This window comes from Lutjanus erythropterus, chromosome 7 (assembly GCF_056507025.1).
Source record: "Lutjanus erythropterus isolate fLutEry1 chromosome 7, fLutEry1.hap2, whole genome shotgun sequence".
In the NCBI taxonomy this organism is placed as follows: domain Eukaryota; kingdom Metazoa; phylum Chordata; class Actinopteri; order Lutjaniformes; family Lutjanidae; genus Lutjanus; species Lutjanus erythropterus.
In genome coordinates this window covers 16797435-17085792 of record NC_139323.1, presented here as the reverse complement: position 1 = coordinate 17085792, position 288358 = coordinate 16797435, and the positions used below count along the sequence as shown (strand labels likewise).

Below are 288358 nucleotides of genomic sequence, written 5' to 3'. Positions count from 1 at the left end.
AAGACTTACTTACTTTTAAAGCACTTTCTTAACAAGGTTACAAAGTGACAGAAAAAGAACAAAAAGAAAAAGAAGACCGAAAGATTTGTAGCTGTAATAATAGTAGGATTGATTTCTAAATTAATATGTAAGAATTAAAAATACACTACATTTCCAAAATTTGTGTACACCGGAACATTTTACTTTTCTTTTAGTACATTGCTATACCAGCTTCTACTCTTCTGATAAGGCTTTCTACAAGATGTCGGGCGAAAAAGGCTCAGTCAGCATGTTAATTCATCCCAAAGGTGCTGGAGGGGGTGGAGGTCAGGGCTTTGTGCAAGCTAGTCAGATACTTCAATGGCAAACCAAGACAACACTTCTTTATGGACCTCACTATGCACAGGGGCCTTGTCATGCTGAAACAACAACAGATCTTCCCCAAATACCAATGAATGCTTGAAAGTACACTATTGTCTAAAACATCACTCGATGTTGTAGCATTAAGATTCTCATTCCCATCCTTTGGAGCTTAAGGGGTTTTCCTCATGCAGACCATAAAAAACAGCCCCAGATACATCCACATAGGTCTGCCTTTGGCCATATAATGTAAGTCGTTCATTTTGTTTTCAGAAACCACTTTACTGCATTTAACACTGATGATTTAAAAATAACATTCCCAACAACCAATCTTAAAAGGATGAAAAAGAGGAAAAGGAAAATCATGGCTGACGCCTCCCACTCAAGTCGCTCTCTTTTCAAAGTCTCTTGGTGGTCTGAAAACATGGACTACTCGTCACCTTCACTCCCATAACCATCATAACCAAAGACACTGAACACACCCTATTCATTCTGTAATATTTAAACACAATATTATGTAAGTATCCACAGTCCAACAGACTCCATTTACTCTATTTATCCCATTTACATTATATGCTGCTCCTACATTTGTCTGAATAATTTATGTATTTAGCATGTATGAATATTTTGCTTGAACTTTTTTTTTTGTTTTTTGCTGTTGCTCTTTGTTGTTTGTCTGTTTTTCACCTGCCAAAGGCAAATTCCTTGACAACTTAAGTGATTCTGATGTGTAATACATAGTTCTGTCCACTTGGTGGCAGCATAGTTTTAGTATTTATTAAACTACCACGCTAGAAACTTTGTTGTAGGCACTGTGCTTTGTTTACAGTTCACATGATCTCAAGGGATAAATAATTAAACAGGTTGGTGCATCAGAGAGGAGTGATTTTATTTTATTTTTTTTAAATAATTAAATGTCAGAGAAAGCAGTTTCTGTGACATAGATGACCATAGATGACAGTTATGTAGCACTTCCTTTTGTTGATTTAAAAAATAATCATGTGGTGTCCTCTCTATACTAGAGAACAACTTACAGAAAGAGCTGAGGAAGGCATAACAGTTAAGAATTAACCTTTTTATTGAGCCACAGCACAAACCACTGTTGTTTAATGATGTGCTTTAAGTTTGTAATGCACAAAGCTTGTAAAATCAAGTTAAAACTGAGGGTTATACTCACAGTATAAAAACTTCAGTAAGGGTTTGAACTGTCACTTGAGAAATCATCATGCCAAAAACAAAAGAAATCAGTTTAGACTTGAGAAAAAGAATTGTTGATGCTCACAAAGCAGGAGAAGGATATACAAAGTTATCACAGCGTTTCCAAGTGTCAAGAACTGGAGTGAGAAGTATCATGAAGAAATTCAAAGAGAGACACACAGTACAGAACAAGACTGGCAGAGGTAGGAAGTGAAAGATTTCAAAGACTCTGGAAAGAAAACTAGTGAGAGACGTGTCTAAAGACCCCAGAACAACCGCCAAGACACTAGTGAATGACTGAGCCATGTTGGGAATTGTAGTCTCAAAGAAGACAGACACTAGAGTCCTGCACAGGAATGAACTGTGAGGTTACAGACCAAGAAAAACTCCACTTCTGCAGAAGAGACACGTTCAAGCCAGACCGAAGTATGCTAAGGACAACCTGGAGACAGATTATGCAAACTGGAAGTGTGTCCTTTGGTCAGATGAGATGAAACTAGAGCTCTTTGGCCATAAAGACGTTGCTTATGTTTGGAGAAAGAAAGGAGACGTTTATAACCCAAAGAACTCCATCCTCACAGTGAAACACGGTGGTGGGAGTATTATGCTGTTGGGATGCTTCAGTGCGTCTGGAACCGGGAATCTCGTCAAGGTGGAAGGAATCATGAAGAAAGAAGGATATGTGAAGATTCTGAAAGAAAACCTCAAGCAGGCAACAGCAAAACTGGGTCTGGGTCAACAAACAGACAACGACCCAAAACATACGTTGCCTCTGGTGAAGAACAACCTCCAGAAGACCAAAGTGAACGTTACTGACCTGCCTGCACAAAGAACGGACTTGAATCCCATTGAAAGTCTGTGGGGTGAACTGAAGACCAGGGTCCATAGTTTTTGTGAAATAATTTTGTTTCTGTGTGCAAAGTAAAATAATGTAAGAATCCAAAATAAAATTAGGATGTTTGGGAAAGCTGTGTTAAAGATTCCTTGCTCTGTTTAACAGCATTTGGGAAATACTTTTTTTTTTGTTTTTGTGTTTTTTAATCAATCCAAAATCAATCCAAATCAGAACAGATTATAATACATTACATTGTTTTATCCACATGTACCTGCAACAGATATAATCAGGCCATTTAGGCTGATTTAAAGAGGCTTCTTCAAAGACAAAATTCTCTCAAACAATGAGAAAACAGATAGAAATTTGCTTTGGCTTCTCTGTCATTGCATCAAAAACAGAGCAGATACAATGAATACATAATCAAACACCACACGGCGGGGGCAACACACCAGAGCTTCCAGTGCATGTGTCCAATTAGCATAACATGCTGGTTGGCGGTGTGAAAGACAGACAGACAGAAGGAAATATCAAAACATGCCTCCTTGTTGTCAGCTGTGACACATAATCAAAGAGAAGAAGCTTCTCTACAAGCGGGTGTTACATTACATTATCCTGTGATGTTTTGGCAGAAGAAGATAAAGTGCAGCGTGGAAAGTGTGTGGATGCTGGTCAGGTCTGTGAAGGTAGCACTGATACTCTCCATTAACACTGGAGTGTGTGTCGACAGGCGATGACACATGAGGAAGTTGAGGCTCCAAGATGACCTAAACTAACTTTTTAGAGCGAGAATTCACTGATTTTTTTTGTTGTTTTCTCCTTCTATGTCAGTTCCTCTCGCTGTTGTGTGGGCAGACGGTGTGAATCGGTGTCTCCCTGACTTCCTTTTCACCCGTCACACAGGAGGTTTCGCAGGCTGCCTCTGATTTGTCTGCCATACATTCAGACACTTTAGGTAAAGAGAGAAAAATTGCAGACTGTAGTGCCACTTCACTAACTTGACCGGGCCGGCCTTCGCTCTGTGTGCAGTGAATGAGTTTGGCAGCAGCTCGCCTCCCATTGATAACAAACTGGAGAGAGAAAGAGGGAGAGGAGGGTAGGGGGTCTCGTGTGTGGTTACAAATAGATCCCATGTTTGTGTGTAGACGTGGTGGTGGAGGAGGAAAGAGCTAAAAATGAAAAAGAGTAGGAACGGATTGTACTTTTTGCGCTGAAACGTTGACTCATTTAATGCAAATGGGCCCTGTTGTCTCAGTCTCCCTCCGTCTCCCACAATCAGACTTTCTCTGTTGACACAGGGAAAGACAAACTGAGATTTTATGGTTCTTGCAGCCTCATAACACATACAGGTCACACAAGCTGACATTTATTACCTGATGAGAGCTCTGTCCGTACTTCAAACACAGTGTGTGGACGACCATTGAGGAAATCTGGATTAAACCAGATTCAGGATCAGAACTGAACCTTCTGAAGTCCTGCCTCTTTTTGCTCTTTGCTCCAATTAACTGTTCAGCAAACCTGGTACCTCGATTTATGTTTTTTTCTTCTACAAGAGACATGCAGGGTCACATCTTAAGTGAGGCAATACTAGCAAAATCCTAGCTAACTGTCTGGCTGATGTTAGCAAACCTACAGCTATATGACTGATGTAGCTGGTTAGCTCGTGTTTTGCTAACATTAGCTAATTTAATATCTAAATGACATGTAGACTGAGGGGAGTGAGGTGTACCAGAGACAGTGACAGTGGGGCCCCGAGCCTCATTGATGAGGCCCGCGTTAATTAATTCTGCTTTCAGCCCGAACATAACCCCACTCCGCCTTACCAAGTTTTGACTAGCAATCAAAAGACGTTAATAGGCCATTTTGACATGACACAGCAGTGTAACACAGGTGTTACCAATGAGACTAATTATCATCCAGTTCAGACACACACACTAAATGGAATGGGACCTAATTAGTATCATTGGTAACACTTGCTTACCCTACTATTTTATTTTACCATGGCTGCTGTGAAAATTTCTCCATATGGTAATTTAAAGGGACAGTAGACAGAAAAAAGTGCCTTCATGAAAACATCTGTGGATTATCTTGAGGTCATGATTTCTTGAGAGAGAAATTATTGCTGAGTTTTTCTATCTTATTTATTTATTTTATTTTCCACCTGCCCCCTTACCCATAATTTTATATACCAGTACTGTCAAATTAGTCCAAAATTGTCCCATTACAACCCCACACCCCCCGTTTTGGCTCGCCACATCTCTGTACGCTAAACAAACAGGCTGTGTCAAGAATTTCCGGAATATAATCCTATCTAGTGTAGAAAATAAGAGAAAAAAAATTACTGTATACAGTATTACACAAGTATTATTATGATCAGTTACAATGACCCTTAAAAGAGTAGAAACAGAGGGGTATTTTGAGTTGAACAAACATCTTATAATTTCACAGAATATTATGTCCTGACAGACATGGAACTTGGTAAAAACTTTATTGTTAGTTTAAAATAGACGTGTAATTGACTTGCAGGACGCCTGATAGCGCTATCTTGGAGAAAAATGGATATTACTTTGATACATGTATGGGAAGATGACATCTTGTATTGTACTGGAAAGACTGACTTGCGTAACCAGAGGAAGGGCGGCAGAATTTGAAAAAGTGTGGAAATCTTTATTGGAATTTCTCCATCAAGGACATCAAGGTACAAAATCAATAATTAATCATTTTCTATATATATCTGATGTGTTTTCATTTTATTTTAATTTATTTTTTTAAGTATGTGAAATCCACAAAGTGTTATATTTATTTTCCTTAGATTTTCAGTACTGTAGATGAGCAAATGTATGGTGTGTTAATGTTCATATAGCCTTCAGTGAAAATGATATACCGCTGCAACCCTAAACTGTCATCATGTGAAATCCTTTAGTTCTTGTCTTTGACTTCACCTCCTTTTCTTCCCTTTCTCCTCATGATCCCTCTTTTCTTCCCCTTTTCCGCCCTGCTGATCTCCATCTTTGCATGCTGCACTGCAAAGCAAAACAGTTTGTTGCATCTTTTGGCTAATCAACCCCAAATAATTGTCACGAGTGCCTCATTCAGCAGTGGGGTGCACAAACACAGCACAGCCAGCAAACAAGGACCCCCGTCACCGTGGCTGCGACTCAGCCAATCACCCACAGGGGGCGCTATGGATCCAGGTTTGAGTGCTGGTGGCCCCATTATTACAATTTAATGGTTTATGTGAGTGAAGAGGCAATGTTCCTCTCCCTCTCTCCCTCCCTCCCAGCAGAAAGCTGTGTGCTGCTCTTATCTGGCCAGACCTGCTGCAGGAGCCAACCTGCAGTGCATTAAACAAGCCACCACCACTGACACACACACACACTCACACACACACATAAACAGGCGAATACACACAGAGCAGCGTGTGTAGCTGTACGTGTGTGTGCGTGTGAGAGTGACTGTGGAAATGAACAGAATAATGAGAGAGGAGCGACAGTCAGAGACAGTTAAGGGAAGGAGAAGGAGAGTTCATCAGGGGGATTGATTGGACGGTCTATTGTAGTGTATATTTGTGAATAATTCATCTCAGAGATTACACTTAGAGAAAACGATGAAAATGTAATGTATTCTTGCTCTGTATACCCCTGTGCAAGACAGTGACCCGGAGATGAGAAGTTTAATAAAGCTGCATGAGAGAAAAATGGTCTTAATGGGAATGTGTAAACTGGCCTTAAAAAATATTGATATTAAGGACGCCACAGTTGTTAAACACACAATATGTAAGTTCTGACTCTAGGGGGCTCTCTCACATTCAAACAATAACAAAAGACGTAGATTGATGTCGTCATGAAGTGGCATAGGATGATGTTATCTTCACTGTTAAACAACCACCATGGCTAATGAAAATCTATTCTGGGGTGACTTGAGCAGAAATCATCTTTATGGACGAGGAAATGTGTTTAAGTTTTAGTCATGTTTGCCAACTTCTTTCCTCACTCTCATATCATCTGTTTTCCCATAAGTTATAGCAACTAGTGGCAAGTCAGGAACACGTCACTACCTTTAATAAATTACAGATTTCTTTGGGCTTTGACTTACAGACTTATAATAGAACATATTTAGGGCATTGCCCCCCAGCCTTGCTGCCAATTTTTCCCAGTGGCCACTTGTGGTTCTGCAGTGGCCCCAAAAAAATTTTCCCCATAAGCCTACATAATAAGAGAGACGTAAATGTAAATTTGCATTAGTAAAACTGTTAACAGGACACCTTGAACTGCAAACAACTTCAATAATGACACTTTCTGTTATGAATTTTGATCCATGGGATTATATTTGTAAACTTTTCTAAGAGACAAGAAAAAAAAATTGTCACATGATCCCAGTGTAAAGTCTATGGGCTGAGCGGGGACTCGCAGGTGGGGCCAGCATGAAAAACACTACCCTGCGTATCCAGTGGACCACATACTGTTGAGGTAAACCTAGAGGCTAGAAAACCTTTTTGAAGTGCGCACCAGGTGAGCATATCTCACTGGACTGACATCTTTGCATCAGCTGTCCACTTCTGTGTTTGATTCAGGTTACGTTGCGGCCTGTTTGCCAACTTCCTTTCTTGCACTCTGACATATCCGACATATCCCGTGTTACAGCAGCTAGCCAGCAACGGCTAACAGGAAATGCTAACGGAAAATTGTATTTATCTGCGCTTGAACACTTTTTAAAACATTTGGATGTTGTACACAACTCAACAAAATATATAACATAGGTCTAGCGTTTTTAGCATTAATTAGCATAGTGCTTTACTGTTATTAGAGCTTTAAAGGACCAGTATGTGGGATGTAGTGGCAATTAGCAGTGAGGATGCAGAATGCAACCAGCTGAATACCCCTTGTCTCACCCTCCCCTTCCAAACATGTAGAAGAAACTATGGTGGCTATGAAGCCTACAAAACAAAACTTGAAATGCCCTCTCTAGTGCCAATGTTTGATTTGTCTGCTCTCGGTTATTGTAAAAGCATGGTGGCCTACATGGAAGAGGACCCTTGCCCTCTATAGATAAATGGCTCATTCTAAGATAATGAACACAAGATTCTTATTTTCAGGTGATTAATTACACACTAATGAAATTATCTTATGAAAATTGTATTCCATTTCTGCTCTAGATCCCCTACATTTTACACCCAGGACCTTTAAAAATAGATACCACAGAGTTAAGTTATAGGTTAATTACACACATTTATTTCCCGCCTTGAAAATAAAAAGATTTGATTGGTATTATTTGGTTGGTATGGTTAACTGTCTCCTTAATTTGACAAATTTTCATATTGAAATCTTGAGCGCTGGTGGACCAGTTCTGCTTTTTATTTTTCACCCGTGTTTCTTTGTGCACATGGACAAATAACAGAGGTAGGTAGGCATGAAACCTGTCAACTTTGCAGCCATCTGACTCATGCCAACTGTGTGTGACAAGTGTCAAAATGAATGTGTTTCTGTGTCAGATCTACTTTGACACGGTGAAAAGTTTGGTGGGGTTTTTTAAAGGGGAGGGAAAGTGCTCACACTCTCCATGTCTCTGTCAGTCGCTTTGTTTCACACACACACACACACACACTCACACACACACATAGAGGGAAACATCCACCAGAGCGGACTTGGTTGGAACTTTATTTCACCACGACATCTGTCATAAACCTCCGCTGCCTGCGCCTAACACAAAGATTCAATCAGAGCTTTCACTGCATGTCAAATCAAAATTCCGAGCACATTTTACTCTCCTTCTCTTTTTCTGTGTCTGTCGGTCTTTTACAGCCGTAACAGCCATGCACGTACACATGGGGAGACAGACATGTACATACAGCACGGATGCTACCCGGACTATTAAACTCCAAGCTGCCCGACACGCCACTCTCTCCAAACTAGGCGCACTGGCATGAGCGGCCGGTTTCAAGCTGCCCTCTCTGTGAATTGATTCTACTATGAGCCTACACGAATCTCTGCTCTCACAGGCGGGGGTGAGCGGACGAAAACAACGTGTGCAGTCCGGCTCAAAACCTCACTGAATGTCACACAGGTAGAAATATGTATGTTAAAACATATGTCTGGTTGTGTTTGTTTCACCGCAAAAGAAAGAGAACTCGTTTTTCGCCGAGTTCGTGGTATCTTCCGGATTCTGTCGCCCCCGTGCCGCGGAATGGAACATTCCACAATTTATTCCAGGGAAAGACTGACAGTTTTTTGGGTCATGAAGCAGCTGTTCAAGTCAGCGGCCGGTCCCCCCTCCGCTGGAATAAGAAATTAGTCCATTTTAAAGTAAATAACTAAAGCCTCTGGCCGATAAGAAGGAATTATAGAATGGTGTGCAGGCTCAATTTGACGGAGAGAGAGCCCCCAAAACAGTTAAATCCAATAAATATGATTTTTCCCCCTTCCTCCGTCAAATTATTAAACACATTGGTGCTAAACTTAGGCCAAGTTATTATCAACACAAGGGAAGATGGGAGGCTATATACTATAAGCAACTTACTCTTATTATTGAAGAATTACATTTGCAAGGCTGTCCTATGTGCTTACCATAATAACAGCCTGTTTTCAAAGTGAAATGCACACATAATGATGTGAAATTAATTTCGTTTGGTGTCTGAATGAAATATTAGGGCCCTGAAGGTCATGCAGAATAGGGGAGACTGGGGGAAATTGTAACATTTTTACATTTTTCTTCATAACTCACAGATACTTGAAATACACTAGCCATATTTTCATATGAGATACATAAAGATACATATGTGCAATAATTAATGATACAAATGATATCTTTTCACCTAATAAGTACAAGACTATAATATTAAAGTAAGGCAAGAAGTGAGATTGTTACAATTGTCCCCTTGGTGGGGATAATTGTAACAGTTTTTGGGGACAGCTGTAACTGAAAACATTAACCAACATTAATGCGCTGTATCTCAAATAAAAGCACATATCAGGATGATCACACTACTGATGTAGTATCTAATAATGTTTAGTTTAGATTTTTTGTATGGGTCACATTCTATTAGATGTCAGGCATCATATGCAGTCAAAGCAAAAGTCTATGTCTATTTATGCTGAAGACTAGCTAATTATTTTAGTAGTGAGAGGAGAAATTGTGACATTTTGATTATTTGAAAAAAAAAAATAGAAGAAAAAAGTAATTTTACCTTTAAACTTAGATATGTTAATTTTCTAAAAGAAAAGTACATCAAGATAGACAAACAAGGTGCTTACATTGGGCCGTGTGGCTCTAGGACAATTGTTACACAGTGTTAAAATTGATCTTGCAGCAATGATAAAATCATATGCTAATCAGCAACACCTATTTTGGCATAGTTTGTTCAACCTAGACACAAATTATGTAAGTTTCAATTCATCTAAACTTTAGACAGCATAGGAAAAGTACTGTACATCCACAAAATATCCCAACTGTCATTCCTGAAAATCATTTTTGTGAACCTTCTGCTCAGGTGAAGTGTGTTAGAATGGGGAGAATACATGTCAGTGATGGTGGTCTTTGGGGGAGACCAGGGGCAGTTGCAACATAAGGCAATTATAAAACACTTAATTCCTCCTATCAGGAACAAGCTAGAATGATGACACTTCATGTGCACATGCTCAGTATGAATTCTCTCCCTGTTTGCAGAAAAGGAGCAGGAGCTTTTCACTGCAACAGAAGCTAACATCAAAAAACTCATTTTGATGTATGAAAATTACTTTGTGGAGGCGCAGTATTTGTCTTCTACTGTCTTGACTGCAAATTTAAACTTACATCACTTTTATCTCAAGGTTACTGGTTAAAAATTCACATGAAAACACTGCTATTATAGGTGTTGCTAGCTAGCATACAAGATTTTATCATGGCTGCAAGATTTATGGCCTTTATAACACTGTCTTATAATTTCCTCCAAGCCACATGGCCCAATGTAAGCACCTTGTTTGTCTGTGTTGACATACTTTTCTGATGGGAAATAACATTTAGCAAAGTTTAAATGTAGAATTATTCATTAAATTTCAACTCAATTCAAATGATTAAAATGTAATTACCACTAGAATAGTTGTCTAGTATTCTGCAAAACAGAAATAGACTTTTGTTTTGAATGTGTATGATGCCTGAAATCCAAAAGAATTTGAACTGGAAACAAAAACATCTCAAGTAACATGATTAGATACAACAGCAGCAATGTGATTACTTTTAGTTGTGCTTTTATTTTAGATACAGTGGGTTAATATGACTTATTTTTTTTAGTGTATAAAATGCCCGCAACAACTGTTACAGTTACCCCTAAAAAGGGGGCAATTATAACACTGACATCTTGCATTAAAGTTAATATAATAGTCTTGTCCTAATTAGTGAAATCAGTATATTATATCATTTTGCACAGTGTTTCTTATATCAAAAGATAACTTATATATATGTAAATATAAATGTTACAACTGCCCCTGTCTCCTCTATATTTCCAAAGTAATTTTTCTGCACTCTGGTTTATTAGACATCCTTTTTTTTCAGAGAATTAATAAATTTGTTGTACAAAACCTCTGTTTGCCATAGTTAAGTCACTTATCTTTTTGACCTTTCACAGCAGGTGCAATGTAAGACTTTCTGTGTAATTAATTCCTCTCGCTTTAAACAAATGCCACCTAACACCTTGAATCTATTAGTTGAACATATTCCAGATTTTAAAGGGCTGCACTTAGAGCCCACGAGTTAAGTAACATCCAAGTATTGTGCCAACATATAATTAAGTTTCATGAAGCATAATGCATGCTGTATGAGATTAGCAATTTGTATCCTGAGCTGGTAGTTGTTTTCATTTCATTTCTGCATGCGAGGGAATGTATTACATCCTCCTCGTTTTCAGTAATGCTGAAAGTGGTTCATAAAGTTTGCTGTGAGACTCGTGATATGTTTAGATTTCAATTAAGTATGGGTCTGGTGTGTGTCATATAAAATGTGAAGACCTGTGAAGACTGACTGTGTGCTGCTGAATCCTGCATCAGTGGAGCCGTTTAGTGGAGTATTGAAAATGCAAAGGATGACTCATTTGTAATCTCAGGATATTATTGAATGAATAATTTTTTCCCGAAAACACAAATTTACTTTCATTAAGCTGAACTGCACTCATATGTAACTATTACTGTAATGGATGCTATGTTTACATCTTGAAATTAATGGACTAAATGACTGTGTTAAATTGGGAAAATTCAGTAATTGACTAAATAAGTTGAAGTAGAATGATGCACAGGCTTACATGTTTCTCCAAAACATGTATACAAAGTACCAATAACACCAACAGGATTAATAGCTATGACTTTTATGTAATTAATGAACAGATGGTGTATGATGTCCATGTGGGAAGATGTAAACTTGTAATCTGCATATCTAAAAGAAAATATACATTTCATTAGTGTCATCAACATCTGTTGTGCTGTAAATATGAGACCCTGAAATCAAACCAAACCTCTGACCATAATAATAATAAAAAAAGCAATTCCTGTTTTTTTCAGACGACTTTGTTTATCTTTGATTTGAGGTACAACATGCTTTTAATAAAGTACTGTATTGATTTGTATTTACTCCAAACCCCATTCACTTTACTCAGGTTTTTCTCCACACCTTTGTTTTTAATTCTTTTGATTTATTTTATCCATCCTTCCATTTCACCTTCTCCACCTGATCCATTTGTCTCTCCAGTTCTACATTTCTCCCTCCCTCAACGCCACTCTCCATCTGTTGGCCTTCCTCCATCTCTTCTTCCACCCTCCCACCCCCCCTCTCCTGTCTGCCCCGAGTCACCAGTCATCCACCAGCATGCGTTCCTCCTCTGGTCATAATGGAGATCATATGTTGAATCCAGCTCTGAAACCCAACACGGGACGTCCACATCAAATAAAACCTGCTGTCAGCAGCGAGGCCTGGCTCTGCCAAGGGGAGTGAAACCATATCTGTGTCGGCCTCACCAACACGCCATAAAATGGAAGCCCGAAAGACCAACGGACAGACCACACCTCTCTGGTAGACATTCCATTCCCCCCTGCAGAACTACAGTTTTTTGTCACATATTGGTTGAGGTGTGCTCGAACCTCTGAGGTGAAGTTTTCAGCTCTTTTGTATCCTCAAAGGCTTGCAGCTGTCAATCATTCAAAAGAATAAGATGCACACGGGTCTGATTGGCAATTGACAGTTTGTGGAAGTGCATGAAGATTCGGTGTGTATCATCTTAAAAATGTTAACACTGTCTGCGCGGTTCCGTCATCATTGTGGCATCCTCGCGAGTCATCTGATACTCTTGTTTATTGCATTACCTTCCTTGCCTGAATACTTGGATTTTCTGTACTGCACATAGAGCACTGTTGCTTATCCTAGTGTGCTTAGTCGACTTGTGAAATGTGCTTATCTTCTGCCAGTGAACAAAACAACACTGATTTCAAGTTGGCACCAAACATCGATGATTTTAAGTGTTGCTGGACTATAGGAGGCAAAACTAAGCTACAACGTTATCCTTCTGGGCAACTGCACACCATTAAATTTCATCCACTAAAAATGCTTGATTTTGCCATTAACAGGCTCAGATTGTTGGTGTAAGTGTCTGACGACACCATGGAAAGATTGTTAGCGAGAGAGACCTTTTTTTTTAAAGAGCAAGACATTTTGTATAACCAGAACCAGCTGTTTTATAGCTCTCACCAAACTAACCAGTCTCCCTTTGCAAAACTGTTATTTTAACATTGTCATTGTCATTTTCATTCAAACTCAGCACAGACAAACAAACAAAAAAAAAAACCTTCACCAAAACCATCTTGGCTGGTCTTTCGACTGTTCCAACAATGGTCAAAATAAACCCCTGATTCACTGGGTTGGATGGGAGCGAGAGGAAGGTCAGACATCAGAGAAGCAGCTGGAGGAAATGGTGTGCAGAACCAAAATATTTTCACGTCTACCATCACACATCATTAAGGGTTTACCGGAGCCGGTGACTGTTTGATTGTTTGCTAAGATGAGCCAAGATGTTTTTGGTGAGTTTTATTTTAGTTTTGCAAAGGGAATCTGGTGAGAGCAACAAAAACAGCTGTTTCTGGTTAAACAAAATGCATCTTACTCTTTAAAAAATCATCTTAGCATCTCTGTAGCGACCCTTTCTATGATCTTGTCAGATAGTTAGAATAAGAATCCGAGGCTGTCAGTAGCAAATACACGAACACTTTTAGTGGACTAACATTGATGGATTACACTGTAGTGTAGCATAGCTTCTGACAGCTGCAGCACTCTTCCTAAATACTAGACTAACTTTAAAAATGTTCGGTCCATTAGTCATTTAGACACAAAAATATGGGAAAATAGGGTCCAGATTTAAAAGTACCAAAACTACCCTTTAATTTGGACAAAAAACTAATTTTGAATTTATGATTGTACCCTCCAAAGATGAGACTGGGATCATGAACAGTACTTGTCATTTCCAGGCTTATGTGGAAAAGAGGCGTGCACACATTAAACTGGTGAATATCATCAAATTTAAAACAGTGTGCTTGAATAGCCACGTTTCCACTGCAGGAACTTCCCCTATGGGCTAGGAACCTTTTGAGGAAAGGTTCCTTTCCACCACAGGGATGAAAATCTAAATCAAGTTTTGGGGACATTTATTCACCCCTCAGAAAGTCCCTGCTCAGGGGGGTAGCATTTTCCAAAAGTACAGGAACTTTGGGGGTGTAGCTTGCAGTCCTGTACATTTCTGATTGGTTGAGCACATGCAGCATTTTACTTTAGCCACCATTTTTAAAAATCTGCAGCCGTGAACCAGTTTACTTTTTGACCATTGTGCTTTGGAACATCAACATGGAGTTACAGAAGAAAACATATGACAGATGAACCGAAGATGTTGCTTTTTCATGTGTCAGCAGACTAATTTAGACATGCAGACAATAATGGCCTGAGGGAACCTTTTAGAACCTTAGTCCCCAGGACTAAAAGTTGTGGTTACTTTGGGTGGAAATGAGGCTTAAATTAATGCACTCTGCTGAAATCAGTGTTTAAACGTTCTTTCACAGGATTTTAAACGTCTTCTTTCATGTGCAGGACTTCCTGTGTGGTGTTACACACATGTGGCCCATGGATCACCACCCACCGTATAAGGCGGCAGCAGCATCCCCATTTCTCAGCAGATATGACCGAGATTGAATTGCCCTTCCAGTCCCCGAGTCTGAGCGGTAGAGATAGAGATCCAGAGTAAGAGCTGGAAGATGGATGGAGCATTGGCAGTGATGGTACTGCTGCTGGGGGAAGGTGGAAGCCGGAGTGTCCTGTTGTTCGTCAAGTAGCTGAGAGATCAGATGCTATCGGGCCAGGAGGTGTCTGCTCTGCTCGGCTTGGCTCCGCGGCCCGGGCGCTGCAAACAGCAGCTAGTTTATGTAAAGGATAAACAGTGACCCGGGGGGTGTAATCCACTAGCAGGCCGAGCAGGAGCTGTGTGGATTACTGGCGGCTAACTGTAGCCTCTCCACTTGTTTTACACCTCAAGAGGATCCTAATTGAGCTAAATCTCATTATTTATGGCTGGCTATGGAGACGGTAATCAGAGAGGCTGGTGTGTCTTTAAACAGATCAGTCAGGAGCTGCGTCTGTTAATGCGAGCATGTGCGCATGTGCCCGGCACACACACACACACATGCACACACACAGGTTCGGTTTCCAGGTTGCTCTCATGAGAAGACTTAGCAGTGGGAGGGGAAATGTTCTGTGGTCATTAGAGGCTCCACTACGCTCATCATCGCTGTGTTGCACATGTGAGAGTGTGTGTTTCTGCGTGTATGTGAGAAAGCGAGGGGATATCACATGAAGACAAAACGTACCTGGAGAAAATGAACATCACTGTCACTTGTAAATGACAGATTTATTATTTTCATAAAACAATAGCTAACAAGATATTTTCCCTGCCTTTATTTCTTCTCATTTTAATGAATCCAGCTGATGTAGATCCAGAATATTCATTGAAAAGCAGCTACCTAGACCAGCAATTTCCCGTGTTATTAAAAGGCAGGGATCGTTGATATGAAGATATGAAGTTTCATTGCTGGCTGATATGAGAATTATGAATGGCGACAGAGGGCAAGAGCTGACCCCGCGTGGAGCCATGGCGCTGAGGGGTCTGCGGCTCCACCGATAGACAATAGGGAAGAGAAACTCCAAGAGCAGTTCATATAAATGTCACGCTTTCTAGACTGCTAATAAAAAAAAAGAACAGGGCTCACAATAAAAGCTGTGCTACAAGAGCAAAAGAAAGACAAATTAAGAAAGCAGAAAAGAAAAGGAGAGAAAGATGAGGAGGAGAAGAGAAGTTTGTTAATATATTTCAGACAAAAGGGGGAGAAAGATATCAGACAAAATGGCGCTTGAGAGATTTTGCAAAGATTTTGAGATGGTTGGGATGAGGTGATGTGGAGCAGAGTGAAAAAGAAAAGAAAGAAGATAGATGGTGGTTTGGGAGTTTAGAAACCTCTCAAGCATATGCATTTCTATGTCTGCAATATACATGCAAATGGCGGCATGCATGAGCGATAGGAAAGCAAGAAGCAGAGATTTTTTTTCTTCTCTTTTTTTTCAGAGGCGCATTACACTGAACGATGCCAAGCTCTAGCCTACCTCCACCCATCAACACGAAACACACAAAGCTGCAGACAAACACTGGACATTTAACTCTTAAATTTAGCATTTTCCCCTGTCAATCTTCCATCTCTGCAAATCCCAATCTGTATTCATGACTGCAGCAGGTGAAGTCATGGCTTGTGTTCAAAGAGTTATTTTAACAGACAATTAGATTTATTTTGTCAACACACAGCATGGGAGAAGAAAAGAGATAAAAGAAGATTTAGAGCCAGGGAGAGACAGTAAAACAGAGAGACAGACAGACAAATCCTGTAGGACGGGGGGACCTGGCTTTGATTTTGGCACCCACCTCATACAACACAGACATGGAAAACCAAGGGAGACATAAAGCTCCAAAGAAGGATTTCTGTTTTCAGGAGCCAATCGGTCCGCTGGATGGAGGGAGAACCTGTCTGGAGCAGATGTTTTATTGGGACACATGAGTGCTTAAGAGGACATTTTACTGTCCATTTTACATCAATGAATTTGGCCAGAAACAGGAGAAATACTATACGTCTGTATGTGTTTGTGTGTGCTCTTGTAATTCAATCTTTGTGGGGAGCAGTTTGAGTTTTAGACATTTTTGGAAAGTGAAGCATTTTGGCCACTCTAACCCACATTGCACGAGACGGAGTGCTGTTGTACTGAATATAAGCACTGCTATGATTCAGTTTGAAGTCCAGAGGAGTGCGACAGATGGTGAAGCACCTGTTGCAATGCCACCACAACTGCCAGATGCAACCAGCGGGGATTTGCAATGTTCTGCCAACATTAACATGACCCCCCACGTACGTCCCAAACTGAAACAAGATTTCAAACTGAAGCAGTTAAGATGAGTTATCAGTGTTGTATGTCTTCCCCGACCAGTCAAGTCACAGTATACATACATGTCTGTCCAGACTCATACAGTGTATGTACTGAAGACTTAGAAAGGAATTTAATAGTTATCATTGTGTTGACCTGTGATACTGAAGGAATTTAATAAAAGGTATTTAGTGTTTTTTTGTTTGTTTGTTTGTTTTTGGAAAAATGGAAGTTCACACTATACATGTGTGATAGTACCAGTGAATCATTTCTAGTGAGAAACATGTTGTCTACACTTAGAGACATTTTTTACAGTGGACAGAGGACCGATGGAAGTTGACACACTGCACAGTGAAGTTGACCGTTGTCTTTTTGGATATAAATTCACCTCATTATTTTATCCTATGAGAGATCTGTGTGTAATTTTGGCGTAATTAGTTTATGAAATCTTGAGCCTTGGACCACCAAATCTGATCAGTTCATCTTTGAGTCCAGGTGTGGCCACAGCTGTCACCAGTGTAGGGCCATAAATAAGTCTTTTCAACGTTTTCCAAAATTGTGAATCACACAGGTCCTTCAGTATAAAGCCATGAAAAAGTCAGGCTGATTGGTTGCAGCAGGTCCGTGGATCACATACACATACACAATCATGCACACACAGAAGCAATCGCATGATCCCCTGGTGAGGATAATAACAACAATAATAATAGTTCCGCAACAGGACCGGAACTGTTGGCAAGCAACAAATAAACATTTTCTTGCCCTCTTACATTAGCTTGATAACTACTTTGTGTAAGTTACCACAGTAGAGCTCTCCTTCAGTTTAGATGGATCCATAAAACTGCCTCAAGACTGTATTCATCTCTTAATGGACTAAATATCTATGTTTATGTTACTGAGATTCACCCTGGTGTGGACCAAACAACCAGGTCAGGTCTCAGTTTGCTTCCAAGAGGCCTCTGGTGTGATCCTGTGGTTAGTTTTGAAAGCAAATCAACTAACCACAGGGTCTGATTTTTATCATGATTTGAAAAGCTGAACTACAACTACTACTAATGTGAAATCTTCATGGGAAGAGATCATATAATTGATCCGCATAAGCCATGTATATATTTGTACAGATCATTTCGTGACCATGGTAACAGGTATGCACATCAGCGTGGGATCTTTTTCCTAATTAGTAGGTCAAAAGCTGTTAAAACCGCTGTCCTTCTACCCTTGTCCATGTACTTGTGTAAAAAGTGTGTAATCCCACAGTAATAAGCCCCTGAAGAGTTAATCTTGTCCAATCGAACTGGAACTAACTGTTGTGTGAAGAGTGTTTTGGGGGTTAAAACTTGATGTTAGGCTAAGATTAGAATTAGGAGTGTTGAGGCTTGCTAATGCATTATGCCATTATGAGTCCTCACAAGTGTCGAAGTACAAACATATGTGCGTATGTGTGCACTTTGGCATCCGTTATTTTGCCAGTACATTGAACAGAACGCATTCAGTGAGCACTGAGCCAATGTTTTGACACAACCTGATATATGCAAGGCATTCATCTTCAAACACATAATTTATCAAATGTTGAGTGTGTCTTGATGTGTTTGTGTGCTAAAGTAATAGTGATATTTAGCCACACTGGCGTGACTCTAGGGACAGCAGTGCGGGCCAGTTGGTCCACCACTTTGGTCCAGACTGAAATATCACAATGAACAGATTGTCGCAAAATCTTGGAGACTTTCTTGATCCCCAGAAGATGAATCCTTCACACTTTGGTGAGGCTTTTCCTCTAGTGATACCACGAGGTTGACATTTTTAGTGAAATGCCTCATAAACTATTGGATGGATTGCCATGAAATTTGGTACATAAATTAATTGTGCCCACAGGGTGAATTTTGGTGAATTTTGACCCATATTAGCAAGTAAAATTTTAATTTTTGATTTTTAAATGTGTCTGTTACTTTGTTTTATAGCTAATACCTGCAAAAGTAAAGATATTCCCATCTGTCTCAGCAGCACTTTGTGCATATTGTGTAAATTTACCAGCAACTTGATAAACTAAGATGGTGAACATGGTAAACATCCTGTTAAATGTCAGCATGTTAGCATTGTCATTGTGAGCAGATAAGCATGCTGGCATTCTCTTGACATTTCAGCTTGATCTGAACCAAAAGTGTGAAACTTACACAAACTGCCAAACCTCGGAAAAGAAGTGGTCTCAGTCTGGATAACATTAAACCACAATTAAGACCATGACTGGCTTCTAGTGTGAGAACAATTTTTTTTTGGGATAGTTTGGACTTTTGTAGTTACAGGACGTTCTGGCAGGCTATCGTCAGAACTGGAAAAAGGAAAAACAGCACAACAAAATAAAAATGAGCGGTACCACGAGAGGAGAAGAGACAAATGTTTAACTGACATTTTGTCTGACAACTTTATACACATAGAAATTCCAATACTTTTCTGATAGGATGAGAAAGAGGCAGAATTAATTTTAACTGAATCCTACAAGCCAATCAATTGTAAGTGCAGGGAGATGCAGCATACAAAGGTGATGATGACAGTACATATGTGTGTCATGTATAGTTTTATTTCATATAGGCCTCGCCCTCTGAGAGCTGTTCACCCCATTTACATGTGCAGTCATGAAGATTTTCTTTCGCTGCCCTGCACAGGCCTTAGTCCGCAACTACGGTATATGACACCTGCGCATTCAGAGTTCTTTAGATGCTGTTGCTGGAGCCAGTAAGGCTGCCGCTTAGATTGCTACACCTGTACTCATCTGCTTTTCAGATTAGTCTTTGGGCTTTTTTGTGTTTATTTGATAGGGACAGCTGAAGATATGACAGGAAAGTTGGTAGAGATAGAGGGATGACCTGCAGCAAAGGGCTGCAGGTGGCGGAACCGGTGGTCGCTGCAGAGGACTGATAGCCTCAGTGCACAGTCTACCAACTGAGCTACAGGGGCACCCCACTCATCTGGTATAATACATAACCAATGTTCTTTGGTGCAAAAAACAAACTCAAACAAAACAAAACAAAAATGAAATGTGAACCTTAGTTTGTACTTTCTGGTGTGAAAAAGCCCCTTTGCCCTTTGTTACTCTACAAATGCATCAAATTGAATTGGCAGGATGGGTACAGATGAAGTTTACACCAATAAAGGAGATACAGAGATCCAAATGAAAAGAAAAAAGGTTTAAATGAGACAATTAGAATGTAGATTGGGACTATTAAAATGGCGCCTCAGTTGGACTGAGTTAGTTTAATTATTCTTATATATTCTAAATCAAAATTTGACAAGCTAAATATATAATCACAATTTACGTGAACTGAATTTTTTCTCTTCTGCTCTCTACCACAAACAGATAATGACAGAAATCTATACTTTTTTAAAAATCATGAATCATCTTTATATAAAAAATAACATAATGAAGTCTTTTGTCAGTTTTAGCAGAGCACACACACACACACACACACACACACACACACACACACACACACACACACACACAGTGGTGGTGACACATTTTGTGTGTTCAGTATTTGTTGGCATGGCAACATACAGCACAACCCGAACTGTGAGGGTGTAAACTGTTGTGTGTAAGTGTGTGACACGGCTTTGTACAGTGTTTGTAAGGTTAGCGTGTTAAACATAGGAGTGTGTGAGCGTGGCTCCATAAACACAGGGGTGTTAGAACAGGGGTTTAAGAGGGTGGAGAGGTGTGGAAGAAGGGGAGCCAGTGTAAATGTTTGTCCGAGAGTGGGGGCTGTAAAAGCATTAATGTATGTCCCACTGTGTGTTTTAAGACTGAAAGGTACACGTATGTGTGTGTATGTGTTGGCCATGTCAACAGTTCCACTGATCGTATCTCTGTGACTGACCATCAGATTTTTTTTTTTCATATGTAACATGCATGTTCTGTTGTCTGCACGCTGTACATACTGTAGAGTAACAGCCAGCAGAGAGATTTATTGTCTCTTTGTATGTGTGTGTATATGCACATGCATGTATGTGTGTGTGTGTGTGTGTGTGTGTGTGTGTGTGTGTGTGTGCAGGTCATTGTGTGAGAGGAGCTGGCAGCAGCCTCCTCTTTCCTCTTCTCTCCTGCAGTAATCAGTAAGAGTGGAGGCCTGGCCTTCTCTACCTCTCCCTGCCTGTGGTTTGTTCACATACCGTCTCAGCCGAGCGGCTCGGAATGTGTGTGTGTGTGTGTGTGTGTGTGTGTGGAAGCATTTCTCTGTGTTCTCGTGTGTCATACAGATTGTGTGCACAGTAATGTGTGCATCTTTGTGTGTTAGTGTGTGTGTGAGAGAGAGAGAGAGAGAGAGAGAGACAGAGAGACAGAGAGAGAGATTTAGTGTGTTTGTGTGTAAGAATAGGGGGTGGGGGCTGAAGAGGCCCTGTAAGGGAGAAGACAGAAAACCTGAAGGTAGTTAGTTGGCCTTTTCCCTGCAGGAAACAGCACATGATACACATGAATTGAAGCCAGCCTATTGCGAACTGTAGGGACATCATATAAATATGATAAACATTTAGAGGTCCAATGTATAAGATTTACAGGGATCTACTGGGAGAATATGGCAGAAATTGAATATAATATTATGTAAGATATGTTTTTATTACTGTAAAATCACCTGAAAATAAGAATTGTGTGTGTTTTCATTACTTTACACCTTGATTCCACGGGGCATGTTGTGTCTACAACATGGTTTATATCCATCATGTCTGACTCCCCTGATGTGCACTGGATGCTTCTTTCAGGTGGCATGGTGGCATCATGGCATGTCCTATCTGCAGTTTCCAAATCCCCAGGACATGACGACCTCTGAGAGAGCAACCTACATGCTGAAAATGGAAAATTAGCACCTAGGTTGCGAATGGTATAAATGTAAACAAGGTAGAAGGAGATTTAAAGTGATTTAATGTCAAGGCTCGCCTGTTGATGTGCAAATGTACTACCAAAACAAGTAGCCCTCAACACTATTTTGCAGACGATTGCAATTAGTTGAATACAAACAGGGCAGCAGAATGATAATGTGGAGAGCTGACCCTTTCTTCTGCACTGATCACTGTGGAGATGGAGTGTTTTGCCTTCCTGATTATGTTGACTTGCTCAGAAAAGGCTGATTTTGTCATTTTCCTTTGCATTTTGTGCTTCTACCATGAGTATAGGCTACATAGTTGAACAGTTTCTTTTTGTTGTCTGTTTTTATGATTGCAAGTCTGAACATGGTCTTTAATTTTGAAAACTGACCAGATTCTCTATGCTGTTCCTTTGTCTGACTTCCTGTCTGGTTCAATCTGCTCTGTGCAGCTTGACACGGCTTTTGTGAAAAAACAGGCTTGCTTGAAATGGCTGCTCTTGTCCACCTGTCCTGATTCAACAAATGGTTCCTCCAAACAAAATAATGTCAAATGTGACGCAATTGCTGCCATTTATAGACTAACAAGGCAGCTCCAAACCAAGTCTTTCATCTCCACAGCACTCAGAGCTGGAGGAAAGTCTGGCTCCACAAATGAAGCTCAGCGAAAGTTCAATCAGGAAGACCGCCTTTATGCTGCATTCATTCACAACTTTCCTTTACTCTCTCTCACTCCTCCTACTCCCTCTAATCAGCTGATTGTGAGTGCTCACTTTCCTCTTTACTATCCAATCAGATTTTGCCACGATCTCATTAGCCAGTCAATTTGCTAAATCGCCTCTGTCTTTTCTCCATCAGTTGTCATTCAGACAGTTGCGTGACCCTCCTCCACCCCTCTCTCCTCCATTTTATGTTTCGTTATCTCATGCATGTGTCAATAAATTATTCCCTTTCTTCTGAGTCTCTCCTGATTGAAATACAAATTGTGCTATAGGAGAAAACAACGCTCTGCCTTGTTTGTATTTCTCTGAACCAATCACAACCATCCAGGTCTGCTGAGTCTATAACTGACCAAATAAGGATGCACAGTTTTACTTTCTCTATGTGAAAATCAGATATTTTTTGTCACAGATAATGAAGAAAGTCAATATAACATGAGTCTAACTGTTAAATAGTGCTCATGTAAACTCACATAGGAATTTAATGTGGTGCACTGCACTGTAAAGGGGACGAATTGTTGAATATTTGTATAGGATGGTCAAATTCAATTAGTCGATTAATGATTATTTCTTAGATCTTGTGCCCCAGAGGCCGCCATGTTTGAACCTTTGAACCATCTTTCTACAGTAGCTCAAAGTTTCACAGTAACTGTAGGATCTCCTACAAGGAAAGGTAACATGAGGCAAAATTTTTGCAGTCTGAAAGCACACTGCTAGATGTTGCTAAGTCCTACACACTGCTCCTTTAATCAAACTATACTGAATGTCAGTTGAATGTCAGGTTAATATTATAATTGGAGTGAAACAAAGAAAAATATTGAATACAGATCTTTCCCTCAGATTTCTTGTACAATATATCGGTGTGTGTGTCGTATCAGAGGAAACTCAGCTGGAGGAGTGTTGTTGTCTGTTTTGGCTTCATTCACTAGAAAGTGAAGCAGACACACACAAGCCTGAGCGGTATTGTTTTGCAGTCAGATGCGGGCAGAAGAGGACAGAGGAAAGCATTAAAACACCACTGTTTATGCCTTCTCCCAGACAGTCTGCGGACTTGGTGAGCCTCTCTGCTGGTTCCCAGAAATACACACACACATAAAGCACGCACACTCACACACACACACACACACACACACACACACACACACACACACACACACACACACACACACACACACACTCTTCACACAGAAAGCACATGAATTTTTGTCTCTGTCATGCCACACATGCACACATCTCTCCCTTGTTTTTTGGTCATGCACACACACACACACACACACACACAGACATACACACACACACAGACACACACACACACACACACACACACACACACACACACACACACACACACACACACAGTCCTACTATCAAGTTCATTAATGAATTGCAGCTCGTGAACAAGGCACAACGCAGGGTTTATATTACACGGGCTTGGCATGATCCCTCAGCTGATATAATCACAACGTGATGAGAGGTTGTGATGACACATGAACAGGGAACATTTGGTGCCTCTCCAAAATATGTCACTGTTACGATAACCCACTTACTACGATGTTATGATGACTTTGCAGTCATGGCAAAAATGCCTAGCATGTTTCATCCATTCTATCCTGTTCTATTATGTTATGCAGCTTAATTAAAATATGACCTTGCTACCTGAAAATATTTGGCACAGTTTGTGAGTTTACTGAATTACACATGACTGAGATATGCTACTTTATTGTTAAGCAACTTAAAACAAGATAGTCAGAGCTGCAGTTTGTGATATTATTAAGAAATACTTCCTGCAACTGCTCATCACCTGTGACATGTCTGACTGTGACTAAATGACATACCATTTGCCAAGCGGATTTTTCAGCAATGCAACTGGTTTGTGTCAAACAATTATGATGACATCAGAACCAGATTTTGTGTCGAAATGCTCAAACAAATTGTGTCTATTGGGTGGCAACCCTTCAATAACTGTTGAATCATCATTGTATTCACCACCACAGAACTTAGCACACATCACACAGAATCATCGGGTCAGAATTAACTTCTGTTTTCACAGTTGAGGAAAGCACAAAGAAATGGGAGTTTTGTTTCTAATATATCATACATAAGCAGAGGTGTGGATCTGAGTCACATGACTTGGACTTGAGTCAGAGTCAGGGTGTGTGGAATGGAGGGCTTGAACAAACACAGGTCTTTCATCAAGGAGACTGGGATTTGTGTGAAAACCAAAATGTTATTAAAAGTTTTAAAAGATACATAACATGTGCATCAGGTGATTTGTGTCATGTGACTTCAGACACCTCAGTGATGTCACGTGATTCGTGTACGTACTGTATTATTGTAACCCCAAACATGGTGTTGTCCTAAACTTAACTAAGAAGAAAGTGCTAAACAGTACCTTGTGTGCCTGTATGAGACACAGAGGAGTGAAAAAATGTCTTAATATTGCGTCTCATTTGGTGAAGAGCACATTGTGATTTGTGTAGGGCCAAGTGTAGGACTTGGGACTTGACTTGGGACTTGAGCGCAAAGATATTAGACTTTCAAAATAATGAATTGGTCCCACTTCTGTAAATGAGCACAGGCCTATTCAACTGGTGCCCCCCCAGCCCTTTAAGGACTTCAGTCTGGCCCTTTGATAATTTATTAAATATGAAAAAAGTATATCATTATGATTCATTGCTTATTATAAGATAATCATTGTATTAGTCGGCTAATGAGCCCATTCATTCATTGTGACTACTGTAAAGCACAGAGACACATTATTATTGTAAAACATTTTAACAGGCTACTTGTTCTTTTCTAACTGTGACAACTGTTGCAGAAAAAAAAACTAAAAAGGAGGCACTGTTTTACACGCTTAAGTTCCTAAATTTTCAGGATAAAAGAAGGAACTGTCATTTTCTGGCCCTTGGCACTTTTTTTCAAATCCAGCTTTTCTATGAAAATAATTGAATAGGCCTGTAGAAATATATCACACCAGTTAGTTTACACTCTGTTCAAAGTGTGGATACTTGTCACTGTTGGTTGCGAAGATATACTTTGAAATGTTTTGACATGCATCCTCAGTTGTTAAATTGGTAAGTGACATCTCAGTAGAATTTTCTTTTAAAAAATGTAAAATTTTGCTGCTACAGACTGCCACATGCTTTACAATGAAGCTTGGCAACCTATCCAGTTTGGGTGAGTTTTTCTCCACTTATCTGTGCAGCCTCCTTTGGATCTCTGTTGAGTTTGTAGGTATGCACATACCAGACACACACAATTAGTGTACATATTTGGCGTCCCCAGTTTTACAAAAAAAATCTGCACGCTGTCTCTGTAATGGGATAAATTCACAGTAGATTTCACGGCCTGTTATTAAGCTGTCAATGGACAAACTCCTGAGATCTTGATAACATCACAGATTTGCATATTTTCCCGTCACATTCCAGTAGCTTTGAGAAGGAGTTGTTCATACTCACATGTTTAGGTTGGATTCAGAGATTTGCATATTAAATGAGCATTAGTGTCACATTGTCTGTGGTTTAGTTACGACGAGAAGAAGATCAGCGACTCTCTCATACAATCCATATGCAACAACGATCCAGCAGAAAAGCAGCACCTCTCGCCATCCAAGTGGACTGGCAGCAGGTCAACTGGAATGTAATGTCAAATCTATAATTCAGTGTAAAGCATGGCTGGAGCATCAGATGAGAACTATAGACAATGAAAGGAGGTGAGGACAATGACAAGAGAGCGAAGCATCCTCAAGCATCAAAAATCTATTATGTATGAAATTAAAGAGTTAAATCAAGTGAAATTAATTTTAGTTAGAAATTAGAAATAAAGCATTTGCCTCAGAGAGCTTTAGAATCTGTACAACATATAGAACATCCTCTGTACTTAGTGGGCGTTCAAACTGAAAACAGCGTTAAAAGACATTTGGTGTTGGTGGAGGTGTGTTTGTATCAGGTACTGGACAGACACTGACATATGATCCAGGACGTCCAGTTTGAGTAACAGTTCAATTACTAGATTACCAGAAAAACTGCACAGCAGTTTATATAGCAGTTTATAATATGATAATTTTAGCTTTTGTCATAACAATCAGCAGATATAGAGTAGAAATACGGCAACCCCGCTGAATGAACCTGCACGGTTTTTCCACAGCCCTCTGGATTGGGGTCTACGGGACGGTCCGTTCGAAATGAATGAGGGTGCTGCGTTTTCTGTCACATGCGTGAAAATCCGGTGTTTGGTCGAGTCATCCATCCACCCCACCTCCTCTCAATGCAGACTTTCTCCCAGTTTAGACCAAGTCAAAATCCCAGTGTGCTGAAGTCACTTTTCAGTGCATCTCTTTCAGCCACTAACGGGTAATGTGCGTGTCAGTATGAGTTACTGAGGCAAAACATTGAAACCTGGCTGGGGGATGTCATCTAGTACAGACACAGATACCCAGAGACCAGTTGGATTAATTTCTCTTGTGATGTCGTTGTTGTTCAGCGTGTAAGATGTGACGGCTGGTCTTTGTTCCACTGCTTCCCCACTGCTCGGATAGGGGGGCAAAAAGTGACAGTGACAAGTGCAGCGTTTAACCCAAAGTTGAACATATTTTAAAATTCTGGCAAAATTGCACACAAATATCTAATAGGATAAAATGATAAACTGATGACATTTACTTAATTCGTCTTTATGTGAAGACAACATGTTTTTCACTGGAAATTATATACATTATATATATAGTGATAACTTCCATGTTGCCAAAAATACACTTAAGTTTTCATTTGTACATTATATGAGTCTGGACAGACATGGACGTGAACTACAACTTGACTGGTTGGTGAGACATACAACTGCAAGGCTGTAATTCTATTTTTTTGACTGCTCTGTTTTATATACGAAAATTGTCAGCTGACGTCTCACTCTTCTTAACTGATCGACAACTGTTTCAGTTTGAAATTTTGTTTCAGCTCAGGATGTATGTATCACGTATGTGGCGGTCATGTTAATGTTGGCAGAACTTTGCAAATTTCCACCGGTTGCATCTGGCAGTTGTGGTTGCATTGCAGTAGGTGCTTCACCATTTGTTGCCTGGTGGGGATCTGCACTTTAGTGAGTGTGCGCTTGTATTTTGTACTTATTTCACTGGTTACTGTTTCACTGTTTACAGGACTTGAGGGATTCAGGCTCAGGTGCTGCTGGATGCATCTGAATGAAGTTGTCTGTGACCCACCCTGACCTCCCCACCTCAACGCAAACACACAGAGCTGCTGTGCCTCTCAGTGAGAAGGACAGTACAATATGCTCCCATCTCTCCGTGTCACTCTCGTCTCTTTGAGCTCATCCTAAGCCACCGCCCAGTCTAATTCCAGCCTGCATCTCAGTGCCTGGAAAAAAAGGAAAACACAGAGTCATAAACACGCCAGATTAGGTCAGAGTTGGTTTCATAACCACTCCATGACCTCTTTACTCTCCCCCTCTCTTTCTTTCTCTTTCCCTCTCTGTCTCTTTCACTCTTTCTCTCTTCTCTGCACTCTTCTGTCCTCTGTCTTTCCTTCCTGCATCCTCTCCTTCTCATCTCACTGCTCTCCACTTTCTGCAGACCAATCTGTCCTCTATTTGGCTTCGCTCTCTTTTCCAATCTTCCCTATCCCCCGCTCTCTTTTTATGTGCTCTATCTTCACACTCTTTCGCCCACTTTATAAGGTCCCGCTGTACCTCTAAACTTCACAAGTCCCGCGCTCCTTGTATTTCCCTTTCCTTTTTTCCTTTTCTCAGTCTTTTCTTTTTCTTTTTTCCTCACCCTGCTCGCACAGAATTTATTTTCCATTTTCTGTGCTACAGCCATCTTAGTCACCAACTCTCAGCAGCCCGGTGTCTCAACATGGCAAAAAGACATTTCATAAGAGCTTCTAAAGCCAAGTCAATATATAGATGACTTCCAGCAACCATAAAAAAGCCAGTGAGATTGATGAAAATAGCACTGTGTTGCAGTGCCCTGGTGAATAAGTGAAAGAAACAATACATGCAATGCACTTGCAGACTTCTTCATTTACAGCATATGCTGCAAAACTTTTTGTAAATTATGACTTGTTGCTTCTATTTCTCAAAACGCATTTTCTTTTACAAAAAAATAAAAACTACATAAAAACAGGCAACAAAAGAAGGTACAAAGATTAACATTCCCATAAAGTCAAAATCAATGTTTAAGTGTGCTATATGCTACCTATGCACCAGTCTTTGCCCCAACAATAACAAAAAAAGTAATTTTGTAGTGGTATTTTAGAGATGGTCTTTTCCTGGAAAACAATTTAAAATTGTTAATGACTCATCCTCCATTAAGCGTATGCTAAATTTGTGTCCAATGAAATTTCAACTGCCAAATTTCTCACTGTACAAAACCACAACTTTGTAATTTTATTCACTGATTTGGATCAAACTGGATTTTCCTCTGACGTCTTCTTGCTGCTCAGCTTCAACTCTCAGTTATTAAATTACAAAGTGTCCTGATGTACAGACGGCTTTATCTTAGTTGATGCTAAAGTAGCTACTTGTGACTGTCAGCTGCTGATAGCGGGCAACAGAACTGGGCTCAGCAGCCTCCCAGTGAACAAGACCGGTCGCTGGGATGAACACAGACTCCGAAACGGACAGAGAAGACAGTACCAATGCTGTTGACGGGGTTTCCTGATGGAAAAATAGCTTTACTTGTTGAATTGTTGTAAACATTAAGACGTTTACAACACTTCCACCACTTCCGACCACACCCAGTGAAGATACAGAAAGTGTGTGTCTTTTGATAGAGCATCTTTGTGGAAAGCCTACATTTCAAATGGGTGTGTGGAGTTTGAAAAATGCATGCATGTATGAGGCAGGGAGGGTCTAACTAAAGATATTCTTAAGTTGCATCGCAGGAACTGTAGCATCCACTGTTTTTAGAGTTTGACTTATACTAGGGACCAAAAGTCAGCAAATGTTAGAGTTGGGTTATGCTAGAAAAGAAATAGTTTGTAAAACCTACTGTCTGACCACGTTAGAAATCGAATGTGTTTATCGCTGGCTACAGCTACACTCATAGGTGGAGAGGAAAAGCTGGGCAGAAGTGATGTTTTTTCAAATATGTTGCATTCAAAGTGTAATATGCAGTTGTTCACAGGAAGATTGACTGAAAGGCTGTGTTAAAAATTAAAAATGAGAGTCAGAGAGAGAAGTCACACCCTGGATCATTTCTCACCTCCACAGAGCTGCTCAATCACAGCATGAAGTAGGTATGAATGTTGGACTGTCGGTTTTTGGAAAGTTACAGAAATGGTTGGACTCAGTCCCCCGATTTGTGCTTTGGAAAGTCATGGGGCAGGGAGTATCTGAAGCTACTGACGGAGTATACTCACAGCTTTATCCTCTGCCTCTTCAGTTTTGACCATCCGTGCCCTGTCAGGAGTCATTTTGTTTTTCAGTTGTCCGTCCGTCCATCCCAAGCCTGGGGAACGCCTGGATGGAATTCAATAACATCTGGTACAAATGTCCACTTGGACTCAAGGATGAACTGATTCAGTTTTGGTCGTCAGCAGTCACAGTGATCACACAAAACATGTTTTTGACCATAATTCAATAATTCATGCACTAATTATAACACAAAAACACAAAAACACACTGATAAAATGAAGGAATGACACACCCAAAAGGTCAACTTCACTGTGACGTCATAATGTCCAGCTCTTTATCAGCCCTCTGTGAAAACAGTCTCAAAGTGCCGATGTTTCTCACTGGAATCATACATGTCAATATAATGATAGCTTGCAAAAAAATACACTTAATACATTTTGTTAAATTCCTTTAAAGTCTTCCCTACATACATTACATGGGTCTGGACAGATATGGATGTAAACTGCAATTTTACTGGTTAACGGAAGCATATTTGTACTACCGCGAGGTGATAATTCCAGTTTTCATGTACTTTTGTTTTTCTTTCTGAGCTTTTTTTTTTTTTGGCAAAAGCCAGCTAAAATGAGACAATGCCTCTGGAAAAAATTAAGTTCAAAGATTAGGATCTGACATTTTGTTTTAAATTAAAATTTTCTTGTCAAAACGCAGCGATAAACAATGTTTGCGATCATTTTGAAAATGTTCATTCTTTACTTGTCAGTGCTTTTCTTTCTGTCATTCATTCATGTCTTTATATATTTAAATCTGTCCGAAGTTGTGGATGTCTGGGTCTAATCTAAAGAAGCAACATCACCAGTTTATATACTCAGACTGTACCGGTTTATTTTCCAACATAACATAAATACTCCAAACGAATACTAAAACGTACTCCATGTTGCTTAGAGTGAACCAAACCAACCGACTGAGCCAGCCAACTCTTTTTCCCACAGAGAGATAAAACCACAGGAATAAAACCATACAGAGCGGACTAAGCTCGGATAAGACACATCAGTTAATCTATATCTGGGCCAAAGGACAGCATGTATGGTACATCAACATTCTTAAAAGAGAAAATCAGAATATACCCTGTACTGTCAACTAGCGGATTTATTTTGCTGTGTTTTTACAGCACTAGACCAAGGATGAGCAATATAGAGAAGTATGTCTGCAATGTGCGGTGTGTATTATATTTTATCATGAGCATGTGTGGAATTTCACAGTCTGAACCATCTGAATGAAAACATGTTGCATCATAGAGGTTGACAAGCTGACTACTCTTGCATATACTTTGCTACTAGAAACCAATGTGAATAATCATGTTTTGTAGGACACAAACCTTGCTTTAGGAATGGATGTTGAATGACTCACTGGCCATAACATTTATTGATCACTGCTTTTCAGAAACGTGTGATCTAAGTCAGAGTTGGAAACTAACAGCGTGGCTGCTGGGCGCGTTTGTGGCCAAATATTCTGTAATCTGTTGTGGTAATTTAATTAGTCAAGAAAGAATGTGATTAATCAAATCAATTAGATTGCACTATGAAAACATAAATCATGTTTCCCGAGTCTCATTATCAACCTCGGGGTGGACATGTGAGTATGTGTGTGTGTGTGTGTGTGTGTGTGTGTGTGTGTGTGTGTGTGTGTGTGTGTGTCTGTGGGTGTGTGTCTGTGGGTGTGCGTGCAAACATGTGTGCATGTGTCGAAGTGTGAAAGTGAGAAAATGTGGGTCTATCTTTCAGCAGCAACCATTTTATCTACAGAGGGTATCCGTCTGTGTGTGTGTGTGTTTGCGTGCATGTATGTTTGTGAGCGTGTGTGTGTGTGTGTGTGTGTGTGTTGGTGTGTACAGCGAGTGTACACTAGAGAGTAGCTGGAGAGGAGAAAGAGAGGGATAAGCATTTGCAGGCTGCAATTATGGGTAATTTTCCAACAGCAGCAAAATTAAAGCTCCCCAAAACAAAACAAAGAGGGCAAATTTACTCCCTGGACGAGTCTGTCACTGATGCACACAACAGAGCCCGAGAGAGATTACTGTTATACATACAAAGCTTCAGGCAGCATCTATTATACAAATATTGACCAGTGATGTCCGTCATGTTGTAGAGTCAGTTTGGTTCATGCTGGGGCTCAGGCAGCTTCCTCAGGTCTTTCCTTTGGGCCCTGAAGAGCCAGAGCCTTACTTGGTTGCTATGGTATCAACATGATACTCAGAGGTGGAGAGTAACTAAGTACCAGTAGTTTGTTTCTATACTTAGGTAGATTTTTTTTTCTGTACTTTGCTTTAGTCTTTATTTTTTAAATTTGCTTCATACGTTTTAACTACTCTACTCCTTACATGTTCAAAAAAGGCTGTTACTTTTATTTTAATACATTTGAAGGGAATTTGTTCTCAAATGGATGGGACAATTACAAATCAAAAAGAGGGTTTTTTGCTTTGTATCACATGACAGACATAGCAAGATGAAAATGACATAAAAGCCTTAACAAGATTAAAAAGATTTAACAAAATGAAAACTGGCAGAAAAAGCAGAAAAACACATAACAAGAGAAAAAGCAAAATGAAAGAAGATGAAAAATGACGGAACAGATGTAACAAGAAATAAAAAGATAAAAAAGACAAAAAGGATATAAAAACAAAAAAATCCGACATTAAAATGAACAAGATGTAATGTGACAGAAAACAATGAAAAAGACATAGCAAGACCAAAAATACGTAACAAAATGAAAAACAACATGACAAGACAAAAAAGACTAACAAGATGAAAAACAATGTAAAAAGTGTAACATGATGAAAAACACGTTCAAGATGCAACCGGACAAAAGTGCCATCAAATGAAACGTAACAAGATGAAACAGACGGCCAGGGAGACTTGACCATGGAGAAAAGATGAGGTTCATTTAGGTTTGCACAGAGACAGCTGATGCAAATGTCCCACTGAGCACTTTTCCACTTTTACTTAAGTAAACAAGTTGAATCTTTACTTAAACTTTTGCCTCCTCTAGCAAAACAATGAGGTAAAAGAGGCTAAAAAGTTTAGCAGAGCTGGTTGGGTTTGTCACTACCAGAGACGCTTTTCACACTGTCATTTGATTTCCTGTTGGTAATAATGATTAGTGGAGCTTTACATGTTTCATTTAAGAGGTCTTCATCCGTTTGACTCTTTATTGTTGAAGACAGTGAAACAGCAAAATCTGAGATATGGGTGCAAACAATATATTTTAAATAAATAGCTTGTCTTCCAAATGTAGATAAATTCAGTCTCAAGTTCTCACAAACCAGCTCTGAGAAAGAGAAGTAATAGAGGGTGAAGTCGGGTAGGTGTGACTCATCCTGTTCTGAGAATCACCAGAGCTGAAATTATAAGCTGGTATGCATATCAATGAGAACTGAGCTACCATGACAACTCCCAATGATATGAATATTTTTCACAACATGTATACTTTTTTACTCATTTAGTTTTCACACTTTGTTGGTGGGGAGCACATCAGCATTTTACACATGCTCTGGATATGTAGCAGTGTGAAATGTTAGTATTCGTACAGCAGCGTTTTCAGCGAAACATCCCTTTAATGCTCTGTGTGTCTCCCAGAGCGAGGTGATAGCAAAGAGCAGCCACGGTGCAGAATGGGGGTTAATTAACTAAACCTCACAGTGTCACTGCACACACTCCTTTCCTTCCTGCTCCTTTCCTCTCGTTTCTCTCCTCTCCTCTCGCGCCCAGGGCCACTTTCAGAGCTGATGTTGTTTCCAATGACACCAGAACGACCATCATTAAAAGCCAGCCAGCATATACCCCACAGTAATCCCATCAAAAGGAAACAGGGTAACAACCTCTGTCTAATCCTTCATTAGCCTGGCTCCTCCCCTCACATCCTAACCCCCCCCCCCTCCGCCAAAGCACCAGTAATTAGCTTAGCACTAACGAGTCGCCAGAGGTAGCAATAGTTCATCTCAGCTGCTACAACTCATGTTAAAGTTCAAAAACGCTGCTGGAACAATGGCATAAATCTATGTCTATTACTCAGTATCACATATGCCCCAACCATTCCCAGTAATGACAACTGTAACAAATTACCTTTTCAATTTCAGAAATCATTTCAGCAATCAAAAATGAACTTGCTCTGTTATCAAGCTGTCCAAAAATCAGGCTGACTCATTTAAAACTATCTTGCGTGGGATTCACAGGAAATGTAGATGAGAAGCGATAATTATTTATTTGTTTGTCTGATTCCCAGACAGAAGAAGGGGAATCGTTCACGTCATGAAAGTAGCAAATGTACTCATAGCCATCTGTGCACCCATAGGCATGCTGGTCTTAAAATGAGATGTGGTCAGATGCAGTGTTGGTGCATCGCTATCTTGAGGCAGCAGAAAGCGATTGTGCCACTGACCAACAAAAGCCTGGTCTACAGTCAGTGGTGCAGTCAGATAGTAAGATGTTCCTACATAGGCAAATTCACAACATGCTTATGCTCTGTTTGTTATTAACACAGGGGGGCGCAGCAGCACATTTCGGTATGTTTGCTTATAAGCAGTCAAATGGAGTAGTTGATTGGACAGAGGACTGGGTGATGTTAGAGGCAGAAGGTCCACTGTACAACCTGTCCCTCAGCAAAGACGAATGCAAACTTTGCTTATACCACCAGGCTGTAAAAGACAAAATGATTCGGAGACGAAGCCCGGCTGTGCATATGCGCTCCCCGTTACTGTCACTGCTGCGCTGCGTTGCTTTGCAGGTGGGTCATTCCGGTATCCCCTGAGTTCATGTGCTTATTTGTTTTCCTCAGCTTTCCTCAGTTCACTTCTAACTTGCTAAACAGCATCGCAGCAGATGCAGTTGCACCTGGTTTTCAAAGGGAATTGGAGATGACAGTCTGATTAGTTTAATTCATGTTACGCATGCCTATGATTAATTAAGAGACTAAATAGAACACCTTTGCCCCTTGCACCTCACTTACTCAGATTATGCTCCGTTTAACTAGCAAAGGAGGAGCTGGACATGCTCTAAATGCACGTGTTCCATGACCTTTAAACCAGTGGTTCCCAACCTCTTTTCCTTGGAGCAACCCCTACTTCTACCTAAAAAAAAAGCAGGCATAAAGTTGATCCACAGTCGAGACCAATCAACTGTTGTATCTTAGCAGATTGGGAGGACAGAATGGATAACATTGTTTTTACTTTTGCTGTTAAAAAGTTTAATTGCCACATTCACTGTATCTCGAATGAGAGCTTGGAAGTGTCTGAAATCATTAATCATAAATAGAAGCAGCACATGGCATCATCAGCACAGATTTATCAGAGCAGAAATCAATATAGTGTGGTGTGTTGATACAGAAGCCCTGTGCTCACACTATGAGAACGTTCAGTGCAGTGTGGCTTCAACCAAACAGTCCACTGAATTTTTTCACACACACACACACACACACACACACACACACACACAAAAAAAAAAAAAAAAAAAAAAAAATCAGACAGTGACACACACAAAGTGGCGCAATAAAGAACTGGTTGGACTTGTATCGTGTCCTCAGCGTAGCAAATGAATGTTAACTTCAGTGCCAATCTGATGAGAAAGACATAAGTGTTGTGAAAAACTGACAGGACTACATTTAAATGTTGGTCACAAAGAATGTGTGTGTGTCTGTGTCAATATCAGAGCCATGCAGATGCATGAAGGGCAAGTTGAGTGACACTTTAATCAGAATTAACAAACAGTCGTGGAAAGACAGCTTGTCAATAAATGAGTTCAACTGAAGGCCAGCAGTTTTTTTTTTTTTTTATCCAAACTAGCTACACAAAACGCAAATGTGTTACCCTGTGATGTCACCTCGTAAGACAAACCAAAAGCTGGATTACAAACAAGGTGTTTCAGGCAGTTCAGGGGGAGTGTTTTCTGTGGGAGTGAGTAACTCTTTGTGGCGCATACTTTGGTCTTTCTGACTTTGCAGACCTTTTACACGCACAAAAAGATATATAAAACATTAAAGGAAAGGGAAAACCCAAAACGCATAATATGGCCACTTTAATGGCAGGCAATGGTTTAATGGCACAGAAAAATCCATGTTTGTGTATAGTTATGTGGTTCAATATAGTATTCACAGGGCCAAGTCATTAAAAAAATGTGGCTGATTTATCATGTGCATATTCTCCAAAACATTCCAAAACTATAATTTGATTTATTACTTACATGATGTTGATTCAAATGTTACTGGAAGTTAATGAGCTGAAATTTATTCTCTGAGTGACAGAACCTAGGGAATAGGTTTTTTTTGTTTGTTTGTTTTGTTTTGTTTTATTTAGAAAAGCTAATAACTAAAATAGTTTAGTTAATAAAATATCATTTCAAAGCTTATGGCAGACAGAGACAGTAAACTTGGGAATTAAAGTACAGTAAACTAAGAGCCGTGGCCATGATGTGATGTCTGATGAGCCAAATCCAGCAGTGAAAATCAATGTAAATCCTGAAGTAAACAACAGTAAGTCAGTGGTATATGTGGTTTGTCTGTTTGTATTTATGGGTCAAGGCAAGGAGAATCTGTGTGATTTACCATAGATGTTCAGAATTCCTGAGAATTCATTAAATGGTTTGGTAACAAACCTTTGCCAGAATAATTTCATTTAATACAATATTACTGAAACGTACTCTGTGGTAATTGTGGTGTTTTTGAACTTTCCATCACAGTTTGCCCACTTTGATGTGTGTTTTCTTGTTTTTCTTTCTTTTTATTAAAGTTTGAGTCAGTAACTGGCCCTGTTTCTTCTACGCTGTTAACACTTAAACAGAGTTAAAATGCACCCTGAGTTAACAGATCACAAGTGGACAGAACATGAAGGATTTTATTTTTCTGGTACACTTCAAGGAATATCAATCAAACAGGTGCTGGGTTGTTTTGATAAGATATCTCAATTTGTTTTAAATTTTAATGAATTGTGTTTTTTTTATTTTTGTGCTCTCAGGGGTATATCAATCAAATTGGTGTTTTATTCATTTTCAGAGTGGTGTTTATCTGTTTTATTTTTTTTTATAAATGAACTCTTGAAACACAACCACTTTTTTTTAACATGAAAACAAAGGTGAAGCCACGATTTCTATTATAATCATCACAGACGCCTGGATGTCTTTTGACCCGCAAATCACTGGGTTGAACCACGGAGGTCTCCAAACTGTAATTGTCATTTATAAGAGAAAGTCTGTCTAATAATTTTAACATTCAGTTTTCACTTTCAAATGAGTTTGGACAGCTAAACTTTATTTGAACTGGGCTTGTTTGAAACCTGTCTGCTCAGTTGTATTTGTGATGACTCACAGGCTCTATTGTAAGACTCTGCTGAGTCCTGCCAATCCTAAAATGAATCGTTTAAACTGGTAAGTAAACTGTTTTCACACACGACCGTATTCTTGAGTAATGTAATGTGAAGGCTCACGCACTGAAGGAAAACATATTCATCTTGATAGTACAGTGTGCATATACCACGACAAAGCTTCAAAACAGTCAATATGCCTATACCGTCAATTCAGAAAATATTTTACAGTCCCGTTGGAAATACCAAAGAGCCACAGGAGTCCTCTTCTCAGATGATTGGTTCTGTTCTGCAGCGGTCAGTGTCCCCACAGATAAAATCACATGTGAGCTGAGAAGCAAAATCTCATCAGAATTGGTCACTGGAGACACATTTGAGATGCACTCTGCAGGCCATCTGAAATGGATCTGGACACAATCTAGATACAATATCTGGATACAAGCTATTAGGTCTGAACTGGGCCTTTGTTCAGTCACGGTGGTATCACTGTTCATGCTAAATACACTGTCCCTCTGTTGTTGCTGCCACAAACATACACATAACTTCTTCTGTCTGGCATTTTCCTCCCTTAGACCTGCCAGATTCTGTATGAGAAGAGCACATTTTAAAGGCTGCCATGACCTGGCTACTGTGTCAAGTCAACTGCTTGAGGAGAGAAGAGAGAGGAGGAGAGAGTGAGTGGATAGCAGACAATAAAGGTCCCTGGCCAGATTCAAGTCAGGGACGTTGCACTTTATGTGCACTTTCAATAAAATGAAAATGTAGCAGAATATTCCAATTTATTATTTGCTTTCCATCAACACCAAAAGCTTAAAATCAGATATCAGAGATGGAAAATAGATTTTCCAGTGATGATAATGTTCATACTTTGAATGACTTGGAAGGGATAATCAACAAGCAGGTGTGCATTACATGGTTTGAAGGCACGACGTGGAGGCTTAACCGTTTAACGCACTACAAGTGCATTATCCCACTTATTCATTTACCAAAAATATGAAATAAGGGTAAGGAAGGAAAAGAGTTTTTGGTGAAAGTTTTTCATTCAAACTCTAAAGTTATTATGCAAGAGCTTATCGTTGTCATTACAACGAATAATTCCAGTCCCTTTTACAACCAAGCTCAGCTGGCAGTTGATAATGAGTAAACACGATGTGAGCAAACAACTGTCCAAATATAATATGACTAATGTTGCCGCGGTGCACTTGAGATTCCTCCCTCTGTAGAGGAGTAAATTAAGTGTCTGAGTTATTTATTATTAACCAACACATTGTTCTTAAATCAGCCTTGTTACATAGTTGGAGGACAGTTCACTTATTTGTAACTCCCAAAAATTCACTTTTTTCTTTTCAAACCCCATCCTTTTTGAGGACATTCCTATGAGAAGGCTGCTGTGGATCATGTAAAAGGTGCCGCTTCTTCTCAACCATGTTAATTGACCCTTCGCTAAGTCCCGCCTTCTTTAGTTACTGTTGCTAAGCCTGCCAAACTTTCCATTCTCATGCTGCATTTATGCAATTTACAGTGATAACAGCAGCACATATAACATCAAAAGTGGGACTAATTGTTGAAAGATAAGGTCTCAAAGACATATACAAAAGCAGCTTCTCATTTCTAGCTAACCATGGGGGCTTTTGCTAAAATAATGACTCACAAGCAAATTTTTTTAAGTGTAGCTCGTTGATGTAAGCTCCTACTAATTCCTTGACTCAGACGAAAAGTCCTTGTCCAGGTGACGTTTTAATATTTCCATTTGACATATTTTCAAACAAGAACACTGAAAGCGTACAGTAAATGTTGCTAAAGTTACTTAACAGCTGCGCACATGGTACAATGTTAATGCTAAAACACTGAGGCTAAAGCTAGCTTAGTCATGATAGATAACAGAAATACGCTCATTAACGTGGGGAAAGGAAGAGCAGGGACTTGCAAAGCCAAAGTGAGATGCATCGTCGTTGACCCACTTTGATTCTGTGCCTGCCCACATCCTCCTTCTCAAAGCCCCACATAACAAATGCAGATGCAGTGATATCTAACAAATTTGGCTGGAGTTAAAGTTACCGCAGATAGTAAGCTAGTGTTAGTTAGCTGGACTGCTAACGTTTGCAGCTTATGTTAGAGCAGATAAAGACAGGGTTTAATCCATTCATCACGTGCGCTCTTGTGTTCCGTGTTTTTGAGAGACTACAGAAAAGACGTCACCGTCCAGACTCACGAAACGCTGAGTATCGCTCGCCTCTGAGCCTCCTGCACACCACGTCAACATATACAGAAACGCAAAGCTTACCAGCTCTAGTTACAGTTGCTAAGCTATGATTGGACAGTTGCAGTTTGGATGTGGGGCTTAGCAAAGGGTCAGTTAGTCTCTCCTCCTCCCTTTCTCCTGCATTGATGAGAGGAAAAAATAACGTCAATTATGTCACATGGATTTTAGCCAGATAAAATACTTTGAAGGTGCGCTGAAATAAAGGCGTGTCAAGCAGTTTCTCAAGCAAGTGACAAATAGCTCAGCCTGTTCGCTGACTCACGGAGCACGTTAGGACATCCTCATTAAAGAAAAGTGATGCAACCAGCTGTTTGCTCACTCGCTCGTTCGCATCCCCTCCAGTTAGGAAGTGGTGTGAGGTTTAATGTTTCCATGGTTACAAGTTGGTAAGCAGATGAATTATGAACCATGATTGAAATTAAGCCAAACTATTTCAATCAGGAGACACTCAGAGTAAAAGGAAATAGTTAATTGGCACGTGCATGAGATATGAAACATGACAAGTCTTTGGCGGTTAGACCCCATCGTGGTGGAAACAATATGCACATATATCAATGGGCGTGATGAAGCTGTATTGAAGAGAAAACCCCCCAGGGTCTAGACACTGGTGGTGGTGGTGATGAGGTGCGAAGCAGAGACTGGTGAGGTGAAGTGGCTCCGGACACCTGGCTGCCTGGACCTGAAGACTGGAGGAGAGAGGGGTGGAGGAGGGTGGAGCGACTGTCTGAATGACAACTGATGGAGTAAAGACAGAGGCGATTTAAAGTTTATAGATAGTAAAGAGGAAGGTGAACACCCACAATCAGCTGATTAGAGTGAATAAGAGGAGTGAGACAGAGTAAAGGAAAATTGTGAATGAAGGGAGCGTAAAGAAAGTCTTCCTGGGGCGCCCCTCTAGCTCAGTTGGTAGAGTGTGCGAACCATGTGTAGAGCCTATCAGTCCTCTGCAGCGGCTGCAGGTTTGAATTTTGCTGTTTTTTTATAGTGCGCTCTAGTCTTGAAATGTATTAAGTTAATTACTCCTGTCATTACCTCTGACCAAGGTGCTGGCTTGGAACTGGAGTTGGTCCCCAGGTGCTAAACAGCGACTGCCCACTGCTCTTAAGTGAGTGTGAGTCAAATACAGAGAACTCATTCCACTATATATAGTACATTGTACTTGTATGACTGTGCAGGTGATAAATAAAGTTGATTTACCATTTACCATTAAATAACTTCTAACCTCAACATGATCCCATCTATTGAAACAGATCATGACGACATGTTGGCACAGGGTTTCACCGTCACCTTGGTAACCCAACCTTTTACCCTGCAGGTGTTCACACTGTATGATTTACCACTTTGGTAACCTACAGTAGGAGGATCACATCCCTATACACTGATAAATCTCTCTCTTCCTGTCTTCCTCTCTCTGTCTTTTTCTTTCACTCTGTCACACTGAACCCAGCTGATCTGTTCAATCACCCAGGAGCACTGAGGCAGGACCCTGTAAGAGGTGATTCACTCCATTTCAGCCCTCCATACACCATTTCTCCTGCTCCTCTCTTCCCGTCTCCTCTCTGTTTATAGTTCCCCTCCGTCAGCCATTGTTGACCTAAAGCTGCCGCGTGACATTAAAGGGGCAATATGTAACAACTGCATATCCAAAAAGTAATTCTGCAGTACAGGTAGTGAGCTGGGGCCACAGACAGTATATTAAATCCCATTTAATATACAACATATGGTTGAAGTGAGCTGTGCGCTTCCTTCCCAGACTTAAGGAAGTTCAGGAACACTGCAGGCGTGCAAGACGAGCATAACATTGTAATTGGACAATAACATGCGATGACAAGTCGTACACGGTAAATTGATCAGCTGTTTATAACTATCAGTTGTCTGTCAATGTAAAACTAAACCCGTTATCCTGAACACAAAAGCCCACTGCTCTGGAAATACGCACTTTGGAGTTGGAGTTCAGCGTCTGCCTGTCAGACTGTATTAACATATTGCTCAGTTTAATTGTTATAAACATATTTTCCTTACAAAAGATTTAAGATAATGATTTCTTACAACTTATAAACAGACACTTACCCAAAAATTCACCCTTAATTTGAACTCTAATTAATGTAAAACTGGCAAACAAAAACACAAGTTATAAATTGGAATAGAAATTTCAAAGGAGAACATGCTGGCTGTATCGTTGTTGTGAGAGAAGCTGCTCCTTAATCTCTGATGACATATCATGATCATTTTATGATTTTTTACAGAAAATATGTTACAGATTTCTCCTTTATTTATGAAAACAGTTTTTCTTGTTTGCATGAGTGAACATTATATTTGTTCTGTGAGTTCAGAAACTCCTACAGTTATTTTCTGAAGTAAACACGTCTGTTATGCAACTGTCACTTAAACTAGTTTATACTGGTTCGCTTTCTGAGAGACTTCTCCGTAACTTTTGTGACATTTTGAACATTTTGACAGTTTGAAAAGCTGTCGAGCGCTAACAGGCACACTGTGTCTGCTACCAGTGTCTTCTTTTGCAACCAATGACTGACATCACATTATTGATGCGGTCGGACCCAGATCCCAGCGCTTTCCAAACTTTTGTACATGTCATTATTACACATGAAGAGTTTGACAGCCACATGTAAAAAATTGGCTGATAGGTGGGCCAGGATTAGCTGAAAAGAAAATCTGATAAGTAGGATGAAGAGCTCCATATAATCCCCGCCCCTCAGTTGACCAAATTTGGACAAAAAGAAATTGAAAAACACTGAATCCGTCCCAAAAAAAATGGTAAACAATTACCCTATGTTCCCTATTGTTTCAGCCGCTGACCCATGAAGGCTGAGAAGTGACTGATGTCTGATTGTATTGTGTTGTGGCCCCTCATCTCCATCCAGTGTGGCCAGGAAATGTAGGGGAACTGGGCAATTATTTCTGATTTATCTACTTGGACAAATCCTGGCATATTGAGCAGTGCTCCACAGTCTAGTTGAGGTTTTGTGTCCTCATTATCGATACTCTCCATACTGTTGGCTTTCTTCAAGCTTTGCCAAGACGTCCAGTTTGTTCTTGGGGTCTGTAGTGCATGACTGATTTTGAGAGGACTGATTTTCAGTCATGTAAATGAGTTCATGGGTGAGTGAGTCATTAAAGGAGGAGAGGCTGGCCTGATTTTGTCTTAGAAGTAAACATAATTGTCCATCATAGATCGGATACAACAATGAAATCAATGTGTGGACTCATATAGAAAAAATCATACAGGAATTTAGTGGAATCTAATCTAACTAATGTTCTCTTATTAACTTAGTGTAAATATACAAGTTTTATTCATTCAAGTTAATCCAACTTAAAATTTCTGCATAAAATCATAACATCCAACAATCATGAAACCCAATTATATTAACATAGAAGTATGTTAACATAGAAGCCACACTGGACCACAAGTGCCTCTTTAACAAAGGAGCACAGCTAGAGACCTCAGTTAGTCACACAAACTTAAAATAGTGTCGCAGAGTAATGACTTATAACATTTGATGCCCCACCAAAGTTTTATGATTTGCAAAACTTGATCAGATGCCATAGAAAATCTTGCACAATGGTTTGCTACTAGTTTGAATACTTGACTCATAATTTCTTGTGTTGCGTAAGTGTTTATTACTGTGTTCTGAAACTATTCCAGTTGTGGCAATTGGTGCTACTTTTAACATAACACAACCCTAACCCTTTTGGTAATACTTAATAATAACCATCATTAATGAATGGTAAACTGATGGTTTGTAAAGTTTGATAAACAGCACACATGGTTGCGCCTTTATAATGGTCAACAAAGTTACTATGAATATTATTATGTTTGTAGATGCAGTACACAGTATTTATGAACCATTTACAGAGTTTTATAGACAGCAGTTGCAACTTCACAGTAACCATTAGGATAATCTTTATAGACAGCATGCTCTCATTCCCAACTTGTCAAATAGAGCAGTTCAGTCAATGGTCCTTTGCTTAGTGTCATTATTGCATGTTTGTCTGTCTGTCTGTCTGTGGTCAAATATAATAATAATAATTCTGGTAAATTTTCAAAATAAATACACAACAACAACTTGGGTAGGTTTAGGAAAAGGTCACGCTTTGGGTTAAAACAAGTAAGTTACTTATATAACTTCATGTAGGTAACATAATATTGTAAGTTATATTATGTTTTTTAATCATCTGCTTTTATCAGCTATGATACACTATATGTTATAACCTAATTATTTTATATTACACAAATTAATGATAAAATAAGATTAATTATAATGTTACTAGTAATTCTTTAACATAAGTTAGATTAACTATCAATTCACTGTTTATTAATTCAATTCAATTCAAATTGCTCCCACCCTTTTGAATATCTACATTTTATATGTCCAAGGCATGATGTCAAAGTCAGATCACGCACGTTTCAACTTTCTCTGGCCGCTCAGTGTCTTGGTGCTAAAAATATTATTTGAAGGGATTCTGGATAAAAGTGGTGTTATGTTATGCATGGAGTACAATAATCTCCCATCAGACACCCTTAACTCACTATAAACCATTACCCATGCTTCACTTTCAATAAACCAGCAGGTCGTCTTCCTCCTTCTCCATCCTGCAACTCTCCTGCTCCACCCATCCCCCACCCCCGACAGTAAACTGACACTGTTCGACACGTGGAGCATGTGTTATATTCTTTCACATGGAGTGGTCCATTCAATTAATTTCCAGGCAGGCAGCAAGTCACCCAGCCAGCCAGTGAGGCAGGCAGCCAGGGAGGAAGCATTCTTCAAGAGTGGGCCATGTTGTCTCGGCCAATCACTGGCGTACGAATCTTGTAGCTACGACTGCGCCTCCCTCGTAGCCAACGCTGTGGCTCTGATATGCCTCTTTGTTCCAACTAAATCCTCATTTGTCATGCCAAACTGACACACACACACACACACACACACACACTGATCCAAACCCCTCCAACTTCCCACCTCATGTGATTCAGTTACTATACTATAGAACAATGACATAATTACTATGGGACCAAAGAAAGCTAACACACCAGGCCTTATAAAACTTTTAAACAATAAAATAAAAGCAAACATCATCCACATAGAGTGATAGTCCAGTTCATTTGTCAAGCCTTCATTCACAGTTACAGTGTAAAAGAGCTTCTCAATATTAATAAAATTATTATCAATATTATCAAACATCAGCGCCTCGATGTGTCCTGACACACCAACTCAAACTCAAAGAATTACTTTCTACACTTTGTGTGACCTTATATGTTCTCTTAAAAGTTACACTTGACCACCTCATAAAGGCTACAGTGACGGCCAGCTGACCGTCTACATACAATAATGTCCTGCTCCTGCATTACAGGGACTAATCAATAGTCTGTTGTTGCACTCAAAAGATTAAAAAACTGATACTACCTTATCATATGCTTAGAAGACAGATTGAAAATATCTCTGAGATACAGTGCTTTGCTTTGGACCCGTGATTTACTCATGGAAGACAAACAGATGTCAAAAATAAAGAGAAAGCAGGGCTGGATGAATAAAATCACTGATACGCTGTAGATGTCCTGTGCCCAGCTGACAAAATAAGGGCCAACAGGGGCAAACTGTGCTGGACATACTGCAAAAACTGGCGGTGTAGATATACAGTGGTCCAGTGATGCCCCTAAAAAGTGTAAGAAAAGTTGGGAAGGGCTATCCTGTCAGGCGTGCAATGGATGTCAACACCAGGTATGCAAAGATAAGATGTTTTTAAAATATATAACAAAAACAAAACACACACAAAAAAATCTGAGTGAAACGTGCTTATGTCAAACATTCTGCGCTACTACAACCAACCTGTCAGGGTTAAGTTCAGGCCAATAAATGTGGACATTTGTGTTGACACATACATCTCCGTGCAGTTTCTAGATAATTGCAGAGTTGCAGTGCGTGTGTGAAAGGGGTTCTACACTCTACATTCAAACAATCGGAGCTATAGGTAATTTACTGTAAAAGGTGAGCTCTACAGGCAGGTTATTTCAGAGTCTTGGGGCACTGGAAACAAAAAAGTGACTACTTTTACCTCTCTGAGCAGCCTGAAGGGCCCTGCCTGATGATCTGAGGCTGTGCAGAGGCTCATAGAAAGGTCAAATGTCTGCAGTATCGCTTGGGGCCACACCTTCAGAAGTTATTGGTAAAATCTTTAAAAAATACAATCTTACTGCTACTTTTTTGACAAGCTAATGACACTTTTGGTTGATGCTAGACAGAGATAAGAGCAAAAATACCCTAAGTGAGAGGAGCAAAGTGATAATTGGTCCTACATTTCTGGTAGGTCAGCTCACTTTGGTTGTTAGATGTTTTGTCTTGTTCGCTGTGAAAGAAAAATGGAATCCGTAAATTTGCATGATACTTCAGACAGAGAATGATTCATATCAATAGCTTCAAGCCTTGTGGAGCACACTATTTATAAACCAGTGTTACAGTCCTCTGACTCACCAATGCCTCTAGTTAAAGTCTTTTTAAGAAATCCTACGCCAACAATGACCACAGTGTTCATTGTGCTGCTTAATCATCAGTGCGCTGGAGGAGCTGCAAGGTGCCTTGACACACACACAATAATACTAAGACACTCAAACACAAGCAGAGGCAAAACACAGAGAGCTGAATCTGTTATATTTAAGTCTGGATTCTGCGTCACTGTGGCGGAGGCTGTTTACAGAGGACGAGAATATGTGTTTGTGTGCGCGTGTGTGTATGCATTTGTAAATGTGCAAATATGTGTGTTCTTTTGAGCCACTGTTTTTTTTTTTCCAGAAATAAATATTCACAGCACATCTACTGTTTGTACTTAGGCAAAATAGACGGCAATGCTGGTGAGCAAAACATCTATCATTTCTGCCTCTGATTAATAGTTGTCCTGGGGACGGCTGCTCTGCAAAGAGAGAAAGAGGGGGAGAGGGAGGAAGACATGAAGTGAGGGATGAGAGGGAGAGGGGAAAAAAAACAGAAAAACAGCAGTGGCGAAAGAGTGAGAGAAGAGGGGGAGAGAGAAGCTGCTCCTGCTCAGGGGTCTGAAACAGTTAAACACAAAACTGAGCTCAGAGATGTCTGAATGTCTCCTGTTGTGTTGCAATTGTGTGTTTAAAAGGGTTTATGAATAAAGCCTGTCAAGAGGATAGTGTCATTGTTGGTAAAATGGTGAATCACAAACCACAATGAATTATGTTGTTCGGAGGTTTGCTTCTTTTTCTCTTTCTTTCTCTTAAAATATCAGTTTAGCCTTGAATTTACCTTCATCGCTCTGCGTCGTCATATATTAATCTGTTGCTATACTGTCATGGCGGCGATCGTGTTCACTGCAGTGTGAGCGTCATCATCTAAACTGTCATGCCATCAAAATGGATTTGCCTTTGATTATTTCTCATACAATCACTAACAAGTCCTTCAACCTTGTCAGCAAAATGCTTCGTCTTCCTAATCAACAAATACTGCGTTGCTACTAACGATTATTTTCATTGTTGATAAACCTGACGATTATTTTCTCAGTTAATCGATTAGTTGTTTGGTCTGTAAAATGTCAGAAAATGGGGAAAGATGTTGATCAGTTTTTCCCATAGCCCTATAGGTGACACCCTCAAATGTTTTGTCCACAACGCAAAGATATTCAGTTTACTGCTGGAGCAAAGAACACATGAAGTAGTCCTGAAAAAAATACCCAAACCTATTAATTGCCAATCAAAATAGTTGCTGATTAATTTTGTGATTAATTAGTGATGAATTGTTGCAGCTCTAGACAAATACGATAATTTTTTGATTGGACGCCCCTATTGGCAGGATCGTTGGTGCCTTCCAAAAGCATTACAAGTGACCATTACATGATTCATATGGCCATTGTCTGACCTTCTACCATCACTATGGTTTAGATTTGGTTATGTTTAAGCACAAAAACTACTTAGTGCAGGAGATTTTGGAGATGTTTAAAAGAGTAACTGTATGGTCAAGGGTCTGGAACGATCATGGTTATGGTTACAGGTAAACAGGGTTGACTGTCAGTATGTAATGGGACACAAGCAGACATGTTGAAATCACTAGTTGAGCTACTTCTGGAACCAGTTTTCTGGAGTGATAACTCAGAGCCTGTTTACTTTTACAATATTTTACCAAAACCATGATTATTTCCTAACGTTAACCAGAGTTTTTCTGTGGCCTAAGTCTAACCACATGCTGCAATTTGAGTACAGCGTTAATGTTGTTAGTACCAATCCCTAAACTGGAAAAATACATGCCAGTGAACAACCAATATCAACACACACACACACACACAAACACACACACACACACACACACACGCACACACACACACACACACACACACTATTAGGCTTGTATTTTGCGAACAACATGTTGGATTTTACAGTCGAATGAGATTCTTAGGCTATTGTATTGGGAAACTAGAGAATTCAAAGAGAACGCTATCAGAACCACGGTGCTCAAACGGTCAAAATGATCACATGATCAAATAGAGACTTAGACAACATCAGCATACATATAATTCAGCAATCATCATTGTATATCAGTATTAAATAAAATATTTATGAAAACAGGAAATTATTCATTGCATTGAGATTTTTTTATAGCTTACTGATAGTTTTATGGTTGTTTTATTGTTTTTTGTTTGTTTTTTGTTTTGTTTTGTTTTGTTTTGTTTGGCAAATGCTGTTTACCAATGTAAACCAATGTAGCTATTTACACCCAGGTACATATAGCCTAGCATAACAGACAATCACCCAGGTGTCTGTAACCAGCAATGCTATTTGCACCCGGGGTCTAAACAGCCTGTGTGGCATTTAGACACACGATAATCTCTCCTAATTTTGTTCCCTAAAGCTAATAAAATAGTTCTGTTGTCTAAACCTAACCAAACTGTGACAGAAAACTAAGAGTAATGAATAAAGTAAACTGTGACTAAACCTGAAAGTTACTACTGTCACACTAGACTTGAACCCTGCTCTCCCACACAGCCTTTTACTTGCAGTGAATTTGTCACTCTTTGGAGCAGAACTAATGACACTGGGTGTAAATAGCAAAAAAGCTGCCTTGCACCTCTTCTCACAGAGGTGCAAATAGATACTCCATTTTCTTTTTCAATTATAATTTTTGCATAATATATATTATAAGTGTATTGGTTTGACCTTAAATGTACTATCTACCCCCTGTGGTGTCGTATATTTATCATTTTTGATGGTGTCACTCCTGTCTGATCATGTGTGACCTTCATCATGTAAACTGTTTGTCATCCAATCCCCAAAATGGAAACTGTTGGCCACAGGGTTGCTCACACTTTCATTCATGATGTCCATCTACCATCTTTGTGGTGTGTGTGTGTGTGTGTGTGTGTGTGTGTGTGTGTGTGTGTGTGTGTGTGTGTGTGTGTGTGTGTGTCAGAGTGCCATCTGCTCTGGTGTTGAGACGGTTAAAGGCAAACAAAGGACACAATGCAAATAATATAAATAGCCTTCTTCTTAGCTGTCTCACCGTCATCTTGTGTGCGTGTGTGTGTGTGTGTGTGAATGTGCCAGTGTACAAGTGTGTGTGTATGTGAAATATGGGTGTATGCTAATAAGAAGCCACATGGATATGTAGGTCACGTCAACCTATTTTCTGCAAGGCTTACACCCCCTTCATGTAACATACACACATGTACTGAAGCACGCGAGCACACATGCAACACACACACACACACACACACACACACACACACACACACACACACACACAGAAATACAGTCACTGCAAAATCCATCCTCACTTCTTAAAACACCCGTTTTTTAGTTTGAGCCACTTTGAGTGAAGCTGAGGTAGAGGGAAAGAGAGTGAGAGGGAGGGATGCTACATTCCTCACACACACAGAAACACACACACACACACGCTCACCAGGATGCTTTTCTCATATAACCCAAAAAGCCCCGGTGAGCATCTTGCCGAGCCTCTACCTCAGTGTGGAGCCTGTGGTGGCATTCCCCAGGCATCCCATGGCGTTGGCTCGGTTTTGATTTTACTCTTCACAGTGGTGCGCGCTGAGACAAAAGCTTCAGTGTGCCGTCCCCGCTGCCGTCTGATAGACTTCAACATTTTTTTTTTTTTTTTACAGTGCAATTTAAAGCAGGAGCAGGGTTCATGCAGGAGACAGGCTCCCGTGGGTCTATCTATCGAGATGTTTAAGTGCAAGGAAGGATGGGAGGAGGAGGGAGGAGAAAGAGAACCAAACAATACCTCCATCCTACTCTCCTGACAACACAGGCAGCTCTAAATTCATCATCCCACTGTGGCTATTTTGGGAGCTTAAAAAATTAGGAAAACTTCATACAGAAGTGTCTCCTGATCTTCTTCTGTGTGTTTGCTTCTGTCTCCCCTCCTCCTCTCCCTCCCTCCCACCATCTCTATCTGCCAGTCGGCTGGTGTAGGTGTTAAGAACGTTAAGAATGGCTGTTTACTTTCTGTGTGGTATTATTCACATCGCTGAGCCCTCCGTCGCCCCCCTCCATCCTCTTCCGTACTCTGACAGGATCACAATCCAGTCTGCCCGCCCACCCCTACACCCACCCTCGCACGACACACACCTCCAGCTATCGTGTCAGCTATTCTGTCCCCTCAGTGACCCCGTCTTTGCATCACACACACACACACACACACACATAGACACAATTTCGCCAACTTCTTCAAATGTACAAGCAGCTGACGAGTCCACTGAAACAAAATGCAGCGGACACACACGTTGTCTCCTTATCACTGCATTTTTATAAATACTAGTCAGACCCCTTGGTACATCCATGATGCGGTAATTGATTTGTGGTGCTTTTTTCAGGCGTTCTGCTGGAAATATCATGTTTGTGATAAATTTGAATTGCAAGCAGGAGAAGGAGACAGAGTTGACTCACACCGATGACTGTGAAATAAAGTGAAATATTTAAAGGGATAGTTTGGATTATTTAATGTGGAGTCATATGAGGTGCTTATCGGTGAGTGTCTTAGCAACAGAAGATGCAGGTCCAGTTAAAAGAAGCTGAATGGAGCAATGTGCTGCTGTAGACCAGGTCAGAAAAAAAGTGTATTTTAGTCACCTAAAAAAGGTCCACACTATATTTAGGATATTCTCACTGCTTTACCTTGCTGTCAGACAGCCTTTTCTGACAGGAAACAGACATTATATATACCAAACCTTGCTGCATTCAAACCAACCAAACTCCATGAGTGAAATCAGTAATTTTACCTCACAGACTGTGTGACTTTGGTGTTTTAAAAGGATAATTTAGACTCACCAAAGTCACACAATAACACAAACAAGCTAACAGATTGAAGCAGCGGTAGACGAGTAACTCCCGTGTTCTGCGAGGTAAAATGACTGATTTCACGGAGTTTGGTTGTTTTGGAGAGTTGGAAAAGGCTGTCTGACCGCCAAGCAAAGCAGTGAAAATGTTCTAACTGTAGCATACACTTGAACTTAATTTTTTTTAGGGGGAGCTTTTTAAAGTGGCTAAAAATACCATTTGTTGCTGACCCCATCCACAACAGAACATTGCTTCATACACTGCTAATGTCCACTATCCATAAGTTCCTCATGCAGCTCCATATTAAGTAACCAGAACTATTCCTTTAATGGCTGTAAAAGTTGTGTGTTTCATTTTCTTCCCTGTGTGATTGGTAGTTTTTTCACTGAAGGCTTGTGTGTTGTGAAACTCAGGGAGTGAATGATGTTCATAATGGCACCAGTTCTCTCTTGTAGGGCACAGAGGAGCAGACAACCGTCTATCCCTGACTCCCTGGTGTGACAACCCCCATTACCCGTCTGCTTAAACCCCATCCCCCTTGCAACACACACACACACACACGCACACATACACACATATACACACGTACATAGGCCCTCAGGGCAGTGGGAGGTCACAGTGCTCCGTGCTGCCTGGCAGTGGTGTACGAGGGCGCGTGGGAGGCATGCAGCAGAGACAAACTGTGATGCAGAATGTACGCACGCGCTAGTGTGGGCACGCATGCTGGCAAGCATGCTCGTGTGCATGTTTTGGAACGGAGAATTAAAAAATGTGACAGAGAGCGGGGGGAGGGAAATGAGGGGTGGTATTAGAGGGAGAGGGGGTGCTAAACAGAGAGCGAGGATGGTAGAAGAAGAGGAGGAGGAGGAGGAGTGACTTGGCATGGGATGTTTTTTGCGGGTTCCACCGAGGCATGTTTTTGGCGTGGTGGCTGCCTTCACACTGATGATGCAATTTCACCGCCTGCCTGCCAGTCGCAGGCGGCGCGTGTTCGTCCTGCCACCGCCAGGCCGGTCCTTATCAGAGTGTGACTGCGGTTCGCCATGGCCCTCCGGGTCCAGCTTAGGGGATCAGGGTACCACAAATCCTGTTACAGAAACAGCTAGCTGCCACTCTCACTTCTCACTCACTGCGGGCCGACTGCAGCCTGTCGTCTTCCTCAGCACTGTCATGGTAATTTGACTCTAACGTCTGAGGAAGGCAAAGCCAATATATTGTGGTGGTGGGGAAGTGCAGGATGGCGGGGTGGAGCATGGTGGATAATGGATAATGGAAGGAGAGAGTGAGCAGGCATGGGATGTAACCACATGTTTCAGTGTGGCTCTGTCGGGCTGGGCCTAGCTGTTTGTGGTTCCCATCTAAAACTAAGCAGGAAGCCGCACTGGAAAAATCCACAGCAATTCTTCCTCACAGTTATCGCCCAGTGCTCAGTCGCATAAAACCACTTACGCTAAGATTTCCCTTAAATTTTCATCTAAGACGACTTTAGGGGGAAAAAAATAGTTGCATAAAATCACCATAAGGGTTTCCTTGGGATGTTGTTAGGGAAAAAAAACTTTCATCTCTAAATGTTTACCTTAAGTACTTAGGTATTCCCTTATGTGTTGCCTGAAGGGTTCTTTACCATTTTCCTAAAAAAAAAAATTTAAGGGACACTTAGTGAAATAATTTGTGTGATATAAGGCAATTGATGAAATTCTAGTGAATGAAGAAGAGGGGGAGACACCAAAGCCCCTAACACCACTAACATCTGCCTTTTTTCTTCAAAGGGAAAAAGAAAAGCATTAACGCCTGTGTCAAATTACTTTGCAGTAGACACGGGTATAGCTTTGAAGTTAGCATTTATATTAGCTATCATTAGCTTTATTGTTTTATTGAAACGCCTCAGTTTTTGTCAACTCCTGTCAATGTTCATGTTCAATCGTCTACGGTTTGTTTCACAGCAGATTTCTGACATTGATTTTTTCAGTTAGGCTAACGTTACTTCTTATTATATGTAATGCATGTGTTTCTTGTTGTCTTTTTTGTTTGCATCTTCCTGAAATTATGTTTGCTTAGTTTTTTATTAATACTATCATTTTCTACTGTTTTTTTTCTCTCTAAGGGAGGGAAGATTTTATGCAGTTTTATATATGTGCAAATAAAATAAATAAATGAGTGCAGATGTGCTGTATTATGACAGCAACTGCTGGGAGCCTTAGTCGAAACACTTGCAGTGCTTCTAAGTGAACCCTTTAGTTTGGGGATTTTTCTTTTTTTTTTTGCTTAAGGGACAAATTAAAGGTGGTCTATCCAACCGGGCACAGAAATAGAGGGGATCTACTGGTGTTGACACTGCAGCCATGTTGGTATCATTCACAGAGGAAATTCCTCTGGTGAGAGCAACACCAGTGTACTGTCACTGCAGCGGCCCGTCTGGGTGCTTTCACTCTCTAACATGCAAAAATGTTTCTCTTCGATCCTCCTTTTCTTTCCTCTCCTCAACCACGCTTTCCTGTCAACCTCCTTCATTCTGTCACCCAAGTAACCGTCCCCCTCCTGTCCGTCTCTCAATGTCTCACTTCCTCTCTATGCCTTCCTTTCCTTTTCCATGTCTGCAGAGGATGATGGGATCGCAGCTGTGGAATATGGTCGTCAACATGACTCTCTCTTCTACGACTGTGTGAGGATAGGGACCCTCACTCACACGTAGAGAAATGTGTTGCCTTCCTGTGTGTGTGTATGTGTGTGTGTGTGTGTGTGTGTGTGTGTGTGTGTGTGTGTGTGTGTGTGTGTGTGTATGTGTGTGTGTGTGTGTGTGCACATAGATGGCCAGGCGTGTGTTCATGCGTGTGTGTGTGTTTATGCTGCGGTGGGGCTGTGCCACTTCCCACAGAAAGAAAACACATGAGAACATTACCACCGCCTCCCGCTCTTTCTCTCTCTCTGCCACTGCACTTCTCCCCATTCTCTCTCGGCCCCTCCCCTTTCGTCTTCTTCCTCTTAAAGGTGCAGGGACAAAGTAATTGAGTAGAGAATTAAAGTGGAGGAGGTACACACAGTTATCAGAATACATACCACTCACTTCCTTGGATCATGTCAAATTCACTTTCATATTCTGCGTGTGCATGTGCTGCACCCTAATGTCAAGGACCACACTGCAGTGATCTTACAGGTCCATGGCATGTCACACTGTGGGAGATGGGTCCAGTAAAATGTGGGTCTCACTCTGTGTTGGACTGTTTGATGTCAAGTATTATTATGTGAAACATTAAGGGGCCCATAGGATATTGCCTCTACAGCAGGTCTCTACAGTGTGTTCCCATAATGTCTGTTATGAAGTCCTGATCTCCTAAACATTCCCAGTACGTTCCTGGATGGTCACAATGTAGGGTTCTTAAAATGGTAGGCAGACGTTATTTGGCAGACATTCAAGGAGCGTTCAGGATCCCTTACTATAGGACGTTCCTTCTACGCCTCCATGCACCTATTAGGGATGTTCCTGGCAAATAATTTACTTGTCAGTTAAACAGAAATTCTAATTTAGACCAATTGACTAGTCTAAAATACTCACAATTTGTAATTGATAATCTTAAGCTTTGTCCAAAAACTACTCCATGTATTTAGAATAATTTGAAGCTGATAATCACGTTTTCAATAACCAATTTGCAAAATGAACATCGCACATTATCCTTCAAAACATGACAATAACTCACTAAATACTTCAGCTTCTCAGACCAAACAGGATCACAGTGTCTGTGGGTTAACAACAATGTTTATCTGGAGCTGACATTAGCTGCCAGTCTGCCACTCAGTGTGGCTAATGTTAGCAGTGCAGCAGCTGCTCTGCTTGCAGGTTTATGTCCGTGCCTGTGCTGAATGTGATCATTCATTTCTCCGGTCCAGTGGTTATATACCAGTTTATTCTGACATAGCCTGCATTCAACCTTATTTTCATTTTCTACATAAAAAATTTTTGTGTTTATGAGCTGTCATCTTTGCTGATAACAACATCCAGGCCACTGAGACATTTGTGCTAGGCGAGAGGAGCTGCAGTTTGCAGATAGCTGGCACTGACTGTACATTAATAAAATATTGATAACTAGTTTAATCAACTAGTTCCTGGTGCCAACTAGTGAGGGTAGCGATGTTTAAAGGTACAGTCGACTAATCATCCACATCCCTAGTTCCTATAACATTTGCAGAAGCTTGACATCTTAATGGTCTCATGAATTTTCCCAGAATGTCCTGAATGTTCCCTGAAATTCTGCCAAATAACACCCCCTCCCACCCTTTAAGGAACTCCATCCAGGGATGTTCTGGAAATATTACAAAGAGTAGGGGACCATCAGTGGGTGCATTCATAGGACATTCTGGGAATGGACAAATTCTAGCAGGGAAGGCACTGCAATGACCAAACATATGCAAGCACTTGTTCTGAAGATTATCAATACCTTTATAGCTTTCATTTGCATACAATAATATATTGCCAAAAATACACTCAATACACTGTTTATAAAATTCCTAAATAAAGATGTGTCACATCTCCACCTCCTCCTCCCACGTTACAATGGGAGAAACACTTGAACAAACATCAGCATGATATGAACTACCCTAAAATTAATCTTTGGGAAGAAATTATTTTACACATTCTTGAATGTTTTAATTTGTCCCATGTCATAAATATTTTGAGCATGTAAAATGATGATGATGATGATGAAATATTTTCACAGCCTGCAGTTGTGTATCACTTTTTGTGTGCGCGTGCAGAAAAAAAATATTCATGCACATATACAAGTTTGTGTCAGTTGTAGAAATTTTCTGTGCACATGTAAAACATTTTATAATAACATATAATTATTTTGTGCATATGTACAAAGGTGTTATAGTTGTAGAAGCGTTTTGTTTATTTTTCATTAAAATTTATGCAGAAATATTTTTAAACAATGAGGTTACACAAAGTCTGAGACATGGACACTCAAATTTCCTGTCTTATTATGTGACCCTGAAGTTACCAAACTACAATTTATGTGTAGGAATTCTGATTAGATCTAAATTCATACTCCTGGGTGCACAAAATAATTTTACAAAACTTTTTTTTTTACATGCGCACAAAATATTTCTACAACTGGAAAACCTAATTACATATTCACAAATACGTGCATGATTTTTTTGCACATGCACACAAAAAGTGATATACAACTGCAGGCTGTGAAATTATTTGTGAAAATTGTTTGACAAGCTCAAAATCTTTATGACCCTGATTTGCCTCCATATTTATGACCTATACTGCAGCCAGCCACCGGGGGTGATCGAAATGTCGTGACTTCTCATGTTGTCTGTATGTAGCTTGACTGGCTGACAGGTATACAAGCACAAGGTGGTAATTTTTAAAGCCGTGGTGTTTTAGATCTAAAAGCCTGGGAAGGTCTAATCTCGGCAGGCTTCAAGTTTCGATTGATGGTCAGGTGGCTGTAGCTGCTGCTAAATCTGAAATAATGGCATACACAAGTTAAAAAGAAAGGGAAAATGTAACACAGATGCCTTCTGCCCATTAAGGCTTTTGTGTTGTCAACTGAAATGTGGAATAGTGTTTTTAAAGTTGGCAAAGACTTTGAACATTTTTACGAGGCGACCTAGAAAGAAAGGTATGGGAGATGGATTTTATTATTATTTCTTTCATGTGTGGCTGCAACCTGTATATCTGCAGAGGAGGCACACAAAAGCAACGAGTGCCAAAGCTTTCTTTCTTTCTGTCTTTGTCTCTAATTATGGGAGCGCTGAAGAGCACAGAGTCTTTCTTCATCACAGCAGAGGCCCGCAGTAGCCGCTGGGTGTCAGATGGATGAAGCAAAGCGAGGGGGGTTGGGGAGGGTGCCGGGTGTTTGGGAATGGCACAGATGAACTTGGTGACCAAGTGGAATGACGCAAATCAAAACAGACAAACAGACAGGAAGGCAGGCGGACAGACTTAACAGCTGGTAGGTAGGCATGCAGACAGACAGACGGACGGACGCACTGACTAACAGACAGACAGACATAATAACAGAAAGACAGTTTCATATTTGGGATAACAGCGTGCTTGAAGTTATGTAATCAGGGGCTTACAGCTTCAAAAATCTTTCAGCAGCAGTAGATGTTTATCGAGACTGTGCTGTGCACTCTTATAAACAATTTCCTACATTCTCAGTGTTTTCTTTGGCCTTTATATGTAGTGTTTGCAATTAAAAAATAATTGCATTAAAGGGATAGTTCAGATCATTTAATGTGGAGTTGTATGAGGTACTTATCCATCGTCTGTGTATAACCTAGATAGCAGTCGGTCAGCAACAAAAGGTATTTTAGCCACTTATAGGCCTTAACCTTTGGGACTTTTCGCTGTGCCAAGAAAAAACTGAGCCACTCTGTGTGCCCAAGATGAGTTGCACCCAAGATAGACCCAAGCTTGTGGGGCACCTCCAGTCTTAGGTGAAGCCTTACAAACTGTGACCATCTTGTGACAACCACCCTTTCTCCCCCTTAAACAAGTGTGTGGAGATTAGTTTCTCTCCTGCGTCCCTCTTTGTACTTTTTAACACAAGAGTTGCAGGTCTGCTGCTGCCTCGCTCTGTTAGTTTGCTTGTGTTATTTCATGACTTCCATGTTTTAAAAGGATAGTTTGAAGTCACACAATAATACAAACAAATTAACAGATTGAGGCAGCGGTAGATCAGCAGTGTTCTGTGAGATGAATGATTTCACTCATGGAATTTGGTTGGTTTGGGCTTAGGCTTTCATAAGTGGTAAGTAAAGCGGTAAAAATATTTTAAATATAGCGCACACTTAAATTGATATTGATTTTTTAGGTGGACCTTTTTAAGTGACTAAAAAACCCTTTGTTGCTGACCCTGTCCACAGCACTACATTGCTTAGATTTCATGCTGGTGCCCCTCGCCGCTTCTCCAAGCCAGGAACGTGCCGTCCACTATTCAAATCTAGCAACTTAACAAAACCAAATGAACTCAAAAGATTTTGAGACACCAGTTTCAGTTCAGTGACCAATCTGACAGCCAGAGATGAATATATGTTTCATATTAATGACGGCTGAGTGATTTATTGATTGTCTCTCCGGTGTAACTTTCACACTTGCATGCTAAACAGGATTAGCATCAATGATTTTGCCACATGAGCGTGGACCCCCCATGGTCTCCTGTTCTCTGTTACAGGCAAACACATGAACTTCCTCCAACCTGTTGACCCAATCAGCAACATATAGAGCTTAAGCAGCTATTTGAGTAGAACCAGCACCCCCCTCTTTGCTCCACGATGCATTTAAAAGTGCCATTTCTCTTCCGTAAGTGAAGATGTCACGGAGGAGGAGAGGAAAGATGGACAGAGAGTGAAGGAGAAGAGAAGAGGCGGATCAAGGGGCCGCTGCGAATCAAGGCTGACTCATAAGGATTGCAGGGCGGAGGTTTCACTGCTGCCTTGTGTTTAGTTGTTTTGGGGTTGTGTGTTTCTCTTTTTACTGGCCCAGGAGAAGTTCCTCCACCACTCACACATGCAAACATAACCTACACACACATACATGCAGGCTCTGGGGACGCCTCCCAAGGCAGGTGCCGAGAAATGGGCTGAGAAAGGCATCCATTCGCTCGGCGCTGAATTATTCAACCTGTGATTAATTATAATTTGGCCTCACAAAGGCAGGGGCTGGGGGAATTCCTCTGTTGGTCTGGACTGCAACTTATTGTGTTTTTCCTTCCCGTGCAGGCCGATGTCGGGGCGGAGCGGAGACCTAACAGGGGTACTGGATGCCTGCACGTCTGATGCGGACCCTCGCTGCTGGAGCTGTTGCATAACATGAAAAGTCTTTAATGGGGAGGGACGGCACTCTGCAGACTGGAACAGAACAACAAGAGTTTAACATACATTTCAGGGTAAAGAAAGTCAGTGTGGCCACAGATGGCTTAGTGGTTCCTGGCCCGAGTGAAATAAAGGCCACCCAAAAGAGAAAAAGGCAGAGAGTAAAGCAGGAAAAACAGTGTGATTACTTTTTAAAATATTCTGAAATTGTTTTTCTTCTATATTTCTCACATTAGTTCCTTTGTTACCATGACAAAATGTAAATAAACAGCAGTGAAAGATATACTTCTGCTAGGTGTGGTCTCTCTTACTTGAAATTAGATTATATTACAGTTATTATATATCATCACTATTATTACCTTTAACCTTTGACGTCAAACACACGTTACTTTATCAGATGAATTAACAGGTTTTTTTTGTTTTTTTTTGCCTCAAACATGTTTGAGACAGTTTCATCTTAAGTGTCTTTGTCAGTTGTCTTGGCCTGTTTTGTGCTGTTGCAATATTTTCTAATCATTCACTTTCAAGGAAAGTAACATGCCTGAAAAACACCAAGAGTAATCAGAATATTATAAACTAAATAAATGAAGCTTTTCAAAGTATGTGACCTGTGTGTCTCCTAATTGTTGATATGCATTTAACCTATGCTGACACGACACACAATATACAGTATAAAAATGTCATTTACCAATGTTTATGTTTGTTACACTTTTGAATCACATTAGAGTGGTGGAAGAAAAATTCAGCTCTTTTCTTAAGTAAAAGTATTAACACCACACTATGAAACTACACTACAAGTAAAAAGCACTGCATTTAACGTTACTTCAGTAAAAGTATGTAAATATAATCAGCAGAATTTACTGATTACTGACTTTTAAAGCATAACAAGTAAAATTACTCATTGTGCAGTACAATTTTCCCTGATCATTATTTTATGTTATATATGATGCTTTTGGATTAATATGGCTGCATTAAAGTGTGTATTGCATTTTACCGTGGTAATTGTTTAAGGTTGTGCAAATTGTAACTGAATTATATACTGTTAAGATAAGATCATCTGTTTGTAGCATTGCTGTCCTGTGAGGTCTCTGTCTCTAAAAACTTTTCATGAGCTCAGAAACACGGCCCTGTTTTCAGCTCTGTGGCAATTCATCTTTCAAATAATTTCACAACCCATAAAGGAACACCTCATCCTCCAATTTATCACAAAAATTCAAATTTAAAATCAACACAATTTTAGTTTTCACTAGGCGTGAACAGTATGGAAATTGTAATCTAAAAAGTAACTAGTAGCTTAAGCTGTCACACAAATGTAGTTCAGTACAATGTACAATATTTTCCTCTGAGATGTAGTGGAGTAAAAGTATAAAGTTACATCAAGAAGTACAAGAAGGTACCTTGAATTTGCACCTATGTTAATGTACTTCAGTAAATGTACTTAGTTACTTTCCACCACTGCATTAGATTAATCTTTCTTTTTTTTTGACACAGGCCACATTGAATACAACTTGAAAATGAGAACAAATCACATTAAATTCAACTAAATTAAAGGGACACTCTGCCAATTTTACACATGAACTCCAGTTTACTTGTCACAAGGAAGGAGCTTTTCAGAGTCTGTGTCTGAGGTTTGTAGAGGGTGGGGCGGGTCTAATGAAAGATGGAAGCTCTTTCACACATGCAGTCTTTCCCAGAAATGATCAAGAATATTTCCTGCATGGGGTCATGTGTGAATGAGAGAATGTAGCAATATTCAGGGAAAATCTGTACTGCAATTCAAGAACTAGTGACATTTCTGGAAAAATACCAGTATAGCTGTGTTGCGACTGAAAGCAGTAACAATGGAAGTACATGCATGTAAAGGGTTATGTCTGTCTGGCAAAAGATGCTTTCATGTTCTGCAAGCAAACCAATCACAAGACTCCAACAGCGAGATCAATGCTTTTGTAATGTTCCTTTCAATGTATCAAATGTCTGTTTCTGATTCAAGCAGATCATGAAAAAAAAAACACTACTTGTCTCAAAAACTTGTTGAATATTAAACACAAGACATTGGACAAAAACCTCCCATGTTCCTGAAAATAATCAGCCGTTGCAAACATGTACATCCGCCCTTGCCCTAGCTTCTTCTTCTTTAGTTCAGTTTTATGGCGGTTGGCATCCAAGTGTTGCATTCCCGCCTTCTGTTGGACCGTCCCTTGCCCCATGTACTCTGGCATTTCCACGGCATGTGTGAAAAGATACAAGACAGAAATCCTAATCCTGATTATAGTGTGAATAGTGAATATTTCTAGTGGTATCTGAAAAGTTAGCCCAGTAATTTATGTGTGAAAGACACCTTAGTTGCACTATGGGAAATGTAGGGTCCAGTGTTTTGAAGCTTGACCCATACTAAAGACTAAATTCATAATATTTCTGCTGCTTCGATTTTGATCATTCTTTATCAAATCTGTCTCTTGTGAGGTCTCCATCTTAAGTGCAGTACACACTCAATGGAGTACCACTTTAAGCACAGATATACATTAAACATATAATAATTGATTTCATAACCACCTTAACCCCCTTGTATACGTCAGACCTGGTCCCTGCCTTGTGTCTCCTTCCTGTAGCCGGCGCAATATCATACACTGATCTCTGTGAACAGCCTGATAAGCGCGCATGCTATAGGATATTGAAAGTTAAAGATCACAGGCACATCCTGCCTTTAGGCCTATTTGACAAATACCATGTCTTACTTTAAGGATCTAGCGGCTAATCATGCTATTATCCAGAGCTGGTCACATTCGGTGATATGGAACAACCAGTGTGCCACCTACAGCTGCTTTGTAATTGGAATCAGAGGTGTAAGAGTGCCCGGGAAAGTGGGTTGCCCTCGGGTCGTTGGGGTGTTGGAGTTGGAATGAATAATAATAACCAATCCCCTTTTAGCTAACAAGAAATCAGCTAAAGATCTCATCAGTACTGTGGCCTTCCTTGCGCGAGACATGAAATGTACATTAGAAGCTGCTCCGGCTGTGGGCCGATCGCTCTCTATGCAGAACAGCGAGGATGACTTGGCACTGGAGACGGCTGCTTAAGCCTCCCTTGTGTTAACCAAGAACGCCCTTGATTAACTCATCGCTTCTGGATCCACATCCAACCCGTCCATTTTTGATTTTTTAATAATCTGAATAACAAAAGATCATGTGTCCTCTGCAGCTCAGAAAGGAGATTCAGTAAAGTAAACCTCAGTGTGGTTTGTGTGGTGTGTTGTACTCTGACCAGACTGCAGCGAGGATTAGTTCTCAGTCAGTCTGAATCAAATAATTGTGAATAAAAAGGTGCATAAACCGTGAACTCAGGCAGTAATTATCATCAGGCAAACACCCACCAATATAAATAAAAATCAGAAAACCACCTAATGTCTTGGCGCAATTCTTCATGCCAGTTTTACTGTAGCCGCGCCAGTAATCCATACTGTAAACATTTCTCAAGCGGCCTCAAGTGTCTGCTGCTTTTACATAAAGCACGGGTCAAGAGTTGGTGATAAAATGTTTTCCTGTCCACTGACCTGTATAGATGACCCACATCAAGATCAGGGTCTGAGCCACGTGTGTAAAATGGGGAGCTTTGAAAAGAAGTTTGAAGAGACCAGCGATAACTGACTGACCACTGATGAGAAAACTGACACTTGAACTGTATACGTCCTGTGGAAGGGGCCTGATGTAGGGATATGACGGGTCGCTGGGTTTGTTGCAAGAGGGTCCCAAAAAGATCCAGAAACAGTCCACGTGCTGGGAAATGTGTGGTTGTCGTGATGTAAATGGTCACTATATCATACTGGATGAAATCCAGTGGTATGAGAAGTATGACGTTAAAATGCACAAGCTGTCCTGATATTTTAAATTAATGGATAAGGTGGAGACGAAGCACACAGTGATGGAAACCATACTGCATGAAACACACAAAGAAAGCACACCACAACATAACAAGTGTTCTCCTTATGTTAATTAGCATTTTTAAGATAAGACAAAAAGGAGAGGTCATGAAGAAAATAAAAAGAAGGGGGGAGCGGTGTGTCTAAGGGTTCTCTGCACTCAGTCGGAGATTTCTAACTAGCTACAGCTAATACAGCTGGCATGGTGGCTATTCCAGGTGAATAAAAAATCTATTGCCAGCATGGGAATTGACATGGACAATTCTGTAAAAGCTGAGATTAATCCCAATATTTCTACAATATTTTTGTATACAAACTATGGCGTACTTAAAGCGATAGTTTACCCCAAAATGAAATTTCACTCAATATCTACTCCCCCCTGTGCTGATGTGAGGATGGGTGAAGATCTCCAGTTCACAAAACACTCCCGGAGCTTCAGCGGAAAACAGTGTTGCAGCTAAATCCAGTACAATTGAAGCAAATGGTGACCAGTTTTAAAATGTAAAAAAAGAACAGCAAAAAAACACAAAATCTCTCCATACTGCTCATGTGGTGTAATCCAAGTGTCTGTAAGTCGCGACATTAAAATTTGACCCAAAAAAGACGCCATTTACACCATGTTTTTAGCCTAAGTGTCAACTGTATCCTCTCAGACCTGATCCACGTGCACATGCCTGGAGCAGGTACACAAACTGGTCACCATTCACTTCAATTGTACTGGATTTGGCTGTAACACTGTTTTCCGCTGGAGCTCTTTGAGTGTTTTGTGAACTGGAGATCTTCACCCATCAGCACATCAGCACAGGGGTGAGTAGATATTGAGTGAAATTTCATTTAAGGTAAGGGAAAGATCGAGGTCTATGATGAGCTATAAACTTGAGTCCCCCATAGAAAAGGCATTCACCACCCCGACCTCCACTGGATATAAATCACAGAATACAGAACCATCTTAATGTAAGTCTAATGGACAATTTTACACAAAACTGTTACACAAATAACAAGAAAGATACCTCTTTACATTCAGTCTGGAAACACCTTCAGAAGTGACACCATCAGGGCCGTTTCTAGAGGGTGTCTGGGGAGGACACTGGCCACCCCCGAAATCTTATTGGCCACCCCAAATCCCATCTATCTATCTATCTATCTATCTATCTATCTATCTATCTATCTATCTGTCTATCTGTCTGTCTGTCTGTCTGTCTGTCTGTCCAGCAAGAGGCGGGACCTTAGTACAATTGTTACAATTATTTATAAAGAGATGTAGCTGTAGTTTCCTTTATGTTACTCACAAAAACAAAAATCTATATACAGCAAATAGGTGAAAAAACATTATTATTAATAATAATAAATCTATTTTTAATGGTTGAATGGTGAGAACAGAGGTAGAATAGAAGTACAATTTTAGTTTGAGGACCTTAAATAATATATGTGTATGCACACACACATATTTCATGCCACTCCTGTATGTCAGCACCCCACTTATTCCAAAGTCTGGAAACGCCCCTGGACACCACCTGCAACTAAATTAGAGCAGATTACTCTCCGAAACAGATGTGTACATGGACAGCTGTAGACACCACAGAAGTGCAGTTTATACTTCCTTAAGTCCACTTGGAGGATGTGTTCCACACGTGCAAAGTAAATTGGAGGCGCATGAATGTCTGCACAGTGGTGATACATTGAAGGGCTCCATGTTCATCCAAATCAAGAACATAAATCATCAACCTGCCACCCACCCAAACATATTTTCTCTGATGTAGAGACCTGCACCTGTTTGTCTACCGACATTAACTGTTGAATAATGTTGAACAAAGCCAGCTTTTCATGTGATTTCTTTGTGTTACATTCATGTATGAGTGTTTTCTTTAAAGATATGTCAATAATTAGAGACACTGCTTTCAGTTTCCTTCCCGTGCACACAGTAATGTCACTGTAACTAATATGTGGGACATTTACACAGCAAAACTGAAAACTGTAGCTATAAACTTGACAGGACAGAGGTGAGTCTCCACCAAAAACAGAATAAAAGCTGCACTGCTGTGCCATGTGTGTAAATGCACACACAGTATCTCTCTTGCTGGGGAGATGCATTTCCGACCCACGACCCATCGACAATTAATCAATTAAACGGGTCCTTGCACACTTGTAGATGTGCAAAGGATAATACCAGCTTTAATGTGGCCATATGGTACAAATTTTCATTTTCTGTGACATAGCAACATATAAACAGCGCATTAGTTATTTTGTGATCATGACAAAACAATACTTGTTATATCGAGACTGCATTACAGTGTAACAAAATATGAGGAATAATACCACAGCAGTGTGTGCAAACATGCTAAAAATGAGAGTAGTGTCCTCATTGATGTAAGTCAAAGTCCCACAAATTGGAGTCGGAGTCCTGGAATGTCTCTTTAGAGGAAAAAAAAAACATTTGGACTATTGGCCTCCAAAGAGGAGCTGGCAATAGTGGTTAAGCGCAGAGCCTCCCTGTACCCGGCATGCCTTTCCCCATCTTCCCCCCTTCTCTCCTCATGTTTCTGAGGTCAGTAAACAAGAAGTGTGCGTTTCCCTTTAAGGAGCCCCCACCGTTTGCACAGCGGAGGGAGGAGGAGCGGGCCTGCGGAACAGCGGCTGAGGAGGGAAAAAAAAAAAAAAAAAAAAATCCAACAGAGGACGGTTTCAAGTCCCCCCAATAGAAACTGTGCCTGATTTGTGGCCAATGTTGGAGATGTAAAAAAAAAAAAAAAAAAAAAAAAAAAAAAGAAGAGAAAGAGAGGGAGGGAGAGGAGAGAGAAGGAGGAGGGAGGAGGGAGGGGGAGGAGGAGGAGGAGGAGGAGGAGAAGAGGGGAGGGAGGGAGGAGGGGGGGAGGAAAAACACTAAAGGGGTAGCTATGGAGATGGAGCGTTTTCCTGGCTGCTTTCTTTGACAGGTGTTGAGTGGGGCAAAAGTCTTAAAACAGAATCCAGCATGTACGCCAAAGGTAAAGGAGCTGTCGTCCCTTCCGATAGCCAAGCGAGAGAAAAGTAAGTGAATTATGCGCTATATGTAAGAGTTTACCTGCTTATCATGCAGGGAGAGGGGGGCACAGGAGGGGAGTCCAACTTTCTAAACTAGCTACTGTAATTTAAAAGGAGTGTACTGTACTAAAGTGCGCTCCGGCGTGCGCTTTGCCCCCCTCCCCTCCGACCACCTTAGAGGTGCGTCTCCTAAACTTTTTCTTTCTTTTTTTTAATTGCACCTCTCGTTTGCACTTTTGCATTTTCGCACTGGATATTTGCTAATATTACACGCTTGTTCGCGCTCCTTCTTCTTCTGCAACCTTTTGGAGAGCCACCGTGTGTTTTTATTCTGTGATAACGCTGCAGCGGTAAAAGTGGAAGAAGCGCATTTTATTTCATTTCGCGTAAAACATGTTTTTTTTTTTTTTTTTTTGTATGTGCTCGTCCCTGTACGGAGCAGGCTGCTCGCTCGTCTCTTGTAAACTTTGGGAGGTTATAAGCTGCGAGATGGTTGAATTATTTTGTGTTTCAGGAACAGAAATCGGCAGCTTGCTCGGGATGTTTCACTGTGGTTTTGATGCGTAAAAGCCGGGCACAAGCAGCAAACCGTGGCGATGAACAGAAAAGTTTTGTCCCATTCAGCAGTCGTACAGCGGTGGTAAACTTTTTAGCATCCACTCACACGATGGAGAGTCATGCTGCCACGAACATGACGCTGATATTTGACTTTTATTATTACAAGACCACTTGATAAATGCAGGATTCTTGGTGGTTGTTGTGTCTGGAAATATTGCAAAAAGTGTTTTTAAATTTGGTGCAATTCCATCGTGCTCTCTGCTAGATTTAATGTTTCATTTCCCTTTATTTTCGTACATAAAAAGGTCATCAATCAGTGCATGCATGCAGTACTTGCTTTCTGAATAAAAGATAAAAATTTAACTTTTTTGAAATGTCCCTGCTCCTCATGCCTGCTCCTCCTTTCGATGCTGCTGCCTGGAATATTTGTGTATGTGAGGGTCCTCTCAAAGATTTGGACCTTCTTTGCATCCCTACACTTCACATCAATGCAGTCTTTTATCATCATTAGCTATTTTTAAGCACTAAACAGTCTGAGGTTAGAGGAGTGAGTAAGGGATCCCTGGTGGGATGCAATTGTAATCTAAAAAACACTGTCAGGTCCTGGGAGGCTGTGCTGTTACACAGCTCCTCATACATCTGTAATAGAAACAAAATTTCTTTAGAGACTCTCTGGTATTTTTTGATGCATTGCCGTGTCATATTCAATTGATTAAGCTTCCTAGAGATGTGGCTCGCTCATGTGCTTAGTGTAAGCTTCCTCGAATACTACTTTGTACACTCTTGTGGTGCCACGAGCGTTTAATTTCACTCTGAATTCGCATCAGATTATTGGAAAATTGAGCAGCTCCCTGTGTGTGTGTGTGTGTGTGTGTGTGTGTGTGTGTTTGTGTCTTTGCTGAGGTGGAGGAGTGAATCCTAAATGAAAACAGTCCCATGTGGCTTCATGAACAGCAGGCAGAGTGACCTTTGAACCAGCATATGATGCTTTAATATTGCATATGAACCATCAGCAGACGTTAGGCTGCTTTTACACCTGTTTGTCTGCTTTATTTACAATACGTACAGAGCAGTAGATAATTCAAATGCTGTGTTTTTTAGACAGTTTTTAGTTGCACTTGCTTGTTCAGGGAGTGTGGATTATGTTCTATGTGTTATTGGGAGTGAAATCAGTGCAGAGGCAGCATGTATTTCAAATGATAGTGTAGGAGGAGGATTAATAATTTAACTCATGAGAAATACAAGTCTTCTGAGAGCTGGAAATGATGAATGCTTCTGTCTTAAGGCTGCTTGTGAATAACAGAATTATTGAATTTGTTTATTTTAGCGTGTGTGTTAGCATTCATGCATCAGAAACTCCACAATAAATATCATTAGAGCTGCGGCGATTAATTGATTAATCGATTAGTTGTAAATTTTTAATAGGAGAAAAGTCAACATTCTTTGATACCAGCTTCATAAATGTGAATATTTTCTGATTTCTTTACTCTTCTATGACTCTAAACTGAATATGTTTGGGTTGTGGACAAAACAAGACGTTTAAGGACGTCATCTTGGGCGTTGGGAAACAGTGATAGTCATTTTTCATCATTTTCTGACATTTTATGGACCTGACAACTAATTGATTAATTGAGAACATGAAAGACAGATTAATCGCTAATGACTGAATGCCAGTTGCAGCCCTACTGTGCATTCACATGGTTATCATGCTTGCTGGAAATCCCTGAAAACCCTTGAGTTCTCATGCAGTGTTTTCAAGGATAAAAAGTGCTTAGATTTTGGTTTTAAGTGCTTGAAATTGCTTGAAATTGTAATCCCATTACTTTCAAAATAAATCGCTGCCTGACTGAATAGTTTGTCTTTTAGGTAAAGAAATAAAATGAGCTCAGCCAGGTTGTATAGGATGCCAGGTCTACTTACAGACAGGTAACAGCTTTTGAAACATGAAACTTTGCTGTGTTTTCCTTTAATTTGTCACATTTCAGTAGAACGCTGTCATAAAATAAATAATTCATGATTGTTTATAGCATAGTAACATTAATGCGATGACAAAGTGAAATAATCATTTTGATTGTGTGTACATAAATATGTAATTTCCCACAACTGTAAGGTGCTGAAAAAGCCTCAAAAGGCACCCTGAAAATTCTTTAAAAGGGACTGGATTTGTAAATTTATTACTTTCATAATAAATTACAACCTGACTGAGTAGTTTGCTTTTTAGATGAAGAAATAAAGTAAGTCTGACATTGGCTCAGCCAGGTTTATTTTGGTCGTTTATATCACAATAACATCTGATTTAATGTGATGAAGAAGTGAAATCATCATTTTGAGTGTATGTATATTAATATGAAATTTACCGCAGCTGAAAGGTGCTGAAAAAGCTTGAAAATGAACCTTTAAATTTCTTTAAGTGCTTTAATTCTACTTTTGAAAAGGTGTAAGAACCCTGAATATATTGCAACCTGAATGGTTTGCTTTTTAGTTAAAGGAAACATTAAACTTTGTTGTGTTTTCCTTTAATTTGACAGACTTCTGTAGAATCCTATCACAAAACATAATGATTTTGGTTGTTTATATCACAGTAACATCTGTTTTAATGTGATGAAGAAGTGACGGAACCATTTTTAGTATATAAACATGTATTTTAGCACAGCTGTAAGGAGCTGAAGGAGCTTGAAAACGCACCTTAAAAAGTGCTTGAATTTGACTTTGGAAAAGGTGTGGGAACCCTTCATTTAGTGTAGCTTGTGTGTGTGTGTGTGTTCATGTGTGTAGGGGTGTGTGTGTGTGTGTGACAGGCCCCTATAGGTAATGTCCAGACATAATGGACGACGCTTGCCCTTTCCCCTCACCTGTCTTGTCACCCTAACCTGCCCCGCAGGGCCAACACATGTTTCCTTGTAAATGTGGAGCTCACAACAGCTGCCTCAATGCATCACTGAATTAGCTCATATTCATATTTACATATTCATATGGCTCTTTACATATTCAGATACTTAAAAAAAAAGAAAAAAAAAAAGAAGAGGGAGTCCCGGATGGACTTGTATGGGATTAAAGCAGCAGCCTCAGTCACACAGTGTGACAGAGTATCACAGCTGCAGCTCTCGCTCAGAGGATTGATTATCAACTCATATACTTAGTTGATTAAATAAACTATAAATGAATGGTATGATGTATTTATCTCTCTCTCGGTTTCATTAAAGTAAGGTTGTAATCAGTTTTTGTCAGCTGTTTGGTAACATTACTGTATATCAGCTTTAATCAAATATATTAGTGGTTATTCTCCCTGTGTTCCTCAGAATATATTTATTCCAGTAATCTGTGAATGTGTTTAAGCTTATTATTCTTTTGATTTAGGCTCCATGTTGCAGTTAGATTAGATGCACAAAACCTGTCAGAGGAAAAGTAGAGACTTGAGAAAAATGGTATTTGTCCCGAGCAGTGTTCTCCTTGTGTAGCTGAAAGTTATCAACAATGTGAGTTACAGCCGATAATATAAGGAAGAAGTTGCAGAGAGAAATAATTATTGATGAGTTGCTGCTTCATTGTGTAGTTCCTACTATGACTTTTGTTGCTGTCAGTTTTTTGCTGGCATGTGGTGTACTTAAATTCCTAACTGTTTTCGTGTACAGTATTATGGCAGTTTCATTTTTTTAACACCATACGTATATGTTTTTTTAGTGAGCTGTGTTTACATGGGCTTTAATATTCCACAAAAAAACTGCCCAGTCAGAATGAAAGTGCCGCATGTGAACACCTCAGTCAGAAGAGACTGGTCCAATCTGGCCTGATGGGAAGGAATTTTCAATCTGATCAAAATGTGTGGCGTAAACATTTGATAATCCGTTCAATAGGAAAATGATAACCTTGTAAACGATCATATTCTTTCTGTGCATGTCTGCCCCGCGTGGGGACAGGTGACGTGTCATGAACAAGTTTCCAGGAGGGACGGAAACAAAAGCAAAACAGAGCTGGTTAGGAGCAAATACAACTAAGATTTTCAGTGTTGGTCCGTCTTGAAAATTACTGTGAGGAACCACTTTTTCTTCTTCTGGTAGATTAAACACTTCAAAGTGAGTCGAACCAGTCCCATGTCAGAAAAGTTATATTCTGATTAACACGTTTTATCGGATCACTTGATTTAGGTCCATGAAAACAGTAAGGTGGAATTTCTAATCAGAATGATTTCAATCAGATTAAAGAAATATTGCCCATATAAACAAAGATATTGTGAGAGATGTTCTGCTGCTGAAAGTTTTCAGAGAACCTCTGGGGTTTTTAGAACGACCAAAAGAAACAGTGTCTTCCTTTGTCCTTGACTTTTCCCGTAGTGACTTTTCCCGTACCAGCACTGTGTGCAGGTTGTTAATTTAAAGAAACAAAAGTTGTAGTTTAGTTTATTAATTTATTTGTAAGGGACGAGCACAAACAAACCTCAAGCAGTGTGCGATGTACTTGATGTACACATGCGTATAGCTGAAGCAGATTTCCAACACCATCACCAATATCACAAATCACAGTTTGTCTCAGATGCCTCAGATGTCTGCACAGTGTGTGACACTCTCTGTCCTGTGAGTCCTCGAAAGAGCAAGGAAACAGGAAAAAAAGGAATGGACAGACGTGCAACAGATGTCGCATTAAATTCAGAATTTGACAACAGAAATGTCTGATACATAAAATCATTAAATATATGTAAAGAATGTGAATCCAGGAGATTCACCTGAAGACCTGAACTCCTGTCCACCATGGAGACCTGAGGACAGGCCACAGAATCACATTGACTACAGAATTTTGATAACAAATTTTTTTGATATTACGAGTTATAAAATACATGTAAAACATATATAGAAGCATGTGGATCCAGGATGACAACCATCCATGTGAAAACAAGGATGGAACAAATACACAGACGGACAAGTAGAACAACACGAACAGGATCTGACTGTTGTAGAAATATTTAAAATCCTGAATCTGCTTTAAACTGGCTGGTAGGGAGATCCACACGGCTGTACCTTTGATTGAGAATGAAGTATTGTTTTTTTTATACTAGTATTGTATTTAAGTTTAAAGATTTGGTATCATGAAAACATGTGTCATTAAATTCCTGAAAGAAATTCACATATGCACATGTAGTATTTCAGTGTACAGTTTATTTTTTAATACAGGAGATGTTTGGCAGTCTTGTGTGATTGTGAGAGACTGATGAGAAACTGATCTCACTCTGGAAGTTTTAAAACAACAGAGAAACAGTATCTTCCTTTAACACTTTTTACACCACTGTCTCCTTTAACTCCAAGAAAAGAGGTACTATATGTGCATTTCAGGTGATATTCAGATGTTTTTTATTAGCTCCTGGTATTTGCTCCAATTCTCCCACGTTCCCACAGGTAATGATGATCTGTTGATTTCAGTGAGATGTCAGATTTGGTACAGTTGTTGCATGTAGTTGGATGTGTACAGATGTGCTGTTTATAAGAGAAGGAACTACTCCACCGTAGTACAGCACATCCTCCTGCGTCTGTAGCACTAAATGCGTCAGGCATCAGCCACCTGAATAGTATACAGTAGTTCTGTGGTTTGCTACACAAAATGTTCCACATTATAAACTCAAGTGTGCACTGAAGTGTGTTTGCAACGTTGTGCACAAAGCCGTGTGTGTACAATGTGTGTTTTTATTCCCTTTAAAGCCTTGAAACCAAGGCTTCAATCCAAATGGTTTGTGCAGAAATACAACATAAAACAAACAGTCACATGTACATTTCACACTCATGTGGGTTCCTCCACACAGCCAAGGCCTCGCCGCACAAGTGGAACTCAGTTGCCTGGTTTCATTGTCTTGAGATCACAGGTAGCAGCACGAGGGGGAGTGGACTGTTTTCTTCGCACATCCTTAACAAACATTGTGGTCAGACATTTTGTTAAAAGGAAACATGTTAATGTTATGTTACAACAACAACAACAACAATAATAATAATAATAATAATAATAATAATAATAATAATAATAATAATAATAATAATAATGGTAGAGCAAGAACTGGTGCCCTTGCAACCAAAAAAAATAATTACTCTGCACACTTTTTTTCTTGCAGCGTTATTGAATTTAATTTGAACAGGGGTGATACAGCAGCTTCAATATTAATGTCACCTTATTATTTAGTAACTGGAACCTCTTTGAAATATGCACTGATGAGTCTGGCATCTTAATTAACGGTGCCATTCACAAAAATATTTAATAGCTTGATCAAACATCTCATTTTTTTAAAAGCACGTTTTTACTTTCTAAATAAATTCTGCTCCCTGCGTCTGTTTCCTAATCCTCCGTGTTTTCCTCGTGTTTGTTTACAGACATTTTTTGTGCGCTTTCGAGTGTTTCTGGATTTGTTTGGGAAACCAACTTCAGCTTCAAGAACTTGAAGTTAATCAGTTTGTTTTGAACATGGGGTTCTTTACATCCTCCACTCCTCCTCTGGCTCCTCCCATGTATTTACATGCAGTCTAATAGAGATCTTCAGGTCTGAATGCATGGTTTTGATTCTACACAGATGGCTCTGCCATCTGCATTTTAGCCTTTTGAAGGAAGCATAAAGAGCTGCGCACTAACATAGGCAGAAACACTGCACTAAAAGTAAAGAAACCCTTGATTTACCCTCGGCACCCTTTGGCTGACTGTGCTCTCATTCAGATATGTCAACAGTCAATTAATGCCGCCTTTCGTCAGCTGCTTTGGGTGCATCCGCACAAATTTGTTAGTTTTCTCACTTGAAATAAAGGAGACAGTATAAATATTGAGGCTACGTGCCTGAAGTTGTTAATCAGTTTGGCAACAGAGTTCACAGAAGAGAAGTGAGTGTGTCATTTATCAGCATACAGAGGAAAGCATCTGTCTGAACAGAAAACAGGTACATTAGACTTCATGTGCTCCTAAAGATGAAGTCTTTTTTGGTTACATAGAAAACAAATTACTCTTTGTTTTGTTTTTATTTTAGTTTAAGTTGCATCATATTTTTGTCCTGGTTAACTGCTGTGGGAGGAGGCTCAGCTGATAACAAAACTATGTCAGCTATGTCAATGTAATCTCTTATCACAAATCATTATAAATCACCTCGACCTCTCGAGCTGAGAAGTTTTTCTTTTTTTGAGTGAAAATCAAACTTTTGCTGAAAATGAAAAAGTTATCAGACAAATAAATTCTGAGGTCAGAGGACGTTTGCAGGTGAATCTGTCTACAGGTAACGTCACAGCTGGCTGCTGGTAGAAAGTGAGAGGGGTGAATGTACATGTGTTTGTTTGTGTGTGTGTGTGTGTGTGTGTGTGTGTGTGTGTGTGTGTGTGTGTGTGGATTAACCCATGGCTAAAGCCACGCGTGTTTACACGCCTATTGACACTGATTTGTTTTGACAAAGGAAGTGCCATAACAAAGCCAAGCAAATATAAACAGTGTGTGCAGTGGGAATAAGCTTTAGTGAAGCAGCTTCACAGTATCACAGGTGTCTCACACAGACAGACATCCAGTCTCTCATTCACCTTCAAGTGATACATCACTACATTCACACCCGCTACCACTACACTGTCAGATCTGTGCTGCTTTTATATAATGTTTATAAATATTTAATATTTAGGAAATAATATTTTGTGTCTTTATCTGGTTACGCTTTTTGTTACAGTCAGTGCGCCACTGGACATATAAATTATGAATGCTATACATTTTTATTATTTTCTGAAAGGCGTAGATTAGATATGAAAGCAGATGCACTTGCTGCTTAATCCTCCTCCATCACTTCCTCCGTGCATACCTCACCTCACCCTGCTGCCCCTGCTCTCGCTGCTGAATTATTGAAACCAAGACATGGAAGTTAATTTGCTAACTGTCTGTGCTTTAGCTGGCTAAACTCAGCTGAGATGCCCTTGTCTCTGGAGGCGAGCGGAGGAAAGGGAAGGCTGGATGGGGCAGCCTGGGGCTAAATGTCAGGTGTGTTTCCTGGGGACGTGGCAGTGGGAGAGATCTCCTTGATGTGTGGACATGGAGCAAAGTACTCGTTAGGGTCAGGAGAGGAAAGAAGCTCAGGAATGGTGTAGTAGATTTTTGTTTGTCTTAGCTACAGTCCTGCCGTTGCCTGGGCCCGGACCTTCGAATCTGCTCGCTCCACCAAGTTGGCTGATTCTCTGGGCAGGTAGTCTTGCATAGCCAGACCTTTTCCACAGCGCTCAGCGTTGAAGAAAGGTCTGGCTCCACACATTATCATTCTGTTATAGGGAAAAAAACGCTCTGGCTTGTTTGTGTTTCTTAAAATCAATCACAAATGTGGCGCTAAGCCCACGATGCAGCAACACTGCCCCATCAAAATAGTGTTAGAGGGGACCTTGTTTTGGTGGAACATTTGTACATGGAGCTGCAAGCCCTGGCATAAAAAATGACTATATCAATGTAAAAGAAAAAGTAACAAGTGCTAGCCTGTTTATGTTTGTGCTCTTAGTGTCCCAGGTGCTAACTTGCCATTTTCAATATTGGTTGCTAGCTTGGAGGCTGTTTGTGTTCCCAGGGACTTTGAAAACACAGAGAGCGGATGCTGCAATGCCACCTGAAATAAGTCGTACAATGGCAGGACAACATTTGGTGAGTCAGACTACAGGTTTGGCATTGTGAAATGTAACAGCGGGTTTCAGGTAAAAAAATAAATGACCAATGATTGCGGCGAGGGGACTAGCATCAGCATCATGGGTTGGGATTGTCACCCTTGTCAAGCTGTTGTCAAAAGCTGTGCCGGAACCAAGGAGGCATTAAGTTTTGAGTCAACTAAAGAAAAGTGTGTAGACCAGCTCAGGATGCAGTTTAATAGTAACTGAAGTTTTGTTGTGTTTGCTGCCATAGAAAATAAATAAAAGTCCCTGTTCATATTATGTGTTTATGCACATGCAGAGCTAGGTAATTAGCATTGACAGGCTAAATTAATGGCAGTTTGCAACCTTAAGCATTTTTGCGAAACCTCCAGTTTTAGGGTATTTTAATTGTTTAACCTTGTCTCATAACTAAGTAGCAAACATTAGCTTTTCATATTGTTGACTGTGAAAAATACATGAAGACACTGTAGCAGCATAACAGGCTTTTTATTTCTGTTTTTGTGGCTACAAACACAACACACACATTATCTTAACACTTTGTGGCTGACTAAGGTAACCTAACCACTCCTCACACTTCCACCCATTGATTAGAATAGCTTGGCATGTCTGCACCATGTTTTGATCCGTCCTCCACGTGACTGCAGGTCACTCCTGCAGCGTTTCAGCAGCAGAGCATTTTGTCCGCCTGATCATGTTGTCTTGCTCAGATTTTGAGGATTAGATCCTCTTTCATTGTTTTTTGTGCTTCTATTATTGGTAAGTAGGCTATTTAGTTAAACAGTTCCTGTTTAATCCACTTTTATGATCACAAGTCTTTACCGGGTCTTTTATTTTGAAAATTTAATGGATTCTCTCTGTGTCTGACTTCCTGCACGCTTGGTCTGCTCTGTGCAGATTGACGCAACATCTGTCAAAAATAGACTAAGCGCAAGAGCCGCGTCTGAGACGCAATGCTGGTGGAATCACAAGCATTGTACAGAATGACAGCAATCAGCTCCGGCAGACGTGGCTTAGTCGTAACGCAACACAGCTGTGCCTACTAGAATCAAGCCTCACTCTTTCACGAATCCAGAGACTGCAGGGGCAAACACAAAGTATGTTGACATGGCAATGCACCAGTGTCGACTTAAAATGACGTTAGTCTCTGGTGATTGGTTAGGGAAAATCAAAATCGGTTAGATTGGAGGCAGTGTCGAGTTGACAGATATCAGTTTAGTCCCACCAATTTGCTCTGAGTTAGAGAAACTCAAAAATCACAAAAACTCTCTTTTAAAACAATTAAAATGCTTTTATTGTCGTGCCATGTAATTTTTTACCTTAAACAATGTCCTGCTGTGGCATCAAGCCTTCGTCAGGGAAGGTGGAAAACTGTTGCAAATGATCTTGTAGCTTCAGAGGGGGAGTGTGAGAAACAGACAACAGATGCACTGCTTATTTTTCCTTTAATATAATCACACACAACAGCTTTATGAACCTTGATATCCAGTCAGCAGTCAAAGCACGGGTCAAACGTTCCTCCTCTCACTCAGACTGATCTCCCGCTTCTCATCACGTCATTTGCATCAACATGCTCTTCTGTTAAATTTCATCTTTCATCTGGACGAGCTCAGTCGAGGGAGGAGAGAGTGAAATGTGCAGCAGGGGAAATGTGAGAGGTGGAGTGGACCGCGTGGTTGTGGTTTGTCTTGTAAGCATCTCATCTTTTATTCCTGAGTGACATGTGTAACTAGTGCAGGGTTCACAGGGAAGGAATCCGGGTTTACAGTATCCACGTAGGAAGAAGTTGAGGCCCTGACCTTCGGTTTCCCTCTGACACAGCTCTCCTGTACAGTGCAGCCCCCCCCCCGCCCACCCATGTCTCCTTTATCTACCTGGCCGTCCTCAGGCTCTGCTCCATCAGCTTGCAAAAAGTCTCCGCCTCAGCCGAGTTACACTTACTGCTTCTGACAGAGTAACAAAAGGTGTCCCCTGAAGCCTGGATTGAATGAGTGTTTTTAAATAATGCATTGCAGCCGGAGCAGGTGCCCATCGCTAGGGCATAGAGCCCCTCAGATCACACCAGGCTCTGCCATGAAAATTTCATTGCCGCAGTGCTCATGGGAATCTCTGTTCGATCCTGTACAGTGCCGACTGGGTGTATGGGAGATGACGACTGCCGCTGGGTATTTCACACTGCAAAGAGGGGCCTTGTTTTTGCATTTTGCACCAATGGACTCTAACCCGGGAAACTTAAACATCATCTGTTCAGGCTGACAGAGCAAAAATTAGAGATGGTTACGTCAGCATTACAGTGAATGACCAAAAAACACAGAGGTCAAGAAAAAAGACAAACCTGATATTTCAAGTAGCGTTAAAAACTTTCTCGATTGTGTAATTTTCACTGGGGGGGTATGTTCCCTAACTTTTCAACATACTATTTTTGCCCCCAACCTCAGTTTCTTTTTCAAACAATTTTTTATTAAAATATACATCTAAACAGTGTCGACTGACTGTCCAGCTGACAAAATCCAGATGAGAGAAGACCAGTTAACAATGTTGATACACTTCTCTGAGTCTGCTCCAGTTATTATCATGCACTCACAGCTATTAAGGTTTATGAGCAGCCGCAAGATATACAGTATGTGGACTTCTGTTGCCCTGGGTTTTGCCCCTCAGGCAAGAAGCTCCCTTACCTTGTTGCAAAAGGTTTTGGGGGCTGTATACAATAGATGTATTATGGAGAACTGTATACCTCATCGATTCCTGTGAAGTTGGTCACTGGGTTCATTATGCTTAAAAAAAAACCTCCTCGGGGTTCCTCACAGTTCAACTGTATTGGAAGAAGTTAGCCTTCAGGCCTTTTTGTCAAAAAGCATATGTGAAAGGCCAGAATGGCTTTCTGGCATAAAAGCTTAAGGAAGTCAGGTGACGTAGTAAAATGAGTGTCAAAGTCTATGTAGGAATCAGATTGTGGTGGATGAATGGGTCTAACACAGGACTTCCTACCAGGAGACTGGGACTGGAGAACCAAATGAAACCAAAAGTAACTTCTGACTTATGATTTTATACTTTGTTGATTTATTATTTTCATTTCATTGTTATTTTCTTTTTTTATTGTTTTCAGTTTTCAGTCACAGTTTGGTTAGATTTGGGCACCAAAACTTAGGAAAAGGTCATGGTATTGGTTAAAATAGACCCCTAGAAAAACTTTCTGGCAGAAAGCCTCCCACACAAATGAATGGGACAAAATAATTTAGTCACACTAACTTCCCCAATGGACTGAAAGAATCAAACCTTATAATAAAAACAGTTGGGGGTTTGTGTTATATTATTTGCTACATTGATATAAATGTACAGTATACAAAGGTAGGAAACTGCATTACCTTGGACATCATTATTTTTTATTTAATTTATTTGGTCACACTGAGATCAAATGTCTCTTTTACAAAGGACTCCTGGTCAAGAACAGCAGCAACACAGAATCAGCTTCGAGAATAATTAACAAACAAACGCATAGATTGGCATAAGATTAAAATTGGTCATCTTAAACACTTGGACACAGACAACCTCAAGAGATTTAACCAAAGATTTAAACTCATTCAAGGTTACTAATTTTTTTTTCCTGAACACAAACCTACACCCTTTTCCACACTAGGTGAAAACTGAAGCCTCACATCGCAATTTGAACGTATAAATTTTCAAACAACGCGTAATTAAATGTGATTGACTTTTTTCTACACACAACACTGGTCAGTTTCACTTAACGATGTCAGGGCAGTCACTCCATTTGAGATCAATATTAAACATTTACAACATGCAGTTTGCTCATGCTTCTCACAGTCCTGTTCTGCACATGCAGTCTGCGTGTTTAGTAGTGACGCCTCTTTGCAGAAACACTGACCACCCCTCTGTTACCACATCCCCCCCAACAATCACACACACACACACACACACACACACACACACACACACACACACACACACACACACACACACACACACTCTAATGAAAACCTCTGTCGAACTATGAATCCTCATATTTAAACAGCGTGTTTACACTGAAATCTGAAATGGGTGTTGATACAGTTGTATCTGATGTAAGAGTAAGAAATAGAAGGAACGATAGCATCTAATGTCTAATGCTAGTTGAAACTGGTTTGGACCAGCTGTAGCAGATAATTTTCTTTTAGCGGATGGTTGTTAAGACGTTGCAGTGAAATTCAGTGATATCTTTGAGAAGATAAAGAGTCAGGTTGTTCAACTCTGGCCCGGCTCATTATTGATTCATTCAGTATCATCCAGCATCAACCCAAACATCATAACTCTGTGTCTGCTCTGGCCTTGACGCATGTGATCAGCATAAAAACAGTCACCCACCGAACACAAAAGCACCACAGCTCCCCTCTACTCTATTTCAGACCTGGAGACAATTTCATACAGATGATTGCAGGCTGTGGTGTCGGGCCCGGCTTCTCTGCATTGTAGAAAAAATAAATATTGAGTTGCTTTCAAGAGGCAAAGGTTGCTTTTGTCCTGAAATGGACAGAGTGAGAGGTTCATGTGTAGTCCAGTGAGGACTGGGAGATATGTTGAATATCTGAGATGTTCATATTGTTGCAGCATTGCCGCAATGAGGTTGTTCTTGGTTTGAGTGCAGCTGCAGTAGTCTGAGCAAGTTAACAAGGCAAAGTCAATGACAAGTAATAAGCATGAATCAGCTGTTGAGATAAGAAAAAAAAAAGGGGGGCAATGATCTGGTCCCCCAAAAAAGTCACACTGTGTGATACGGAGAGTAGTTTTTATTTGATCAGATTCAGTAAACTCTCTGCCTTTTTGCATTTTTTAAAGGTCTGCTGTGTTAGAGATATGAATGAGAAGACTGATACCACTCATATTTGTTTGTTAATATTTCAAACCTCAGCCAGGAGACAGTTAGCTTAGCTTAGCATGATGAGAAACAGGGAAAAAACAGCTAGCTTGGCTCTGTCTGTAGATAAAAAAATGGACCTAGCAGCACCTCTCACACTCACTAATTAACACCTTATTTTGTTTGTTTAATTCGTATAAAAACAAAGTGTAAAAATGACACATTTTGCTTTTAAAGAGGGGAGCAGTGATTTTATTGAGTCTTGTCATCTTGTTGCTAGGCAATGTGAATCTATTTGAAAACATTAATTTTAGTCTTGATATCAACACATTTTTTCATACAGAAAGTTCAAATGTGTTTAATTCTTGGTCACAAAAGAGACAAAAATTAGCATGACATGTTTAAAATCATACAATAGTTTGCCAATTTAATAGAAATTATTAGTTATTCATTAAAGATAAGTATTTTTGGTTTTCCCCATGACTTTAAATGTTCATCATGCAAAGAGTATAATTGTCACATTCCTTCTTTGAATTACAGTTCAACTGCAGTTTCATCATTATTATGTGTATTAAATGAAGTCTGTGTTTAGCAATTTCAGGATTAATGTGTAAATACTGAGATATATAGTGTTTGTTCATCGTTTGTTCAGCAGCAAAAGCTTGACAAAGACATTTTATTGCTATTGACAATAAATCAAGGACAGGCCTAAAGGTTAGAAAAGTGAGCTTGCACCAAACCCACCGTGAATCTACACCAAACTCAGGACTTTGCTGATTATAGCTGATACGTTTTGTTGAGCGATTGGTTGATTATTTTCTCGATTAATAGTTGTTTTCCTCTACAATGGTGGAAAATGTTGATCAGTGTTTCTCAGAGGTGACGTCCTCAGATGTTTTAAAGATATTCAGTTTACTGTTATGGAGGAGTATTGAAACCAGAACATATTCACACTGAAGAAGCTGAGATTAGATTTTTTCATAAAAAATTACTAAAGCCAATAAATCGATTATCGAAATAATTGACGGTGACTTCAATAATCAGTTCATAATCGATTAATTGTCGCAGCTGTACTTGTCAGGATGTGATTAAACATGATACCTATTTTACTCAGTATCTGCTGGTCATGTGGTTCCGTTACAAGTTATCTGTAACGACTTGATAATAATATTTTAGTACATAATTGCAGTCTAACCACCTCTGCCCCAATCTGTTGCGTAAGTCAGCATCAACATGTGTGACACGTAAAAATAACAGAAATCCAACAAGCAGTGTGGTGACATCTGAGAGTCCAGTTTCAGCCATGTCTGAAGATATTTTTCATCTCCTCTGTCCATGTTTCTCTCGGTGTCTACACTGTTTTGTTTTCAGCCTCCATGCCTCAACAGCAGAGTTCCTAAAACCACAGGGATGTGGCTGAGTGCCACAGAGGCTCTTTAGCTCAGAGCTGCAGAGCTTTACATCACACATTTACAACCCCTCCACAGCGTATATGATATTCATACTGTAAAATCTTGTTTATCCAAGCTCCATCTAAAATGACACAGTGATGATTTTCTGCCAATTGTGCACATTTGTTGGACTTAAGTCGGTGGGCTACTTGGAATGAAACAAGTATGACACATTTAGGGATGAAGAGTGAGCGTGAGCTTGTTTTTTAATTTCGCAATAATCTTTCAAATGAGTTTGAGAGTGAAATGAGGAGGTTTTGAGGAGTGTAAAAGACACTGACTTCTTTCTCTTTGTCTCTTTGTTTTCCAGGTTAGCTTTATACGTGTATGAGTACTTGCTGCATGTCGGCGCACAGAAATCAGCACAGACCTTCCTGTCAGAGGTGAGTTTCAGTTTGACTTCCCGTGCTTAAAGGGTGCGTGAGATTCCCCCTCTATTGTATGAACAGGGATGGAATTCACATTATGAGTCGTTCTGGGCTCAAGCAGCTGTTGAGCAATCTTACTGAAAGCCGGACTCTGGACTTGAAACCTGTGGCGATATTAATACATTAATGAGCCAAGACTCGCTGAACTACCGCAATGTTCTTTTGACTGTTTGTTAATTTGGGACAATGTAAACATGATTACCCGCCCTTCGTTATTAGCTCTAATTTGTAATCATAAACACGGTATAATTAGAGCGGTCTGACATATTGTAAGCATGTGTTATTGCTTGCTTTCTGCCATGACATTTAATAAGCAAAGCCAGCCCTGCTAAGTTAAATCAAGTGTACCTTTGAATATTTGAAACCATTTCAAACATAACCATGTGTCCCAGGTCTGCTAGACTTATTAGTCTCATATTGGGCCCCTGAACTGTTGAAGAGTTAAGGTCTCTAATGTGTTGCATCCTCTTCCTTAATGGACATCCTTCCTGCTAATGGTCCCGTGTCCAGGCCGTCTCCTGTACAACACCTCTCCTGCCCACTGGCTTTATTCAGCTCCACTTAATACACTGAGAGGGCAAACAAAGTCAAACTTTAATACTGACATCGCTTATCTGTCGTTTCATCAGGTGAGCTCGGTGTACAGTCACACAGAGACACTGTTGCACCCGCATAAAGTCACACGTCTGCTGCACACACAGCAGGCATGCTACACAGTTTCAACAAGCAGTTCAGTGGATCTAGGGATCTAGGATGCTAGTAACAGGCATTCATATATATGTATATATATACATATTTATTTTTAACAAATTTTTGTGAAAAAAACAATGTTATACTCAGGAATAAGGCACACGATGCATGATTTTCCTAAAAAACAATGTTTTGATTCAAGCAGAATAATTCCACTTAGGCATCACTTATGAAATACTAGAAGTATCTGTATCTGCAGAGACCCTGTTCTCTGATTGTATTTTCTTACTTTCTCATTAATTTGCTGTGTTCGGGATGCTTTACCAACCAAAAGCACCTGTATGTGACAATCTGTGAATGAGTCTCAGCGATCACCTATCTTTCTGCTGCAAATACAAGCAGCAGCTGACAAATACTGCATGTCATACCTTTAAAGGAATAATCTTACATTTTGGGAAATCATATGCTTTTCTTGCAGAGAGTTAGATAAGAAGATTGATAGATTGATTTCTTTTATGGCAAATATGAAACTGCAACTAGCAGCTGGTTAGCTTAGCTTAGCATATAGGTTGGTTAAAGCAAGCCTGGCTCTGTCCAAAGGTATCCAAAGCTCACTGTTAACACATTACATCTTGTTTGTTTACTCTGTACAAAAACTGAAGTGTAAAAAGAAGAAGCTGTTGTTTTATGGGGGTGATATCCTGAACTATTTCTTTGTTTGTGCACAGAACTTGGTGGAGTTTTATCTTCACTGTGTGGTTGTCAAGTTACTAGTGCAGACTCTAAATACTTCCCCCTGTTTTTTCGCATAGCCAGACTTAACTCCACAGTGCTCAGCTCTGGGTCCAGACATTATGAAACCAATCATAATCATCTTGGGCGATACACAATAAGTAACAGCTTCTAGCTTGATTACGTTCATATCATTAGTAACCCAGGTGCTAATTTGCCATTTTCAGCATGCCGGTTGCTAGCTCAGACGTTGTTGTTGCCAAAGTTTCACAAACGCAGAGAAATGCCTTTGAAAATGCAGCGACGCAGAGAGCAGATGCCGCCTCACTGCTTGAAACAGGCGAGCAATGGCATTTGGTGAGTCAGACTAAACCTAAGCTTACCTTGCTACTGGCTGTAGCTTTAATTTACAGTAGAGGTGTGAGCATGGTTTAAGTTTTTAGTCTTTTAACTCCCATCAAGAAAGCAAATAAGTGTGTTTCCTAATGTCAAAGTGTTACTTTAATGGGCCAGACCTTTACAGCAGTGTTGATAGAGCCCCTGTGAGGCAAACTCAGCCATTTATTTTACTTGGCCTGAGCAATAAACCAAGTTGTAAATGTACTGCTACTTTCAAAATCACATGATATTGTCCTCATTTTAATTGATTACAAAAATTATAACTCTTCCAGTTGTGTGAAATTGTTTTGGATTAATTGATAGACAAAAAACAAAACAAAACAAACACAAAACAAAACAACCGACAGATACTTACCCCGAATAGCAGTCACTGACAGGTGGATGTATCAATCAGACGCAATCAGACAGAAATTGGTTTCCCTCGCTTACGGTGTGCAGGCAGGCGGGCAGCAGGGCGGGCAGGGCTGCCGGAGGCCGGCCCAGCTGCCAACAACCACGAGCGGACATCTAAAATATGACGCAAAGATGGGGGAGCAGCACAGAGAGATTAAGTGGTCGGGCTGCAGAGAGCCGCGCTCATTTCAGAGCCCTCGTGGGTGAATCTTCTTCCAGAGATTGAGTGTTATTGGTGAGCTGCTGGAAAGGGGTGAAGTTCTGGGTCACAGGCAACCGGAGGCAGACACACACAGACCCACGCACACTTACACGGCCTCAAATATGAATTAAAACAACATCGACACAGACAGGGATTAAAACAACATACACACAGACACACACAAACAATCCATGTCCACAAGGCATGCATACTAAGACTGCTAAGTCAATTTGACGCCAGTTGTCTCAAATGTTGCGCCTGCAACAGTGTATTGCTTAATGATTCTGTTTATTTCAACCAGAGCATTGCTTGTATTTAGTTGTCTTATATGGTCAGAGTCAGTGCATTTGGATTAGATTTGCAGGAATAGGCACATATCCGAGCAAACACAGCAGCTTGACCTTTGACCTTTCCCCCTTCATGCGGTTCTAGCAGTAAAGTGTTGAGGGATTCTCACAAGTATTTGAAGAAAGGTCGCTAACAGAAATGATTAGTTATACTCATGTACATCACTCAGTGTTCGATTAGCACGTTAGCTCTCATTCAGCATCCAGATCCTTCTTGAATCACACAAACACTGATCACTCTTTCCTTGCCCAGAGTCAGAAGAGCCCAGAACAATACTGGTATTTGGGAGTTAAAGAAAATATATGTTTATTGATATTAATATATTGATTTATTTATACAGTAAACTTTCACTGGTTTCACTGTAAAACTGTAAAAACTGTCCTGGTTTCCCCCTTGGTCTCCTGCTTGTTCCTCCTCACTATTCAAGCAAATGAAGTGAAAATATTATCACCATTATGAAACACATAATGTCTTATTAAGAAAATAATTCCTGACAAACTGAGAATGACATTCAAGAAAATACATAAGAAATGTGGTAATACATGCTGTAGATCACACACAGCACAACAGAACTCAGTGTGAAATTTGATTTTTGACTTTGTAAACTGTAGTTCAAAATAAAGAGGTGTGCTTAGAGGCTCTAGTCTTGAAGTGGACAATTTTCATTAGTGATTAATCTGCTAATTAATCTAATTAATCTAATTAATGATTATTTTGTCTATAAAAATAAAATGTTGATTATAATTCTCTATAAACCAGGGCAGTCTGTTAAAATAGCTTGTTTTATTTAAGCATGAAGCCGAAACCATTGCGTATTTGGCATTTTTATTTATCAGTTATGATTATTAACTTTCTGTTTATCAACTAATCAATTAGTTGACTAATCAGTAAGTAGACCATCAATCAAGATTGTTTCACTGACACTGAACTCTTGTTTATTCATTTTATTACTCCTTTATTTAACTACAAAGGCCCCACTGAGATCCAGTATATCTTCTGTCAGGGAGTCCTGGTCAAAATGGACAGCAAAACAAGAAAAAGAGGAAAAAAAGATTTCATATAAAAGTACAGGAAGCACACAGCAAACAGATACAGAACAAATTTCACAAAAATATCAGAGAGCACAGCAGAGAAAACAGATGAAAAACATACAGGGATCAGGGGAACATGTCAAGAGTAATTTAGTAACTAGCATTATAGGTCAATACAGTAAAATAAAGATTGTTTCATCATAATTTTCAATGCATTTGACAAATTATCGACTTCAGGGTGTCATGCTAAGTGTATCCTGTATCCTTGGGTTGTAACTTTTTTGTTTTGTAAAATTTGCAGTGTGTCTCTACTTGACTCTCCTTTCTATATTTGTTTATTTATTTCTTTAAATGGTGAAAGATGTTTTCTTTGCAACACCTATGTACCTCACAATCTCTTTGTCACGCAAAAACACAAACACACACACACACACACACACACAGAAAAACACAGAAATGTTTCAATAGATAAGGGAGTTCTATCCTCACAGGTAGACGGCACACACGCACACACACACACACACACACCTGCTCAGTGCCATCTAATGAGAGCGCTATCACCTGGACTCTCCTGCCTCAATTAGCCTCTGTTCCTCTTCAGTGAGGAGCGCAGACACACACAAACACACACACACTCCCATTTATAGTATACACACAATACACTTCTGTCCCCGAGAGGACTTTGCCACTCTATGCTCTCCTGCACAGTGCAGCACTCAGCTCTTTAGCAGCATTAAATCAACAGGCCCAACCCACATACGGCACATCACTATAAACTGCACCGGGGAAATCTATAGAATAGACACTTCAATAGAAAACTCAACATCTATTTTTCTACATATGTATATATAGAAACAAAAAAAAATACACCTACGCTGCTAGAAATAAGGGTTCCTAAAGGGTTCTTCCTGAAGGGCTGAGGTTATACCCAGAATCAACCTTTTTTTTAGGGTGGAAAGATTCTGGATAGAAGACCCAGAGAGGGTTCTGCGTGAGAAATAGTACATCATAGAAGGGTTCTTGTTTAGAACATAGGGGGATCTGGATGGAACCGTTCACAGACGGTTCTAGGTATAACCCTTTATAACCCCCGATGGTTCTAGTAAGCACCTGTATTTCTCAGAGTGTAGCTGCGTGCCCTGCTGCCCTCTCAGACTTGATGTATGTATGCACTGAGTGTGTGTGTGTGTGTGTGTGTGTTTGTGTGTGCAGAGTCATGTCAGAAGGAGTGTGTGAAGCAGGCAGCGGCTCTGTTATCTCTCACTGGATCTTATCTCGGTGTCCAGATACAGGCAGGAGCTCTGCTGGTGTGTGAGGGCAGTGGAGAGGGCCGCTGCTTCAAGACAGTCACAGTTTCTTATCCACAAACTCCTCAGTGCACTGCACTTCACTGCGCTGCTGCCCGTTGGCCTATTTTTCTGTCTGACAATCGGCCTGTCTGTCTAAAGTTGGAAGGACAGTTGAGCAAAATGATTACATTATGCATAAAACATGCTGCTGTGTCTAATTTTTCATTTCCCTCCTCTGTCTTCCACTCCTCTCTTCCTCCTCTCAGATCCGATGGGAGAAGAACATCACACTTGGGGAACCTCCAGGATTTTTACACTCATGGTGGTGGTATGTATACGTCGCTCCTCTCATTTTTTCTCTTTCTTGACCACACGCGCTTTTTCAACAGCTCACATTCATACTGTAGAAGTACTCTTGATGGTCTGAAAGAATGTGCAGGGGTGGAGAAGGACAGTAATTGCAGGGAATGCTAAGTGCATCATCTCACACATGTTTAAGTGCTGTACTTCTGGCGTGTGTCTGATTGACAAGTGAGCTAACTTGCTTTTGCTCTGTTATTTAAGCTGAACTATTGTTGGTTCTTTTTCAACCTCACATCGAAGTGTGTGCTGTCCAATCAGTCAAAATCAGTGAGACATCCACTGCAGCAGAGGGATTTTAAAGTCTGACTCAGAAGTTTTGCAACCACAGTTCCCACGATGCTTTAGAGGATGCAAAGTATTGCTGCCTTCAAATGGAACTTGTGAGCTTGTGGTTACGATGGGAAGTCGTGTAATATAGTGGTCCCAGTCTTTTTGCTCCATGACCCCTCAAAATGAAAAAATATTTTATGTGACCCCCTTCACACACTGCATATGCTTGCATAAGATTAATTTTCAGTTACTTTAATTTGAATCCGCAAAGAGATAAAACATTTACCTTAAAAAAACAAAGATTAGACAAACAACAGAAAATTAGCATAGGATTTTGTATAACAGAACTATATTTTTCTTTTCTCATACTACTGATTATCACATGACCCCTTTCTTTTATCTTGTGGCCCCTTAGAGGGGTCCTGATCCCTGGTTGGGAACCAGTGGTGTACACAATATGATTGCTGTTCTAGTTGTGACAACCACTGCTAGGCAACATGGACACTAAAACTGTCTGCGTCTAGATGCCACTGAGGCTAACAGTTTAGCAAGCAGGTAACATAATTCAGGAAATGTCAATGCGTAATGAAAAGATGAGGCCGTTGGGAATGTCAACAATTTTATCAGGCATGTTTTAAAATTTTTAGAGCAACTCTCTACAGCTAAAGTTACAATATATTAACTTGTCATCCACTGAAAAATGAATTTCCATGGCCAATGCCCTCACTAATAAACTGTGAAAACACGAGGAAGGTTTTCATATGGACTCGTCTTGTGAACACCCATTTGAAGGCAGCATATTAATGTTGTCATGGATTCAGTGAGTTACACTCTGGCCAACAATTTGAGCCTCTGTTCCCATGGATGTACAGAAAACTATCACTGGTTTACTTTGATAATGAAGTTCTGGGGGTCAAAAGGTGTGACTTTTTTCTCTCATTTCTAAGCAGATTTATGGATGTATGGACTTTTATGTGATATAATGGTATCCTTGGAAGTCTAAGTCACACTGTTTTAACATTTGACTGAGTTACACCTCTGAGATGGAGTGCAGTTGTTGATGCATATTGCAACAATTGGGTGTTTACAGTCTTGAAGTAACTTAGGCCCTATTTACACCTGCATTAACATGCATCTTGGGTAACTGGATCACAAGTGGACAGTTCTGCGTACAGTTCACACCTACCTGGCCTTAGAGTGTGTCTCTACACGCATCTCAAGTGAGAACATGTCTCAAACACAACATTTTCATTTACAAAGTCCAGATTTATTGTTTATTTTCAACTGATGGTCGTACCGTATCGTATGGTATCGTATCATCTGCAACGCATTTTGGGTGCATTCACAGCTGCACCTCGGAGTTGTCCATTTGTGATTGGATCACCCAAGATGTATGTTAATGACAGGTGTAAACAGAGCCTTAATTGCCACCATCAGTGTCACAGACGCCGCTGCTGCTAACCGTGTTAGTGAGCAGGGCGAATCAGCGAGCCAAGAGCATAATAACTAACTTCTTGTTGTTTTTAGAACACTTGTACGCACCTGTCCCTTTCACCTCATGCAGTATCTCTGCCCAGTGTCCTCTTCAGCTCTCCGACTCTAAACCTCTAATCCATCGTGAAGATTTTGAGGTTTTTTAACCTGATGCTCCATTTAACTGAACAAGGCACTGACGTAGGTTGTTCCTCTTTTCTTTCTCTGTCTTTAAACAAATCTGTCAAATCTCTTAATGCTAGATAAATAGAGGACAGTGTTTTCTATCTGGCTGGAAGAACAGGGTCAGTGGGCTTAGCGCCTGACACGTAGACTGTTTTTCTCCATGTCTGAATAAGAGGGAATGGGAACACCCAAATGTAGGATTCCCCCCTTTCCAGTTGTGAAGCCAAGAGTTTGAGAACTCAAACTTTAAGGCAAAGAGGGGAGCGCGGGGCAGCGAGAGGGGAATCTGGACAGCTGGAAAGGACACAGACAAAGAATCAAGCAGGCAAACAGGCAGGGAGGTTGAGAGGCTGAATCCTCAGCAAGGCAGCACGAGAGGCGAAGAGAGCCAGGATAAGAGGTTTGACAGGGCCCGCTTTGTTTGTCATTCATGCTATCCTGCTCATCCCCAAAGCCCCCCGGCCGGCCCTATGTAATAAACCCGGACATGGGGCTTGATTCATTCATCCTCTCTGGCCCCAGTGTGTGTTGTAATTGTGCAGCCTGTTGACACGGTTCATAATGGTCCTTAAAGAGCCTGGCTTCTCTCAACCTGACAGCTCTCAATTGGACAGCTACCAGTAATACTGACAGAATGACATACACAAACATACAGCGCAGGCGGCTTAAGTTTGCTCTCGCCTCTGCCCGAACCAATCAGACGGCTTGGGGAGTGTGTGTGAGAGTGGGAATAGAAAGGGAAACTGAACACTCGTAGTTTGTGTTCTCACTGTATTGATATATTTCAGCACGATGTGGGAGATGACGTAGAGTGTGAGTGTGAGTGTGTGTATGTGTATTATTACTCATGTTGTGAGGACATAAATCTGCTTACACACTCACATTGTGGAGACTCGCTTTCCTTATGGGGACAAATCACAGGTCCCCATCATGTAAATCATTACATTTTGGGGTGAAGACTTGGGTTATCATTAGGATACTTTCACACTACTAAATTTTCATTTTAAAATGCACAAGAATTGCTATGTTTCCACATAGTGTCCAAACTAATTCAGTATTTTACAATGAAAGTGAAGACGTTTGGAAACGCTGCTAGCATTGTGGCCCTTACAGATGCTGTGAGTCTGGCTGTTGTTTGGTTGCTACAGTTGTAATGCTCTTTACTTTTAGTTTTAATACTCCTTTAAAAGTTAATGTCTCTGGATGTCTAGATCGTACCCGATATTCATCCGCCTTTTAATCTGTGCCTCAATTACTCCACAGTGGACTGTCAAGAGCCACGACCGCCAGCGAGCATTATATCTAATGTCCCCGTTACTGGTATTTTACTAAGAAAAACATATATTCATCCATTCAACTGATCAACTGATCAACAACTGATCTACAGCTCGGCATCACTCTTGGACTTCCTGGGTCTCAGTTTTGAGTTGCTGACTGCTGCTGTGTGGACACCACATCAGGGCTAACAGAGCTAAGGGACCTAATGGCTACTTGCAAAATTAGCATGCTCATTGTATTACCTGAGTGACGAAGAAGGACTTTGAAAAAATACCAATTCATCTGAATTATCCTGACAAGTCGTTTCAGTCATAATTGTATGTGTGTGAAAAAAATTGACCTGTTTTGATGGACCAGAGTTTGAAAATTTGCTACTATATGTTAGCTGCTAGCTTCGGTTGACTTGCTGTTATTGTGTTTTTAGTCACAAATGGACAACAAGCACAAAAAAACCCCTAATGTCATTATCAAAAAAATAACATCATCCAAGAGGATTATGTGATCAGCAGTCACATTTCTTATCATTTTTGCCCATTATCCTGGTATCTGACTGCTTCCTGTTTACCCCAGTAGATGGGTGCCCAGTGTACATGGATGGTCATGTGATATGCATTTTCAGACGTGTTAGTATGGAAGGAGGTTATTCTGAAACAGTGTCAAATCGCTTGTCTGGACAAAGATTGATTTCATTTTAAAACAAAAATGTTGTAGTGTGGCTGTAGCCTTAGGATAAAGTTAGGTTTAAGTTTAGGTTAGGGCAAATGTTAGGGTTAGGCAGATAGTCTCAATGGGTCTCCAGGAAATGAATGTAAGTCAATGTCCTCTTAAACGATGGAAACACAACTGTGTGATTGTGTGATTGGCTGTGTGTGTGTGTGTGTGTGTGTGTGTGTGTGTGTGTGTGTGTGTGTGTGTGTGTCAGAGAGCGGTTGTAGAGTAGGCTGATGATTAGCCAGGCTGAGCAGGGCAGGGCTCCAGTGTAGTATGACCTAGCTGAGGGGGCGTCTGTCTGGGCCACACAGCAGCACGTGGACATCGAGACTCTCTGGGGGTGGGGTCTGGGGGTCGGCGGCTGCGGGGGAGGAGGAGTGTCCACCCCTCCGCCACCCCCTCCAACCTCCAGCCTCCCCCAAAACAAAAGCTCCAGATGGTAGGAAAGCCAGCAACCTCCCTCATCCCTCACCCTTCGCTCCCCCTCCCTCAACCTTTGTCTGGAGGCCTGTCCCTTTGTTTGCGGAAGAGAGACCCCCGAACGGATTAACTCTTTGCATTCCAGCTTCTTTTGTGTTAAACAGCCAAATCTAAGACCCCGACCCCGCCACCACCGCAGCCCCGCCCCCGTTGTCCCCTCCTCAGCAGCACCTCACTGGGGTTTTCTTCCCTCCTTGTCTCTGCCTCTGTGGCTGTTTCCTGTAGGACGGCGTTGGTGGGTTGGTGGGGGGGGCTTCAGAATGAGACTAGGGGGATATTGGGGGAGGAAGAGGGGAGGCTGGTGGTGGGGGTCACTCATCCACATCTGTTGTTATGGGTGGAAGGATAAAGAAAAGGCTCAGCGAGGGCTGCAGGTGTTGATTGTGTCATTAGCTCCCTCTCTATTGGCTGCCGCTAGTTGTCTCCTCCTTATCCCAAAATCGATTGCTTTAACCAGTTTTCACTGGATGGCCGCTGAATCCTCAATACACACCCCACACCCCAACACACAATACATGCACACACATAAAAACCTGACCACAACAACAGTATGTAGTGGGATCCTCTGTGTGATCGCCTCTAGCTGAGGTTCTTGTTTGTGAGGGGCAGAGAAAACAGTCAGAGTGCAGCCGTCCTCTGCTCCTAAATGTCTGGACTTCTCTTTATAAACACAGGTATCAGACAGTCCTGTCCTTGCTTAATTTATCCTTCTTTCCTCACATATAATGTTCAGATTGTGAATCAGAGCAGCTGAGCCCAAAAAACCCCACATCAGCTTCATAGTTGCTGCTCCATCCAAATAAAATCCAATATTAACACTAATACAGTCAATTAAGCTAATTTAAAAGGAGCTACAAAGTGTTTGTATCTGGTTTCACCTGTTAATGAACTTCTACAAATCTCTAACAAAACAAAAAAGGCTAATTAAGGCAATTTATCTGATGTGCCCTACAAGGCAAGCGATTAGGGATGAGCAAGTAAACCACCATCTGTGTCTGTATCTGTTCAACCAATTAAATTATCTGTATCCGTATCTGTACTCGGAATGGGCGGGGCTTAAACTGGGTGTAGGTGGTGCTTAAACCAGAGGTGTGCTGGACTTCTCTGAAATAGATATGGGATGATCAGAACAGAACAGCCTTAGAATTGACCCTCGGATCAATGTTTTTGAGAGAGCACAAGCTTTTTTTTTTTTTTTTTACAAACTTGAATGAATTAATTAAAGTGAAACAATGAACACAGCGCATGCAATATTAGCAACCCAGTGAGCATTTTCCTTCATCATGAGTATGAATATTGACACATTTTACTTTGATGATACTCGAGCGCTTTCTCAGCCCTACCAGCCGTAATCATTTTGGAATAATGTATCTACAGTCTTGCATCAGAGTAACAAGAGGTTTTCCTGCTCCTCTCTGATATTGGAGCATATTTAAATCCAGTACAAGTCTAGGATAAATAAGCTCATGTATCACATACTCTCTGAAATCTCAGATGAATTTCTTAGAAATCCTAAAGTATGAAACTATATCAATCTTATTTGAACTTTTTTCAGCATTTTGTAAAACTACTTGGTTCATTGTAGGAGCACTAAAAGGTTTGATCAAATCACCACTAATAACGGCACAATTTCTGTCCAAAATCTGTTAATTTTAGTGCAGTTGTTGCTGTCAGTGACTTTGCTCAAAGTAAATCTGCTCAGAGACTTTTTACAGAGTTCAAATTGAACAAATTAATTTGAATCATTGACCAAATTGCCTCTTGACAGCGCTGTCGTTTAAAGACACAAAAATTCTGAGAGTCCAAAATAGAAGAAGTTATCATATTAGGTGCTTCTCACCATGTGATTTTATATACCAATGCAGAGAGAAAGGCATGTTTAGAAGTCTCTGTGTGTTCAGCAGTCAGTATCTCTGTAGCTTCTAACTGAAACTCTGTGGTTTGAAGTTTAGTTTATCTCCTGTGTCGCTGTTTGTACTTTAAGGTATCTGCTTTATGTGACTTTTTTATGTCGCTTTTAGCTGTATAGGAGTCGTGTAAAGTTACTGTTGATGAAAACTCAACATTTCCTGATTTTGCTGCTTCATAATAAAAGCTTTCAGAAAACAAAATATTGTTTTTTTTATTGTGAAGACTTTATAGAAAATGATATGTGTTTATCCAAGGTTTTACAGCTGCTTTATTTAAATATCAGTTACTGTCAAATACACATCTCTGTGTCAGCAGAGATACAAATCCCTGCCTGGCTGGGCTGACATGCAGAGTCAAACCAAGCTAGCTTATGTGAATGGAAAAGGGACTGTATAGTCAGTCAGGGAGACTAGGAAGACCACCACATCGCTTTGTCTTCTTGTCCAGAAGTTCTCTCAAGTCTCCACCACCCAAATACAGGGATGTCCTCCACCTGTATGTGTAACAGCTCGCACACAACTTCATTTACTGCTGGTTCCTCTTAAGCTGTCAGTCTTGTTGCAATGACAGTTGCTGTAATTATTAGCCACAGTCCAAAGGGAGTGTTCCTGATTTGCATGGCACAGGGATGTTGTTGTTGTTTTCTCCTGCCTGCCGAATGCATTGCTGCTGCCAGGAGAATAGCTGCTACTTGAGTCAAGGTAATAAAGACAACTGGAAGGCTTGTGTTTGCCCGCCTCCGCTCTTTGATTGCAGCATTTTGTCCCATTAAGAAGAGCCTGTTCTGATAAGAGGAGGAGACAGCGTGGTCGGCTCCCTGTAACTTTATTTTTTTGGACTCTGTTTCTTTCACTCTTGCTCTGCCTCCTTATCACCATCTGTCTCCATCTCTGTCTTCATTTCTATGTATATTTCTCTCTCCTCTGACTCACTGACTGACTGGCTGAAGACGCACACAGGATTATCATGTAGACCTGCCACCATGCAGCAGCCTGCGTGTCTGTCTTTCTGTGTCTTTGTTTACTCTCCTTATTATAATGGAAAAGCACATTGTAACCACCGGCTTTGTCAGACCACAGTTAATTGCAAATAATTATCGTGATGGCATTTAATTTTAGTAATTGTCTTCTTCTGGACGGCTGGACGCTAATCCCTTCCTCCTCTGTTCTGGATACAAAGTGTGTTTATGCGTGTATGTGTGTGTGTGCTGACAGTGCCAGCTCCTATTTTTACAGCCTTGTTTCTTATTTGAATGAATAAAAAAGAGTTTGCATGACCCTAAGCTCTAATTTGAATCACTCCTGTGTGACTCTTCAAAGTAAAAGCGGGTTAAAAGTTTTCTTCCATACAGAGTCATGTGGCTCTACTACTGCCCGTAATACCATAAAGAGCTCCCCATGATGAGATGATTAGATTGAAATGATTAGATAATTGGATAGAAAATTTACTATTACGAGGGTGTGCAGAGTACAAGATTTCTTGCAGATTGCTGATGCTAATTAACCGCGAATGTTGACTTCCCAGATAATTTCTAAAGATTAGTGTCTCTGAAAAGGAAGCGACAACAACTATGACATGGGCTTTCCCTTTCAAATGTGGGTGGGATTGTCAAACCAGAGCAAACAATCCAGACTTATCCAGACTTTGCCCGGATTCAGTCCCAGTGAAACGGCATGGGTTCTCTACCCGTGATTGTACCCTGACCACTGAACATCTTCTCATCACAAAATCTACCTTTCATTAGCAATACTAGTGTAAATTGGTTATAATAACATTGTTAATAAATGGTAAATTGATAGATAATTAAACTAGTTAAAATTTAATTTCACTGCTAACACATGAAATGCTAATCTTATTATTATTATTAGACTTTATACTGATAGTTATTATTACTAACATGATATTTTATCTTATTTAATCAGTTTGTATGATATAAAATAATTACTTTATGCCACTTTACAATAAGACTACCCTTATAAATTATTTATAAATGATTTGTAATTATGTTACTAATTAGGTTGTAAACACTCTCTAAGTCATTTATGTTATAACACATTAGATTAAAGGCCAACAGTGGTCTGTTGCTTTACAAATAGTGAACCGACATTTATCTTTACTGAGCTTACTTTGTCACCTCCATCAGCAGCATTTATACCTGTCAGCTTCATCACATATGTGTTCATAATTTGCCAACATTTAACAACATTAACAACCATATCTTAAGAGTCAGAAAAGTTCATTTGGTCTGTCAAATCAGCAAGAGTCATACACTACGGCGCTAGCAGTTTTGTTTGCCTTTACATTTTCAGTGTGCTTTACAATAAGGCTCCCTTTTGCCACATATAATTGTTAGTAATTCATGAATTAATTAGTAGCAAGCAGTAAAGGGATCTTGCCAAATAGTGAGCCCACATCAATGTATGAAAACTGTTTTATAACTTATTAACTGATTATTATTATTTATTTTACGTTTATTTATTATTATTTGCTTCTACATATTTGTTAATGGTTACCAAATTACTTGCATATCTTTAAGAAGTCATCACATAGAGAGATGGACCAGATATTTGTAACACCTTGTTAATAAATAGTTTTTAAACCACCTACAAACTTTATTTAGGTTATGCTTTTGTTTTGTTGCATAAACCTACCCAAAGTAGTTTTTGTGCCTCTATTGTAAAATTCCCAGATGTTGTGTATTTATTATTGCTAACTTGACCGTGGAGCCCTGCACATGCAAAAAATGACACTGGAGGGTTATCTACAACAGCTTTTAATGAGTTGGGAGTGAGAACGTGGCAACTAATGGTTATAAAACTTTACAACTAAATAAATGGTTTGTAAAGCGGGTATAAATGTTATTTGACTGTTTGTTAATAAATAACTATTAACTAAAGTTTAATTAACTTGATGGTTATTACAAAGTGTTACAGAGTAATTTTGCTTGTTAATCTAACGCCTTTTCAAGCCTAATGACTCCTTTCAGCTGCTCCTCTTCCCGTTCTAACTCTATACAGAAAAATGTCAACCAGCTAAAATAATATCAGAATAATGAAAGTCTTGGTTTCCAAGTTAAGTCTCGTCCACCGGCGATCCTGCTTCAGATTATGCAGAAGCAGAATGAGATTTCCCTGCGTGGCTCAGACAGATGCAGGTCAGCTGTTCAAATCGTAATATATTTCAGACTTCACAGGCTGCGAGATGTTAGATCACCTTTCCCCTCCCTGCGCCTGTACCTGGTTGTGGCTTTTCGGTAACAAACTGTAACCTGCGTCCCGTTTCATTTCCCTGAGAGCTGATTGGATTTGAGATGGTCGCGCCTCTTTCACCGCGGCCCGTGTCTGACAGAGCAGCAATCTCTTTAACACCAAACCGATAGATATGATAATGTACACTGGCTTTATTGTCAAGTGACAGAAGGGCAGCACAACACACACACATGCCATATGTGTTCACTAGCATCTTTGCACAGAGTCCCTCTCTGTTCCTTCAGCGCCCTCCTTGTCTGGAGGCGACCTCAGTGCTCACTGAGCGCCTCAGGGCACCGTCTCTGTCTTTTAATCTTTAGATACTTTAATATCACATTTCTACTGTCGTTCTTTTTTCTTTGAGAGGCTGGTATCATGTGATGTAGGGTTTAAATTCATTGTTTGTTGCTCTTTTTATTTTAGGACATCTATTGTTACACTCTTGTTTCCTTTATGTGCTCAAATATTGAAAAAAAGAACATAGGGGCAGAAGCAGATCTACAGGGGCAACTACTACCCTGAAAAAATGCCCTGCCACCCCAGCGGCCACCCCAGTTTTGGACAGTTCTAGTTCAGAAAATACATATGAAAAGTTATGGCTGGATTTACGAGACAAAAATCCTTATTCTTTCGTATGAAGGGCTAAAAGTTCATCTGTATGAAAGGCCGCAGGCTAAAAACAAATGTTGTTATGTAAGTTACATTAAAATTTTTAATTGAAAATTTGTATTCTAAATCTAAAATAAAATGTCAAAATAATTAAAACATTACTCTGTAATCCGCTGAACTATAATTTTATTCATTTGCAGATGACTGTCAAGTAACCTGCATATAAACTAAAAAAAAAAAACACTCTATCACATAGTCTTCACATGATAAAGCTTGTCCACTTTTGGCGATCAGTGTGGATATCTGATATCTTGCGTAGCTCTGCGTTCTCTTGTGCTGATGAAGGCTGCACCAAAGGATGTTGCAGAGAGTGAAGTTTTGCTAGCGAGTCAGTTGCCTTCTCTTTCAGTCCTCGCCACAGTCCTGCTCAGTCCTGTAGAAAAACCTTTAAACAAGCTTAAAAGCACCGTGCTGTAGGTTGCTGTAAAACTCAGATCATGTCCTGCTGCTGATGCAGCTGCACAAAATGTATGTTTAGTAGTCATTACAGTAAGGATTTTATAGCAGTTTCAAAATAAGGAGAATAAAAGCATGAGCTTGTGAAATGCTATGGTGGGCCAAAACAAAGGGCCCGAACTGGGGCAAAAAACTTACTGATTTGTACTGGCCAACTTTTAGGCAAAGTGATGGGCTTATGATCAATGAAAAAAAGATATGTATTTGAAAAAACATTTGAAGATTGGAAAATCAAACTTTTTTTTTTTCTAATATAAATTTTAGGTATTTCGATTGTATGCTTTACTCATGTACCAGGTTTTTGAGTTAGAATATCTGCATATAGGGAGAAGCAAATATTGATATATATATATATATATATATATATATATATATATATATATATATATATATATATATGTGTGTATACAGTATATATTGTCAGCCCTTAAAGTCTCCATGCCAACCTCCTGCCACCCTATGAATATTTCTCTACATCCACCCTTGCATAAGTGAAAGTGTAGATCAGTGATCAGCAGGGCTCCATAATAACCGTATGTAGGAGATAATAACACCAAAGCATGAAAATCAAACATCTTGTTCAATGAAAAATGACAACATGTGACAGGGTGCTAGTGAGCGATTCTCTGACAGTTATGGGCGATCAGCTAATATTTTCTGCTCCATTTCGCAGTCTGTCATATCAAGTGTCACGGTTGCTCCTAACATCAGCACAAAGAATGCATGGAACAGTTTATTTGCACCTTTAAATGACAGCAAGAATTTCCTCTCATGACTTCAGCGGTTTCTTTTCTGTTTTTTTTTTTTTTTTTTTATACGCTGTCCATGAAATCAATATCTCGAAGAAGGAGAAGTTCTTAATGTGGACCGGCTTAGCAGGTACTTAATTTCAGTGCAGTAATTAAGGGTCCATTTGGAGTGGGACCTGGTGGCCCCTGCTGCCCTGGAGGAGTGGGATTGGTCTAATTAACTAATATGAGTACGGCTGGTTGGGCAGTAAGTAACATAATCACAGCTGATTGGTCAATAACGTGCAGGTCGCCAGGGCAGGCTGAGAGGAACATTTGGCGACCCATCCTCCCTGGATAAAAGCTCTGTGGAGCTGAGCTGCAGGCGTCAGGCTGGACTGGAGGACTGTGTGGTGGCCAAAGAGGCAGCTGCAGTGTGGAGGGTTCCTGTTTTCACATGGCTCCTTAACAGGGCTCAGATCACTTTGAGGAACATTGGGGATCAATTAATGGTGTTTTCAGGCCCAAAACAGACTATTAGTAATTAGGAAAATGATAAGGGAAACACGGAACTGATATACATTTGGAGTAAAAATGAAAATATCAGTGTCAAAATTTATGAATAACCATTTTATGCTGCTTTATCCTTCAGCTCTTCTACTTTTTGGAGGCAAATGTTTTATGTTCTACTCCACAAAGCCAAATTTATTTGGTTACTTTAGTTACTTTGAAGATTCAGATTATTAATACAAAATATAAATAAACTATTATGAACACATGTATTATCATAGATTAAGCTAACAAGCAGTATATAAAGTTGCCTAATTAATAGTAAGATGCTGCTGTAGGTGGGACATTGAGAGAGACCCCTGTCATTACTGAAAACTGTAAAGTGCAGATGAAAAAAACATCAGTTGTTCAGCATCTCAATTTGAATATATGATGGTCTTCTGAGTCCTGTGATAGTAAACTAAATATAGTTGGGGGTTTTTTATAGTTGTTGGCGCAAAACAAGTTATTTAAGTATGTAAACTTGAGCTTTGTAAAATTGAGATTGACATTTTTCACTTAACAATTACTCAAGAAAATAAGATTTATTTATAACAAAAATAATTGTGAGTTGTAGCTCTATTGTCAGGTATTGAAAGTCATCATCAAATACTTTTTCCTTATATCACCTGATATCATATCTTCCTTTCAATAGATCTTTTTAATCAGGTGTGTTATTTTAGTTCATAGGGCACATACAGCCTAATTTGATCTCAAGTCAGTCCCTCCAGGACTTCACTGGCTGTTTTTGGGATTGTTGCAGCCTAAAATGCCAGATTTCACAGCTGCTTTTCTTAAAAATTGTGATGCATGTTGCAGTATTTTTTGGCGCATTTTATTCAAAAACTGGAATTGATGACATCTCTCCAATTTTCATACTTTGTAAAGTCATCCAGTGGTTGGCTTAGGACATGGTTTGTTGTTTGACACCCATCTTCTATACTGTTTTATTCCTGCAAATGCTTTTTATGCTTATGTTAAGGCAACATTCAACATTGCTGTACAGTGTGTAATGATTTACTTAAGTTTTTCTTGCAGTGTGGTTCTTTCCTTCATCAGCACCCAAAAAGGTAGTCTTGTAAAGGGTGTGTACAAGCAATCCTTTTTAATACTGCTGTTTCAGAGGCTTTGTCTTGCTTTGCACAGAAAAATGTGCTTATACCATTCAAAAAAGGTATTAAAAGTATAATTTTAGTATTTTACTGAAACTGTATCATTTTATATGAGTATTTAAACATTTCAAATTGTTCAGCTTCTGAACTGTCTTAGTTTAACTGTCTGTCTAGATTTGTTGTAGCTCCATCAATCCACTTTAACCACTTTCACTCAGAACATTGTTCAGAAACAAACAAGCACATCATCAACAGAAACACACAAACCAGGAACATAATATGTCTGTGGATCTCACAGTTGAAGTGTCTAACTGCTGTCTGTCGCTCTCTTGTCCTGTGTGCAGTGTATTCTGGGATCTGTACTGCGCTGCCCCGGACCGGAGGGAGACATGTGAACATTCCAGCGAGGCCAAGGCTTTCCATGACTATGTGAGTGAACTTAACCAACCCTCCCGTTGTGTACGAGGGGCACAAATGAACACACACACATGCTTGTGAGCACATACGAGCACACGTATCAGAAAGAAGTGACTATTCTGTCTGTGATAATGCTGCTGGTTCTTGTTTTGACACGTCTGGTCTGCCTGCTGCAGCCTCTGGTCTGTTCTGGATGGGACGGAGCCAGACGTCTGAAATAGCACGCGTTTAAAAATGCAGCACCTATGAACACCGCTTGTATATTTTATGGGAAAGCCCTTAGACTTCCATCTTTGAATTTTTAAAGTCTAATGGTGAGTCTTCATGGCATTCAGCCACATTTCACATGATCAGCCTTGATTAGATATCAGTTTTTTAACATCTGCCTCAGCGGCGTGTGTAACGGCGTGGCTCATCTGCTGGCCGCACTTCCTCAAACGCCGACCTCTGACCCCTCAGGTCTCAGTGAAACTGTCGGGCTGGGGTGAAAGGTTGTAGCTCTGCCTGGCTATTTATTGGTCCACTCAAGGCTTCAGTAAAGGTCAAAGCGCATAAAGCAGCTGGCTGATCACATCAGCACATTAACGCACAACAATACACAGGACACATAGGACACATTTAGAGCTGGACAGGCTTTGGTAGCTGTGGCTGCAGGCGATGGACGAGTGATGAAAGGTCAGGGTCCGTGGCCCCCTTGACCCTCTCATCTTCTGAAGAGTCGGAGCAGTCGATCAGTAACCTATTGAACACACACACACACGCACGCGCACACACATTGTTTTTGAAAAGCTGGTTGATGTGTGAGCAGATTGGCGAGCATTGAAAGTCTTTGTTGGTGCAGTTGTCATTATCACAAATGACCATTTTGAGGTCACTCAGCAGTGCTGTGCATGAACGCGCTAAAGAGTGTTTTTCATTGAACATGCTCATGTTTTTGTGTGTATGAACGTGAATGCGAGTATTACTGACAGAGTTAACTTCGTCAGCTGATAAAAAGTGTGATGCAGACTCACAGCAGACGGAGAGAGAGTGAGCGCTTGTGTGAAATGAATATGGACAGAAATGTTGTTAAGATGTAGCCTCAAAACGTTCTTTGATCATGCAGCATGGGTTGTATGACCCGAGCTATACTGTAGACTGGAGTCTCTGTTAACAGATAGATCCACGTTATATTTGCTCACCAGTGTTGCCAGATGGAAAATACACCAATATTAAAATTATCATATTTTAACAAAAAATATTGTACATAGTGAAATAACCTTCAAACTTGCAAAATATGCCATGTGCACCATATTACGCAGAGGCTCCATCGTCTAAACAAGACTGCATCTGTATATCACTTCACACAGAGTCAGTCGCAGCCCATAATACAATCACTGTGTCTGTTCTTACCCTTCAAAACAAAAGCCCCAGATTTCACAGAATGTGTCACTGCTTTACCAGCTGCTCGATCAGTGCGGTGCTGATGTGATGGCATGAACGTCGCTGATGTGACTGGTTGCTCTCTAATCGCAAAGAAGGTCTCGTGGGTTTATTGAAATAGCAAAATTGCACATCTGGCCTTTTTTTGTGGCATTGTTGATCATACGTTGTACAGCTGTTAAAATTATTGTACATCTGACACTCACTCCTCACTCTTGTCTCCATCCTCATCTCCTTACCGTTCTCATACATAATGGTGAGTTCAGTTTAGTGTAAAACATTCTCAAATTGTCGTAAATTGTTGTTGATAACTATAGATATAGTTGGCTGGTCAAATTAACACAAAAAAATATTGCAAACTATTTAGTGTGACATCATCATACATCATCAAACTCCAGCATCCCTGGCATGAGGAGATTCTTTTTGAAATAAGAAAGAAATGGTAAAAACAGAAAAAAATGAATGGGGACTAGTTCTTTTCCTCAGCTGTGAACTGAGTTCAAAACTGAAAAAAATGTTAATTCTGAACTTGAACTTGTTCATTTTAATCTGTGTGAACTGAACTTTGAACTAGCTCTTGTGAAGTGTGCACAGCCCTGACTCACAGACCCTCACTTTCTGTCAGTCGGGGTTTAAAAACGGATTTCTACACTTTACCTTGAATGTCTTCCTTTTAGACTTGTCCACGCTTTATTAAATATTTGCACTGTGTTGCCTGAGACATATTTGACTGAGGATTAGGATGTTGACTGGACAGACTGCTTCAACTACTAGATTATCGTCCCACCTGGGCAGAAGTGAAACCTGAAATGGATTAGAGGTGCTATTCTTACCATAGGCTTTTCATTCCGGCTGTTTTAGCCCATCGCCAGTCACCCATTCAGCTGAACTCTCTTATGAGGTTTGACAGCAAAAGTGTGAGCACTTGTCAGCCGAACAGATTACATTTGTTGTGCATGTACTACGTGTGTGTGTGTGTGTGTGTGTGTGGGCACAAGTTGATGTGTGTCTCTGCCGCACCCGTCTGTCTGTGTGTGTGTGTGTGTGCACGTGTTGGACCACCATAAGATTAATTACATGGTTAATTAAACCTAGTAGTTAATTAAATCTGACAACTGTGTCTAATTAATCTAAATGCAATATAATTTCCTACACCTTTCTCCAGAGGTAGGCCAGCTGGATACCTGCATGTCAGCTCTTTAACGGCTCCGCTTTGACAGGCCTGGTCAATATATGGCTCAACTGCAAGCTTCAAATTCAGCTGCTGGAAAAAAAAAAAAGGCACACTTTAAAAAGTCCATGTGTTTCTGTCTCCGGCCATATAAATCAGTCAGCTGACAGTCAGGATCACTAATGCTGCTATATATTTGATCTTACAGGGAATAAACCAAATGCTGGCTTAAACTGGAGAACTAGCACATTGTGAGGTCTTTTATTTTACTTTTCTGGATCTGTAAGTTTTAATAACAAAACCACAGTTTCTTCTGTAGTGACACAGTTTGGTTTATGTTGTTTCCAGTTCATATGGCTGATCCAGGCTGATAAAAAGTACAGTTTTTGGTTGAGAAATGTCAGTTTTCACACCTAGCTGACAAGTTACCAGGGAAGGTTTGATGTCTATATTCTTCATGAGTTCGTTTTCACTTTTTATAATCTACATGTATCAGAAATTTTGTTGTTGTTTTAATTTGGTTGGTCTGCTCTATTGCATGTCTGTGTGTCTCTTGCTCGTCCACAGTTGTTTTTCATCATTTTACCCCGTTAAAATGTTTTTTTGGTGAAGTTTTTCCATACTTGAGTCGAGGGCCAGAGGGTGGGACAGAGGGTGTTGTGCACTGTACAGATTGTAAAACACTCTGAGGAAAATAATAATTTATTTTGGGCTATATAAATAAATTTGACTTCACATAGAAATAAACTACTTGTTTCATTTAAAAAAAAAAGTGAATGTCCAGGCAGTCTTAACATCTGAAGTTGACTGAATTTGAAAAGACAAGTTGAGGTAATTTTGTTATGATTCAAAACAAATACTTTTCTAGTCGAATAAACTTTAAAACTTCAGTTGTACTTAAGAAAATATGTTCAATAAGCTTAAGATATTAAGTTGAACCGGCAACTGTTTAATCACTTTGACAAACTGCTTCTAACTTCAAGTTAGAAGAACTTAGAATTTTATGAATACATATTTTAATTCCATTAAATTCCTGTATAGGATTTGGCATCTTTAACAGACAAGCACATAACTTTGCCATAGTGATTCATAGGATTCAGATGTTGTTGTTTGACCTTGGACCTGGCTCAAGTTCAGGAGGTCACAGTCTATGAGCTGTCTCACTGACTGAGAGGGCTGATTAGTTGGTGACACATTCTTCAAAAAAAACAAAAACAAAACATTACCGATTTAAGAATACGTTTTTAGCCTTAAACTCCTTAAGATAAAGTTTTATTTGGCATTAAAGGAGGGAAATCATCTTATTCCATCTTCTTTCAACTCCTCATAGATGCTTCATGATGTTTTAACTGAGAGAAATATTTAAATCAAAGGCTCTGTGATTTTCAATATTTCAACAAATGGAAATGTTCTAGATGTCTTGTGCATCATTTTATACACATTTCCCCAAATTTCCGACTTATATATTTGCTGGGATCTTCATGAGCATTCAAAATAAAGTTATGCGTCTCTGAACAGTGTTTGGCTGCACAGCATGAGTCAGTAATGACTGACCCTGCAGGGGGCCGCTGCTTTTTAGTGATGCTATTTTATAATAAAGCAGTACTATAAATTTGTTTGGTCTATTTCTGATTGTAAATGCAGAAACTTTAACCCAAAGTGACAGCCAACAGTGAAGCATGACAACAAAGTATGTGTGCATGCACGGAGGGTGTGGCAGAGGCAAGAGTAGGTGTGTGTGTGAGCACAAGTGCTTTTGCAACTGTTACCGTGTTCGTGTGTGTGTGTGTGTCTTTGTGTGACAGAGGGAGGGAGAGAGAGTGTCAGGGTCGAAGCGTGTGAATCCCCAGGGTGATGAGGGGTCTGTCTGTCTCTGATTAACTCTGGCTCCTCGGTCCCCGCAGACCGACGGCCTGATCAAGTCTCTATCACGGCCCCTTGCTGATAACGGCTCCCTCATTCCCCCAAGTCCCCCCGGATCACAGAGTGAAAAACAACACGGCTCCCAGGAGTCACACACACTCCGCTCTGTGCGTGTGTGTGTGTGTGTGTGTCGGGAATAGTAAAAGAGGAATGTGCGCGAGATAAATTGGTTTGTTTTTATTTATTTATTTATTTTTTGTCATTTGTCATTTATATATTTATTCACAGTGAAAATACACATTGATCAATATGCCAGTGTTAGTTAAGTGCTGTCCCTCGGCCAGATGTTAAATTGGCCATTAAAACAATAAATTAAACACAACATATAAGGTTAGAGGAGGAGAAGACACAAGAGTATAAAAAGCAGAATCATGCAAAGAACACATAACAAGTAGACAATGGCAGGGATTGTTCACCCCAAAAACAAAAATACACGTTCTTCCTTTTACCTGTGGTGCTATTTATCCATCAAGATAGTTTTGCTCCCAGCAAGGTCTGTGGATTATCTTGAATAACCGGGTCATGATTTCTGGAAAGAGACAGTGGTGTTGAGTTTTTCAGATGCATTTCTTGGCACTTTGCGCACCAAAAGCTGAGTGCCATTTAGTCACATTATATCAGAGAGAAGGCAGACATCTCCAAAACTCTGCAACACACATCACACCAAAACAATCTAGATGAGTAAATTGCGCTACAGGTAAGAGGAAGCATGTATTTGTGATTTCAGGGTGAACTGTCCCGTAAATACAAAGCAGTTTTAAGCAGACAGACAACATTAAAGGAGTACAGCATCATCATGCAAAGAACATGTAACAAACAAACAACATGGAAATAAGTAACTAAGCAGTTTAAACAGGACAACATAAAATCACACTGCAGAAAACATAGCAAAAAACAGTCAGCACAAGCAATTAAGACATATAGAATTACATTATATCACATTATAATGGACAGTCTCCTCTGGTAGCTTAGCTGTCAGTTTGTTGTGCATAACACTGAGAGAATATCAGCGCCGGGCTATAAAACTGATATTTAGAAATACAGTTTTCTTATTTGTTTCCTGGAACTAATGTGGTTGCTAGGCAACGTTGAGCCAGAGTAGAGTCTTAGTTACAGATTTGGTTTGGCTCGACTCAGTTTGGCTCAATTTGGCCCCGTTTGAAGGCACCTCTCACTCAGCCCTGTCCTACTGGCCCCCATTGTGAGCGATGATGTAGACTTTGTGGACTCTCCAGTTTGGGGAAGATAATGGAATATAATGTGCTAATCCTCAGATCTGGGGACTGGTTGACAGCTAATCCAGGGGAATGTGGTGGGATTGGAGCCCTGGCCGCACTCCCAGAACTGGAGGCCTCTGACTAGCTGGATCGCTAGGTTGGCTTCACCCCTGAATGGTGAATCTGCAATCACAGCCACTCGAAACTCGCGCATACACACAGACACTCGCACATGCCGGCACGCTCGTGTGTGCAGATCGCACACCCACACTCGTATGCAAATCGACGCTCAGAGTAAGCGAGATGATACTGTATCATAAAGAGCTGGAACAGAAGTGAAGTCTTGTACCTCAGTAAAGTAATTTAAGTGGTCTCTCTTGTCGTCTTAATTGTCGGAGTTGTGTTGCTGTCCTTCCTCTTCACGTTGCCTTTTAATCATGTTTATTTCCTAAAAGAGATCTGCACATCTTATAGTCCTCTTTTCTGCTGGAATTTGGATGTTCCTCAAACGAGCACTTTGTTGAGGAAACGTGTTTGATTATAAGAACATGGCACATCTTTAGTAACTCAATATGAATGATTAAAGGACGGGAGCTTTGTGATGAAGAAAGCATACATATTGACGAGCGAGCAGGCACACACGCACACACACACATTCTTGCTCACATTAAAGCAGGGAGAAGAATGAGTGTCTGTTTTTTCTCTGACACACACACATGCGCGCACTCGCAATCACAGACAAACAGTCTTTCAGGAAGTGATACACTCGGCCTTGTTGTCGCAGACGTTTTGCTTCGCCCCAGCCAGAGGTCACAACCCCGAACATCTGCGATTCATGCCAATCCGGGTTCACTGCCTGCGGAGTGTCACAGATTTAGTGCCACAAGTGCGTCATTCACATCGCAGCGCTTCACTGACTCCGCTCAGCTCTCAGGCTTATTGATGGGAACTGTCATGATGACGGTTGAGATAGATCACGTCAGGAAAAGTTGATCTAGCTTTGACATGATTGGTCAAAGATTCATGTGTAAAAGTAAAATTACGCAGGTTTTATTAGTTGCTCTTTGTAAACACACCAGAAAGATAGTTGAGTCTCATTAGCGGGACGTCAAGTACCGAATACAGGCAGAGGGCAGGGTCCCTACAGCCACCACACACTGTTAGTGGGTCATAAATGACGAGTCAGTACATCATTTTTTTAGGGAAAATCCTGCAAAGTATACCTTACATCAAACACTCACTGCTTCCAGTTTTTGATGATTTTCAGTTTTTCTCTGTTTTATATCATTTGAAATTGAATATGTCTGGATTTTGGACTATTTTTTGGACAAAATTAGGAATTTGAATATGTGATGTTGGCAACATTGTGATGTGCATTTCTTATTTTTTTCTGACATTTATAGACAAAATTATTAATCAGTCTGAGTGTCTGTTTGGTCCAGGGTGACAGTTATAAAGCTAATCACACTCAGCCTCACTAGTTTAGCCAAAAGAGTGACAAAGTTTCTATAAACATGGAGGATGTGGTGGATGAAGACTGTCTCCAGGGAAACTGGGGTTTGATTTGTCATTTTTGGACATAATTCTGAAATATGTATTAACATAATAGAAATAATGATAAATGGCTAAATGACATGGGTTCTGGTCCATGCCTTGAAGAAATTCGGTATACTCTGTCTGATGCCCCAAGTTTCTTTATATATGGGGAGCCTTCATTGAACATATTTGCAGGCGGAGGTGTCAACCTGGAAACTAATTATATTGGACTGTATTTTACTTACTGTAATATATTGTATATTATTATATTGTGTGCTCTGATCTGCCGGGTTTTTAGTTTTTTGGGTGTTCTTAAACCTCACTGGGTCTTACTAGCACAGACTCTTGTTTCTGACTCATTCCACCTGTTTTTTTTTTTTTTTCATTTTTTTCTCTCTGTGAAAAATATATTTTAATAAATAACTATTTTGGCAAAACTTAAATAACTTAACTTAAATAAAAAACATTTCCATTTCCATGTAGGCCAGCCTGTCTGTAGCTTTGTAGTAGTTGTGTATCAGCAGTTGTTTGCTTTGCATTAAAAGTGCACATTATAAAGAAAAAGTAGGGGAAACACTGTAATGATGATTGAAAAGATGATGAAAATAAGAGTTAGATGCAGATCTGAAACGGTCCCAGCATGCATTGTGCAGACAGTACTGTAGATTGATGGAGGTGCAGTGTTGGCTGTTGCCTGGGGATTCTTTGAGAGGGTTAAACATTTGTTCGGCTGGACCACAGTAACAGGTGGCACAAGGGGAGGAGCTGCGCTCTGTAAACAACCGTTGATGGCCAAGCCTTTGTCCAGACTCTGTGTGTGATTTTGTGTGTTTTCCGTCTCCCTGTGTTGCCATACCAGGTGCTCAACTTGCCTCATTTTAACGCCACACGTCTGCCTGCTGAAACCCTTCCTTCCCTTTCATACACTTGTCTTTGTCTCTGTCCTTTTCTTGCTGAAGACAGAATTTACTCATCCTGCACCGTTTTTTTTTTTTTTTTTCAATTCCTCTCAGGTCTTTTTCACCACCACCAGCACCCCCCTCCCATCCTTTCCTCACCATCCTCCCCCCCCTCCTGCTCTTTCTTTCCTCTCCTCTCTGTTCCACGCTCTCTTTCTTATTCCTCCCCCTCTCTCCTTTTGCCTCCCTCCTCCCGCCGCCCGCCCTCCCCCTCTCTCAGAGGAGATTGATTGGGTAATCTGGCTGGGTGCCAGTAGTGCCCGCTTTCTCGCTCGGGGGAAGGAGAGAAGCGGGGGCGACATGACGACATGCAGGAATAATAATAACATCCATAATATAGGCAGAGTAGGTATGGATGGAGGGATGGAGGAGACAGAGCGGAGGAATGGGAGTCTGCGTTGGCACAGCGATGTCTTCTTTACACAGAATCTCCTGGCCGTTTTTGGGTTTAAATATAGCATACACACACAAACGGCATGCCACAACATTGTGTCTCCATTTCTGTCTGTCTCTATCTGTCTTCTATCTTTCTGTCCCCCCCTCGCTCTCAGCTCACCTCCTCCGTTTGTCGTCTTTTAATATCAAACAGTGCGTGGAGTGCAGGCTGCAGGCAGACGGGCGTTGAGCGAGAGGACGCTGTCTTTGTGTGCCGTTGTTTACCTTTGTTACCGTCTAAATGAAAAAGGCCAGTTGGCTCCTCTGTCTGTGTATACCTTTCCCTATCTGAGGGAAGCAACAAAGCCTGAAAGTGCTGCCCTCAAGCTGTGTGTGTGTTCGGCTGGAGGTCTGGAAGTGACAGAAGCAGAAGATCAAATATTGTTTATGATTCCCTTCCTCGCAGGTTCATTCTGGGCAAGCTTAAAAAAATGTGCCGGGGTTTAGCATTTGATCTCAACGCTGCGAGCACAGGGCTCCCGGATCTGTGTTTGACAAGAGACAGACATGAAGACAGACATATGGAGGCGACAAACCAGGGACAGAGACAGAAAGACAAGCGAAAGAGGAGAGAAGAAGAGGAGGAGAGACAGGCAGGCAGGGAGGGAGGATGTATCAGCGTGCAGGAAGAAAGAGGTGTCTGGAGACGCTGGGGACTCTTTTTGAAGTCTGCATTTTTCATAGTTTATCTGAGTTTTTAGTGCTAGCTTCGCTTCTTGCTAGCCATGAATCCACCTGAGCAAAGTTACTGTAGGAGCCAAACACTGCGGCGTTTACTTTCCCTCCTTCCAGTGCTGATTTCCAACCTGGAGCAACCTGGAACATCTGTGATTCATGCCAACCCAGGTTCAACGCCTGTGGAGTGTCACAGATTTAGTGGAACAAGTACAGAAAAAAGACTGGTAAAAGTACAAGTACTAATTCAACTTCTATACTCAAGTAAAAGTAAAAAAGTACAGCTTCTGAAATATACTAAAAGTATTCAACTAAAAAGTAGCCCTCTGAAGAACATTTCTTCCAGCTGTTTCTGTGCAAAGCTGACTGAACCTCACCTTTTCTCTGTAGTCGAGTCTCCCTCTCATCTCTTTAACAATCTCTTAACAGATACACCAAGGCATTGTCTTTTTTATGTTACTGTCCCATCCATTTTGGTTGAAATCAGTGGGAAGGCAGTGCCTAATGATGAAAAATAGAAATAATGCATTCAAGGTAAAGTAATGAGTCTGTTTTGAAAAGATAAGGAGTAGAAAATAAAGATATTTGTGTTAAAAATGTAGGGTGCAAACGTAAAAAGTTATTTCTACTTACTAACTACCCATGATGATGGTGGAGATTGTGTTAGGAAAGTGTGAATACATTTGAGAATCTGGTCTCGTTCTGAAATTAGTCAAACATTCATGCTTGAGTTGTAACTAGGGAAAAATCCCAACCATTCACTCATTACAGCTTCTTTGCAGTTTTTCTCTTTTATATGACTTTTAACTGAATATATCTGGATTCTTGACCATTTTATGGACAAAACTATGACTTGGACATGAACTTGAAATTGTAATGTGCATTTCTTACTATTTCCTGGCGTTTATAGACAATGTGATTAATCAGTCAGAGTGTATTTGTACCTGAATGAGAACAGGCACACAGCAGTAATTCCAATATTTTCACACCATGCCAAGGTTGGAAATTAGCTGCCACCACGGGTAAATTTCATCACTCCAACAGTTCAGTCTAATGTGATACTAGATCAATTTTAGACTTAGCTGACTTATTGCTTTAATTTTTTTTAGGTGGCATCCACATAAGGCTTATTTTGTCTGACCAAAGGGCAAATGGAAAAGTAGTTAAAGTGTTTCTCTATGTCTCTGTCTATTTTTATGATCACAAGTCTGCACTCCATCTTTTTTTTTTTTTTTTTTTTTTTTTGAAAATTGTCTTTGGTGTTTCTGACTTCCTGTATTGAGCAGGAAGTCAGACACAGACGCTGCATTGTCATTGTCGCATTGTCTAGAATGGCCCTGATCAGCTCCGGTGGACGTGACACGCAGCTGCGTCTAGTGAAATCAGGCTGTAAGACCAACAAAAAGAGCAAATCCAGTTTGCAGACAGCAGATAGACGGAGGTGCTCTGTTGTTGCTAGTCCACCACAGCAAAGTTATTGTAGAAGCCAAACACTGCAGCGTTCACTTTCCCTCCTTCCAGTGCAGATTTCCAACTCCGGCCGCATTTAATTTTCCTAACCCAGTTACACATGAATGCCCTCTTAGTTGCGACATCATCATCCATAAAATTTAAACGAATGCTTTAAATGAATACTACATTCTGGGAAACTCCTCGGGGCATTTGTTTATCTCTCCCAGTGAAACTACTACGGTGAACGTTGCCAATTCTGCTTCAGTGTAGCCATTTTCAGGAAATAAATTATGGTTCAATAATTAAAAAAAGCAACATTCATCACTTGTTTTGCCTCGACTGTAACCAGTTTACTGTGGAGAATTGAAGAGAGCAATTTGTCAGGGGGTTGGAAGTTCGAGGGCGACCTTCCATGCCGGAGGTGTTTGTGTCTGTCTGTGGTGTTTTCTTCTGCCAAGCGTGCATCTCCTGACTGTGCTCAGACATTTACACACACACACACACACGTTTTCATCATCTTTGAAGTTCCCTGACACTGGTGACTCCCAAACCACATCCACTTACAGTATCCATTTATCCATTGTGTAAAAAAGACCCTGTCCTGCGTAAAATGGCATAAATTACTGCAATTATGATGCTTCTGCTCTGTTTGCTTCTGCTTAGTTTGAACTTTCCTTTGACGACCTGCTCTGACTTTGTGTTTTCATGACTTTGTGTCCCAAGTTTGTGAGATGAGGGCAGACAAACCTGGTAGGATATTTAAACAGTGTAAGTGTTTTCTTGTGCATTTTACTGTTTTAAAGGAGAAATATTTAAGACCCTGGCGTTCAGAAATGGGTACTGCAGTCCAAATAACGAGTTGGAGCTATACAGAGAATATTAAATAGGTCAAATCCATATTTAATATGATTGAGGCAAGTTGTTTCCCTCCGCCACCTCTTCTCCAGACTCAGAGCTCAGGCAGGATGCCAGCAAGCTGCAGGGAGCGCAAGATATAACTTTATACTTTGACACTGACAAGTGACGACCAGTCCCATACTGTAAGTTGATCAGCTGTTTATAACTGTCACTTGTCTGTCTATGTAAAGTTAAGCCCGTTATCCTTAAAACAAAAGCCTGCTGCTCCAAAAAAAAATCACAATCTGGAGTTGGAGTTCAGTGTCTGCCTGTCTTACTGTCTGCCAGACTTAATTAACATTTTGCTCAATGCTACTCATTTTAAAAGATTATTAATGATTTCTTACAGCTCAAAAATAGATTCTTACTCGTTCAAACGTTCAGCATTAATTTTAACTGTAATTAAAGTGAAATGGACAAACAAAGCCTACATTGCACACCATAATGGGAATTTCAAAGGAGAACATGGTGGCTGAAGTGTTGTAGTCAGAGAGGCCAGCATTTCAACTCAGCATGTTTTCTTAATCTCTGGTGACATATCATGGTCATTTTATAATTTAGCAGAGTAAATACATTGCATATTTCTTCTTTAATCTGAATAAAGGTTTTTCTTCAAAGCGAAGCGATGCTGCTCATCTTTTCAGTCGACTTTTCCAGCTGTGTAGCTCCCTGTTCTCTCCTCCCAAGCAAAGCTTGGAGCAGCACTCCATTACTGCCGTTCCTCATTAGGTCTAAAACACTGACGATGGTTACGAGGATTGTCAGGCGGGTCCCAGGGAGTGAAACCTATCTTTAAACACACACTCCTGTTGGTTAACTCAGAGAGTTGAGAAGCCAAGTCCTCTAAATTAAATCAGCTCACACCGGAGCTGCTGTAGTGGACATAATATGAGAAAAGTTGGATTTTTTAAGTCAGACTTGATTGCTTAATGTCGTACAGGTCCAGGAGCGCACGTTAACTGTCCGCTGAGGAGGTTAGTGTTTGGCAAACTGTGCAGGTGGAGGACATGAAGTTCTGTGAAAGTGTGTGAGGACACTTTCAGGCCTGTAGGATGATGAATTAAACAGGATTCGTGACATTTGAGATGCAGGGTTTCCCTCAGGAGTCTTTGGCGTTGTTCAGACTGCAGGCAAATCAGACTTTTTTTTCTCACATCAGATCTTTAAGACAGACTGTCCATGCTGTTATTTCCAAGTGATCAGATTGGATTTATATGTCCAGATAGGACCAACCCATCTGCATGGATCGCTGTGGTAACAAAGTAAGCAAGCGTGGGGAATTAAGATCGTGCTGTAAAATCGTGGTGCAGAACTCCTCTGTAGCACCAGAGAAAACAATGGAGCAGGCTGGTATGCACTGCCACTCTGATGCACCTCCGTCACTCTGGATTTGACGTAATTGTGGTGTATCGCATCGCAAGTGATGTAAAAGACACTGAAATCTGATCTGATCAGTCTGAGCGGCCAGATTGAGATACATCTGTAGGAATGTCAAACCACCTCCAAACGTGGCTTGGATCTAATTTGCAAAAATTGCATTTCATCCATCCACAATCTGGATATGCTGGCAGTCTGAATGAGGCCTTTCACAGAGAAAAACACTGCACATATCTATTTAATTATTTTACACTACATGCAATATGTTCTTTGCACTCCACGGATGTAAAATGTAACTTGCTTAAAAAAAGGCCTTGACAAATTATAGCAGTCTTTCACCAAGTGACAGGAGCTTTTCTGTGTAACATCTGTTGATGGTATCAAGACTAATTAAACTAAATATGTAGATATGTGAAGAGATGCTGAATTCTTGCACCTGTATTGGAAAATGTTTTTCTGTATGTAAAATTATTAACCAAAAACCTCAAGGCGTTGTGGTCAGTTATTCAGCCCTGAGTAGTGCCTGCAGGTTTTCCTTTAAAGCTGCACACCAGAGTCCTGCACGGGTCCAGTTTTGCACCGACACCGCACCCACAAAAGCTGAGTACCAGAACCAACCCATGACCTGCTGTTACCTCCAAGTCAAATAATTACAAAATATTGTACTGCCTTTTTCATTTCTGATTTCTCCAGGGGCAAAACATATTATAATATTGTATGTGTTATGTTGTTGTTCTCACTCACTGCTCAGAAATTTATATGAATATATTTTTTACCCGTTAGAACTTTTTTGCAGTTTACCAACCCAGTGCAGACTTTTGCTGCATACAGCCCCAGCTGCCCTCACCAATAAGGAAGGGCAGCCTGTAGGTCACCTGAAAGGTGAAACTCGGGGCAAAGGCAATACTCTCTCATTGTTTTAAGTGCACTGAAAGCAACATTTTCTTCAACTCAGATCTTCTCTCGTGGCAGGACAGTCAGAGAACAATGTTCAGAGAGACTTTAGAAAGAAAATCAGCGGTTAAAGTGACGGGGACCCCGGTGGAAATTACACTAGTGAGTTGTGTAGCGGGATGGTTTGTGGTCGAGTCTTTGTAGATTTTCAGAGCTTCCTCACACAATAGTGAGGAGTTTTGTGTCTGGTACTTTCAGTGGTTGTATAAATTTGAGGTGCTGCCACCACCACAACACATAGATGTGCAGTTGGTGCTTTTGACTGTTGCTGTTGAAACCCAGAAACGCTCACCACAACTGAAACTGAGCAATTTATTGATAGTAAGAAAACATATTGTTTGTTTCCTCATCACAAACAGGGATTTGATTACTTCTTTTCTCAGTCATCAAACATCCCCATCATAGATGTCAATACATGAAGCAAACATTAAATGAGTTTGCAGTCTCTTCTGTCACTTCATGTGGTCTGCATGATCTGTCTACATGTGACATGCTTGTGTTTTCATGTGATAGTGCCACAATTACACAAGAGTAATTCAGATGACTTATTTTCAGAACCCTTCTTAATTGTGACCATTATCTTGATGAGTTGTGTCGACATTGTGTTAGTAACAATGTTAGTAATTACATCAACTTAATATTGTGCGTAATTTAAACTGAAATTTCTTATTAATCAATTTAAAACAAAACTTTGGAAGGAACCTGACACACGTTTACTGAAACATTACATTACTACTGAACTACTACTGAAATACACCTTTTATATTGCAGTTCATAATAATTTTATTATTGAGTTAACTGATTTATTAAAAGATACCACATGGGCAAAACACGATAAAGCTAAAACCTACAGAAAAAAAATCTAATTGGAGCAACTCTTTAAACATTTAAATAAAAGGTAAAGTATATTACATTTTAAAAAAAAGTCTTCCTAATAAAGTGGAAAAAATACCTTTGATTGTAGAGGAAAAGCTTATTCTCCTAACTCATTAGAAGTTTTAATTATTCAAAAAGATTGATGCACACTGTTGCACTATTTAGTTTTTTGGTGAGCAACATTTGTTTTTAGAGTGTACCACCACAAGCTCAGTGGCCATTTGTTTCTGTAACCAGTTAAAAATCAAGTGCAGCAGATTTATATTGCTTTGAGAAACTGACAAATAAGTTAAATTAATAAGCAACTTAACTTCCTCTGCTTCACAGTTGGGAGTTTTAGTTTCATCCTTTAACAACTCTTTTTTTTTCTTAAAGCCACTCGCTCCTTTTCTTTTCTTCCTCACATCTTTGTCCACTCTTACAGTCCTTCTCCATCTCACACACACTCTCTCACACACACTCTGTCCTGCCCTCTCTCCTTTGCCTCTGCCTCTCTTTGTGGCTTGTAGCTGGCAAACGTTACAGCCTGGCACAGTGTGTCCCTGGCACAGCGTGTGTGTGTCTCTCCGTGTGTGTGTGTGCGTCTGCTGTCTGCTGCACAGCTCTGCCAGTCCACCAGTCTCAAGTACCAGCTGGGCACCCGAACTCACAACCAAAATAAACTGGCCGTGCTATCAATGAGCCCATGGGCTGAAGGAGCGTGTGTGCAGACGCGTGCTCGCTTGTGATTGTGCGTGTCTACGTGTGTGTGTGTGTGTGTGTGTGTGAGGTGCTGATCGGACACCCTGCTTATTAAGTCTCATTGAAGCGAGTAGTGAAACAAACACAGTCCTTCCTCAGATGAATGCCTGAGATGTTCGCCCGTCTCAACTTTGCATTACACCGAGGCCCTCCCTGCAAGGATTAAAGACTAAAACAATTACAAAGTCTTATTTGCAATTCAAATTCTCCTAAATGCAGACTTAATCCCCATTTTCCAAAGACAGCAATACTGAGAGGCAGAATAAATGTGTGAGAGAGATCCAGTTCAAGCCTCTGTCGGGGTTTCTGTTGCTAAAATAACACTTATAAGTTATAGGGAGGGGGATAATGAATGTGCTTTGAGCTGGTTGAGTTATATTTGGAGAACGGTTTGTTTCTGTTAAAAGCTTCTGTTTATAACGACAGGATAAATGCACAGAATCAACAGGGGAGTCGCTGCTTTTCACACCACTTGTGCAAAGAGAAAAGTCCTTGGGAATATTTGCATTTCATTTTAATTTGCACGCGTGTGTATTTACATATTCACATACGTTAAAGGTGCACGAGTGTCCTGATGGCGGCGGCCACAGCGAGCGTGCTTTACTGCTGCCCAGGGTATATTTACAGACAGTGACTTTAATGCAGTGTAATGATTATTTTTATTCCAGGTACTTCGGCAGCCCGTTCGCTCTGAGTGGAATGACTCCCCATTGGCCCACTGATTACCTCTGTGGCTGCTGCCACACCTGGCTCCTTCAGCGCTCCTCTCTCTCCACCATTACACCTTGAGAACCTTCCCCCCGTTTATTACTACACCTTCATCTGTTCATCTCTCTCTCTCTCACACCGTAAACCTTCATTCAACAGAGGGCTACACCTTCATTTTCTTTCTCTGCTACACCTCTATCATCTCCTCAGCCCTTCTTTCCCCTCCTCGCTTCAATCATGACACCTTCACTCCTCTACCTTTACTAATTTAGCGCCATGATTTTAACCTGCTGACAGTATCTACCTCTGCACCATTGTAGCTTTTTCTTTTACTCCCTGTGCTTTAACACCTCAAAGCATGAAAACATGTTCTTACTTTTGCTGTGAAGTTTTCTGCAGAGGTGTGCAGGTGTTGTATTGGATGGCAGTGCCACGTATATCAAACCAAAATGCGCATGAAATAAAAGATGGAAAAAAAAATCTATTTAAAATGCTAAAAATCAGCTGCCTAAGCATGTTTGCTGTTTGGTTTTATGTTTCAGACAGTTGAGAGTCTTTTAGATGCACAGGACTCCAAATACACACACTGTAAAATAAATTATTTTCTTTAACTTGAAAAAATCAGTGCTGCCTTAAAATTTTAAGTTGACTGAATTTTAAATTTTAAATTTGTTCTGGGAAAAACAACAGAATATTAATTCAGCTGAAAAACGAAATTAAGCTGAAAATGTTCACAGTGTTTTCATAATTGTCAAAACAAACAACCATGACTTAACTTAAAGTGTATTATTACTTCAAACTTTAAAAAAATAAAGGTCTCAGAAGAGTTTTAACTCTCAAACAATGCATGGTGGGAAGTCTGCTGTTGTAATATTGGCTGTTTCTTCAGAAAGTTAATTTAATGAGTTGATTGAACTCAGTTCAGTACATTCATTCAACTCATCATTTCAATTCAAAAGACTTCAAAGAACTCATGTTTATAAGTTCTGAAAATAAATACTACTACTAATTTAAGTTAAATTAACATGAATCAGGAAAACAACATCTATTTTAGGGGGTTGCATGTTCATTTGCAAACTTCTGCAACAGTTTTTCTGAAAACCCGTTGGTCAAGTATCTTTAGGGAAAAAAACACTTTCCTACTAAAATCATGTTCCTCTGTTCTTCTTTACACCCCGTCCATCATCAGCCTTTTGTCTTTTTGGATTAAAAAGTGACATCACCAGAGGAACTCCTTTATGCGCTATATATATTATCACTTTGTGAACAGATCGTGATGTTTAAAGTGAAGACCAGCAGCCACCTTCGATCTTATTTCTTTCTTTCCTTCCTCATCTGAATGTCTTGAGTCAACATCATGTTTTTCTTCCTCTCTTGCTTTCCATTTCGTTGAACCTTTCTCACGGCTCTCACCTTGAGTTTAGTTGCACACCACTTTTCTTTAAGAGGAAGAGAAAAGCAGCTTACTCAACCTTCTTTAGCAGTTAAAACAACATTACGTTCAGACAACTTCTAAGTGTAGCTATAGATTTTAAGCTTGTACCTCGAGTACAAGTTGAAAGTTTGATTGTTAGACTGAATTATGGTAAGATTAGTACGTCTGAGCTCTGTCATTCTGAAGTCGTTTAGAAAAAAAAAAACTTGAAATTATGTGTAAGTAGTAGTGAGTTAAGTGTCTTGGAACTATTTCAGATCTGAATATCATTGTTATGGTAACATTTGAAAGACTTTTCCTGAGCTTTGGAGGAAACTGCACTTGCATGAGCTGAGTGGCATGGTTCAGACTTTTTACACCTCACATGTTTACACAGTGATGCTACACTTATGCTTTTTACAGACATACTGAAGAATGCTCAGTGCTAATCACTTTTAATTGACTGTTAGAAATTTATTATAGAGAAAACAGTGAAACAAGTCCTCTGCCCATTTTGCTGGTAGGCATGAGTCCCGTGTCTCAGACGCATGAAACTCACCATTAATGTGTCTCAGAGATGAACCCTAGTTTACCTTGATTTGCTGTGTTGTGAACAACAAATCTGAGTTGAAATCAATGTTCACAACACAGACTTTATTTCAACAATCATGGCTACACACTTGGTATTGTTGAATAAAATCACATGGCCACTGTCAAGAATCATCAACTCTGATTCAGTGCTGTATTCGTTTATGTCGATGCTGCCGATGATTTTTTTTACCAGCTAGGAGGTGCACTGTGTTGAAATCATAGAAATAAACCAAACAATCTTGTTAAAAAATTTTTCACCGGCTGTCATTTTCTTAGCATTTTCACATATATCTTGTGAGAGACAAGATCCCATTTTTTCCCTAAATGATCAATGAAAGGAAAGGGCAAATCAAACATATTACTGTCCAACAAACTCACCTTTTTAAGACTGGTATGTCGTGACTACATTGTTCTGTAAATAAAGTTTGCAGATTTGCGATTTTATTTTAATTAATTTTCGGATAAGTTTTCAACATGCGTACATGAATATAGCCAGTTATAACCATCAAACACAAGCTTAATATTACAATTAAAAAAAAAAAAAAAAAAAAAATTAGGGGGGACCCACTCAAATGTGGGCAATTAAGTTATTTATTGTTATTGTTTATTCTTAGGTAAGAATGACACGCAGTTGCTGTCATTGCTTATACATACTGTACATTATTAATCTACAGTACAAATCATTTTCATGAAAAACTGATCCTCTACAACAGATAGTGAAAGTTTTTTGCGCTGTGCTTGTTGATACTGATGTCCGTGTTTCTTTGCTGACCACAGTTAGTTAGTTCTTTTGCACTGTGAAAACAGCAGTGCTAAAAAATAGAAGTGCTTATGTACATATGTTTGTGTGTTTGTGTGCATGTGACTGATGGTTTTCCCCAGGGTGAGATATTAGCCAGCCTTTAGGTCAGCGCGGGGTCAGAGGCCAAACCTGCTGCTGTTCAGGGTTTATTCTTCTGAGAGGGCAAGAAAATCCAAAAATCATGTGCTTGGTAACAAGTGCAACGTGTGAACTTTCAACCTCGACTCTGCTGTGAGGATGTGAGCCTGCACATCAGTTATTTATATCTCTCATGATTAAGTTCAGTGGATAAATAGAACAGCACATCTGTTTCATTATTGACTGAATGTCTGGGCTGATTTAAGCTCCAGTGTGAGTTCACGTATGTATGTGTGCATCCAAGGACCAAAAGTTAGATTGTGCTACACAAGCGTTATTCCTCTTATGAGTCCTGTCTGCGCTGTCTGATCTGTTTTCACCACATCAGATCTTTTCTGTAAAAAGTGACATTTGGAATAGAGAGATCCACAACACTGCACTCTGCTGCACTCTGAAAAGGTCAGCTTTCACCGAAGGAGTGTGTGCGACCAGCCGACGTTCTGCGAGCGCGAGACACAACAGAGAGAGAGTTTCTTCTGAACAGTTTGGTTAGATAGACTACAGATTCCTGCTTTGTGTTGACTGGGTTAGGACAATCTTTCGAGCTTGTTCCTCTGTGCTGTGCTGAACTGAGCTGCTCTCTTCTGTTCTGCTGGATGCTGTAATCTCTTCAGTGCATGGCCAGATTACTGTCTGCTCCATATTGTCTGGTGGCGGGCTGCAGGATGGAGAGATGGCAGGAGGATGGGACAGAGGGAGGGATGGAGGAGGCTCTGATTTGCTTCTACATGAGAAAGATTACCTTTTTATTAATGTATCCATCTGGACGTTTGCTATATTTGGTTGTTTGTCCGGTTTGTTTGTTGGTGTTATGAGATTTCAATCGAGATAAATCAAGGCTGAGTTTAGTTACATGTATTTCTCAGCTGTCCATAGGGCTTAGATTTTGGATTGTTTCATCATGATATAGCAGAAGTCTTTCCTCGTTTTAAAGGTTGCATTACAGTAAAGTGATGTCATTTTCTGAACTCACCAGACTGTGCTATTATTTGCTTTTACCCACTTAGTATTGGGATTACTGACGATTATTCATCAAAAATGTCATTGTGTTGATATTTTGTGAAGCACTAATAGTGATCCTTGCAATACTGCTGCAATATCAAGGTATTTTGTCAAAAATATTGTGATATTTGATTTCATCCCAGGCTTAATGGTATGTTATTTTAGAAAAAAATGTCTGTCAAGATACATATCACAGAATAGCCTAAAACTATTGAGATATTACTTATAATACATCTCCTCCAGCCCTAATTGCAGGGTTCAGTGTTAATGTTTAGAAATCTTCTCACCTGATGTAAATACTTAATTTATTAACAGTTATCAAATAACAGCAAAGACTACAGCTGCAATCTCTATAAAATGTCAGAAAATACTCAAAAATGTCCAATCTAGTTTTTCAAAGTCCACAGTAATGTCTTTAAATGTCTTTGTTGGTCCAAACCCCAAAGATATTCAGTTTAATATGATAAGAAATCTCCATACTTGAGAGACATTTTTGCATGGAATGTTACTTTAATGATTAATTATTTAGCAAAATAATTCCTTTTTTGTACCACATTCCCACTTGGGCAAGTGAGTTGCTAGATTTACTAGCCTGATGTGGCTTTTTTCTTGCGCCGGACGAGCGGAAAATCCTTATTGTTGAGCTCTGAGTTGTCAACCAAATGACTAAATCACAATGTAACATAATTACGATCAGATAGTATTAGAGTAAGTGTAGAATTCTTTCCCTTTGTGGCTAATAAAATCCACTGTGCTATTTATCCAGAACATGAAATTATTTTTTTCATTATTGAATGATTTTCAGCAAAGAAAAATAAAGAAATTTGAGTATTCATTGTGCCCCCACCCTCCACCACCCCCACCCTTCCACGCGTCTTCCTCTCCATCTCTTTCTGTCTCCTGTGCACTCCGTGCAGAAATGATTTCCATTCCTGCTGAATTAATGAGGTTCTGCTGAACTGAGAAAAGGCAAGGGGAGTGTGTACACACACATACACACAGAGGCACACACACACGCACACACAGAGGCAAGCAGGGAGACACACATACACAGTCACACACACACACACACAATCTCACAGGCACATATCTACTATAGCCATATTTAAGTCCGTATTCACACTCACACATGCACACAGTGATTCAGTGAAGCTTGGCCACTTTCTGCCGTCTCACAGCACAAACAGTATTTTGTTTTAAAGTAAATGTAGCCGCAGATAAAGAGCTGGACAACAATCACAAATGAAGCAACTGGTATGTTTTCAAGTGCTGGTTTCTCAGTGCACACAACAGACACACACACACACACGCACACGCATATGAATATCACACACATGCACAACAAACATGCAGCCTCATGAGTCGGGCCCCATAGCTGGGCCCAGTCACCATGGTAACACACCACTGTGTGTATTAAACACTACAGTGGTTTGGGACTGTTGGAGGTTGTTAAACACCCCCAACCCCTACCCCGTCCTCTCTCTCTCTCCCTCTCTCTCTCCCGCTCTCTCACACACACACACACACATTTAGACACACATAAATATCATTCCAAGACAGCCTAGTAGTGACGTGTAACATCAATAGATTCAATATATTGTTCAATATTTTGACTTAAAGTGATAGTTCAGATTATTTGATGTGGTTTACTCAGCGTATTATCTACAGTAGGTGCTGGTCGGTACGTCTCCAGTCTGGAGTACCAGCATGGAAGCTGAGCGATATACAGCTGTGGATAGGGTCAGCAACACAACATGTTTTAACCACTTCATAAAATTCCAACTAAAAAAAATCTGTGTCAGTTGAAGCCTATTCTATAATTAGATTTTTTTTCACCATTTTACTTTTATATCAGACTGCCATTTCTCACAGGAGAGCACTGTTAAATAAGCCAAATATTGCTGTCCGCCATGGAACCAAACGCCATAGGCAAAATCAGTAATTTTACCATGCAAAACCATGTGTTATTGGTCTACGGCTGCCTCCATCTGTTAGTTTATGCGCGTTATTGTTGGACTTCAGTGAATCTGAGCAACCAGTTTAGTCACACAATAACACAAACACTCTAACAGTTTGAAGCAGCAGGAGTGGGGTAAAATCATTGATTTTGCCTATGGAGTTTGGGTGGTTTTATGGAGAGCAGTATTTGACTTATAGAACAATGTTTTCTCCTCGGAGAATGTTGTCTGACAGCAAAGTTAAGCGGCCCCTTTAAATGCATTAAATGTAAACCGCCATGAAAGCACATAATGAACATGCCCTGGCTCGTATTATGTCATATGCCTCGATAATGTAGTGTGCTATGAACGACATGCAAACAGCCAATCATTTAACAGGTGTGTTCAGTTGCATGTGACACAACAACAGGAACGCCATGGAGAGAGACAGGTCAGTAAGCAAACACTCCGGCAGTTTATTGGGCAGGGTTGTTTTTTCAAACGTGGAAATTCTGCCATGTTGGGTCTCTCTCACAATAAGACAATAACAAAAAACGTAGTGTTTTGAGATGGCGTGGGATCATGGGAGTCGTTATCTTCACTTTCAAACATACACTAGTATTTTAGTCATTCTCTCTCTTTTGTCACTTTTTTTTTTTTTTTGGGTCTCCACCAACTCCTGAGGGAAATATCTGACTCTGTAGCTGCTAAATGCTTGAAATTCAACCTTTTTCTCCTGGGCGTAATGACAAATTGGTCATTAAAAATTATCAATAATTGTCAATAGTGACTGAAATGAAACGTTTTTGCGTTGTGTGCTCTGCTAGGACTGAGGTCAGCCTTTAGAAGAATCAACCTTTTCTCTGCTCCTGACACTTCTTTTTTCAGACCGCTGATCTCACACAAAGCTCAGGTGAACAGCCACACAGACACAAAGCTCTCCTCTCTCCTGCCAGCCAGAGGCCTGATGAGCTGACGGGTGGCTCAAGTTTGGTTCATGCATTGTAAACACAGACAGTAGAAAACACACGTGAAGGAGCGTGCACTCAAAAGGATGTAATTGCGGTGCAAAGCGGCTGTTGTTATGTGCCAGCTTGTGCGCCACTTGAAAGCTCCATCAAGGATTGGCTGAACAAAGAGTAGAAAGTACCGGCTGATTCTGCCGAGGTTCTTCCTCGTTGAGCTGATTTCTCCCAAAGCACGACTAATGTGTGGAGTTTTCAGGTGTGCACCACCACATCTGGCCACATGTGTAGCTGGAAAAAAAAAAGTCTCTTTGGATAACACAGGGTGTGTGCAAACTGATCGTTCTTTCTCTCATTCAGCCTGGCTTCTTTTCTTTGTTTTTCTTCTGTCGTCCTTGCTTGCTTTCTTCATTAAATGCACATGATCATGCACATTCAGCCGCGCACACAGAAAAATGCAACCTCTCTCCTTCTCGCCACTCTCTGCTGCTGTCTCAGTGTTTTTCTTTCCCATTTATCATCGCTGAAGCAAAGGAACCGATTCCAATTTCATGTGTTTTCATTCCGTTCCTCTATTTGCTTATTTCTTCATCCCCCTGTCTCTATTTTGATCTCAGGCAACCAGTCAGCAGTCAATAATCTGTTAAATAGCATTGATCGCCACCATTTAGTTTCCTGGCCAGCTACTTAGGTTGTAAAGCTGATCAATGGCTTTGAATGGGAACCACCTAGATAGCGGATTGACTGCTGGGACGCGCTCTGCAATCATATCATTTGTCTTCATTTGCTGTTCAATTATTTGTTGTAATGGCTGCTGTCAAAAACAGCCCCATGCTGGCCCACAATGGCACACGAAGCCTAAAAACCGGAGAGTGCACGCTGGGCCGGCGTGCCCGACTCGCTCTGCTCACCTTGACTCTGTGCCCCCCCCCTCCTCTGCCTCTCACACTCACATCGCTGTGAGAGGAAAGACATTATATAGTAAACAGCATGAAAGAGAACAGTATCACATGTCCAAATCAGTATAGGAGTGTGTGTATGTGTGTGTGTGTGTGTGTGTGTGTGTGTGTGTGTGTGTGTGTGTGTGTGTGTGTGTGTGTGTGTGTGTGAGACTTGTGAGTGCATGCAGATGGTGGTGCTCATGCCTGGATGTGTCAATGAAGTCTGACCCAGACTGGACTTCCTCTGCCCGAGAGCCCCTTCCTGAACTCATCAATCACTTCTTGTAGGACACAGACACAGCTATGTTTCCACGTGCGTCTACGTTTATGTGTCATGGGAATTTTTAGCTTTGAGATTCATTTTCAAGGGTGCAGCATTTTTGAAATTATAAATAATAAAAGACAAATAAGAATTATAATTTGCTGAAAGAAATCTGAGAATGCGTTGGTGTTTATTTTTAATATTTAGGGGACAGTTCACTCCAAAATCAAAAATAGAGATTTGACGATATGTAGAGATGTCTTGAAATACTCAAGAACAATGTCCTTTTCCAGAACTACCTTCTCGCTGCAGTACAAAGAAAGTGTATTATGTGTATTGTACAGTCCCGGATTTCCTCAGCAAATAATGATTGTTATTCACAATAACTTAAACAAAACAATGTTGCATTCATTCATGAAACTCAGAACTAAAAATTCCCATGGCACATAAATGTACACGTGTGGACATGCGGCCATGTCCGTGTCCTGCAATAAGTGATTGATGATTTCAGGAAGCGGCTCTTGGGCAGAGGAAGTCCAGTCTGGGTCAGACTGCATCAACATTGTCCTTTAAAGAACAGGTGGTTGGTCAAACACTATTTATTTTAACCGTTTATTGATTTCTTTTATCATTTTGAGGGACTCTGATGCATAATCAGTGGCATGTTTGCCTTTTCTGAACGTTACTTCAAAAAAGAATGAAATGATTAATCAGTTACCCAGATAGTTGGCAACTAATTTGCTATTGATAGATTAATTGACTAATCATTGCAGATATAAATCAGTCTTTAGTGAAATAATAATTGCAGCATTAGTTTGCAACTCTTTTCTCTTACTCATCCTAATTAAGGACACCTCCTACAGATTTGTGTCTATAGGTAGTGATGTTGCTGCTCAGTCTTTTCTTTTCGAGGGTTTCATTGTGTCACTATAGTGGGGAGATCCCACTCTCTTTCACATCATATCCACTCTGAGCACTCCGGCTCCAACTTCCCTCCAACTTTTCCTCTTTCCTACTGTAGCTCCCCTCTGTATCTTGTTTTTTTTTTTTTTTTCTCCCTGACTCCTTTCTTCTCCTCCGTCTGCCTCCCCTGGTTTTATTAGAGAAGGAGTGTCCCCCTCCCCCTGCTTGTTTGAAGTGGCCTGCTCATATATCACAGCCTCTCCTCACAGGATATCCTCCCTCTTCCTGCCTCTCCTTCTCTCTTTCTCCCTCGTTCCCTCCCTCTCTCACCCACCTCCTTCTGTCAGCTGGAGGCTGGAGGAGGGTAATACCTGTTAACTCTATTTCTTTTCCACACTTTAACACTCTTCCCGTGCACCCAGCGGACATGCTCCCACACTCACATGGACGATGATGTTACATGTCAGCGCAGAGGAGCTCGGCTTCACATGATTCATAGTCTGTTTGAATGTTTCATTATTGAAATAGTCAAATTAGACAACAGGGATGATGTCGATATTTGTTTGGAGTTACATCACCTGACTCACACACCTCACGCTTTTATGAGCTGAATCATGTTTTGCAGTACGATGATTTAATTTGGTTTATAGGAACGTGAGACTCTGACTTGAATAGGTTTCAGATGAACTGACTTTGCAATAGAAGTGTAATACAGGCCAGGCGACCATGTCTGTGGTGTGATAAGGTTGATCCAACCTTGCAAGCAAACAAAAACACAACTTCTAATCATTTTTTTCTTGTAAATTTGACTTTCATCACTGAGTTTTCTCTTACAGATTTATGACTCTATAATCTTAGAGAATATTCTTTTTTTTTCTTGTAAATTTGTCATTATTTCTTGTAAATTTACCACCACAAGTTCTTAGACTTTTTTTCAGGTTACCTAACTCCCCCTTTCTTCATGTTTTTAAAATCTACAATGGTGCTAATATCCTGTTGTATTTGAGTTAGTCCATAACTCGTGTCTCAGGACTTGAGATTTGGTGCATTCACATGCAGCTGGACTGTAACCAGAGGATGGCAGCACTCTGATTATTGAACCTGTCATGTGCACAAATTGACTTGTTTATCTTATTTGCATTAAGGTCATAATTGCGGTACAACTTGATTAACAGGGCTGAGATGTTCAATGTTTCAAATTAGTTTTGGCGTGTGCACAGCTTCACCTGTCTTGACTATCAAACAGGGGAAGTCGAGTCATTGGAGACTGTCTCCTCAATATAAGCAGCATCAATCATTTGTTCAAATGTCTCAAACAGCTGATGTTTACCAGAAAAGCTGCCTCTTGTGGTCTTTCAAATAATGACTGATGTCTCTCAGAAACAAAGGCAAAAGTAGACATTTGCCAGGTTTCCATTCAAATGACTCTCAGGAAATGGTTCATCAAGATGAGCGGTAGGTGGCACCAGTTCTCCTGTTGGAAAACCATTATACCATTGCAGAAGAAGAGGGCGCAACAGCACGGCATTATTAAAAGAGCGCGGGTCAAACGTCAGACAGTGAAAAACACTTTCGAAAAAAGGATAGAAACTAAACATTTCTGTTTGTTTTGTGTATTCATGTGAGGAAGGTTACATCAGATCTGTGTGGAGCGATTGTGGATGTACTATAGAGCCATGGGAGTGATGAGGAAACTGTTTGAGCAGAAACAGCTGATCAGTCATGTGAGATAAATGTTTGCTATGTAAGAACTTATTCAGAAAAAGTGTTTCCATCTTCTTTGTTAATGCGATACTTTCATTGATGAAAACATGGCTTGAAAGTGGGTTTCGTTGTTGGGCACACAATATGTTCAAACCCAGTTTCCTACTACAGGCAATGCTGGTTTCCTTTAGCCACGACCATTATCTTTCCTTGACCTTAACCAACTTGTTTTAGTTGCTTGAAGCTTGGGGAAGTGACTCTGGAGAAAATGATTGTTGAGTTTCATTACAGACCATCAAGTGCCAACAGTTTGGGTCGGAAGCTGGCTGTGTTGTTGTGGTTGTTTTTGTTTAGGTGCAAGGAATTCTTGCAAATGCCATTCGGAGCACTGGGAGGAGCCAGAGAATCCAGACTTTGTCAAATAATCTCTTTCATACTACTGGCAGGACATAGTCTCAGTTTCAGCAAATACAACTGAAAGTTTTTATGTAAGTTATTAAAAGTAGCCTTAAAGGCAAGCATACCTTAATTGTAGCTATGAAAAAACAGAAACTGTCATATAATCATTTTTGGACTGAGCATATGCAGTTTGGAAGAAACTGATAAACAACACGGCTAGTGACAAGCTGGTTAACACAGTGGAGCATTTAGCAGTGAAAGTGCTAAATATTTCCCTGTGGAAAATGGTGAGACCAAAAGCCGAGATAAAAAAAGAGTTTTGGACTTACAGTCCTCAGGTGTCCAGAAACACAGCTAAAAACGAATGTTAATGTTGCTCTGAACCTGCTGGATGTGTAAATTAACATCTGTTTGCAAAAGAGTTTGCCATATTAACGTAACATGTGATGATATGTCAGTGCTGTGTTCACAACTTGTTTCTGCTGCCCCCAAGTGAGTGAAAAATTATATATTTTTTTTACAAAATCATGTACACTGCAGATTTAAGTCATGATGTAGGCACCACATTGAAATGGTAGCATGGCATGAAAGTAGGGTCACATCTAGAAGGAAACTCACGAAAGATCATTTTAATCCAAACGATGATCTTGGTGTTTTCTGTCCCTAAATCTACAGAGATCTTAACCACAGCATTGCCACATAATAAAACATCATTATTTTGTACATGGTGCACAGTGAAGAAACGATGTGTACACATCCCACAAGAGTTTCGTAACTCAAGAGCTCCCTTCTAGACATGACCTCAAACCAGCTGGAAAGAGTAGGGTTAACTGGGAAATAGTAAAGGTGCTATATACTGCACAACATCCAGTGACATCCAGAGACAGCAACATTTGCAGAACACATTCATGATATTGGTAGTGAAAACAGACGTGCAACATTTTGTACCCATCAAGTTAAATTGGAGCCTTTTAGAAGCTGATATTAAAGTAGTTGTTTGCTGCTATATTAATGTCCAAAATCTTACATGTAGAACCTTTGACGTAACAGAAATGATTTGTAGAGAGCAGAAATCAATATTACATCATTATATTTATGGATGAATTAGCCATGCTAGCACAGATCCGGCACGCTCCATTTAGGAGTCATAAATGACCAAACAATACAATCCATAATGGTTTACATTCAACAGGAGCCACAACAAGTCATTCATTCATTCATTCATGTAGTCATATGTCCCTTCATGTTTGATCTCCATGACACTGCACATGTGATCTGAACAAAACTTAGGGGATGACACATTTCACCACAGCATTTTCATTATTACACTAGTTGCCCCTTGGGGGGAGGGGGGGGGGGGCGGGAGGCGGGGGGGGGGTGATGGGGGGGCACAGCGAGTCCAGGTCAGAGCAAGATGACAGGAAGGATTCGGCACTGATTGGCCATGAGAGGGGGGGGGGCAGTGTAATTTCCTATGAATTTCATACAAAACAAATTTCATCATTACATGAATACGAGGGCGTACTTCAACATAGTTTCCTGTTTGGTTCATTATATTTGCCACAGAAGCTCTGCCACCAGGATTACCCCACTGTCCTTCATCACTCCCTCTCGTAACACAGTTTATTTGACTCTTATTCGTCCTTAATATCTTTCCTTTATGAGATTCATTATTCACTTCCTCCTTTTCATACTCCTTTAATTCAGCCCTGTGCTGCCTCTCCTTCTCTCTCTGCTTTTCTCTCTTTTTCTTTTTTCTCCTACTCCTTGTTTTTCTCTCTGTGCCCTTGTTGTCATTTAGCTACTTCCCCCCAGCTCTGCCCTCCCCCTCCATCCATCCACCTCTCTTTTCTCTCCCTCCCTTTGCTATCTTACATTTTCTCTCTCCCCATCTCTCTTTCTCTCTCCATCCTTCTGCCCTTTTACTCCTCCACCCTCTTCTCTTCCTCTCCAACCGTCCCTCCCTCTTTCTCTCTTCGGCTGAGGACAAGGAGGTGAAAGCCAAGCGGATTACAGTGGCAGTTTAATCTGGCTGACCCACCAAGGGATTGCTCTCTACTTTGCTGCGAGGCTGCAGGGCTGGAGGGCAGTGGGGCTGGGTGGGTGGGTGGGGTGTGGGGAAGGGGAAGAGAACCAGGTTGTAGGGGAGGGAGGGGTGGTGGGGTTTTGGGGGGGGGGCAGAAAAGGAGTGGAAGACGAAGGAGGATGGGAGCGGTTGATTTTGTAGATTTTTTCCTGTTTGTCTCGACATGCTCTCCAGGACAGGACTGTTTGTACGCACACACACGTCCATGCATTTGTGTGTGTGTGTGTGTGTGTGTGTGTGTGTGTGTGTGTGTGTGTGTGTGTGTGTGTGTGTGTGTGTGTGTGTGTGGGTGTGACTGCATGGTGCCAGAGGTGGGGGAAGGGCTCTGGTTGTTATTAAGAGATGGAATATTAATGCTACTTTGCCTCTAATTTCTTTCCATCTGTCATCAAGTTGTCCTCTGCGTGTGTGCCTGTCTTAGTCTATGAATAGATACTCTTCAGATATTAACAGACAATTAGTCTGTTCTGGGTTTCAAAGACAAAATACAAAAACGTCCTTGGCTTGATTTCTCATTTTCTTTATTCCGAAAACATCAAAATCTCATTTTTACTCCATCTTGTCAAAGTCATTCAAACTCGTGCAGCTTTCATCCACAGTTAACGCTCAGACTGAGGCCTCGCCAGATTTATCAGTTCAACAAGCACGGCAACCAGTCTCTGTCTCTGTTGGCTCCAGGTCATTTGTGTTTGTTTTTTATTGCTATTTTTAATCTCTTGAAATTTGAACATGAAGAGTGAGGATAATGTGGCGATTAACAGTAGGGATGCACACAAGGGCTTTAGTTTAGTTTCATTAGTGTGTGTGTGTGTATGGGGGGGGTAAAATGTCAGAAGTTCTTCAACAAAAATAAACAAAAAAAATTAAAACATGTAAATTCTGTTAACTGTGGAAATAATCTGACATTCCAAATTAATGGTAGTATAAAAAAAACTCAGTTTTCAATATCTATACTGACAAGAAATAGAAAAAAACGATTTCCCATTGCCTCCAAAAGCAGATGTTTATATTTTATAGACCTATTTATTGTCTGTTCTATGAGAATTAAATGTCTCAGACTGTGATTTACTCACAAACTGCCCATGAGTTTTTATACAATTCTTGCAAGATTCAGTTTTCATAAACGGTTGCCTAAGTTGTACAAGTTTCAGATATAAGATAGGAACATTTAGTCAAATTGATCCATCTTTTCTACATGGGTAGAGTTACTAAGCACCGTTATTTTCAGCCTTATTAACAAAAGTTGTGTCTGCAGTCTACCTTTCAGGTTACAGGTACAGCCATACACATATATACACGCTGCATTGGCTGCAATATGTCAATGTGCTGCCATACTGAACCAGGAAAGACTGACCTGATAACAAATACATGTAGACAAGGGATCTACGTGGAGTAAGACTGGAAAAAATATATATACATAGATCATGAGTCTATCATGAGATCATGAGAAATATAATTTTTGCATTGCTTTTTATCCAGAAACACGACAGCTCCTCCATTTACATTAGTTAACAGGACAATCTTGTCCTGTCCGATATGGCATTGACACTGATGTACAATTTAGAAGCTAATGTAGTGTCTATGTATATATGTCTCTGAGTACAGCCTCCGGCAAGCAGAGGCCTGAGCAGGAAAACAAAACCCGGGCCAAAGAATGACCTCAAATAACTTGCTGCTGTTCATAAAGCTTAATTGCTGTGAGCATATGGTAATAATTAAAGGCGACTAAGATGGACATTTTTATCATCTCTTCTCTCGTCTGGATTTTGGCAGCTGGGCAGAAAGACGATACTCTTTAGAGAGACTGTAGTGAAAACCAAACTAAAAGTGTAAATGAAGGGGAGACAAAAACTGGATTTTGAAACGTGAAGGAGACATTTACCCCCAGAGGAAATTACGCTCTTGGATGCAGAATCGGGGCTCAAAATTAACTTTTTTCGTCAATGTCCTGCTGCTGTCCCCAATTCTACTGTCACCCGTCCCAGACTTTACAACCATTGTTCAAAATCAGTATTCTTTTTTTCATTCTGAACTTGCTGCTTTCCTTAAGATAATTGCAGTACACAATTACATATATTTAACAGTGCAATTATTATTTAGACACTTTCATATATCACACCTTGAGAAAAGTTACTATGAATGTAAACACTGAGCATAAATGATTGAATGAGATAGTGGTCATTTCCATTTGCTGTAGGACTGTAAATATGCCACTTTATTAAGTTTTAAGGTTTTTCAGATGGGAAAGTAACTGATTAGATTCCCAATATGTGGTAACTTTATCCAAATAACACCTTTTAGGAGATTGACTCCAACATTTTTGTAATGATACGTTATTCTACTTTCCCAGAATTGTCCCCAACAATCGGCACACACATTCCTGAGTGTACAAACCTGCTGGATTCATCTTTTCAACTGAAAAATTAAGTACTTTTACTACTTATGTCATTTCTACTGTTGGCAGGGCAGGTGTGCTAAAAGATCAGTCAGGATGACCTCGAGGCTTTTAGGCTTTTTACTCCAATGGAAGCTAATTTTGTTCATTGACTGCAAGTGAAACGTAATGTTCCAGTTTGGAGGTTTGGCCTTGAAAAAACAGGATGTAAACAGTTGTAGAACACAGTGTGAACACATTAAGTGTCCTGACCTGTTCATCAAGTGGCAGCAGAGTAGAAGCATCCAGCTAAAAGAAAGTTGGACGCCACTGACTCTGACGATTTTGTGCAGTTTTTAATGTCCTAAATGGCTTGTTGTACAGTGCTGAACGCAGCGCGGGGGTCTGAGGCGGGCTGTGTCTGCGGCTCTGTTTGCCTCTACAATGCCTTTCATGTCCCTCATATCAGCCTTCCTTTCATCAGTCCACCCCCGCTGTGCCGTTTCGGAGGAGGGGTCCAGTCGGCGAGCCGGATTAGCTTCCAACTGGTGCTTGTCCAGATTCTGATTCTGAAGGGGGGCTTAACCAACCTCGCCTCGGAAAAAAAGACGAGAGGAAGGAACAGGAGGGAGGGAGGAGAGGAGAGATGAGGAGGAAAAGAGCTCCTGTGGGGTTGACGCTCCTCTTCAGTTGTTTACCTTGCAATTAATGTGGCGGATTGTCCCGTGAAAAGGAAAGAAAAAGTCAAGTGTGGAGACTGTAGAGCAAGAGGCCACCACTTATACAGACACAGGAGCTGACGGGGTTCGTTATACAGTATGGGGAGGGCCTGGGGTGCTGCTCAGCACCTGCTCTGTTGGAATAGTATGTACACACACAGACCCACACACACACACACACACACACACACACACAGTACAGCATTAAAATGTGCACAAGCAAACCCCCCATACTGCGAGTGTCATGGTCAGGGCACAGACGATGGCATCGACCAATCAGCAACAGATGCCCCCTGGAGATAAATGATCTAGACTGTGTGTCTGTGTGCGTGTGTACGAGTGTGTGTGTGTGTGTGTGTGTGTGTGTGTGCTCAGTCACACAGTGGTCAACACAGACCTTCCGAGCTGCTGTCATCATCGCACCACCCTGTGACATGGCTGCCTGGGGACCTTATTTTAGGCCACACCAGGTGCAAGTGTTTTGGGCTGGTTACATGATCTTGGATTAATGTGTGTGTGTGTGTGTGTGTGTGTGTGTGTGTGTGTGTGTGTGTGTGTGTGTGTGTGTAAAGAGCTATGATTGTGTTGCTGGGTCAGGCCTGTGTGTGTGTGTCTGCGTGCTGGAGTCCAGGAAAGGTCAGAGATTGGGTGGAGGTGCCAGGAATAGGAGTGTGAGATGCCGGGGTGTCTACAGGGCCATGTGAGACACACACACACGCACACACACACATACACACACACATACACACACACACACACACACACACACACACACACACACACACACACACACATGCTTGCAAGCGAGGCCTTCAAACCCGAAGACGCAGCAGAACAAAAGCTGGTCAAAGTGGGGCAGTTTTCTCTTCTCCCTCCCTCCACAATCTCCTCCTCCTCCTGCTCTGTCCCTCACGTCTATCCTCAGCACTGTTTTCCTCCTCCTCTCCTCTCCTCTCCTCTCCTCTCCTCTCCTCTCCTCTCCTCTCCTCTCCTCTCACGTAAACACGATGCTGCTGCTGCTTTCTGGATCTGGGATGCCTGAGGGACAGAGCACAGACAGGAGCCCCGTCACCATGACAACAGCTTCTCTGAGCTGCCTGACACCCAGACGCCATTGGCTGAGGGCTGTTGGGGGAGGGGGGAAGCGGAGAGGGAGAAAGAAGAGTGAGAGAGAGGGAGAAGTTAAGCAAGGGGTAGAAAGAGAAAAGGGGGTGTAAAGAGGGGGGAGGCGATGTAGAGAAAAGGAGATAACGGAGGCAAACGACCACATTTCTCCTCACGGGGCTGTTTGTGTTCATGTGCAGGTTTGATATAAAGAGGGAGAAAGCAGAAGAGGGAAGGAGGTGGGAGGGATGGGGAGGAGCAGAAGGCCAACGTGTATGTGTTTAAGGGTGTAGAAGCATGTGTGCATAAATGATCCTCTCAGGGGCGTATAATCAAGCTGCAGGTCCATGTTTGAGTGTGAATGCATGCATACATGTTGCGTGTATGTACAGTGGCCATGTGCTTGTCAGCTCATGAGTCACTGTCCTATCGTGCAGTTCATGTTAGTGGTTTCTTAACACCAGCCTCATATATTAAAATGGACTGTAACTGGAAACTGTCACACACTAAACACCCTCTCTTCAAACCACATTGAGCTCTAATGGAGGTTCAGGTTTTTCAGTTTTGGGGTTATGAACAAGTACAAATATTGTTGAGTTTCAATGTGCATTTCAATTCAATTCAATTCAATGTGAATACTATATTATTAGGGGAAAGTGGGGGAAACAATTTTTTTTGTCTCCAGATGAACCAATAAAAAAACATCTCTTAACAAGACTAAGTGTGGACAGATAGCACCTAGTACTTCTTTAGTATCATCAAGGTTCCAAGCAAGCTCAGCCGATACTAAAAAGTGACATGAAAACCACTGCAAACCACTGATTGCTTGTATGACACGTGATGTCCTGCACAAACCTAGCATTTTAAAATAGCCAAACCACCACAGTGGCCTCATTTTTTGTGTTCATTCAAAAATGTCAGCCCACAAAACCACAAGATCATCATGGCTTCATATCGTCTGTTAAGGGTAAGAATAGAGCGGCCCCTTTTTGTGTGTGTAGTGAGTGAGGGAGTGAGTGATATACATAATTCCCCCATTATTATTATTATTCTTATTTTTTTTTTTTGCAACATCTGGTATGTGTGCAAACAAAAAAACAACACTTTGAAGATGACACAGAGTAGCTTACCAGCTGTTATGTCACACCATATAGATTATCCTTTTAAAGAAGAAGAGTCTTGTTACTTTTTTACTTAATATATAGTATGAAGTGGCTCTAATTCGACACGCACCTCTGCTGGTGCAGAGATGCTGCAGTCTCAGTGTACAGAGGAAAAACAAAAAGTAGTAAGTCGAGGAAAAACTTGCTAATGTGTTGGTAGAATTCACTTAGTTCATTTATGCATTAAGTGTTCCTTGTTGTGGATCAGAGGAGCAAACGATGAAGACGATTGCACATATTTAGACTTAATGTCACAGCCAGAAAACTCAAGTTTCTACCAGTATCACTTAAAACCATGAGAGGGCTGACAGCCAAGCCATGTTAATGAGTGAAATCACCTAGTTGATGTTAAAACCTGCAGAGTCTCTGCCCTCCTCTGCTGTTGCAGCCTAAACATGGCAGGCAGTGTTGTGGTATCAGCGTCCTTCAAAGATGTGACAGATTGACAAAATTAAAATACTGATCAGCTAAAGGCTCGCCATGGTGTCGGACTTCATTCCTGAATGGACTTTGTGATATACATATTTGCTCAAAGCATATGGCTGCATGTTCTTGCTGAATTTGTAGCTGGTTTTGTGAAATGCTTTAATTCAGACTGTGATCTTTTTAGATGCTCCGTCAGTCAGAGAAAGACCCTGTCCACATCAGTTGATTGCCTCCCCTCTCCTTCTCCAAACTGGAGGCGTGCTGACCGCCATCTATTGTAGTTAATTCACTGACTATCAATAAGTACAGTCCCACTGCACATAATTTGAACTATCCCTTTAAGAGGCCACAGGTCTCTCAGACTAACTGTCTAACTTCTAATTGAAAAACATTAACATAGTTTATCAACGTCCTGCTTATGATTATGAAAATTAATCTGGTTCTTTGCTCTAATGTGCACCGAACAAACACACAGCAGCCACTGATGTTTTTACTACCTGTGATTTGAGGGTGAGAGCATGAAGTCTCACTCGGTTCCGACTGAGAGCAAGCGGGCCGCTGATGTGGCTTAAATATTTTCCAGTGTTTGCATTACTGTACCTGCAGAAAGGCTGTGAAATGCAATGCACCATGTTTATGTGTAGCTTGGCAGCCTGCCGGCACTGCTCGAAGGGGAAACAGCAAATGAAAAGTGTGTGTGTGTTGTGGAGGAGAGACGAAATGGTGTGTGTGTGTGTGTGTGTGTGTGTGTGTGTGTGTGTGTGTGTGTAGTTCTTTGTGTACTGGGTCTTCCTGCCGCTCTGTGATCACTGGCATATTTAAACTAATCATTGAAGAGGGGGAGCATGTGTCTCCATGAATATGATCTCGGGTGCTGCATGCTGTGTGTGTGTGTGTGTGTGTGTGTGTGTGTGTGTGTGTGTGTGTGTCTGTGGCTCTATGTGTGTGTGTGTGTCCGTGTGTAACCACAACTCACACAGGGGGCATAAATGTCTCAGGCTGTGCTTGCACACGTGTTGGTGTATCCATTTGCAGAAGACAAGAGTTTTACTCTCAAACACTCACACACACACACGCTTTCTCTCTATCACACACACACACACTCACACATGCTGAGAGAGAGGGAGCAATGGATTGAAGAGAAGAAGGGGAGAGCTGTGAACGAGAGGAGGTTGTTTCTAAATCAGAACCAGAAGTTGAGTGACGGAGCAGAGGCTCAGATAGGGGGGGTCGTTGTGTGTGTTTCCGGAGTGTGTATGTCTGTGTGAATACATGTGTGTATATGTGTGTGCGTGTCTGTGCCAGCACCGCACAGCCTGGTCTGGTGTGTCTGCCTGTTGGGTGTGTAGAGGTGAGGAGTTGAGCGAAAAGAAGGATGTGGGGGTGGAAAATTGACTGATCTGTCGATGATTTTCTCCATTAATTGATTAGTTGTTTGGTCTACTAAATGTCAGAAAATGGTTAAAAAAATGTTGATCAGTGTTTCCCAAAGTCCAAGATAATGTGTTCTAGAGTTGAGAGGTGCCATTTTTTGTATCGTATCTGTTCACTCAACAAAATGATCTGTCTTTGTATCTGTAATCAGATAGAAGACATGAAGTGGGCATGGTTTTACACTGGACATTACGTTAAATCTGTCAAATGTTGTTTTCTAACCTGATATTCATCATCAATTCAATGCATCTGCTGTGCCTTCAAAGCATCAAAAGTATTTAATATTGGCATATAATTAATTATGAAATACATTTCCACATCCTCACATTGATCTTTTCATCTCCCTCTTTATTTTTTTAACTAAATTAAGTTTTATGAACTGAACCCCACAAATTAAATTGAGCAATAACAAGCAGAAAAATGTTTTATAAATCAAAATTTGTTGTTTTGCATTAGAAATAGAATCTGTTTACAGTAAAGATATAAAATTGCAGTGACGCTGCGTTCATCTTCCTTGATGTGTTAATTTTACGGCAGGTCACAGTAATAAAGTGTACTTAAGTGATTTTGACATAAGCTTTTGTGGTTGTTATGGTGGAAACACTATTGCCCACAGGGGCGTCCAAAACCAACAAAATATGAAAATTCCTTGTTGTAGTTCCTTGTACTCCTTTCCTGAATAACATATTCAGGTGTTTCCTGAATGTTTTAAATGTTTATTTTGCCCACAACCCAAAAGATATTTAGTTTACTATCATAGATGAAAATATTCACATTTAAAAAGCTGGGAAAAAATGACTATCAATTATCAAAACAGTTGGTGATTAATTTAATAGTTGATAACTAATCAATTAATTGTTGCAGCTCTAGTTCAGTGTATAAGGGAAAATGACCCCCTCCACCTCTGCCTGCAAACAGGAGTGAACAGTAAGCATGTTTTACCTCGGCTATTAATCCTTTCTACTGACTGGAGACCAGGACCAAACACAAAGAACAGAAGCATCTTTCTTTAAATCTCTCTGTTTTCTTTCTGTTCTTCTCTGGGTTTCTCTGTGCAACCTTTTTTATTCGCTCTGTTTCCCTCCTTCTTGTTCTCTCTGCTGCTATTTCTCCCAGCCTTTATCTTCACGTCTCAGTCTGTGTGTGTGTGTGTGTGTGTGTGTGTGTGTGTGTGTGTGTGTGTGTGTGTGTGTGTGTGTGTGTGCGTGCGTGTCGTCCCCTCTCCTCCTCTCTCTCTGTGCGTGCCAGTGCTGTGCTACGCTGGCTGAGACTATGCTGGGGATATTTCTGTCAGCCTCTATTTATTTATTGATGGCGATGCTGGTGAGAGTTCGCCTGCCTACATGCGTGCTTGTGTTAAGCGAAAGTGAGGTGCTCTCTGGAAATCTTTACCTCCTCTTCCTCTTCTTCTTCTCCCCTCCACGACACCTCCAGAGTAAATATTTGCCAGCCTCCGTCCTAATGACGGCGCTGGGGGCCAACCTAGGAAGTGTTGTCACTCTGACCTCCGAGTAGCCAGACGGGAACTGGCTGCTCCGCGCTCTGTCTTGTCTCGTGTGGAGGATGAAAGGCCAGTGTCACTGAGATGGAAGTTTAAATCATCCCTGAAAGAGCACCTCCCCGACGCCGCTGTCTCCGACAACAAGCTATGGCAAGCTACGAACCGCGCTGCTTGGCAACCGAAACAGTTCCTGGAAGCAAGAATGCAAATAGAACACATTAATGTCAGATCTCATTGTGTGTCAGGCCCCGCTGAACTCTGGGAGCCTGTCGACTGGTGGTCCAGAGGTCAGCAGGTCCTACCGAGGCCGTTTGTCTCCCAGTGTGTCTCCTGGGGACAGACAGGGGGAGGAGCTAGTGGAGGTGGGAGGAAGCAGACAGGTATGGTTGTTAAGTGACCCTCTGTCACAGACTGCACTGTTTTTCTTGTCATAAATCTGCAGTAAACATTGTGTTTTCTTTGAGCTCCTGTTCAAATATAGAAAGTTTAGAGCATATAGAGACGTAGAACATTATAATTAAAGTATATAATGGCCATTCCTATGATCAATTACGTCTCATAAGCTGTTGCAGCGTTTTTTATTTTGATATCATTTATTACACAGACTTGGTGCACAATAAAGTACTTTTTGACCACTCTGCAATTGATAGAAATATTTGAAGACCACCACCACAGAAAGATCCATGCTGTGATTTGGTTTTAAAAGCTTTTGGCATTTTGGAGATTTCTGCATTTTTGGCATTTGTAGATTTATGTTTCTGAAAAGGAGAAAACCACTAAGAGTCTTTCTTCAGCTATATTAATTTTGTCTTCACTGTCAACAATCTCCATAATACATCTTCCCATGTGGCACCTCAATGGCTGCTGAAACATTTATGTGTAGTTACATTTCTGAACAGGGTGCACATCAGCTATGGCGTGGCTTATGGGACAACCCCTTGATGGGGGGAACGGAGACAGATTATTTTTTTTTAGCTCCATAATCACACCAGATGAAAGGTAAATTTGCCTAAATTAGCTGTTTTTAAAGCCATTATATTAAATATTTGCACTGGAGCTCCACTGTAGTAGTTTTAGTATTGGATTTTATTTCACATTACTTTGCTGCTAGTTTGACACTAGTTTCTTAGATTTTAAGTTACTCGCCATATGGGAGATGTTGTAGCTGTCAGAAAGTCTCTGAATCTCCTGCTTGTAATTGCAACTACAGGGTTTCCCGCAGTGTTTTCCAGTGGAGGCAGGCCACCTCACCTGAAGAAGAAACAGCCTACATCATGATACAAAATTAATACAATTTTATGAAACAAAACATGAACCTTAAGGTAAAAAAAAAAGAGCAGTTGCATTGTTCAGAGCATCATCCACTGAGATGTTTGATTAGGAGACAAGATGCACCAGGGTCTGGCTGGTTTACCACCTCTCCTTTACAGTTTCCTGGGGGAAACCGTGGACTGGAGAGTTGACGTAAATGTTTTTTCCCACACAGCTGGTCGTATTTATGGTTTGACGTGACATGAACTTAGCATTTAATGAAACACGAGTACTGACTGAACTGAAAGTGGTCATAGGTAAACTAAAGAAACAGCAATAACACTCAGGCTCTTTTTTTTCCCTTTTTCTCTGTCTTGCTCTCTCTCTCTGTGTTGCAGAAAGCAGCAGCCCCCCTCATCCCATTTTCTCCTTATCGGCTCCCTAGAACAGCGCCAGCACTCCCTTTCTCTTACACCTCCTCCTTATTTGGCCACTCTCTCCTTTAGCTTTGCCCCTCCGTTATTTTCTTCTTCTTTTTCTTTTCTGACCTCTGTTCTTAACATCTTACTTTTTGCCTTTCTCCCTCAATTTTTCCCTCTTTCCTCAACGTGCCCCAGGGCCCTCAGAGTTTCAGCAAGTCCCACAGACCGTCCATTGTCTTGGGAATGCGGTTTGCTGTTTCCCCTCACCTCCTCCTCCTCCTCCTCCTCCTCCTCCTCCTCCTGTCTGGCAGGAGACAGGGTTAGATGGTGTTTTGGCTCCTGGGTCCTCAAGGCCACTGGGTTTAAACATTCAAACCTGACTAACCTTTAGGACCTGGACCGGGACAGCTGATCATCAGGCTAAACTTGGCATTCAACTTGGTAGAAATCTGAACACTGTTAGGAGAAGACAGATGATGTTTGTCATGTCTGTTTGTCTGTTGTTACAAGCCTGTAGATCTAGAGATGCTCACCCCGATCAGCTTTGTACACTGAGTTGTTTATTTGATTGTTAAGTGAATGAAAATGCTTGGTGTGCACTTGTGTAAACCAATGATTCTTTCGGTAGAGAATTCATTTTTTAAAAAGGATGGACATGGGACAAAAAGTCAAAGTCTGCACAAATGTGTCACAGCTTCTAAGGCTTGGTTGTACCAACAAGGATTAATGTTTAAACCCAATTAAATCATGATTCGACTTAAAGTTATGCTGCACCAAACTTTAAACCAGTTTAAAATGAACAAATCCTAAATTTAAACCTTTCTTTAAACCTCAGTTTAGTTTTTACTCTGAACCTAGATTAAATTTAATTCTATTGCTACATATTTTTTTAATGGATTGAACAAAATCAAGTTCCTCAAAGAAGTGAAGGGAGAGACTCAACGCAACTGAGTTTTAGGATACATCTCTTCTGTCTTTCACTCCAGATGATGATTCAGCAAACAAGTTTATCTCAAAGGAGAAATTAGAGCTTCTCTGTCGAACCATGATGAGTAGGATAACTAACTTTTTAGCTAGCTAGCGAACAATGCAACATTTTGGTAACTTTTTAGTTAGCCTGCAACCAATGTTGAATGTTGTTGTGTTTACTGACTGCTCAGTCCTCCTGAAGTGCGTTTGGTCTTCATGTGTTAGCGATTCTTAAAATGTATACGCTAGCATGACAGAGGAGATGACGCACAATGACACACATGAGAATCCCTATCACTGCGAGTGTAAAAGCTTCGTGTGAATTTCTATTTTTATCGAAATGTCTGAATCCGATCTCGTCATTTGTGAGTTTCGAAGCGGAGTTGGCCCACATGGTGCTGCCTCGGGGATGTGAAATGGGAATTGGTAGCGTGTCTGTATGAGCGTGTGTTTGTGTGTGTGAGTGTGTGTCTCACACACCCAACCCCCCAATGTCTGGCACTCAGGAGGACTGCTCCTATGGGAATGCCTCTTCCTGCCTGGTCCGACACACACACACACAGACACACACACACAGACACAGACACGCACAGACACACACGGTTACTCTAAAATAGAAATGGGGTGAGTGGATCAGACTGGCGTGAGATGGTTTTAAATGTCTGGTCTGTTTCTGTTGGTTGCTAAACATAAGTGTTGGACACACAGACGGTGAGAGTGGACGAGGGGTGAGAATTTAGTCTGAATGTCAAATGTGCAGGCGTGCACCTATTGTTACAGTAAAACAGAATAAATTCAGTCGTAGCAGGCTGTGACTGTTTTTTTCTCTCAGTATGTCTCTTATTCTGTCTCCCCAGCACAGTGTTTACTCAGCTCATTTTCTCTATTACCACATTATGCAGGCTAATATATGGTAATTCTTTAACTGTTTCGAGCTTAAGACGTCTGACTTCAGCTTTTCAGGTCCACCATGTTGCTTTAGGCATTATGGAATGTGTACAGCCCGACTGTAACTCCCTGGCTGCTCTCTCTCCCTGTTTCCATTTTCTATGTTCACAGTATACGGCACCACCACTTCCCTCGCCTTTTCATCTTGCACCTTCTCAGCTCTGCAGAAATAAAATCCAGTTGTGCGAGCATAACATGAGAACGAGAGAGAGGGAAAAAAAAAAAAAAGAGAAGTGAGCGGGAGAATATGAAAGAATGCCAAAGAATAAGGAGGAGGTAGATATTGCTAACAAGGTTGCCAGAGACTCTTTTCATTTTTAATAGTCCCGTAGGAGGTCTGGCTGATAAAGTGTTATGTTATATTATTAAATCTTGGCAAAGTTTGAGCTGCAACAGATTCCAACAGGAGCAAGTGTGAAAGTGAGTCTGTAGGTTAGATAAACTGCAGCAAAAATTAATGGACAGGATCATTCAGTCTGTAAAGATACAGTTTCATATTTTCTATACTGTTCTATAGTCTTTAAATATAACTTTCTATAAAGCTTTTACTTTTGAGTAAAAAATTCATTTAAATTATAAATATTCTGCAACATTTTGGCAAACAACTGTTCACAGAGACATTAAAGGGATAGTTTGGATTATTAGTAGTTGGGTTTTTTGTGGTACTTATCAATTGTCAGTGTGTTACGCCCCTAATTTAGCCACCTAAAAAAGGCCCACCTAAAAAACTCAAAACATTTGAAGTTTACATTACATTTACAATATTTTCAGTGTTTTACCTTGCTATCAGACAGCCCTTTCTGATGGGAAACCACTGTTATATAAGCCAAATATCGCTCTCTACAAACCAAACAAACTCCAGAGGTAAAATCAGTAATTTTCCCTCACAGAACACAGAAGTTACTGGTCTACTGCTGCCTTGATTGGTTAGTTTGTTTGTGTTATTGTGTTACTACGGCGTTGTAAAAGTTTAGTTCGGATTCATCAGAGTCACAATAACACAAACAAACACATCAAGGCAGCTGTAGACCAGCAAATCCTGTGTTTTGCATGATAAAATGACTGTTTTTACAAAGGGAGTCTGGTTGAACAACTTAAAATTTTTATTTCAACCACTTCAACACAACCCACTTCAAATAATTTGCACTATCCCTTTAAATTTAGAGTTCAATTTAAAGAGTTTCTTATCATAAAGAGCAACTCATTAGCATTTACCATTCATAGTACCTAGCTTGTGTCACCTCTCTCCATATGCTCGTTTCTGTTGGTGCTGTTGATTTTCAGCAAATGTGCAGATTTGGTGCACATACAGGAAATGCTGCATGTTGAGTGCAAAACTCTGAGATCTGTCATATGAAAACATGCTTGTTTTAGATGACTACAAAAAAATCACCAACACGATGATTTCTGGTGTTTTGTCCAATGTTTGTGTGTATTATCATTTCCAAAGATGTTGCTCAATGAGAACAGTCATTTTGCAGATTATCATTTTCCTCTGTGCTCACGCATTGTAAAAAACTTGTTTTTTAATTGTCACAGTATATTTCTTTCCCTTTTCTTTCATTATTACACAATCCTCAAAGTAATATTATTTCATATGTAAAATTGTGAATGCAGAATATGTAGGTATGTAACTTAAACATGCAGAATGTCATTAGTATGAACATGAATAAATGAACATGACCGTAGATGTCTGAACCTACAGAAAATAAATATTTGCAGATATGTAAATGTCACTCGGTGTTGCTCGCTAAATGTCATTGTGTGTAGTTCATACAGACACACCGATATGTGGTCGTCTGAGAGTGACTCCATGTACTTGAGCGTGTGTGTGTGTGTGTGTGTGTGTGTGTGTGCACATGTACTACAACAGTATTTGTTAAAGGACAATTCCACTGTTGGATCCTCTAATGCTGTATTTATCAGCAGTCTGAGATGTTTGGTGCGTCTTTTTTTGGTGATGAATTGTTTATAATTTACATACTTTTTGTGGTACCAGCCTTCCCTCAACATTTCCAGGAATTATATCCTACAAAACTCAGACAGCGAGCGGCTGTGAACCTGTTGATTTTCTGCTGTGGTTTCTGAACGTGTAGGTGGAAAGAGTAAAGCATCGCGCCTGGCTGGCAAAATGCGACATGTCTTTTTGGCTGCGTTCTACAGAGGCTGAGCAGAACTTCTCTGTGTTTCTTTTTTAATGCATCTCTCTCTGTGTGATATTTTAAGGGATAGTTCAGATTATGTGATGTTGGTTTATATGAGGCACTTATCAATAATCAGTGTATTACCTACAGTAAAAGCTGGTCAGCACTGTCCCTGTCAGGAGAAGCAGAGAGAAGTGCGAACTGCTGTGGACAGGGTCAGTGGCAAAAAAACACTTAAAGGTTCAATATTATTAAGTCTATGCTATATTTTGAACATTTTCACTGCTGTATTTTGCCATCAGAGTTTTGCCATTTTCAGGTGATGTATATTGCTTAGCTCCCATGCTGGTGCTCCTTTCTGCTTCTCCAAACTGGAGGTATGATGACCGGCATCTGTCAGAGCTATCTCTTTAAACGTTGGTGTAAAGGGGCAGCTGATGAAGGACAGTCTTGCTCTCTGATTCTGAGGCACTGACACAAGAACTTGCCACTTACTGCACTACTGTATTACACCTGCAAGTATTTATTTACATTTGTCCCAGTAGAAAAAGGCAATGAAACAGATCCAGACAGGAAGCACGCGTCACAGCTTTTTTACAGTGTCAAAAGTGTTTAAGTGTGCCATCACCTATGAAGTGGCCTTTCAGGGGATGATCTACCTGTTCCGTCCTGATCTGCAGCGCTCTCTGACCTGCAGAGCTGAGCGTCAGATGAAGCCCCGCTGGATACAGACTCCTCGTCCTGACTCAGTGAATAAGAGCCGTGATAGCGTGACACCAGCCAGTTATTCCAGAGGACAGGGGGGGAGATATAGCATGATAAAATCATTTTTCCCTGACTCTCTCTGCCCAGCCTCCCCTTCAGACAAACGCTTACACACCTTTCATTCTTCTTCTGTGGTATTCTTCACATTAGGTTTTGTCTCCAAGCTCCAAGCATTCTATTATTCCCTAATTAGCAGCATTAATAATCTTCAATTAGGCATATAGCTTTGAGTGCATGCGGAAGTCTGCCTCTTTCATTCAATTTGTGTGTGTGTGCGTGTGTGTGTGGACGAGCATCATCATGACACCCTGTCCTCTGGTTCTCTGGTGGCTTTCCACCCAACACCAACTGCCTAATGAGGGAGTGAAAGGCCACGGGCGGAGGGGGTGGGGGCTGCATATCAGTATGTGTGTGTGTATGTGTATATGTGCGTTTGTGTGTGTGTGAGTGTGTGTGTGTAATTAAAGAGCAGTGCCAGCAGGGGGGACCTGTGTTAGAAAGGGTCACCAGAGCGAGCAGCAGGCCATCGCCAACCTTTGGTCATTATCTGCCGACACCGCCAATAAAGGCCTCCGGGTGTGTGTGTGTGTGTTTATGCTTCTGTATGTGTGTATATGTCAGGAGGCCACCTACTAAATTACTTAACATCAATACTGTACAGTATGTGTTTTGCAAGTTATGCATGTTTGTGTCACTTTCATTTAGCTTATAGTTTAGCACTAAAGCTTCACGTCGGGTTGAGTTGAACCCTTCCTGTTAACATTTCGTAGTTTATCAGTCTTGTCGTTGTACTTGTGCTGCAACTGAAGATTATTCTATTATCTATATAGAGACTATTTTCTGAATAATCAATTATTTGATTTGTCTGTAAAGTGTGAGAAAATGCTGCTAACTGTCCATCACAATTCCCCAGAGCTCTAAGCAGTGTTTTTTTTTAAGTTGAGATGAAATGAAAAGTGTCTTTTTAACCGTCCTTTTCTGTTGGTTGCAACCAATGAGGGATTGGCCATCTGGAAATTAGGCCAATGAAATGGTCCATCATTGCATTGATAAAAAAAAAAAATAGTAATTCTAAAAAATAATAATAATTTTGTCTTTAATGATTTTGACTCACAAAGTTATTTATGCATGCAGCCGAAAACATTTGAGGTGGGCTCAGTTGCACTATTAAGAAACACATTCTCCCATCATCCCCTAGATCTAGCAAATGGAAAGGTTAAGTGAGGACAGAAACTTGAAATAGAGTCGTCAGGCTCTGCCGCTCTCAGATTGTGTGAAATCATTGTCAGTGTACATCAGCGACTGTAGTAATTATAGCATGTGTCTGCATACTAGTTAGTCTGTATGATTTATTTAAACTTTTTATGTTGATGTTATGTTGACTTTTATCAGTCTATCTCTCAGTGTTTTTAGTTTGTTTTTCTGTCTTTATTTTGGGGTTGTTTTGTCTGTCATGTGGTATGGATCCTACCTTCATACTGTCAGCTGCCATCCAGCCCACAGAGAGTCACCACATCAATATCATGTTAAGACGAGGCAGGAATGTCTGTGTTTCTGCATTTGTTTGTTTCTTCTCAGAGAAGTTTTTTCTCAGGTGTCTGTGTGAGTACGCGTGTGCACAAACGTGTGTGTGTTTATGCAACCTGCACTCCAGAGTGTCGTCTCTCCTGTCAGGTGGTGTGTGTGAATTGCCATAGGTTGATTGGTTAGCCTGAGAGGCAGCAGCGGGAGTAAAGGCAGGTGCTCCGGGGCAGCAGGGGGAGAGCCTTGGCGACGTCCCCCAGCCACAGCGCCTTCCCTCTGGGCTCCCAGCTCCGAGCGGTGCCTAGGTAGCTGGGAGGCAGCTCCAGGCTCCTGGGGCCCTGCTGCTGGGGAGAGATGCTTGGGATGCAGGGAGGAGGGAGACGTGTGTGTGTGTGTGTGTGTGTGTGTGTGTGTGTGTGTGTGTGTTTGTTTGTGTTTATGTGTGTTCTGTGGGGGGATCCCAAGCAGATTTGTTTACCGGTAATTAATTCACCTGATTGACATAACAGCTGCCGGAGCTATGGGAAGGCAATGGCGTGTGTGTGTGTGTGTGTGTGTGTGTGTGTGTGTGTGTGTGTGTGTGTGTGTGTGTGTGTGTGTGTATGTGTGTGTGTAATATATACGGTACGCTGCCATGCATAGTCACTGTGTGAGCACATTTGGCTGCATACCTGTTGTGTGTGCGTGTTTGCCATCGAGGGCATTTCCATGTGGCAGGGCTGGGAGTCGGGTTCCTGGCAGAGCAGAGCAGCTCGGCAGCTCTCCGTCTTCCATCGATTAGACCCGTCTGTCGGCCGGCAGCCCTGCTTACACACTCCTGCCTCTCCTCTGCTAATCTTTATAGAGTTGACTTCACTGACAGAGTTATTGGAGCACTCGAAGCTGAGGAGAAGGAGAGCTGTGACAGGAGGACAAATGGGGGAGCTGAGAGGAAAGGGTGATGGCGATGACAGTGAGGAGGAGGAGAGGAATTTCTAGTTTGGTTACCGAGATGCACCAGGCAAGATGAAGCCAGGAGGTTATCTCCAAATCAGTCCATGAGCCACAGAAACGATACAAATTTTTTAATTTGGTTTTAGTCTTTTTACAATTGCTTCATACCATTAGTGATGTTGTTCTGTACCTGAGCACACAACATCATCATCTACATAACATTTGTGTATGTTGTTGCTATGGTGTAGAAATGTCTGCCAAGTGCAAGACCCCAATGGCTTGATTGTTTTGGTACAACTCACCTTCACACCTGATGCAAACTTTACTTGAGTACACATGAAGTGTACTTGAGACCACCTTTTGATGTGGGCCCAGGCGTGGATCAACAAACCGTGGTATGCTGCGAAGTGTTCACACTAAAAAGTGTACTGGGATCCAGGCCCGGGTCCCTGATGTAAACGCACTCTTAGTCACTGACTGAACTGAAGTTAGTTAAAGACACATTAAAGTCTTTTGTTTGTGTTTTGTTTCAAGATTTAGTAAGTGGACTTCTAGTCTCTTGGTCTAATTTTAGTCAAAACTTTAATTTTAATCAGCGTTTTAGTCATAAAGTTCTCAGATAGTTCTGTGATACTGTGATCAATTTTGAGTATTTCTCCTGGCTGTAAAATTTCTAATGACTAGTACGCATACCCTGAATTGTGTTGAGTGACAGGCTGAGAATGTGTCACATTCTTTCATAACATATAAAAAAAATCTGCATAAGTTGTAATTGATGCTTCATTATTGGTTATCTGGCACAGACAATATTTATTTCCTTATTACTAAGGTCTTGGTCATGTTGCACTTAGTTGAACTCTGTTTTGGAAAAAAAAAAAGACAATTTCTTGGGTTTTTTTAGCCTTTATTTGATAGGAAATAAGGGAGAAAGTGTGAGAAAGACATGTACCAAAGGGACACTGGCTGGAATTGAACCCATGGCTGCTGCTGAGGACATATAGCATCTGTACATGGGGCGCACACTCTACCAAATGAGTTACTGCGGCATCACTTTGTTGACAAAATTAACACTGCATGAACAGACAGTATCCATTCATGCATGAACACATCCATACATACACATCCCTGTTTATGTCTGCATGGATCTCAGTTTTACCTGAAGTATCAGTCTTTCTTTGCACCCAAAGATAAGTTCTTTACATTAACAACTTCAATCCGTCTACTTCTTCAGCAGTATTCACAGGTTTTTGTGTGTAGCAAAGAATGAGAGAGAAGAAAAAAGAGAGTGCAGCAGATATAAACAGAGGAATGAGAGAGACACAGTGAGCCCTTGAGTGAATAATGTACGCTCATAGAAGAGTTGGACTGGTCTGTGTGTGTGTGTGTGTGTGTGTGTGTGTGTGTGTGTGTGTGTGTGTGTGTGTGTGTGTGTGTGTGTGTGAAAACTTTGTGTTCAGAGCCTGAGGGCAGTATGGACTTTTAACATTTTTATGTGTTTGTGAACACGTTACTGTGTTTGGGATGGAGGGAATGTGCATGCAGGTCGCTGAAGACTGCACGGTCAATCCAGGAAGGTCATGTGAGCCCTCACAAAACACACGCAGGCTCTCACACACACACACACACACATGTATTCACAGACACACTCGCACTAACAGGTCGGTATCAGTGTTGTTGTGGCCAGCAGGTAGCAGTGTGTTGGCCTGCTTGTCTGGACCCAGATAACAGCAGATCCATTACCCCCTGGAAGCTGAGGTCTGATCACCGGACAGATAGAGCAGCTCACTCACTGTCTGTGGGCCATCCAGCCAGCCAGCTAACCGGCCAGCCTCCGCCGCAGAGCTAAAGAGGATCACAACCGGGGGGCAAAAGGGGAGAAGACCCCTTCTGTTTGAGGAAATGATCAAATACATGCCCGATGATACAGAATCACTGTTCTTTCTCATTTACTCAGAGAGAAGAAACTCAGAGATGCCTTTTTAATGTCTCTGCTTAGTTTCAGTATGTCGATTTGTGAGATTCGCCTCTTTTAGTGAACATGAAATGACCCTGACTATCAAACAACCTCACCTTTTCTATCTTTTGTTTTGGTTTTTGGAAGAACAGATGCATTTTTAATAAAGCAGCCATATTATAGTTACATGAATGATTTCATTAACATAAAAACTGTAGTTCAGTTACACGTGCCATGCAAATCAATATCAATCAATAGCAAAGTTTCAAAGAGTAGTAGGTTCAGTTCCCAATCCTTAATGGAACGGTTTGATGTTGTTAGGAAATATGCTTATTTGCTTGCTTGACAAGACTTAGACGAGAAGATTGATACCCACCCTTACGTCTGTACCGTAAATAACTAGCTACAGGAAGCAGAAGTTAGCTTAGCTTAGCATAAAGACTGGAAACTGGGGGAAACAGCTAGCCTGGCTCTGTCCGAAGCTAATAAAATTCAATTATCAGTGGCTCTAAAGCTCAGTAATCAACATATTACATCTTATTTGTTTAATACAAACCCAAAAAAAGACAAATTGTGGTTTTATGAGATTTTGATGAGATTTTGTTTTTTGTTTTTTTGGCCTGTAGTTTGTCATTTCTACTCTTTTTTTTAAGGGCAAGTTGTGTTTTCAAATCCAAATAATAAAATTTTGGTCAAAGTCTGTATGTTTTAGCATCAAAAGAATTTTCCCAAGTCTAAAAACGTTTTCTAGGTGACCTGAAGTAGGTTTCTGCAGGATGATGTTGCTACATATAAATCCCCTATGTAAAGAGAGGAGAGGGCATCAGCAACATCACTACTTTTTTGTAATGGCTGAATGGGAATTTCCGTTTGAAAAACCCTGAAAAGAGAATAGATGGAGTCGTGCTTTAAGAATTAAATAATTTAACGTGTTAAATTTTAGGCTTTAGAGGTGCTGGTTGGTGGATTTTGTCACCGGGCTAGCTGTTTCCTCCAGTTTTCAGTCTTTATGCTAAGTTAAGCTAACCTGCTGCTGGCTGTAGCTTCATATTTACCCTACTGACATTAGTAGGGCATCAACATTTTTACCTAAGTCTCAGCAAAAAGCAATTTAGCGTCATTCCCAAAATGTTGAACTACTCCTTTAAACAGGTTATTCTCTGATCTCCCAGGCATTCAGGGGCTTTCACCTTTAAGAGAGGCATCAGTGAGTTTGTCCCTCCCTGAGCGAGTAGGAAAAAAAGGGTATGTTTCCCTCAAAAACACAAATATAAACTGAAATATCCTCAGATCAGAGCCACACACAGAGAACACCCTGGAAAAGAGAATTAATGAACAGAGAGCTTTAAATTTCGAAAATATTGAACGCTTAATTGATCTGGAAGCTCTTCTTCCAATATGGAGGAGGAGGTATGGATGGATGCAGAATTAAGACTGAAGATGTTGCGAAAAAGCAGGATCATTAGTTAAAACTGGGTGCTGAATGGACGAGCGAGTATGAGTGTTTAAAAAGGAATGAAGATAATGTCATGAAATGCAGCTTGAATGGTTTTATGGAGGTGGGGAGAGAGTGAGACAGACAGAGGAGTGTGACGTGTGTGTGTGTGTGTGTGTGTGTGTGTGTGTGTGTGAGGAGTTAACAGTGTTCAGGTGCTGCTGTGTATCAGGTTTGTTTGTGTGCAGAGTGAAAAAGAGGGAGATAGTGGCAAACAGGGCAGCTATCAAAAGCCACAGGCTGCTTTAAACTCCATCTCTGTTTCTTCTTCTTCTTTCCTTCTTTCTCTTCTTTTTTTTTCTCTCTCTCTCCTCTCTCTGTCCCTCCCTCCCTCCCTCCCTCCCTCTCTGCTCCCTGGCCATGCTGATGATTGACGGCCTGAGGGTTTTAATGGGCACTGGAGAGCAGGAGCTGAGGTCGGGGTTGTCATGGCAACTAGGAGAAGGGGCCTTTTGCTGCTGCTTCACCTGAGTACTGTGGAGCCTCGTTGGCTGGTTGAGGCAGGCAGCCACACACACACACACACACACACACACACACACACACACACACACACACACACACACACACACACTCGCCACACATACTTACATGCCAGCACCACTTCCATTCACTCTTCCTTCTCTCTCTCACTCCCTGAGATGCCCTGCCGTTCATCCAGCTACCTCTGGCCTCTGCTCTTCCCTTTCTCATTTTCATTTCTATCCTTCTTTTCTCTTTTTCTTTCTCTCCTTAGGAGATAATGCTCCCCAATACACCGCAGCTGGTTAACTCTGTATGTGTGTGTGTGTGTGTGTGTGTGTGTGTGTGTGTGTGTGTGTGTATGTATAATATACTGCATTTAGTCTATTTTTGCTGTCCCATTGTTCAATCACAGCTCGCACTGTACACTTTATGAGGCGCTGCAAAGTCAGAGGTATCTTGGAAATAATATCTCAGCATTTTTAGGTTATTCTGCAATACAACATACATCTCAATATACCCTTTTTATAACAAATAACATGCTAGAAATCCTCAAATTGTGTAAACATATGATGATCTTATAGAATATGATGCCTTGCTGTACATAAATCAGTGGTTCTCAACCTTATCAAGTCACAATGCCTAAGAAAGATCAGGTTTGTTCCGTCCCAAGACTTTTCAGGAATTACTGTATAGATGAAAGCAGCCAAACTCACATTATATCACTGGTACAAGTACCGTGATGTAATAACATTCTCCAGTCTAAAATACAGCCATCATGCTTCCTGACTGAGCGAAATGCAAATATTACTTTTTGTTCTATTCTGAACATAGTGGTTTATGTTGTACTAGTTGGTTTTTAACCATTAACATTTCTTGAGGACAGCTGTGTTTTGTATATTTTTGAGTGTTTTGAATGCCTTTAAGGGGCTGATGTTGCTGCAAGCTGCTTCCTGGCTGCCAATTCTGTGCCGCTTGCCAAAATATATGATTTTATTTTATTTACCACAACCATCGTGTGACCTCCAGAAATTATCTTGCAATAGCCTTGGGGGGTCCTGACCCCCAGGTTGAGAATCACTCAACAGATAGGGCTGAGTGATGTTGAAAAAATCAAATATCACCATATTTTTGAACAAATACCTCCATTTGATATATTTTTTAGGGGATTCATAAAGTTGCTCCATCCATCAAACTAATTTATTAATTCTGCCATAGAGGTCTTCATTCTAAAATTTGGACACAATCTGAGATGGACCGCTGAAAAACCTGCCTGTTTCCTTTTAAAGAGACTCCATGGGATCCAAGCACAGGACACAAAATTAGCACCAGCCACCAGCCAATATGCAAGTGGTGGGTAGATTTGCTTCACTCACCAGCCAAAAGAAACAATGGTAATCTATTGAGTAGCTGGTAAATTAAAACATTCACTCGCCATTTGGCTGTTGGACAAAAAAAAGTTAATTTCGCGCCCTGGATCTGGGGAGAGTCAGACCACATCCAAATATAGAACAGGATGATTAGACTCGACCCAAAACGACCCCAACAGACCCAAACAGAGAGAGAACACCACCTAACAAGCCATTTGAAAGGGGGCAAAACATTTCAGTTTTCCTCTTGCAATTCACAGTTCACACTAATCTTTACTCAAAAAAGACATTTTTATCTTCTAATGACTATGATTGTGATCAGAGCTGATAATGGGTCTACACACACTGATGCAGATTTAAGAAAAGCAACAGCAAAACAGAATCTGATCTTTTAAGCCTGAATATAATGTTGATGGAGCCCAAGTCTGGCCCTGGGTTGGATCTCAGTTACTAGGAAACGAGTGGAATTGTAAAAACGTCCACTGGGACGTCTCTTCCTAAGATATTATTTGGCACTTTTTGCCCTCATTTGATAGTGAGCACTTGAGATAAGAAACTCGCGGGAGAGATGACTTACAACCAGCGTCCCCAGTAAGAATCGGGCAGCAAATGCTGCGACCACTTCAAACATATCTTAGACCAGCAGGAAATCTATGCATACACCTCATATCAGTGGGGTTAATCTTCAGGTTAACCCAAATCTATTGTTGATTTATGTATTATGTTGCCTCTGTTTTGTGGGATAAATAACTTTGTGATCTTGGGGGCACTGGAAGCAGGATAACTCATTTACTTCCTGGTTTGGTTACTCTTAAATGCTTGTCTGCTGTTGAGGCTGGGAGGAATTGATAAACTGTATAAAGTGCTAGGTGTGGTGGAATAAATAGATTCTTAGATGTACTGAAATTCTTTCTTGAAAGATTATACACAGAAAAGTCATTATGATCACCTGTAACAATTTTGTAAGACCATGGTTGTATGTTCCTTCTGAATGAACCTACTAGATGGTGAAATGTGTCGTGTGCGTCGTGTTTACATTCAGAACCAGGCTACTCCTTCAGTTTTGGTGAGGATGGCTGAGCATGAGAAGCTGCAGATGGATGCAATCCGTCCAGCACCTCTTGGCTGAAAAGCTGGAAGCGTTGTGGCTTCTATGAAGTTGAGGAAAAAAGGGACTCAGACAAGAGTCACACTGCATGTGTCTAGACTAAACTAATTATGGATCACTGCAAAAGTAGCAAGCAGTCACTGTAAGAAAAAATAAATCATATATTGACATCATAAATTTTGATTTTTTGATTATAATCCCAAGTGCCAAGAGATTCCCTCTGAGACGTCCCTCTGTCTCTTCTTCTCCCGCGCTCCGTCTCTCTTGTTTGCCAGCGCCGTCTGTTTAACTGTCCACTCTCTGCTTGTGTCTGACTCCTGTGGATCTGTCCATGTCCACACTCTGTAAGTCCCACAGATTCACACCCTCTTACCAGCGCAGTGTGTTCGTATGTGTGTGTGCGCCTGTGTGTCCTGCCTCATGGCCCCGGGGCCTGTTAGTTAGTGTCTGGGCCGTGTGGGTCAGCCGAGGGATGGAGGGATTGTTTGCTCTGGAAGTGAGTGAAGCTCTAGTTACAGCGGGGGGAGGGGCTGGAGGAGAGCGCTCTGTGTGTGTGTGTGTGTGTGTGTGTGTGTAGATTGTGTTGATAATCTATAATTGTACCTGACAGACTTAATGAAATTAAAAAAAGTGATATTATTAGCAAAATTACAGCTACAATTATCCTCCAGTATAATCAACAAAATAATTTATTGTATGAGCAATTCTCTGATCTGCCACCTGTGCAGGTATGGTACTTTTAGGTGACCAGACTTACCTGGTTAAGGTAGTCTTTCCCAGTCACTGACATTGTACCAGTATGTAATCAGGGCTGCTTGTAGCTTTAAAATCCCTCTTCCACAATATTGGACCGTCCCGTAACTCACGAATGTCTCCACGCAGAAAATTTGTTTTCTGCATAATTTCTTCGTTTCTTGCTCTAATCGCGCGGGCTCAGACAAAACAGTCATGACCAAACACCAACTGTCAGCCTCGCTGCCTCAGAAGGAAACCAGAGCAGTGAGAGTCACATCTGTCTTCTCCCAAATGTTGAAAATCATTATGATTGCGAGCAAAGATGAAGGAAATATTACCAGAAACATATTTGGGGGCCATGTTCAAACTGGGGTTGCATGCAGGGATAAAGCTGTTCTGTATAAATCAAGACTGTGGTACTGATTTATGATTTTTTATATTATTCATCAATATGGAGTGTGATTAAAACAATGTTATAATATTAATCACACACCAAAGGATGGGAGTGTGCTGGATGAAGAATGTCAATACTTTAACAGAAAGAAAATCGGATTCTTATTCTTGTGACTTGGAAAAGAAAAATGATCAAATAAGATGATTGGCATATTTTAATGTATGAAAAAAGAGTTTTGTAGAATATGCAGGATTTGTCGATTGCTATTTGTAAACACACCATTCAAAGGTGGCCCCTCGTCGCCAAATTTTTTTATTGTTTCACATTGGTTATATTGTAAAGCACAAATAAACACAGCCACACTTCTGTACAACATCAGATTTTGTGTAAATTGCAGCTGAAGCAAACCACCATCCTGTTGCCATGTCCAGTCTAGTCTGCCTGTGTGTTTGTGTATGTGTGGATCTCCCTCTGCTGCTCTCACAGACAGAGAGCAGAGGAGAGAGACAGACAGTGTGATGTATTCGTCAGTCATTTCATTTTTATAGAGCCATGACCTCTTAGCCTCTGCACTGATATTGGCTGGGGGCAACATGCCACTTCTCAAAGGCCTAGAAACTTCCTTCCTAAGAGAAAATAAGAAAATAAAAGCAGAGGGCAGAGTCACCACCACAGACTTCTAGTGGATTATAAGTGAGTCTATACATTGTTTTAGTGTGCCTTTAAAGTACTGAAAAAGATATTGTTTTGGGTATCAAAACTTGCACATTTGATCCCTAGTCTGCCATGGAGGCACTACTGAAGGCTTTTAATTTGAAACAGTTGCAGGAAGTGTTGAGGTTGGACATGGAGGAATGTTATTGTTCAGTCAGACATTGTGTACATGTACAGTTTGCACGTAGTTTTTGTTGGTCAGTTTGGATCTGACCAACAAAAAGAGGAAGCTAAAGAGGAATGGATTTTTTACAGCCCAATGAAGTCCATCTGAAAACAGTTTGTCCCTGTTGTTATGGAGAAAGTAACAGGAGTTGTGAAATTTTATGTCTCTTCCTGTTCATGATTCTGCCCCTCTTCACAGCTGACAGCTTCTTGCCACATTTTCAAGTTCAGCTAGTTCTGAAAAGGATTGAAAAGGCTGTCTGTTGTGGTCAGACGGTGCATCATGGTTGTACAAACCACAGTCCACTGGAAGTACACTGAAGCCTTAATGTTCCTCCTAAACTATCTGCATCTTGACAAGATAGCCTTGCGCCTTTCATCAAGCAATTTATCACTGTGACTAAAGAATCATATCTTCATCAGTTATCGGTAATTGCTCCATTTGTGTCCAGAAATTCAGTGAGCGTAATCAGGGCTGAAAGTTTTGTGGCAAATAATTTCTGCACGCCGTATCTCTGTTTCCATTATTTTCAGTTAGCATGATTATTTTAACACCTTGTTGATTGTCCTGAACATGAATACTGAGAGTAAACTGTGTTTTCTCCTGTTTTGTTTTTTTTTCAGAGTGCGGCCGCTGCTCCCAGTCCAGTGATGGGCAACATGCCTCCCAACGATGGCATGCCGGGAGGACCCATGCCCCCGGGCTTCTTTCAAGTAAGAGAGAGAACTTTCTCGCTGACTTCATCCCTTCACCCACCCCCACCTTCACCCATCGTACGCCCCCGACTGCTCCCCTGCCCCTCCCATCCCATCCCCTCGCCATCGCTAAGCCTATCCTTCTGTCTCCTCCTCCTTTTTTAGCCTCTTTAGCTGTCCTAATCCCTGTCCAGATGTGTTCCCTTCTCTGTCTCTCTGCCTCCATCCCATATGTCCACGCTCGGCTTGTTAACTCCTGCTGCTCTGTGCGACGCTGTGGATAAACTAACTCCTAAAGAGAGTTTTTGTGACGAATTGTATCTGCTCAAATATGAAATGTTGCCTTAGTGAGCGACTGAAAATGCGGGTACAGTGTTTTTTTTTTGGTTGAGGAGAGGAGAGGAGAGCACAGGAGGCTATTTTCTCTGGTTTGTGTTGCTTCACTAATTCCTCCTGTCATCACTGTTCTCTGAAGGCTGTCTCTGAGGCTGACGAGGTCACACACACACACACACACACACACACACACACACACACACACACACACACAGTCGCTCTGTTTCCATCACTCTCTGCTGTCTCTCTCACACGCAAACATGCACACACGCAAGCCTCATTTGACACTGTGACACACATTAAACTAGTAACACTCAAAATATCTGCACACTCAAAGAGATTCACTGAAATGGCAGAGGTGACAAAGATAACTGGAAAACTGTATTCACCTAAAACTGCTAGGTGACTTAGAGTACATCTAAAAAATTATATTACTATCAAGACAGTTGTTTAAGTGAAGAAGAAGTTGCACATAAAAATCACCTGCAAATATTAGATTTTGTCATGTCATATTATTACCGGTCCAAGCTTTGGGAGCAGTTACATTTTTATGAAAGTAAAGGAAGAAATCTGTCTCCATCTCTTTTTTATGGGCAGGACAGGCAGACTGTCCCGTAACCAAGAGGGTCCACTTTCATTTCAGCTCCCGTTCATCCTGCTCAGGTGTCCTTGAACGAGACTGTACACCTGTGACACCCGTCTTTCTCTGGATAAGAGCTTTTGATAGGCTCGTTCAACACGTTTCTAGCTGGAAGTTAATTAAGAAGATTGATATCACTGGCAAAGATGAAGGTACAGCCAGTAGCCAGTTAGCTTAGCTTAGCATAAAGAATGGCTCTGTCCATAGGTAACAAATTGTGTCTATTAGTATCTCTTAAAATAACATTAAAAGTTATATCTTGTTTGTTTAATATGTGGAAAAACAGAAGTAGAAAAACACAGCATTGTTTTTTTTATATACTTCTTCTTTCATATCTTCAGCTATGCTAACCAAATGAGACATGACATGTGAATAGAGTGCTGCAAGAATGGATCCTAGAACCTAGAAATGTGTGAGAATATTAGCACTTCTGGTTCCCTTGTCTGGAAGTCAGCCTGAAATTAGGTCTGTGGTTCACACAAGCTTAAGATATTTTCATGTTTTGCTCTACAACATAAAATACCCCACTCATGAGTTTTGAAGCTTTTACTAGTCTTTTACTAGAAAGGCAGTTGTTAACAAGTGACAATGAGACTACAGAGGTTGTCAGGGACATTAAACATCATCGCTCCAAAAACATGTCACTTGATGAGTCATGCGACTGTGGTGTAGTTCATTTTCATTTTTTTAGCTTTTTGCTTTCAAATATCAGAAAGGTGGTGTTCATTTGTGAGGATTATCTTGCTGGACAAAGCTTGTCAGTATCATAAACTTTTGTTCACCACAGAGATTATTTTCTGCACCGATCCGAAATCCAGTGGAAAAATCATATTAGTTTTTTCTGTGGACGGAACCAGAGTGATGCTGACTTTATGGTTGGCGTATAAAAATATGTCATCCCTACAGGACTTTATTAGATATCTTTAGATGTGCTGCTACTATAGGCAGAGTTTGTTGCCTTTGGACTGCCAGGCTAACTACTTTCCCATTTCCAATCTTCATGCTAAGCTAAGCTAACCAACTATTGACCGTAGTTACATATTTACCCAGATGGTATCTATCTTCGTATCTAACTCAAGAAGTGCAAGAAAGCAAATAAGAGCATTTTTCAAAAATGTCTAAATCTGTTACTTTTAGTGTGATGACAAACAGTTAAAAATATCACTTAGTGTTGAAATAATCTGTTGCTTAATCAGTTTATCAAGAGAAAACTATTTTGATAATCTGTTCATCCCTTGTAGTTTATTTATGAAGCAAAAGTGCCAAGGATTTTTGTTCCACCGTCATAAATGTGAGGATTTGCTACTTTCTCTGTTCTGCCTCTGGTACATGTTTTACTGAATTGAAAAAATAATGAGTGGATTAATTGAAAGTAATTGTATCTCTAATACCAGGTCAAAGTTTTTATTAATAAAAGTGCAGAGTAAATAAATAAAGTATTCCATTATGCTTCTCATTGTAAATGTGCTCCTACTGGTGGTTTAGTGTGCCTGACATGTAAATACATACAGTGTGGAACTGTATCGCCATTTGACTGTGTTGTCTTGTACTGGTTGATTGGCAGCATGTCATGTGTGTGTGTGTGTGTGTGTGTGTGTGTGTGTGTGTGTGTGTGTGTGTGTGTGTGCGCGCGCGCGTGCTGGGGTCATGGAGAATGTTAATGATGTATGAGCAGTGAGCAGGCCAGGGAGAAAGCTATCTGATGGTGTTGCATGAGTGACATTGCTTTCCATAAATAGAGCCTGTGTGCATGTCAGACAGACAGACAGGCAGGCAGACAGGCCGATAGACAGACAGGTTGGGCAGAGGGGAGAGCAATATCCACTCCCTTCTCTTCTCTTTGCTTAGCTCAGCTAATCAGAGGAGCAAAGCAGGCAAAGGTGAAGAAAACAAAAAAAAAAAATAAAGTGTGAATAGAGGCTTTGCATAACACAAAATGTTCTCTGCACCTCTCCGAACTTTACATCAGCTCTCCGTAAATCAAGCAGACGACGTTGCCAGAACAGCAGCGTATTTAAATCAGTTGTAGCGTGTCCATATGGCATCTTTCAACTAGAGCTAGAGCTAAAACCACACACACTGCTCAGGTAGCTGACATTCACTCCCTGGTGAACTAATGGTTGCGGTCGGCACAGAAAGTGCAGGCTACTGAGTTTTCTGCAGTTCATTTATTCATTCAGGTGAAGGGGAAGCAGATTTTTTTAGCTCTCCCTCCTGCATATAGTTCAGATTTTACTCATGTTTTTCATCTCAGTTAGACTAGAGGTCAGTCCATGTTTGCAGACTCAAAACTCAAATTTTGTTGATTATGTTTTTGAATTGTGAAAGGATTGTATCTACTAAAACAGAATTTTCTCTGTGCTTTAGTCATTCCTCACTTCAACTCGGGGTCTTAACTTCTCCTCGCCCCCTTTTCCCTCTCCTCTCTCCTTCATACGCCTGGCATCCTCCTCCCTGACATTTCCTCACTCTCTCCATTTCCCTTGTCTTTGAAACTATTATTTTCTCGCTCTCACACACACTGCTTCAGTGACACATGCTTACTCACCGACTCCGTTGTGTGTGTGAAGCATTCACGTGCGCTCTATCTGTGTGTGTGTTGTGTGTTTTGCAGAATTTTTTCCCAGTTGCACTGGCTGGGTAATTAACATAGGTGACCCCAACACTGTTATTGGCTGTGGTCCTTGGAGAGAGGGATGAGGGGCAAAGGAGGGACAGAGGAGGAAAATGGAGATGGAGGAGGAGGGGGTCTGCTCCCATGCTCACTTAAAGGGATAGTTTGGATTATTTAAAGTTAGGATGTATGAGGTACTTATCAATAGTTAGTGTATTAACTACAGTAGATGCTGATCGGCACACTCACAGTCTGGTAAAGCAGAGAAGGGCACCATTACAGAAGCTAAGCAATGAACAGCTGCAGACAGGGTCAGCATTAAAATATATTTTAGCCAGCTAAAAAAAAATCATTATCAGTGTAAGTGTACACTATATTTTGAATATTTTCACTGCTTTACTTTGGCATCAGACTGCCTTTTATGATGGAAAATGGCTGTTACATGCGCTAAATATCATTCTCTCCAAATCAACCAAACTCCATAGGTGAAATCTGTAATTTTATCTTGCAGAACACAGGAGTTGCTGGGCTACCTCTGCTTCAATCAGTTAGTTTGTTTGCATTACTGTGTGATCTCGGTGAATCCAAACTACCCTTTTTAAACTCAGAAGTCACACAATAACTCAAACAAACTCACTGATCAAGGTAGTGGAAGATGTCTTCTGCTGGGTAGAATTGCTGATTTTGCCTATGGAGTTTGGTTGGTTTGGAGAGAGCAATACTTGGCCTGTCTGACGCTAAAGTAAAGTGGCAAAAATATTCTAAATATAGCGTACACTTAAACTGATATTGACTTTGTAGACTGGCCTTATTTGGTTAAAATACTTAGTACTGAGCAGCATCTCCTGCAGCTAATACAATGACTATGGATAAATACCTCATACAACCCTACATCAAACAATTCAAACTAACCTTTTAATCTGTAGCTGTAGGAGGAGCCATGCTTCAGGAAGTAGGAGAAAAGGAAAAAGTGGCAAAAATAACAGAGAGATGCTGTTACGATCTCTCTCTATATACTATATACTATAATTCTTCTTTCCTCTCAGCGAAAGTCCAACGCTGCTGCATCATGGCCCTCTGGGGAGGACAAGCAAGGGGGAGATGATGGGGGGGAAAGAAAGAGAGAGGAGAGGCTGAGAGGAGAGACAGAGTTAATGACAGGGAGGAGGAGGAGCAAAAGAAAGCAGCAGAGAGGAGTGGAAGAGAGGAGAGGACAGTGAGACGTCAGGAAAGTCTTTCAAAATGTTTTCTTTTTTTTTTTATTGGACTTCAGAGATGTGTGATCGCAAAAATGACAGCTGACTACAATAGTGGACAGTTGATGGATTCACCTCCCATCTGCTGCTCCATGGCTAGAAATGAAATATATCAGGAAAGTGTTAAGATTTACTGCACAGTTTTCATAATGCACACAAGCATGGAGCAGATGTATAGACAACTGGACTGAATAATGAGAAACGGAGACAAAATCTGGAAGAAACCGGCATAAATAAGAGTGTTGGGCTTCTATCCAGGGGAAAGCAAATTAGATAAAAATGTGCTCTTTAGAGATTTATATGGTCCATCTGTCAAATAATGCCCCAGAAATCCCTCTTTGTTGACCTTATTCTCTCATCTACATGTGGTACGTCAGGTACTCGAAAACTTAATACGCTCCATTACGTCTGTAAACCAGTTAGGGTGGGGCAGCCTCTTTCTACTGAACTGGAATGGCTCCTCTTGCCAAAAAAAGGGGGGATCCGAAGTCAAGGGCAGTGTGTTTTTTACTGCAGGTAATTGCGGCTCTTCAGGGACAACACCAAAAAGCACAACAAGAGGATTAGGTTTGATTACACATTTAAGAACAAGCAACCCAGGTATCAAAGACAAATTTTAAGAACCTGTTCAAAGCTGACACATGGCAGGCACATGGTGAATTAGGGAGACATCTGCTCTGAGTAATTTATTTATCAAAGGTAACACTGATCTCAGGGTTCATTCTGGTCAGTCGTACTACAAAGATGCAGATAAATAAGGTGAAGTGTTTTAAAATGTGAACGGGAGACTGAAAATCCTGCAGAGGTGGTTGGAGAACGGAGGCTCAGGTATTGTTTGTTATCTGCAAAGGGTCGAATGTCAAATCTCAGTGTTTGGTTGGGGTCAGTGTTGGTCCTCTGTTGGACAATGTAGACTGTTGGTTTAGATCCTGAGAGACAAGGTAGTCATAACGTTGTTCAGTGGGTTTTATGGATAGGAATCGAGAGTTCAAGTAGAGAACAGTTTCAAATTGTCCAATCCAGGGCTGCAACTAATGATTATATTAATTGCGGATTAATCTGTTGAATATTTTGTGATTAATCGATTAATTGTCCAGTCTATAAAACATCAAAAATTGTGAAAAAGGCTCTGAATAATTTCTCAAAGCCCAAAGTAACATCTTTTTAATTGCCTATTTTGTCTAACCAACACACTAAAACTAAAATACTCTTCATTTTCTATCATAAATGAAAAAGAAAAGCAGCAAATCCTCACATTTAAGTAGCTGGAAGCAGAATTTTGCTTGAAAAATGACAACTAATTGCAGCTCTAGTCAGATCCATCGGAGTCATAGCCTCAGAGTGTATCAGTTCTGTTTATTGATGCCAGCATGTTTTTTTCTGAAAGTTGCCCACGTCACTTCAGACAGATTGTAAATTAAATAGGGATTCAACCCGTTTAAGACACCATTTCCGGCTCCGACTCGCTATTTAAGCCGCAGTACTCATCAGAGTCTTCCATATAGTTCCTTTAAATTCCAGGAATGCCATTTATTCAACACTCCACACACGAGCGCCACTGCTTAAAGATAATAAAACCGTTGTATTGATGCCTAAAACCTGTGTAGGCCACACAGGAAATTTATCAGAAATCCACAATGAATTCAATAAAGAAACATACAAATAGCAGAGTTGATACAGGCATTGTCATCAATAAAATCATATCAATTTCTATCCCTAGTTTCCTTTTTTTCTGTGAAGAGTTTGACTTTTTATTTGACCACTGGACAAAAGACGGCAACAGATTGTGTATAAAAAGCCAGATGAAACATTTTTATCTCGTTTTCTACCGTATCCGAAAGAGTGCTGTGAAGAGAAGATTCAAAAAAAGACAGATCCTAAGGGAGCCAGATGAGAGTGTACAGGTAAAACTTTTCACTTCTGCCTGAACTAAAACCCATTGAGGAGAGGAACGGTCTTTGACTCTTATCGTCACTGCTTATCCTTGAGAGGACGGCGACAAAAATGATACCTAACAATTCTCCTTGAATGACAGACACTCGGAAACGAGAGGCAAGTCCTCAGCAAACATTTTTCTCTGTCCATTTTCTGCCTGGAGCCACTGTTAGACTTCAGTTCAAATGCCTTGATAACAGTCACTACAGTTAAACAGTGATTTCAATGTACCCTTTGTCTCCTACTGTGCATGCTCCATCCCTATCAGCAGCACGTTTCCGATACGCTATGTTTTATCTGTTTAGAGACAGACATGAGAACTCCCTCTAAACACACACACACACACACACACACGTTTATTTCCCTGTGTGTGTTGGTGAAACTTCAGCTGTAAGCTCTCTCAGTGAAGGAGGAGATCACAGATATATATAAATCATTTGCTGCCATCCTAACATGTTTAAACGGCTGTCAGCGTTTTCACGGCCGTCCTCTGGGAGAAAACACCCCTGATGGCGTGCTCCCATCTCGGAGCTGACGTGTTGCCATGCTATATACCATGAGCTAGCACAGGAGACCTACTGCTGCCACTGCTGCTCTCTCTGGAATGTTAGCAAGGAATGACAATGAGTGTGCACCCAGTGTGTATGTGTGTGTGTGTGTGTGTGTGTGTGTGTGTGTGTGTGTGTGTGTGTGTGTGTGTGTGTGTGTGTGTGTGGTGCTGTTCCTCCTGGCTTTGTTTGTTGTGTTCAGTGATGCAGGCTGCTTTGTGTTCTCGCTCTCTGTTTGTGTGTGTGTGTGTGTGCGCGTGTGTGTCCAGCACTTTGACGGCAGTTACACACTGCCCTCTAGTGTTAGCAGCTGTAAGCAAGAGAAGAAAACTCTTGACTGCTTCTCTTCCATCTCTTTTCCTTTCTCTCCGTCTCCCTCTCTCTGTTAGTGGTCCATCAGGGGCAGCGGTGTGGGTCTTCCTTAAGCTGAAATGAGTGGTGGGGCGGCGAGGGGGTTGTGTTGATGGGTTTGTGGTACTGTGCCAAGCTGTTATCTCCTTAGCCGGGTAGAAAATGATTTTATTAATTGCTTCATTTAACGCTCCCTGTGTCCCCCTCCTTCTTCCCCTCTCCTGCACATATACACAAACAACACCATGCAAACACGCTCATGCACACACCCTCCAACCGAGCTACTTTTCAAACTCGCCCCGCGTACACCTCTGTGACAGCTGAAATGTTCTCTCTCCCTGCCTCTCTCTGCAGGGACCTGTAGAGAGAACAGTACGGCCATAAAGGCCATATGCTGGCCCATTCAGATGTAATAGCAGGAAGGCCCAGGGAGGCCCAGCCAGAGGAGCTATGCTCCATTATGGCACATTATAGAGAGGAACAAGAGAGGAGCCCAGTGTGTGTGTGTGTGTGTGTGTCTGTGAATGAGATTGTGTATTATCTACATTGCAGGGACAAAAATGTGTTCACACAGCCACGTTATGGGGACTCAACTCCCATTTGGGCACAAAAAACTGGGGCTGTATTACAGAAATTTCCTAACTTGCAAATCCTAACTGTTTGGTAACCAAGGTAATTAGATTTAGGACCAGATTTGAGTTATCCTAACTTAAAATAGGAAATGTGTTTTACACAAGCATCCTAACTTCCCAAAATCTTCAGTAAACTCTCCCAACTTTTGGATAACTGCTAAGCCGTCCCAGTTTCATTTTCCACCTGTAGTAGCGGCTAACTTACTAACTAGCTAACAGTAGTGTTTGCTAACAGTAGCTAACGCATTATTTTCTCACAAAATTTTCTTACAAGAATTTTTCAGGTTGTGGTGGACTAACAGATCAAACACATCACTCTCACCCAGCAGACTGGGATTTGTTTCCTGTGTGAAGCTAAATGTCACTGTTAACTTTTGTTGATTTTTTTATTTATTCAGTTGCAGTTTGTTTAGGTTTAGGCACAGAAACTGAGCCACTTGGGTAGGTTTAAAAAAACATAATAGTTTATGGTTAAAGGAGACCCTTTCACAAACATTAGAAAGGCTTTCTGGCAATCACAAGACCTCATCATTGAGGCAACGAGAGTCAGCCAATCAGAGCACAGTAGTAGTAGTCACGCACAGCACAGTAGGGCTTGGTGGAAAAAAAATCAGGTGTAGCTAGCAGTAGTGTTAGCTAACAATAGCGTTTGCTAACTGTAGCTAAATTTGCTGTTGGCTTACTTGTTTAGTCCGTATGACTGCTCTTTTAATTAGTTAGCACTGTTGTAAGTTTCTCAAAAAAAGAACATCTTTGGATTTCTCTCTAGATGTTTCTAAAACCTCTAACTGATCTGTCTTGACGTAAAGTGCATCTCGCTCTTTTTGCTCCATTTTTATATGTTTCTGTATGTTTCAATGATAAAAAACAAAGTTGTTTAGCTTGACGAGAAATGAAAAGTAGCGTTAGTTTCTAGGTAACAGACAAAAAAAGATGATAAGCAATGTTGGATTCAGTATTTAGGATGTCCTAACCTGAGGAAAGACAGGTTTCCTAAAGTTAGTTAGGATTTGCTTCTGTATTATCTTAAGACTTCAGATAGAAAGTTTCTGTAATACAACTCCTGGTTCCCACAAGATGAACTATTACATTTTGAGGTTAAGACTTTTTGGTATGGTTACCGTAATGCAGGTGTTAAACATATAGTGGCTATGGTCATGGTTACGGTGAGGCTCCGGGAAATTAATGTAAGTCAATGCAATGTCCTCCTCAGTGACTAAAACTAGGTTGTGTGTGTATGTGTGTTAGTGCGTAGAGGAGAAGCAGGCTGCTGCAGCTGGATCAGTGCAGCCAGACCCCGCAGGGGTGTCTTGTTAGACATACACACACATACGCACACGCACACACACACACTGGCACGTCAACAACAATAACCTCTGAGGTCAGACAGAGCTAGCGCTGCATTAGCCCCAGTGTGAACCTGCTGAGAGACAGAGCGAGCCAGTGCAGCTGGTGTTAACCACCCAAAACATACACACACAGAGTGGCAGAACAACCACAGTGGCACCGGTACAAACGTCATGACTGTGCCAACACATCCAGAGTACACTGTATGTACAACTAAATAAACACTTCCAGATTGTTAGGATAGATTATTGACCGGCTGTATGTTATGTAGCTGGTTAATAAGTGGCTTTATTGAAGAAGTGTCTGCCTCTCAGATGAGCCTCTCTCAAGACAATGAGATGAATAGAATCAATGCAGCAAGAAAAGTAAACGTCTCAAAAAGAGAGGAACCACCTGTCTTTAGATGCCTGCTGCTGCTGAGCTCCACACTTGAGCCTGTTTAGAAAGGCTTGTGAGTCCATGAATAAGTGCTTCTGCTCATGAGCCGTATTGTTTTCACGTGCATGTACAAGCTCATCTCTCCTGCCAAAATCTGCCCTCTTATAGGGTGTACCTGGCAGCGCGGCAGCGGCACTGTATCTGCGCCTGTGGGAACACACTTGTTTCAAGCTGTCAGTCAGGCATGTTTATTTTCCCAGTGTGGCAGCGCCCACAGGTTCCTGGTGCTTAGCTCTGTCGGCACTCCACCGTCCCAGCCATGCCAGCGGAGCACTCACACAGGGAGGGCGGCGCAGTGGGCAGTGTGGGAAAATGAGGGAGAGACGTAGAGGGTGGGGAGGGAGGGACTGAGAGGGAGGGAGAGATTTAAAGGGAGTATGTGTGCAGCTGCCTCCTGCCAACAGGTGAAGAGGTGCACAAGTACCTTACAGAAACATGAGAGCTGCTGGTCTACCGCTGCCTTGATCTGTTATTTTGTTATTGTGCAACTTCAGTGAATCCAAGCTGTCCTTTTAAAGCACCAAAGTCACACAATAACACTAACTAAGTAACAGATCCTGGCAGCAGTAGACCAGAAAATCTTGTGGGTCTGTGAGGTAAAATTACTGATTCCACTTGTGGAGTTCGGTTGGTTTGGGGAGAGTGATATTTGACTTATATAATGTCAATTTCCCGTCAGGAGAGGCTGTCTGACAGCACGGTATAGCGGTGAAAATATTCTAAATACAGTGTACGCTTATAATGATGCTGATTTTTTTAGGTGGACCAGTTTTTAGTGGCTAAAATATCTTTTGTTGCTGACCCTGTCTACAGCAGGTCATTGCTAGTCGACTGTAGCTAACACTCTAACTATTGATAAGTATCTTATACAGCCCCACATCAAATATTCCAAACTATCCCTCATTTGCCCAAACATCACATCTGTAGCACCACGGCAGTAGTACAGCAACACATGCTGATCCAACCTGCATGGGGACGCTTAGATAAATGTGATGACTGTAGCAGTTTTCACCAGGATTGTCTCACTTTTCTCCAAAAAAAAAACTTATGCCATCAATTTTAAAGATGTTATAGTCACATAAAAATTGCACAGGTACTGGCTTGAAGAAATTTATTATGCCAGACTGTGAAATATTTGCTGGTTCCAGCTTCTGTGATGTGTTTGAGTTTTTCAAGCTTTATGTGATTGTAAATTTAATATCTTCAGGTTTTCTACTGCTTGTGAGAAAAATGACTGCTGTGGAAACATGTACGTGGGTATTTATTTATTCATTTTGACATTTTATAGAGTAAACAGTTGCTTTGGAAATAATCATTGGCTTAATCACGTCTGTTTACTTTTAGAGCACATATTAAAGAACAAATGCTAAATCAATAAAGGAACAATCAATTCTAGCCTTAGTGTTTGTACATGCATCTATTCCTGCATGAAAAAGTGAATTAAAAATGTTGTAAACATGTCTTTCAGAGCATGTCTCTGTGCGTGTGTGTGTTTGTGTGTGTGTCTCAGGTTATGTTGCACAAGGGTAATCCCCTAATCCTTCAGCTATTCACCGTGATGTTAGATACACACCTGTTGAAGTAGCACCCGCCATCTATACACATACTGTACATGCACACACATATATTCAAGCCAGCACACACACACACGCAGCACCTGACAGTAGAAGATCCAGCTTTCACCTGTGAAAAGAAGGGAGATCTCATATTGGCACTCATCGCTGCTCACACACACACACGCACTCACACACACGCACACACCTGTAATGTTACCTGATAGCAGAGTGCTTGACGGAGGCTCTGGCAGACTGGTAGATAAGCCTGGTGTGGCAGTGGGTGGTCCTTTTTCTCTGTATTGATGTTGAGGTAGTAACAGTTCTCTGCTGGAGTGGTTGCTGCTGCTTCAGTCAGATGAGGTCGCTGTAGGAAGAGACGGTGAGGTCAAAGGTCGCACTGTAGTCGCTTTAATGTACTTAATACAGTGTTTGCTCTGAGATTAACTTGAGAAACGGTTCATTCACTCTCAAAATGTAAACCGAAGCTGCAGCTCACATACCAGTGATTGAGTCATCAATCCAGAGTGGATTTAAGAGACAGAATAATTTCAGTTATTTTCAACCTGGGACCCATTTCTCTATGATTTGCCATGATGATGTTTGATTGGGTTCAAATATTTGGCACTTCTCCGTGGAGTGAAAGCACCAAAGCACCAGAATTGGATTTGCTTTGGCCCTTGACTGGGTGTTGGACAGCGGCACCTCTCTCAGACTGGATCATCATGGCAGAATTTAGAAAAATAAGACCGCGTTTGAAAACACACAGAATTATCCTCTGGCAAAACAATGTGATTGTAAGTGAATGTTGATTAAAGTCCACCTTGTGAATTGATCTGACCTCATCCCGGCAATCAACAATTCCTGTACATGAAAATCAATGTGGCTGTCTGCAAATGTCAGCGACAAATCTGGTTTCATGTTCTCCTTGTTGATGAAGCAGAATAGATATGATACTTATACTGTGATTATGCATACTTAAATTGGACATGCTGTAATTAGTCTCTCATTTTGAGAGCAAATTCAAACTGCGCTAAGTAATCTTTACCACTAGGGGTGCAGAAACAGTTTACCCTTGTATATCAGCTTATCAGGTTGTTATGGACAACACCATAGCTAACATTTACTTCTTTACATAACTGCTATAGAGCAGCTTTATCATCTCATATGTTGTTGGGCTGCCATCTGATGTATACAAGTCAAATATTTACTTGCCTTTTAGCTTCAGTTTAGTTCAAACTGATATGAGGAAAGTACTGCATCTACCTGTTGTGTCTTGACTGTCGCTCATTTACTTTCTCTCTCTATACCATGCCATGCTGGATATCATATCTTAATTATCTTGCTTTTACATGTTTGGCGTGATAAACAGTGTTAGAAATCAACTGTATGGACCTCAAATCCAAAACAATGAGTTCAAAGTGGCTGAAAAGCAGCAGGGAACTGCCATTTGGAGTTGATTCTCAGTCGGATTGATAGTATTGTGTTCAACTGTTTCCACAACCATTGCAACCTCTTCATATTTGATTGAGTAATAATGTCAGAGACAGTTCCAAATGTACGTCAGGCCTATTCAATTGGCAGCCCATGAGACAAAAACAGCCCTTTAAAAACCTTAATATGGCCCTTTGATCATTTATAAATATGAAAAAAAGCATATAAATGTGATTTTATATAAAAAGAACAACATGTTACAGGTTGGCTAATTACCCCATTCATTGTGTGTGTCTGTTGTTAAGCACAGAGATACAGAGGCTGGTTAAGCAGGGGGAATTTAGGAGTTCCACTGAATTAAAAAAAAAAAAAGTTAAATACAACATTGTGTTTATTAAAACAAGAAGCTATTTCTAATCTAGGATTACAACGGTAAATTGTTTTGTCCTGTACTTTTGTACATAATGTTTAATTTCCAATTGTTAAAAGTAATTAAGTGGAGAAAAATATAAAAAGAGATGTCATCATCTGGTTCCCTGGTACTTTTCAAATCTAGCCCTTATAAAGAAGAAACAGAAAAGATCTGATGTACATCATAATCATCTACTACTCATACTACTTTATAGAGGAGCTATGGAAACTGGTTCATAGAGAAATAGCTTCTGATTCATTATGTATTTTGTTTTTTCAATGCTGTGATCATTACAAACAAAGTTCTCTTCAATTCCACTGTATTTTGGGGGAAAACCACTAAATGGACAGTTTTAAATCAGGGCAAATATTGAAGATATTCATTTGTATTGCTAAATACAACTAAAGGAAAGTGAGATCCTATTGTCCTCTCAGTGAATACCTCCAGCGCTCTGAAAAGGGATTTAATGCAAGGTTGTTGATATTCACCTGATATTTTTTTTCCAAGTAGGTTTGAATATAAGCAAATACACTGCACCTTATTGACATCTTTTTGTATTTTCTTTACCAGGGTCCTCCAGGATCTCAGCCTTCCCCACACACGCAGCCTCCCCCACACAACCCCAGTAATCCCATGATGGGACCTCACGGACAGGTAAGACTCGCTCACTGGCTCGCTCACTCACTCGCTCACTCACTCACTCACTCACTCACTCACTCGCTCACTCACTCACTCATACCATTTTACACCAAAACTAGCATATAAATGCAGGCGATTGATCATTTTGTCTATTGCCAGTAGATGAGTTTGCCTTTTTGGTTTGTTCCTCATGTGTTGCTTGAGAGCTGAAACTCAACTGATGTGTGTGCAAGAGAATAGAGAGAAAATGTCTTTAAAAGTCTCCGTGTGTTTGGCTCTCAGTACTTTTGCAGCCTCTAACTGAATCACTGTGGTTTGAAGTTTTTGAAGTTTCTCTCCTCCTGATGACAACCCAACATTTCCTCATTTTGCTGCTTCATAATAAAAGCTTTTAGATAACAAGGTAACAGGGAACTTTTATTATGAAGAATATATAAGAAATAAGATGTTTATGCACTGTTCAGACAATCAGGTAAAGACTAGTTTTCCTGCAGTTACATGCAGGCTTCTGCTGAAAAGAAGCCAATGAAAGGAGGTGAAGCTGATAAATACCCGTGACTACTGCAGTCATTTGACCTGGGAGAAAATGTGGATTGTACCCTTTCCCATTGAAGACAAAAGCCAGATGTTAGTGGCTGTTAGCAGGCCATAATGCCTCAGCACTGGCGTCAGCCGTGGCCAGAGTTGTTTTTGTTTGAACATTTGTCTGGACGTACGTACATCTGTCCCATTCTTGTGAATGTGATATTTCAGTAATGCCTTCACAGAATTTCAAATGTCCACTTGGACTTGAGAAGAATTTGGAGGTCAAAGGTCAAGGTCCCATTTGCCCCAATCTCATGAACACGATATCTTAGGAACACCTGGAATTTCTTCTAATTTGATCAGAACTTGGGGGTCAAGTCCACTAGGACCTTACAAGACATGTTTTTGGCCATAACTCAAGAATTGTGCAAACATTGCACACAAATGTCTGAAAGGTCAAAGGTCAACTTCACTGTGACGTCATTATGTTCTTCAAAAAAACTTGAAGCTCTGTATCAGTCCTCTGTACATTTGGCAAAAATACACTTTAAACAGCTTATTGTATTCCTTCATTGTCTTCACTACATACATTATATGAGTCTGGACAGACATGGATGTAAACTGCAACTTGTCTGGTTCGCGGAGGACGACCATCACAAGGCGGTAATGCCATTTTGTTCAAGAGGGTCCAAGGGGCTTCATTCACTCGCTCACTCACTCACTCACTCACTCACTCACTCACTCACTCACTCACTCACTCACTCACTCACTCACTCACACAACAGCAGTGTACAAACAGCACACAGGTCCCTTGTTGTGCTAACAGACAGGACAGGCCGCATCCACGATGGTGGGTTGGATGAATAATTTAGCTGTGTTGGCCCAGCTGTAAGGAGCGGAGGTGCATCTGGAGGGCCTTCTCTCTCCCTCAGCCCAGCACTCACCATCCCATAGTCCATCAATAGACCATTAATATTGCAGCAGAGCCTGACACGGTGCAGCTCTTCGTGCACAAACCCACCACAACATGGTCAAAGGAGGAGAGGAGAGGAGAAGTTAGACAGGAAAGAGAAGGAATAGAAGAGAAGCAAGGAGGGTAAAAAAAAGAGTAGTAAGTCAGTTCACACCTCATGGGCTTAGTGAAATTATATAACCTGTTCTCCACTTACCCCAAACGCTCACACGTACAGCGACACACAAAGCATACAGTACATAATTACCACTGAAAGCTAGTCTCCTGTTGTATTTGTGTTGTCTGTGCTTATCTCTGTGTGAAGATGATGATATGAACATTATACTGCTGCTCATGCTCCGTGACCAAAACACACAACTCTTACCCGATCTGCATTCACATCAGCATGTTTCCCCTTGATACTAAAATAGTTGGATTGAGTTTGGAATTAATTCTTATCATCTGACGCTGAAATATGGCTCGCTGGATGTGGGTATTTGTAGTTGCAGCAGCGTACTCTCATAGGTAATTCTGAAAACCATCTGTCTGGGGTGCTTTACATTATTTACTAGCTGTGTGCTGGCTCTGTATGTGTGTCTCTGCTGGCCAGCCAGCTTTCGTCCCCTCTCTCTGCTGAAACATCTGTGTGCATCTTCACTTTCTGCTATGAATCACACTATCCAGGCTGCATTTTTTTGTTGCTCTGCTGTCTGGTGGTGATAGAGACACAATGAGGAAATGTCCAGCACATGTGCAGCTGCACAAAGCAGGCAAACACTGAGATGTAGAACACTTCCTCCTCCTTGTACAACTTCGTCCTCCCATCCGATTACTATGTCATGTTCCTGTTCTTTTTCTGCTCCACCCCCCTCCCCCCTGCTATATTGTTACTACAGTCCAAAGTTTCCGTCCTGCTTGTTTTCTCCCTCTCTCTTATCTCTCCTTCTTTACCTTTATCCTAATGGATTTTACCACCTGAGGTCTTACTTTCCAAAACTTAATGACAAGCCCCTCCTTCTTGGTGAATGTAACAAAACTACTACAGTACATTATTCTTCAACACAATAGCTCCCCCTGCTGACCTGCAAAGATAACACCTCAAAACTGGGCAGGTTGGTAACAGAAAGTCAGGTTTACTGAGCCTTTTGTGCCGCGTTTCATTGCCTACAAATGAAAAGAACTGAGGCAAATATTGTGATTAATCTGTTAAATGTGGAAATGAAGAGAGCTGCAAAGATATACTAAGGGAAGAGGCGAGGAATGGAGTGATATCAAAATTTCCTGGCACGATTATACTGGTCAAAATGATTGCAATTCACAATATTATACAGATAATCCAAATATGCTTAAATCTCTTAAAGTGGCAGTAGAACATAGCCTACTGGAATAACTTTACGTCACATTTTGTTAAGAACGAATTTAGATTTTGGAATGGTTGGAAAGATGTGTGTAAAATAAATTAAGACTCAATATAGGACTGTATGTTGGTGAGATTAACTTCTCTTTAAAGTCACTCTTGAGGAGATTGACAATAATCCTGATTCATGATTATTCCGATAATGGAAATTCACCGCGACCAATTTATTGTGAATGTTTTCAAAATCAAATATCCGCCCATTCCTCGAAGAAATGTTTAATTTTGGCTTAATGCAATAATAAAATTATCATATTAGTGTTACTAATATTAGTAACACAATATAACAGCATCTCAAAAGACGTGAAGTAAAAAAAATGAACAGATGACACAATATTTGTCCATCTTAACAACAAACAGCAAATGGTGGAGCAGGATTTATGGATGTGTGGTTATTAAGCTCGAATTTGAAGTTCAATCTGACATCCACTGAGCTGATAATGACAACGGCACGCTGAGACATGTACACTGTGCTGGTTTCTGTATTTTAGTTCATGCATTGTTTTATGTCATTTCATCTCTATCTCTACTCTGCTCCATCCATTACACAAATTTTACAATAAATAAACATTATCAAAGTGTATGAGTATCTGAACATAATTTTATTTTATTTTTTCATATGAGATTGACAAATGTTGTGGACTATAGTATCGTAATTAATTCTTTCTAATCGCTGTCTTTAGAGAAAATCCTGACATTAGCGCTTCATTACAGAATTCATTGATTTTAGCTGCTGTCTTCATGAATTAGCTGCTAATTCAATGAAGTGCAAAATGCACTTTGGCATTGTGAGTTTTCTTGTGCATTATCCTGTTTTAGAGTACTGACATTGCACTTGATTAAAACAAGGTCAAGAGCTAACTTATTCTTTTGATATTTCAAAGCCCATCTGTCAAAAATTATAACAAGTTTCTGCACCAGATCATCCTGAAATGAAGCACTCATTGTCCTTCTCGTGTCCTTCCTGCAGCCATTCATGTCTCCACGGTACCCAGGTGGCCCAAGGCCCTCCCTCCGTATGCCAAATCAGCCTCCTGGGAGCATCCCCGGGTCACAGCCTCTCTTGCCAAACAGCCTGGACCCCACCAGACCTCAAGGTATTGACAAAACCTGTGGTGTTATTTTAGAAAGGCTGCACTTTGCAGAGTAATCTCATATTGGCTTCTGAATGAGAACATTTTCTCCTTATTTATGGGATTATTATTGATCTGAGCAGCGCTTCTGTTCTAACAAGCTGCACTCTGCATGTCTCACCACAGGACATCCAAACATGGGAGGCCCAATGAGAATGAATCCCCCTCGAGGCATGGGAGGCATGGGCCCACAGGTAGGCACCAGTTTTATTACCGATACCGATATCAATAGGCTATTGCAACTTTGAGCATAAGTTTAAGAAAATAAAACCTTTAATGTATTAATACCTGTTAATGGATACTTTGTTCAACCTAGCAATCTAAAAACATCAAGCCCAAACTGTGAAACAAATATTCTCCTCCCCCTAAAAGAAGGAATACAACCCACAACATGACTCAGTTGTGCACCACTGCTTCTGACATACAGAATTTTTAGCAGCATTTTTGATTGGTCAGCACTCAAACATTTACAACTGGGATAAATTTGATTTGTGTTATCAATATGGAGATGCTTGCTCAGCATTGTGTGCTAGCTAAAAAAGTTAACAAAATGTTACATTATTTATCAGTTAGTTAAAAAGTTTTTCAAGTTATATTGCTTGCTAGCTACTAAAAAGTTCAAATAAGTTATATTGTTTGGGAGCAGCTAAAAAGTTTGTTAATTGTTAATTGTTTTATTCTTTACTAGCCTGCTAAAAAACAGTTGGCAAGCCTATTTAGTCTACACATTGTGGCCTGACAGAGAAGCTCTAATATCTCATTTGAGAAAAACTTGTTGACAGAAATGAGAGACACATAATAAACTCAAGTGGGTTGAGTGTGTCCCTTAACTTTCTTCGTGGAACCAATCCATCTCAAAAAGGCAGTTGTTTTAGAAAATAACAAGCATTGCATTGATTGCTAACTAGCTAAAAAGTTTGTTTTTTTAAGTTACGTTGTTTGCTAGCCAGCCAAAAAGTAAAGGAAAAAAACATTATATTGTTTGTTTTCTAGCTAAAAAAGTTAACAAAATGTTGCATTGTTTTGTTTGTTAGCCCGCTAAAAAGTTAGTTAGCCTACTCATGATGGCTCGGCAGCTGTAATTTCTCCTTTGAATCCATCTCAAAAAGGCAGCTGGTTTCAAAGTTAAACTCCTCAAGTGTCAGTTTAAAGTTAATTCTGGATCACATTTTAAATTGTTGTTGGTGCAACCCAACATTTATTACTCATTCATACAGAATGAAGCACAAAGGACGCTGCTGATAAAGTCATGACAGTGGATGGTGTCCTTCAGCTCTAGCAGCCCACTGCACTCCCACTCTGCAGCTGCCACACACAGACAGATTTGGTGCTTGGACCGTCAGTTTATGAACAAATCCAATGTTTGGTTGCCCTTCATTAAGAGCCACCATAAAAACAGCTATAATGTCAAACCAGCCGCCTATAAACTGCATGCATGATAATCTTTCTTCTCCGCTGTAGAGACAGTTTTGGTTCTGCCAGCCTCGTAACTTTGCCTTTAAATGTCAGAAGCGCTCTGATGATTAGCTTGGCTCTGACCAAAGCTCACCCACTGCCAGCGCCAGTTTTACATGTTAAATCCTACTTGCCGACTCCCACCTAGGGAGACAAACAGAGGCGGAGTGCTCAGGCTGCTCTGAGCAAGCCGCCACCGACACATTTTGACCAAACATGGTGCCAATTTTGGCGCTGTTGGTTTTCCTTTTATCACTTTAATTTCTGTGGATGTGACTCAGTGTAATACATAAGATGCTTAAACAACAGTGTCCTTTTGAATTACCATTACCAGACAGCTGGTTTATTCTGCACCCAACCACCTCCCGCTCCAACATCACCTCACACAAAGACACACACGCACGCGTGCACACACACACACACACACACACACACACACACACACACACACACACACACACACACACAGACACAGTCTCCCTGTGCCCCTCGGCCCCTCTCTGTGCCACCCTGGCTCGGTGACTTTGGCAGTGAGCGTACCAGCAGCTGGTGTGGCATCTGCTCGACAAGTGTAATCGTCTGCTGAACAAAACTCTTCCTCTGAGTGGAGCTGCTCTCTGGCCTGCCCCCATAGTCTCCCTCTCTTTATATCTGTCTCATTCACACACACACACACACACACAAACACACAAGCACATATGTAGTGGCAGCCAAACCCGCCTGCTGGGCAGCCATGAAAACATACATGCAAACACGCAGAGGGGAGCACAGACACATAGAGATACATACAAACATACAGACAAACACAAACACACTCGCACACAGCTGTCCATGCTCACACACGGCTCATACATCACATAATTAAACACTAGTTAGCAGGAGACATGATCGTCACTGACCTTCATTAAGATTCAAACCTTCAGTCAGAGCAGGTGTGAGACGGCGTGCTGACTGTGAGCTCCTCTCTTTGTGCAGAACTACGGCGGCGGGATGAGGCCTCCTCCGAACTCCATGGGGCCGGGGATGCCGGGCATGAACATGTAAGTAGAAGTTTTGAAATGTTTGTGGATTTGGCTGCCTGAGAAAAAAAGACAATTTGGGCGTCCTATTTTTGTAGTTTTTGCCATTGTTATGAGCAGTTATGACAACAGTTTTTTCACCAAGACAACTGCTCAGATGTGTGGCCAGTAGGTATGATAAGACAAACCTGACACTTATTTGAAGCCGTGTGAATAAGACTGTCATACCCATGTCATGACACCTGTCATGAATATGTAAAAATGTCTTTATGTATGTTTATGACTGTTCCCATTACGTGTCATCCAGTCAGTTATGTCACATTGTTTGATATGCCTTTGTTATGACAAGTAGACATTAACCAAGACAAAAATGTGACATTATCAAATTAAAAGGAACTGTTCAACTTTATATGTAACACAACATGAAACTGTCATGTGGTCATCATTACAACTGTGTCATAAATATATTCTAGTTAGCTCATATGTTCATTAACTCATATGACAACAGTCATAAACATTCATAAAGACCCTTGTGTTCCTGACAGGTGTCATGAGTTGGTTATGACAGTGTCATGACAGTCTTATACTCACCCCTTCAAATAAAGTGTTACCTTTACTTTAATAAAACCCCAGTGTGTTCAATTATTCTATCATGTCACTAAGATTAAAATATATCACATTGCAAAACTTATGCGTACTTCTTATTCTTTACTTATAGATTACAAAATGGATATTTGTGAATATATGTCTTTAACAGTTAAAGTGCTATGTTTCTACTTAAATTTTGTATTTTCAATTTATTTTAGCTTTTATGTTACCAGGAATATTTTCATTGAGAGGCAGAATCTCTTTTACCACAGAGTCCTGGACAAGACAGCAGTATAAAAAGTTTCACACAAAAGAACAAACAACCGACTTCACATCAAAGGAATAAGCAACTGACTTAAAACAAACAGCAAATAACATCAAACAATGAATGAGTAGTATTCAGTAACAGGACATCTATGTGTGTCGTTCAAAAGGTTGTTTAGTCTGTTTCTATAATCGTCCGTGCCTATAAAATAATCTAGTTTAAGGTGACTCTCTAAAATTTTTAAGGTACAAGGAATGAAGCATGTAATTTGTCTGCATGACCTCCTGATAGTTTTAGCAGTCAGTAGAGAACATAAATAAGGAAGCAGTTCGTGCAATATCGCCTTATAAAGAAAAATGGAACAGTGCGTGAAGTAAATGCACATTTTATCATGTAAAGTCACCTCTTGTTGCCAGGAATTCTGGATTAATGTGCATATCAGCTAATATTTATCATTTAAGAAATGATGAATTAGAAGTCATTGCATGTGACAAGCGTCTCCTGTGAAGGATGCAACTTTGTCACGTGCCAGAAATCTTCAGTTACATTCCTTCATCTTTCTTTTCATCCCCAGGGGTCCTGGTGGAAGAGGTCCATGGCCAAACCCCAACACCAACTCAGTGAGTCACATTCTCTTACATCTTTATCTCCTTCATGACTGAGTGTGTTTACAATAACTGTGTCTCATGTTTGGTTTCACCTCGGGTCTATTCTCTCCGCAGATAGCTTATTCATCTTCATCTCCAGGCAACTATGTGGTAAGTGTCCCGTCATGGACTCGTGTTCGACCACGGGCCATAAATTACCTGTCATGCAGTGATATCTAACAGGCACACTGCCATCCTGATGCACTCAGCACTCCTTTCCCTTTCTCTCTCTTGCTTCTTCACCCCTCAGGGCCCTCCAGGGGGAGGCGGCCCACCAGGAACTCCCATCATGCCTAGCCCCGGAGGTGAGTTATACACTTCAGTTTCTCTTCTGATTTCTACTTTTATCCCGTGTTCACTGAACAAGGGCTCTGTCTAAGAAACATCAAACCCGTTCTCTGCCTGATACACATCTCTCTTTGGGAGAGACAGGCAGCGATAGGGCTCTAAATACTGCAAGAACTGAGCCTGAAGGAGTAGTTTTGCAAGTATAAAACACTGAAAAATGGTAAAATATTACATTGAGCTTAAGTTAGTATTATATGTGACACGTGAATGTTAAAGAATGGCAAAAGCAACTCCTAAATCCTTTTTATTCTACCTTTAACTAATCATTACATTGTTTGATAGCTACCTAAAAAGTGTTTACTAGCTTGCTAAAAAGTTAGTTAGCCTAGTTAACTTACTCATGATGGCTCAGCAGAGAAGCTGTAGGCTAATTTCTCCTCCTTCAGGGAAAAGGAATGTCTAGGTTAAGAGTTAAAGCTGAGGTTTAAAGACAATGAGGGTTTAAATTTAATCTTTCTAAAACTTAAAGTAGCTTAAAGTTTGGTGCAACATATAAAATTAAACCATGATTTAATAGGGTTTAAAAAATATTCCTTGTTGTTGCAACCCAGTCTGAGTCATTATTTTGAGATAATAAGTCATTATTTTGAGATACTAAATCATTATTTTAAGATAAATAAGTCATTATTTTCAGATACTAACACATTTTTTTAGATACTGAGTCATTATTTTGACACAGTCAATCATTATTTTGAAATACTAACTCATTATTTTGAGACTCTAAGCCACTATTTTGAATTGTTAAGTCATTATTTTGAAATACTAACTAATTTTGAGATGTTAATTCATTATATTCATTTAGAAAAAGTTTCTCATTATAACGTTTACAAGATCTTTTTTTCCATCACATTAGTGGAAATGAGCTTCTATACTAGAAAATATTCCAGTGTTGATAGCTGTGTTTTGTCATTGTGGAGACAGTTGCATAAAAGGGAAGCAGAAGCACGTCAGTCTGCAATCAAACGAGTGATCCATCTCAGCTCTGACCCATCAATCTAGTGTCTCTGTGGAGGATTAGTGGAGAACAAAACACTGTTGGCTGATATCCTGTAGATGTTCTGTTTCTGTTGGCCTGTGGAGAGCTTCTTTTTGTGTCCACTATTTATTATTTATATACGTACCTCTATTGTGATACGTTGCCGGGGCAACCTTTTTGCACAAAACGCTCCTGCTCACACGTACACCGGGAGGGAAAACATATTTCCACTGCAGTCGCCAAGACTGTGCACACACACACACACACACACACACACACACAAACCTCCCACAAAAATGCACACCTCCCACTCAGTATTGCCCCCCTCCTCCAGTCACGACAGCACAAGCTAGATTCAGGGACACTAACAGGCAAGATTTCTGCACCACTTTGCACACAATATATCCATCTCCTCCCCTATCTTTCAATCTGTTATTCTTATTTATTTATCTGTTATTTCCCTGCTTTTCTCAGTCTTCCACTCACAACTTTCTGCCTGCAATGTCAGATCAAGGTCACCGCATCCTTCTGAATCTTTTCAGGACAGACAGACACACGAGGAGCGACACAGCATGTACTGGTTGTTGCTAAGTTGCCAGGGTGTCCAACTTGGTCTAATCTCCTGATTGTAGTAATAAGAGATAATATGTTTCTTCTATTGCACATTGCAGAGAGCAATCTTTAGACTGATTGACAGACAGATTCATTGATATTATATACTGGCACTTCAAGTAACATACGGGCAGACTTTGTCCAGTTCATCAGAAATAAGAACATGTCTGGGCTGTAACTGAATATACTGAACAAATGGCTAAATTAAACTGAAACGATGTCAAATACAGTGAAACACAGTGTCGCTCCAGCCATTTCTGTGCAGCTTAGCTCGTTATTTTCCATTCAGTACCCCAAACCCACCTTAGTTTTTGGCATTTTCTTGAACAGTTGCAGATTGACTGTAAAAACAGACAGAGATAGTGTTGTGCTATAGGGTTTATCTCAAGTATTTCGACCCAACTCACATTCCTAACCCAGAATTTCAGGTGTTGCCTTCAGGCAGATGGTGCAGAATGCTGAATTTTATGTGAAACTGGTTCAAAAATTCATTCATTCCTTCTTCTATCAAATTATTAAATAGCAACAACAGTAGTATATGATTTTTATTTAGGGGCTAGAATATTGCCGTCTGTCCATTTATTATCTGTCTTGTTTACATTTGGTTTCATTATTTAAAACTGATTTTTTTGCCTGATTTCATTATTTGAAACTGTCTGGATTATACCTGGTTCTATTAATAGAATCTGGTTGATTTTAACTCGTTTTATCATTCAAAAATACCTGGTTTTATTATCTGAAACTATTGTCATTATTATTACATTTCTTATGCCAGTGAAACGGTAGCACACTCAACACGTGTTTCTATGCAAGTGTATGTACGCATGATCTATATTTGTGTTTTTGTAGTGTGTTGTGTAATGCAGCAGCTTAAAGTTTTAAATAACCAACTACTCTTTGTTCATAGATTCAACAAACTCAAGTGAAAACATCTACACAATGATGAACCCCATCGGCCCTGGTGGAAATAGACCTAATGTAAGTTATAGTCGTTCTGAATTACAATAAATAGCTTCATTTTTTTCTAAAATTCAAGATTTACGGTTTAATCTACCACCCAAGCATGCAAACAGCAATATAAATGACCTTACTGCTATTTCTCTTTAGTTCCCAATGGGTCCGGGTCCTGATGGGCCCATGGGTGGAATGGGTGCTATGGAGCAGCATCATATGAACGGATCACTAGGTGAGTAGGCAAAGTTCGTGTGCAGTGTTTTATTGAGTGAAACCTGTTACTTTCTATGAACAAAGGCCTTTAGAAGTGAGACTCTGCCCTCTTATGGCTGGTAGAGGAAATGTTCAGCCTCTTGGTATTGAACAAAACTGAAACAGATTAGTGGGGCAGTGAGCGGGCCAATTGATCCTGTAGATGTGTGAGACGTAATCAGTGAAGCCAGTGAGTTGGTGCTCATCTGTATCTGAAACAAATGGCTTAATTACAGGCCGTTATTTGTGAGAGAGCAGGCTGTTTCTCCTTGCAGTGGATATCCTGCTGAACTGATGTTGAATTAACAGGAGGACGCTGAGGATCAATTAACAGTTCTCCTTTTTTTGCTTTTCTGATCACAGGCTCTGGTGACATGGATGGGTTGCCAAAGGTAAGACTGACTGTCTGTCTGTGTGTCTATTTGTCTGTTTTGTAAGCTTTCTGTATCTTATTGTTTCATTTCATCCATGTTGTAGAATTCTCCCAACAACATGGCAGGCATGAACAATCCTCCCGGCACTCCGCGAGACGACGGCGAGATGGCAGGCAACTTTTTAAACCCATTCCAAAGTGAAAGTGTGAGTACCAGAGGAGAGAACAACATATTTATTAAGCTGGGAACAAACAAGTAGACTGTTTACAATTCTGTTCAACTGTGACAAGAATACAGGAACTGTAGATTATAGTCATATCTGCAAAATCTCCACTGATAATGCAATCAAACAGCAGGATCGCATTTAGATTTGTCCAGTCACAAAAAAATAAATGTATTTGTCACAGGAGTGATTGCTCCGTCTGGACTGAGACGCGATTACAGGGCAAGATATTTCAGAAACCTAAATGCTAAACCTCTGCACATTCGTGTGTGCTGTCCATGCAGATTTAGGGCCGGTTTCACAAATATGCCTGATTAGCTTTTCCAGGGACTAGGAAACTTTTAGGAACTTTTTTACATTTCCTCTACAGGAACCAGGGTCTAAATTAAATTCCGAGCACATTATTTTAACCACCAAAAAGTTCCTGCTCAGGGGACAGTTCTAAGATGGACTCTTAAATAGATTAACAGATGATCTTAGCTTAATTTTCTGTAATATTAGATTGAGGTAACATGGTTATGGCAACACTTGTTATATTAAAATATTTATGAGCCTTTACAAGTGATCAGTCAATGCGTGTGGCATCAAATGATACACTATAAGCACCGCAGCTAAAGACAGCTCTAATTTACAATGTACCTTAGCAGCTCTTCCTTAGGGCATCCGCTAAGGGATAGTCTGGCAAACACCCATAGAAAAAGAAGTTTCTTTGCAAAGGTTTACCTCAGAAACCTTCGTAAAACGCTAAGGTACATTGAAAATAAGAAAGGCGGTCCTGGGTGTTTTGGGTGGAAATGCCTAAAGTTAGAAGGCCAAAATTATCCGTACTGTATAGTTCTTGATTGTGTCAGGTAGGACCAGTTTGCCATGAATTCTGGGTAAAAATAAATACATTTTTCAACCAAAAAGTGGGATAATTGACCAGGTAGCATACATCTCAATATAGTACAGACGTGTGGCAAAGCTCAGATGTTGCAGCTCGTTCTTATGTGACAGAGCTCAGTTAGTGCTTCTGTTAGCTCACCAGTCAGGCTCAGCACAATCTCAGAACCCACTGGTGATAAAAGATTCAGCCTCTTGGGACAATGGTGAATGTTTTTGGGGGAGCCAGGGGATCCGTTATCCAAATATCCATGTCAAGACTTCCTCTTGAGACGGGTCTTTCAATCCAGATAACATTTTGGTATTTTCAGCTAATCTCTATCTCCTGATGTCTGCATATTATGCACATTTTAAAAAAGTTCATAAAAAGCTGCATTTTTTTCAGACAGTTTAGCCGAAATTTTCTTTGATTGCATTCTGGCTGATGCGTTTTGGCTATTTTGCTCTCCACACGGACTGTTTACCTGCATGCAACCAAAGCCTACTTAAACATGATTGTTCAGTCCAATTCAGATTATAAATGGAAACTAGAACACCATCAAAATCTTGTCCCTTGCCTACAGATATAGGTGCATACATTGTAGAGATTAGATTCACAATAGTTTTGCTGGATAAAAGAAAATGACTGACACTGTCCTCGCTGCTTTGCAGCTATTTCCAATTATAAAGCAGTGATGACATCTTTAGTTTTGAAACTAAGGTTAGTATGATCTATGCAATCTCTTTCCTGTTTTCGTTGCTCGCTCCACAACAGTTAAAATAAATAAATAAATCATGAGCCATGGTTTTGTCATTTGATGCCACTGGTCAGCAACTGTCACTGATTGCCACCATGGAAACCTAGTCCTAGTTAAAATAAGTTGTCAGTTTTGTGAAATGATATAACTTGTATCTGAACAAAATTAAGACACTGTAGACTAGTCTCAAACATCTTTGCAGAACCGGCAACTGTTCTATTTATCATAGAGTACTAGAAAATCTCCCTGATACCAGTCCTCAGGGCTAAATCGAGCTCATCCTTTATATGGTGCACAGTTTTCCCAGCTTCACCCAACACACACACACACACACACACACACACACACACACACACACATACACAGCATGCACAAATACAAGCATGAAACAGGAGCACATCATATGATTTCTCTGCTGCATGGAGAGATTGTCATATAGTGATTAATGTGAGACTGACTTACTACATTTTGCTCCAGTATCTTCACTGTGATCTGACATTCCCTAACATTTTCTTCTTGGGCTGGACTCTGCTCTGCTTGCTGCTGGTTTTTACTGACATAGAAAGTCAAGTAGAAGAAAGGGTTAATTGTGATTTGTAATGTATGCTGCAACAGGCCGGTGTACTGGACATGGCATTTAGTTTAGTTAGTTGAATTGCTTTCATCTTGTACTGGGTAGTTTAAGAAGTTTAATATAGTTTTGGCTTATCTTTTCTCCCCTCCCTCTCTTTTTCTCTCTTTACAGTATTCACCCAACATGACGATGAGTGTGTGATTTTTTTATTTTATCTTTTATTTTATTTTATTTCTTTTTCATCTCCCTTTATCCCCAATCTGCCTTTCCCATCCAACCCGGTGCGTCTTGCATTACCCTCCTCCCACCCTCCCTTCCTACCTCCTCCTCCTCCTCCTCCTCCTCGTGGATGGTGTACTGTGCCACACAGCCCCTGGGGATGCCCCTGGAAAGCAGGACTCCCCTCAAGGTCCCCCATCCCAACGCCTGTAAAATGGGTGTAAGAACATGAAAAGGCCTCCAAGCAACAGGACGGGTCTCTTCTTCTTCACTTCTCCTCGCCTGCCGGGCCTCGACACAGGGCCCTGGGACAGTAACTGCTCCAAGCCTGTCTCTCACAAACCCAAAAACCTGCCCTCATTGGTGGCATTCAAGCCCAATCAAGATGCCCCTCTCTGCGTGTACCACCGCTCCATTATATCACGCTGATCATAACTTATGAGGGCACGCAGGAGCCGAAAACTCATTCAAAAACTCTGCTCCTCCTGTGTTGGCGGGGATGATAAAACAAAAAAAGAGATGAACTGATAATGTTATTTTAGGGCAAGAATGGTTTTCATTAATTAAATGTTTGTATTTTTTGTTGTTGATGGTAATATTATTGTTATAATTTTCATAATTGATATTATTCTACTAATGTAGTTATGATTTCCTGTAAAGGGCACATTTTATCTCAGCAGCAGCATCAACAATGACAGAATAAGCACACACTCGATAAAAATGCACAATGATTTTCTGTTTACATGATTTTTAGGTTATTTGATGTCTGTTTCGTTTTTTTTTGTCACAGTCAGTCTCACTTCACATACCTCTCCTTAAAACCTCTTCTGAACTTGTAGCTCGAGTCTTTGCCACCTAAATGTTTGTAGCATAATTTGAATAACCTTTCAAAATAAGAGCGACTGGGATAATTGGCCCTTCCTAAGTCCCACCCCTCTCTGCTCTGTGCTCCGATAAAAGCTGAGCAAGCTGGGTTACTGCCAGAACCTCCGTCAACTTTCTCCTTTCCTGTTTCCTGTACTTAGATGTGCTACGTGCCATGCCTCATCTATGTTGAAAAGAAAACCAAATTTTGAAGATATGAAGTTACATTTTAAGTTAGCCAGTGCAGAAAAATGCAAGCTAACTTTCTATCTTATGATGTGGATTAGGTAGCTAATTATGTAACATTTTGTCAACATTCAGTATCATCAGAGGTAACAACTGATGTACATTTCAACATAAATGAGCCGAGCACACATCGTATTTATGTACAGGAAAGGAGAGAGGAGAAAGCTGACAGAGGCGTAAGTATCTCGCTAAAACTATCCATACAGTTGAAACAGAAGCTTTTTTCTGGTACAAAGTGTCTGCTGATGCACCTGAATGATCTATCTTGTCTTAATAAGCACCCCTCCTCACATACTTCTATGTTTTTACCGCATGTTAATGGCTCCGATGAAGGTGCCAGTTTTCATTCGGTAATAGGCGTGAGAGCATCTCTTCTGTGGATTTGTCTGTAAATACAACATATTTAGCTTGTATTGTGATTGTTTTATTATTTGTTATTTACAAGTTGTCTGTGAATCCTAAAACGTGGCTCCTACCCCTTCATCATCACTTTTGTTTGGTATCAGCCTCACTGTGGACTCCAAGCAGCACTGTTTTCCTCCCAGGATTCTCGCTGACGTCCCTTTTTGGATGGTGGAGTTAATTGCAGGACCTCAGAGACACTCGTGACTCCTGCTTCAAGTTTGGGTTGAACTCACAGATCCTGTATGATCCACTTTCTTAACCCAGACAGGACGGGCTAAATAACTCTCTTCTTGGAGCTCCCATCGACCGGTTCCCTCAGCGAGTCCCATGTGTACAGGATAATGGATCCGGAGTATTGGGAGGCTGTAGCAGTGCTGATGATGAGAGCAGAGTGATGCACCCTGGGGTTAACTGACCACGCAGCCACATCGGTTGAAAAGAAGAGGAATGATGGGATACTTTTGTGATGGATATATTTCCATTTTTGTGGATCGTTTTCAGCAGATTGTTTTTATTTTAAGTGTATTCAACTGAAAAAATGAAAAGCCCATAGAATCTGCACACAGAGAAAAGCATACACTCTTAGAAATAAGGGTTCCAAAAGGGTTCTTCCTGAAGGGCTGAGGTTCTACCCAGAACCATTTGCTTCTGAAGAACCTTTTTTTTTTTCTTTTAAAGAAAGGGCTCCTCAAGTGTTCCACTGAGAACCCTTTTCATTCAAAGAATGCTTTTTGGAAGAGTTCCTCGAGGATTGTTGATTCGTCAAGGGTTCTTTGTACCATAATATACTGTAAAAGGAAAGTTCTAGATATAACCCACTTGGTAGAACCCCCTGGGTGGGCTCTAGATAAAATCCTTGGAATATAAAAGGGTTTTTGGATAGAACTCCCAGAGAGGGTTCTGGGTGGAACCAAAACACCACAGAAGGGTTCTCTGCAGAACCTCTCATAGGGGTTGTGGGTGAAACCTCACACAAGTGGTTTAGGTATGACCCTTCATGTTGTGGTCTTGCTAGGAACCTTTATTAAAGGCTCTACCAGTAAACAAAAAGAGTTCTTCTGTGGGGTCAAGCCAAAGAACCCTTTGTGGTTCTCTTTGGCACCTTTATCTCTATGAGTGTAGTTACATATCACGGTATTTAATATTTTCTTTCTGTATGTTCTGTACTTTTCTTGGCCCGATCAACTCTCTGCCACTGTTTCAAAGGGATAAACAGTTTCTCATGGCATCACACTGCAGCACTTACGTCATGTACAGCTGTGTTCAAACCAACAATAACTAAACAACCATTGTAGCCTCTACGGGTGACGGTGACATACTTTATCAATTTTCTGATATTAATGTGAACAGATTGTACCCAGATTTCAACAAGGACATCTCCAGGATTCGGCTACTGGTGGCCTGGGAAACACTCTCTGTGACACACACCTCCTCCTTCTCTCCTCCAATCCCATCCCTCACCCCCAAAAACTTCCCCCCTTGCCCCCTCTTAATTTCGTTTTTTGTAAATACTGTATAATGCATTTTGATATCATTGACATGTTTTGATATGTCAGTCACTACCAATGAATACAGCTGAAAGTAAATTATAAATAAATCTGTCCATGTTTTTCATAGAGAACCGATGCGCTGACTATTTGGCTCATGTGGCTAAATTTCCATAAAAATGTATAGAATACAGTAACACAATAAATGCAGACTGTATGCTAATAAAGACTTGTATGGTGGGGAGGATAGGACAGAGAGAGGACAGGACAGAGAGAAGCGTCCTCACTCTGCCCTTGTCTCCTTTTGTTTCAGTTTAATGTTACTATTGGCTTTTTGAATATTTTTTCCAAAGGGCATCTTCTCACAAAAAACATGTGACCTCTTATTGCAGTTTTTAATATGAAGGATTTTTATCAATTTAAGAAAACTTTTAAAAAAGACTTATGAGAACCTCATTTTAAATTAAGAATAGATCAAAAGGTAACTGTGTCCCTCGCTATCCGCTCCTGTTCTAGCGTTGTATAGATCGAAGCTCTCTCACTGATCCTCTCTCAGTCCTCTGTGTATATCGATTGTTGGCCATCTCTGTACTTCTATTGTGATGTATAATACTGTACCATTAGGAAGATTTGCTGGTCGGGTGGGGGTGGTTTATGTCGAGTCGGGGAGGGGTGGGGGATTCGAGGGAAGGGGATATGAATGATTCTCCTGTACCGTTCATGGTCCTTTCTGATGACACGGCAGTATTCAATATGAAGCAGTCTGTCTCTTGGGTTTGCTTTGTATTTACATGGTAGGATAGTTCAGAATCTTGTCTTAGGGACTTAGGTGTCTTGTGTAGGTAATAAAGATGTTCTTTGTATGTTTCTTTATATTGTAAAGTTTCTTTAGACTGAAAGAAAAACAGATAATTTGCTTATCAAAAAAGAAACAATGCATCAATAATAAATGTCAGTTGATTTTTCCTTGTTGTCTGGATCTCTTCCTCTGAGTTCTCGCTCAACTTTGAACCCATCTTAAAGCAGAAAGAAGAGTTAAATACAGTATAGATAGATAGATAGATAGATAGATAGATAGATAGATAGATAGATAGATAATACAGAACAAAGATAAGTAAAGAATATACTATAATACACCACATTTATAGCATTTATATACAGTAAAATAAAGTACAATGGAAATCTGTTAAGCAACTCTTCAGCAGTGTGTGGAATAAAAAACTCAATGAACAGAAAGAGAAAAAAGGTCAAGAGAAAATATACAAAGATAAGATATATACACTACCAGACAAAAGTTTTAGAACACCCCAATTGTTCCTTTTTTTTTAAAATTGAAATTCAAGCAGTTCAAGTCCAATGAATAGCTCGAAATGGTACAAAGGTAAGTTGTGAACTGCCAGAGGTTAAAAAAAAAGGTAAGGCTACCCAAAACTGAAAAATAATGTACATTTCAGAATTATACAAAAAGGCCTTTTTTCAGGGAACAAGAAATGGTAATAACTTAAAGGTGTTCTGCAGCAGTGGAGGTTGATCAAGCTTTGAAAGTTGGTGCTGACAATTCCTATAGGTGTCCCAACTTTTCTTGATTCTTTACAACCCCCTCTGTCTGCATAAAAGTAGTATTTGAACACACTATGGTACCATACCCTCATGAGCATTATTTGAATAGTATTGTACTGCAGAAAGTAGTGTGTTGCTATAAAAATGGTGAGAAAAAGGCAATTAACAATGGAAGAGAGACAGACCATCATAACACTTAAAAATGTAGGTCTTTCCTACAGAGAAATAGCAAAGAAAGTCAAGGTGTCAGAAAGCCATTGTTATGATGTCAGAATAAGAAAAAGAGGCTTGCCTGGGCCATGAAATACTGCCAGTGGACTACTGAAGACTGGAAGAAGGTGTTATGGACTGATGAATCAAAATTTCGAAATCTTCAGTTCATCACGCAGGATTTTTGTATGCCGTCGAGTAGGAAAAAAGATGGTTCCTCAGTGTGTGACACCAGCTGTTGAACATGGAGGAGGAAGCGTGATGGTCTGGGGCTGTTTTGCTGGATCCAGGGTCAGTGAAAGGTACCCTGAACCAAAATGGCTACCACAGCATTCAGCATGCAGTACCTCCTGGTATGCACCTTGGTGGTCAGGAATTCATCCTACAGTAAGATAATGACCCAAAACATAAGTCCAAGCTATACCAGAACTACCTAAGCTTGAAAACATGAAGTGGCCAACACAGTCTCCAGACTAAAATCCCATCGAGCTGGTTTGGGATGAACTGGACAGAAGAGTGAAAGCAAAGCAACCTACAAGTGCCACACATTTATGGGAACTTCTGCAACAGAGTTGGGAATAACTTTCTGAAGAATATTTGATTTCCATTGTAGAAAAAATGCCACGAGTGTGTTCAGCTGTTATATCTGCCAAAGGTGTCTACTTTGATGAGTCAAAAGTTTAGAATACAGTTTGGATTATAAATTAATTCCATGATTTATTTTTTAACTTCAATTGTTTATTTGATCTATGCTTTCATTTCAGAGTACAATGAGACATTAAACTGCATAATTTTCAATAAAAAAATGGAAAAATTGGGGTGTTCTAAAACGTTTGACCAGTATATATATATATATATATATATATATAATGCATGCATTATATGTATTATATGAAAAGATAGGGAGCAATCACATAAGCCTTTATGTAAATCATGTTAATAATAAAAAACAAAGCAACTTATGAAAGAACTCTCCAGTGGGCACATCCTCTTTCAAAGTTTTGATTTTTTTTTTTTTTTTCATAAGGATTAATAACAAGGATTGATAATTATGACTGTTCTATCTCATAATTATGACTTACTATGGGGATGTTTTTTTTAACTGTCGAAAATGAACATCCGTAGAGGTGCACTAATTTCGATATTAAAAACTCAGACCGCAGTCCTCGGGACGCCTATGAGGTCAAATATTAATATGCATGAAAAGGTCCAATAGACGAACAGGAGCTCAAGGTTACCAGGAAGCAGCTTGTTGGGATGAGCGAGGGACTGCAATGAAGTCAGTTTGATGTTGTGTCTGCAGCAACCCGTAGAGGTCCTACTGGTCTCCGGTTCCCCAACAGCAAACTAGCTTCACTGTTGTAACAGGAGGGGAGATTGTTCAGGACCAAAACAAGCGTCTGCATTGCTAGTGTTTGAAGGTAATCTGTCGTTAATTTTGACAAAAGGGTTTATCACATATGACACTCTGACTGACCCACTCTGTCTGATGTCCATGTACGCAGTGGTGTATTGCAAGATAAGATAAACAACAGCCGCTACATATTCAGTAACACTAGCCTAGCGAGATTACAGCTAATGCTAGTTTGCTATTATGAACTTCCTTGGCTAACGTTAGCAGTAACCTGCTAACCGCTTGAAGAGCGGCAGGATACTTGTCAGAAACTTCTGGAAACGTGTGACTTGCTTAGCTACTATTTATCTCAAAATCATTCTTTAAGCAAAACAGACACCGGTGAGTTGCAGTTCTAATCGTGTTGTAAATGTGTTACTTGATAGTGAGTTAGGACTCAGTCATGAATGATTTAAAATGACATTTGTTATTACTGTAGATGCTATGTTAGCGTAAAAGCTAAGAGTAAGCAACAAGCTCTCTAATATGATATCACAGCAGCGGATTAATCTTTTTCAACAGCGATTTGGATTTTAACTGGGACTATAGTTTGAGACAAACAGTTAAAGAAGTCAGTAAGTTTTAATTTTTACTGAAGTTTGTTTTCTTCTCTTTTACAGCACCGTACTAATGACAGAAAAAGAGGAGACTATGGAGGTCTCAGATAGCCATGACAGTGCACCAGTAGCTAAGAAGAATGGACGAACTTCGTTGCTGGACAGCGGGGAGGACTTTGAGGTTTTAGACGAAGAAGATATTGACGACGACCCCCCTCCTCTGGAAGATGCCGGGGGTGGGAAAGTGAAAAACACAGATGAGTCTGAAAAGACAAATGCAGACACAGATTCAGAGCCTGTAGGTCCAGTGGATGAATGGCTGGATGTATTAGGTATGTAACAAAAACATCATGGTAACACGATTAGGGCTGAATACTTTCCTGAAGAAAGGTGTTGCTGTAGTTTATAAGTTGATGTTTATGACAGATATGTGCTCTGATCAAATCCACATTAGCATTTTCACATTACCAAAATTTTGATGCCAATGTGAAGTATCTCAATATCCAATATCAAAGTGATACTTGAGAATGAAACAGTACTGGTTTGGTACTCAATATCTTACAGATCAGAAATAGAACATCCATAAAGGACATTAACCCTGGACATACAGCATGCTGCTGCAAAACCATGACACCCACAGAATGTGCTAAAAACATTTACAATGAAATTTTAGGGCAAATGTATTATAGACCTGCCCTAGACAGTGCCAAAGTATTATTCTGTGAATAGTTCCAAAACTGCAAACCATGGTTCTACCAACAGACCATTTCCACTTAAACATTACTCCAGCAACCTAATCACATTGCCTTCTTTTATGCATGGGCATTGTGCCTCCTATGGGTGCTGTTATGTTTACTAAATTTACAGTGGTTACTGGCTGTTCTGTCTGACACTATGGAACCATTATGCTTTAGAGGTGACATGTAGCTTATACTGGAAGCCCCTTGCTCTTGAGCTTATAAACATTTTGAAAACACCTAGATTAGTCTCCCAAATAACTGTAGCTGAATACAATATCTCTTAGCACTGTTGTCATAAGTGCAAGTTGAAAATGTTCAAGTTAAGTGAAAAACTTGCGTGAATTGTGAGGCTTTCCAGAGTGTTGTAGGCCAGTCTGTTGGGAGGACTGGGTAGAGCTGAGGGGCAAAGCCGCTGCTTTGCAGACAGACAGCTGCTGAACTCTGGGTAGCTCTAGGGCAGAGAGCTGGGGGCAGAGCTGGAGCTTCTGGAACAGTAAACCTCCCGAGTCACAGCAGATTCTGCTCTGATTCAGTGTACTTCATGTACGTACAGAGAGGAGAGGGGAAAAAGAGAGACTGGAGGGAAATGACAGAAAGAACCGGAGGCTCTGAGTGTAGAACTCAGTCAGAGGCTGAACCTAACACAAACACACCCCCTTGGTGCCTGTGGGAAGTGAAAATTTGCTTAACTTTCTGTGTGAACACATAACACAATATTGACGCGCAAGTAAAATATTTAAAAAGTACCTAGATTTTGGTATACAGAGCAACACTGCAGTGCTGTAATTGACTGAAATGAATATGATTGTGTTTGTGTTCAGGTAATGACCAGCTGAAGAAAAAAGTACTGGAGGCAGGGGAAGGGCGAGACAGTCGGCCACAGAAAGGACAGAATGTAAAAATTAATCTGAAAACATGCCTGAAAGACGGGACACTTGTAGAGGAGCAGCATGACCTCTGTTTCACTCTTGGAGATGGAGATGTCATCCAGGTAAAAAATGAAGAATTTGACATGCTTCTTAAATGGCAAAGATTATATATAGAGATTTCAGTCTCACATCATGTTGTATGTAGTTTTCTTTATGCTACTGATGGCACGTAGTGTTATGTTACATATCTCAGCATCTTACTGCAATGGGATTATTTTCCTTTCAGGCTCTGGATCTTACAGTGCAGCTCATGGAAATGCGAGAAAAGGCCCTCATTCAGACTGATGCAAAATACGCATATGGTGGCCGGGGGAGGTATGGACGTGTTTTGATCTAACTGCTGAAAGCTGCATAAACTTTTAAAGTTTTCATATAAAATCATACAACAGCTGCAATTTCAAACTTAACCGTAATTTTTTATTATTAATCACAAATAAATTTAAAGTGCCTTTCTTTGATTTGGACAAAACAGCGTAGCTTTACTTAAGTGTTTCGAACCCTTGAGTGATATATACTTTAATTGGGGCATGTGACAGTCGAAATTACTTGTTTGTACTCCAGTGATTGATGTCTTTTATTTCCTTAACTCAAAACTTGCCTGTGCTTCTTCATCTGTTCAGTCTTGAACCTGAGGTCCCTCCTGATGCTGAGCTGTCCCTAGAAGTGGAATTGCTGGAAGCTACTGATGCCCCAGACTTGGAGCTGCTGCCCCCTGCAGAAAAGATTGCTCTGGCCAGCCATAAGAGAGAAAGAGGAAACATTCATTACCAGCGCGGGGACTACGCTTTTGCTGTCAACTCTTATAGCATCGCCCTGCAGATAACAGAGTCTAGCTCTAAAAGTGAGTTGCAGGTCAGGGAGTCGGGCCTCAGTGAAAAGTTGATCACACAACCTTCCAAAAGTGCCATGCTCCTCCACCTGCGAGTGTGGAGGAGCATGGCACTTTTGGAAGGTTTAGATTCACCCAAGAGATGACTTTTCCCCAACATGTCTTACTTGCTTAAAAAATCTCACATACATCCTACTTTAGATGGCAATATGTAGGTAATAGATTTTCACTCATGTTCAGTAATTTAAATGATGCACTAATGGATATAATAATTATTTAATTTAATTTCAAGATTGTTTTTTTTAGTGTTTTCAAGCTTGATGTTGTGGTTTCTTTTGCTGCAGTTGACATTAGTCCTGAGGAGGAGAATGAGCTGATGGATGTGAAAGTAAAGTGTTTAAACAACATGGCTGCTTCTCAGCTGAAACTGGACCACTATGATGCTGCACTTAAATCTTGCATCTCAGCATTGGCACACCAGCCAGACAACATAAAAGCACTTTTCCGTATGGGCAAGGTATACGTCGCTCTTGTTCTTTCACTTTCTCTGTTAGTCTGTGATAGATTATGTTTCATTAATTATGTGTTTTCTCTCCAGGTACTAGCCTTGCAAGGGGAATACACGGAAGCCATTCAAACTTTGAGGAAGGCGCTGAAGTTGGAACCAAGCAACAAGGTACTTTTGGCCTCCTCACACTCATTTTTGGTTAAACACAGCTTTTAATGTGGAAACATGTCAGTTCTTTCTTATGGCCAGTAGATGGTGCAATAGGGTAACATATCAAATCACTAGGTTTGTAATGCAAGGTCAGGTGGACTGCTGATTCATCATTTTAGAGGATCTGTTTTCATGTTGTTGCTGTAAATAGGTTTGCCCTGCACCCCAGCCATATCTAATACTAAGCCACCGTTACTGTTCTGTTGCTTATATGGTTGGTTATATGTGGTTCTTTGGCTACGCAAGGCAGAACTCAGCTTAGTGCGTGGGCTTCTTGGATCCGCTGTGAGCTGCAGCAGCAGCATGGTACTCGTGCCCAGAATCCCTCACTTGAGTCCTACACCAATCTGTCAAACAGCACATGGCCTGGCCACCACTTCAGCTTTTCATCCAACATTTACATTTTGAATAGTGCATCTGGGGTGCTGTCTTAATGGGCCTATGACAAAGATGCATGTTAGACTGTATGAAGGGGAGATGTATCAGATAGAGCTGCAGTGATCCTCCACTTGAAAGAAGATTAAATTAGTTACCAATTATTTTAATAATCAATTAATTGTTGTATTTTTTAAACAAAAAATCTCATACTTTTGCTGTGTCCAGCTTCTTAACTGCAATGATTTGATGCTTTCCTTTGTAATTTGTGATAATAAATGAAGACTCTTTGGGTTTTAGACTGTTGGTTCGACAAATGAAGCACTATGAAGATCACTCTGGTCTCTGGGAAATTGTGATGAGCATTTTTCACAATTTTCAGACATTTTATAGACTAACATGACAAAGCCCCCAAATAGCATTTTAAATTAATTAAATTGTATAATTTAAATTTTGTGTAGCATTTTTCTGAGCTCCCCTGGCACCTTGTTGGGCCCCAACTTTGAAAATCACTGGACTAAATGATTAATTGAGAAAATAATCTGCAGATTAATCAATAATGAAAGTAGTAGTTAGTTTCAGCCCTAGTATTAACACATTCTTATCCACTGTGTGTACATTAATTATTGCAGTGATGTCTATGTGCCAACACTTTTGTGCAATATTGGCAGTTTAATATTAAAATGGACTTGCCTCTCAGTGCTGTAATAATGAAAAGAGTCTCTAAATAAAATCATGTTCTACCAGCAAGAACAGTGGGTGTGCTTCCGTGACAATACCAGAACACTGCCATTATAATCAATGAGGCGGTCTTTACCAGGCGCAGGCGTCATGGTGTGACAGGATGACGCTCCATCGCTCTGTTCCCTAGGCATTGACAGACACATCGTCTACATTTTTCACACTGGTGTCAGCTATCCACGCCCTTTATCTTGAACTTGAATAGATGACAGGAGATTTATTTGTCTGTGGTTTTTGACATAACACGCAGACTTGACAATTCCAGTTTAGACAGCCTCAAACTGTCTCAGCACAGTATTTGGGCACACAGATGTTGTTAGGACATGTTTGTTTAACCTATTTTATCCTTGCCTTGGGGACAATCCAGTGTCATTTTTGTCATTTTGGTGGGTAGCTGATTGCACAATTGTGGTGCCGACTTGCCAAGGGTGCCCTGCTGTAAATGTATCTGCTTACTGGCCTTAGACAGGAACAGACAAATCCACAGGGTACACACTTCTATAGATACTCACGCTGACTCTGGCCTCCTCATGAATATCTTTAGGTATATTTTTCTCGAAAATGAAATTGCTTTTAACTAAACATTGCTGTATACCCAATGTAATGGTGCTCCATCAATCTTACTGAGGTGTGTTTACAAAGCATAAACATTTTTGTTGTCTCTGAAAGCATTGGTTTGCTTAGTCACTCGCCAGCTTTAAGAGCAGTAAAGTGACTCAGATCTGTGACTGTTGGAACAATAACTGAACCCATATCCTGGAATTGTGTGGACATGTGGGCTGAATGGAAGGCTAATTCTGTGATGCAAGCCTGTGATTTCTTGGAAGACAACAAAGACTAGCATGGATATTATTTTCCGGCTTCATTTATGTAACTGTTAAAACAATATTTCATCCATCAATCATGATCGTAGAAAAACTGATTGGTCATCTTTCTTTTGATAAGGCTCATGACATCATTTTTCATGCTTTCCAGACCACTCGGTGACCACTTGTGTCTGTTGATGTAAGGGAATTGTCATCCTGACACATTCCCATTAACATTGAAATCAGTCTTGGGTTGTTATACAGTAGCAGGACTTTGTTTTCCTCATGTCGGGGATAGCTGGACTGGTGGAGTAAGAGAGAGGTTTGGGTGTTGAACTGGAGCCTGCAGCACCTATTTGTCTTGTCTCTTCTGTATAGACTATCCACGCAGAGCTCTCCAAGCTGGTGAAGAAACACTCGGAGCAGAGAGGAGCAGAGCAGGCCATGTATAAGAAGATGCTGGGTAACCCCACAAGTAGCAGCGGCAGCACACAGAAACACCAGGCCAAGTCTTCGTGGGTGAGACAGTCATCCAGTGTTCAAAATTTTACCCTAGAATACAGTTTGAATCTCTTTATCACATGATGCTCATGCACTTTCATGAGGTCTTTTGGAGTGATATGTATGTAATCATCAAGGAAACCATTTGGTGGAAATAAACAAGGAGCATCACTTGTGTATCTGGGGCCTCATTACAGAACCTTGCTGAGATTAAAATCTATTTTATCTTAGTTTAGGATGACATTTAGTATTTTTGGTACTACAGAAACATGTTTTCTAACTGCTTTGAGAAAAAAATCTTATCTTAGATTGAAAATAACAGCAGTGCCACTGTTGTTAGATTTGTATGGCAATGCCAGTAAACTAAGTTATGATGCTTTAAATTTACAGGACCTGTATTACTGTTATTAATGTATTTCTGTCTATTGCCAGGACAGTTCATTTTGAATTTGATCGACATTCTATGTCCGTTTCGTTCTTTATCCTGGGCTGATAATTGGGATGAAAAACTTCCCAAAAAGTTGGCTTTTCCTCTGCTCCCTGACAAAATTAATACCTCTGACTCATGGCTAAAATTGAAGCTTAAATTGAACACCTGTCTTTTCTTGTCCATTATAGCAAGCTAGCCCGCCAGTGACAAGTGAAGTGAGACAGCGGTTGTCAAGGATACAGACAGTCTCGTGTACATTCTTAACTCAGATACGGGCCTGACAGGACGAGGGCAGATTGAAGAATCAAGTTTGTCTGTTTAGGATTTCTTGACATCTATGCAAAGCAATGATAAATATGTGTTCTGAGTTTGTCACACTACAGTTTGTGAGTCGGTTACTGGGGCTTGTATGGTGTTCGGGGACCATGGCTCTGTTGCGTTAATCAGCCATATATCAGGCCTGCCTAAAAAATCCTTAACACAGAAATCATGAATCATAGTTGCATTAACTTCAGTCTCACTTTTAAAATTATTTTTTGATAAAAAAAATTGTATTGATAACACTATAACAAAATTACAAAATGAAACCGACATGGAACCAGTAAGCACAAATATCTATTTTTGTATGAAAAGGTAGCATAAACGAGCCAGAATGCAAACTTTCCAGGTCGATCACAATTTACCGCAGCATACCTAGCTAGTGTGTTGCAATGTGGGGTAATGTGGTGGCTTCTCTCATCAAAAAAATAACTACTTCCACAAGTAATAAGTTATAATGGTTTCTGTTAATGTTAACTTTCATTTAGTATGGATAAGTGCAATTTTAGTGAGATTTGGCTAAAGAACAGCACATTTAGTGCTTGGTTGAAGCATGTTATCAGAATGGACGTGAAAATGTCTTAAATTGCAGTTATAATGGTCTTAAAAGTCTTCAATTTAGCTTAATGAAACCTGCAGGAACTCTGGGTAGGACAAGCAGTTAAGGAAATTTTCTCTAATGCGACCCCAGTATTATAAGTCTTTCCACTGTGTCAAGAAATTATTCAGCCTCCTCAACATCCACTCACCACTCTTTTCTTTCTTTAATTTCCCCAGGGTCTCAGCTGGAAGTGGCTGTTCGGTGCCACTGCCGTAGCCATTGGCGGTGTAGCGTTATCCGTTGTCATAGCTGCTAGAAATTGAACCAAGTCTGAAGTGATGGCCTGACCAAGCCTCAACACAGAAGCACATCTGGCAGTGCCTTCTGACCTTTGGCCAAAGGGGGTGGAAATGTCAGTCGGTCAGTTGCCTCTTCACTGTCACTCTCCTTTCTCTGCTATGTTTGAGAACTATATGTGACAAATAATACAACATCAATGTTTGCATATGGGGGCTGTATTTTCAACCTTTTAAATGTGTAGGTTTATGCATATCTGTCACATTGCCAGACACTGTTTTCTTTTGCTGGCATTTTTGTCTTTGGTAGTCAATGTTGGAAACTGATTATTTGAGCATCAAGATTTAAAAAAAATGTACCACAGATTTAGATAAGAGCTATTTAAAAATATTTTCCCATTTAAAAATAGCTATTGTGATATGGTCCTATGTTATACTATAGTTTAAAGTGTCTGATTGTGCAGGTAAATGGATATTTCCTACTCAAGAGACAACGTGATTTCACTTTAATTATGGTACAATTTTTCATGTCAACAGATGCTGTATTATTTGAGGTCCACACGATGACAAGGTAGCTGACTTGTTCACATCCTTTCTACACACTCTGCTTTACGCTAAGTGACCAGGAAAATACAAACACCTGTACAATGTAATCCATACAGTCAGTCTTTACTTTAGTTTGTATATTGAGGCTGGAGTTTGTTGTTCTGTTCTACTGAAAGGTTTTCTTAAAATTGTATCCAACCCATTCACCTAAATGAAGGAGTAAAAATATCAAGACCACCTCACAACATAATACAGTTAATTAAATACAACAAGCTGCAGCCTCAAAAAGTGACATGGGATTGAATCTGACACAATGGTGTCACAAAGTTGGTTTATACATGTGCATGACTGTGTTGGATTACTAATCAGTCACGGGGGTTTCTATAATCCTGCTCATTTGTATATACTTACATTAAAGCATTAGCTAAAGCAGATATACTGTACTTTCTTTCACTATTTGTTAATTACTAATTTCTTGTTCATAGAGTTGGAGTTACAGAGGCAGACAGAATGGTACATAGAGTTTGTCAGTTGTGTGGCTATGAATAATGATGAAGAAGAGTTTATTTTTATTCGGTTATACCTCAAGTTTTGATGATTAAGACCAAATGTTGAAGGATGACCTTTCAAATTCAAAGTTTAATGTGTACGTTTTTTCCTCCCTTACATTTTTTGCCTGTCATGATCTTTAACTATGTTTTTTGGGTGTTTTATTTATTCCACTGTTTTTTGATCATTGCTTTCTTACACAAGTTAATGTGAAACCACTGAATCTATGGATTCAGAGTAGATGGTACAGGCCTGCAGAGCCAAAAGTCGCATAAAGCTGGTGACAAGTGAAATGGTCATAGACGTTCATAGCATTCCCTGCATTTGTTAATTTTATATTCATCACAATAAAAACTGTCTGTTATCAAACTAGTTTCCTTTTTGTTTTGTGTCACAATTTCTTATTTTACAAGCATTAGTGATATTTCCACTTCTGGAGTGATTTCATGCAGTGTTCCTGTGCCCTGTGAAACTTGCCTTGTAGGATTTAGAAATATCAGTATGTAGGAGGTTCCCAAACTTCTTCAAGACCCCCACAAAAGATGCACATTGGACCATGGACATTGAATTTGAGAGGGTTTTGTCTTTTTTGTCTTTTTATTTGGGCTTATAGATAATAAAGTCTAGCCAATCAATGATCAAACTAGGATCATTATTAGAGCCCGACTGATCAGTCAGTCGATATTGGTAGCACAGTATTGACCTTGCATAACTATATAAGCCTATATGGATAATGTGTGAACATTACAGAATTTAATGTAGATTATTTTGATTTATTTTTGTTGTTCTGTGTATATTTGATCCCTTTTTTTCTTAATTCAAGTTAATCATGATGTCATTTTTTTTTTTACTTCTTTTGTGTTTATATAAAGAATATGGGCAGTTATAGCATTTTATTATTCTAATAACCGCATTGGCCCAAATAATTGTGTATCAGTTGGGCTCTATGAATTACAGTCAGTCAAAACGTCCAACCCTGTTTCTTTCCCTGTTATTCCAACCTCAAAAATATGGCATAAAAGCTAAAATATTATATTCCTCCTTTTGCTGGGGACCCCCCCTGCAACCCACTCAAGGACCATGTTGACCCCAGATTGAAAACCACCGTAGTAGACACATCTTCCAATAAAATGTATAAAAACAATCCTCTTGTCTTTACGTGGCTCTTCTGTTTGTTTACTGCTAGACATTCCCAAGTCTTTGGATATTCCTAAACTGCTGGGGGTTTTTTTTTCATTGACGTTTCGCTGACGTAATCAGATGACCTACCGTTTCCCCTTCCTACGCATTACTTTTTTTTTTTTACACCCATAACTGATATGCAGTGCTCATTCCTAAATACTGTGAGGAACATGTAATTTTGTCAGCCATTACTAATTATAATCATGAAATATAATAGTATCATAAACATACATTTATTGTGTTGTCTCTGAAATAGTTTTAAATGTAGTAACACTCGATGATTAATAGTGCTGTCTACTCAAAAATAATTTGTCTATAATATTTTTATGATGTTTTTTTTGCTGTGCTACATGTAATGTTGTTGTATTACACGTGTGACTATATAGGGCTTCTTCATTACTGCTCGGTGACTTCATCATCAGCAGTGACCGGCGCTCATTGAATATTCATTGAAAAGCAACGGGAGTTCTCGGTTTACGACAGAGTGCGTCCGACCGACCGACCGTGCGCGTGGTGGGAACGGTAGCAAGATGGCGGCGCTGAAGGAGGAGCAGTGCTACGGACTGTCCTGTGGAAGAGTGAGCAACGGTAGCAACGTCTCCGTCTTTCACGTTAAACTCACTGACAGCGCACTGAGAGCGTTTGAGGGCTACCAGAGCAGCAAGGTAAAACGGCTCCTTTCGGTACTCTGACATTTTGGTTCGCGTCTGAAGTGTGTGACAGGCAGGCAGAGTGAGGTCAGTCCACACTGTCTGTCTGCTTTGCCTTCATGCTGCCACACAGCCCCAGCAGGCTGGCTGAGGCTGCCTAGTTCTGGGCTTGTTAACATCTCTCGACTGGCTGGTGCTGGATGTTAACGTTAGGTAGCTACACCCAGACTTTCTCCACACCGACTGTCGTACACCATACTCGGTCGTTTATCAAACTCGCTCCTCTGCGCTTCTGGATACTGTGCCCTGAGTTATTGTAATGTATTTCAGGTTGTTTGTTTTAGTTGGTTTAACAGTTTTTAACTCTGTAATGTGTCAAATTTGCCTTACCGGAATGATTACAATAACCTATAAGAATTTTGACTGATAACATGGAGCAACTTCTGGTGTGTGTGCAGATGTTTCCAGAAAGTTTGTTAAGCTGTCAAAAAAAAAAAAAAAATCTGGCAAAGCTTGCTAGCTAAACTAGCCAACAGCTGCCCACACATAACGGCTGGTAACTGTTAGGTATATCATTTCTATTACTTTGATTTTTTTTTTCAGTTGTTAACTGAGTTAAAAGCGTTGCCTTGGTTGAGTATCTAATGACAACCTGGTGAATAATTTGGAAAAGTACCCAGTATTCATGTGAGAGAGCTCCTCTTCCCACCCCCCACCCCTCACTGCCACCAAAGGCTCATGTTCACTTGATAGCTTCAGAAGTGCGTCAAAGTTGTTGAACGGTAGATTTGACACATCTTCTAGTCAGTATTCGTTTTTGAATAAGGGATGAAATTCAAGGTCTGAATCTCTGAAATGGCTCTGCTGCTGCTGCCTGCTCGCTCGGCTTCGTGTGTAGCGAACTATAAGTCTGATGATGGCCATCTAACGTTTCAGCTTCTATAAATATTTGACAGGGAAAACCTGGCAGGCCAGGAGGAAAGGGCCTTATCTCCAGCTTCAGTGGCTGTTTGCAGCAGGACTGCGGCTGATAAGCCAGAACAACACAATTGTAGTAGGTAATTGGGGGACTACTAGTTGTAGTAGGAGTGTTTATTAAACCAGTGTATGACACACAGAAGAAATTGCCAACATAGCGTAATCCCTCAACTTTAAAGGTCCAGCATGTGAGATTTAGGGGGCTCTATTGGCGGAATATTGCAGGAGCAGAATATAATATTCATAAGCTTGATTTCATTTGTGTATGGTCTGAAAATAAGAGTTGTGCTTTCATTTAATTAGAATGAGCTGTTTTATATCTTATATGGAGGCTGCTATGTTTCTACAGTAGCCCAGAACTACTGGATAGGGCCTTTCACTAGTTTCATAGCCACTGTAGTTTCTCCTTGAAGCTGGAAGGGTGAGGCAAGTGGTACTCAGTTGGCTGCAATCTACAACTACCACCGCTAGATGCCACTAAATCCAACACGCTGGTATAGGGCTGCAATTAACAGGTATTTTTTTTGTCATCAATTCATTTGCTGACTGTTTTCACAGTTAATTGGTTAGTCTATAGCATGTCAAAATTGTGAAAACTACTCATCACAATTTCCCAGAGCCCAAAGTGTGAATTCTTCAGATTGTCTCTATTGCCCAGTCAACAGTCCAAAACCACAAGACTCTTCTTTTACTATCAAAAATTACAAAGAAAAGCGGTAAAATTTAACAAGCTGGACCCAGCAAATATAGGACGTTTTTACTGGAAAAATGACAATAATGGATTTTCAATATCATAGGCGGTTAATATTTCTGTCAATTGATAAATTTACTTTTTTGTTGCACCTCTGCAGTGGTCTTTTAGGTTAATTGTAGCTACAGTAGTTACAATGGCAAAGACTTTAGAAAGAGTTTTTTTTAAAGGCCGTTGATCTTTAGAGATGTAGACCGTTCTGACCTTTGGGTGAATGCAGATTTTTTGCAATGATACACATTTGTTCAAGTTTTGATTTTTTGCTAAACTGTTTTTTGTTTGTTTGCTTGCTTGCTTGCTTTTGAAGTATCAAAGGAAACATAAAGACTATAGACAAACTTCTAGACAAAGTAGTCTGACAGGTACAACAAGTTTAACTATCAGCTTCCAGGGTTAATGTCAGGTAAAATTGTTATTCTTGTTTTGACTAAAACATGGGAAACCATATACTGTCACAAGGATTTGTGGCCTTGCATTTATAGTGCTTGTGATTCAGAATAGGTTGTTATTTTTCATACAGAGGTATTTTATATTCAAAATGTTAGTAATATAAATTCTTAAAATTGATCAGGAATTGTAGACTGGAAATCTGTGTGCTGGGCTTTTTATTGGTGCAGCTGGCTTGAACATCATCCATGTTCAAAACAACTGCAGCAAGAGGAATCATGTTTACAGTTTAAGATGCAAATTTTATTGAGAATTGTGTCTTGCACAGACTTGCAGACTCGCAATCCACTAAAGCTGTTTTGCTCCCTGTGTGCTTACCAGACCTTTTCCACCTTTTCCCTGTTATTTGACTTAAAACCATTACTCATACCTTGACCAGATCAGGGCCATTGAGCAATCCTGTATCTGCACAGTATAGTAGTGGCTGCTTGGTTTGTAATGAAGGTTCAGAGCAGTTGGATGATAAAAGCGTGTGCTACACCATTTTGTGGATGTTAGATGTTAGCTGGAACAAATGTTCCAGTCACATTTTAGCTTTTTGTGGTAGCTGGTGTCTTGTGATCAATAGTTGGAAGCTCCAATTTGGTATATTGCGTGTCTTGAATGTCGATCAGTGTTTCCTAAAGCCCAAGATGATGTCCTTAACTGTCTTGTTTTGTCCACAACTCAAAGATATTCAGGTAACTGCCACAGAATAATAATGAAACCAGAAAATATTCACATTTAGGAAGCTGAAATAAGAGGATTTATATTTTGTTTTTCTTAAAAATGACTCAAACGATTAATCAATTATCAGAGAAGTTTGTGACTAATTTGATAGTTGACAACTAATTGATCAGTGGTTGCAGCTCTACAATACAGTGTATGTTATGTTTTATGTTTTATCAAGCACACAAAAGGACCTTACAGGCATATAAGTACTGTTATCATGACTGTTAACAGCTTTCATAGCCCAGTAGCTTCACATGATCACAGATGATGAGCATACATCAAACTACCCATCTGACACAGTAATCATGCACAGGCGTGCAGGTGTGCCGCATGTCTGCATTAATTACATTATACATGTGTATAAATTACATTATGTTAGTATACAAACAGGAGTCACTTCAGTCTGCCATACAGATGAGTGCTCAGAATCATGTATATTTAAAAGTGGCATATTGAAATTCAAAGACAACAATGAAAGCCCAACAATACGACTGCAGAGCAGTGAAAATATATTAAGTCCCTCAACTAACACAGACCACATGTGCACAAACACAGATTGAGAAAAGATATCTTCTTATGCTTACACAGAAAAAATGTTGTCAGATGTCTGTCTATTTGTTGCATGATAGATTAGCGTCAATAAAAACTTTGGGTTTCTTGTTTGCAAGTGTTACTGTTTCCACATTAGGTTGTGACATACGTATAGGAAAAATCTACCCTGTACTAAATAAACAAAAACAGAAACAAACAGACTCACATGAGAAATTCAAGCTACAATGTTCTTTTTTAAAAATTGAGGTGCTCCCATAGCTCAGTTGGTAGAGCGTGCGCCCCATGTCGCTGGTTCAATTCCTGCCTGTGGCCCATTTGCTGCATGTCATTCCTCCTCTCTCTACCCCCTTTCCTGTCATATCTTCAGCTGTCCTTATCCAAAATAAAGGCAAAAGCCCAAAAATTAATCTTTAATATATATATATATATAAAAAAAATCAGACCAACTTAGATCAGCAACTGTTGTGCTTTGGCTCCACCTTTATTTCTCTTGAATTGCAGGGTTTGAAATGTCATTTACTAATAGAAGCGAGGGCAAATATCACACCACCACCGCATCAAAGTTGAGCTGCTTCAGTGTGGCTCAGGTATCTTTTAGGGGAGCTAAGCTCCTCAGGCTTCCTCATAATTCAAACTCTGCCTGGCACCCAACAGCAGGGGTGAACTAGGAACTCGGTAAAGGAAGAGGAAGAACTACAGAATGACATGTGCCTTTCAATGTAAAAGTTGTGGTGTGATAAAGAATGTAATCAGACAAAGTTAATAATGTTTATGACCCCAGTTTTACAATTGCTTCACTGGAAAATGTGTAAACTCTGGCAGGCACCTGCTTTTATAAGGAATCTAAAATCCAGGCTGTTCCAGGCCATATACAGCATAATTGCTTTGCTAAATTGCAGACCCTGCCTAGTAATAAAGCAGTTACAGTTGGAACAGTGAAACTCCTAATTCTGTCATTGTAAATTATGTACATTATTTTACATTGTAGGAGAACAAGAAATATTTCCTCCTAGTTTGTTTATTATTTTAATGTAAGCTAACCATGCCCTAAATGTTGGCCCGGTTGCAAAACTTAATCAGTTAAGCTTTCCCTTAGTCAAGTATTAGTGTACTAAGAATTTGATGTTGTCCTTCTTTAAGAACATTGTGCAACACCAGTCATCAAGTAGCAATAGTTGAGCATATTGACTGCTTCCTGTATGAGACGTGACTGTCAGCTGGTTCCTCTGTCGGTACGTCTGAGGACAGAGTGAAGTGGAGCTCCTACTGCGGGACCAGCAGCCCAGAGACTCACTCGTTCTTTTTTTACTGGCTGTGACATAAGCAAGGAAATGAGTAAGGCTACTCGAGCGTCAGCAAGCTGAAGGTTATGGAGAGAAAAGATAAAAGTTTATAATTATGTCTGGATGACTGTTGTTACAGCACATTGGAAAACAAAAAAACGGTGTTTAAATAGTTTGTTTCAGCAGTACTCTGAGTTTTCAGCTCTATTGTGAAAGATGCAGCTGTTTCAAAATTCAAATAGTAGAAGGCCCAAGCTTTGAACTAAAGTATTAAGCTCGTCTCAAGTATAAATCGAACTTTCATGGGCAGTCGAGAGAGCGTGCATATGAAGTGACAATAAATCTTGTGTGCTGGCACTGCAGTATTACACTGGTGAGAGATGAGTAGTCCCATTTGAATGTTAAAACCTTTTGTTGGCCCAAGTCACATCTTTTGTCTTGTGGTGAGGTAATGGATTGGTGATTATAAGCTGAGAGTATGAATTTTACATTTTTAAGGACATACATCACAGTAGGGGAACCCATCTTGTGGCTGGCAATTTATTCTGTGTTGCATTTACAGTTTAAGACCTGGGATGAATTATAAGCAACTGTTATGAATATAATTATTCCTTTAATGATCCAGTTCTTTTTTTTTTTTTAATAAGAAACTGTTTAAATGAAACCTGATGGTTTGGTGACAAATGTGATGCCTGCTCTGGTAGGCATGTTGCGTCATGACAGGACCAGGTAAACAAGGCAACAATAAACATGTCATGCTCGTCAAATTATGGCTTGATAGTGGCAGAATGGAGAAGAGTTGCTCAAGAGTGTTCTCAAGAAACTCATTTGTGCTCTTGTGAATGAGATGTGGGAAATACTTAGATTAGGTTGTTTGGCATTCTGGAGTCTGGAAGAAATTGTTGGATGAGCTTTTCACCTTGTCACCACAGAAAGGGCAGACTCACAAGTCAGTCTCTAAATGCTTTGCTCAATAGAGACTGAGGACAATCCCTCTGCTTTCATTGCTAAAAATATGTGGAAACATTTTGCCAAGGGTGTTAAAGAAAAAACCTGCACTGCTGAAACTATCAAGATTTTTTTGGGTGGCCCTTCATACTGGGGCGGTGACATGCAGAAGTTGTATGCTTACTAGTGAGGAGAATCCAAGGAGAGCATCGTTTTCAGTAAGGTATGACCTTACGGAGTGAGAAGCTGTACTATTCGCCATTCGCAACTAGCTTTCTTTCAGAAATCCTATCAATAGACGGTGAGATCTCTGATTATCTGGTATCACAAGACTACTGAAAGGGGGACAGATTGCATGTCATGTTAATAGCATATTCCATTTGGATATTCCTGATTATTCAGAATGTAGCATTTTCCAATTAAGAAATGTGGGATATGCCAGGAATTGTCTCAGCTGTGATTTTTACCACAGTTTGCGACACATGGCCCCTCACCCATTTACGGTCAGCTCTGTGTGTTGTCAACAAACCAACTAGCCAACCGTTTGTAAGGCTGGAGTAGAGATGCGGCTGGGTATTGTTCAGAGGTTTTCAGTATTCATGCTGGTAGCAATATCATGACTTTGATACCAGTTGCTGAACTGTATTTTTTTTTAAACATCAATTTTATAAAATCCATCGGAATGAAATGAATATTACATTATCATTGTACAAATCTTAAATTTACTTTTTGTCTGATTCAACTCTTTACTTTTGTGTAGGGCTGCAACTCAACGATTAATATGTTGATTATTTTTTCAAATTAATCAGTTAGTTGTTTGGTCCATAAAATGTCAGAAAATGGTGAAAAATGTTGATTGCAGTTTCCGAAAACCCAACATTACATCCTCAATTGTCTTGTTTTGTTCTCAACCCAAAGAGATGCAATTTACTGTCATAGAGAGGTAAATAAACAAGAATTTAGGCTTTTTTAAATTTAAAAATAGCTCTAGACAATTCAGACTTGGATATCAGCAGGTTTTGGATATGCTTTAGATACAATATATACACTATAAGCCATAGGACAAACATCATAAATCATAGTATGCGTGGCTGCATGTTAACAGGCATATTAGCGGAATTAGTGGCTGCTTAGGAATATTGTCTTTTTCGGAATATGAATATTTTGTGCAAGTAAACATAGTCACTGATACCCTCTCCATAATCAATGATAACCCTCCAAGTTTTAAATTACAGTTAATTTTTAAAAATGTCAGAAGCACAGGGTTTTTGTGCAGCTCAGGATCAATCCACAGTTAAGTACCTGTGGTGACAGTCTATAGGCTTCACTAAGGAGGTCAGTTTACACCAAGTCAGTTTTGCTCTTGTGCTTGGCTGCAGTCTACCTCCTGTCTCGACCCCTATGGGGATAGTATGGGAAGTAATGGAGACTGGGAGGGGATTTAGTTTCTTCATGCTGGTCAGCCTGTGCCAGGGCTATGGTTATTTAAGGAATGCTGACTCCCCAGTTTCAGCAGATCACGGGACGCTGCAGGAGATGACCATAACCACTAAGGCCAAATATGACTCTAAATGTCATAGTGTTTCTCTGTCCTGTGGCAGGGTTACCACAAGTGACCATGTCAACCTGGTGTCACAGCACACAGAGCAGACTGCCTGACCTGCCATGTCTTTTTCAAGAGATCGGGCCAGGCAGTGCACAGTTTGGTCTTTGGTCCACAAACATGCTTTGTTCATGTGGTTTGTGACTGGTAGCAGTATGATGCTTGTACACAGGTACAAGTTTAAAATTTGAACTAAGAGAAAAGAACAAGTTTATCCATGTACAAGTTTGTTTGGTTTTTTTATGTCACTCAGTGGGGGAGAAGCGATGACGAATCAATGCCAAGACTTAATGTCTGAAAGAGTGCTGCATCAATTCAGAAACCTTGAATGAGGCCAAACCTTGAAGGAATCTCTGCTAAATCAACAAGCACAGGCTTCTCCACATTTGAATAGACCGATTTATGAAAGGAGATTCCTTTTTATTTTCTAATAATGATGTCTCCCCTTGGTGCTTCTCTCTCTGAGTGTTTATTTCTGTCAGTGTTGACAGGGAATTTTATATGGTAACCACACTAAGAAAATAAAATTTCCAGGGAGCCTGTTTTTAATCTTGAATTTCAAGACAAGACAACATGGTATACACCTATAAATCATATATATCATACATCATTGTGTAGGAAAACTTGATTATTATGTATTCAGGTAGCTGGACCAAGGTAACCACCACCATTGTCAGTCTTCACCTGAAGCCAGTGGTAACAACAATAATGAAAATCGTCTTTTGTGTTTGATGTGAAAATTGATGTTCTAGAGGTGGTTTATGTATAAGCATAAAAGCGAGGCATTTTTAAATCACCACTGATCTATTGAAACAATTAATTGAGTTGATTTATTTTGTAAAAAAAAATGCTCTCACAGGCATTAAAATGTTATGCAGGCTTTCCAATGTACATCTCTGTTTATTATGCATAGTTTAATTGATTTATATGAACACATTTTCTTGTCATCATTGGGAGAGGCATAAGCAGCCCTTTTTGCAACACATCATATTCCGTCAAACAGAATTAAACTCCAATCATGTTATTGGTTTCTTAAGAATTATTATATTTAGGTCCAGTTAGACATTGATTCTGAATCAAGATGTGTATGAAATTGGCCTCAAAAGGAGAGGTACATGTAGATTTTGGAACCAACACACTGACATCCATCTGACAGAAATATTTCATAGATCTCACAGCTGTAGAAAGCATAAACATAAATCCAAATAGTGGGGAAAGGGGTTTATTTGGTCTTTTGATTTCAATCAGTCGATTAAATTTTTCCTGGTTTTACAAACCAACTTTTATGTCAGATATAAGGATGAAGCAGTAATCAGTTTCATGGCAAAGCGCAATAAAATTTTCAACAGTTAGTATTACTGTTTCAGATTTTTTTCATTGTGATATCCATGTTTGATTTCTGTCCTGTGAAATGGTAAATACTATCCAGCATTAACCAAAGTTAGCAATGGTCTGCTAACTTTGGTTAATGCTGCAGGCGCAGCAGCAACATAGACTTGTTTTGTGTTAATGAAAACAGTGACATCACAAAGGACTTTATGACAAAAATCTGTTTCAGTTTTGTTTCAAATTGTTGAGAGGTTTTCAGTATTAAATTGGTGAAATAATTTCAGTGTGTATCAATGTTTTTTTTAACATTTTCAGCACATTCTAACTATACCACAAAAATACTGATAACTACAATAATTTTGGTCACAATAATCATGGTATACAATTTTCATATGGTTTCATCTCTAGTCAGACATAATCTAAAACAATAAATAAGGCTTCATGTAACTATTATTTTTGTCATTGATTAACTTGCCATTTATTTCCTCGATTAAGCCTAATGGATTAATTGTTTGATCTATTAAATTTCAGAAAATGTTGAAAAATGTTAACCAGTGTTTCCCAAAGCCTAAGATGATCTCCTCAGATGTCTTATTTTGTCCACAACCCAAATATATTCAGTTTACTGTCACAGGGGACTAAAGAAACCAGAAAATATTCACATTTAAGAAGCTGGAACCTGAGAATTTTTACTTTTTCTTTTCTTAAAAAAATGACACATGATTCATCGGTTATCAGAACAGTTTTTGATTATTTTTAAAATTGATTTATCGATCAATCTTTGGAGCTCTACCAATAAATAGATTATTCAATCACAAATATAAAAAGAAAAACAGTATTTTGCAATGACTGGAACTTTTAGGCCAGTCAGGATACCGCACATCCCCACTGCATTTAAATCAAATAAACAGGGTGGCTACTAAGACTGATGAATTCACTTAACAATTTTATGTTTGGGAAGGTCCAAAATGTTTATTTATTTATTGAATGCTGTAATGGTGGTCTAAAATGGTCTAAAATTCACTCCAAGAACAAATGAATTCAAATGCCTTATACTATTTTAAGGATTTTGCTATTAAACATATTTGAACAAGTGTTCTTTAAGGTTTATGACACACATTTTACATAGTTTCAGATTAATTGAAGAAGTTGCTGTTTTCCTTCCTGTGAGGCTTTTTGCTTGTTTTTAAGTTTGCTATCAATGCCTGCTGAGTCACTTTCACATCACTTTTCTCAAGGCTCTGGATTACTAGAAGTCAGCTGTTTGAACTTTTAGTAAGACCTGAAAGTAGTTTCATTGACTAAGTTTGGGGAAAAACACAGTTCAGTAGTGATACATCCAAGTGAAAGTATAATGCCATTGTTAAATTTAATTTAGGTCTCCAGAGTAGATCAATCTGAAAACAATGGTTTCATGTTGCAGTTTGGACAAAGCTGTTACAAAACAATGACGTATGTCCTCAAAGACATGCTCAGGCACTGCAAAAATATGAAAAAGCGGAACTTCTCTGAGACATTCCATTTTGCCATTATAGACAATTGCACTATGCAGCTGTTGTTCTGTATTCATGTTTGTTTTGAGACTGCTGCATGCATGAAATGCTGAGTTTTTATCATTGGTCTCAGTGGAACTGCAGTAATAATGCAAACGTTTTACATTTAATTATATTTCCATCAGAATTTAAATATGGACTGAAAACTTTTTTTTTCAAAATAGAATAGCCTGGAATCATTTTCAAATATGATGTTCACTTTTCAGGTTTACCTGACCCTCAGAGGGGTGTGGCTTAAGTTAGGATGTAAGACAAACACAGTGCCATTTCTGAGACAGGGTTGGGGTGGGGAACCAGGCTGCTGTTTTTTTTTTCCCTAAGATGTGTTGTATCTGTGCATAGTGAGTGTATCAGACTCTAAATGTACTAATCCTGCCCCACAACAAAGAAATGGTGCACACAAGAAATTTGTGTTGCCATTTTAAGCTCAAGATCAAAGGTAGCTCAGCGCTCATGAACACTAAATGCTTCAAAGGGTTTCTTTCACCAGTGAAGAGCGAGTTGCAGTAAATACACCAACAAATTGGTCCAATTAAGCCTGTGTGCTGGTGTGTTGCTTCAAACACTCAACTGACACTCTTATGTCAGACATTTTAAAGGACTAGATAAGTATACCATGTAGGGATGAAATGATAGTCGTTTTCATGACAAACTGCATTAAAATTCCTGACAATATTACTCTTTCAACTTTTAATCATCGTAATAACTGTGTTTGATAACCACACTTTGAAAAACTCACAGTAAATATAGTCCGGCATCAACCAGAGTTGACAACAGTCCAACCCAGACATGGCAAAGGCCATGATAATATTTCAAATTATTCAGAAATTTCCAAAATAGTCCTAAAACTTGGTGAAATGATATCAGTGTTTGTATCAGTTCTTTCTGAACATCATCTGAACACATTTCAGTAATACCGCAATAATAATAAGTGGGATAATTTTGGTCACTATAAATGAATGTGATATGAAATTTTTACCATTTTATACCACATTTTTATGCACAGAATGTAGGCTACTCAGCAGTGAGTTGTGCGCACTGCGAGTAGGGACACCCAGTACCATTTCAGCCTTGCAGAGTGCTTGGCACAAAGTGCTCTTTCCACCTCTGAAACCCTAGACTGGTGGAACATCTCATCAGTGTGACAGTGATGCAACTAAACACCTGACAATTTGGGTGACACAGCCATGCCCATAGGGATCTAGACATGGTTATTCCTGTGTGCATCTACTACAAAACAAAGAAATCCTTTGACAGTGAGAGAGGCGGAGTTACACTCTTGCATGAGGATATAATTTGTGATAACCTAGTCTATAGGAACAGGCTGGTGATTTTACATGATTTATGCCCAGTTTCTTACATAAACAAACTCTTGACCTAGCTGGCAAAATATATACCCAATAAAACCTTTTTTAACACATTTGATAAACCTGAGTAAGTTTTAATTGCACAATACCAACATTGTTGGCCAGGAGGTTTATAAGCTCAATTTTACCTTTACTTGCTTTTTTATTCTCAGTTCTCTTAAGAATATATTGGAATTCGCAATATAGCCTTTTTGCAAAACAAGCATGTCAAGAAGTTTTTTTTGTTTGTTTTTTTTTAAACTTCTTCTTCTTCTTTTTTTTTAAAAAAGAAACTTCTGCTGGGAAAGATGGTGTAATACAATCAAGTGTTCCACAACAGCTAATAAATGGACCTATTCTTGAGATTAATTTGAGTTGTGTCTAGAATGGAACCTTTGCGAAAAGCTTGCAGATTTGCATGCATTCTTCGTTGTGCAAATTGCACAAACTAATTATATTTTATAATGTGACAACGCTGTGGTTAATGCTAGGTTAGGGTCAGGAAAAAATTGTTGTTTGGGTTAAAATGATCACTCTCGCGAGATCTTTAACGGGTCTGGGGTTTCCTTCTAGATACAACCTTTGTTTTGCCAACTAATGTTTCCAAGATCAACTTTTATGCCATAGACATGCACAAATTCACACCTTCACTTCATGTGGAATTAAACTTTGAAGTTTGACCAGTGAAAATCATAACCTCAACCAATGTCAAAGATATATGTACATCCTGTTTGCCTCGGCAGGCAATGGCCACCCCCCTACGTTCACAAATGTCTCAAGTTTAGACACCTGTTTTAAATCCTTTTTTTTACATTTACATTTACATCTGTGGAGTCTCAGACCCTGACTGCATTATGTCTGGTAATGTTAGATGTTATTTGTGGTTGTTATTTGTGTGGCTGATGTTAGGCCTTGAAGAATACACACTGATTAAAAGAAGCTTTTATATAAAATTTTGTCTACTAATACAATTCTGTGTTCCAACAGTTTACAGTTTACATTTTAAAAACCTATGCACACAAAATATTAGATGAAATTTGTTGAGGTCCATGTCACTGCATAAAATGTGCAGTTTATGTTGTAGCAGGAAGCAGATTTGAACATTGTCATCAGTTCAGATTTATCACGGGCTGATTGGCTGAAAGTCCATGCCATGTCCAGCTGATCCCCATACTGTTGCTGGTTGGCAGTGTGTGGGAGCGTGCACAGCCTTGTCATCGATCCATGGTCAGGACCCGTACTCTGTCCCTAAGGTTAGCTCTGTGGAACATTCTGGGCTCAGGTCCCAGAGAATAGTGACATGTCAGCAGCCCATTGAAATGAACAGGCTGAGGGTAGCACTATGTTAGCAGTGCTGTGATGGGGGAGGGGGAGGGCACAGGGTGGGAGTGCTAAAACTGGTGCTGTGTTAAACATTGCAGGGGTAGACCAGGGAGTGTGGCTCCATGAAAGGTCCGGGGCTCCTGGATAGGCTCTGAGTGTTCAGAGCTCAGGACAAAATGACACAATATTACACTGTTGGCAAGATAAAAGAAACTGTGGCTTTCTTCTTTTATCTGATACCAGTTTTATTTATTTTGGCCAACAACGGTTAAGCAAGGTGAACCGCTATTTTAGAGTTCACTGTACCTTCACAGTGGGGGGTGCAAAAAAGTTTTCACTATTTGCAAGATTAGAAATCAGCAAAGGGGATGCTAATATAAAACATGCTAATACTTCAGATTGTGTTAATTATGGCTTGTCAATTTCCAGCTAAGCTGTTAGGCTCTAAATGCAAATTCATCTTACAACATAATTGATGATGGTTTTAGCTGGCAAGGTGTTGTCAAGTTAGAAGCTTTAGCTTTAAAGCTTTAAAGTCAGCTTTAGCAGTGAAGTTTGGGCACGATTTGTCTTTTCACATGACATGAACAAATTCCTTTGCTTAAATGCAGTTTTCACCCAACAGCCGTATTTAAAAGGTGTGGTACATCTGCATAATGTCACAGAATTAAGAGTCAGTCTTTCCTGTTTTAACCTACTGGATTCTTGGGTTGAAACCAAACACCGATTTGGACTTGAAGTGAAAAAAATTAAAGCTAACGTCTGAGTGAAGCTATACAGAGGATAGACGCTCACCAGTCTTTGTATGCTATGCATGTTCCATATCTCTGGGTCAGGATCAGGCAGGAATACAAAGCATGTTGTGTCTTTAATAGGCTTGCCCTCCCTTGAACTTTTAGCTCTCTCACTTGATCACATTTGATCCACTAAAGCAGCACCAAGGAAGAAAAGTCAGAGTAACTTCCTCCCTTTGTTGTTCCTACAGTGAGTGAAAATTATTCTACTCATTGTGCACAATTTACCCTCTTGTTGGTAGCATTTCCTAATAAATGTTTGAAATAAATGTTTTTGAAAACAAATTATTATCATTCATGAGTCTGACATCCTAAAAGCAAACACTGTTGAATGTGGTTTAGGTCGAACAAAGAAATTGTTTTGGCTTGGTGCTTTCTGTGTGATGTGATGTGATGTGCTATCAGCATCAGCTTTACATTGTAATGGATACAACCCAAAACTAAATGTAAAACATGGGGCTTGACAGTAATAGTTTACAGTAATTAAGGCAGTCAGCTGGAATCAGATCACTGTTAATCATGTCTTTAGTTCTCGTTACCTCGCTTGAGGTACAACAGCATGAAATTTTGTTTTGAAAAAAATCCTCTTGTGTAACTTACATGTAGAATCTCTGCTTAGGGGAATGTCTTTGATTTACTCTGTCTGTAACAGTGAAACTGTACCAAATGTGGAATTATAAGCAATCAAATGTCAAACCAGTAACATAGAGAAACCCCCAGTACTGTGGATCTGATACTGAAACAGCTGAATACAACCAAAAGTGAAGTAGAAACCACATTCAATCCTTCGTCTTTTCCTGCATCTCCAAAACATAAATAACTTGCAGGCAGTCATTAGTGTGCCAGTTTTTATTTATTAGGCTTTATTGAATAGGCCATCTTACCTGGGGAATATTAAAATCAAATATTTTATAAAATATTTGCTTGGTGTTTTTTATTTATTTATTTATTTTTTTGGTCATTAATTAATTGTTTCAACTCTATTGTAAGACATTTTAACCAATAAAGATGTTTAACCACAGCAGTGTTAACTGCATTTCTCCCTTACACAATGACCAGACTTATCTGAGCCTTATTTGGGGGCTTCTGTGTCTGAAAATATTTGAAAAATGTCAGTGGTGAGCTCTAGCTATTGGGTGACTGTCTGAATGGACAACAAACACAATCAATCTCTGTTTTTGTCAGATGACAGCAGACATGCTAACTGATTTGGCTTGTAATTGAATTAATTGAAAATGAAGGCCATTCCATTGATATATATAATTTATTATTAATTTATTAATTATTATTAATTGATCTATATTTGCCATCAGCTTTCTAACAAAATTTCAAATATTCTACATAATTCAAATATTATTATATTTACATGTCAGGTATTCAGTGTGGCGTCAGGTTTTTAACTAATATTCAAATACTTTACATAATTCAGAAATTATATTTTCATGGCAGCTGTTCAGTGGGGCCTCAGCTTTTTAACTAATGTTCTACCTAATTCAAATATCATTACATTAAAAAGGCAGCTATTAAGTGTGGCATCAGCTTTTTAACAAAAATTCAAATATTTTAGGAAATTCAAATATTAATTTATTTTCATGGCAGCTATTCAATTTGGCTTCAGCTTGTGGCATTCACACCCGCAATTCTTTAATGTAATGTTTCAACATTTATATTAGCTTGACAAAACCTATCAGATCTTTTAAATCTCTTTTAAATGTAATATGAGCATTTTTGTATAGATGAAAGGAATGTATATCAATTAGCTTATAAATAATTAATTCTTGAATGGGCTTAACCACTTAACCAAAAAACTTGCCCTGGATTTTGATAAATAATCAAAGCAAATAATTCTTGGTAGTAGGCTCAGCCTGTAGAAATAGAGTATACACACTGTACTAAAATGAGGGAGTGTTTGTCTTCACAATGTGACGATGATGATTTGCTAATGCAAATTTGAAACTGTGTAATCTCATAGCTTTGAATAGAAAATGATATTAAAATTGTGGTTTATCTGTGGCTAATATCCCCTTAAAACAAAGGTTTTTATGTAAACCTTTCTCAGTCAGCCTGCGTTTTATAAGGAGGCTTGGAAACTCAAAATACCTGGTGATCTTTCTCATAGCTGAAAACAATGGAAGTAAAAGAAAAAAACTTGATAAACTGTGATAACCCATAACCATTTAAGAATTGATATTCCAGCACTTAGTGGATGTCTTAAAAGCTAATGTACTGCTTCCAGCAATAATTTGCACTTCCATGGTCTCTTTTGTCTTGTTTAATGCTCATACTTAAACACATATATAAGCAGTGTATTATGGGAACCTGTATGATCTTGTCTGGTAATTTGCCTGAATTAAATCTTGTAATGTGTTTACCATGGCAGTTATTTAACAATGCTGCTGTTTGTCTTTTCTAGGTCCTTTCATCACGACCTTTGATCAGGTTTAATGGAAACCAAGGGGTAAGAACATATTTCTGTCTCTTTTCCCCCCTCACTGTCCCCTTTCAATCCAGTGCACACATGGTTTATTTAAAAGTAATCATGAAAATTATAGAAAGTGTTTTTTATATTTTTTATTTTAGAATTGGCCTACTGAACCACCACAGCTGCTAACAAGTGTTTCAAAATTCAGGTGTCAGAGCCAGAAATCAATTTACATTCATCATGACTTGCAACACAGAAATTCAGATTTTCAAGAGAGCATTTTGAAGCACAAACATCAACTGATGCATACACAAACTTTTTAAAACAAGACATGTGATTATGGCAACACTGGTGTCAGCTGCAAGCTAGCTATTTTTTTTCCCCCAACATGACACTTCAGTGCTATGTCTTAAAGTGGCTGCCTTAGAGAGCAGCAAGAAAGATGCTGGCAAAGCTGTTCTGAATTTAATGATGTACTTTTTGCCATATGTGTCATGTGCTGTGTCAACATTGCTTGATCTCATTGCACTACCGTCACAGAGACCTGATCAGGCAAATGTTTCCCCAGCCTCTCTTGTAAGTGGCCACAAGATCTGGCTTCCTTTACTTTAGCAAATGTGGCAAATGTCAACTGGGCTCTCTTCTACTGTATTTCAGGCATGGCAGGAAAAACATTTCTAAAGCTCTTAAAAGAGTCACATCACTTCCTTCTTCTTAACAACGTCTCACTTGTTCAGTCAGTAATCTTTCCCATTATGTAGTGTGATGTCATATCTAACATAGAAAGGTAAAGGAAGGATCTTGTTTGTTTGTGTTCTCTGTAAAATATTTGGGTGTGTTCAGATATCCGTACAAACATACTGCTGGCCATGCTAGAAAAAGATTTAGTATGTCCCAAAATATATTGGCATTTCAAATGAAACATGCCATAAATACCAGGATGTCCTACTGCATCTGGTCATATTTTTTCAGTATGCAAGCCAGCATGCTTTTCTGGTTATTCAGACACAAAATCCTCTGCCCAGTGCAGGATCTGTCTCATCAACTGAGTTGCAGAGAGAGCACAAACAGATGACAGCTCATTGATGCTCCATTCCAAATAACATACTTTTGTGTTGAGCTATAGACTAAGACCGATGTATGAGCAAGAGGTAAAAGTTCAAGGTGCAATAAGGGTCAGTTTACCCCCAAATTAAAAATGTGATGCTCTTTTTCCCTCTAGGTTGTTCTGGTGTGAGTTGCTGTGTTTTGGGGGTATCGGCCAGTGAGATGTCTGCCTTCTCTTGATTGTAATGGGACAAAATGGCACTCAGCTAGTGGTACTCAAAGTGGCAAAAAAGAGATTTGAAAAACCACAACAAGATACTTTCACTCCTGTGGCTCCAAACTTTTATATCCATACTGCAGGCCTTTACCAACATAACAATTCCACAAACATCCTGATTTCATTGCACCTTTTTGTTAAATATTCTATGGAAGCAGGGAACGGCAATCCTCACTGCTTAGCTACCGAAGTATGGGTTTACTGAGCCTATTCAAAACTCTCTGCAACAGCATTGTCTTTGACTACTGTCTGCTTTTTAGCATTGTCTCTGCTACTTTCTTTGCAGAAAGAAAGTAGCGGTTTCTTAAGAGAGAAAATAGAAAGTAGTTCCTACATGAAACTCCTCACAAGGTCTGCTAATTATCTTGAGTAACTGGGTAACTGAGTCATGATTGTTGGAGAGAGATATTATTGCTGAAGTTTTCAATGTTTTGTTTTTCTTTTGTTTTTGTTTTTTTGAGGGGTGGGGGTGGGGTTGAGAAGCACAAGCCAAAAGAAGGCAGACGCCACTATGGCCGTTATGTCCAAAACGTGGCAGCTCACGCCAAAACAGTCTAGATGGATAAATAGCACCACAGCCTAGAGGATGAATGTGTATTTGTGATTTGGGGGTGAACTGTCTATTTATGATGAAACAGTATGTCCCAGGCAGTGACATACTGCGTGCAACAGTACAAACTATGTAAGGGCAGCTGCAGTACATATTAAAAGTAAAAAGAAAAAAATATGTTATTTGTTTTACAGTTTTGCCAGACTCATGTTTCTGTCCATAACAGGAACGCTGGCTGATGATGAAATCTGATCTTAATGCACCAGTCTCTCTGAGATATCTCTGGGATAATGTAGAGTGGTTTGAAGGACTGATGCTTTTCAAAATTTCTCTTGGAAATTGGATCGGATTGAAGGCTGATCTCTGCGTCTGATACCGTGTTGGTGGCCCAGTGTCTAGTGTCAACCATTTTAGTATCAGCAATATTAACAGCACAAGTAATAAGTAATAAGGAAAGTATTACAGCTGAGGAAACAAAGCAGGTTTGAGACAGGGCAGACTGAAAGCTACATGTGTTTGTAGCTGCTAATATTCACCACTGCAGCAAAGCTAAAGTTACCTCTGCATCCCTTGCCTCTTTGCTGCAATAGGGGCAAGTCAATAAATGCACAAGGTAGGCTAAGTGAAGAAACAAAAAAGGAGTAATGATATAGACTGTGGATCTTTTTTGCATCATACAATGCAAGAAACTCTGCCTCTTTCCGCCACTGGTACCTGCTTGTTTATGATCATGGCAAAACTCGTACTAGGGTGCCAGCACTTTCTATATGAGCAATTAAATGTCCACATGAAGACAATAAACATCCTCGTGCTCACAGGCATTCTCTGCTCAAGCAGCTGCTTCCTGCACAGGCAAAAGGCAGGGTTTGCATGTGTGAGCCTGCCCAGTCTGACAGGCATAGACATAGATTCTGCTGCAGTTCATGGTGGCATCCAAAAGGCTGGTTCGGTTAGTAATATGTGTTACTGTAAACATAGTCGCATTTTCTAGCGTCTCCGGGATATCTCTTAACATGTCTGCTGTGCACCTAATGCCCTTGTCTTATGTGAAGGCTTTGACACAAGCTTATCATAAGTCATAAATGTGATATAAAATGTTCCAGCACAGATTGGCATCATATTTAGAAAGTTGAATGTGGGTTCTTGGTGTAGAAGCATGGTTAATTATTTATTAATTTCTGCCTGCTACACTGGTCTTACACAAAGTGTCAGTGTCTAAACTTTGTCAAATTTCTCCATTTGCTGAGGAGGATCATTGTGTTGTTTACCCTAAAGTGCTTCCTCCTAAAGATATAGAGTTGCCACATCCCCAGATCTCAGCTGTGACATTGGGAAAATGTTATTACACAGCAGTAGCACAGTGTCCAACATTATAAAAAAAAATAAGTTGTGCAAAGACACACATTACCTTGTAAGAATGGGGAAGGTTTGAGTAAATAAACACTAAACTTTTTTTTTTAACTATGACGCTAGCAAGAACGGAAGAGTTGCGCGCAGTATATTCTGCCTCAGGTCAATTCTGAAATTTAACATTAAATACAGTTTGCAAATTCCCACACATGGAAAAGTGTAAAAGCGGGGAGTGTAGAATGATATAAATAGACCAGTGGCTTGTTTACATTGTGAGCTACAGGTACAGAAGCAATTTACTCTTAAAGTTGATGCTCTCATGTCTAAGGCACACAGATAACAAGCAAAAACTGCTGCACTATCACATTATAGCACAGCACCTGCCAACACCTCATACTACCCATACTGCAGTGTAATACACACATAGCTTGTAAACTCTTAATACACTCACTGTCCAGATTTTCATAGATATACCTCAAGCACCCTAAAACAATTGTTCAGTCATTGTTTGATGTGTATGTTGTCTTGAAGAATTTGGCTGTGAGATATTAGATATGGTTGTTTGTGTAGCTGACATACGTGTAGTTTTTGCTGTGTGTGGTCTGTGATTTATACATTTACAGTAGAAAGTCGGCATTAAACTGTCACTGTGCGTCAAGTCTTAATGAAATGTTAACAAGATGCCGTGAGTAGTATTCATTCTCCACATACATCCTCCTCTAGGAGTCTTCATACATTTTAAGCTGTCATCCTGCTGTCAATGTTTTTGTGTAAAACTGGGAACAGTGCAGTGCAGAACACTGCAATCCTGCATAGATCCAGACTCAATATTTCATCCTCTTTCATTTGATGTTTTTTCATCAAGTACATTTTTAAAAATCAATTTTTTTCTGATTCAATGTGACTGTTGTCCATTGTGTTCCAAGACTGTTGCAGAAAGTGTTTTCATTAACTGGCTTTAAAACTCCTCCTTGTTAGCAGGCATTCAAATATGTTGAGAGCACATTCACAAACATGTAATTCATGAATATGTGTCATTTGAAGGCCTGTTTGTCAGTTGCACAAATGGTAGACCTGATATTACTTATCTGATTGTTTGAGGCTGTTAAAATACTAAAGAAATGCATGCATCTTACTAATGCAAAGCATGCTCACCGTGGGGGAAAATCTGTTACTGTTGAGATCAGAATGCGAGTCAGAAGTGTGAAGAAGTGGCTAAATTGCAGAGCAGATGGCCTGGCTGTCGTGATGAGATCCCATTTTCATTCACTCATATTCATTCATCTTGCACAGCTCTCTCAAAAGCACTGACTAAGTGCAGACACACATAACAAGTTTCTTGTACCTTTTTAGAATATAAAGACTTTAAAGACTAAAAATGGATGAAAGATGCAAAGAAAACACACTGTTGGACTGCACAAAACATGTATGATACAGAAAAACCACAACATAGTTGAAAAAACCTCAGTTCAGTGTCTGGTGTTGTTTCTTGTGCACATTTAATTGTCACTGTTGATGTAATTTAAAGCATTCTGTCACAATGTGTAGTTTGCATATTTTTGAGTGTGGCAGATACATGATTCTTTCCTTTATTATCACTGAATATGTGGCCTGTGGCAGTGAGTGTATGGAGATGTTCTATGCTTGTTGTTCTGTCTTACACTCCACCCCCTGTCTGAGACTGAATTGCTGTTTGTTTCATACTCACTTTCTCTGACTCTGACAAACCAGAACGACAGTTGTCGGGCCATTGTATGTGGCTAACTATCAATCGTAGATTTTGTTGTGTGTTACAGTCGTCGACCCTTATCCACAGCTGTGTGGCCATTTGCATATTGGATTTGCCTCGTAGGCAGTCAGAGAAGGAGCTCTCTGAATGGCTTTTTGGCAGGACAAATCAGCACTGTTACCCATGAAGTTTGGCTTGTGGAAGACAAAAAGAAAAAGTAAGATAAAAAGTAAGACAGAAGACCACAGACTGACAAAGCCAGTTCAAAGCAAAAGCTACTGAGTGCCTGTCAGCAGCAATTTTTTTAATCAAACATGTTTTCTTAGTTAATATCATGAACATATGATGATAGTGTGTAAAAGGGGTTGGGTGATGTCTGCCAAATTGGCATATGACAATGTTGAGAGTGAAATGTCACCAGTGGAAGATGGCATTGCTGGGTCTAAAACGGTTTTTGTCTCAGAACCACACGTGTACTTGTGTTTATAAGAAAATAATAAAGACGACATGGAGAATGTAGTGCCATGAACAGCAGCTTTTTATTTTCTCTCCCACATGTCAATAAAAGAACTTAGGCAACGCTCTATGGCAACTCTGAGAAGACACACTACCTCAAATTTAGAGGGGATTTTGATTTCTCTCTCTGCTCCCTCTCCCCTGGCCTTGGAGAGAGGACCAGATGAAGTGCGTGGGGGTCTGTCTTCTCCATTGACCCTAACCTGAAAAGAGGCATTGTTTGCTAGCTGCCATGCAGAATAAGATGATGAGGCTAGCTGCAGGCAGAGCAAGGACGGGGTTGCAAGACAACCTGTTTAAAATCCACTTCCACCCCTAGAAAACTTTGTGTAAAGGGGATTATTACTTGTAGAGATGGTGTGTTTCATTGTCAGTCCCTGCCCTTCATCCAGTGTTTTAAGTAATCTCTTCAGGCTCTTTAATGTGTGCTCTCCTGCTTTTTTCTTTTGCTCTGTTTTGTCTAGGTTTTGTGGCAACAGCAGGGTAAAGCTCCCAAAGCTTTGATAAAGACTTTAACAGATGCTGTTGCATGCAAGGGTTTTAATTTGCAAGTTAAACTGTTTCTAATGTAGGGTTTTTAGTTTTTCCTAAGAGCAGAAATCAGTTAGGTTTACAAGAGAATGTTAGCTTGAAGTTACAGTATCCAAAGATTACCCCAGTTACGTTTCAGGTTGGTGAAGTTCAGAAAAGAACCAGTACTTGGCGTTAGCCTATATTCTGACCAGTCTGAATCAAGACATTTTTCAAGACTTTAATGTGTTGAAAAGGTTATAAATTGTTGAATGTATAATATAATGTTAATTCTACATGACTTTTGTTTTTTCTTTGAACTTCTTGAGAGGGTGTCCACAGAGATAAGAGATTGAGATTGGCTTGTGTATTGGCAAGAATCTGGTGGTGACAATTTGTTGCATGATACACGGTTACAATTCAGTATATTGTGATATATTGCAATACTGTAAGCAAGGTGATATGGGGCTGTTTTTTAATTTTTGAAAAACTGTTGTCATGTAAAAAACACACTACACATGCATAAATTTAAGTTTTTAACGGTAGAATCAGTAGGATCCAAGCCATTCAAAAACACACCAGAGATATATCAAGACTTCAGATACCAACATTTAGGGTTGGTAAAGCATCCAGAGAACGGCAAAAGTTACTACAAAGTACAGATACAGTAATTAAAAATTTCATTCATGACTTTTTGTGTAGTTATAGACTGCAATGATAATATATAGTTTTCACAAAATCCCATGGCACACCTGAATGTACCTCACGGCACACTCTGGTTGGGGACCACTGGTCTAGATGCACAGTCTAGACAAACTAGAGAAAAGTCACACTCCCTAACAGTAGATGAGGAAGTGTCCGCTTCCATCTTAATCATGACCCATTTTCTTTAGAAACTGTACACTTCCATGGTTGAGTAAAGTAATGTATGCTCATCATGGTTGCGACACTCACAAGTTTGTCAAACCAGAGCCTGAGCCATTTGGTGTGGAGGAGCCTCTTTCATCCTCTACGATATGAGTCAGTGAGTCAACTGAGTCACTCCCCGGTGCCCTGCCTTTCAGTCAGTTCCTCTGCCTCTTAATCATCTCTGGATTCACACACTCTGGATTCACACACTCAACCTATCTCCTCTCTGTTTCTGTAAAACCACGAGTGTCGACAGTAATAAAAATGTACCAGCTGTAGACTCAGATGTTTTTCAACACCATGGCACATTACAGTTTGCACAGTTTGTATCACTGTCGTCCCTCTGTGCCACATCATGCTGTTATGTTATTATGTGGCTGCAGCACTCCAGGAGTGAGCCATTTAAAAAGAAAATCAGCATATTGTGCGTGTGCATGTGATAGGATTTGTTTTTCTGACTTGCCTCTTCTGTTTGCATAATTCACATGTTAAAGCAGTGATGCAAGTGAGTATGTGGGTAACGGTGTCATGACCGGACTATCAGAACTATTTTCACTGGCTGGTTGACGTCCGTAGCTCAGACATAGCTTTAAACATAATGTAGGAATTAGCAAAGAATGCTGTTTAGGTGTAACAGTGCCTGTTGGGCAAGAGGCAGGGATTGAGTAGCAGTGCAGATAAAGAGTAAGAACATTCAGAACTTATAATGTTAACCTATCGTGTTACACAGAGGCAGGTCAGCTCATCATAAAGGCTTCAGACTGTCCTTTGTAATGGGATTTAAGTTTAAGTTTTCCACCTCTGCTGCCAAAAATGTCTCCTCCTCCAACTCCTGCCATGGTGAATATGTACTTATTAGCATACTTTAGTGTCCAGTCCACAATCATCTAGTGTGGGAGGACTCAAGTGTTAATTGTTGGTAGAAGTGAGAATAAAAATCCAAACCAAACTCTACTAATAGTAGTTTGTCTTTTCAAAATATATCAGTTATTGATTCATCTTTATGAGGTAGACTGCAGAACAAGCGCTGTGTATTATGATATATAGGAGTGAAGCATTACTGTCAATAAGTGAGAGCAAAGGAGGGCACATAAAGGACATTGCATTTATTTATAGTTGGCCACCTGCAGCCTTCACACGTGTCGAGACCTTTGGTAAACAGAGCTGAGCTCCCCACAGTCAGACCGCATGTCAGTCCCAGCAGTGAGTCACAGGCTGAGCCTCTGATCTAGGTTAGGTCACCGGCAGTGAGCTGCTCACTGGTCGAGAGGACTTGCACCGGGGTACTAATCTTCATTAGTAACCTCAGCTATCTTTCATTACCTTGGCTCGGTGTGATGCACAGTCCTCGGCTGTGACACCACTTGAATCCATGCTCAGGAAAACAGAGATGATCAGGGGGTCAGCCTGCCAGGCCCTCCTGGAAACACAAACCTCTGCCCGCCTGCGTCAGTCCGAAACTACTTTAAATGGAGTTTTTCTCTGCAGGATCTATCAAATTAATTCACTCTTGAATACACATTCAAATTAAAGAGTGTTAAAACTATTTTGAGGTGAAATTGGGGAGATGCGAGCAGCAAGGCAAGATTTCAGTGTCACCCCATGCTTTCTCTGCACTCTCTTGCATTTCTTTCTAAGATTACTGACTGCTGCATTAAAAATGTTCCAAATGTACCATTTTCACCCCCAATTATTAATTGTAATATTGCAAGATGTAGGGTTGCAGCTTATGATTATTCTCATTATTGATTATTTTTCTTAATTGTTTTAACAGTTTATTCTGATCACAATTTCCCAGAGGCCAAAGTGACATTTTCAGATTGCTTTTTTGTTCAACGAACAGTCCAAAATCCAAAGACTCTTTATTTACTATCATAAATGACAAAGAAAAGCAGCAAATATCAAAATAGTGAGCAATTAATTTTCTTTCAAATGATTTACCAATTGATTGAATAATTGTTGTAGTTCTAGCAAGATGTTTTTAAAGCAAAAATGCAGCATCTGCCTCCCACATGTCACTCATCAAATTGTTTTTTTGCCATTTAAACAAAATGTCCAGCAGCTTGCTGATGATTAGAGGTTTGCAGAAGCTGGGGGCTTTAGTTTCCACTTCCTCTGTAGTTTTCTAAAAGTATCACCTGTAGTGTGGGAGGAAGGTAATCCTGGGGAACGAATGATGTGCCTAAGTGTGTTGAATGCCACAGACTGCAGAAATACCTATCATAGTTCTTCTGTTATAGTAATTTACCTGTGGTTCCTCCAATCACATGTTGGGAACACAATTAGGAACACTCTGCAGTGCATAGACTATCCTAGTAGAAATAAACTGAAAGAAGACATGGCAGCTGATTTTAAGCTGCATTTTTTAAAGGTTTTCAGTGTTTTTGAAGCCAGCAAGAAAATGCCTCGGGCTCATTCACAGCTTTGCCTTGTCAGGGCCAGGTTTTCAGATGTACAGCACCGGCATTTGTTTATAGTACTGAATACATCAAAAAGACAAATTAATCATTTAGTCTACAGATAGGGTGTGGAGTGCAGTTAGTCATCCTTTCTTAGTGCTTGTCTGAAAAGAATCTTACTCATTTTAATAATGCACAGGCCCAAAAAAGAATGGAGAAAACACACAGTTCTGAATGTGTGGAAAACAGTCCAAATGTAACTATTATTCTGGATAATTAGTTTTTTTTACAAACTGAGATTTATTAAGAGAAGAGAGGAACTTGAAGTCCTTGTTCTGTCACCAAATTATTTAGAACCGGAACATCTCATGCTGCTTTCATGTGTTCATGTTTTTCTTTTTTGTCTTCAACAGAAAATTTCAATACCACGGTCAGAAAATTCCAGTGAACTGCAAACGTTTACTTTCTACCTGTCAAATGTGGGCAGAGATAACCCCCAGGGCAGCTTCGACTGCATCCAGCAGTACATCACCAGGTGAAAGCAAACACTGGATCTCACTCACTTTCTTCTCTCTATCAAAATGTGCAAGCTATTCTTCTTTTTCAGAAACACATTCACGAACTGAAATGTCAAATTTACATTATCAATTGTGGGTGAACATTTGAATCATGACTTAACTGTGTAAGTAATCAACAGTCTTTGGTAATTAGGTTTACCTAATGAGTGTTTCCAGGCAGGCAATCTGTTTGTTTGACATAGTTAGGACCTGAGGTGAATCCGTCAGATGCTTTGGCTCCAAGTAGCAGCTACAAAACGGAAAGCTGGAACCCTGGGGTTTGTTGGCCGTACACTGATAAATGATGTACTCGCCCTATTTATTTTCAATAAAACAAATGTGAAACAGTGATATAGGCAATAGACACAATGTTCAATCACAATCCAATCAAAACTGAAAAACAACTTTCATCTTTCATCTGTTACTCTGAGGATGTTTTTTCAACTGTTAGACAAAATACATTTTTAAAGAAGAATGATGATGATGTTCGAAATAAAGACCGTATATGCATTTTAGTTTTTGATATAAGCTTACAAATGAAAATTAAGTTAAATTAGAAATGCCGAGATAGATTTTAAAGCTATAATATGTAATATTTGTGTAACATTTCTGCATTGAAATGTCTAAAAAATGCTTGACCAAATTTAGGGCTGCCCCCAGCTAAAGATTTTCTTTGTCAACTAGCAGTTGTTAGTTAAAGCCAACAGTCAACTAGTCGTTGCACATTTATGATATTCATTTAATTATTGTATGTATTTTGGGGTACAAAGGGAGCCTGTTAAATGCTAACAACAAATGCAGTGATGATTTTGAAAATATCTGAACAATCAGCAACATTTTATTTCAACAGAGTATAACCTCACAAGTCACGTTGTTCAAAACACAGGAATAAATAACTTCCAACTGACCAAAGCTTAATACTCGCAGACTTATCAACACAATGGATGAGGTATACCTTCAAATTAACTACCTACAAATTAGATCTTTGTGTCCCCATCTGAGTCTGCCGTGTCTTCATTGCCATCAGAGTCAGAATCCTGTACATCACCTCGATAACGGTGCTGTATTCCCAGTTATCAAATTGGCCTCTGTCGGTGTCAGGTGCTGTGTCCTGGTCTAGTAGGACCACAACAATCTCCTGGGCCTAAGAGCAAGGTGCAGTTAATGAAATTTAAGGTGTTTTATGTTTTTCCTATGACTTGGGGATTAATGAAAACATGATAGACTAAGATTTCTCTCACTGAGTAACTGTTTAGTCAACTATTAGGGGGCAGCCTTACCAAGTTGTATTTTATGTTCAAGTCATTTCCTTATACTATCCAAAATGTTTCCAACAATGGTGAAACCCAGAGGAATTCATTACCACTTCAAGGTAATGGTGCGTTTCCCACTTGCCTCTATTTGCTATAACTTCAGGAAAAACACAGGATATGGAAGAAAGCGAGGACGGAAGTCAGCAAAAGTAGCTTAATTTAATGTAAATAAACTTACATTACCTTGTTTATGGACATGATTTCTGCCTGAGTTACATCAGATAGATTTTAATCAACAATGATAGTTGTTTAACAATTAAGACAATGACTCCCATCATCTCATGCTACCTCACATCTTCATAAAAATCTTTTGTTTCTGCTTCACTGTGAGAGTGATGCCTGGTGGCAGAATTTACATTGTGTGCATTTAACTTGAATATTTGCAGCACTTGCTTTTGCTGCAAGTGTTGTCTGTTTCTGTAGTAGAAGTTGCAGTGACACAAGAACTGCTTATAATGTGGATCCTTCCACTTCTATGCATCAAGCCCATTAAACTCATTTTGTGCACTTTCTACAGCCTAACATATACAATAAAAACATGTTGACTGAATAAAATGAATAGGCCCAGATGTCTGTGTTGAAGGGGAAGGAAGTAGAGATATAGAATGCGGAACAACAAGCACCTTCTGCTTCTCTGTCTGTTAAGTTTATGACCTCATTATACAGAAAATATTTTTAACAAGTGGGTCAGATGGAGTTCATCCACATCTCTGCTCTGACTGGATCCTAATCAACCTCGAGTTCCAATCTAAAACCCAAATGACAGAGCTCGGCTTCCACCGACAGCGCCAGCACCATCTCATTTTCTGCCAAATCCTCATCAAAGTGGAGGGGAATCAAAGAGAGCCGGAAAGTCAGGAAAGAATAGGATTTGATGCGGCAGTGAGTCGTACTGTGGGAACCCACAGTTGGATGGAAATTGAAAAAATAATAGTTGTGCCCTCAGGCTGTTTAATGGATCTCACATGCAGGAATGCGCAGTGAAGGGATGTGTTCTTGCAAATAGTGAGATATTTAAAGTTAATGCTCAGAATTAACTTGACGTGGTGGATTTCTTTTAAGTATTTTAAAGTAGCATCCTCTAAAATATAACATAGTATTGGTTTGTCTCTCTCCCTCTCTATCCCTGTCTTCCTCTCTCACTGTCTACTCTTTGTTTTGGCAGTGAAGGGAGCATTCAGCTGGATTGTTTGGGTGGGATCCAGGACAAGATTACAGTATGTGCCACAGACGACTCCTACCAGAAGGCCAGGGAGAGCATGGCCCAGGTTGAGGAGGAGACTCGCAGTAGGAGTGCCATTGTCATCAAGCCTGGTGGGAGATACGTAGGTGAGGAGACATGAAATAGGCCGATTCATGCAGACCACCCATCATGCATTGGTCAGTTAAACATTTTCTCATTCACAGATGTGCAGAGAACCTTATTTAATAACTCTGAATGGAAATCTCTCTTGCCAATTAAAAGCAAACACCACAAATGTTTTGAGAGTAAAAAGAGTTTGTATTACTTGATGTGGGGTTTATGAGGTACTTCTTGATTGTTAGTGTATTTGCTACAGTAGATACTGGTTGACACACCCCTAGTTTGTAGATTCATAGAGGGGCACCAACATAGAGGCTAAACGATGAGCGGCTGTGGACAGGGTCAGCAACAAGAGGTATTTTAGCCTACATCTACTGTAGCTAATACACTGACTATTGATAAGTACCTCATACAACGCCATGTCAGATAATCCAAACTATCCCTTTAACAGGCGTGAAGAGACTGGAAGAATTTCTGCACTCTGCAAACATCGAAATGGCCCATGTGTTTGTGTAGCCTTTCTCCACTGGTGAATGGGTTCACATTGCACCAGACAGGTCGTTTGGGTCTGGGGCTGAATGGCAGAGGGCCAGTGCGCTGCCAGCATGCCTCATCTGTAACCAGGACTTTATTGAGTTTGATGGTGGCTGCTTCCTCAGTGGTCAAACGTATAATGTGCTACATGCACTCTGATCCTCTTCTCACCCGAACCCCGTGAATACACACACAGGCAGAAATGTCCCTTGGCTTAACAAATCAACTTTCTGATTTCTTGTTTTGGTCACTGACATCATGCTACATTTGCAGTAGAGAACCACAGCTGGCACTGCCTTATAGCCTGAAAAGAAATGAGTCCAACCAATTCACTGTTCAGCAGTGAGTCAAAAAGTGTGTTTTGGTCTCAGTAGGAGGCAACGCAGGATTCATCTGAATCTGAATCACCTGAAAAAGGTCTCAGTGGGAGAAGGTGATAATCGCTGATGTTTGTAATGGAAGGTGAGTTCGGGTGGACGTGGCAGTGGTAAAGATCAGTGCATGATACATCTTATGTGAGTCATCTGCAAGTTCTATCCTCCATTATCATTCACTGGGTTAAAAGCTGTTGACAGAAATAAATGTATTTCTTGCTAAGATTATAGTTATTTTCTGGTCTTAAGAATACAAGCAAACACTGGTTGTCAGCCAAAAAGTCACTTGATGAGTCCTTTTCTACCAGAATGTTTGTTTCAATAGTAAATTGTGGTACTAGTTTCCCCTGTGATTTAAATTCTCATCCGAACTTAAAAACGGACAGTGAAGTAAACTGTACAACTATTTTTTTCCTTCAGAAAGATTACTTTCCAAAAAGTTTGCAGGATAAATGATAGATGATATCAAAGAGAAACTTAGGTTTATTGTGATGACATTGGCTGTTTCCGGGGTGGTTACATGTCCTTAATAATAAGTCTTAAACTGTCTTAAATTCACATTTACTACTAAATGTGTCAACAAGTTTTGTATAGTCTTTACATTCTGTTTGGGAAGGTATTATATTTATTTATTGTATACTGTAAGTATAACCATGGTCTAAAGTTCAGTCCAATCACAAAATGCTTGTACATTCGGTCTTTGGCGAAATCAACTCTTGTTGAAAGCCTCTCTTATCCCATTTCAGTCCTTTAAATTTTTGCTATTCATATTCACAAATTTTGTTCCCTGGTGATCACCATAACATCTGTCTGGATGGCATGGAGGAGCAAGGGAGTTAACTAACCTGCAAACCCTCTAGTTTCTGTGGGTTTACTTCCTACCTAATTTTAACCCTTTGTCCAGTTCTTCTGTTTAGCCTTTAATCTCTAAGTTACAGGTGCAATGACATGAATGGGACTTGCTCTGAAATATTAAAGTGGTGATTTGCATCACTTGTTATCTCGCATATTCCCTGTGCAGTGCATTCATATTAATAATAGAGGGGTATTAATGACTCAACTTACAAATTGTGAATTCTACCTTGATACAGCCTCATTTAAGATTTAATGCTATAAGGCAATTCTAGTGATTTTTTCCACTCTAATGAATATATTTAGACAAATGTTCTTTAATCAACCAGTTATTATCATTTTACCTTGCTCATAATTTAACTGATCATATATGTATTTACTAAGAATACACATTTATTTTCACATCTGAGGTTCAGTTTTATTGCAAAATTGACCTTCAATTTAAGTAAACAATGGAATTAAACTTTACCTTTAAGATACTGGTGCATGTAGACAACCTGTATTCCTTGTCCAACATCTCTAATGTTGGACTCTTCCTGCTCTTCTGTAACTCCTCCACACCTCAGGTAAGAAGGTTCAGATCAGGAAACCGGCACCTGCCCTCTCAGACATCGCCCCGTTACGGAGGACGTCTCGGCCTGTCATCATCTCTAGCGGTACGCTAAAGAAGGGTGCTGCTCAGCACAGGCCGCTCCGGGAGCGCCTCGTGCACCTGTTGGCCCTCAAGCCTTATAAGAAGCCTGAGCTGATCCTTAGGTTGCAGAAAGATGGCCTCCTGCCATTAGACAAGGACTCTCTGGATAGCCACCTGCAACAGGTTACTCATACACACACATTTACTCCCTCTGTATTTTTATCATTAGAAGCTGTCTCTTTTGATTATTAGTGGACTCACCCATGCCTCTGTTCTCATTTCCTAGGTGGCGAACCTGAATGGGAAAGACAACACCTTCACATTGAAGGACTTTTTGTATAAGGAAATTCAGAAGGACTGGCCTGGCTACACAGAAGGAGACCAGCAGCTTCTTAAAAGAATTCTGTTTAGGTACGTCACAGATGTGGATTACTCTCTCACTTTAGTGCTGCACTGATGATGTATTTTTGTAAGCCAAGCCAGAGGTAGGCATCACTCTGGTTCTTGCCACAAAAAGCCAGTGGGATTTTTACATCCCATGGATTTTGGTTTTCCACAGAGCTTATTTTCTGCACTAATCCAAAGTTTATGATACTGATCAGGGTTGTGCGATGTCTCCCGAATTGACATATGATGATGTCCGTGGTGAAAAGTCACAATGATGATTATATAACATGATATGATGCATGTTGTTGTATTTCTGTCGGGTGCTTCAGCAGTAAAGCTGAAAATAAGAAGTAGATTTGTTTTTTTTTCATTTTTGTGCCTACATTAGAACACGCTTTTGCACTCTCTGGCTGATGCTCCTTATTCGTCAGTTCTAAGGTGCAAAATTTTTCGATAAATTACTCTTATTGGCTTTTTACTCGCAGAGCTTTTATTGCAACTTTAGTAAAGAAGCGAAGGATTTTACTCTCCAAATCGGAAATCTACTCACATCTGGCTCTTGTCTTATTTTTGCATCTGGCCCCTCCTGACTCTGGGTGGTATTTAAATCATGATGTTGCAATAGTAGAGGGCTCAGTGGTCGATGACTGTCGGGCATCGTGATGGATGATGGCATCATCCATTGACCAGCCCTAATACTGACATGTTTTGTTCTTCACAAACAAACACCATTTTTATGATTTTTGAAATATAAATCCAGAGCTTAAAAGCTAACAGGCACCCTAGTCACATCACCTGACATTACCCCCACTAAGTGACTACTTTTGGCATGATGATGATTAATTTCTGTGACAATCTCTGCAGTCTCATTTTGCCACTTGTTGGCACCCACCTTTTTTAAAGATGCATAAAAGCTAACATATTTAATCAGCAGGGTCAGCATGGACACCCTGACTGCTCTGCGGCTATGCAGCTCCATGCGCAACAAACTGCGATGCACTGAGTATTCTGACACCTTTCTGTCAGAACCAGCATTAACTTCTTCAGCAATTTGAGCAACAGTAGCTTGTCTGTTGGATCGGACCGCACAGGCCAGTCTTCACTCCCCATGTGCATCAATGAGCCTTGGCCGCCCATGACCCTGTTGCTGGTTCACCACTGTTCCTTCCTTGGACCACTTTTGATCAATACTGACCACTGCAGCCATCACAATTTGGTCCTTGTCAAACTTGCTCAAAGCCTTACGCTTGCCCATTTTTCCTGCTTCTAACACATCAACTTTGAGGACAAAATGTTCACTTGCTGCCTAATATATCCCACCCACTAACAGGTGCCATGATGACGAGATAATCAGTGTTATTCACTTCATCTGTCAGTGGTCATAATGTTATGCCTGATTGGTGTACGTACTATAGATTTTCCTTACATGTGTAGACTTTTCTCAAGTAACAATTCATAATATTGTGAAGTATGGATTTCTAACCCTGCCAACTGCACCTTGTTTTGCTGTTTGTGTTGACTCTTTGGCAAGAGTGAGGCCGCAGGGTAATGGCTCTAGTATGTAAGAATTATAGAGCTGCCAAACATTGTGGAGAAATGTCTCTCCGTAATGGAATGTATGCGTGCAAAATCTTTCCCTTTAATATCTTGGCATATAATCGGTTATGGTATATTAGATATGATAAGGCTATATTAGGCTATTTTGGATTGACTTTTATAACTTGAAATCACGGATTATGGATGTCTAAGTCCACATTTTGTGTTTGTTAAAGTGGCAGGTGTGTCCTGTAAAGATTTCTGTATGCTACACTGAATTTGGTCTAAGTGTTGTATTTGTTGACAGCATGAGCTGCTGGCCTTCTTCCCAGTGGAAAAATCTGGTTTCTGAGGATCTGGGACACTAAGGAAAAGCAAGCTCCCAGCTGGCTATATATAGAGCAAGCAGCAATGCTCAGTCCTCAGTTTGTGTTTACGTAGTGGACTCAAGAATAGCTCCTATTCATGATAAGCTTAGTTTTACCTGTGGTTCAGCTCTGAAGGCAGCCAGTGTGTTAATACTGACTGACCAGAAGAATGCATAGGGTATAATGCAGTACAATCCAATAACCCTGCAAAATACAATGTATGCATGAAATATCCAGCCTTTACTGAGACTGCTACTGACGTAACTTTACAGCAGGCCTATTCCATTACTTTTTAAAAGGGCCCAATTTGAAAACATAAATTGCCAAGGGGTCAGACATTTACATATCCTATGTCCAGTAAAGTTCAGAATTTAAATGTGTAAAACAATGCACCTTTTGGTTTTTTTCCCCTCCACTTTCTTAGTTTTCACAAGTGGCAAAAACGTACCTTTTAAATCCTAGATTTCAAGTAGCTTGTTCTGTCTATCTAGCTATCTGAATACAGATAATTTTGCAGGCTAAATAGATACAACCAGAAACTTAAATTGGCATATTGGCAGGTTATTTACATAATATCACAGTGACATATTTTTTTAATATTTATAAATGATCACAGAGCTGGACTCAGCTTACTGTCCGTCAGCTCAATAGGCTTTATGGTAGGGCTGCAAAATATGGTTATAAAAAATCATATTTCGATTATTTTGACTGATATTGTGATACAATTCACAGTTAGTGGGAATGATCATTTTTGCATCCCAATTTTCATTTTGACTGAAAAAAAAATTTAACATGATGATGTGACATTTTCTTGTTTCTAGTATACCAAACAAACAGGTTTTCTTACATCTAGAAGAAAAAGCATTATAATACAGTTCTGTAGTACTGCAGAGATGCCCTGGCCTACAAATTTATTTGTCACATATTATTTCTTTATCCAAAAATTGAAACTTATGTAAATGTTTGTATATTGTATTTGGCTATATTGTGATTTTGATAATATTTCAATTAATTGTGCAGCCTCACTTTTTGTTTTGTGTTGTTTGGGGCTTTTGAAATATGTTTCTTGTATTTTTTTTTCACCATATCTACATATATGGAGAACAAAAACACATCACAATATAATTAGTATAATGACAGTCTCTGGTACAGTTCCATAAAAAGTTTGATTAAGTTAGCTGTTTTGTATGTTAATGCATGTGTATCCACACGTACATTCTGTTTGTGTGTATCTTTTTACTTTTTTTAAACTGTACTTTGAGCTCTGTTTGTGAGTTTATCAGCTGACTAACAACCACAGCCTCCCACCTAACACCACCTCTCCACTCCGTAGCTTCTCCAGAGTTTTGAGCTAATGCAGTCAGTCACGCAGGAGTAGCGCAGCAACATGATTGGAACGCACATGATGCAACAGTGTTCCAGCACATGCTGATCTGTGTGTGAGGTGGCATGGGTCCAAGGTTCAGCCATATCGGCCGGCCTGCTGTCTCACTCGTAGCTCCTGCCTGCGTATCGGACTGTCTCTACCACAGACACAAACACTCACACACACTCAGACATACACACACCCCCTGATTGAACTTGGGTGGGGCATTGACAGCACTTTGTGTACCCAACTGCCCCCTTCTGATAATGTCATCAGCTGTGGCAGCAGCATTTCTGTATGTGCAAAGTGTTCTTATATATTTCAGATTATAATGTTGGCCAAGCACTGTTTAGTTGGATAGCTGTATATCGTCATAGCCCTTTTGTTTGACACTTGTGCTGTACAGAATGCAGTACATGATGAGGTCAGAGTTTAGTGCATCATAATCAGTCTGTGTCTGTGTTCACACTGGGCCCTAAGATGGTTCTTGGCTGACACGATCACAACAGGAATTTTAATGTAGTGTTTTCATGGTTTGAAAAGTGCTTGTATTTTGGATGAAGTGCTTGAAATTGTAATTGCATTACTTTGAACATGAATTACAACCTCACTGAATGGTTCACTTTTAAGATAAAGAAATAAAATAAGTCAGATATCACCTCAGCCAGGTTATATGGGAGTTTACTTGAAACATTTTATGCTTTTCCTTTAATTTTTCACTGCTCTATATAGGGATGCATGAGTTTGGATTTTTGCAGATATCCACTATGCCGTTATTTTTCAACTCATTTTGGCTGATTGCCGATACAGATGTCTGCACATATCTTTTTAGATAATGTCAGACAACATCAAGCCTCTTTTATAGAATTAACTGATTATTCTGCCTACTGTTATCGTGATGACCCACTGACAGATGCAGACATCAAATACTATGCTTTTCATAATAAAATACAATGCTTTTTCAAAATAAAATGCATTGCTTTTCAAAATGTACAGATGTTTTTCTCTTTGTTCTTTACCAATTTGTGGTAATGATCAGGATCATGACTCTTAAGACAGTTAGACAGTTCACACTTCAAAAAACCTCCACATTGCAGACATAAAAGCCTTTGCATGATTCAAGCAGCATCTTATTGCCAGAATTATCGGCATTTCAGGCCAATACCAATATTTCATTGGTAATATCTCATATTTATACAGTCTTTATCTGCTGACACCAGTGACATACCGTTAATAATGTGCATTCCTTCCTCTATAGAATGCCATCTCAAGGCATACTTTTGGTTGTCTATAGCACAATATTATCTTGTTTAATGTGAAAAGGAAGTGAAATTTAAATTTTTAGAATATCTGTATAAATATAACATTTATAATAACTGTAAGGTGCTGGAAAAGCTTGAAAATGCTTGAAAAGTTCTTTAATGTAACTTTGGAATTGTGTAGGAACTTTGTCAGAAGTGGACATCTGTAAATCCAGTTGTGAATTGTGCACAATTACTGAAGGCTCTTGTGGAGGTGGTCAGGGATAGAGTGGTGTGAAAACAAACACACAATGTCCCCAGTCCTATTGTGTGACCATGTAGTAAACTTTGTGTTGTGCATATTGTCAGACAAACTTCCCAAACAACATCGATATCCAAAATGAGCTGCATAACCATATTCTTTCTCTCTTCACTTTCTCTTTGTCATGGTAGAGTGAAATGTCACTTTCTCACTTGTCTTGAACTAGCTGCCAAAATTGTTCAACCATTAAATAAACATGAAGCAATGTGAGATTATACTTACGGCATAATTATGTATTTGAAAGAAATGCTAAAAAGACTGTTCAACAGCTAGAATACTTGTAAACACATTTAATGACTGAAATTTTGCTTTGCCCGTTTTTGGAAATGAAGTGTGTGGTTATGATTAAAATCCTGCTCTGTCAAGTAGGTCCTCCTTTGCTCTGTTGTCATAGCTACCCACTCAGCTTCACAAAGCAACAGTTGTAGCTTGTTTTTAATGTCCTGCTCATACAGCTGTAGAATTAGCTTGTCACTGAAGAAATGGCAGCTATAGTTTGGTGTTTTTGCTCGAGTGACACGTCTTGGAATAGTTAAGTATTTTTGAGCTCTATGATCTTAAATTCCTGCAAATATATTTTGTAACAAATTTCATGATGGCCTTTGGTATGTTATTCCCAAGAGTCTGGTCAAGCAAATTATCAACACTTATTCTGGAAGAACATTCAGATCTATTTGAAATGCTATATCACTTCAATGGGTTGTTGGATAGATAAAGAAGTGTTTCTGTGGTGTTGGTATGTAGTTTACAGTTGAGATCCTGCAGAAACTATATCAAACTTTTCACTCTGTGTGTGTTGCATATGTTCACTCTCTTAGGAAACAGAACACCTCTGCCCCTCCACTGGAGAGCCCACCCAAAGAGCTGGCCAGCAGCTCACCCTCTCAGGTGAGCTTCCTGTTCTCTCTCCTGCCTGTCTCTCACTGCCACACACTTCTCTGTGGCCCAATCCCAATGAACCTTGAATGTGAAAAGCTACAAGAGCCAGAAATGGTATGAATGACATTGGGACAGCAGTTAGTGGTGTATCATATGTTATTGTATGTTTTCTATTCTACTACTCATCATCAAGGCATGTAAAGCACCAACTTCCTGATTTGAACGTCTTCATGCCTTACAGAGTTAACAAGATCACCAAATAATGACTTAACTCGTTTGTGTCAAAATGGCATCATTCACTTACATGTTAACTTAGTTTTTCTTTTAGTTGCTGCTTCTATGTTTGATTACTGTTTTGGTTTTTCTAATTAGCAGAAAGATAATATTCAAACAAATTAAATGACAAAAATACGTAAGAAAAACATCACATTAAAATATTAAAACATAATAAGGAAAAAAGTTTCGAAATGTTTTGATGGCACATTACTTTTGTTGTCGAATAAATTGAGTGGTTTAAGTAGATAATTCAGTTCTGGAGAAAAGGTGAGGTGTCGTTACCTACAAACTATTTTAAAGACTTCTGGGGTTCCTCTGATAACCCTGTGTTAAATGTCACAGCGCTATGACTTGTCGGGGATACAGTGAGGCAAATGATTTCAGAAATGTAGACTTTCGGAAAGTGTACAGAAAGGGCTCACAATATCTGAGAGAGCCCTCAAGGACTTGATTTGACAGTGGGACAGCCATAAGCCCTCGTGGAGTTACTGGGAATGTGCCTCAAAGTTTGTGGGTTTGTGAGTGTGAACATTGGGATTGAGCCGATGTCTGAGTGCTGCTTTCATTTTTCCACTTGTAAAATAACTCCTCCTCCCCTGTGGCTAGTGATGGATGATATTCTCATTAAATTTCAGATTTGTGAAAAGTAAACAAATTTCAACACTGTATACTGTTTTTTCAAGTAATATCCTGCATTTCTAAAATAAAATAACCCAAGTAGGAATGCCTCGTTTTTTTTTTTCCTTGGGATCTCACAGTGCAATTATTTGAAAGTCTTGAATTTTGGCCTAAACACAAATAAAATTATCAAACTTAGATGTTAATTCAGTAGAGTGTAAATACACTCTGTCTAGCTAATCTTTAACCAGAGCGTGTTTGCTGTCAGTGTGTGTCAGTAGAAATGGCAGGGGAATAGAACCAAAGCTGTGTATTGGATTTTTTTTCCACCAGTTTACCAAACACTGCAGTCTGTTAACTGGGTTGTCCCTGCAGTCTGGTGGTTTTTGTTATTTCCCAGGATGTGTTTTTTCTAAATTCTCTGGCTCTTTCCAAACTGATTTGTATTTCCTCTGTCTCCTCAGTGAATTGAAAAGTGTTTTTACAGTACATGTTTTCTGAACTGAGTCCTTACTTACTAATGGTTGTTATGAGCTCTTGAAGAACTTTTAAACAACTATACAATTGTTGCATAAGTACTGAAGCTTTATTATTAAATCAAATAGCCCCCATGGTAAACTTTTTTTTTGTCCTGCTGCTTTCTTTTTAGGTCAGTCCAGACTCCTGAGTTTATCCATTGTTTACACTTCCATTAGGTAGAGAGAGGAGGAGCAGCTCTGTTATATTAATAGCTCCTTCCTCTCAGATTCTTCTCATCTCAGACACCTACTGTATGCCCCTTCCTTTCCATTCCCTCCCTCAGCAAATACAGCACGCAAACACACAAGCAAACAGAACCCCAGGCTCTTTTTTAGATTCACTGGTATAAAAAGAGTGCCACAGCAGGTAAACCTGTGTGTAAACTGCACATAGGTGAGTGATGGATCAGGCAGAGCTGCAAGGCAAACAGGGCGAGACCATGTCTGAAATAACTTCCGTCCCAGCTAACATTTCCAGTTGTTTTCAAAAAGTTTTCCAGTCACGCTGGAATACAGAAACAAATGGTGAAATCTCTTATGGTAGGGAGAAAAATCTAATTTTGCATTACAGCCATCATTTGAGGCAGGACTATGGTGGATCTCAGTCCCACTTCAGATGTCATCTCATCTTGTCTTCACAGAAATTTGCCTTCTTGACAACAGTGACACACAGCAATCCCCATGTTTTCATATCGCAGTTTTTGTGTGTAAAAGCAAATAAACTGATTTGCATGGATGACGGGCCAAAGCAAAGCGGAAAATATTTTCAAAATTGCATAGTGTGGAAATGGTCTGAAGCAGAGGTTTTCAGGAGGCTCCCCAGGAGGCTCCAAACAGTTTCAGGGGACACACAGTGAATTGAAGTGAAAAAACATGTTAGTTATAAAAAGCAAATTATGAGAGAGAAAGTCCTAAATATGAGATAACTTTGAACAAAATTATTAATAAATGTCATAGATATGACATTAAAAACAGTTGAAATTATGAGTTAATACTTTCAACTTTTTTTTTTATTACTGACAGAAGTTGACTTCTATAGAGATCCTATAGGACAGCCTAAACGTGTCTGATTGGGTTAAAGAGATACAGTATTTGGGAATTTTTGTGTTTTTCCCACTTTCCCAGGGTCTGCCTTTGGACAGAACTCTGCTGTGTATTTTGTGTTGTTGTTTCAGAACCTCAATGTACTTGTGTTGGAACAGCCAACACACAGTGACTGGGTCAGCCACTCCCAAAGACATTAGTGTGGGCTGTGTCAAACAAGGCCTATCTCTAATGTAATCCCCGGTATTGTGAAAAGCACAGTCATTATAGTCTCAATGCTACTGAGAATACAGATCTTCTAAAACTCTTTCTTTGTAGTCCTTCTTTCTTTGCATTGCTGTCTCCATCCATCTGCTTGTGCTACATCCTCTCCTCTGCACACTCCATTTGAGCTCAGATCATTTTTGTTTGCTTTGACCTGAACTGCAGTTGTCCTCTCGCTCACTCTGAGGTGAATTGAATTCATATTGAACCCTATCTTCTACTAAAAGTGGTATTTCTCTGCCAGAAACGGCCTGCTGCTGACTTCATCGACCCCCTTGCCAACAAAAAGCCCAGGATATCGCACCTCGCCAGCAAGGCTGCAACAGCCCCAGTCAATGGCAAGCTCAGCTCCTCCAACGGGAGAGGAGAGGCAGGTGGAGCACAGGCAGGAGTGGCGGTTTCTATGTCAGATAGCAGCATGACGTCTAGCTCCCAGCAGCTCCCCGTGCTGGACATCCCTCGTCCTTTCGAAGCACTGTCGGACGTCAGTAACGATTCCAGTCACAACGGGAGAGACTGTGACTCTCAGGAAATGGCGGCGTCGGAGCGGCTCAGCCAGCCTCCTTCTCTCTTCTCGGGCTCAACGGTGCTCACCGCACCCAGTATCGGCACATCATCTCCTGGACACACAATCCTGGAGGGCCCTCGCGACAAGAGCCCTTCATCCTGCACCAACAAGTCCAGGAAGAAGTCGAAAAAACATAAAGACAAGGAGAAGAGCAAAGACAGGGAGAGGGTGAGAGATAAGGAGCACGACAAGGAGAAGGAGAGGAAAACTCGTGAGGAGCGTGTGCCTGAGCCCAACAGAGCCTGTGAGATGAGCCCAGGAAACCTCAAAAGCAACAGTATTCCACACAAAAGCACAGGTGACAGCAAAACATGCACAAACACACATCATCTTTTTCTTCTTCAGCTCAAAATGTCTTGTTTACTTGATTCAGTTTCACAGCTCTTGCATGAGATAAAAGATTTCTGAATCAAAGTAGTACTTAATATGTAGATGGACACCAGTTAGTCATCACTGTGAGTAGGTGCTGCATCATGTGATCAGTCTGTGACTCACTGAATGAATGGAGACCCCTGCTGTTCAGCTTTATGCCTCAATAACCTCAAATAGACACCTGTGAATCCAACTGGCAGATAGCATCTTCAGAGGATTACTCATTTAAGAGATGATGATGATAAACAATAACTAATTAGAAATAATTATCTTTTTGTGGTGTGTTTTAAGCAGGGACATTAATCTGAATATGTTATCTTTGCTAACTGTGATCTTGTTTCAGATCTGAATGGGATGTGCAACAGTACCAGTATTTCTTCATCATCACCTGAGGTGGCAGACTATTTATTGTGAGTATTTAACAATTTTAGGCCTTAATAGATTATACAGCTGTGCTGCTCCCTACGAGAGAGTGAAACCTCCTGAAATCCATTGAAATAAATCAGAGGTTTTCGGTCCGAGGGGGACATGGGAGAGCTGAAGGGGAGTACAGAGAGCAAGAGATGTGAGGTGAAAAGCACAAGTGCATGCTGTGTTTTTTTAAAAACAACAGGTTAGTTAGTCTTCATATCATGGCCCACTTAACAACATAATCAATGTTTGCAGCAGCAGCAGCAGAGGCTGTGACACATGGCTCATGGAGGAAATTAAGGTATTTTTTAAAAGTAATACGATTTTTGAATCCAATTGCACCATTTAGGGTTTTAGAGTTATAACTCAGCTGAATCTGAACACGCAGACATGATGTACACAGTTTTTATCCCACCTGTCCATGCATTTCAAAATAGGTTTTCATCAGTTTGTGTGAATATTCCTAATCTGTTTTTCCATTAACATGATGCATATGATTTTAACATAAAAATCGTGTGTGTGCATGGGTGTATGCGTGCACACAAAAGTGTAGGTGAGCAAAAGAGACAAATGGAAGAAGAGAGTGCCAATGAGTGCACTCCGAGCAGACAAGAGTTTCCAATCAGCAAAGTTGTCTGGTGACAGTAAATGTACAGTTTCCCCATGTGTCCTGTCTCCAAGCTGTTGGGTTTGTTTCAAGTATCAATGTAATCAAATTTTCTGTGCATGCATGTGTACACTGCAAAAAGGAACTGCTGATGATTAATTCAGCTGACTAAAATATACTGTGTAATACTTTTAATTGGCCCAATTTACCAAATTATAGGCTTAAAATACAGGGGTGAAGTTGTAACCATCTGAAGCCCACACGGGTTGTGGCGTGGGAGTTGATGAGGAAGTGCAGTTGTCTTGATTTGTCATAGGGTGGGGGGCACACAGTGTTAGACTTTGACACCCTCTGGGATAAATTTAATTGGTTTGTGTTGGTGCCTCTCCTTAAGTCTCCTTCTAATGACCAGTGTTCCTTTCACTTGAACTAAATTCCTGAAGAGACTTTTATGTACACTTGGTAACTTTTTTTTTTAATTACTTCTTTCTCTCCTAGGAAGTACACAGTGATTGGCTCTCCGGAGCAGCGTCAGAGGTATAAAAACGATTTCAATGCCGAGTACAGTGAGTACCGGGGTCTGCATGCTCGGATAGAGGGTATCACCCGGCAGTTCACTGTGCTTGACAATGAGCTCAAACAGCTCCAACAAGGCACAGACAAGTACAAGGTGAATTCCCCAAAAGGAAACGCACAAAATGCTATTTTTGTTGGAATGTATACTTAGTAAAAAGTACCCTATTTTATTTTATTGATTCATTATGTAGTATATCAGTTTCATTCATATTCTTTATCTTTTTTTGTGTCTTCTCCTAACAGACAATCCACAATCAGATACTTGAGGAGTATCATAAAATAAAAAAGGTAAGTTGAAGTCCTGCTACAACAGATTTTGATGGCATAAAGTTTCCAAGTACATTATCAGATTGTGACTGTGCTCTCTCATGTCCCTTGCAGACTAATCCAAACTATAGTCAAGAGAAGAACCGCTGTGAATATCTACACAACAAACTGGCACATATAAAGAGACTTATTGCCGAGTACGATCAACAGCAACTTTAAAAGTAGTTATTAGACATTTGTTTCCCTGTTATCTCTGGAAACCAAGCAGATAAAGGAAATCTCTGGATTCCGCTTGTGCTAAAAAGAAAATTCTCATGCCATGAAGGGAGTATTCCCCTCATCGGGGCCAAAGGCTCTAGTGAGGACTAAGCAGGACACACAATCTTTTCTTTCTTTTTCTTTTTTTTCCTTTTTGGAAGATGAGGTTGTGCCTGGTGTGGCCAGGTCCATCTATGTAGTTACAATGCATCCAGAAAAAAAAAAGATTCTGTGTGGCTTTTGTTTTTTTCTCAACAGCCCACCCTGCTTATAGTGCACAGAGGTCTCAAAGAGTCCCACTTTTCTTGGGAGACATCCGACTAATCTTTCCTGCTTTTGAAACTGGAGGGAAGGGGGGGAGGGGGGAACTGGGATGAAAACTGCAGATTGTGCGCCAAATGCAACTTAATTTGTTTTTGAGTAAAGAAAACTTAAGTGAATTTCCCCATATACTGAATCGAATGGTTGTGATGTTGAATTTATCTCAGTTTTTCTTTTTATTTATTTTTGACACTTAACTTGGGGACTGAGTCTGTTTTACACTCCTCAATATCAGTACTTAAAAGCTGTCTCTTATTTTCTGTCCTTGCATCTTGAATGTCAGCCAGTATTTTATTCAGAAGCTGCCTTGCCCATCTAATTGTCAATCTGTTGGCGTCAATTTTTTTTTTCTCTTTTAAAGAGATGCAGATATTACTGTTGATTAAATCAGAACAATGCCTCTAAATGCACAGAGTCAGACGCAGGTTTGTGCGCTTGGCTTCTCTTTTCTAAATTCATGTGCAGATGTCTTAACGGGGGACATATGTGAAAGTGTCCACTCACTCTTGAGCTGCAGATATTCTTTGCACACGGTCTCCGCACTCAAGCTGCAGTGCTTTTTCATGGTTTATAGCAGTGATCCTTAATTATGGTTCATCATATCCTATCAGTGAAAAACTAGATTTAGCTCTTAATTGGTTGTCTTTCCAGGTTGGGGTCATGACAGCTTTTGTAGCAATAGAATGATTCAAGGTTACCTGAGGAGTTCATAGCCAGTTGTACTCTTCATCATGCTTCAGAAGATCCTCTAATTGTAAAATGATGCAGACGGGAGAAGTAGATCTGCAGGCTTTTTCTTTTTTTCATCTTTTTTCATCGAAATGTTCAAAAAATTTGGTTGAGCCACAGATCTGATATCTCCTAAGTTAAGTTACGATTATTGTCACCTTTTTAGTTTTGCTAATATAGTGTTTACAGTGTCTTTAAAAGGATCAAATTCTTTGTTTTGTCTGCTCATCGACCCACACAATAGTCCATCGAGACGACTGTTAAGATGAAGCCATCCTTGATCATCCTCCAGGTGGAGGCCTCCCGCCTGCGACCAGTTTTTGCCTTTTTCAAATGTGATGTCAGATATTTGCTGAGGTTGACCTGAAATCTATTTCCTGGATCAGCTCTCCGCTCCGAGAAGCGTCTCGTCAAAGACGGATCCGCTCGACGGATTCTGTAGACAAATTAGAAATGCTGTATCAGAACTTAACCCAATGAACGAGCAAGTCGAGCATTTCTTATATTGATCTTTTTATGTGAATATGAAAAATCAGCACTTTTTTCTCCTGATCTTGCTGTTACCCGGGGTTTTTGTCCAAATGACTTTTCTCTTTGTCCATCAGAGTGCATGCTTTATGAATGTGTTACAATGAACAGTCTTTATATCTTTACTTGAAAAAAAACTGCCCAAGGATATCAAAAATCCAAGCAAAGGCCTAGTCTGACTGAAACGGTGTGTTATCAATTCGACATGGCTCTGACCAGCATGTATACCAAAGTGCTTACGGAGTGGGATGAAACAAAACGCTCTACCAAATGTTGGCAAAGGAACATGTCACAGTATTCTCTACTTCCTGTTATCATCATGTCTTTTGTCCTAATTTATCATCCAGTGGAAACTCTCTCAGTGTTTCTGTCCTTTGCTCCAGATGGGATTTTGCATGACTGGGCTCAAGTGTTTAAATGTAACGCCAGGTTTCAGATTATCACTCTCCTAATGCAAACACTACATCAAGGCTCCGAGACTCATCACAGCCATGCTGCTGGGTCTAGACTGAGGCTGGATCTGGGACTTGATGATGTCTGGGCGAGGGGACGTAAAGTTTGTAAAGGTGAAAGTCTTTTTTACCAGAATCAACACTCAGCATCGCCCAGTACTGCAACCTTTACCAAGAAAGACACTTTTCACCATTCTTACTGTACCTTGTTTTCTAAAAGCATTCTGACATGATTACTGTATTACACCTCTTATTACGGTCAAAATCCATTGTGAACGAGTTCATCAGTAAACACACCAACAAGTGTGTCAAAGTAACGATATGCCAGCACAGGAGTACCGTTGTATGAGTTGATTGTGCCAAAATGACCTGTTGTATAGGTTTTTTTTTTTCTTTTCTCTGAGTATATACATGCTGCTGTATAAGCAAAGAGGGCTTTGGAGAACAGTCATGAAATGTTGGCGCTAAAACCCAAAGCACGCTTTTTGAAAACCATAAGGGACTGGGACTGAAATTGATCTTTGTTTCAATAAAATTCTTTAAAATTCTTATTTGTGAAATTCTGAACCAGTTGTCGCTGTCCATTATTGTCATGAAGTTTTAGAAGTTGTTGCTGCATAGACAACGATTTGGTTTATTAAGCCCGATTGGAATTAATTAGGGCTGCAACTAATGATTCTTTTTTATTACTGATTAATCTGTCATTTTCTTGATTAATTGATAAGCTGTTTTGTCCATGAAATGGTAAAAAATGCTGATCACTCTTTCTTAAAGCCCAAGGTGTTGTTCTCGACTGTCTCATTTATTCCACAGCCTAAAGCTATTCAGTTTAAGGTTGTCAAGGACTAAAGAAAGCAACAAATACTTCTGTTTGAGAAGCTGAAATCACTCAATTTGGACATTTTTTCTGAGAACAAAGGAACACTTTGCACATCTATTAGACAAGACAGTTGCATTGGAGAAAGGCAAGTAGACCAGAAGATTGCAAAAAGACTCCTGTACACTGTCTAGCTTGCAATATATCATTTATTTGCAATGTTTTGATACTAGACGGGCATCAGACACTTTTTGTCTATAAGAAGCTCTCTTCAATAGGGAATGGTTGTCTGTCCACAACCTATCACAGTCCTCACGTGCAAAAAGAGGGACAAAATTATCCATAGAAACACAACAATATCCCAAACAGACAGAAAAAATAAAGTACTCTGTATGACAACAATCAGTTGTATCCCCAACATGCTTTAATTGGAAAATACACAAAGGATTACAATACATATACAAATTACAAATAAATATTCCATACAGAAATATTGCAGAATATGTTTGAATATAAGACAATAGGGGTATACTTACATTGTAAGTTAAAACAGCTTCATTGAATAAATAGAACCCCATATCAGACACAACAAGGTAAAAATAAATGTATAACATATACATATCAATTAACACTGGTCAAAGTTACCTTTGCCCTATCCAAACTGCACAAATCTAATTAAGTAGGTCCCTATAAATATAAATGCTACAGTTAGAGTAAATGATGACGGCAAAAAACTCTTTTGGATTCCAACATTTGTTGGTGTACCTAATCTCTAGCAGGATCAATGCCATCCTAAATTTTAATGATGTAAAACCCCCTATACTAATTAACAAGGCCTCATGTGGAAATTTTTTCTTAAAACATGACTCAAAACAATTGTTTATCAGAATAGCTGATGATTCGATTGTTTACAACTAATCAGTTAATCAACTAATTGTTGCAGCTCTAGAATTAAGACTATATTCTAACAACAAACAATGATTCAACAGTATTTCATTGTTACAATGACGAACTATTGTGTTGGACATGGATAGTGGTGCCATGAATGCAACATACACAGTTGGTGTTGGGTTTGTTTCTGATGGATACACACAAGACATTTTATGGTATTGTATCTTGACATTTAGGCTTTTGACAAAAGTAAAATAATGTAACTTTATCCTTTGCAAAGTATGAAAATATGAGAGTCTTAGAGAGCACTTTTCCTTTCCTGAGGCCTGGTTACTATAAAAGGCCACTCTAAAATGTGCAGCTTGAACTTAAAAAAAAAGGCTATTTCTCACAGGGCTACAGATACCGATGTTTTTTTCCCAGGATGGCAAAGTTATGACCTGCCCATAGTTCATTAATAAACATTTAAGCGTGCCCTTTTATTGTCAGGTGGATGGATTATCCTGGCAAAGAGGAGGTTCTCACAAATATACACTTAAACAAATGTGTGAAGAAAATATGAGAGAAATAAACATTTTGTGTGCACAGAAAAAATCTTAGATCTTTTACTCCAGCTCATGCAAATTGGGAGTAAAAACAAAAGTGTTCATATTTTTGTTGAGTATACATGGAGCATGTATTTTTAGCCACAAAATGTTTTTGTTTTAGTCTAGATATGGCATTATATAAAGTTATTACACACGAGAAACAGACTTATTTGATGGGGCTCTGTTTTTTAATCTCTTTTTAATAGACTTATTAGTATTCTAACATTTGTTTACAATTACCAAGGCCTGTAGTGAAGAGAATGTCCTGTAGATGGCAGCAGTTTCACACTGTTAGTTTCCAAATCCTTCATACTGTGCAGGCCCACCTTGTTTTTGTTTAAAAAGGCAACAAATGTAATAGAAACATTTGGATCCGTCTGCTCTCCACAGAGTGCATTGTTTCCCTTGTTATGTATAACCAGTGACACCTTCAGGAACGATGGAAAAGATTAGTTAAACCCCTCCTGTTGTATTCTGGGTGTTAATCTATGGTATTCTATACATGCTGCCTGTGTCTAATTGATAACCCATGAATGTGTTGTTTACTGCCAAGTCTGTGCCTCACGCTTGAAATGTGGATCCAAAAAAGGCCCTGGCATGACAGCATGGGCAGAAGATGCTCCTGCAAGGCAACAGAGAGGACAGGGCTCGCTGTAATCTGACACACTGTGAAAGATCCCAGAAATCTACATAGCGACTGTGTTCCAGTTGGCTGGGCTGAGCTGTGCCTGAGCCTCGCTATGCTGCTACTGGCTCTCATCCCAAAGTTGGCCTCATTGCTGCTCAGGGAGCTGGAGGGGGGCCCCGGTCAGCGAGTTCACTGTGGCAGGCTGCCATCTCTCCCCCTCCTCAACATACAGCAGCATATACACTGACATGTTTACACGCACACACGCGCACACACGCAGCAGAGCGACAGAGAGCCCCCCTCCACCTCTGTTTTAAAGGTTTTACCAGTCAGACAGGGTTTAATTTGTCTGGGATTTCTGTGCTGAAATGCAGAGAGAGTCTACTGCTATTTAGATTCTCTGCTAGCAGATTGGATCAGTGCTTTAATGTGAAAATGTAGGCCATGGTTGAAATAAAGGTCACTCAATTATTTGAGCTAATTGGCATGTGTATTAGACATGAGGGCATTTCATAATAGCCTCAAGCAAAAATGGTTCATTTTTCTGTGTAACCTGCACATGTATCAGCTAATACTGGTCTCATACATGTAGGTTGATATGCTCAGAGGAAAATATTTCTGACTCCTGGCACCTGAATTGGCAGCATGAAGTGGGCAGCTTGGCAACCTGTGACAGGCACATGAAAGGCCAAAGTACAAGTGCACACAATTAAGTCCAAAAAACAGCCCTTATATAGCAACATGAAAAAAATCAGCTCAGTAAAATAAAGGGCCAGTGAAGTCAACAGTTTAACTCTATTCTATATATACACTGTAAAAAGACAGAAAACTGGCAACTGTCATAACTAAATTTAAGTTTTAAGTCAAACTCAAATGCTTACATTTTGACATAAATTTTATAAAAACTTTTTGCAGACTTACACTCTTTTCTTGAGATAGTTTAATTTTATTTTTTAGAAAACTTTAATTTTTGAGTTTTAGAAACTAAAAATTATTTAAAAAATGAACTTTTTCAGTTTATTTCTAAACTTTTTTTTTACTGTACTAAATCATAAAAAGTATGAACTCCTATGATATGTCATCAGAGATTAAGGAAACATGCCAAACTGATGCCAGATGTTAATGGTGTCTAGCAGGCAACCACTGAACTCCAGAGTGTGTGTTTTCAGAGCAGTGAGCTTTTCTCTTCAGGATAACAGGCTTAACTTTACATTGACAGAGTTATGAGCAGCTGGTGAACTTACGGTGTAGGACTGGTTGTTGCTTGTCATTGTCAAAATATGATGTTGTGCTTGTCTTACGTTCTGTGGGTTCAGCATCCCTGCAGCTTGCAGGCAACCTGCTTGAGCTTTGACTCCAGGGAAGAGGGAATGGGGGAAACAACTCAGTATTTTATATCATGTCTATTTTCTGTGTGGACTGCAGTACTCATTTTTTTAACACCAGGGTGTTACATATCTCTCCTATAAGAATTTGACTTAAAACTGAAAGATTTAGTGAAGACAATTGCCTTAAAATTAAGTTTTCTTAACTTTTTTTATTTACAGTGTGTAAACAATGTGATTACTGAAGCCTCATCTGTGAGGGTTAAAATGAACCAGTACAGTATGATAGAAATCAATTCTGTTACTATGAAAGAGTCTGCGACAGTGTAATGCAACAATAAGTCTCACAGTTACCCTTGTTGTGCTGCTGTTTGTTGGTCTCTTTGAGCTTTATTAATTTTGCACTCATGGTGCAGAGGAATGAAAACACAGCAGTAGTCATGCACACTTGTGTCCACAGATCAGTGCTGAAAGCACAGAGCAATAACCAGGTCTGCTGATTTACCCGGCCAATAATCTAGACAATAAACATTTGATTTTTTTTTTTTTTTATCTTGATTAGCTCTTGTTCATTCTCCAGTATCTGTGTCTTGTCCTGGGATGTTGTAATTCTGTGTCAGACAATGATTCCTTCAGCTTCATGTTATGACCTTAAATATCACTTTTTACAGGAGGAGGATTGGTTCCCTTCACCACTGATGTTATTGCTGATGCCACATCCTTCACTGAAACACCCAAAGGTATAGACAGAGACAAAAATTAAATATAATGAGCTATTTTATGCACATCTAATAAATATGTTTGTGATTATAAAGTACATATTCTGTGGCAACTCCGGTGGTGTCTGTGCTGTTTATACTGTTTAATATAATTGGTATACATTTTTAATTTCATTTCATGGTTGATGGTCAAACTTTTCAGCTATAATCTCAGGCCACATTCAGGCAGCACATGACTAAAACTCCTTCCAAACAATACTGGCTCTGTTGTAGATTGCTACGCTCAATCTGCCAACTTTTTTTTGTGAATGAGCTGAGGACATTCTCTGTCAACATATCAGTCTGTAGTGTCACGTATCCACTCCCTCTTGCATTTAAATTCTTGTTTTGTCAATAAAAATGCAAACTAATAACATAAAAAAACAGTTTACCATTTACAGTACATTTAAAACGATGCATAAAACTGTTTTTCAAGAAACATGTATCTGTCTTCGTGTCATATACAACATATACATATGGTGCTATTCTACCAATGCTGCATATATTTAGATGCCTATATTGAATGACTTGTGGATATGTGTGTGTAAATATTTGTGTGTATATATCAAAGGTCAGCTACATGTCTGTGTTACAAGGTTAATTAGTGTGAATCCTGGTTCAGCATTCAGGGATTTATCATCATTCATTGACCATTTTTTATATAATGTTCATAATAAATGCATTTCATCTTTCACCTTTTCCAGTGCAGACTCCTTCTTTACATGCAATACATTTCATCTCTCAGCTCTTTGCATTTTATCTTCTGAGGCAACACAGCTCATTTGTCTGATATTGATAGTAAACCACTTCTTCTTTCAGCATTCTAAGGCAATTCATTTCAACATCCAGCTCTGGCAGTGTGTCAGTTTACCCTCTGGTCTTCCAGCAATGCATTTCAGCTCCAACTCTGCCAGTTTTATATTTCAGTTTCCTGTTTTGTTTTGTTTTTCAGCCTGCATTGTAATGCATCGACCTTTCAGATTTTTCAGGCAATTAATTTCAGCTGTCAGCATCCGCATGCATTTTCTACAGGAAATGCGTATTCTAGTTTAAAGGTGCAGTGTGCAACATTTACAGGGATTAACTGACAGAATATACCAGAAATAGAACAGAATATTCTTAAGTATGTTTTCATTAGTGTATAATCACTTGAAAATAACACACTGCTGTGTTGAATGAGATGTTTACATGTACAGAGGGTGCAGTTCCTCTACAGAGGCGACCATGTTGCACAGGTGTGTTTCTAGCAGACCAGAACGGACAACCCAAACATTACTTCTAGTGAGGGCATTTCACCTTTTCTGCAAATTTCACTGCCTCATACATAGGGAGGATGAGGCAAGGTGTTTACAATATGGAAGCTAGATGCCACTAAATCCTACAAACTATTTTTATGTAGATGTTCTTTACTCTGAGTTCAACATGTATTGCTTTCTCTGTCTCTGACAGCAAATGATAACAAAAGAAACATCAAATAAATAAATAAATAAATATCGACTTTAAGTTAAGTCCAAATTAATATTTGGAACCAGAGCATGGGGAGTAAACTAAACGCCCCAGGATAATTTCCTGTGAGCCACTGTACGGCCCATGCTGGACCCTTTTCCCAGCTGATGTTGTTACTTATCACATACAGTTGTAATCAATATTAGGTGTGTGCATTCCATATATGCATGGCAGTTTTAGGACCCAGGTGTTGCTGGCTCACTGGCATGACTTACTGATCCACACTGCGGTCTGCTACATGAGTAATGGTCTGCTATGAAAGAGAGAAAAGCCACTGGAACTTTTCCCAGGGACTAGGAACCTTTGGAGGAGCTCAGTACATAATTTAGGGTCTAAATTATGCTCTGGGGACATTGATTTACCCCCCGAAGAAGTCCCTGCTTAAGGAATAGTAGTTTCCAAAAGTACAGGAAACTTGGGGGTGGGGCTTTCCATGCTGAAAATTTTTTGATTGGCTGAGTACTACCAACATTTAATTTAAGCCACCATTTTAAAAACTCTGAAGCTGCCACTTTGTTTATGCTTTGACACATCAACATGGAGTTACAGAGGAGAGCATATGGCATATAGACCGATGACAAAGAGCTGAATTGTACAAATAATGATGCCTGCCTGTTGCTTTATATGGCGTCATCACTGTTTATAGTCACATGCAAAAATGGTATGTAAAAACTGTTGCTTATTTATACATCAGCTGACTAATTTGGCTAATCTTCATGGATCTTCAGACGGCAGTGGAAATGCAGACAACAACGGGCAGAAGGAACCTTTGGTCTCTGTGGCTAAAGAGAGAGCAATGGAAAGAGATGTGTATTGAACATGCAATGAATAGTTCAGTCCTTTCTACAGCTGTTTAGGAAGCAGGAAATCAGGAACAACACCAAGTTTACAGACTACTCATTCAAGTTAATGACTGTTGGTCATTTGTATCAGTGTACTTTGCAATATACTGCAGTAGCATGCAGCTATTTAACCAAAAACTGATTAACATGATAATTAATATAATATAGTATTAAGAACAACATGGTATATAATATATAATTAAATTGTCAGTGTCTAAAGGTTAAAACCAGACAGATATGTTCGTTGACTGATATTGGCCTATCTGAGCAATATTGGCCTTTATCAGGCATACATTGTCCGATATGAAAACTTTTTTGTTGTTGTTTGTTTTGACAGAAGATAATACAGATTGTTTTTAGACAGTTAAGTTTGTTGTTAAAAAATATCTTGCTCATTTGAGGGATCACTGCCATATCAGCCAAGTTATCATGATACCAGCATTTAAACTTCAGTACAATACTTGAAAAAAAAAAATTCAGTACTCAATACCATGACAAACAGGGTAAAAAAAAAACATCCCGGGCTTTTTGGAAATTAACATCCCATACACAGAAAAAGTCACTGAACACTGGTTTCCATATTTCAGGCAGAACAATAATGACTAAACTGAACTGAGGTCTGGAATGAGCACGTAGATCCTTTTTTTTTATACTTTTGATACTATCAAATGTTAGTATTGTATTCTTTTTAAACATGTGATACTGAAAAAAACATCAGTATTTCCATACTTTTTACAACCTTATGGCTGATATAACAATATTTGTATTTTTTTACTCCCTTATATCGTTATCGACGCTTAAAATAGAACTTATGGTCTAGCTCTGTTCTAAATATTTCTGTAGATGTACTGACTGATCTGTATAAAAAAAAAAAAAAAAAAAAAAAGTGATGATGTTAACTAACTACGCTCTCACGCGCCGTGGGACGGGTGCTCGCTCGTGCTCGGTGTTGCTGGCCCACGCGCTGAGCTCACGGTCCTGTCGTTCTGTGACGTCAGTGTCCCCTGTGCTACCAGTGGCCCCCTGCCATATATATTCATGCCGGGCAAGATGGCGGCGATACGGACGAGGTGTTATTGCCAGTGGACATAAACAGGCATTTTATTCAAAATATAAAACCGACGCAGACACATTCACACACTTAGTCGTGTTGTATGTGTATTCACCGAGCAGCGAGCGTCGACGTATTTTTTATTCCGTGCGTTTCAACGTTTTTTTCTTACAAAATGTTCACGTTGTAGCTCGCTCGCTAACCGAGCAGCTGGCTAACAGAGCGCAGTCACTAGCTAGCGTTAGCGTTAGCTATCTATCACAGCCAAGCCGCCGTGAAGAGTAGGATGGGAGAAAAGCTGGAGCTCAAGCTCAAATCGCCGGTTGGAGCAGAACCTGCTGGCTATCCGTGGCCATTACCAGTATACGTAAGTGTTACACCTTAAAACTCACTTATTACGCATTTAGATTGTGTCTCTGTTTTTGTCTTTGTTAGCTAGCTCTTTGCTAACATTGGCTAGCTGAAGGAGCCATGGCACGCTCGTCCTGAGAGACAGGTCACACTGGTCGGGATGGTGACAGACATGGTGTATCAGCCAGTAACTACGACCGATCACATATTTAGCTTGTTTTTTCTCCTGTGCTAACAACAATGGTTCCTGGAAAGTAGTAGCATAGAGGCTAGAAACGGTACATTTGAGCAGAGTAACGGTAACGTTACCTGGCAGCGACAAGTACAACTAACCCAGATATTTGACACTCACTCATTTGAACGTGTTTTGAAATTTGAGCGACCCTTCGCATTCAGCATCATGTCAGCCTCACTGGAATTTATTTTTGCCCAAAGTGTATCGGTTATGATTTGAAACTAATCTAAGTGAACCAAAGTCGCATATAAATAGGTTATACCTCTTTTTCTCTGCTCAGATCCACCATTTGATACAAGTAAACAGTCACATAGGACACATAGCCGTGTAGAGATTATGTAGACAGCATCATGTCAGTCTCACTGTAACTTATATTTTGTCCAAAGTGTCTTTGTTGTTATTCTGCATGTTCTTGCTGAAACCCATGTAAGTGTGAAGTGTGCAACGATCAATTAGTTTTCAACTATTAAATTAATCGCCAGCTCTTTTGATCATCAGTTAATTGGTTTGAGTAATTTTAGGTTCAAAATTATCTGATTCCAGTGTCTCAGACGTGAATATTTTCTGATTTCTTTTCTTCTCTATGACAGTAATCTGTGTATCTTTGAGCTGTTGCAAAAACAAGTCATTTAGGGATGTTTGTTTGATGTTTGATCTTTGTCTTTGGGAAACACTGATCATCATTTTCCTGACATTTTATAGACCAAACACCTAACAATTAATTGAGAAAATAACTTACAATGAAAACAATCATTAGTTGCAGTCCTACTTGGGCCAACCATTTGATACTGGTAAACATCACATGACAATGTAGAGATTATGCAGACCACCTTGTGTTGGTGTCACTGCAACTTTTTTTTTGCAGTGTCTTGATTATTATCCATCATGTTTCTTCTAAGACACATGAAAGTGGACCCTAGTTGCTTGTTTTTCTTTTGGTTTTTCTCTGCTCAGATCCACCATTTGATATAAGTAAATAACTACACAGGACACATACCGATGTAGAGATTATGTGCAAGGTGTGTGTGTGTGTACTTTATGAGCTGTGTTTCTCGATGCCACATCCATGTGAATGACTGTATCACATTCCTCGAGTGCTTTCTCTGTTTTGTTATCTCCTGACATCCTTATCATTGAGACCAGCTGGTTGTGTTTGGTAGTTTGAACTTAATAAATCCATTTGAGCCCCGATCTGTCAGTTCTCAAGGCAGTAAAAGTTTTGCTTGCCAAGAAAGAGACTTCTTTTCCCTTAGTTGAATTTCCATGTAGCATGCTGTCAACACGTCAGTGGGTGATTGCAGTTGACTCATTGGAGAGAAACGGAAAGGGAAGCGGTTGAAAGTTTTGTGGTCTTTTCAATGGCGTGTATAGTTAGCTTAAACTGTGTTTTTCATTTATAGTAATTGCGGTGAGACAGTCAGTCAGCACTGACTGATAAAAGGCTGAATTTCTCAGCATGTCTGAGTGGGGTCTTTCGGTACATCTCCTCACCACCCACACTATACCTAGTAGTGTGGCAGACTGGTAATTTCACTTCAATCATTTGTTTATCCCATCATCAGAATATGAACCAAATGAGTTTCAAGTCACTGAGTCAGAGTTACTTCTTGTTGACGTAATCAGCTGCTCCTCTCTGCTTTGGCTGACAGAGTTGACCCTCCCTTTATATCAGGCCAGAGTCTGATAACGCTCACAGTCCCACCCAGCTGGATTTATTGCCTTGTTCACTTCCTTATGTTATGGTCTGTAAGAATAAACACAAGAACAAGCATGTTAGGAATTTATACTGTTGAATACACTGTTGACCTGCGTGTTTAGCTATTTATACTGGGACTGGCTGTCGTGCATTGAATTAGAAACAGCTGATGGTCCTGCATGTGGAGTTCTGCAATATGGAGCCTATTCATGCAGTCCTCTCCTTCTGTTTTCAAAGGGGAAAGACTTTCTCTCTTTTTTCTCCTCCTCTCATGTCCATATGGTCAACTCAACAGGGAGGAAGATAGAAGGGACTGCTCCTATTCAGCAGTGTTATATTAATAGAATTCAAAAACACATGCCAGTATCTGTGCTCAAGTGTTTTTTATTTTTTTCTAGTCACATTTAATGATGAGTTTTTGCCCTTGTTGAACTGCTTGCTGGTAGGAACAGATCCCACTCCATGTAGATTCATTCTTCACTCCCACAGAGCATTAAGATTGCTTATCTCACCCACAGAGCATGAACACAGGGCTGTCTGTGTGTTTTGATACACACACAACATGGCTGTTGTACAGGCTGTTGCAGTATAAGGCGTGTTACTCTAATCCCGCACCCAGAATGAAGCCTATAAAAATACTCTCTTTCTTTTGCTCTGTGTTTCTCCCTGTCTCTCACTAAATCCCCACATCTGTGCATCTATAAATGCTTCCATATGAAGAGCACCTCTGGTGGGGTGCAGCTCTTTGTCCATCTGGTTCTGGGTGTGGGCACTAACCAGGCCTACATAGCATTTAAAAACTAGACTGCTGTGCAAGTGCTGCTGAGTATCTTTAATTTGGTGTTCACCTGTGCACTTTACCTATGATTTACAAGGCTGAATTACTTAAGTAAAATGAATGGTGTCTGGACATGGCTATTAGGATTCACTTTTGCTGCAGTGCTGAAATGTCATATTTGCAGTTTGCTGTTGCGGTTATGGAAGTATTATGCTTTCTCTTACTGTGCCTCACACATACTACTTGGAATTTCCCCCAAAGAAACTTTAAAATGTCCCGATTAATACCAGTGAGACAATTCCAGGGTTTGATTTCTAATTTTATTGATTGTCATTGATATTGTTTTTATTTATTAAATTGCTCTTATTATTTATCACCTTACCACTTCATGCACCTGTACTTACTAACATTGTTCATTTTACCTTGTTTCAACCATGTATTCTTCCTTTACCTCCAAGTGTTCTTGATGATTTCAGGTGTCTTTATTTACTTATTGTATGTCTGTACCTCTACACCATTGTAAATGCAGACTCTCTCAATGTGTTTCCCAAAGATTTAAATAAATAAATGATGATGATGATGATGATGATGATGATGATGATGATGAAGTGACTTTTGTGGGTAGTATTTCTATAGTTGAACTAGGCAGCCAGTCAGGGCAAGTCAGTTGAATTGCAGTGTTAAGCCGTGACCTGCTGTGTTTCTCTGTCAGGTAGGGCTGCAACTAATATTTATTTTTAATTCTGTTAGTTATTTTCTCAATTTGTTGTTTGGTCAATAAAATGTCAGAAAATAGTGGAAAATGTCAAGCAGTGTTTCCCAAAGTCCGAAATGACGTCCTCAAAAGTCTTTGTTTTCCTACAACCCAAAGATATCTAGTTTCCTTTCATAAAGAAGTAAAGAAACCAGAAAATATTCACATTTCTAAAAGGTGGAATCAGATAATTTGGACATTTTTTCCCTTCAAAAATACTCAAACCAATTAATTGATTATCAGAATAGTTGGCATTTAATGCAATAATTGATCAATAATCAATTCAGTTCTACTGTCAAGACAGCTGCTTTGGACACAAAATAATTCTTCACCAATTGTCAGCTTAAAAGATAAGCTAGCAGCAGTATCTTGTTTTAGAGAGTGATGTACTTTTAATTTGTTTGCCACAAAGAGAATTGTTTGTATTTTCTGATTAGCAGGCAGTTACACGTCTGTCTTAGTCATTTGTTCTTGTGGGTTGATGAGGTATACTTTACGTAGTGGAGCAGGGTGTAGCGTAAAACCCCTACACCCACAGTTCGTCACAGTGATGTTAGGAGAGATTGACTGAAGAGGTGGTGTAGAGAGGAGGAGTCATACATGCGTCAGTATAACCACAGTGGGGAGAGAGGAGGGTCTCCTGTTCTTTTTGTCTGACTCTCGCTTTCAGACGGTGTTTATTTTTAGCAGCAGTCCTGTGCTCGTGTTGCTGTGTGCCGTCTTTGTGTGAGCAGGTGACCTCCCCCTTTCAGCATCTGATTCGCTCGCTCACACAGTCTCTTTCATAACCTCACACACCTTGTATACCTTCTGTATTTAGTGGAACACAGCATGTCCAATTTGTTGTGCTCATGAATGCTTAAGAAGATTTGCAGCTCATATTGTTTATTAGCAGCAAAACTAGCAGCTAGCTTGATAAGATAGCTGCAACCGGAACATTGTGCTGACAGAAATAGTAGGAGATTTCCTGTGTTACCATGCATATTTGAGTGAGTGCGCATGCATGTTTGAGCTTTGGCGGAAGTTTGCGTAGTAGTGGCGGGCAATATTGAGCGGGAAGTCAGGAGCTCCAGGCTGTGAGCTGTTAGCTGTGGCTGCTGTGCCAGGCCTCAAACAGCTGACAAATACCAGGCTTCCCCTCCTCTCTCTGGCCCCCTCACTCTCCCTCAGTTTCTAGCTCTTCTTGCTTTCACTTTCTATCCTTTTTACCCTTGGATTTCTCCCCCTCTTTTGCTTTCCCTCTTTTCTTTTCTTCCACCAGAGGCTCTCCTTGGCAATTCGCTGGAGCAGGAGACAGAAAGTGGGTCAGTGGGTCAGCTCAGGCAACAGGCTCAGGCTGGCTGCGCTCTGGGTGTAACTTGAGTCCTATTAGTCCAACAGAGCCCCTCAGCACACTCCAGCTAAGATTACTAACTATAGATTCCCTGCATAGGATCGATATAATTCATCTTATTTTATAAAGCTTTTTTTGTAGACTAAAGTGCATTTTTAACCAGATTAACTTAAACTAGCTTGTCTGGCAGACATGTTTTGGTCTGATTAAGTCAAGTCTTTGATTAAAAGCATACTATGCTGGATTTTCCTAGAAAACAATGTGGCCTATGAGAGTTTGCAATGGATAAAATTTGTGCAGTACAATTTTATGCTGCATTATGAAAGTAGAGTGTCCATAAACTACATATCCCAGAGGCATTTCCAGCTGAGGCACTCTAGCCAAGTGATTGTAGCTAGTAATGTTAAAAAGTAAAATAAGGAGTTGTCTGAGCTGTGTGGAAACATACCAGAAAGATAGTTGAATGCTGCGTCTCATTCCAGAGCGCAGCAAAAATAATGAGAAATACAGGCAGAGGACAGAGTCTCTGCAGATACAGCCACTGCCACACTCTTCTAGTGGGTCATAATCATGATTGACAGGGATTATGTTCATAAAGGTCTATACATTGTTTTTTAGGGAAAATGCTGCACATTTTGCACATTTTTGCATAGTTATTTTTGTAGCAACCTAGCAAGATGCTGTCATTAAATTCTTAAGAAAATATATATTTTGGATTTAAAAACTCTGGGTACCATACACTGAAACAACCTGTATTCCTATTTTGACTTGTAATTGCATACACTATTTTCTATCTATATTTATTATTTATTAATATTATTTATTAAATATATTCTATATTTTTGAATTATGCTTTCAGAGCTAGTTATAATTAACTTATTATTCATTATTAAGTTGTTACTATAGAACAATCAAATGCAGAAGCAGTTATGTAATATAATGATTAGGAGATAAATTTACATAGTCACATAGTTACATTTGCAACCAGTCCTTTGAGACCAATCATAATGCTGATGAGGAATGGAATGAAATTTAGTTTGACAGCCATGGTGTAGAGACTTATATATGAATCAGCTGAATCCATGATCTCGCAGGATTTCACGGGATGTGATTTCGCAGGATGTGATTTCATGTGATCACCTATGGAAGCAGATGTAAACAAACCGGAGACGGACGCTGTACAACAGTTTGCTGCAGTAAAACTTTGCCATGAGAAAAACAGATGCAGAAGTTAAATGAGTCTGGATGAGAAAATGTTTGAGGAGACACATCAACACAGGTTGTTGATTCTTCAGCCAGAACAGGAGGTGAGATTTTAACTGTCAGTCTGTGAACAGCAATCTGCTGCTGGCTAACATTAGCCTGAAGAGCTACAAAATTTACGGCTGTTTTGCGACATTATCGGCTGCTCTGTCTTGTTGTAGACTGTCTTCTCTTTATCCTGTTCTTGGAGTCTGTTGCTAACACCATCTTGAAGCCAGCATGTGTCTGAGTGTGTGTAGCTGTCATCAGCGCTGTGTTGATATCAGGGTCAGTTTGTCTGCTGCGCGCATGACGTCACCATTGTGCAGAACATGTGTGTGACAATGACGGGCACAGAATCGGATGTGTGACGCTGACCGGCCGGTCACCGGTCAGGGCCAGTCACGATGAAAACTGTCCGGTCGATCGGTGCATCTCTAACCAGTACCAGTATACTTAAAGTGATACTGAGACCAGTAGAGTACTTTGTTTGATCTCTTTTCTTTTGTTTTGGTGGGATGTTGGTGTTAATGGGTGAATCACACTCTGCATTAAATCAAAGAATGCTGCAAACAGAACTACATTCATAGATCTGGTTACAAAACGGATTGAAGGCAGGTATCATTTGACTAATTGTGGTATTGAGGTTTCAATACCACTTTGTACTGGGATATAATCGATACCTGTGTGTGTTTTTGCGGTGGTTTTGCTATGATGACAATATTTCTGGGCTTCAAACTTTGGGCATTGGTGTGTAGCCCCCAGCCAATACAGCACACAAGTTGTGAGGACAGAACTCCAAAGTGTAAGAGGTGTGGGATTGTTTTTGTTCATGCTTTAGAACGTAACCACTGAGAAACAATCAGAAAATGATATTTTACTTCTCAGATTCACTGCTTCCTCACTTCATTTACTGTGTAGGGGCCGTCTTTGAATAGTAATTTAGCTGTATATTAAACCTACAAGGAGATTAATTCTGCCTGTCAATAGAGACACAACAGGTTATTTGCCAAAGAAGCACTACAAGACAGACAGGATTTAGTCCCTGGACAGTCTCAATAACTCTGTTGAAATCTGAGATTTATAATTACAAAGAAAGTGCTGTAGATATGATTTCACTGCTGGATGGAAGCCTATAGTGGCTTTTCTCCAATGTCTTGTCACGTTCAAGTTTATGTTTTGTCTGTTTCTGTTCTTCAGATATCACCACATTATTATGAGACTACTGTTAGACTTTTTGTAAACTAGTTAAAAAAGTAACTCATCCTAATTTAAGATGTCTCATTAAGCCCTTTTAAAACCATGTTGATTCTAGATTAAGGTCTGGTTTGATTTGCACCATGTCTCATACAGAGACTCACAACTCTGCAAACACATACACTCATATAATAGACTGCTATGGTTAAGAGTCTGCTTCATTCAGGGTGTATTGTATGTTTTGTAAACATTAACAGAGTTCCTGAGTAGTCTAAACAAGAATCAGTCATAGTAGTTGTTGGCGTTGTTGCGCTGTAGTTACATGAAGGTGTTAAGAAGTTATTCCAGTGTGCACATGTTTTAATTAATGTAGACTTTACATTCAAGTCTGCTAGATTTTCTAAAGCCTGAGGAGCAGAAGTCTGTTTTTCTCTCAGGTTACATGAATTATAAAATAGATATTATTATGGAACATTTGCACAATGTGGCCAAAAATAAACTGCATGCCCCAGCTTTAAACCAGTGCAGTGTAATAAAACAGTTCTGCAATAAATCCTACTGTCATGAAGGCTGTTATGTTCAGTGTTTGCTGAGACTGTTTTTCAGAGGTGATGATTAAACTTTATGGTCGTTTTGGAGGCTGTAGTTTGGTGCCGTTGAATTTAATGGCTCATACTGAGAGGTGTTAAATATTTTGTCTTCCCTCTCCGTTTACAGGATAAACACCATGATGCTGCTCATGAAATCATCGAGACCATTCGGTAAGTGACCTTTTCTCTTTCTGACTCAACCCCCACAAGTACAGTCCCCCATTCACACTGTAAGTGACTGACTGTAAGTGCTTGTGTCAGGTGTATGGTCTGGTGACAATTTTATGTGTGTGTACTTTCTCCAGGTGGGTGTGTGAGGAGATCCCAGACCTCAAACTGGCAATGGAAAACTACGTACTCATTGACTACGACACCAAGAGGTGAGCATAGGAACACATCCAAATCTACATGTGGCACTGACACTGAAAAAAACAAACAAACTAGAAAACACAGTGACTGGACCAAAATCTTTTATAATTATGAAATGGCTAAGGAAAATTCTTACAGTGTCAGTGCTTTCATTCAGTCGGGCTAACTACTGATCAAAAGACCTGTTTGTCTGTCTGTATATCAGCATTTGTTTCTAATTTCTCTTAGGTTGGTTTGGTTGACCAAAAAAATATTTTCAGAGTTACATTAAGATGAAAATTGTTCTTGTGAGATCAACGGTAAAATAAGCATTTCTCTGGGTAGGTGGTTTTCATTTTGTACAAAATGATGGTATTGATTTTGTGTCTTGTTATTTTCACAGCTTTGAGAGTATGCAGAGGCTTTGTGACAAGTACAACAGGGCCATCGACAGCATTCACCAGCTGGTGAGTTTGAATGTATAAAGGTTTTTCAGTGCTCTGATGGTGAAGTGATTGTGACTGCCTGACAAGACTAAGGTTCAATATACAATATGTGTTATTATTATTAGTTATTGATCAGAATCTTTCATAAGCACAATTACTATGTAGTCCAAATACTTTTGTTCAGAAATCTGCTGGGGTTTTTTTAATAAAAGATCTAGCAAATTCTCTTTTTTGCACAATATATTTATTTTTTTCAATACATAATAAAAAAGATAACTTAGACAATAAGTGAGACAACAACTAAAGAGGAGGGGAAAAAGAAACACTGAACAGACATAAACACAATAAATCGAGTCATGCAAGCTTACAGTTAATTCATTCAGACATCCTCCAAATAACAAGAGAGCAAAATTCGTTCATTTGGTAAATGAGGGATAAAGTGCTCAGTCCTCAGTTTCACACATTTTTAATTAGAAGGAACAGTTTTATTTATTTATTTCACAAAGTACATTTATTGTTTTAAGTCTTGAGTGATGGTTTGTCATGAGCCTCCATTTTGCTAGGAATTCATCTTTTTTTAATTTAAGATTAGCCTCCAGCGTTTTCTTTTATCCTTCTCTTTGAAAAGCTAGCATCACTTCTTAATATCTGCACACTCATATATGGGGCATTTATGCCTTAATTTTAGTGTTTCTTGTGTCATGAAATACACAATCCCATCTTACAGTGGAAGGGGACCACACAACCCATGAAGCTGAACAAGCGTCCTTCCAATGGGCTGCTGAGACACATCCTACAGCAGGTGTACAACCACTCAGTGACCGACCCAGAGAAGCTGAACAACTATGAGCCTTTCTCCCCTGAGGTGTACGGAGAGACCTCTTTCGACCTGGTGTCTCAGATCATCGATGAGATGGAAATGATGGAAGATGACACCTTTGTTGACCTCGGCAGCGGTTAGTCAGCTGTTATTTTGGAACTTCCAGGTTTCAGAAAGAATCAATCCAACACAGCTTTTTCATAACACCTTTTCTACCAGATGGTAGAAACCATATGCCACCGACTAGAGAATTAAGAAAAAAAACTCAGTATTTTATCTCACATTTCAATAGTCTAGTTATTGTTAGTGTAGGTAAAAGATGAAAATGATTTTCAACATAAAAGTTGTGAAGTTATAAACAAGAGATTGACAGTCTGGGTGTCTTTGTTGTTTGGTGTAAGACTGAAACCTCTCTTTTATTTGCAGGAGTGGGGCAGGTAGTGCTGCAGGTTGCAGCAGCAACCAACTGTAAACACTATTATGGTGTGGAGAAAGCAGACATTCCAGCCACCTATGCAGAGGTAACTACATACATATCTCACAGGACCAGAAGGATATTCCAGAAAGGGAGCAGAGAAAAGCAAGAGTGTCTTCATTCAGACAGACAACAGCGCTGTCAAAAATCACCGCCTCCTCATACACTGTAGTGAACGTAGTCTTGGCACAGTGCGATTGCCACTGCAGACAGCTCTGGCAAATACACAGGAGTCTGGCAAAAGAGTTTGGATTTCCCGGTTCACATTTCATGTTCTCATTATTACCCTGTAGCAACCGACCAGCACATACCCTTACACTGTGCCAAGGGGAAAGTCTAAATGTGTCCTTCAGTTTATCTATCCAGCTGCAAATCAACTCAAATGCTCAGCATTAGTTATCATAGTAAAAGACACAGACTTTCAGTCATGCTGCTGCCAGAAACAGGATTTTCTGTGAACCCTGAATGCAATATCCAGAATTTCACTGAAAGGCTCTCATTAACTCACTGATCCTCATTTCTGGAACTGCTGCTGAAACACAAACATCTTGTGCTGATAGCTTTTTCTTTGTATTAACCTTATGTTTTTTTTTAGATATTAATATTCACATTCTGTATTTCAGACCATGGATAAAGAGTTTAAAAAGTGGATGAAATGGTATGGGAAGAAACATGGGGAGTACACAGTAAGTTGACCCTTAATGTTGCCTTTACTTCTAACTCGCACTTAAAATTTTGATGTTTGGATATTCTGTAAATCCTCGTGCATTCAGGATCTTCTTACTCTGCTTTGTTTCTTTAAGCTGGAGAGAGGTGACTTTCTGTCTGAAGAATGGAAGGAGAGAATCGCCAACACAAGGTTGTCAGAGGCCACAGTAACAATTTCCATTTATTTCCAATAACACCATTTGTAGACTTATGAAAGTTCCAGCCCTGTAATGAATGCTACCATTACTAAACATATTATTGTTAACTGGTATTGATACTGTGTTCAGGTGTAAAGCACATCATATGCATGACTTCTATATGAAGAAATTTATAAGAAAGTTAATCATTAATAATTTAATCATTTTATTAAACTTGTCCTCAGAACTTTGCTAAATCATACTTCTCCCTCAAAACTTAACTTTGAAGGTAAATATTTGTTTCACCACAAATTTTAGTTCTGAAATGTTTCTTTCTTTGTCTGTTTTCCAGTATTATTTTTGTGAATAACTTTGCCTTTGGTCCAGAAGTAGATCACCAGCTGAAGGAGCGTTTTGCTAACATGAAGGAAGGTTGGTATTTTAATAGTGTTTATATTTTAGTATGATGGATTATAGCCATAGCCATCTCAGTGTTCCCAAAAACATCCACAATATATTGACTTAAAGACCAGAATTATTCAGTATTCAATCATTAGAGGTCGGGAGTAATCAATAGTAAATTACACTTTAATGTTTGCCAAATTGGTTGGTAGCCAGCGGGTTATGGTGTGACAACCTTTGAGACACCACATTTACGACATGCAAGGCAACTTTTCAAATTGGCAACTCTAAAAGCCACAAAAACTTAATGAAATGTGATACAACATGAGGAAAATGTGGGATTCTTTTGGTACTTGAGCCTCAGTTTGTCATCTAGAGTTAAACAGGGATGAATTTTTAAATGAGAAATCTTACTAGTACACTTCTGACAACACATCCTGTCGACCATAAGGGCAGTCAGTAAAAACTGTGCTGATTTGAGGCTAATTATACTGGAAAATATTTGTACATCTAAATTTAGGGAGTTACTTGGAAGCTAATAATATCTGCAAGACTTCAAATACTTCTAACTTTACATCAGTAAGCTTTCCTTAGAAACAAGTACAAGATTCTCATCTCCACAGTGTGCCATGCATTAATTAGTCATTTAAAATGTAATTAATTGACTAGAGTGGCAGAGCAGTGGGTTGATGAGCTGCGACAAAGTTAGACATTTTATGAGGCCTCAGGAGTAAACTGGCCAAAAGTTGACGAATATAGCTTTTAAATAGCAGGTGCTAATCGCCTCTCCTTATGACAGCAAACCTTTTAGTTTGTGCCCTGTGTTGTAGCACTGGGAGTGACGCCTTGGCTCACAGGAGCAATATTTATTCAGCTGTTCTCATCGGTGATTAAAGTAACAGTGGCTGATGGTATCCAGTAGCTACTGTGTCAACTCTTTGCACTTGGCCTTTGACATCAAAGCCCTACAATGCCACATGACTCTCAGTTTTGGCAATATGGTTAATGTGTAATGTTGATTGCTGCCTCTAATTTGAGAAATCATTGTTTCGTTTTATGTAATGAGCCATGGGAGCTACTGTAGCTGTCCACTGTATAAAGACCCTGTATTGATTTTGTTTGTTTTCTGTTTTGTTTTGTTTTTTATTTCCAGGTGGGAAAATTGTGTCCTCCAAACCTTTTGCACCTTTAAATTTTAGAATAAACAGTCGAAACTTGAGTGGTAAGTACCAGAATTAGTGGAAAAGTAGACTTCTTTGTCTCGTGCTTCCTGTGATTTGCATCTAACATGCAGTTCTGTATTTTTCCTCTCTGACCCGCAGATATTGGCACAATAATGCGTGTGGTGGAGCTTTCTCCACTCAGGGGCTCCGTGTCCTGGACTGGAAAGCCAGTTTCCTACTACCTGCATACCATAGACCGCACCATAGTAAGAACTGAACTGCTCTTAGATGAGGACTCAAATGCACAGACTGTAACTTCTAATAGAAGAGAGTGTGACAAGCAGTACAATAATGTTATACATTAGAGTCAAAGTGTAACCTAAACTCAAGAGATCCCCTACTAAAATAACAGGTTGTATTGTTTTAATGAGTAATGAATCCCAGGAGTAAACTATCTCAGGAGAGTTATACAGAGTAACACACATGCATTACATAACACTGGCACTCCAGCAACTTGTTAGAGTAATCCCTGGTTACCAGTGGGAATCCCAGTGAGAGAACTGGCAGGCTGCCTAAAAAAGTGCTAGTGACCACTTGAAGTAGATGTGGATCTTCTCTCCTCACTTTTTATGGTTTGTGGCATATTTGTACCCAGCGGCTGGTGGTGTAACTTCTTAGAACGGTACCACAGTAGAAATAGAGTACATATACAATATATGGATTTGGCTATGTTGTTTGTACCTTTTAGAGGATAGTTCAGGGAGGTTACGAGAGTAAAAACAAATCAACCTCAAAGAACTGGCAGTGAGAAAAGCTGTACATCCTCATAGTTTTTCTGTTGAAACCGGTCCCAATATATGATGGCCCACAATGTAAAAGAAATCTTTCCTCACCATTGTCGCCTTAGTGCTTGCTCTTGGCGTGAACTCTTGGGTCTCTGTAAATAATATTATAAACAGTATGATCCAGACCTGCCCTGTATGAAAAGTGTCTTGAGATAACTTCTGTTGTGATTTGGTGCTGTACAAATCAAACCAGCACTACAACCAACAGTTAGCTCACATCATGCACTGAGGTTTTGTGCATTAAAACACATGACTGATCAGTAATCTGCATTAATAAATCAAAGACATCACAGGAAGACAAATTAATTGACCACATCTGAAAATTTCATCACCATTTTCAAGTCACTTGTGTGAAAACAGTTTTTTATAAACTCACGATATAAATTAATAATGTATTATTCTACAGAACTGTACTGATTAAATTCTCAAAAAGGATAAAAAAAAAATCATGATCAACATTTACTCTAAAACCCAAATCTTACAATTGTATTTTTAGATATAATAAGAAAGATGCTATTATTTAATGACACAAGAGTGCATTTTTGTAGAGTACGCTCTGTACAGGGTTTTATAAAATTAATTGTATTTACAATGACATTTCTGCGATCAGGTAGCAGCCAGATGTATGTGATAAAAAGGTATTTTAAGTTGACTTGGGTGTAGTGTAAAATGTTGTAAAAGTAATGCAAATAATATTCTAATATCCACATTTTTCTTTTTTTTCAGCTTGAAAACTATTTTGCTAGTCTCAAAAATCCTAAACTCAGGGTAAGTCATGGTCCTCTTCCTCGGTGAATTGACAATGTCACTGAACTCACTTTATTTTTAGTATCAAACAATTAAATTGGTTCATCTTTTAACAGGAAGAGCAAGAGGCAGCTAGGCGACGTTCACAGAAGGATACCAAGGACAGTAAAAGCAATAGCACCACGCCCACAAAACCTAAAGAACAACCCAAGGTAGGACATGCAGTGTTTCCTTGGTTCAGGTAGATGGATTCAACTCCAAGTGCATTACCTTTCACTGTTTTGTGTGTGATTTTATACCCGCAGTGTTATCCCTTTCTTGGCTTATCTACACTTTAATTTAACAAAACAAGACAGGCTCCCTGTGCTCTTTGTATGAATAGATGTGTGTGTGTTTGTTTGTTTGTCCATGTGTATCACAGCAGGACTCCTGTGGTGAGGAGGAGCGTCCTAGCTTGGTGACAGTGGTCAAGCCCGCTGCCAAACCCAGACGAACCCGACTCCTGTCCAAAGGTCGCAAGTTGAACAACAAGAAACGTGGTCGACCCAAGAAAGCCGCCCCGGCTGCTGAGAAGAAAAAGAAGAACCAGAGTGCTTTGGAATTGCTGCACGCAAAGACCCTTTCTGCGGCACCACCTCAGGGTCAGAGGGCGCACAGACACATGCACACACAAAACAGAGAACATGCTAGACATACACTGCCTGGCCAAAAAAAGGCCACCACCTGGGCAAGAGTCTTCCTCTGGATAATTACTGCAGTGATTAATATGTTTCAGCTGGCAAGAAGTTATCTAACCCTAACTGATGCAGTGAGTATCTTCTCATTTCTTAAACAACCATGTCAGAAGACATATCCTGTGGTTGTGGAAAAGATGTTACTCTGTTTCAGAAGGGTCAAATTATTGGCCTGTATCAAGCAAAGAAAACAACTAAGGAGATTACTTAAACTAAAATTGGGTTAAGAACTGTCCAAGGCATTATTAAAACCTGGAACGATAGTAGTGAACCATCATCTTCAAGGAAGAAATGCAGTCTGAAAAAACAGCTGTGTAGCCTTAAGAAGAAAGAAAACCGCTTATCATTGAGGCTACTTAGAAAAAAAAGGCTTCAATGTACTAGGGAGCATAAAGATTATGGAGCAGTGGAAAAAGGTCATGTGGTCCGCTGAGTCCAGATTTACCATGTTCCAGAGTGATGGGCACATCAGGGTAAGAAGAGACTTGGATGAAATGATGCACCCATCATGCCTAGTGCCTAAATATTAGAGTGTGTGGATTTTTTTGGCTAGGCGGCACACCTTCAGACTTAAAAACAATACACATTTGCTTTTTATGAATGGGAACATCAATCTGCCACATAATAAAGAAAAGACTAATGTCCTCAGTTTAACATAAATATCTACCTGTGTATACAGATGCATACCGGCCACCTCAGAGTCCCTTCTACCAGCTACCTCCCAAGGTCCAGCACTATCCCTCTAGTCAACTGCTGTTGAGCCCAACTCCTCCTGGTCTGCAACAACTGCTAGGTGAGCTGATGAAGACTCTCATGAATTTTTTTTCTGTCAGACTACAACTTCTTTACAATTCATACATATACTAGACCTTGTTCAAATCTGTTTACAGCATTTAATAAAATCTATATACGGCTCGTTTAATGATTGAAACTCTTGTGCTGTGGTTAAGTATGGGCAGATGGTAAATAGGGATCACACAAGGTGTTTGAAGGGCAAGAATTTTGAAGGGGAAAGTCCCTGAAATTCAAATGAATCACATAATGCTGTCTCATATAAGATATGATCAACTTAATTGATCCCACGCCGGGGAAATTTACAGGCTACCGCAGCTGGAAAAGGTACAGTGAAAAAAGTGAGCGACAAACAGAAGTCAGATATTTAGAATAGCTGTGCAGGATAATTGTGCATGTTGTAATACAAGCATGGTTTGTAGCATCACCCTAAGAGAAAAAGTATAAATAGTATTGCCTTGTAAATGGATGATTGCACAGAGAAGATTGATTTGAATTGCACAGAATACAAGTAGAAAAAATCACCAGGTAATTCACAGTATGAAGATACTGTTGCACAGGATGATTTTTTTGTTCATCAAGTTATTATAATTAAATTGCTCAGCTTTTCACTTGTCTGATGTGTGACACTCTCACACCACTATACACAGCACTTTCCCTCTCCTTAATGAAAACTAAATATGCCATAGAAGTGTAACTTTAATCCAGCGTGGCTGGAAATGAATCTTTAGCGGTAGGTTTTGCAAAACAGCAACCATGATTCATTATCTAATGTTAGAGGGTGTGATCTGATGATTGATTGATAAACATGGGTAGTAGGTTGTCAACTAGCTAGCTAACATAAGTAAGCTGGATGGATTAATTAATTAATTAATTAATTAATTAATTAATTTTTATTTTTTTACACTGTCTTGCACTTTGTCTTCATGTTTCATATGAATGTTATTAATAGAGCTGGCTGGTAATGTTTCAGGAAGGCAAGGGCTCACTAGCATAGTACCCTTCCAGTACTTGCTACTGTGTTAACATACTATTAAAATATAAAAATGAGATCTTGGCATCTACAAGCACTTACTCTTGTAACCATTTTGTCCTACCATTGACAGAGCTACATATAATATTCACTGCATAGTGACAGTGTCACTGTGAAGGAGAATGATGGTGACAGCTTGAGAAGCACTCATTGTAGGGTTTTGAGCCCTCAGTGTTGCCTGTCAAATGAAATTTATCTCTGCCAGGTGTAAACCTTGAGGGGATTATGAGTTTGGTTGTGCCTGTCCACAGCTAACCTTGCATACTACAATTTATATTTGATATGAATTATTGACTTTGACTAAAATTGTGTTTGAAAAAGTAGTTGAAAGTGAAAATTGTTTGAAAATTTTCTTTATTATATATCCATGATAACTTAATGCAGTGGTTTACACTCTTCAATCATGTTTAACTATCTGAGATATTGAGAGGAGGTGAATTTACAAATGGGTGATCAGATGGAAAGACATAAAGAAAGACACATTAATTTATTTAATCAAGATTGTTTTAAAATTATCAGCCTGTCAGCCTTACTTTGGGCTCCATTTCTCCGACAATATAACTAAAAATATATCCTCTGTGTTTGCTCTCTTGTTCCTTCCTTGTCCCCGACCTCCATCCTTTTCCAGATAACATCAAAGTTCAGTACCTCCAGTTTATGGCCCACATGAAGACTCCCCAGTACCGCTCCAATCTGCAGCAGCTTTTAGAGCAGGAGAAGGTAATCAGTAATTAGAGATGTTACTGATTTGCTACTGCTGCATTTTTCTTTGAACTTTGTACTACTACATCATGCTAGTTCATACTAAATGGAATGTATTCAAGCAAGCGTTAATCTGCCTAAATAATGATGTAACTGTTATATTTTTTGCCCAGACTCTTACCTATATTCTTGTTTGCCTTTCTGTGTCTAGCAAAAACACAGGGACCTGTCAGGGCAGGCGGAGCAGCTCCACTCTGTCTGTCAGTCTCACAAGAACAAGATCAAAGGTCTTTTTCAGACCAAACTAGATGAGGTGGGAACTGCCACATTATTTCATTGTAACATCCAGAAATGTGCATCATAATATCTTTATATTGTTTTTCATTCATGCTCAGTTATTTTATTTTGAAGTAATTTATGAAATAGTAAAAGTATACAGAGGAATCCATAATTCTTTGCATTGCCAAGTACATAACGATTAGGGCTTAAATAAGCTCTTTGATAGACAAGCTTAGCAGTTAAATCCCTTTCCATCAATATCCTGTTTGCAGATGAATGTGGGTTAAAACAGATAGTCAAATTCAACTTGAATAGAAAAATGAGAAAGGGGGTGTATGCACTGGGTTCGTTCCTGCTGTTCTGTTTTGTAGTTTGCACTCATGTAACAGAGCCCCTTTGGTTGAAGCTTCAAGTCTGTTGCACTTGAGACTTATGTAGCATCCCTTTTGGATAGGACTGGGTAGGTATCGGAACTCGACACATTTAAGGTATTGACTGAAATAACTCAGTACCAAGTAGTATCGAAACAGAGTACCTACATTTGATCCTTTCTGTACCCTCATATACAAGTCATGCACCCAGACCCATAGGCCATACAGTCTGATGTGGTGAAATCAAGCACAGCGTAGCTGAAGGATATGGCAGTTCAGCATGCCTAAAGGCCATCAAAATGTTCAAAGTGTACATGCCTGTGTCATCTGAAAAAAATAAGTGCATAAAATGTAGAAAGATTATTTCAGGAATTCGGAAATTCATGCAATAGGTATCAAATGAAGTAGAAAAAAGGTATCAAAAGAAGGAGTTGACTGTGTTATTGGTACTGGTATTTCCCAGCCCAACTGCTGGGTGGGGTCAGACATGCTGTGTTGAAAACAGTAATTACACCCAACAGTTGTGTCAGCTTGTAGTGATCACACCCTGTGTACATTAGTGCACACATTAGTGCAGTAGGGTGACAACTTCTACCACTGGGGGTCAGCAAAGACAGGCTTTTTACTGATATTGAATTGTTCTTAAAGTATTATTTGCTCGTAGCTGATTTATGGCATTGTGTGTGTGCGTGTCTGTGTCTGTGTGTGTGTGTGTGTGTTTGGTGATCAGCTGGGAGTGAAAGCCCTGACTGTGGAGGACCTGCTGCAGGCCCAGAAGGAGATATCGGCCCACAATCGTCAGCTGAAAGAGCAGACGAAGCAGCTTGAGAGAGACATGGCCTTGCTGAGAGACCACAGTCTGCTCCTGGTGAGACCTCAGGGTTTGCTACCATGTTGTCGTCGTAACCTCAACCCTGTTACTGCAGCAACATCACTGGTGCTTTTGACCTGTTGCCATCCTGCTGCTCTGCTTTTGTATAATGGTGGTTGAAGCCCCGGTTCAGTTTGTACAACACAGCCTTGAACTTTAAGCCAATGTTAACTGACACCATGTCCTAACTGAATGCAATTTGAGGAAGGGTCAGGGGACAAAATGCATCTTTTTCTATGCAAATGTTCTAACTGGCTGCCAGCGAGGCAGCACTGTGCGACACATTGAGCTGAACTTTTGTTGGAGGCCCTGTTTCTATTTATTTCTGTCGCTTGTGTTTGAAGCATCGTAAAATAGGAAATTCAGGAAGTTAAAAGGAGGAGTTTGTCTATATAGTGTTTCCTCATTTAATTACAAAAACATAAATACAGTGGCAGCTAGCTGGAAGGAGATCACCAGGGAGCTGGTTTATCAAGGTAATTGACTCTCACCAGCAACAAGCAGCTGTTGGCTATATTGTATGTCATTTCAAGTAAGGGAACATCTGAACATTACAATAAAAACACATGTTTTTGGTTTAAGAAGTACAGACGTAGGAGCAAATACTGACCCACTGTTTACTTGAGTGGTTATGCCTCCAGTCCAATCTTGAGCGCACATGATGATGACATGTGTTACAGGGCTGGAAATCTATCAGTCTATTTTATTATCATTAATATTGTGTGTCTACCAGTCACTTTAATATTTTCTCAGCATTTGGCTGGTGACTGGTCCTAATTCCCCACCCTGGTTATGTGGTTTGATTACATGTCAGAAGTACATATTTAACAAATTCAGTGGGGACAGAGATCATCCGATTTTAGACGATTCACATTCGCATTCAGTAAGGACATGGTGTTATATTTCACTTTGCAAACAAATGAGTAAGCGTATGTGTTTTTTTTCCAGCTGAAGTCTCGATGCGAGGAGCTGAAGCTCGACTGGAGCTCTTTGTGTTTGGAGAGTCTGTTGAAGGAGAAGCAGGCACTACGCAGACAGATCTCTGAGAAACAGAGACACTGCTTGGAGCTGCAGGTACACAGTCCACCTCTTCACTTTTTTGGATCCATCTCTAAATACTTCTATCTTCCACCTCTTGTATACTCCTCCATACTCGCTGTGTTCTCTGGCCTTTTCTTCCATCACACCGCCCCCTCCCATCCTTCCCACTGGCTCTTCAGATAAATTATCCTTGTCACTTAAACTATGACTAAAATGTAGCTTTCAGGAACAGTTGATGAATTGCTGTCACAAACATTTTCCTAGACATTTCAGTGTTGTTTTAGAGCTTCTGTTTTCTAGTGTAATGGCTCCCCCTGGTGTCTGTTTGTAGATCAGCATTGTGGAACTAGAGAAAAGTCAAAGGCAGCAGGAGCTGCTTCAGCTCAAATCCTACAGCCCCTGTGAGGGGTCCCCGTACAGAAAGAGCCTGGAATCACGCTCTTCCACAGACATGGACTCCTCTAAGCTTGGACTGTCCTCAGCCCCAGCTCTCAATGGTGTGAGCCCAGAGCTGTCCATCAATGGCACCAGCTCACCCTGTTTTGACCGGGCCAACACCAAGGGGGAGCTTCTTTCTCGCTACCTTCCCATCTCCCCAGACCATGAGATTGTACCCTCCACACCTGATGCCCGGCAGAGGCAGCAGAGCTCCTCCTACGCTCTTCCTGATTACACACGCTTCTCCCCTGCCAAAATTGCCTTGCGGAGGCATCTGAACCAGGATCCAACTGCCTCTGCTCACCTGAGAGGTCCAGGACTGAGCACACACAGGTTGGTTTGCACTATAAACTTCAGTTTTCAGTAATGAACTTTTAATTTTCAAGATCTCCAAGTTGCTTTCTAAGAGAACGGACAGCGAAGTAATTGCAACTATATTTGCCTGTTTTTTTTTTGTGTGTGTGTTTATAGGGAATTGGGTGGTGTTAACTCTCCACTAGGATCCAAACAAAACTGCCCCTCTCCCAATGCATCCGATGCCCAGAATACTCTTAAAGGGTCTGAGAGGGTAAATGTTTTTATTTCTTTACTGTCTATGGACTTGCACAGCTGGACTCACTGTGAACACACAATAATTTTTGCTTTCCTCTCTGATTCAGGGTGGTAAGGAGAGGAGTCCGTCTGTTCAGGGTGACAGCATTACAAGCCTTCCAATAAGTATCCCTCTGAGCACTGTCCACCCAAGTAAACTACCAGTCAGCATCCCTCTGGCCAGTGTGGTGCTGCCCAGTCGTGCTGAGAGACTGGTGAGTACGTTCATGACGGTACCCACTCCACTGCTCCAGATCCAGAATAACTTAAATGTTCACATGTGAAGATGTGCAGGTTGCAGTGATGTTGGATTGAATTCTAGTCATTACACCTGCATTATCATCGTTTCAAAGGAGAAATATGTAATATATTTACTTTACTAAATCATAAAATGACTATGAATTGTCATCAGAGATAAGTGAATCATGCTAAGTTAAAATACTGGCTTCTCTGACAACACTACAGTCAGCATGTTCTTCTTTGAAATTTCCATCCTGGTGCAGAATGTCTATTATTGTTTTCCTGTTTCACGTTTAATTAATGCTGAATGTTCGCTGAATTAATAAGTGTCTGTTTATGAGTTATAAGAAATCATTATTCATATTTTAGAAGGAGTAGATGTTTATAATGGTTAAATTAAGTTAATGGAGTCTTGCAGATAGTCACTGAACCCCAACTTCTGAGCAGTGGACTTCTGATTTTGGAATAACAGGCTTAACTTTACATGGACAGACAATTGACAGTTATAAACAGCTGATAAACTTGCAGTGTAGAACTTGTTGTCACTTGTCATCATCAGGTATAATGTTGCAAAATTATCTCATCTTGCACTCAGGTTCAGTGCAACCTGACTGAGCCCATTGAATATGCTGTCTATGGCTCCAACTCGCTGTTTTGACTGCAGTACTTATTTTTGAATTCTCGGGTGTTACATATCGCTCCTTTTAAATTTTTTAAACTTTAGATATTTTGTGAGTTTTGTGTGTTTTTTTGTTTTTTAAAATTGTGTCTTTGAATTACATTCTGATATATGTTTTGTGTGCATAATTTCAGAGAAGTACTCCAAGTCCTGTGTCTCAGTCAGGTCAGACCAATGGTAAGGGTTACTCTTCACTAACAGATTAACTACAAGCTAATCTGTACTTAATTTATGACAAATGAAGTGCACTGAATATGTTGTGTTTTATATGTGTTATTTGTCTCTTACACCTGTGCATCTTAAATGTTTGTTGTCTGCTTAGGGTATTCAGGGCTGATGAATGGAGGTCCCCATCCTGAGGACTATAACGGTGCTTCTTCATCGCCTCCTCCACACACCAACACTCTTTTGACAGGACCAATGGGCCGAGGAGGTCCCATCCAGAGCCCCCCCCTCAGCACTGGAGGGGTGCTCCAGTATGCGGACGGACCCCCGAGGATTCTTCCAGAAGACGGACAGGATCACCAGGGAGGCGAGTCTGACACGGAGCCCCAGGACAGTGAACTGCGGAGGAGAATTTTCTTCTCTTCCTCCTCCTCTTCATCCTCGTCTTCCTCTTCGTCAGGTAGTGGAGGCAGCACGGCCGGAGGATCACGCCTCCACCATCACACTGGCAACTCAGCCAAGCAGGGATACCACAGTAGCCATGGAAACCACCACCACCAGTCGCCCGGCACACAGCACACTCACCCGCCCACACATACGTCATCATCGCACTCCTCTCACAGTCTTGGCTCTCAAGAGGGACGCAAGCGGGGGAGAAGGAAGCGCAGCTCTACGGTGGCTGTCACGGCCAGCGGGTCCCCAAAGAGGAGGTCGTTCCCCGGGCTCAGCTCCAACAACCACTCTTCAGGATCGCCACTCAACATTAACTCCATGGTGAGTCAACAAAAGCATCGAGAGTGAAAACTGACAGAAACGATTAATTTTTAGGTTCCATTTCGTTACATATTGTGTTTTAATTAGGTCGTGTATTTGAATAATTGACTTTCAAGTGTCTAATGAGCTCATTCTGTCAACAGTTCATTTTGTGTGCTTTCATAACCAGACACAACAAGTTTACTGTCACATTATTCAAGACCTGTTTTTACTGCCAGGTGTCATCTGGGTATAATCTGCGTGTGTCTGTCCCAACAGGTGAATAACATCAACCAGCCTCTGGAGATCTCTGCCATCTCCTCCCCAGAACAATCAAGCCGCAGCCCCAATGGGCCTGACCTGGACCAGCCTCCCATCTTGAAGAGAGAGCGCCCCCTGGAGCTCAATGGCACAGGTCGTTACTCCTCAGCCCCCAGCTCTGATGACGAGGACTCAGGATACCCTGCCGACAGCTCCAGTTCACGGTAAAAAAGTCATCATAATGCAGTGCTGCTCTTTTTGCAAGATGACTTTGCAGTTCTCCACTACAGCTGCAGGCTATTTTTCCTTCTTTCATCAGTCTTTATATAGATCCCTGTTTGCGTGCACAAAGTGGTTGCTAGTCTTTCTTTGGCCCATCATTTTGCTTTCATACCTGTAGTTCAGTTCATTGGTCCAGACCAAAGGAAGAAATCATTAATTGTTGCATTTTAGTTCTGATCCAATTCCTGTTCATACTGACTGTGTTTTTTACAAACAAACCAAGAGGAGTAAATATGAAGTTATACAGACTGACTAGCTCATTTATTAGACAGCTTTGGTGATTGTCATCGTACATTATCAGGACCCACCTGGGGGAATCAAATGTTGGTGAGTGACAGAACTTTATGTAGCACTTGATGTAGTGCTAGTGTTTATATTCATGTTCTTTGGCATCATAAAGAGCTCACGAAGAAATAACCAAATTGATGACATGTTATGAATAATGACTAATTGGTAGAGACTGGATGAAAAGGAGACGTCTTATGCAGTAATGATTGGGGTTGATTATTGTGGAATCACTGTCACTCTGTTTTTAATGAACTGACAAAGTACACAGTAGGATACAAGTACAGCAGTTTGAGCAGCTGTTGACCTATTAATCAGGGAAAGTACCCATGCTGACATGCATTCAAGTCACCATGGTTATGATTTTTATAAAGATATATATAATAATATACCTCATTTACTTGTACTCATACTCGTAAAACTACTCCCATACCCCACACCCGATATCACATTACGAAAAGTAGCTGCTCGATACAAGTAAACATCTAAAGATCCGCCATGATGCAGAGTTCAAGGAGTTTGCTGATGCTTACCCTCTTTTTTTTGGATGCACCGTCATCATGAGCGAGAGACTCGCTTTCCCCAGCATCAACCACTAATGACCGCAGTGACTTTGGAAACTGTCCATAAAATCCCATGTAAGTCCATGTAAAACTAAAATAAATGCAGAGTGCAGCTTTAGACCGCAGCCAGCCGCTGTCCAATCAGTCCTGGTGAGTGTAAACTACTTGAATGCCTCGGCAAATTAATCCGAAGACGAAGAAAAAACACAGCTGCCACCAGTCTGTAACCGTGTTTTCTTAGTAATAAGCTGCTACATCTTATCTTTGTGTACTTAATCTTCACCAAAACAGGTGTACAAACGGCTGAGCTAACTTTATCTCTGGATGTTGCTAAGTTCATAAACAATATGATTCAGAAATCTTATAACTCAACCTGACTGTTCACATTTCTCCAGGCATTTACTGGCGAGATCGTAGGCTGTTTTTAATTTTGTGTTACAGAGTTCGGGGAATCCTGAAACACTTTTATTAGATCATTCTGGAAGGGAACCCTTGATTTACGAAGTTCTCGCAAGATTTTTCTCTGTCGTCCCTTCATTGTGATGTTAAAATGATCACTGTGGCGAGATCTTCCGCGGTTCTGGGGTTCCCTTCAAGAGTCGACCATCTGTCACCGTCTCCTCTACTTGTGTCACTTCGACACAACTGTGGTCGTTTCTGCCTGCGTCGTCACATTCAGTTGTTATCTCATTGGTAGCGCTTTGAAAAGTCAGCGGCAAATGAGGTCAGGGTTCAAATATTTTGAACTTTGAGCGCAGCAGTCAGCAGCAGGTCCAAGTGGTGCGCTACGCCGAGGGTAGCAGTGCCGCTTGGTTGGGCGACACCGCTCTCTCCATAGGAAAACAATGGGACAACCAGTGCAAAGCGTTTTTAACGCTGATCATGTGCTGGGGCCTTTAGGGGTTCACAGCAGGGTAAGCAAAACTGTTGCACACCTGCCACCACACTCATAACTGTCCCCCGTAAACAATGACGGGTAGGAACTATTGGCTCTTAGATGAGAGACAAGAAGAAGAAACTTAAATACTACATATGTAAATGTATAATTAAAATACTAGTTAAAATGCTGTAAATGATAATAAAATAATTATCATATTTACCACTATTTATAATAGTAAACTTAATTCTGCAAGTCCACAATAATGTTGTGAAATTATTATACTGAAATATATCATATACGCAGTAAACTGCACAGCTGAATAAGGACCACAAAATCCGTAAAGTAACTTGCTACAAATAACCTAAAAATGTAATGGGTACAGTAACCATGGTTACACTTGTGGCAGGAAACCGCAACAATGATTTGTTACATTTAGAAAATGACCATCTAGTGAAAATAAAATATGTTTTAAAAGTTACTGTAAGAACTTTAATGACATTATTAAGTACTTGTATCGGTACTTGGTATCGGCAAGTACCCAAATGTAAGTACTTGTACTCGGTCTGACAAAAAGTGGTATTAGTGCATCCCTAGTATATACTATTGCTCTGTGAATAGATTTGACAATCAGCATGGCTTTATTAGTAGTTTAGCTTTTGAAATCATACTAAAATCACACATCTGGGACCATGAAATCCTGCAGTTGGTTCGTTTGCTTTCACAGCACAAACCACACTAGAGTCAACTTGGAAATGGGCCATATCCCACCTTTTCAGGTGGTCTCAGTCCAGTTGTTTGGTCAGCACCAGGGCTCGATTCACAGCTTCGACACTAGCCCAAACAAACTGTACTAACCAGGCAAATGTATGAGGGTCCTTTTAACCAAACCACAACAGGTTAGGTGTGAACAAAGACGCAAGACACAAATAAGTGATATGACCCTACAAATGAAACAACACATAACAAGCTGCTGTTTTTAAGTCTTCTTGGTTGTTGCTGAGTAACAAAGTAACCAATTATAATACTTAACTTTTAATCTGAAGTTGGTGATATAAAACATGACACTGAACCTTTTGATTACCTCAGCTCTGTTGAGATTCTGACACATTGTTTGTTTTGATTGTGCATTGTTCTTTTTCTTTAGAATTGAAAGAAAAATTGCCACTATATCCTTGGAGAGCAGAGATGGACCTGGTAGACTCGGGGACAGTGAAAGAGGTAAGAAGAGAAATTGTCACTTAGATAAAATGATTATTAATGTTGCACCTCTGCTACTTGATGCTAACCTGTTTTTGTTTTTTCCTCCTCTAGGCAGAAAATCTGGTAGCAGCAGTGGTAACAGTACAGGCAGCGAGGCCTCCTCTTCCTCCTCCATGTCCTCTACCAGCAAGTGGAAGTCCACCTTTTCACCCATTTCTGACCCCAAGCAACCCAACTCTGACCTGAGACAGGGGGGGTCTCCGTTCGGCATGGGAGGATCAAGCAGGGGAACGGACTCAGATTCTGACCACAAACAGCAGCAGGTGAGGAAAGGGAGTGATGGAGAGTCATCCAGCTATACCTCCGCCAACCCCTTCCTCAGTCAGGAGGCAGGGACCCGAGGTGGAGGTAGTGGCAGTGGTGGTGGTGCCCAGGGAGGCAGTGGCTCAGACCAACGCCAGGCCCTGCAGAAGCAGAAGGCTCCCCGCAGCGACTGGGATCTGAAGACAAGCAGTCAGAATCTCTTCATATCAGCTGCAGCCAGCAGTGGAGGGGGCATCCTGAGCGGGAAGGTGGGAGGAAGTCCTGTAGCAGTTTCCTCCACCACAGGATCGTCTGTGGGACAGTACCTGGGCTCTCAGTTCCCACTTGGAGGGACCTCAGTCTTACAGTCTTTGTTTGGGGCCCAGACAGGCGGATCCGCGGTGAGTGGGACCCCGCGGCTCGTTAACGGACACTCTGCTCTGGGAAGCTTCTCCAGTGCTGGGCTGGCAGGGGGAGCAGCTGGAGGTGAGTGTCACTAAAAATTCAGATTTATCTCAGGGGCGTAGAACAGCCTAGAGTGAGGGTCATAGTCTGGGGTTGTCTTAATAAAGAATAGTGTGAGTCCGAGGTCAGGGGCCCGCTAATAGAGCCAGGTAAGTGGAGGTCCAATCAATGCTGCTGTCTTTCTGTCTGCCTCGCTGACAGTTTGACTGACTGACTGACTCTGTGTGCTGCCTCGCTTTGACACGGACTGGCTGCATGAGTGCTGCAGTTGGAAACACCCTTGGAAAATGTTGTATTTCAACAGGATGAAAAATGTTGAAAACGGGACAAAGTCTGAAATTTGTGATTGACAATGAATTATTAAAAAGATAGTTTGGATTATTTGATGTGGTGTTGTATGAGATACTTATCATAGTCAGTGTATTACCTACAGTAGATGCTGGTCTGCATACACCCAATTTGGAGAAGCAGAAAGGAGTACTAGCAAGGAAGCTAAGTAATGTATCAAAGTGGACAGGTTCTTGGTTTGTTTGTGTTATTGTGTGACTTTGGTGTCTTATAGGGATAGTTCAAATTCAACAAAGCCACAGAATATCACAACCAAACTAACAAACTGAGGCTCCTGTGTGCTGTGAGGTAAAATGACTGATTTTGCCTATGGAGTTTGGTTCTTTAGTTTTGTTTTGTCTTTTTTTTTTCAGGAAGTGACTGAAATACATCTTGCTTCTGGTTCCATTCACAGCAATAGTCTATTGCTTAGCTTCCTACAGTGGTAATCCTGCTGGGGGTTTGCTGACCAGCATCAACTGTAGCTAACCCACTGACTATTCATAAGTCCCTCATACAACCCCACTTCAAATAATCTGAACGATCCCTGTGACATGTTTTATAAACTATTATATTACTAGGTTTTCATTTTCTGTGGGTGTATCTGTTGGAGTTTTATGTCAGAGTCATTTCACATGTGAGCAAAAATAAACCTAGAAATCAAAATCTGTAATAAGAACTGTTTAATCCTAAATTGACCAAACCAACGTGGTTCCAGTCACAGTGGACTGACTCTGTTTGCTTTCTTTGTGCTTTTCGAAGACTTGCTTGGCGCTATGCACAACCTGGCTCAGTCCTTGCTTCTCTCTTTGTCCCCCTCCCTCTTGCTATCTTTGCCACTCGTATCTGCTCTCTCCTCCCTCTCACCCTCCCCCTCCCCCCTCCCTCCATTTCTGCTGTATGATTTGCAGGTATTTTTCACCACGTGGTCCCCACAGTGTCCTCCCATCAGTTTGGGGCGACGCTGCCCACCTCTGGAGGCCTCAGCTCTCTGCTCAGTCTCTCCTCCTCTTCCTCTACCTCCTCCCAAACCCAGCAGCACACTACTCCCCCACCAGCCTCCACGCGCCTGGCCTCCGTGTCCTCACCTCTCCCCCTCTCCCTATCCCAGGCCCAGCACAGCCGCATCCAGTCCGTCCTGCACAGCCCTTCTCCTCCCACGCTCTCCCTGCCCCCTCCACCACCCCTGCATAGCGTCCCCTCCTCCTCCTCAATACCCACACACTCTGACTCTGTCCCGCCATCCTCTCGATCAGACTCCCTCCATTCCTCCTCCTCCCGTCTGTCCCACTCATCTCTCCACCACCAGAGAGCACAGTCATCCCACTCTCTCTCCATCTCCGCCTCCTCCACCTCTGCCTCCTCTTCTGCTTCTGTCTCTGCTGCTGCCGCGACTGCTTCTTCCTCGTCCTCCTCCTCCTCTCTGTCAACCTCCTCCTCGTCTCGTCCATTCGCAGTGCACTACTCCCCTCGGCTGCCCCCTCCACCACCGGCCAGCAGCTCAGGTGGTGGCGGGAGCATGTGGAGGACTCAGGGCATGCTTGGTACCTACACCACCTCCCAGCTCCCTGGCTCCCGGCCTAGATAGGGTTTGGGGGTGAGGGGGATGGGGGGAGGATGGAGAGGGGAGGGGCAAAGGGCAATCAGAAGGTGGAGAGAGGGAGAGAATGAGAGAGAGAGACTGGTAGGGAGTGAGAGAGACAGGATACCTGTTCTCCTGTGCTCCCACAGGCTGTTGTTCTGATTGAACAAGGTAAGTCAACATAAATAATTTGTATTATTTGAAGTCGGGTTATATGAGGTACTTATCCATAGTCAGTGTATTAGCTACAGTTGATGGTGGTCAGCATGCCCACAGTTTGTAGAAGCAGAGAGGAGTACCAGCACAGAAGCTAAGCAACAAACTACTGTGGAGAGGATCAGCAGGAAAATGTGTTTTAGCTACTTACAAATAGGCAAATCAAAAAAAAAAGTCAACATCAGTTTAGGTGTACAATATATTAAGAATATTATTATATATATTATATAAATCAAGTACAAACATAAGATATTTAATATTCAAAACTTCGTTTTTTTGTAAATACACATTCATTCTTGATTTGATGCCTGCAACATGTTTCATTCAAAAAATTTGGGACAGGGACAACAAATGACTGTGAAAGTTGTGAATGTTGTGTTCACAAATCTCCTGTTTGGAATATTTCACAAGTAAACATGTTACATGGTAACAGGTGACAGTATCATAACTGGATATGAAAAGGGCGTCCTTGAAAGGCTCAGTTGTACACAAGCGTGGATGGGATGAGGTTCACCAACGTTTCTCAACACAAAACTGCAAGAAATTAGATACAACATTATTGCCTTGGGAGTCGGGTACTAGACTGACCTGCCTGCAGTCCAGACCTGTCTCCCATTGAAAATGTGTGGTGTATTTATGAAGTGCAAGTTGACTGAACCCACCGTATCTTCGACATTAGAGTCACAGTCCAGATTTGATCCACCGTAATGTTGAATCACCTTGGTACTGTATTCCTGGTCGTCAGACCAGCCTGTATCGGCCTCAGAGGCTATGTCCTCACCAGCTGATGGCAGCTACGGTACAGGTAGCAGCAGTGTGCCAGTGACTGCAGTGTTACAAGAGAAGAGGCCTGTATTACAGCAGTTCCCCAGGCATAATGGCAGCTGAATATCAATCACTACCTCAAACAACCCTATTTCAAACAATCCCAACTGTCCCTTTAAAGTGTAAAAAAACATGCTGGATGATAAATTTGGAAGGACATAATATTGTTTATTAGCTTGTTGGATATGTTGGCTGTAGATCACTCATGGTGTCTTCTTTCTGTCTTTGGTGTTTCAGGTAATTGATGAAAACTACCTCAACATTAAATAAACTATGCAAATGTCCAGGTGTGGACCAAGGCACTCTCCTCACTCACTGGTGCTTCAAAACGTCTGCACTACCCAACCGCCTCCAAGACCGGCTTCTGTACTGGGAACTCTGACACACAAACACTCATGCAGATACACACACACACACACTCTCACACACACACACACACACACACACACACACACACACACACACACACACACACACACACACACACACTCACACACACACTAACCACCACTATGGTCTCTTTGAGCAGAATTCACAGGTACTGGTCATGTTGATGTGTGGAGTGTTAAATGTTGTTAGAATATGGAAAACAGTATCAGCACTGAATGGACTGAAATAACCAAGATGTGTGGTTCAATATTAAGGTGCTCCGTTTGATAGTTTGTCATTTTGTTTGTCTTAGTCACTATTATAGCAACTAGCAACACGCTCCATTTTTATTGATTTAATGTAACATTAAACAACAGATAGATTGAAGCACACAGTCCATCTTTTTAAGCTGAATGTCATCAGGAATCATGTTCCCTCCACACACACACACATACACACACACACACCAGTTCACTGAACTCTGCTCAGACGTCATGCAGTTTGTCTCTCTGCATGCATGCGCTCTTATCTCTTTTTTCTTCCTTCAGTGAAATTTAATAATAGATTATGAAACAAGACAAGGAACTTTAGGTGTAACGTCACACTGGATAGTAAGATAAAGTTACTCATGTAGCAGAAGATGTACAAGTCCCAGCTGGTTTGTTGACACCTCTTAAACTCTGGATATGTTGATGATTTGTAATATTTTCACACTTAACAAGAAGCCATTTTTTTTCTTTTAAGTCATTTTACTTAAAAGCAAAGTGATACAAAAATTGTAAAATGCTGTTTTGGCTGACCTTTTTGGCACAATGAAACTAATATTTCCTTTCTTTGCTACTAACTAAAGCAAAACCAATTCTGTTCACAATCTGATTAAAATAATTCTTCAGGTGTCAGTGAGTGTTTCTCTAATATCAGATCTTTAACATATCAATGATAGTATGTTTACTTATAAATGGACCCATTTGGTATTTTGAGACAGTGATCAGGCATGTTTAACATAATCTAAATGAATGAATTTAAGAAAGAAGACTGGTCTGATTTCTGCCTAATTTTGAAATAATATCAGATTTCCAGGGGTGCCAATAATGTTCAGCTGAGCCGGGTACATTTTGTTTTGTTTTTTTTAAAGACCCCATGAAATTCATGTAATGAGACAGTGCTTTGTTTAGACATTGTCAGTCACTCTAAAGAGTTGTGGCAACACTGTTTTAGTGCTTTAGTGAAGCTGAATCCAGGTGTAAAACAAATATAATAAGACTTAAATAATTTCTGTATATTTAACATTTTCTTCTTCAGTTAATTGGGTAAATCACACTACCACATGGGACCGCAGCAGAAATGCTCTTTCAGCAGGAATTTTTAACTCTTCTTAAGCTAAATTTTCTTCCTATTTATCTCTGCTGTTGGGAAATGCAGGTTTAAGTAAATGTTTAATGCTCACATGTGGGATTATACTGCATTTAGTTCTTACACACGCACATACATGTACACAAACTCATGCATGCAGATCCTCACACACTGAGTAAAAACAATTAACCATGACCACAACAAACTACTGGACTCTCTTCACACCTTTTTGTTTGCTTTTTTATTGTGTAATTTGTTTTTTTGTAAACAATGTTTGTACTGTGAATGTGATTCATTCTCCGACTGTATAGTTGTGTATAATTTAGATTATTATATTTATGCCGTCAGTCTCTCCATTTGCCTTGTTTTTCTTTATTATTTTTTTTAATTTTTAAACCTGAAATGTGTTGACATTGTAGAATGCAACAGTGTGTGTGTACTTGACTCACAGTCTGAAAACAATGGTGCTACATTTGGACTGTACCTGATCTTATTTATTCTGTAGTGAAAACATCAAAAACAAATCGAATACTTGGTGCTGTACACAGGGACATTTGTAAAGCCTTTTTTGGCATTTCCTTTCTCATATTTAATATACTATTGTCTGGTTCTTTGAAAAATGCCTCGTGTACAACTGTAGACACCATCTTTTAGATAAACTACTCTGCAACAGCTGGCTCAGAGAGTGAGTAAACAGTTTTGAAACATTACGTTGGCACGCTTTGCTCTCAAAAGCGAGCTGCTTATCTGTTAGTGAACGAGACACACTGTTTTTGTACATAACTTTTTTTGTTTTTCCTTGTTTTTGTCTCTCCATCATAAACAGAAAGGTATATAAGAAATGTATCTATAAACAGTCTATATATATGAGTATATATATATAAGTGAATAGGGGTGTTTTGGTGCTGCATTGTGCCCTTAAACTCAGCCTGTTAAACAGGAGGCTTGAAGCCACGGAGAAAGTGAAGCATTGCCACACAGATGCTGCCTATTCTGACAACATGGCAACTCTGCACCACCTGAATCTTTGTGATACACACAATAGGGCTGGGCAGTATATCGATATTATGTCAATATCGTGATATGAGACTGGATATCGTTGTAGTGTTGTCTTTTCCTGGTTTTCAAGGCTGCGTTACAGCGAAGTGATGATGAAACTTATCAGACTGTTGTAACTCTTCTCTCACTTCCCTTTATGAATAATTCATTTATAGAAGAAGCAATTACTTGTTTGGTCCAGAAGTGGTGAAAAATGTCGAACAGTGTTTCCCAAAGCTCGCGGTGACGTCCTCCAATGTCTTTTTTTGTTGACAACCCAAAGAAATTCAGTTAGAGGACTGAAGAAACCAGAAAGTATTTACATCTGAGAAGCTGAAATCAGAGATTTTTAAAATTTTTCCCAAAAAAATCTCAAAATGATTAATCAATTATTGAAGTAGTTGGCAGTCAAAATAAACTGACAATTAATTGTTGCGGCTCCTTTTGCCGTTACCCATTTAGTCATTATGTCCACATGGGTGACTATTTTATCAAAAATCAATTTTATGTTAATATTTTATGAAAGTACCAATAGTCGTTGC

The 288358-nt window shown here is 40.1% G+C and overlaps 4 protein-coding genes across 6 annotated transcripts; all 4 read left to right on the top strand.

The window, feature by feature from the left end:
* The first annotated feature begins 65283 nt into the window (after positions 1–65283).
* ssbp4 (single stranded DNA binding protein 4) lies at positions 65284–185769 on the top strand. Of its 2 annotated transcripts, none has more exons than XM_084722962.1 (17): positions 65284–65457; positions 81238–81310; positions 86706–86767; positions 100218–100302; positions 156476–156565; positions 170614–170697; positions 174544–174670; positions 174833–174900; positions 177137–177201; positions 178608–178653; positions 178756–178791; positions 178931–178985; positions 181524–181594; positions 181724–181802; positions 182186–182214; positions 182300–182401; positions 184983–185769. In XM_084722962.1, the coding sequence occupies exons 1-17, from the start codon at positions 65402–65404 to the stop codon at positions 185061–185063; spliced, it is 1209 nt and encodes a 402-aa protein (XP_084579088.1). In that variant the 5' UTR covers positions 65284–65401; the 3' UTR covers positions 185064–185769. The 2 variants fall into 2 exon arrangements, with proteins under 2 accessions (XP_084579088.1, XP_084579090.1); XM_084722964.1 differs by having other exon boundaries at positions 65285–65457; positions 184784–185769.
* A 5094-nt stretch (positions 185770–190863) lies between these two features.
* On the top strand, positions 190864–200244 carry fkbp8 (FKBP prolyl isomerase 8). 2 transcript variants are annotated; one of them, XM_084722960.1, is made up of 9 exons: positions 190864–191024; positions 191617–191885; positions 193115–193284; positions 193449–193537; positions 193843–194063; positions 194396–194568; positions 194650–194727; positions 197070–197210; positions 198718–200244. In XM_084722960.1, the coding sequence occupies exons 2-9, from the start codon at positions 191627–191629 to the stop codon at positions 198802–198804; spliced, it is 1218 nt and encodes a 405-aa protein (XP_084579086.1). In that variant the 5' UTR covers positions 190864–191024; positions 191617–191626; the 3' UTR covers positions 198805–200244. The 2 variants fall into 2 exon arrangements, with proteins under 2 accessions (XP_084579086.1, XP_084579087.1); XM_084722961.1 differs by lacking the exon at positions 190864–191024 and adding an exon at positions 191084–191338.
* Positions 200245–201062: 818 nt separating this feature from the next.
* ell (elongation factor RNA polymerase II) lies at positions 201063–247073 on the top strand. Its single transcript, XM_084722959.1, has 12 exons — positions 201063–201719; positions 217736–217780; positions 227445–227566; positions 230067–230230; positions 232531–232781; positions 232885–233009; positions 238637–238706; positions 241662–242283; positions 242701–242767; positions 243874–244045; positions 244195–244239; positions 244333–247073. Exons 1-12 carry the CDS (start codon positions 201585–201587, stop codon positions 244435–244437), a joined length of 1923 nt encoding a protein of 640 aa, XP_084579085.1. The 5' UTR covers positions 201063–201584; the 3' UTR covers positions 244438–247073.
* A 7094-nt stretch (positions 247074–254167) lies between these two features.
* dot1l (DOT1-like histone H3K79 methyltransferase) lies at positions 254168–287620 on the top strand. Its single transcript, XM_084722958.1, has 29 exons — positions 254168–255278; positions 263215–263258; positions 263393–263467; positions 263839–263902; positions 264609–264837; positions 265128–265222; positions 265800–265862; positions 265980–266035; positions 266374–266453; positions 267577–267645; positions 267746–267852; positions 269158–269199; positions 269295–269390; positions 269600–269819; positions 270592–270705; positions 272366–272457; positions 272651–272752; positions 273820–273957; positions 274909–275034; positions 275333–275772; positions 275911–276007; positions 276099–276245; positions 277084–277126; positions 277272–277888; positions 278147–278352; positions 281283–281356; positions 281450–282127; positions 283345–284186; positions 285294–287620. The coding sequence occupies exons 1-28, from the start codon at positions 255198–255200 to the stop codon at positions 284019–284021; spliced, it is 4872 nt and encodes a 1623-aa protein (XP_084579084.1). The 5' UTR covers positions 254168–255197; the 3' UTR covers positions 284022–284186; positions 285294–287620.
* The last annotated feature ends 738 nt before the right edge of the window (positions 287621–288358 follow it).

What these genes read in the sequence shown, in the direction of transcription:
- ell (XM_084722959.1), top strand. Translation starts at nt 201,585, where the DNA reads ATGGCGGCGCTGAAGGAGGAGCAGTGCTACGGACTGTCCTGTGGAAGA. An exon ending in ATCCAGCAGTACATCACCAG is followed by an intron (nt 227,567 to 230,066) that starts GTGAAAGCAAAC and finishes TTGTTTTGGCAG; the next exon opens with TGAAGGGAGCATTCAGCTGG. An exon ending in CTTAAAAGAATTCTGTTTAG is followed by an intron (nt 233,010 to 238,636) that starts GTACGTCACAGA and finishes TCACTCTCTTAG; the next exon opens with GAAACAGAACACCTCTGCCC.
- dot1l (XM_084722958.1), top strand. Translation starts at nt 255,198, where the DNA reads ATGGGAGAAAAGCTGGAGCTCAAGCTCAAATCGCCGGTTGGAGCAGAA. An exon ending in GAAATCATCGAGACCATTCG is followed by an intron (nt 263,259 to 263,392) that starts GTAAGTGACCTT and finishes TACTTTCTCCAG; the next exon opens with GTGGGTGTGTGAGGAGATCC. An exon ending in GAGACCACAGTCTGCTCCTG is followed by an intron (nt 273,958 to 274,908) that starts GTGAGACCTCAG and finishes TTTTTTTTCCAG; the next exon opens with CTGAAGTCTCGATGCGAGGA.
- fkbp8 (XM_084722960.1), top strand. Translation starts at nt 191,627, where the DNA reads ATGACAGAAAAAGAGGAGACTATGGAGGTCTCAGATAGCCATGACAGT. An exon ending in AACAGAGTCTAGCTCTAAAA is followed by an intron (nt 194,064 to 194,395) that starts GTGAGTTGCAGG and finishes CTTTTGCTGCAG; the next exon opens with TTGACATTAGTCCTGAGGAG. An exon ending in AGTTGGAACCAAGCAACAAG is followed by an intron (nt 194,728 to 197,069) that starts GTACTTTTGGCC and finishes TCTTCTGTATAG; the next exon opens with ACTATCCACGCAGAGCTCTC.
- ssbp4 (XM_084722962.1), top strand. Translation starts at nt 65,402, where the DNA reads ATGTACGCCAAAGGTAAAGGAGCTGTCGTCCCTTCCGATAGCCAAGCG. An exon ending in GGGATGCCGGGCATGAACAT is followed by an intron (nt 177,202 to 178,607) that starts GTAAGTAGAAGT and finishes TTTCATCCCCAG; the next exon opens with GGGTCCTGGTGGAAGAGGTC. An exon ending in ACATGGATGGGTTGCCAAAG is followed by an intron (nt 182,215 to 182,299) that starts GTAAGACTGACT and finishes TCCATGTTGTAG; the next exon opens with AATTCTCCCAACAACATGGC.